The sequence below is a fragment of the Leuresthes tenuis genome, unplaced genomic scaffold (genome assembly GCF_036924035.1).
Source record: "Leuresthes tenuis unplaced genomic scaffold, fLeuTen1.0.hap1 SCAF_9, whole genome shotgun sequence".
In the NCBI taxonomy this organism is placed as follows: domain Eukaryota; kingdom Metazoa; phylum Chordata; class Actinopteri; order Atheriniformes; family Atherinopsidae; genus Leuresthes; species Leuresthes tenuis.
The window spans coordinates 16,107,908-16,396,265 of NW_027325363.1; the positions used below are offsets into that span (position 1 = coordinate 16,107,908).

General features: G+C 38.3%; 1 protein-coding gene across 1 annotated transcript; it reads left to right on the forward strand.

Annotated features, from left to right (window-relative positions):
* The first annotated feature begins 36,995 nt into the window (after window positions 1–36,995).
* On the forward strand, window positions 36,996–209,096 carry LOC140314388 (leucine-rich repeat and fibronectin type III domain-containing protein 1-like protein). The gene is made up of 11 exons (XM_072392553.1): window positions 36,996–38,203; window positions 110,211–110,317; window positions 132,790–133,006; window positions 137,437–137,588; window positions 137,757–138,010; window positions 138,154–138,397; window positions 138,506–138,663; window positions 140,610–140,990; window positions 187,360–188,009; window positions 196,887–197,862; window positions 208,451–209,096. The coding sequence occupies exons 3-10, from the start codon at window positions 132,814–132,816 to the stop codon at window positions 196,892–196,894; spliced, it is 2,040 nt and encodes a 679-aa protein (XP_072248654.1). The 5' UTR covers window positions 36,996–38,203; window positions 110,211–110,317; window positions 132,790–132,813; the 3' UTR covers window positions 196,895–197,862; window positions 208,451–209,096.
* Window positions 209,097–288,358: the final 79,262 nt, after the last annotated feature.

Below are 288,358 nucleotides of genomic sequence, written 5' to 3' on the forward strand. Positions count from 1 at the left end.
TGCCATGTTCTCTTATCACAAAGAAGCTATACTTGTTCAGTCTTTTTCGAAGTCGGTCATTAACTTTAACATTTAACTTGCTGAGGCCTGTAGAGGCTGAGCTGACCCTTTTATTTTTATTTTTCAAACTAGTCCGAACATTGAACTTCAAATGAATATAACCCTTTACAAACTGATGGGCAACAAAAATAGCTTCTCTAAGAACATTGTTGATGTTTTTTTCCTCTTGGTACTTTGGTAACACACACCCGAATCCCCCAGAAAAGCAAACTACCAAAACTACATAGTTTATGGATGTGGTCACACTTGCTGATGATCAATTGCACAAGTGCATTTAATGAGCAGCCTCTTGGTACATTTTCTTTTAAACGTGACTGTCTGGTAAAGATAGAGATAGATGGCTCTTAAAGAAATATGGATTGCTTTCACATAGTCCCGCTGAGTACTGAGATTGCTCCTGAGATGTTCAGCAGGAAGATTTCTGTCAGCTCGAGGACGCTCCATTCGCTGTTTCTAATGAGAATAAATATGTCAAACAGTCTCGTTTAATTGCTACAGCATTTTGCTTTGCTCTCTTCTCTTTTATTCACTATTTAATTCCATGTCACTTCTCTTTCTGTCATATACATTTCAAATTGGGGTAATGAAAAAAAAGGGGGCTAAACAATGCTCCTGTCACTGGAGGGATCACATTTTTTATTTTTCACAACAGATATCTGCAATATGAGCATGTTTGTGAAAGACACTTGTTTGCGATTGGACACCGGCAGATCATCTTTTACATAAGAACCCAAGTCTGTGTATCCCAGTGCACTTATTAATAGTACTTGCCAATAACTAATATTTTTACATTCTTTGCCCTACAGCAGGTCACAGTGGGAGACTGATGGTGAGTTTTGGACCACCTACATTGTTCCCTGGCTTCCAACAGTGCTGCATTAATGTGCAAAGATTCCACTTCACAATTATCACATACAGTCATGAGTGTTCATTTTTATTTTTGAATATATTGAACATTGGCTTTTACTTGTTCGCAGGACCTTTGTTAGATTTTAATGGCTTCCTCCAACCATTATATTGTTAGTTGCCACCAGGCTGATGTGCTGTCCTCAAATAGCTAAATTTGACCAGGAACTAAATTTGAAAAGGGCTTTATGGTAATGTTTCCACAAAGCCATTTTCAGACCTGTGTTATGTAAGAATCAGTGTTGCGTATTTTCATACAAATGAAAATCACAGAGAGAACTCTGGTATGCATCTGCTGTTCACCACTTATCAAAGATTAGAGCATCCATTAATAGACACAATGTCTAGAGTCAAAGATTTTTTAGAGATAACATTAGCATTTCAAGCAAGTTGTGTAAAAGATACCGGCTGTGGAATGGATCAGCTGAAAATATCACTTCTTTTACCTATGTAAAGTTGTTGGACAGTTGAGGTTGTAAATGATTCTTACTAACTTCTTTTCTTTTTTTTTTGTTATTTTCATCAATTAGTTATTGTGAGCTCTAGAAAAAATGTTACCCATTTATCCATACTATCCACAGGTGGAGGATATCTTTGTGTATCTTTCTTCTTATATTTCTTATTCTACCTATCTTTGTCAGAAAGACAAAAAGCAGTGATTGCAGCAGCAGCTCGAACACAGCTGCACCTTGTGAATAGATGCTGAGGCGCTGAAGGGAAATGTTTGGTTATACACCACATTTGGTTACATATTTTATTTTACAAACAGATTTGTTTGAAAAGCAGATCCTAAGTCAAATAGAATCATGCTGATCCATTAATGCGACTTCAGATCAAAAAAGTTGAAAGTTAAGCCCACATGTTAGTACCATAGAAATTGTGATAGCAAACTATCAAGGAAGAGCAGCGGGTTGCTCACGAAATGACTCCAACATGTTAAGTTGTGATTGGATTAATGGGAATCTGTGCCACTACTTAAAGGGGCTTAAAGCATCATAACTTGCAGATACAAACTATGGCTTGGTGTCCAAAACTAAACTAATTACAGTTATTGAGTAAAAAGAGCAAAAGAAACAACATTCCATGTATATTTGCTGTATCTATCAAGCACAACATTACTGATGATGAAAGACAGTATTTTCTTTTCCGCTTCCCTTTTCTTTATCTGGATGGGGGAGTATCAAAGAAGCATCACCAAAATGGTTACTCAGGCACACAGTCTGCATCCATACACAAAGCATGATTAGACTTGAAGTGTATGCATCAATCCATTCACATTTATTTTGATGAATTCTGTCTAAAGAACAACTATCACCTTTTCTAAGGAGCTCTTACCTTGTGCTGCAGGTTTGGTGGGCATTGTTGTTTGAGTGAAAGAAAGCCACTAAGAATTGAGACTATAAGTCACATTTCCCTGTTTTTACTTACAACTGAAGTTTAAATCCATTTAAAATTCGCTAACAGAATGTCAACAAAAGAGATATATTCTATTTAAACCAGTTCCACACAGTCAAGCCCCGGTGTTACAGCAAAATCTTTTTCTCTGGGGAAGTAAATTCTTGTAGTAACATTCAGAAGATAGATCACTTAATTTGACCTTGTGGAGTAAATCAATTGAAATTTTTTTTTTTACTTTTTCTTTCATCACCCTTCAATGTGTACAATACATGCACACGCATACAAAGAGAACCATTTTGTTTGACTTCTTTTCTGCATGATTGATTGCTTTGTAAATGCCTTCTGCTTTCACACCGCAAGGTCAATCTCTGAAAGATCTGGAACAATCGAATTATTGTGTCTTAGAACACTGGCCGATATTTCTGGGTGTAGCCAGCAGATAATGGATAACACGTATGGCTTAGACTCCCTTCCTGTTCTGCGCAGTCTGCTAAGTGTTTCAATACAGATAGATCTTAGAAAGCAAACAAAATGCCAATTCAGCAGTAATCCCTTCAAGACTGCGTTTCAGATAACAAGTTCGACACCTTTTTGCTCTCAACGTGATGTTTACCAACTGACAAGTTTCATCTCATTTTTAGTATTTATAAATTGTGGCCATCTTAGGTCAGAAAATCAATGGATCTGAGTGCAAGAAAGTGAAAGGGATGATGTGTCACTAGGAACTGCTCCAACATTAGGCACACTCTACTCACATTTTTAAACACAGTTACAGTTCCATACAGTCATCGTGTTCTTCCTCAGATGAGTAGTCATACATCAGGATCCTTAATGACATTTTCCCATTTTTCGAATTAGCTTTTAACTGAATGCATTCACTAACTGATGCTGATAAGCTGATGTCTGTTTGAACTAATTTACTTTGTGCTGCTATCACAACTGCTGTCTCCAGCTCTACTTATCATACCCTATAACTTCACTTTTTTCTTTCACTGTGTACATTGGAAGTGAAGTGAGTCAGACATATGTCTCCAAACCTCCAGAGGGTCTGTACTTTCTGCCTTATATGTCTGAAAAAGCCCACACAGAGTCCCACTGACCTGAAGGGCAGATTACGGTGAGAGGACACAGGCCAGTGTTGTGAGGAGTTTTGACATTTGTTCTACTTTCGTGTGTTTGTCCATACTTTCATATCGGTCAAATTTTAACATAGCTTACTGGAAATAGAGGAAACTTTTTCTCTCATATCCTCTCTTCTCCTCTATCCTCCTTATCATAATTCTTTTTCTTCCTCTGGATGTTTGAGTTCCAATAAGCTCCGGTGGAATGGGCTAGATCAGAGCTACAGCACCTGAATTTCAACTGCCCCACTCACTGTTTGAAGGACCCTTGTCTACCCATCGGTATACTTGAACCTGTTGTTGAGACTGAACTTTAGGAGTTTTTCTTTAGGGTTTCAGTGAGCTCATCTGATGACAGTTATTGTTTTTGTCAACCTCTTGAGTGTCTTGTAGAATGTGCTGTGCTTGACTTTTTTTTTGATTGCTTGTGTGTGGCTTTTTTTGGGAAGCCTTTATATAGCACAAGCTTGCAGCAGCTCTCTGGAATCGATTTGTTACAGATGAGCTTGTGTTCAGCGCAGGTAGATGGCATCCCTCAGGTGAGCGAGAATGTGGTGACTTAGTGTTGCAGCTGTGTGTGGATATGCCCACTGCATACATGTACAACAGCTTTCAAAGATACCTATGTGATAATGAGATGCATGGATTGTGTTTTTGCGAGAGGTAACCTTTAGTGTGGGGAAGTCAGCCCACTTTTGGTGAATCACATGTGGATGTTACGAGCTGGTGAAGGCAGTAACTTTTGTGTGGTAGTGAACTGCACTACCTATGATCATAGTGTTTGATTCTGTCTTTCCATTTGTGGTTTGTTTAGCTACAGTGAATCCTGTGACCTAGTGTCCTATTGTGGTATGGGACCACTATATATGTGACCATTTGTGTTTTGGGGACAACATTTGGTTTGGATTACTAGTTGCTGCTTTTGTATTGTGTAGAAAGTTAGTATGAGTAATCCTTTTGGCTGTGGCTCCATTTTGTGACAGTTGCATGTTACTATTGTTTGTCCAATATAGCAATTAAGTGTTGATTCTTATTTGTATCTATGTTTATGAGGGCAAGTTGCCTTTAACTATTTGGTGTGAGCATTCAGTTATACTGCAGCTGCGTAGTTGGCTGAGTAAGATGCAATGCTCTTTTCCCGCTGCAGTCTGTCTAATGTTGGGTTTTTAATTATGTTTCTTTTATTTCAGGGATAAGACCAGTAGTCTTATTTTCGTGGCTTCGTTTCTGGTACGTTTAGCTTTCCCATTTTAGGGTAGAGGCAGGACACCAGATCCTATGGCCCTTTGTGAGTTGGTCTGAGTGGTCTCCATTCTTTCTATCCATTTTGGCCAGCCCATCACTTTTATATTTTGGGACTCTACACTAAACGTAAGCTGCTGTTTGGATCAGTGGAGTTTGCTTGTGCGAGGACTGTCGGTGGGCATAGAGGAGTTTGGTGTATGGTGGCTCACTATTCCTTATTGGGATGGCCTGTTTTGGTGACATGTTGATGACTGGCTGCTGCAATGATTCTTGTGGTTTCCAGGAGGGACCCTTTCAAAAGGGAGATGTCACGCCCCTCTTCCTTCTCATTCGCATTTACACTGGCAGTGCAAGTCTTTGGGTTGTGTGTGGGCTTAATTGCTCTAAATGGCTTCACTGGTTGCACCTGTGAGGGTGTGGATAAAGCATGCCTGGTGTAGCTTTAAGGGGTCACTCCTAATGCTGTTTGTTGTGGGTGCTGAAAGTCAATACTTGTTGGATTTTAGCAATAAACAAAGTGCTTGACTACTTCTTAGGTTCAGTCTGGACTGTATTATTGAAGTGCCTTGAGATGACATTTGTTGTGATTTGGCACTACATAGATAAACTGAATTGAATTGAACTGAAGCTCTGTGGAGAAAATTATTTTGTGCTATTCAACCATTCCTCCGGTCTATTAAAATCCAAAACAGAGATTGATTAATAGAGTCTCCTTTCATACTTTAAATTGTCTGCTTTGCACAGATTAAAGGGACAAGTTATTTAGCCATCCAGACTTTCTTGGTTTCACTTGCACAGTTTTTGGAGGTTTTGTCTATTAAAACGTTTGCCTTCTCTTGAAAATGGATGACACCTCACTTGTTAATCTGAAACGTGCATTTGAGAACCCGAACAAGCAATATGTTAGTTAGCATAAAAGTATTGGCATGAGGATCTTGCTTGGGAAAGGATTTAGATAATACTGGCAACTTCTTCACTCATTTATAACCTTGGATAACTCACCTCTCTGAGATAGCAATGTCAGACCACACATGCTATGAGAAAGGCTTGTCTGAATCAACTGTACTTGCAATGTACAGTGAAAGAGCAGTGGATGCAACTGCTGCATTTGTAGCATAATTTAGACGTCTCACAAGACTTAGACTTGTCAAAAACCCCTAGTTACACTCCTGATGAGAGATTAGCGAACCTTATCATTCAAGACTCTCGAGGTGTTTTTCTGTTAACCAAAAGTCAGCTGGAAAAGGCAGCCGAGACCCACAGGACCAAAAAGCCTATTGGCCTTAACCACTATTGTTATTAACCTTTCAATAGGATGCTATAATTTCTTCAATTTATCGATTCATTATCTTCTGCTTATTCGAGGTCGGGTCGCTGAGGCTACAGGTTCAGGAGGGAAGCTCAGACAAGCCCTTTCCTCAGTGTCACTTTCCAGCTCCTTCTATCTACAGTATAATCCCTCCAGAGTGTTCTGTGTGTGACCCGAGGCCTGCTCCCGGTCTGGACGTGCCGGAAAAACCTCCAAAAGTGAGGTGACCAGGCATCCTGATCAGATGCCTGAACAACCTCAGCTGACTCCATAGAAGATTAGAATAACAGTCCATTATATATCTGTTGAATGAAATACCAGAAATGAAAGAAAAACGCCACAGCTCGGATCATTGAGACTTCCATTTTCTCTTAATAGCACAACTTCTCAGACTCGTATATAGTTAGTTAAGTAGAATAAAAAGCATTTCCTTAATTAAATGAGTCTGTGAGCTCAATTGAGTAATTGGGTTATAATTTCTGGACACAGCTGTTTTTCAGTTGTTTTTTTTTAAATGTATCTTTTTGATATCTTTCAGCATGAAAAACCATCTGTCTCCATTATTTTCAATAGACAGCAGACATCTCGAAAGGCAACATCTTCATAACATAAGTAAGTGACAGCAAATTAGTAATAGAGATATTATTATTTTTCAAAAATAGGGTTGGCACAGAAGGGAAATCTGACCACTGCTGCTGTTATGCGTATATTTAAAGTCGATAGTCTGCTGCATTGATTGTGTCCTCTGGTAATTTAATTTGAATCCCACCGATGTTATTGTCAAATGTTTTGTTGAGGATAATGTGATTCCCCCAATTAGAGTCATGTTAGGGGATATACGGTATATAACTACACAAAAACATACCGAATAGATCGTATGTTCAACCCTTGTTAGTTTTGCCATTTGACAGAAAAAAAAAATCAAGACAAATGAGATTAAAGCGTGAAAAATCAAAATGTCTGCAAAATCCCAAAGAACAAATGAAATGGTTGTCATTGACTGTTTTGTTGGAGGGCACCTCAGTATATTCTTCCTCTTTTCTCTCAACATGCTATTTATTTGGACTTCAGATCTCACAGACAACCTCTCCAGAGCATGAAAAATGAACTGTATCAAAAGCTTATATGCGATTAGTCACTGTATGTTTGTGGCTGCAGCTGGCAGTCTGTGTATACCACAGCAAAATGCCACAATGATTAATTTGCTGTAAAGCTCTGCATACAATTGTTTTTGTTGCGTGTTGTGGAGTGGTGGCAGCACGGTATGCTTACCTGTTAAAATTTGTGTATGCCCAAAATACCTACCTTACATCATTCTTGTGATTTTTGTTGTGTGTGTGTGTCTGTGTGTAGAGGACATGCATCAGGCTGTACATTTTCTAAATGACATAACAAATAAATGAAGATGGGGGGGGGATCAGTCAATTTTCTCTGTCAACAGTAGTAGGAAAGAGGAAGTCAGCAAACCTGGTGGTAGTTTTCCTTGATGACAAATTTGTGATTTATGAAATTGATGTTGAGAAGATGAAACATTAATCATCCTTTTTTTGTTTGCTCTCTTTCATTATTTAATGTATCTAATGTTTCTGGGGCACACACCTGTCATTCAGCTTTGATTCACATTATGCATGAAACAAGACAACACAGATTTTAAAGACTCCAGTTGTCATTCTGTCAAACCCAGAGGCACAAGGACAAGGAAGCATTTATTAAAATGTGTTTTTGGATAAATGTTTTAGCATGCAAATATCAGCATATTTATGTACAAAATTGTTGATTTTCTTTTAAGACTTCTCTTTCGATGTTTGATCATTTATTTCTAAGCCTTTTTGCTTGCGCGAGTGCTTGTATGACACTGTGAACACCATCGGTGCTTGGCTTAAAGAAAAAAAGAACTGCTCAAAAAAGTATGAGAGCATAACTGAGTTTCAATTGATATTTTTCAAAAGAAACACAAAATATAACAACAGGAATTTGCAAGCTGTTTGACACGTTCAAACACATATCAGACGAATAATTCTATTTTGCTGAGTACATCAAGCACCTTGAATGGAATAAATCAAATGAGCGTTCAATTTGAAGTAAAAGCAATATGAGTCAAAGCCTGCTGCAGATCATGTATAATATCACTTTAGGTGACATCTCCACGCAATCTGAATGTGCACTTAGTAGTGTTGTGTTTTTTTTTTTTTATCCAAACAGAGTCCAAAATTGATCTGTGTTTGCAGGCAGAAAATGGCCTTCAATTTACATTTCCAGGGAACAAAACTGTCTCAGTACTGCATGTTATCTGTTCCTGCTGCCTGTCCTTCTCTTCCATCTGCCTGTAAACACAGCTGTCCATGTCTAATACATACAATTATCAGTAAAATGACCTGTCAAACTGTTAGGTTTCTCCATTTCATTTCATCTAAAAATTCAGTGAGCTACAGCGAATAATCGCTCTCATGGGCAGACTCACGTTGTGTTGTGTTTGTCTCTTTTCATAGACCCATTTGTAACTGCAGTGTTACCACACTTAAGATGGTTTCTCTAATATTAATGTAATACCCAAATTCTGTTCACAATGTGGCTATCAATAAATCATTCAGAATAAATTGTGTTTGTGTGTGTGTTCCTCTCAGTTGAACAGCTTTAATGTGCCTGATCTGTTGATTTAATAAAAACAAAAGTGAAAAGTTATCACAGTTAATTGCTTTTTATTTGTATGTTCAACAGGAAATGCAATACTTTCTGTGTGTCTTTTCTGTCTTCTGATGTAGTTTGCTATTTCTTTATACAAGCCAAAGTTAGGAAGTGGCTGGACCTGAAGAGAGTTGTGTTTAAACAAATCCTCACAAACCTCAATGAACAAAAAACCTACTGTCCACAGCGACGTGAGAGACTAATAACATCATACAGAAACAGATGACTACAAATTATTGCAGTTAACTGCAGTTCTACAAGCTACATAAGGTACTTAGTTCACACACTGCTTCTGCAGTTTGGTTTAGATTTAGCAAAATTATGATAGTGTAATCATAGGCTGTAGTCCATTTTGGGTTGTATTTACCGGACTGGTGAGAGAAAATTATTTTTCATTATGTTCTGATATGTTACACCTTAGAACTGAAGGAATGAGCACTTTCTTTTCCCATGGCATGACATGTACAGTATGGCTCTGCACAATGAATGTAACTTGATAGAGATGTTCTTTATTTTGTCACGTGCAACTGGGATCTTACGTTCAACTTGTTTCACTTAATGCTTCTCTGCACGGTGAAGATGTGTGTGTGCTTTTTGTAGATTGTATCAGGTGAAGTCATAAGCCTTTGGGACTTTGTATGATTGTTCCTCGTTACATGTTTTAACAAGGTTAAATCAGAGAAAAATCTGATATTAAGTAGCCTCACTAAAAGGGAAGGGAAAGGGAACACAATTGGATTCTTTTCATTAAGGTCACACGCTGTAGGTTCATCTATAATTACATCATAGAATAGACAAAGAGTTTTTACATGACATTCCACTGCCTAAATGTCAAAACTTTGTCAGCTCAGATGCAAGGAAATGCCGAAATTTTCCTAATGTTTATATTCTTTTGAACTCTCTTCATCTGTACAATTTTGAGGATTATTCTATTCCGGATAAAAAAAGAAACCCCCACCATGGGTCTCCTCTCCCACATTTCTTTCCAGCACTGTAATCCCATCTTCTCTTCCTCTCCTCTGAATTTTCCTCCTTTCTTTTCTTCTTCATTATTTTCCCATCTCATCCTCTATTTTCTGCAGTCCTCACCTCCCGCTTATCCCGTTCTCCTTGACTCCCTCCCCTCTGCTAATATTCTCGTTCCTCAGCTCATCTCCTCTACTTCCATCCTTTTTGCCTTGAGCCTCCAACAGTCTCCTATTATTTGCTCTTCAGTCCCCCCCCCTTTCTTGTAACGGTCCTTCACTTTTCTTTCATCTCCTGTCCTGCTTTGCTGTATTAAACTTAATCTAGGGCAACTTTCCCCCCCTACAGTGTTAATATTTAGTCGTTTTCATGTTCCTGAACCTACTGACCTTTTATCAATCCCCACACTTCTTAACCTGTTAACCTTTATTTATCAGCTTCTCTCATCTGACTCAGTTTCTCATCCCAAAGCAACATTTCTCCAAACAGAGCTTCAGAGAAACAAAGCCTTGGGATCTGCCCCCTACCTGTCCCCTCTGTCTACTCATCTATTCATGTACTTGTATCCCCTCTTCATCCCTCCCTCTGCTTCCTCCAACTTTGTGAGTGTGTGTGAGTTGAACTTCCTCCCGACACCCCCCCACATGCAGACACTCGCAGGGTCTGATTGTGACCTGACGGAGCGTTAAATTACAGCCTTACCAACACTACTGTGAGGGAATCGCTGTGTGCTCTGTTTGCTGTCTCTTATCCTCTCACCCTCCCTCCTTTTTCTCTCTCCATCCGCTTCTCAATCTTCAGTTACCTTCCTCTCCTCTCTGAGACCTGCTCTTCTCTCACCTGTTGTTTTCCACTTTTCGACTACTTCTGTTTGCGTTTTTACCAATGCATGTCTCACCTTCTAAAAGCTGAAATCACCGGTTTTGTTCTCTCAGGTGACTTGGCCCACCATACTTACTTCCCTGTCTCTTCTCATGTGTTCATTTTCTAATGTTCTTTTCATTCTTTATATTCTTGACTTCTTGATGACATCCTTATTGTTATGTTTATAGAGTGTAATGCTGTAGGCGTTCCCTGCAGTTCTCCTTTCATTGCTCCTAAACTCCCTCTCTTGCCTCCTCAAACCCACCTCACATTCTGTTGCTGCCATCTTCCTCTTTTTCCCTAAGTCCATATTCTTTGTTTCCCTTATTCCCCTAACAGTCTCTCTCTTGTGTAGCCCAAGACTTTTCTCCTTTCTAAATCCCTCCCATCTTTTCCCTTCTCCCTCCAAGCCCTCATTATCATTTGTGTGTCTGTGTCAGGTTTCATCCTGTCACCGAAAGGTCAGCAGCAGGGATTTCCCTGGGCATCACAGCTAGCAGCTTTAGCACTCTGCATCATGAGCCTTATGCTGCATATTAACAATAGTGCCAGCAGCTATACCATTTAATGCCACCAGCTTGCATATTAAGTAACTAACACCTAGCCCAAAGCTCAAGTAACAAAAGCCATCTACTGTGTTTAGCACTTATTTTCATCAGCTGATGGCCCAAGCATAGCTTGACAACCAACAACCTCTTTCTGCATATTTAAAAGGCTCGCAGCTGTGGCAAGCAGGTTATAAGAGCTGAGCCACCAACAAGGCAGGGCTGGGAAGGTTAGACAGCATTTGTGGCTTAGCTACTTTCATGCAAGGGATTTTCTGGATATGTAATCTTACAGGTCAACAATTTGACACTTTGTGCATAAGGTAGTTAGAATTTGTGACACGTCAGTGTTGATATGGTTCTTTATGAGATGCAACAGGTTACAGATTCTGAGTGATTTTATAAAAATGAAAGAAATGTAGCTATTTGAATTAGCTCAGTCAAAGTTGTGCAATATTCTACCGGTCTATAAAGTGATTTCTTTATATTTCTTTTCAAACACATCTTTGGTAAAAATTTTAAGTATTTGACAAGCTCCTGGTATGTCGTCTTGCTTGACATTAGCGTATCAACAGCTTTTCAACTACTGGCATACAAGCTTTACACTGTAATGTTGGATCCTTCTTCAGAAATGAAATTGAAAAGGCATTTCTGTCCAATAATGCCTCCAATGTACTTTGTATGGCCAAGTATTTGCAGACGTGGGATCCAGCTCACAGGCATGGAATTGTCATCTTCTAATCAATAGTAGAAATAAACAGTATATAACTTTACATAAGGTTGAGTGGTAATGTTACCCATCAGTCATTGCATTTCACAAAAGTTTGAATATATTGAAAGCAGACCTATAATGTAATAATTTTGGCTCTGAATTAAAAGGTTAAGTTGCCTCAAAACAACATTGATTAAAACTTAAAATTCTTTGATACCTTGAGGACAACACTGTGCAGGCATTAAAACTAGCTTATTATAACCAGCTAAGCTGACATTGGTATGGCTACCTTCGTTGTGGTATTTGATGTAAATTGCTAAAATTAAAACAGCATCAGTTACACATATCTCAGGTCCCTGAATCTTTAAAGATCTATTAAAAAACTGTGAATATACCTTGCTATGAAATGTTCCTGAAGAAAAGTAGTAAAGGTTTTAGTGTGAAACACTGTTCGTCTTGAAAAAGAAATTCCCTACATTTGTGGTGCCTTTACTCTCCTCCAAATATGGTATGTTTGCTCATATAGCCCACAGTGTGTTTATTCCATAAGCAAATGCCAACCTTTTACTGGCACCTTTAATCCTTCTATTCGGCTTATTTTTTGCTTTCCCACCTTGTGTATATGAGCAGCTTAAGAAAATAAATGAGAAAGAAATGTAACCTTAATAGAACTTGGCTGGTTGATTAATGATTCACTGTTTTTTATTTTTTATTTCTTGTTTACCATCTGTCTTCAACTGACAGGTGATAAAATGACACAGGCATCCCATGCATGCAAGATGGCAGGAGGAAGCAATCAAATTCACATGTTTCTTTGTATGGGACTTAGATACACATGTGCCAAATTCCCAATTAATACATGCCGTTTTGAGACATTTTTGGTGCAGTTTTGGTGTTTACATTGTATAAGAATGATTTGGGTGTCTTTAACTCTCAACCACCTTTACCTATAGTATGCCCATCCCCTGGCCTTTCCATTATTCTTCCAGTTTTTAGAGTTACTCTACAGAGAATAAGATAACTCAGTCAACCAGAAGTCTGTGAAAGTAATTCCAGCACAATAAAAACGAGTTACTGTTCAGTGAGTGTCATCGTGCCTTGGTGGCACTACTCTAATATAAGCAAGTTACATTATACAAATAACATACCGATACGCAGAAATATATTTTTCTTCATCCTCGTGATCTACATATCTGACAAAAACCCTTCAATGGGAACCGATACACAAAAATGACCCATGTATTGTATGAAGTGAAACAAATCATGTTCTATTACATTACATTTTAAGACCCTCACTATAAATAATTTTGTTCAAGCTAAAATTGCATCAAGCTTAAACATGCTCCAGTGACCTTCATGACAGATGTTGTTTTAAAGATGGCAGAGGACTTTTGGGTCAGATGTAAGTCCTCTGGACACCAAGGGAGCATTCATTACTCTTGTCTTCTCTTCACTACACTTGTTTGGAATAAGATGATGTGTCCCAAAATGCCCTCTGTCCTGTTAGCTGAATTTAATTCAGCACTCCAAATCCAGAGAGCCCTTCATCGGCCAGGCAGAGCGGTGGTACATTACTGAACAAATCAAGCCAGGATTATGGCATACATAGCAGAAGTGATAATTGGAAATGTCAAATAATTCCTTGTAGTTTATAACAACAGTTTTATTGCCTCAAAATTATTCAAATTGACATCAAACTTGAGTTTTTACAATACCACCCTGAATATTTCCCTAACGTTCAAAAACACATGCTTTTATCATATTGTACAGTGTACAGTGGAGATTTCTCATATTGTACAATCACTTTTTGCCTGAAACTGTCTGTTTCAGTTGTTGTTGTAGCTGTTGTTGTAGGAGGAAAGCAGCAATTAAAAAAAAAAAAAAGCAATTTTGGGGGGGAACTCCCGAAAGCAAAACATTCCCTCATCAAAACCCCTGTCAGGTAAATTAGATGATGTTATCATAACTTTACAATGCAAAGTTCTGCTGGGAAACCCTGGGTCCTTCAACTCATACTACATTCCCAGTCATGTAAACGACTGAAGTCTCCCCCTGAACAGCCCAAGGAAATCGCCAGAGCCTAATGTGTTAACCCGTCCGCAAAGCTGTCCTGAATCTGATATAATAAGGGACAGGAATAATCCTGATTTGAAGAGGTCTTACGCCACAGCCCACTTTGCCCAAATGATTTTGTGCTATGAGGGAAATCTGAATATTAGGCAGGTGTTTTGAATGTGTCTGATAACTTGTTGAGTTCACATTTTTACAGTCTACAGTCTTGACATCTGCTTGACCCGTTTAAGTTTGCAATTTAAGCTCTTTCATCTCCTTGAGGCAAAATGTTCTTTATTCAACAGGATGTGATTTTTAATGTATTTAAATTTCAAGTTGCTTCACATGTCAGTGTAACAGTCTGCTTATTCTACTTTTTTCTAAATGTATTTCAAAATGTATTCAAAAGATGTCGGGGAAAGTAAAAAATTCCCCTGCTTAAATTATCAAGTTGTGGTCTACGGGACGGTTGTAAATCTCGCCAATAACTCTCTGCTTGGCATGTAGACCATGTAATTCCCTGTTTTGACTGCTGCTCCTGCATATTTCATTCAGGCCACGTGCTTAATGTGATAAAAGGTGATGAGCTGTGTGGATACGTTGTTATCGCTGAGAGACGAGACACATATAGGCCCATAATATGTATATAAGCACACATCAGCATATTCTATGAAACACTTAGATGCCCATTTGTAATTCAAAAATGGAAACCTGAGCCTGCGGGCTGCAGCGCGGGATTGAATACCTTGATTATTTCATTCTTTAACAAGAGGGCTAAAGCAGAGTAAGTGACTGAACGGCTGTACGCATGCTGACAACATCTTTTATTATAACATTTATAATTAGACTACTTAGGGAATTACCTACATATCTGATCCAAGATCACCCACATCATTGGTCGAGATAGGGCATCAAAGCAGAAACAGAAATATTCATAAGTAAGAATCAAACTAACGGATAAAGGATAGAGTGGCAAGGGTATGCACAAAAAAGGGACAATGTGGAAAGGAAAGTGACATCCATTTTGCAATGTTAGCTGTGTAATGTCCATGCCATTCCCAGAAGAAACTACACTGTAATGTATGCCTCATTACTGCAACGGAGTAATTCAACTAAGTTGAACATGCAGCAATTCTGTGCACAGCATGAATGTTAGACTGAAACTGCCTGTCAAAGGGTCATAAAGTGTAATCAGTTCACGTTGTTTCTTTGTTTTAATTACGATTTTTTTTCTATAAAAGAGCAAAAGGTTTATTTTCATGATTCCTGCGAGAGAAATGTTTTTATGTATTATTCTGTTTGTTTTATAACAATGAAACCCCTCGTTAGACAACGGTTAAGTAACATGAGCAACCATAAATTATATAAATTAACCCTGGTTTATGTTTGATAATCAAAAAAATGAAAAATACATTTGATAACCAGTGACATTAGAGCAGCATTTTAGCAATAAGAAACACGTGAAGAGACACAGAATGTGTATCAAATCTAATTGCCCACTTACTTGTGATACTTTGATTAATCCAGATAATGTGTTTGTTTTAACAGCAGCTGGTTTACCAAATCCGTTGGGAGTTATTGCTGATTAGCATATTGCCTGTTTGTTTTCAGCTTATGTTCACTTATTTCATTTAGTTATTCTAATTGGAATAACAGCCTTCCATTGTGGCAGTCAACATTCAGAAATAAACATATATATGTGCAAATTGGAAGGCACAGACATAGGCCTGCTTATTGTACACTCAACAAGACACTACATACACAGATGCACAAATGTCCATGCACAGAAATAACAATGAAACAAACACACAAACAGGTGGGCATGCACAAAGCATATCTCCATATCTTTCATAATTTCTCATTTGATCTGAGAGCCAGCAAGGCTTATGTGAGAAAAATAATTATTAATTTCACTCAGTATTATATGAGAAACATACTTAACCCATGAACTCATCATATAGGTCTGTGCTCAAGTGGAGATGTTAGTTTTAAAGTGTGCGGGCAACACGGTGGTGTGTATTAACGTTTGTATGCACAGGTGTATCTATGACAAGAAACTACGTGAGGCAGAGCCTTAGTGTCTTGGGGCCGGCTAGTTGGTGTTTGTAAGCTGGACATTAAACCCAATTATCTCGGGGTAGAAAAGGACGGAAGCGTCTCTTTTCCAAATGAACAAATCCAAACCTGAAAACAGGTAAATAAAACAAACTCATAAATTAACTTCTATTTTTGATATAGGGCACTCTTTGTATAATAGCATATTTTGCCCTTGCTGTGTGTTGAAATGAACCTTTCCAACCTTCCCAGTGGTGTCGGGTGCAAACAGGGCCAGCTGCATCTGTTACGGCTGAGTGAGAATGCACAAGGTATTTATGCAAATGTGATAGCAGAGCAAAGTACCTGATTTGTAAATGCCCAGTTTAAAGGTGAAGAGTTGAATTAATTCATTCAGAAATGCAAGTCTTTTGTTGGAGCTAGAAATAGAGTTTAGGGCACAGAGAAACTTCTGCTGGTGTGGCATTAGTGCCACAACTGAGGTGACAGAATAGATGATAACGGCATACTTTTACAAAGGCTGGGATGACTGTTTGGTATTCAAATTTGATGGCTGAAGGAATCAAACCCCTGAATGTGAACAGATTTTGTTTAGCCACGTGGAAATCAAGCAGACAACAGCTCTGTCGGTGATTAGACTCAGAACTCTTCATGGAATTGTAGCTGTCTCAGGTGTTTCAAATTGCGCTGATAAAAAGCTAGAGCTCCCAAACTCCTGTATTAGCACTGGAATGGGGTAAACAAAAAGACAGTTGTTTAGGGTAATGGTAAGCTGAAGATGCAGCAACACTAGCACAGCAAAACAGTGCTGGCAGGGGAACTTGTTTTAGTGGAGCTGTTGAGTAAAGATACATATGTCCCACTTGGCAAAAGCATATTTTTTACACAGATACTATGAAAAACAAATATCTAAATTTTACCCCATGTGGTTTCCCGGCTTGAAGATCGTCTCTTGCTGAGAGGGGGGTGGCTGCATAAAAACAAGCGTTCACTGGCTGACTCATGCCATTGCTTGACATGCGGTTAATCAGTCCGACAGGAAGCTATCAAGAATATTAATGATCTATGGGCAAAAGAAGCCAAGACTGAGGAGGTGCAGTCAATATTAGGCTTGCCCTTAGTTACACTGGCATTTTTTTCCATTTCCATCTTATCATGTATCACATAGATTTCCAAAAGGCACTTTTTGTGGCATTTAACATGCCACAAAAGGCAATGTTTTTAGAAAAGTAAAGACAAGAACTTTTTTTATATTTTTGCACTCTACTATCTCAATAGAAATTCTCCTAAGACATCAGCAACATGGGGCAACCTGGTAAGTAGTTCAGAGGCATACTGCCGGGACGGAAATGCTCTGAGCAACGAGTCTCAAGTTTGATTTCTTACTATTTTTAAATCCCCTACCCTCTCTCCACAAGTGTATTACGTGCCAATATAAACCATAATATGCCCAACAACTAAATAAACTAAACCTTAAACCCAGATGTGTGAATATATTTAATATCATATATTCTGTACTGCAATTAGATTTTATGCTCGATTTGGTATGTAAGTGTGGTTCTCAGGATGTAATGGAACAGAAAAGACAGATGGATAGACAGAGTGGTGGGGCTTAAAAAGTGTCTGTGTGTGTGATGGCGCCTCGCAGATATGCATAAATCTAACTGAAGAGAGTTTAAGTGCTTGTTGACTTTGCATGTTCAATGGCTTTGTTCCCCCTTTTTTAAATTTAGTATTCCTCGTATGGAAAGCAAACAGCAGCCGATTGAGCAGATGCACAAGTAGACAATACATCACCCGTCTGCAATACAAAATTTCATCTAATTGGTTTCACTGCTCCACAACTTATGGTGTTGCTAATTTATCAGTTACTTAAATCAGGCTTCTAAAGGATTCAGTGTTATTCATCTATAATTAATCACGAAATGGAAAATATCTTTGTGTAGCTGGATATTCATTGAAAAAAAAAAAGATTTAAAAAAAGAATGAATGTGCAACTGAACTTCAGAGTTCAGAGTTCTAAAGAGCGTTAACAGTAGCTAACAGACTACTACAATAAAAAGCTTGGATATCTCTTAAGCTGTGTGCAGCTAGAGCGTTGGGTTTTTGTGATTTTTCGATTGCTAAACAGTTTAAGCACGATCTTTTGATTGCTTAAATCTGACTACAGTAGCTTTTGATGATTTTTTTGGGGGGATCAAATGTAGGGGAAGCATAAAAAGCTTTTTACACATTACATATTTGTTGGAATGTAAATATCTATACCTGCATTTCTGGTTGCTGAGGTATCCTCTATCTTTATTGGCTCACTACCAGCTAACCTAGCTACTGTTGTTGAAAACAAAGCTGGAAAAAGGAAGAAAAAGCTTAGAATATTTCAAATACTGCATCAAGGTGAGGGATACCGGAGAAGCAATTAATAGTTCTCGATGGGTATATATTTATGAACGTCTCCTTCCATATTACATGTCATTAGACCCATTCTTATGATCATTGATGGTATTTTTCAGTTGTTTCTGCTGTCTGGTTTGCGGCAGCGTTTTGCAAATTGGCGTCATATTCTCCTTTCTATAATCCCTTTCTTCTCTCTCTCTCTCTTACTCTCTCACTCTCTCCAACACATCTCCGCCTAAGTTGCTGAGTTCTTTGAAACACTGTGCAGTCGAAACCTGGAAAGGTCTAATTAATAACCTGGAGGGTTCAGACAGCTATTTGGAGAGCTCATATAAGACAGACCAAGGGGAAGAAGTCAAAAGGACCTTATATTACTACTCCTGCACTGCTGCTGGTGCAGAACACTATTAAAGAAATATAAGAAGCACGTGTGAAGTGCTCTTTATCATCTGTCCCTATTGATTTTCTTCTCTTTTTCATAGTAAAACCAAAATAACTGCCCATGTTAGCAAGGGATCTTGTTTTTTTTTCCCTGTTTTTTTTTCTATCTCCAGTTCAATGCAAATAGATTTCAAGAGTAAGACATAGCACTCTCCTTGTTTCTCCTTGAGAGTACTTGTTATCTACTGATATTTGTTATGTACCATAGATGCAGTGAACCCCTTACGATCAATGCTGCTGCCTGTCACGGAGCACATGTGAGAGACAGGAGATATGAGAACATCAGTGGATCAGGCAACAGTGGAGCAAAACAAGCCTAAAGGGAAAGGGAGGAACTAAACGTGAGCGAAACTGGAAAAGAAATATGCAGGGGAAAAAAAAATGTGGGCAGCAACAGATGGTTCACACTCAGCTGACGCAGATATGTGAAACATATGAGTGATGCTGACATAGATCCATAAATCTGGAAATTTTCCCCAATGTCATCTCTCCAAAACACACAGTCACAGTCTCATTCAGCCAGAAACCTAAATAGATTGGAGTGAGTAGTTTGTGCACTGAAGTGCTCTCTCTGCTTTCCAGGTTATTTCTCATCATTTGTAAGCATCTACCTAGATATCTTATCCACTTTCTGTCTCTTTCGTCCTTGTTTTCGACTTCTTTTTTCTCTTTTATCCTTTGTCCAATCAGTCTTACTCTTGCTTATTTTATCCTCACACGTATTTATGCTCTACCGCACTCACACACAGTCACAGGGCAGTGTAGCAGATGCAGTTGACGTTCTGCACCAGCGGAGCATAACAGTGTAGTTAGCCTTGCTTGGCATGAAACAGAATGGCTCAGCACGGAACACAAACTGAGCACAGCAGGACTGAGGGCTTTGTGGAGCAGCAGGGGCATCTCTCGTACTTGTCGTGTTGTGAGTTCAAAGTCCAGACTATTGCTTGTTTTGTTATCTATTTATGCACACTGTTACCATTTTTCTTGAAAACTAAAAACTGCTATTCAGTTTTTAAGTCCCTACTGAAAATGATCCCACAGCCACGGCATGTGTAAGAGAGAAAGCAGGAAAATAAGAACAACAACATGTGTTTCCCTTTTTTCTTTTCCCTGGTATTCGATCCCCTTCAAGAACAGCTGAGAAATGTTAGGCTATATCACCCTGCCCTGGTTGTAACACTACATGACGGCGATTCCGCCAATCTGACATGGCACAACTTGACGTGGCATTGACTTGATGACATTGACTGGAGAAAAGAAAAAGGTTTGTCCCAAAATGGCATCAACTGATTTTAAAGTACATGGCATCATTGTCAAGTCCTATCACCTACCAACACCTACATATAACTCACACCCACAGAAGCACACACACACGCTGACACAACCACACTCCAACAGGGAAAGAGAGCACAGTGCCACAATATACATGATGAAACAAGGTCATGAAACTTAAAATTGCAATAATTTAAACCACTGACTTAAAAAAATCACAGACCATGAAGGTAAGTACTTGTTACTCACTCTGTGCTATGTGGGTGTCTACCAAGATTGCAACATGCAACACCGTAAGGTAAGTGGCCAAAATTAAGGGAGGAGGCTTGCAATAAGAATATAATCACGATCCCAGTCAAATAATGGACGCAAAGATGGTTCATGTTCTTACTCATGGCCTGCTTAGAGGCCAGTTTATGGAGAACACCAGTGTGTTCTCTACTGGATCAATTGTCATTTGTCAATGAATTATCGTAAAAAGAAAAGGGACACAAAACTGAAATGTGAATAATGTCCATGTTTCCTGCTATCAATCTTTCACAAACTTAATACCGTTGAAACTGATCTATGCAACATGGAAATAGAGCTGCTTTGTGTATTTTCAATCACTGCTACCATTGTGACATTAAAAAAAGTACAGAGTGAGTGCATATTTGTCATGACATAGCAAAACCATTGACATACTATTGCTTATGTCAGTCAAATCTTGCTGGCATTAATCCCAGCAGTTAATATTGCAGTTAAGAATGCTGACAAATTTACAGTGAAATCAAATGCGATGAGAAAAAACAAGAAGAAAAAAATGAGACAACACATAACCCCAGTATATCTTCTGTCTGCACTGTCTTTGACAAGTGCAAAGTATTGCCGGTGCTTTGATAAGTTCATCAAGAGATCCATGACATATAGATGCTTGGCTAGATTTCATGACATGTCACCATAAAAACACAGTCATGAAGTATCCTTCCTGAACTTTGAGAAACACATGCTAACTTTACACGGTAAGAGACCTGGGAATGTTCAGTGAATCCGGTCTCCGCTTTGACTACAGTTGCATCTTAAAACATTCACACCACAACAGGAGATTCTCTTAGTGAGAGACATTCTGACAACTGGAAATACTCTGGGTTGAAATCACATGAGGTGCACCATGATGCAAGAAGTATGCTGTGTGATAGCATGACCTATCTCCCTACATTAAATGTATCTGGATGTATCTGTGGGTAGACAGTAATTTGGTGGAAAGCAGGACAAAGGTTACTGGGTATTCGAATGCTTGTAAATTACCTTTAAACACGATCCCACTCTATCATTTACTAGTCTTAAAAGAGAGATGGCTCGAAGAACTCCACAGCGAGTCAGTTGCGAAGGATACCCACATTTGCATTCTCACATGCAGCCCTTCTGCAAAACGTCTAGAAAATATCAGCTGCAATGCGTGTGTGAAAACAACTTCTCATGGCTCCACCTCATTCGATGAGCTCTGCTGTTGGTATGAATTATTTCAAGAATCCGGTTTCTGGTTTTGTTTTGTTTGGCTTTCACTTAATGTGAAAGATCTTAGATGAATAATCCATTACTGGTTACATATTTTTTATTTGTATATGATTTGTTTAAGCTAATTTTTTAAGCCCATAACTTCAGATGTATTGATGTACTTTGAGGTGATGCTGATCAGCAAACATTAGCATTTAAGAATCTCACATAAATGGTAGTGAACATTGTATACCACATGCCTGCTCTAAATCAGCATGTTTGCATGCTGACGTTAGCATTCTGCTCAAAGACGCCCTACACCTAACTGCAACCTCATAAGTGCAACTGTAGACTCTCAATCTGGTTTTACTGCAAACTAGCCTGAACAGTGGCTATTAAAGTTGGCGTTAATAATTCATGAAGCTACTGCTCTTTTGTACAGGGTCATGAGGAGATGGGAAACTATCCCAGCATGCACTGGTTGAGCAGGATTCGGGGTTAACTCCAACACATGACACCATAGCATACAATTAGAGCCTGAGAAAAAAACGAGGACCTGGAGAAACCCACATATTAGTCCAGAGTGCATTTTTAATTTCTCCGTGCAGTCTGTTTAATGAGAACAGTTCTGTGCCTCGATATACTATGTCTTACCAAAATAAACAGTACCAAGCAGCATGAAGCATTGATCTTATGTAAATCACTGCATTATGTGCTGTTCTCATCACGAGTGAAGCACTCCATAGCGTGTGCAAAGTCTTTCTAGTTGAAATGTGATTCTCTAAGGAACGCTGTGGCGTACCTGTGCTCTGGAGCACTTAGAATGTTAGCATTGCTGCAGTGCTCAGATCTGCATGCTTCAGTGACAGTAACTATGAAATTCTTTAATGAGCAGTTTGGAGCAAGGCCACAACCATTTAAGAGTGCTAGAATTCACTGAACCATCATAGAATTAGAAACAGACAGTCCACAGCAAAGGGTTGGAAAAATGTTGAATTACTTTTTGTTAGGGAAAGGTAAAAGATAGGTCCAAATAGGCCATTTAACCTTTTGAAAAATGTATAACAGTTGCACTAATTACATTTTTTTCTTGTGTTCACAGCTCACAAATGTAATGGGAAAAAGGTGGCTGTGGTGGCAAGCTTGATGATACTAATGCTGTTTGAGTGTTTGCTTTACATTTTCTGTTTGAGCATTAGATATTTAATTCTAAATACATGCAATTCAATGCACTTCTTTTTGATAAAGCTTAAAGTTATGGATGGCTCAGGTGATCAGAACCATCTCTTGTCTGTTGTGTTTCTATAGGTCCAGACGACTCAGCCTAAATGCCTTTCATTTGTGTTATTTCGTGTTATGGTAGGTGTTGGCCCCACTTTCCTGTCCTCTCATCCCCAAACCGAGATACAGATATAGGTTACTTACTTTCAAAAGGGAGTTTTCCTTACTCACTGTCGCCAGGATCGGGGATTGAAATGTTTGATGCGGAAGATTTTATGCGTTATCTTGATATCTTTAGCTGGGCAATTCTAGTTCAAATTGACGTTATATGAATTAGATTCATTTGGATTTAAGTAATTTATTTAATTATAAATGCTGTTGGATTACACATGATTGCATTGAATTGGATCAGAATGTGACTCAATTGGACTTTCATTGACTTCTATTGCAAATTAGCATTAATTGTTCAACTTAAAGTGCATTGAAGTTGAATTGAAATAAACACCATAACTGTCTGTTGTATATGCTGGTCAACCTTAATTTCTAAAAATAAAGATAAAAAACTAAGATCACCCAAGTTTACCACAACTGTGTCAATTCACTTTTTTTCAAATGTTATAGATTTCATCAGCACTGTATCTTTTCTCCGCCTCCAACAATACAAAAACGCATATCTTTTTCAGAGTATATTATGTTGTTGATCAGAACCTTACTGCATAATTTACCTCAAGAAACGAAAAGCATTCATTTGTCTCTTTTATCAGCTTCAGAGAAAGACAGTACTGGTACACTTTCACTGTCTCATCACTTCCCAATTTGTGAAGCAACACATCTGCTAGTAATTAACGAGACTAATTGAATTTGGGTTTTTACAGGCACATGAATGTGTGCACAGACAGATATGCGCACACCCGCAAATGATTCATTTCAGAGCAAATAGACGCTGTACTGAGTGTGATGGCCTCGTGCTTGCAGGGGCTGTTGTTTTTGTCTTCTTCTCTGCTCCAGCTTCTGCTGCCTTGCAGGTCCTGTTGAGTGGAGTTAATCAGAACAAGTGAAAGCACCTGGACAGTTCTCCCAGAAGCTTTTAAATCAGCTGCAGCAGTCTGCCCGCCCACTTTTGCCCTAACTGCTGGCACCATGTTTTGTTTAGTTGATTTAGGGCTGCGTTAGTTTTGGTTTTACACTTTACATTTTACATCTCCCCTATCAACCCCATTTGACTCTCATGTCTCAGATAAAACTCTGGTAATTATTTGTACATGCAATACTTGATGGAATGTTGTTTTCCACTTTATCTGATTTCTCTCCCTCTCCCATTTTTGACGTGGCATGTGAGCCGAGGCATAATGAGGATGACATTTAAGCTTTATACTTAAAATTACATGATCAGCAGTAGTAATAGTACTATCTAAATCATGTATAATTTTTAGAATTATATAAAAATTGCATGTAAACTTTTATTTTACAATTCTTACTTTGTAGTAATTTTGAATTCTATGGCGTAACAGACTGAAATCCAATGATTAACCACCATTTAGAGTTGATCCCAATACATTTATCTCAGGAAGCAAAATTAATGAATTGAATAACTTGAAGCAATTGGCCTATCGTGGCATGACCTCTGTACACTGTGGATTTTTGTCTTTGCCCTCTAGCCTCTTTAAACTCACTGTTCACCAAATGGAGAGAAACTTTCAGTCTCAGGCACACAGAGTCAGTTTATCTCCATCCTTACCTCTTGGTGGTTTTTCTTTCTTATATATTTTCTTATCTGGTGCAAGCATACTCAATCACAGGTTGCTTAATTGTCACACAAGCATTCTGGAGAAGAAAAAAATAAACATGATCACCTTGTTATGAGTGTTCTGAGTGCTTTCAAAAGCTACCCAATGGACACTATCCTCTACATTTTTATTTTGTACCTGTTTCCTGCACAAACACAAATACTTAATGTGAGTAAACAAGGTAAAATCACGACTTTTTCATCATTTCAATTTTTTTTTTTGTTGCCCCTCATCTTTTCACATTTTTCTCCCAAATTCTCCCTTTCTGGTTTCATTTTGTTAGGCTTTCACTCTTTTTTTTTTTCATAGTGGCAGTGTTTTGGTTTTTTTCGCATCTAATAAAACAGTAAACAGGTGGTGGAACAGGCAGAAAGAATAATCTGCCCAAATCGATTGAACTACAGGTGGATTATGAAAATATTTGGCCAACTGACATCACCATGAAACCTTCTCAAACGATAACTCAGATTATGACAATTATTACCGCATTACAAGTGTTGTGCTTAAATATGCACATAAATAATTATCCAGCTGGATGCTCTAATTTGACAAATTCCAGAACAGAAAACTTATCATTGTATGAAGACAGTGTAGTGAAACTCCCACTACTGCTGGATGTCTCTCCAGCTCAGACACACAGTGACAGACACTGTGTTCTTCCCATCATGTTTATTCATAGGCAGCCTTCAGGTTATTGCACACAGTATACGTAGCCATAGCCAGCTGGCAGTCCTCACCTTTCCTGAGAACACAAATAGTATAAGACACCACAATGAGCTTGTGCCAGTTGGCACCCATTGTCCTTTTGCTGGTTGATGTTTGGTTGGTCGTGGTTTGTCTGTCAGGGACCTGGGCACACTGCTGCAGATAAAGTGTGAGCCTGATTAATGATGCCCTGCAGCAGCGCTGCCCTGTAATCCAGCCAAAACAACCATGCAGTCTTCTGCCCCTGAGGCTGCACCTGCCCACAACCCAAGTGGTAGCCCAGAGACTGTACGTCCAACTGAGCACTTATTTGGGTTGGCAGTGATCCTAGCCTGCCTCAGCAACTCGAGCACTGAAGCCCTCCCCGCTGCATACACCCCACTTAGCTGTCAGTGTGAATGATACCCTTTTTCAGGTTAGTGGCAGTATATGTTTCATGCAGAAACAGCACCCAGTTCATGAAGCATTAGAAATGTACTGGTGCACTGAACAAGTTAAATGGAAGTGTCAAAAACTGGTACAATCCACTAGGAGTTGAGAAGGCCATTGTTTTCTTGGAGTGTGAAGACAAGAGCATTAACTAATAGTTCCCAGTAAAATCGTGATAAAGTGAGCTGTGTCTCACCAGTCCCGGACCTCACTGACCCAGGGTATTGGAATAGGATCTGATTGTGACACATTATTCATATTTCTGTAGACAACAGAGAAGCATATACTTCTAGCCTTTTTGACAACAAGCTATAACTATGCCAAGCACTGTGGAACTTTTATTACACTCACATCCAACACAGCTTTTAGAAGTACTCCACTTTTCATGTCCGCATTACAATGCACCTTATAATTGGGAAAATTTCAGATCTAGTTAGCTCAGAAAATGAGAGGGTGGTTGACAGTAGCTTTGAACATCTTATCTGTGTGTGTTCTGTGTGTGCATGTCTAAAAAACAATTCAAAGGTTGTCTGATCTATGGTGTTCAGTGGTGCAAGCTTAGAAATAGTTTGTTCCTGCACCTGTCTCACATGTAGCAATCACGTGTTACAGTTCTCACCAATATGGTGACAATTAGGATTTGTTGTTTGATCGTGTCCCAGAGCCTTGGAAACCCTAGATTCTCACTTGCTGGCCAAATAGTCCTCCTAAGCTTTCACTCACCGCAAGTAAGGCTAGTAATGCTAACGTGAACATTCAAAGAGACTTCCAATTTCCTTCTCCCCCTGGAATCAACGCTAACATTTTTCTCTCCTCTCTGACAGAGCCCACTCATACGTTCCTTTCCCCAGTTGCCTCACAGCATATTCTCATCTTGAAATAAACCTTTCAAAACTGCTGACAGTTGCCTGAGTCTACCCTGTTTTAACCCAATTATAACCACAAGTTGAACATATATAACAACAACAAAACTCAAAGAAGCAAATGAATACATGTACACTGATTTAAAATGAGCGTTCTTGTGTTTTGCCATGTAAATGATTGCTTTGCTACAGTATGATGTGTGTGTGTGTGTGTGTGTCCGTGTCATACTCACTTTCTGCTTTCAGTCCAGTTTGCTGATTCTAAAAACTCACTCGTTAAAGGGCTGGGAAGAGTTGCTTTTCTGATGGCTTTTTCATTCACTGTTGTGTCGTATTAAATTGGTGAAGGTTTGAGGAAGTTGGTAACTTCTTTGTTCATGCAGCTTTTGAAGAATTTTGGTCTAACATGACTGCAGTGAACAGTGTTTTGAGAAAGCTGATTAATTCTCCAGAGTTTCAAGAGTAAGACCTAAAAAAAAAAAAAACCTCTCCTCTCAGAGGTTCTTGAGATAAAGGAGAGAATAAATGGAGGAAGGATTCTTTTTTAACTCTGTTTGAAGTGTAACCCAAGTGATATGAGGTATACTTATCAGAATTGGAGGAAGTGATAAGAAAAAAAGGTATTGTTAACTTTCTCTTGACTGTAATCTAAAAAGGCCTTTTTTTCCATGTGGATCTCTCTTTTTTTTTTTTCAAGAACAAAGCTCAATATAATTTACATAGTAACATACAATTACTGAGAGCCCGGTAAGCAGTGCTGCAGAGCCCCAAATATTCAGAAAAATAAGTCTTTCAGTTGAGGCATCTCCATTGATCTTTCCTCTCCTCCTTATCTTCCACTTGTCACGCTTTCCAAACCTAATACCTCACAATGCCTTACACCAACTCTCTATCTTCTTCCATCTCCCTTCTTCTCTGTTTTCTCATCTCCTCTTGTTGCTCGCATCAGTAACATTGCACATCCCTCATTTAATACTGGTGTTTATCAATTTAGCATTTTTCATCTAGCTGGTACACACTGAGCAATTTGATCTTTTACAACCCATCTAATATATGTCTGTCGTATAAATATTTGCCATTAGACAGTTTAGATTAAGGTTATTTCAAGGGGAAAAGTGAAAGATGAATAGGTTTTTGGGTTATACTTAAGAACTGATTCAGTGTAACTTCAAATCTAGATACTTATTCAAAATGCAATGAAACAAGCAATACCTTCTTTTGGGGATCATACTCACATTTAAGATAAGATAAACTTTATTGATACCACAGTGGGGAAAAACAGGGGTATAGGGGTTTAAGGGCAGTTTAATTATCCTACACATTATCAGGCCTGCACCTTGAGCTAACTAGTTCCTGAAATGCCTTCCTATGCACCTTAGGTATATACCGAATGAACATTGCCATTGGGCTTTAAAGTTTAGCTCACAATGTAACATACTGAGAAAAAGGACTTTATTTTGCAGGTAAGCATGCATTGTTAAAAATGCATCTATTGAAATAATTGACACTAAGTGTTGGTCTTTGTTCGTGAAGTAGAGATCTTGGTGCTGTTTGGTTGTAACCAATTCACAATGAAATATAACACACAATTCAAACGAAAATGTTAAACTCATTGAACAGTTTTTGTATCTATTACTACAAAATTACATTTGCAAAAGGGTTATTTGTAAACAGGAATATCCTGCTCCACATCTGGGCTAAAGTATAGGCACAACACGGAAATGCAATCTAAGCTCAGCGAGCGTACATGACATATCAACATTACTGTCATTTAATCTAATTCTTGGCTGTATGCGCCAGATATGTCACAGTTTATATCTAATTTAAAACGTGTATAACACACTTCTAAACCATTACATAATTGCCAGCAAATATATTTTTTATTATGTTCTGATGCCTATCCCAGCGTTCATCGGGCGAGAGGTGGGGTACACCCTGGACGGGTCGCCAGTCCATTACAGGGCCACACAGAGACAAAGGAGACACACAACCATGCATGCTCACACATACTCCTAAGGACAGAATCACTATTTTTCATGAATAAGTAAAACATCTCATTTTCAACATTTGATATCTTTTCTATGTGCTATTGTGAATAATACATTGCCTTATGAGACTTACAGATCATTTTGCTTTGATTCTACATTTTACACAGACTCCAAACTTCTTTGGATTTGATGTTGTACTTGGATTCTGACAGCATCTCTTTATTCCCTGTTTTTTTTTTATTTTGCCAGGATAATGTGGCCAATGCAAGCTGTTCATGATCGAGTGATAATATTAAAAAATGTTTCTAATTATACATTCATGTAATTTGACTGTAATGTTCTGTACTATAATATAATCATACCGGCAGTGTTTGTCTTGGCTCCACCCCTCTCACTACTTTCTGTAAAAATGAATGACCATTTTATGTTGTTGGGTGGGGTCTCTACCTATATCTGTATCTCTGCTTTCCCTCCACTTCCATCTCTGCATCAGCGTGGTGACAGAAGGCCACGAATGGGTGGTCTGTCCCTGTCTATCTTTCTCCCTGTCAGGCAATGATGCTCCACCTGAATCTGTTCCTCTCCTTCTCTCCTACTCCTCAGTAATAGATGGTCATGGTGGGGTGAATGTGTCAGGAGAGGCATTCATGTCAGCTCTATTAAACGGTAACCTTGCTACCCTGAAGGACAACACTTTAACATCTCTATCTGTCTCTCTGACCCTCAGATTCTTTCATGAAAATAAACAGGTGCCTGTGAGCGTGTTTTATTTTCTCGCTGTTATGTTGCTGAATTTTTCAAAACTTCCCTTGCTACAGGCAAAGGTCCATTAATCCTTGTGTGCTGTTTACATTTTTGTTACTCACACAACATCAGTGGGTGTTATAGACCCACAACATGATTGAGCTTTCAAAACAACCCAATCAATACAAATCATGTAAAAATGCTGAACAAATGCAGACTTTATCTCAATTGCATTCAATATAGACTGGTTTATAATGGTCTTTTATCGCTGCTCGATCACATTTACCAATAAGAGCTTTCCTTCCTTGTATTTATTTTTTGTTGATAACTTGGCTTTGATTACCAAATTATACAGAACGTTTGTGTATGTGTCTCCCTGTTCTTTTTTTGGTATAATGCTGATTCTCACCAGATGTGTAATAGCCATGTTGGTCCACAGTGCTAAATATAGCAATTTCACAAAAAAGAAGTGAAAATTATTTCACTTTCAAATTTGCTTATGTCTGCCTTTTTAAAATGAAAATGCCAACATTTCAATTATATGAAACTCACACACACTCTTAAAAACTGTTGAATTACTTAATTTATAAACCTCGAGACATGTTACATGTTCAGTTCAAATCAATTCAGCTTTACTTATACGTTGCCAGATCACAGCAAATCACAACAATAGGTTTAGATGTCCACCAACCAATTCCTGAGTATTGCTTATCAGAGGCTAGCTAGACAGTTCAAAGAATACAGCCTTGTACAACTTCCCCTCCACTTCATTCTCCAAACATACTGCAAACAAGTTTAATAAGTGTAAGATCAATCTTCCTCTCAAGAAGCTGACAATATTTTGCTTAAAATATATTACATTTAATTCATATACCTTTTCTATATGGTTTTCTTCTGAAATTATTCTATTCCTGGTTATTCTGATGGGCTTTTTTTTATTTTTTATTCCCTTATTCTTTTAACATTCCTTTTTCCTTCTGTGCATGTTTCTTCTTCCTGTATGTTTCTCTTTCTGAGTGTTTGTGTACAGTGGGCGTGTCGTCCGACTCCTGGCAGGTTATACTCCTCACCTGTGTCCCATCTACTTGTCAACCTGGTTTCTTCTCCACTCATCACCGGATTGTTGTCAATGCCAGTCTGGTGAGGCAGCAAAGCCAACTTGCTGATCATACAGTCCAATAACTTTTGCTCTTCTTCGAAAATCCTTTTAGTATGATTCACCCTTGTCCACCTTGTCTTTTCAGGAAAAAGCCAGCCTGTCTTCCCCTGCCTGCTGGCAAAATCTGCCTGCGCAGTAAACTGCCACCCTGATGGCCTTAACCTGCCAGTTTGCCTGCCAGCCTGTTTTCGCTGAAACCTGTCTGCTTGTCTGGATTACTCTAAAAGGACATTCAATAACATTTTTGCAAGTCTGCTTAAATCTCAGCGTTAACCGGTGTTCCACTTTGGAGTCCCTTGTCCAGCTCCCATGACAACAGGTATAAAAAAGCAGATACAAAAAGGGAGAAGGAAAAAAAATCTCCACCCAGCAGCACCTCTTGAATATATAGTCTGACATTTTTGTTGCTAAAAACAAACAAACAAAAAGCTTATCAATGGTCTGTGATATTCCCCTTTAGCATTGTGGAATGCGTTTTTCAGGGGCCTTTAAATTCCTTCTCTTTTGGATTTGTCTTTAATAACAGGAGTAAAAACCTATTTCAACTCATTTTCATATTTATAAGAGATGGTTGCATAAAGATTGCACTTGATTCACATACACAGAAAATAATCAAGATTTGTAAGTACTTTAGCGGAAAAGTCAGTGAACAGGTCTCAGTTGCAGTATTCACCTTTAATCTTTTCTGCACAGAACCAAACACCTACCTGACGAATCAATAGAAATTGATTGCTTGACTGCAAGATTGATCATCTGTCAACTTGAGACACTGATCTCATGATTAACTTATTGATTCTTTTGTTGATTAATTGGAAGTAGATAGGCTTGCGATGTCTTGTCACTTAAAAATGTGTGTAGCTAGCAGATACTGCACTAAGAAACTTTTGTAAGTACAACTTTATGACTATTAGCCAGTGATACGCTACACTAAAAGTGTCTCTATAAACAAGACAAGAAAACAGTGACAAAGTTAATACACAATTCATCAATAACAGCTGAGTTTGAATGTGTAAAAAGATCAAGTCCTTAGACATATCAATTGTTGCTTACCTCTCTCAAAATGATCAATTTCCTCATTTCATTTACTCTTTGTCTTATCTGTGATGTCCATTCTTATTTGTACATCTGTCTCTAAGCACCAAACACCTCTTGTTCGGTTCATAAATCACTCAACTAGTTCAGTGCACATTGTCCTTCTGAACCCTTCCTTCACATATGCCTCCTCTAAATCTGGAAATTTAGGGCACAAAAAGAAAGAAAGAAAGAAAGAAAGAAAGAAAGAAAGAAAGAAAGAAAGAAAGAAAGAAAGAAAGAAAGAAAGAAAGAAAGAAAGAAAGAAAGAAAGAAAGAAAGAAAGAAAGAAAGAAAGAAAGAAAATTATACCAAATTAACAAAAATAAGAACATACCAAGATAGGACACACACACACACAAATGCTTGGCTTACTGTCAACCACCAAAGAGTGCAGTCGTTTTGAGAAATTATGAGAAGCAAAAGATGGAGGGTTCATTGGGGTCGCAGGCAGGGGAGGTGGACGTCTAAGAGAAACAAGGACAAGTGTGTCTGTGTGTATGAGAGAGAATGAGGGAAAGCACAAGTGGAATGTATGGTGTGTGTGTGTGTGTGCGAATGCGAGAGAGTCAGGGGGAGAGATCAGTGTATGTTGAGAGGAGGTTTTGGCTTTTCTCTCCAAGGCTAAAGCTTGTTTCCGGCCTTGCGCAGCTGAATCCCAACACAGCACTGTCCATGGTGCTGATTAGGCTGGCAGGTTCTCAATCTCTCTTTATCTCCTTTACTCCCTCCCTCGTTCTCTCTACACTCTCACATTCTCCATTTCTATCTCATTGTGCTCATTTTTCCTCTCAACTTCATAAGGCTCCAGAGTTATGGAACATGGCATATTGCTGCTGCAGCAACACCCAACAAACTCAACCTCAAAGCAAATTTGATTTGATTAAATATGATGACATTTGGAAATCAGAAAGTCAGCTGTGAATAACAAAATAATTCAGGATTGCTATCAATTTTTTCTGTTTTTATGTATGTTGTGATTCTGAAATAAACACCAGCCAATATATAGCAAAAATATCACATCATTTGTCATTAATCTAAACGCTAAAAGCAAATTCTGTATATATTTCAATCTCACAATGAACTCCTTTCCTACAATATAAATTTCTCTTTTTTATGTTTGCACCTTAATCCAAAAAAAGCCTAGTACATTTCCCAGTTCAAATGAAAATATGTTTATAGAAATATGTGCAGTAAAGGTTGATAAAGTAATAATATGGTGATTAATAATCAATAACAATCTCTAAACATCTTCAAACATGCAATTTCTTGGACACACTTGGTAAAAAAAAAAAGTTTTAAATCCAAGTTACATTTTTTTAAGTTTAATTGAGTTTAATTCATTGCTATCGATTAATTGATTGCTAGTTTATCAAGTTTAATACTCAAAGAGATGATAGATAGTTCAGCTAGATAATGTGACATCCAAGAAAATCCTCTCCCTGGATATAAAAGCATTTTTGCTTGACAAATGTTTTCACAGTCCTCAAATCATTTGACTATCAAGATGCATTGTTGCAATTATCATCATCATAAATTATTAAAGACTTTAGTTGGGGGAAGAGAACATCTTTGACTTCTGTATGCTGAGTATGATGCTAATAAAAGTGCATCTTTTCTGTAGTACTTTAATTTGTGGCCTTACAGCCTGTCGTCCACTTGTTTGAGTCATCTTTGGTGAAAGACACATCATCGTTTCAGGCCAGTCCCCTCCAAGAAAGTAACGTCATTACACCAAATATGTAGCAATCCTACAAAATGTCCTCCATCTTTACTGTCTAATGTTGCATTATTTACCTCTCTCAGTCATGTGGTATCAAAACTCTTGCCGTGGAGAAGTCCTACTAGGTGTCCATTTGATTTGGTTCCTTCTAACCTCCTATCTAAGATTATCAAAAGGGCTGTTCTCAAACAGGTGCCAGTCTTCCTCTCACATAACAATCTCCTTGATCCAAATCATTCCATCTTTAAGAGTGGACACTCTGCTGAGACAGCTCTACTCTCTGTAACAGAGGGCCTACAGGAAGCTAGGGCTACAGCACATGATAAATCCCGTCATGATACTAGATGTACTCTCTGAGATGGGGAGGCAAAATCTTCAAATCGGACCTCACTGGTCAGTCTCTAAATGTGTCAGGTCAAAGACAAATGTCTACGCTTCATTGCTTTTCTCCTGACCCTCTCTCCTTGAAATATAAACCACCTCTGTGTCCATAGTCGTCTGCACACACAGCTTCTTGTGTCACTGTGATACAGATGATAATTGAGTGTGCAATCATTTTCACCAGATGACCCCGCAATTTCAGCATGAATCTCAGCTTGTCTCAGACATATCCACATAGATAAAGAAATACCACCTCTTCAGTAATGAGCTTTTAGTCATCTCAGCAGATCATGCTGTCCCACACGATATCAACATGAAAATTGCCTCTACAACTTTATCCCTAACAAAAGGCTGCAAAAAAAGAAACAACTGTCATGATTGATGCCCATCATATCTCTTTGCTTTATACAATGTAAAAAAATCAGACTGTATCTGACTTACTATGCCTCCAAGCTATTGGAACAGGCTGTGCTTATTTCTAGCTTCGACTGCTGCAGAGCTCCTCAAAACAGGCCGTCTCGGATGTGCAGTGAAGCCCTTACAAATGGTCCAGAACAGTACGACCTGTCTGGTGTGTGATCAACCAAATAGTACACATGTCCACCTCCACTGGCTACCAATGGTGGTCCAGGTCAAGTTCAAGTCACAAATACTTGCCTACAGAGTGACTGTGGGGTCTGAATGCAAATCCCTGAACTCAGTCATTCAGGCTTTTGGTTTTTCTTGTTTTTCGTGTATTCCTTTCGGGAATGTGGCCTGTCATATCTATCTCTACGCACAAGGCAGTCTCAATGCAAACCATTCTCATTTGTGGTTCCATGCTGTTGGAAGTTGCAAAGTGCTATCTGAGCAGATATGTCCCTCTTGTGCTTCAAGAATCTCTTGATTTCTATTCTCAAATGCCTTGCATGAATAACCAACACTTACCTTGTAGTTTTATTTCTAGTCTTTTACAAATAAAAAGAAATAGATTCAGCGCTTGATGAGTAGGCCATGATTTCTAAATGCATGATGCTTGAATGTTGTTCCTCACTTGTGTCGCTTTGGATAAAACTGTCTGTTATTTGCATCAGTGTAAATATAAATAATTAAACTGACACAATGATGATCTAAGATCATCTGGTGGATGAAACCTTAGCTTTAGCTGATCATTTCCTGATTTTATTTTTTTTTTTTCCAGAAATTTAGAGAGTCATTGTTTAGTAGGTGACAATGATTCAATAAAGACAACACAAAGAGTTATGAGGTCACTTCTGATAGCAGTAAAGATTCACAGAATTCAGCAATCAACACCACTTTCTCCTTTATCTCTTCCCCCATGCTGATCTTTTGGTTTACCCTTATGTGCCTCTAATGCCGCATTTAGCAGATTAAAAAATGCTGCACGCTTAATAAATCTGCATTGCATTATTCATTCAAATCCCATAAGAAGTGTTTTTTTTACATAGTGTTACCTAAAATAAACTTCATAACCCTCATTCATTCTGTCTCAGTCAAGCTGTCTAACACATACAGGTTTTTTTATTTTCTTATTTGACTGACCTTTAGCCCTCACAGCCCAGAGGTGTTTATATTTCAACTGAAGAGAGACGATGAAGCAAGCTGTCAGAATTTTTATTGTCATGGCCCCTGACTTATCACTGCACCTTCCCTAAATCTGTTTTTTTCTATTATTCTCTGTATTTCTTTGAAATCCCCTGCGTTTCCGGCCTTACCCGTATGACCAGCTACAACCTTGAACTATTTGGTGCTCCGCCAGCAGTGCATCATATAATTTATCCCATCTCTTGCTAATCAGATAATTATAGAATGCTCACACTTTGTAATCCATGAAATCCTGCATAACCTGGAAAGTGAACACAATAATCTGCCTGCTGTGTCGGGTATTTTATTTGTTTCAAATAGCATTAATTACTGCAGCTTCACCCCTGAGACACTGTGACTTATCTGTGTCATACAAAAACACATACCTCTGCATCTCAATATCACTGATCCCTAAAGAGAGTTACTTACAATGATTGCCATTGTGATTTGATCTCAGTTACTGATTAAATACACATTTTCTGCTCCTCTCCACCTCCTAGTGTTAATTACAAGTATTTTTGTTATCAGGGGTTAAACTGTAGGCATCCTTTATTGTGTGAGTGTATGAAAATCGGTGGCATTGCAACTTATAGGCGACATGCTGCCTTTTCAAATTCTCGAATGAATAAATAATGATAAATAATAGTGTGCATAAACAGTATTTTGTGGTCTTAAGAGGGGTGTAGTTTTGTAGGTCAGTTGTCACAAACAGTTTTTAATCTATGTATGTAGTATGTATGAGATAATTAAATTAAGAGACTTGATCTGACGTTGATTAAAAAACCTGGCTATGCAGAGCATATGGGACACTGAAATTTTAGACTTTTAAACCATTTATTTGACAACAAAAAAACGTTAAAAAAAAGGATTTTAGAGACTGGAGTGACCATATTTGAACAAGAAGGTAGAGCTGGAGAGCGACACTTAAACAATGTTCAGATGTGATCAATACGAGGTCCCCTTAGACGCCAAAGTGACTGCTGTAGTAAATTAGACATTGTGCCTTCGGATCAGCTGAAGCCATTCTTTCCCTGTAACTGCACATGCACATTACAGCAGAAAACATATTTACATATTTGAGACATTTTGTATGACACCTAGCATTTGTTGATAATAGTATTAAGTTTTAGTAGATTTATTTTGCCAGCCAGTCCAATACGAGTGGGGAGAACAGAGACTATCCTTCTCCCAAATAATAATCCCATGGGTCAATAGTTCATGCAGATCAAAATCTATGATTACTGTCCAGAAGTGTGGGGCCTCTAGTGGCCATGAGAGTTTCTAAATTGCAAAAATGGCATGCATGATGGTTATTCTCACGTTGTAAAAATAATGGTTTCAGCCCTAACCATAATTGTTTTTAACCAAATCCCTTCCATCATTCCCTAAAACTAACCAAATGACCGAAAGCACAACAAGTAACTGTAATCTGAACAGACTGTACCTGCAATTTGACTTGTTTAAAAGAGGGTGAAAAATGTTTTAGATGCCCTGAATCCATATCAGCCTTCATTCATTCATTGAATAGGCAAACTATGAAATTTTTCGATAAATCTAAAATCAAAACGATTCACTTTTGTGTGATATAAAAATTTCAAATAGTCAATATCCTGAAATGGAATTGGGTTATGTCTAACTTAAAGAATAACATTCAGGTGGCCCTCTTGAAGTCCCCGCCCCGCGCTTTGTAAATCTCCGGCCGTGTGTGGAGTGTCTGCTGGCAATACCCCACACTGTATCAGCTACTTCTCCCAGGCAAACGCCCCAGCGATGGCATCACCCACCGCCGTCATAACGCATCCATCTGTTATTACCAGCTTGCAGTCTAATTCTGGAGCAGCGACTTCTCTATAGACAGGGCACACACGCCGGCACGGAGGGAGGGAGACTGACCGGAGAGGAGCTGGTGGGCGTACTGCTTCCCAGGACAAACCACCGCACAGTGTGAAAGTAACTGCAGGTAGGGGACGGTCACTGTGGCGGATCACGGCGCTTTTTCAAGCGGATAGGACACATGTTATTCTCTATCTACAGCTTGCATTTTCTTCTCACCTAAAACGCACATACTGTACCATCCACCGGGCAGCCCGCACTGCTTGTCCGGTGTATTTCCTTGGAGAGAAATTTAACGAAGCAAGAGGGAGGTCAAGACAAAGTCACTTCTGTATCTGGAAAAGGGGGTAACCATTTAACAATCTTCGAAGTTACAGTTTCTCTTCTTTTAGTTACTAGTTTAACTGGTCATTGATTTTATTCTATTTTTCATTATTTTAATTGTTTTTACCTGTGGAAGTGCTTAGGGCGATAAACGCCCGCGGACCATCGAACAGAAGGGATTATTATTCTCTGAGCAAGAGCAGATCAAATGCAAAGAGCCGTGAGTGAGTGAAATGTGGTGCTCAGCAGTGACAGTTGCTGAATGGGGAAGCACAGAGCATTGTTAGGGGAGCTTCCGTGGAGACCGGTTGAGTATCCTAAAACGACACGACAGGAGTGCAGAGTCGTTTCTTAAATGTACTGTGGGGTACACTGATTTCCCCTTTATTCCATCAGAAACGGGATTTTAGTCAGCCCTCGGTGGTTGGGTATTTTCCTTACCGATTAACGGAGTGATGACAGAAACGCGGAGAGCTTATATGGAGACCAAATGAGTGCGCAACGCGGCGGTGCGCCGGTGTAACGGCGTCTTTCCTCGCCTCTCAGTTCTGTCCCAGAGGATCAGTGGATTGCTGCAGGTTAAAGGCTGCCACCAGTCGATGGGGCTTTTGGTACAAACTCAACGGAAACTAAACTGAAACGCCTTGCTTCCCTCGCCACCCTCGAGGAGTCCCGCAGTGTGGCCAGCATTGCGCGGCACAAGCCAGAAAAAAAAAAAAACAGACGAAAAGAGGATGTGATTTGGTTAGAAAATGTGTTTGACCAAAAAGGAGATTATATAACATTTTACTTTGCTGAGCGGAGCTCTTTACCTGGGTCGCAAAGGGAGGAGATAACCGGAGGAGAAATTGCTGCAACCTAACAGGGAAGGAGGAGAGCGAGGCGCACAGGTACAGTCTCCTTATCTACTTTTCTCCTCTGTCCCGCTATCGTACAGTTTCTTCACTCCATCACTTTCTGCTCGCTGCGTAATATTTTCTTCAGATACTGGGTTGTTTGAGGTAATTTTAGACGAGCAGAGTTGAGCACATACAGATAGACAGAAGCGATGGCAGATGGGGAGATAATGGCGCTGGTGTTATCTCTACCGTACGATTCAGAGATGTTGATATGCTCTCGCTAGATTAAAGACAGGAGGAAAGAACAAGGGGGGAGAGGGGAGGCTTGCTGCTCAGGAGGATGTATGGTGGGGGCAAAAGACAAGTGGGGAGAAACTGATCTACAACAGCAACGAAGATGAGTTGGGGGTAAAAGACCGGGGCAAAACAGACTGAAACACCATGGTAGTAAAAGGTGTGAAGAGGAGTGAGACTTTTTGAGGTGAATGGGGGTTTGCGGAGAATGAGAGAAAGGTTGAACTGTAAAGGCAGACAGCCAAAGGTGGGCAGGCAAGGGGAGAGGTGAGGCAGAAGGGGCTAGAGGGCAGCTGAGAGGGTGCTCAAATAGAATATAAAGAGGGAGCAGGGAGAGATGGTCTGGATGGCAGAGGAAAGGGAGAGTGGAGAGTATAATGGCAGGCGAAAGGGCGGTCTACTGGAAAGGTAAAGAGAGAGGATATCAGACAGGCAAAGGTAATAGAGTAAAATAGATTGGGAGGGCACAGTTGGGGAACTGGGATGTAAAAGGAACCAAGAAAAAGCAGAAAAAGATAGAAAGCAGGTGCTATAGCTTACATCGAAATGACCCCCCCAAGAGAGTTCTGTCAATGTGATGCTGGAGACCAAGTGTATCCATGCTGTAGATGCTACATGGTATTATCCAGTGGGTTGCTGTGTAATGGTAGTTGCTTCACTGTGGACATGCAGGAAACCTGAAAATTTTGGTCTCCAGTTTAGTTCGCTGTATCAGCAAATCAGCTCCTCTCTACCTGGTAAATTTCCTCATCTCTCATTGCCACATTTGCATTTTGATTGGGTTTTGCATTGGTTCTAAGCCACACTAAAACATTTGTAATCACACATGCAAGATTAAATGAGCCTTGCAGCCAACTGCCTTCTGGTTTTCTGCTTTCTGTCCCCCTGCTTTCTGTCCTTAGACTTAGCTAAAGTCTTGCATTGATATTTCAGTCTGTCTGGTAATGATTTATCATTTGTTTTTGCTTGTATCAACTTGTTTGAATGTGGCTTGAATTAGTGTCTCGGCAGAAATTTGAAATATTCAGTTTATTGTAAGATTTTTGCTTTTTAAATCATTAATCATACCCGCTACCCGATTAACGGACTGTCGGTATAGAAAATGGATGGGAATCATTAATCATTATGTTGGAATCTGACAGGAAATAGAAACATGTCAATGATCATTTTACAGTAAAAGTCAAAATTCCAAAAAAACTATTTTATCTAAATCGAATTCAAAGCCTTGAACATAGAAAGTGGATTTCAGGCTAAATTATTTGCCAAACCAGCACAAAAAAAGACTTGATGTAATCCTTAGCTACACTGTAATTGGATATGGTCATGATTCTCTAAGTTATCTTTGAAAACTGCACCAGATTCTAGGATATTGCTCATATTCTGTTCTAGCTCATGTTTGAGATGCACTGTTAATGAATCTTCAAATCCCACTCACGAATAGCAAGACACATGAATAAATAGAATATTTTCACACTGCCATGGAAACGGTCGCACACATAGGCAGTTAGAAAAAACACAACTTTACACAAAGTGAATCACATCTAGCTGTTTCTTTTAGGTTTTTCAAGGCATAGATTCGGAACATAATTTACTTTTACATGGAGCTAAAGCAGAACATGTGAGTATAACTGGGCATGTATGTGTATTCAAGTATATCAGTGACCATCAGTAATCATTTAAAAGCAACAGCTTTGAGCATTTTGGTGATTAAACAGTCTAATAACCATAAGCAGATCAATTTACACTGTGAGGTCAGATAATCCGTGACACATCTCTGAATATTAATGTATTTATTCATGTGTGAAAAGCTATTTGTTCTCATGAAAGGAAAGTGTTCTTGTTCAGTTTTTTGAAAAACAATTGTACCTATATGTGAGTCAGTCAAATCTAAATGCATGTAAAAACACCCTCATTTGTCATGCCCAGAAGAAATTTAACAAAAAGCTGTGAATCAATGATAAACTCCAAGTTTATTGACTAAGATCTTCATTGGTCCATTCATGTGAAGATCTTGAGTTTGCTACAGCCAGTCAAATTTAAACAATCAAGCCACACTGTGCAGCCTTTCCAAAAATTGGAAAATATTTTAGAAAATACACTTTGTTTGCTTGCTTGCTGAGAAATGCTGAGAGAATCAATACCTCTCTGATTTGTCTGTGGTAAATCGACCAACCAAAGTTGGTAAGCTGAGTTACGGGAGCAGAGGAAAACAGCTTACCTGGCCTGTCTAAAAGTGTTAAAATATAATGTATATAATGATTAAATCACATTTGAAAGAATTGAGGCAAAAACTCTAGTTGAAAGCTACGTGCAGTGCTGTCGGCTTTGTGCTTGGCAGCTTTTCAGCGACGTCCTGATGCCTCAGTTGGTTGTGTATTGACTTGATGGTTTATGCTGGTCTTGGGAACAACTCTGGATTGTGCGGCGACTTTGGCAAACTCAAGTAACCAAACTGTGTTACTCCAAGTTCTGCATTCATCATGGGATGGAAACCATCTACATCACTGTCATTTATAAAGGACTGACAGTTAAACTGAGAGTAAAACGAAAAAAGAATTCTTATCTTTTTAGAAGGGCTTTGCTTTCCAAAACGTTAGATTGTACGGCTGAGTGATTGGACGACTGTATTGTCTTTAGGTGATGAGCACTCCATTGCAAGCTGGTCTTTTTTGAGAATGTGTTGTGCTGGCTTCTGTCCTTTTCTTTTGGTAACTTAATGATCTGTCTCCTTGAGAATTCAAATTGGTCAATGATTAACATGTAAACTTAATTAACAGGGTGCCCTAACAGGAACAGAATAATTCGCTGCTGCATGGTGCTCTTCCTCGCCTGTTTGTTAACTGGGAGTGTGCTTATCATAGTTAACAGTTATTAATTTGTTTTTCACTACGTATTAAAATAGACATGTGGAGTGAGAATGTGGAAAAAAAAAAAAGAGTATGAATTAGATGAATCTCCTGCTCAGAGCTGCCAGCACTGCAGTGCAGCCTTTTTTTGTTATAGGTCTATAACAATTATTGAACTTGTAGAAACAAAAGCAGAGCACATTACATTTTAAATGGATCAAGTTAACTGCCTTTAAAACTAAAAAAAAAAGGGCGGCATCTGCCATAGTGCGGGCTATGCTTTGAGTGTGCTAGTTTTATTTTTTACCCATTAATGTCTGTTGGGGCCCAGCGGGAACTCTCAGCCTTATGCTTATTGCTGGCTTGACACAGAATGACGCTAATGTAATGATCTATGGGCCCAATGTTTTGGTTTTGATCTTGTGAACAAGCGCCTCACCTGCAGGAGTTCAAACTTGACACGTTTTCTCGGATAAACTAGCTATAGATTAGCTATTTACATTTGGAGTGGCAGTGTCTTGCTGCAGCTCTGCTTGATGCACAATAAAATAAAATAAAAAAGAAAAGAAAAAACTTCACTAAGTAAGCCAACTAATAATTACAACTAATTGTTTACATTTGTGAGATGCCATTTGTACCTAAATGGAGATTGGATTGGTGGGTTCACATATGTGACCAGTTTTAATCTGAGCTCATGTCTGGTAAAAATTTCTAGCAGAGCAGAAGGGGGGGGGGGGGTCAGACACTCGTTTGACCTTGATTTCCAGAATGAAAACAGGCTGTGGAAGAGGCGCTTCATGATCTCTCTGGCTTATTGAGGGTTTAGCCTGAAGGTTTCAGGAGAAATACCAGAGGGATATTGGAGGCCACAGAGTGTGATAAAAGTGCTGTCAAGCCCTGTTTTGAAGACTAATTTCACAACACAGCAGTATACTGTATAATGCTGCTCTGTAATTCTGGAGGCCATAATTCAGATAAGCCGTGTGGGTGCTTTTCTTCTTCCAAACCCAGAGCAGCACATGTTGGAGATTGATGAGCGATAACCTTTGACAATTAAAAACCGATAGTCCCTTAACACTGCTGCACCTGCAAAAGCAGGCAATGCACAGTTGTTGATCATGTTTACAGTTTATTGATCCATGCTGTGTCAAGCCGGGGAGGGGGAGGGCTTCATTGGAAGGAGAGGGATGTATTAAGTGTTTTTTTTGATAGACCATCTTAACTACTCTCCTTAATTCCATTTTAGAAATGGCCATACTTTTTATTTAACATCTCCGTACTTGTCTTAATGTTAATTTACATATTATTTTCTGCTACCTGTTGAATTGTATTTGGACTCTACTTTTATTGAAAAACTTGTTTTGAATATGCAACAGTTTGATCCTTTTTGTTCTTCTTCTTTTAATGCTATTCTTCACCTCAAACTTAAGTAAAGCACTTCACTTAGCCATTGTGTATGAAATATACTGCCTTGCTAGCCTAGATTATTTAGAAGCATGGAATAAATGATCTCACTGGAGTGCATTAAAGTAATCATGAGGACAGAGTGGCATGGCTCTGCTATTACTGTGATTCTGACTTTTCAAAGGGCACCGAAAAGTGAGCCAAGCTCTGTTTGAACTAACTTTGAACAATGAAGCCGTCCATTTTTGGCACAGCATAAAATACTCATTCTGTCAATGTTAGATTGAATAATGAAGCTAAAGAAAAGTCCAAATTCTGAAGGATTGAAAGTCTAATTGATTGATGTGTCTGTGTGAGAGAGGCAGAGAAGAAGAAAAATGGAACCCACACAGAGAAACTCAATTTTTCTTTTTAAGAGCGAAGGAAACAGTTTCATCACTGTGGGGATGTAATTCACAGATCCGTGTGCACAAGTGAAGTTCACAAAGTGGTGTTTTTAACTCGGTGCATGCTGAAAGCATGTAGTATGTTTATGATAGCGTTTATGTCTGTGAAAATACTGGTGTTATATTGCAGTTACAAATTATGGATGAAAAGATACTAACTTCAAAGATGCTAAGTCTGACGGTGGAAGAAAGCAATACTGGAAATCCTGGGGCTGTTGGGGAAAAAATGACCTTGACAAGGCAGGAAAATAAAAAAAAAACAAATCATCTCGTTAGTTGACACAAACAAAACAAAACATGTGAATCAATTTAACAGTGAGGAGAGGCTACGAGGAAAATAAGAGGATGAAAATTAGGAAGAGGAAAAAAGGGAAAAACACCAAGGGAGGGAATGGACGGAGTGGAGATAAGAGGGAGAAGGAATACAAAATTAGGATACTTTTGTGTGAAGCTGTAGGTGTTAAGACAACACAAATGTTTTTTAGTTTGAATGTCCAGTGCAAACCTTTGTGATCACTGTAACACAGTGACATGCTGTCCTCTCCAGTAGGGGTTTAACCGTCTACACAGCTAATGCTTGTGTTTGTGTGTGCGCGCGTGTGCTGGTGCATGGCAACAGATGCTGGTTCAGTCGCGCAATCCCACCCCACCGGGGGAGAATGGGTGAGAGATGTTTCTGAGAAAGAGTGAGAGGTGAGGAGAAGGGAGGGGTGGTGCCAGCAGAAAGAGAGCGAATGTTGTGCTGAATGCCAAGCAGCATGGTATTAGAATGGTGCTGTGTTGAGCAGGCAGAGGGACATGACAATACTCAGCCAAACCACAGCATCATGCAAGGCTCCAGAATATCCATTTTTCTTTATTCTTTATCCAACAGTAACAGATTTAGTTGATTTTAGGATGATATTTTTAATGCACTCTTCTTTTGTCACAACCAGCAACATATTTACTGTGACTATGTGAGTCTAGTAAAACACAAATTTTAAGCCTTTAGTGCCTAAATGGTCTCTTCCATACAGCTTCATAATACCGTGGGATATCAGTCATCACAATAAAACCACCAATGTAAGATTCCATAGGTCCTCCTTATGCCACAAAAAGAGCTCCGACCCATTGGGGCATGAATGCCAAAGGTGACTTGCGGTGTCAAGCGCTGGGATGCTACCAATGGAACAGGACAGTTTGGGGACCAGGTCAACACCTTGGTGCCAGGGTTCTCTTCCTTTAGCTGTGATTCCCAAGCAGTTTTAGAAGTTTGACAGGGTGCTTTGTGATGCTTGTCGAGGTCACTGCTATGAAGGGAGCACAGTTGCCATGGCAGGCTGAGTATTGTCTCTAACAATGAAAGCGCAAGCGGTGTAAAAGTCAAGTTACATCCAGAGGTGTCCCCAACACAATGCTGCATTGTATAGTAAAGAGTTTCTAAGATGTGGACGTAGCTACAATCACAACACCTACTGGTTTGGGAACTTCTGTTTTGAATATTAATGTTTGTCACCATCTTCGTCTTTTAAAACCTAGATGTGACAATGATCAGGGAACAGGGAGGAGCTTGGAGGAGAGGATGGACAGAAATAAGTATCTTTGAGATTGAATACCTATATATATTTAAGGAAATACTTTCAGGACCATTAGCACACTAATCAGAATCTGACTAACAACATCATACTAACTTGTGAGAAAAATCAATGAATCTATTTCACACAGTGGATGAATTTGATGCCTTTATATGGAAGTCCACTGGAGTCAGAGATTATCCACGTACACTTTAAAGCACGGTGTGTTTAACTATGTCCATCTTTCATAAACAGTTTATCACTGATCAGTGTCGGTTGCAGCACCAGCCATAGAGACCTCAAACTTGTTATGACTAACAAAGGGCTAAAAGTAGGATTGGCTAAAAATCTCTATCAATGGAATAGGCAAATTGAAATACAGTTGAGGCAAAATCAAAACTAACATTTCTAAATTGTCACAGCCCAGATCATTCTTACAAGTCTCATCATGAATTATATTTTAAGGTCTTTACTTTGTAATCATCACAGATAAATATAAACTGATTTTGTCATAGAATGTTGTCAGTCCTTGAGTTGTGTCTCGTTCATCTCTCTTTGAGGAGTCGTCCTTTCTTGTGCTTTGTCAATCAGGGATGAGGAACACATACATGTTCAATTGAATTTGTTTCATCCACTCTGGGTATCTCACACCTGAAACAGCTACAAAAGAAAACTGGTCTAAAAGGGATAGGAAGAGTTGATTTGACTGACCATGAATGGTAAAAACATAGCCTGAACCCATTAAACCATTCCGCTGAGGGCAAGACATGTAGTGAATCAAACATCATGATTAAAATATTGAATTTGCATATTTTGTTGTGACCCAGGGCATGTGTTGAAATGGCAGTGGACACAGCTTGCTTAAGGTTACTGCATATGTGGTGCAGATTTATGGTTTTCCCATATTGGAGTAAGCACTAGCTCCTCTAATTGACAGTGAAAGATTAATCCGCAGAGAAATAGAAAAAAATGAGTAGCCATTCCCCTTACATGCAGTTACAGTTACTGAAGACTTCTGCAGTTGCTTTAGAATAAAACCCTTTTACTGAGTGCAGCTTTTTCAGTGTTTGCCATCCACTAACAGCATGCTAATGATAAGGCTGTGTTACAATGAAATATTGAATGATGAATACATTAATTCTCATTTCAGTTCAGTTAAATAGGTATAGTTACGGCATCAGAAATGTTTCCTTTTTTTTTCTTTTGATGTATTGATGAATTGATACACAAGGGTATTTTTCCATGAATTAAATCATGGATGAGCTGACTGAAAACAACAGCAAAAATATCAAGTATTTGCTGTTCTTTTTGATTCATACTTGACAGAACTGTGGAGCCAAAAGCTCTAAATGAAAATTCGCCATCTTTTAAAATGTGTATTTTACAGTTAAACAGAGTGATGGCATCACATAAAGGACGCCTCCTCCCGTTGCCTCTAAACAGGTGGGGATACAGCTACTTATGCTACAGGGCTGCCAACTCAGAACGTGATACTCGAACAGTTGACACTTTTCACATACTCCCACGCCATACATCCAGTTTCTCATGCGGTGAAAAACAGATTCATAGCTGATAACACTGCAGCCCAAGAAAGGACGCTATAAGTGCACAGACAGATTAGACAGAGCAAGCAGCATCGTGCAGCAGTGTATAATTCTAGTCCCATTACTGCATCGTTTGAGTCGAGGATTACAGGGTGATTATTTACTCAGTCGAATTCTCAGGCAGGCAGATCATTAAAGTAGCAAAAATGGCAAACAATACCCCAAACCAATCCCCTCCTCCTCAGAAAACAACAACAAAAAAGCTGAGAGCCGATATAATTAACCAATTACCCAACCTTTATTTCTCATCCTAGCTTCCGGCATGCAGTGGTTGTGGTTAGTGGTGTAATGATTCTCCAAATCCACAGTTTGGTTGAAGAATTTATTTTTGACCCACAGTGAAGGCATTGTCACTGGTTGTTTTGTTGTTTATTTATTAAGTAGAGCAAACAAAATCAGGCCGACGGTGGCTAATAAGAGACGAACAAGAACAGTCCCAATTGAAACAAATTAGGAGGCACAAGTAATGAATGAAGGAGAAGATGAGGGAGGCTGAACAAGAGAACTTATATAACAAGAGAGAATATATATATATATGTGTGTATATGTATAGGCGTGGAAAGCCAAATATCCAAAGCTGTGTCAGTTTGAATTTATTTTCAGTCTGCTTTTTATCAGGACAATCCTAAATACAACAGCTTTCACAGACTGCAGATATCCTCGCCGCAGATGTATGACATGCTATGTTATTATTATCTTGTAAAGAGTTCAGCACAGAACTCTTACTTCTACACCAGTAGCATCTGATCTCACATTGATGTTTCGCTGGGATCTGACAGATGTGAGGAGTTTTTTTTATTGTTTCTTTGCGGTTGGCAAGCAGTCAGGTACATTACAGCTGCCTTGCTTGAAAAAAGGCTTAACAGATGCTCGGTTAAATAATGGATTTCATGTCAAAGCTTGGCTAGCATACTACTGATCCCTGCAGGTAGTGGCACAGGAGACAGAGCTGAAACACTGTTTTGCTGTGTTTGAGTGTGTGTGTGTGTGTCAGTCTTTCTGTCTGTATCCAAGTTTTCATTTTTAACTGGACATCCTCCTATCCTCAGGAACTGTCATGTTCTGGGGTTACAGAGCACACCAGACAAGCCAGTGCAGATAGTAAGTGGTGGCACATTCAAAAGGAGGGTCTGCTATCTCCTCTACATCTCCTCATCTGTTACTTGTGTCTATCAGAGACAGCATTGCATGATGGATGGATGCCTCACTCTGTCTCTATCCACTTCTCACCCCGTTTACTCTGTTCACTTGCACTCATTTTTCAACTCTTGGTTTCTCTTCATCTTCCTGTTCCTTATTTTTTTGGTACTTTGTCTCTCTTTGTGACTATTTTTGGTTAATTTTCCTTTTGTTTTCCTTCCCCCCTGTTCTTTCCTCCTGTGATGCACACTCTTAACTTCGTCGACAGCATGCCCAGAGTTACGTTTGTTTGTGTGTGTGCGCAAGTGTTTGAATGATGGTGCAGATATCGGCACAAGCTTCGAGATTCAAATTACTGGGACAGAGTAATCAATCACTGTGTTTTCACCATTTATCAGTCTGTTGTGACAGCTGTTAGTGTCTGCTGTCTTGTTTACATTAAATTCTCCACACTTCTTGCTTCAGGCATAGTTGCCTGGCTTTTTGGTTAATGAACTCAGATAGTGTGAGGCACACAAATTAGAGAGTGAAGCTGAAGCATTGGAATGCATGTTGTGAGTAGTTACTGGACGGCAAATAGTTGGAATTCAGCTCTATGTCTTTATAAAGTCTGTGTTGTAAAGTATATTGCGCATATTTAGTTCATTAAAATAAACAGTTTTCTTTGATTAATGACAGCAAAATGAAACAAGAGAAAAGTTAAACAAATGATCATTGGCATCTAGTGTTCATGGCCAGATGGCAATGTGGAGTAAAGTGCCACTCAGTGATTGTTAAGTTAAGATACCTTTAAAATTTGGAATGGGATTTGTCCATATAGGATTTGAACAAATTCTCTACAGTCTTACCAAAATAGAAACATTGTATATGCTGTCTCTAGAAAATAGCAAAGCGTCGTACAAAGGGTCTTAAAACTGTATCCCAAGACAATATTTACAACCCAGTCCGGATGTGTTGGCTTTCATCATTGTACTTTGTAACATAGGACTGCAGTGCCAGCAGTTGTCGTCTTCACAAAATACATCAGTAAAATGATAGCTATGCAAAGATCAGCTATTTTACGCAGAGCTTTTAAAAAAAGCAAAACAATTAGAGGGAAATGGACAGTCAAGTCTAGGCTTTATTGAGCTTTTATGCAATGCAGGAATTTAATGGGATTTGGATAAGTCTACAAGTTATTTGCTAGAGCCAGGTTGATACAAGGCCTTGAGGAATACTGGTATTCCTGTATTTGATCGACTAAGCTGTGAAATGTAGTGCGAAAATACATTTTTAAAAGTAACAAACAAAAGGGAATGGAAATAAGAAAGTGCCCTTGGTTAAAATGGCATGGAAGAAATAAGTGGAGTTTGCTAATGGTATTTTAATTTGCTGTTGGGAAGAACAGAGGCTGAAAGAAATGCATTAACCTCCCAGTTTGAAGGTTGATCACTGCCAATTACATACCAAATGTAATCATTCTCAAATGTCTGATGTGCTTCTGTGTCTCTCTGTGTATCTATATAAAGTTTATACTTTCTGAAATGTGCTCTGCTATATGTGTTGGATTGTTTCCGTTACTGTTTGTCCAGGGCATTTATATGGTACGGCGCATTAGTTTTTACAGAATTACATGATTACTAGGCTCTAAGGTGCATCTGTCTCACCGAGTATGTGCAAAACAAACATTGTGCGGTAGATTTATTATGCTGGGCAAATTAAATTGTTTTGCCGCAACCCAGAAACAGCATAAATTGGCGTGGCCAGTCCTGTAGAGAAATCCTGAAATTGCTCTGATCTATGGACAGCAGACCTGGTGATAATTAGGAGCAGGTTAAATTTACCAGTGACTCAGGCACAGCTCTGGTGTTCCTGAGACTTAAAATTCTTAAAATTTTTAGCTGTTAGCTACAGCCTATTAAAATATCGTCTTGTTTGTGTGCAAAACAGCAAGGTGATCATTTATTTATTTCGCTTGTGTTGTGGTGTTGTAGGAAAGCATTAAGAACTTACCAAGCATCAGTGCATTGTCTGCTCAATTTGGTCAAGTCTCATCACCTCATGTTCTGTAAAATGAAAGTAAAGACTTGTGAATAATACCATGCCTCAAACTTATGGATGACTGCCTGAAGAGAACTTTTCAAATTCCCTACGCTCAGGATCAATGCTGGTGAAAATATGAGAAATAGAATCCCAGCCACAAAAGCTATAGTACTGAACATAATCATAACAAAAAATAGATGAAACATAGATAGATAACCTGAGGGATTATTATCATAGTTTAAGCTCTGAGGTTGTCCTAGAAAGATTCCTTATAACAAAATAAGAATAATGTGCCTTGACAATCAATATGCTCTTGTAATTTCTTTCTCTGCCACTGCAAATAAATCATCAAGAGTTTTTCTACCCTCCCCACACACTCTGCTCCCGGCGGCACTTCCTCATTGTAACAGCTATCATATTCATGTCAAGCACAATGTTGAAGGCATAATTTTTTTTGACTGCAGCTAATGGCACAATCAGCAGTAAATTGCACATTGCAAGCCATATTAAATTCCATTGTAGATACTCTCCAAACGTTGCACTCTTAAAGTAAAACTGCAATGAAGTCATGCACAACAGCTATATGCTCACAAATCATTGTCCACACCTTTCAAGTGCTGACTTGTCAATGTACCTCTTCTATAAAGCCCGACAGTCGCTTTTTAAAGACAGAACATTTGTAAAATCTGCGTTGACTTGTTTTAAAATTCCTACATGAAGTGTAAGAAGAACATAACATTTAGATCGTACCAGCTAGGGTATGAGTGATTTTTTTTTTCTTATTTTAAGATAGTTACTATGTGCTGGCTTGAGTTCCTTCTTTTTTGCCTGAGTGTAAATACTACATCAGTTTTATGCACTAAACGTTAATTTGTTACTCTGTAAAGGTAAAGAATTAATCATCAAGCACACCAGTCTTGGCTATCTAAATTCATTTTTAGACAGAGGATTAGATTGGCTTTTAGAAATAAACCCTTGATAACTATACTGTCAGACAACCAATTGGAAAATTATTTTGATATAAATTAATGACCAAATGAAGTCCTGGTGTACATGGTTGGCTGACATTTTTGGGACTTTGTGGACTCAAACTGTATGCAATAAGGATCAGATTGGACTTGATTCCTCCGAGAAGTGAATGCAGCTGTTGATTCAAGTAGCAGCACAGTTAATGAACCAAGAGAACCTAGATCTTAGTGTGGACTAAGCGCTTAACAGCCTTGCTATGCCTGTTGATCTTTATGGCACACATTTGCCATCACATAGAACGTTATGTATGCTCCTAACCCTATTGTCTTATAAGTTTTGGACAATAGATTAGATTATGTCATCCTGAATTGATAATATGTGTTAAACCATCTTCACAGAATAACAAAAAATGATTCCCAATCTTGTTATTATTTTTGAAAGTATCAGTCAAAATGCTGACATAAATTCAGTAATCACTCCTGGTGCAGCCTGCACAGCAGTTCACAAAATGAGTGTTTATTAATGCAGGTTAAAACGACAAATGCCCCACCTGACCAACCAAGAGCCTAATAGTCTGCAAGATAGTCAGACAAGTAATTAGACTTGAGAGGACAATCTACTGCAGGTAATGATGCTCCTAAAGACCTAGCAGGTAGTATATAAAGCTCAGCAACATTCTTTGCCTGTGCAGAGTATGCTGTGAACCAGGAAATCGAAAAATCATTGTTTATTAGTGTTTTGCAGCTTAGCTTTAATTCTAATGTTGGCCACCACGGTGCTTTAATCTATGATCGTGTAAAAGGGGCTTTGTCTTGTACATGAAATTGTCTGTACAACACATCCACTATCTGACTGGACAATGTGATATTGACCGAGGAAGACATTGCATCATGTGTTGAGCTGGTTGTAATTTCCTCATGTGAGATGGAAGAAATGATCTCATAGTGGATTTCTGGAAAAGCTTGGCATCATTCAGAAAATGTATTTCTAACTCCTTTTGAAAGGCAGAGCCTTCTGTTGGTGCTCATTGCATTTATAAAACGTTAACATTATCCTTTGGGTGAACAATAGACTGTTCTTTTTACCATTTAAGGATACACTGGCTTGAGGATTTTTACCAGATTTTCTTTGTTCACAGCAAATGTGAGAAATTTTGTCTCTTCACATCTTTGGCTTTTTATTTTTTCCCAAAGCAATCTTCTCATTTTACTTCAGTCAAGAGTGCATCCATCAATCGTCTTGCTAACAAAGGTTATAGGAGCCTCTACAGAAGTAGATTGTGTGTTAAACTACTTTGGGCATGAGTTTGAAGCTCAGTCCACAGATGCTGTTTTGCAATGAGCAGACCTGTAAGCAGGAATATGTCACAGCATGAGTATATATTCGGTGATTATCAGTGACCGTTCAAGCCAACATGCGAGTTTGCCCTCAGACAGTACATGCAAGATCACTTTTACTCACACATGCAAACACAATTGTTTCTTTGTAACAGGTTCATTTGTGGCTCTGGAGGCAGATTTAATGATGGTTTGACTGACAGAAGGCTGTGCAGGAGTGTGCATGTGTTAGAGAGACAAAAAACTAATATGGCAAAAAGTAGAGAATTGTGCAAAGGACCTTTGGTCAGAGCAGGGCCTTAAGGTAGAGTTTTGCTTTTCTTTTCGTATGTCACTTCGGTTTTCAAACACAATTAGACAGATTCTAATGAATGCAAGCTGTCCCAATCATACAGTCTGGTACTTGGTCTTGAATTGGTTAAGTTATATGATATACTTTAAAAGTAATCTCGTAATGATTTAACACTTGACTAACATCTTGTTTCAAAAGTGTATGGATAGGTAGGGGGAGGTTGTTCTCCGTTCATTTGAAAATAAACATGAGTTAGTTCATAAATTTAGAATTCTACATTATGAATTATGAATATGAAACTAATTCATTTCAATCTTTCTATGCTGAAATTTGAGCAAGCTCTTGTGAAGTGTGAACTTGCACAGCAGTGGTGACAAAAGGAGACCTTGTGATGATGGATAGCTTCTCCCTGCTTTATGGCGCTCTTGAGGTGTTGCTCTCTGATGCTGCAGCAGGCAGGTGCTTTCATTGGACAAGCTCTATTACCCATTGTATATTGAATGCTCTGGACAACACAGTAAATAGAGACAGTCTTCAACCGGCAGCTTAATAAAGTAGCGCTCGTAGCCACTAATGAGCAAGCTTGAGGAGATTCTGGAGTTCGTAGATATCTAAATAGAGCTAAATATTGGAATTATATTTGAGTATATTTACCAGGTGATTATATTTATAACTCTAAACAGTTTGTGCCGAGCAAATGTCAATGGGGATGTCATTCAAATTAACGTTAAAATAATGTGACTCTACATTTTAATAACAATGTTGAATAGGTAAGAGCGCAAGCAGATTTAATGCCTGGAGGAGTTTGGTTTAGCGTTAGAATTTGTTCCAGTACATTTCATGAGAGTGTCTAATTTTAAATATACTCCCTGAATCCTGTTGGATAGGGAGTTGACTGATCCTTTAACTTAATGACAAACTCTTTTTCAGTACTGTTATTATTGCTTAAACTAGCGATTAGAGATTTGTTTAAAGTGTCTCCAAACAAACTCAGCATTACTTTGTGAAAGAAAATAAACCCTGATTTTGATAGACGACATGCAGGATCATCAACTGGCTCACTGGACTCGGGGAGGCTGTATGAGGTCAAACATCTTGCTGAGGCTTCTATTTTTATGCCAAGTGATGAAGATGCTCCTCTGGAGAACTGGAAGAAATTTGCTGCTGATGTGCCAGGTTCTGCATAAATAAGTCCATACTGAAACACAAATTACTGTGTAAAAGCCGTAGGGATGGATTGTCGAGCCAACATTGCAGCCATTAAGAACATTTTTCTAAATAAACCCTGTTTGGTCTGATTTATGCAGATTTCTTCTTGAGTGTTCCAGTTCAGGGTGACAATAAAGTACCAATGATAGGTGCTCACAAAACATAATAGCTTCAGTTCAATATCCCCAGTGTTTAAAGGTTTGATTGTGTGAGGCGGTGTATGTGTGACAGCTGTAGAAGTCCTTGTCCCAGCTGTTGTGCTTTGCAGCCAACTCCATGAGTTGCCAGCTGCTAAAATCAAGTTGTTCTGTGCAGTCTTCATTTCGCCCTGTAACAACCCCGTAAAAAATGAGGAGCCATTTGGATCACTTCAAATTCAATACTGATACTAGTCATTATTATGGCTTCTGCACCTCACCAGTCATCTATGCTGGTTGTCATGAGAACTGTGACAGTTATGACACTTTAAATGGAGATTATAGTTTCAGGATCTATGATTTAATTGGCTTATTTCCCCAAGGACAGTGAGTCACAGAGCAAACGATTACATAACAAATAAATAGGTTGTAATATTAGAAAACAAAGTGCTGTTTGGAGAAGGCTTATCAGGCTAATCTTTAGCAACTGGAAGAGCCCTGTGAAGCAGATGTATTCTTAAGAGATTTGTGAGTCGAGAAATCATGTTCATCAAGGAATCCATCCAGCTAGCTTGTAACTTTATCTATTTTTGCTTGAACCAATCAGCTTTCTCTGTCTCTACTGGCATATATGGGTAGGTTTAGGTGTTAAAACAGTTAATTTTAAGTATTCCATTGCATAGAATGACATTAAATGCTTTTCTTGGTAGAAAACATGTTTGAGCTAATTTTCCAACTGTCTTTGGTAAGAGTTTGATTTTACTTACTCACTTTGTCTGACTGGTTAAAGCTAGAATCTACCAGGTAGAATATGATAGACAGGTGGTCCAGTCATCTACTAAGTATTTTTCTAAAGTGCTTGCCATTGTCCAGATTGTTTCCAATGAGTTCCAGATGCATCTGCTTTACAAGCCATCTGGCACATCAGGTTATGAAAAGCACAGTACAAAAAGTGTGAGAAATACAGATGATCAAAGATAAGATACACAATCGTGTCTAATTTTCCACAAATAACATTGTCTACTGAGCACTTGCAAATTAGTTTTTTTAGAGCACACAAGCACGTGGACGAGGGAGTATCTGCTTTGGATTTGTGAGATACGGTGCACTCACTTTTTATGAATGGTAGCAACAAAGGTTTTAACTTAAGCAGATTATAGTCAGAAAACTTTTTGTGATGTGAAGATTCAAATTCAAGAATTTATAAGCTTGTCCTCTGATGGTGAAAGCAAAAGAGCTTTTGGCACATTCAATCTGGTGTCACAATTGAACTTTAGTCATCAAAGAGTTGTCATGAAAACTACAACCATTGGTTAACGGCTGCTATCTACTACTGTAACAGCCAGTTAGAACAACATTTTAGTGTATGTTGGCTTTCTTAAAGAAACTTTAAAGTAACTTGTATATTATATTGTTGTAAAAACAATTCTCCATCTGAGCCCTTCACATACATAGCTGTACACATGAATTTGTTGTCAACCCATTTACTGCAAGATCAGTGATAATGTTTTGAAAGACTTCAAACTTCCAAGACTGTTGTGTGAAAATGATGAAATCTGAGCTAACATTTTTGCTTGAAAAAAACAATTGACAAGTTCGTCTGAAACGGAACTGAAGTGGCTAACTTAGGCTTCATCTGTGAGGCAATTATGGGGTTATAACTTCAGCTTAAATCTCTGATTAATAATACAACATAAGCGAACATGCTGCTGATCATGATCGTACTCTTTTAATGAATTACCACCCTCAAGTCAAGCAAATCAAGCGAGTCAGAACATGAGAGCTGTCTCTGGCACGCTCTCCATCCATTTGTCATCCGGCTGTTTCTCTGAGCTCTCTTCAGCAGTGAAATCCAATCTGATGATCATTTTTGCACCATTTATTGCTCGTAAACATTTTCTTTTCTTCCTTAACTCCTCTTATAGCATTATTTTGGGTCTTTTTTTGTCTCATCTGCCACAGAGCATTTTTTATCTTTTTTAAACTTTATTTGTAAAAACAGCAGTGCCTTTCCCCCCTTAACTTTATTTGCAAGACTACACTGTCTTTTCTTTTTTCTTATGTTGTTATGGAAAAAGTCATTTTTGTATGACATGGTACGATAAAGAACAAAACAGTGTCATGACAGGCAAGAAACCAAAGTAAGGTGTCACTGCTTCCAGGAGCTCTAGGGCAGTTTCAAGCCTGAAAATGTGCCTGACAAAGATTAGTGTACCTCAAAAATAATCAGAATCACCTAGTTTTAAGCTTCACAAACTTCAGTAGTGTTGTTTTAAGTTATGTGCCCTAAACATTTGATTCATAGTTGATTTTGGAAGATAGATTTTAATGATGTATCTTTCAAGATTTTAATTATTGATAACACATATTGGCTAATGGGTTGTCTTAATCTGCAATTAACTCAGAAATATAATAGAAAAGTATAGGTTTGTGTATTTAACAAAAGTCATTTTTGAGTAGGTCCATCTTAAGTTTGTAGCTTTCACAGTTATATGCCGACGACTTTGTTGCAACAAATTAATCCCTGGAACTACAAATCCATCTTGCAGGACAGCCTAAGAAAGTGTAGCATAAGAGGATTAGTAGTGTAACTTTTCTTGACTGAAGAGAAGAATGAAGATTTTGATATGATGTTGCCGTTAATATCAGAGGAAAACTATAAACAAAACCTACATGCACGAGCATGTCTTAAACATCAAGTCAATCTCTGGTTTCCCTTGAATCCATTGTGAGTGGGTTATGTAAATTAAAACATCCATGTGGTGATTTAATTAGAATGCAAATCCACAGAATAGACAGTGCTGACTAAATGAAAACCAAATGTACAGTATCCAAAAAGTGTCATAGTGAAAATCTTATGGATTACTACAGACCGGTTCAATCTGGAATTATCTAAAGTGAACAATGAATAATCAAATAGCTGTTGAAAGTGCAGTGAGGGCACTGATTGAATGCACACGGTTTTGTCAAATAGTTAAAAACAGACTTTTTAAAAAATTCCATAGTGAATGCTGTTTTCTTTCCTGACACATTTCTTTTTAGAAGTTATGGATTTACATTTTTATTAAATCAGAAATATGCCAAATAGTTCATATTGACTGGTGTGCATTTGGGCTTTTGTGAATAATGATCAGAGACATAATTTGCACCACTCAGGAAGACAGAAACTCTGGAATTTTTTTTATGCAGGCTTTTCTGTGATCTCCGTCTTCAGGGATGTTATTATTACAGGATATTATGGCCACTTTGAAACAAAGTTTTTGTTGTATATTGTTTCCTCCTTTAAATCTTTTAAAATAAATTTAATCTGGCAACGTGGTTCTGCATTTAAATAAATACTTAGTGCACAGAATGACTTTTCCCTAATGGTGTGTTCCTTTCAGATCACGTTTTAATTCAGCAGTAGATACATTATGGATCATATACAGAGTCACCCCAGAGCTGAGAGTTAGAAGTGAGAATATATTCTTTTTTGTAAGCAAAATGAATTTTGTATTTTCCATCTGTTCTTTAAAACAGAAAACTTTACTTTTAAGTTTATGCTGCAATGAGTGTGGGCATATTAAAGAGGCCCTGTTACATTATTCAGACGTTGGATCGTTTGTCAGTGTACATGAGGTATAAAGCAGCCAGTTTTAATTTAACCTCAATGTTCCTAGAAGCCACAGACATGTATAGTCTGAATGTATCTCTGCCACAATTAAACTAAACATTTCTAAGACAAAAAGGCTGGTGCCTCCCTTATTTCATCACATGGCGGCAACTTGGCGACAAACTATGAACCTTCTATCCTAGTTCAGCAGTTTTGGTGCCTAAACCTAATTCATTTGGTTGCCTTAACTAAACCACATAGTGAGTGAGAAGGATGATTAAGAGAAAAGAAAGGGAATAAAGTCTCAAACAGGACTAAAGGTCCAAGGTGAACAAAGTGAAATAACACGCCCCTTTTCAGGAGTTAGACATGTCCGTTTGTATATAGCGAACACAATGATGTTGCTGCAGTGTTCCCTAAGAAACAATTAAATTATATGTATCAGTGGCTCCAGTAGGAGATATTAACTTAAGTGGGTTGTCTTACAGGTGTGGTTACTTTTAGCACAGAGTGTATTTACACTATATATTACAAAAAATGGAAACTGCGTATTATTACAATATTACACAGAAATTTCAGGATTCTGGACATGAATGGGCACAAAAATCACCTTTCTTTTTTCTTTTCTTTTTTAAAATTTTCTCATCTACGTTTCTATAATTTTAAGGCTTTACTTGCTTGAGGCAGAGGAGGACCTGAGGTGGTGCTAAGGGAAAACGTGGATGGATTTGGGTTACAGCTTTAGCTGCCAGAAAATGAAAAAATCATAAATTTTAAACCTTATCATTACATACAGCGTATTGTTAATCAAACAAATTGTAGTCTTCTTGCGATGTTTAAAATGGTCGATAACGATTATTTAATTAAGCATGTCTAGACTTCTGAGACAGAGCTTTTGTTTTATCATTATTTATGAAAGGAGCGGTAATCTTTCATGCATTTGCTAATTACTCACGTTTATCAGCAGGCCTTTTCCTCTCAAGATATGATTAGATGTTAAACCTTCTGAAGTGTAAATAGACATTGCCAGCTATGGAAAAGTCCAAAGTCATTTAATTGTATGGTGTATTTTTGTTTGTCAAAGATTTCAGCTGCCTGGCTCAGCCATTGTTTAGCCTTCAGATGTTGCCTTTCCTCTAAAAGACACCGATGATTAATAGGTGACGCAGCCATTGAAACTCCCCTTATGTCATAGCCTACTGAAACTTACCTAAAATTGACTAAATAGTTAAAAAACTTTTCTGTTCATAATCATTGCTTATGAGCAAGTATTATATGAGAAAAAAAAGGTAGTTTAGTGATATTGCACGAGAGCTCACCAATCCCTTTGTTGTAATCAACGTAACAAAGTTAAGTCGAGCCTAAATCGGTTTACTCAAGGAAAAAAAAAAAAAAAATCATAAGGCTTTTAGAGAAATTGATGAAATAATGGAATCTACCTCAGGAACCTTTTCCATAAATTAAATCAAGTCCACACTAAATGAGTATGTTGATGTGTAACAAGGGAAATGTAGGAAACCCATTTTCACTTCAGGTGTTTCATTTCAGCGCGAAAAGGTCTGCATGTTGTCTAATTTAGTGTTGCTGACAGAGCAGTGCACACAGACTAATTCCTCTGTGTGTTTCTGCTTGTGCGCATGACTACATGTTACTGTAAATGAATGTCCTCTTAGCCTCACGCTTGTATATGTGCGTGCGTGTGTGTGTGTGTGCTATATCAGATGTCTTGCTGACACAGACATATGGATGCAGTTTGTGTTTAGCCTTTTTAGCTGTGTAAGAGCAGCCACTTGATAGATTGGCAATCGGTGCAGCATGTAATTTACCAATTGATCCCCATCAACTCGCATTATTCAAGTGGAGCAATACAAAGTCCACTTGTCTACCATATACAGTATGCATTCACAGTATCTGTCATTCTCTTTCTCTTGCAGACACTTCAGCACACTTGGTCTCCAAGTCAGTCTTTATCTTTCTCTTCAACACATTCAAACGCTCCCTCTTTTTGTTAGATAGAGGTTACATCAATACTGGAGTTTGAAACCCTTTTTGCACCTTAAAAGAAAATCAATTATTGTCAGTGATTGGCATCCCAATTTGTGCAGTGGTGTAGTGTCATTCACTGCAGTCTGCACTAGAAATATGAGAGTGTGTCTGTCTCTTTGTTTGCTCGAGTATCTTAAATGTCTGTCAGATATGAGGGGAAAAAATATTACCTTTCAAGTTCAGGGCGGCAGCTTCCTTTGATAGTATACCAAACAAATTCCTTTGACTGGGTGATCACAGAAGTAATGTCTCAACTCTTTGACATGAGATCTTTATTCGCACTCTTAGTATATTACATTTGCACTAGTGATGCTATGCCCCTACAGTTTTGTTAATTTGACCATCAATTTTGGAAATATTTAATTCAAAAACACAAACACAAAAGTGTAAAGGTTAATGTAGAGGTATTGCATTTAAAGGAAGGTTTTCCGTTTCAAGAAAAATCAGCAGATCCCTACGTTATCATTTCACAGAACAGTGTCTGTGTGCAGTTTTGCGACATCCAACAGGTGTAGATATACACGAGTCTGCACCAGTGTAGTTAACTGGCTGACATAACATTCCCTGACAGACAAATAGACAAAAACTGCCTGTGTGGCAAAATAATGCATTAAAATATGAGCATGAGAAAAATAAAAAGAACTCAACAATTGAATGGATTATGTTACTTTTTGTGCTGCTTGAATTGGGTTGGCTTTGGGCTCCAGTGCTCCCTGCAGTTCCAGTGTGGAGATTCAGTTTCAGAAGTGCTATTAAACTGTAAGAGTAAGGTTGACTAGTTAAAACCAAACACCAGAGTAGACAGTGCACTGGAGGAATTTAGAACAACATCATCCGTGGCTTTTTTTCAGTATAGACTTGAGATGCATAATTATTCACTCAAAGCACAATTCAGGAAGGCACCTTTCTGATGCCTCTGTGGAAGGATAATGGCCATTGTTTTTAAATTTGGCATCTTACTGGAGAGGTTTTTATCTCCAACAGTTTGTAATTAGAATCAGATCTGTTGAAAATGTCTTTATTTTCTCATAGCCACTAAGTAAAGGAACGCATTTCAAATTTTGTGTTACATTCTTACCATAAACCTGCACATTAGAAGACTGGAAAGATCAGGTTCAGTGAAGCAGTGAAGCTGGCTGAATGTTCTTTTTGTTGACACATGAACTGTAATATATCTAAAGATGTTCATAGATATTAATAAAGGTAGCACTGAACCAAATATTAGTTTAATTTATTGTCAGCTAAACATTTTAATGAGAAAATAACCGATTTGTTATCTAGCTCTTGGAACACTCAGACTAATCAGTTTGGAATTGAGGGTTATTGCACATTGTCAGGAAAGTTAATGGAGGAATATTATTCATGTGTGCAGTGCCAACAATGACAATTTTGCTGAAAGAAAGTGTTAAGTATTCATAACACATGCTGCTACATCCAGTGCGAGCGTTTACGGATCTCTCTACCATCTCACTGACATTCCTAACACCTGAAAAGTAAGTAATTGGAGTTGTATCTGCCTCTGTCACAGCATGTGATGATAAACAGCTGTGCATCTAAAATTAAACAAAACAGAACAATTTGTGACAAATGCAAAGTATATTTAGAATGATGAAATTATTCTCATGAGATATTGATCCTGCAATTGAAACCTGTGCTGCTGCCATGAAGAACATACCTGTTCTGAAACCCATGTGACCCACCTGTTAAACACCGGTTAAAGGGAGATGGTACACAAGGTTGAGTTGAGGCTCGAGCTCCACTAAGGGCAAATATCCATGGATGATTTTTTTCTTCTTTAAGTATGATCCACAGTTTCTGATTTAAGATCATTCAGATTTGTTTTTGTTTGTATGAAATACAGCTTACAGCGGACAAATACATGGAGTTTTTGATGATATCTTTGACTGGAAAATTGAATTGCAGTCTCACACCAAAACGACCGATTCCTGCACTGGTCTGAAGTGCAAACAAATGAAAGCGTCATAATAAAGGCTCAAAAATGGTAAAATTGTTACACTGTTAAATTAAACAATTGAAAATGTAACCACCTCACAATTGGTTTTAGGACCTTTCTATTAATTCCACAAAGAAGCGTCCAAATTACAGCTCAAAGCTTTGTTTTTTCTTAGCTTTTTTTTTCTTTTAATGAAATGCTTCAGTAAATTCTTCTGCATCTACTGTCTCTGGTATAGAAATTTCTAGACAGTCCATGTGCACAAGTCCTTTAACATTTGACAGATATGGACATTAGCCTTTGTAAACCATACTATGATTTGAAAGAGGGATTGTGTGTGTTCTGATTTGTTTGTGTTAATTATTTCATCCTTATGGGTCAAATTGCAAGGTTTGTCAACCCAGCTTGACCCACTGTGAAGAACTGTGGTGGTTTGTGAGCATCTAGTTTTGTCCAGGACGCATCCTGCTGCTCGAGTTTGTAAACTGATCTGCTAGTCAGGGGTCAGGGCCTGTCCAGATGAAAACCAACCGATTCCAGTTGCTGACCAGTTGATCGATCCACCTCATTTAATCACAAGCTTTGTGGTTTGATCTCCTGCCACCTGCCATGTCGGGGGGCCTCAGATAAGAAACCAAACCCTAAGCTGCTACCATTATAAGCCGAGCATCTTGCGTGACATTGCTGCTGTCAGTTGTCTGTGTCAGAATGGGTGAAGGAGAACCTGCTTTGCATTTCCATTTGGATCAGTGCAAGTATTGAATAACTGCAAACAATTGAAATAGGTTAAAAGATGTGATGTTTCTGTGTGAGCGCTGAGGGATTAATGGAAGTTAAAAGGATGAATAAATAGCCAAAGAGGGCAGTATAATTTTGATTTCATTGTGTTTTTCTTTTTCTTTTTTGAGGTAAGAATGTGCCTTTTGTGCAAATCATGGAATAGCTGACCAGAAGACAATGACCTAAACACAGAGAATTTCTAGCTGCAATATTTGATTACCTTGCCCACTTCCTTCCAGTCTTTGTTGTTTTTCATCGTCTCATCCCACATTCTTCGTCCCTCTATGTTCCTTCTATCCTCTTGTTCTTGGCTCCAGGTCACCATGGTGACTCAGCTTTTCCCCATCCAGAAACAAAATTCCCAACCAGACTCATGCGCAGCACCGGTGTGTTGGTGCCAGAGGCCTGATGAGAGTAATGACAGATTAACTAGTGTCTAACAGCCACAGCTGACCTCTTTGTGGGAAGCACATAAACAGCTCACCTCTCCTCATCATATTTTTCTTTATTGTTCTGTACTTTTGCTTTTCTCTTTGTCTTTTCTTATCTCTATTTTTTGTCTCATCCAGCTAGTTGAAATTGCTTCTACACAATATGTTGCGGTGCAGCAGCTAGAAATTCTATTTTATTGAGCCTAGCCTAGCTGACCTTAGGCTAACTATGCACTTTCACGATGACTTTCACGTTGCCAGATAGTTACAGGTTATACTAACCATCTGCTCCAGCTTAATAAGTCTACTTTTCAGAAGTCTAACATCTGCTACACTGAGTGCAGTTATGCAAATCATCCCTGTCTCTCGAAAATTAAAAAAAAATCCAATCATATTACAATGAAATATAACTCTTATGATTAATTTCTGTTAACATTGTGTAATGTAACTGTGTAAGAGGCTCACTAAGAAAAGAATTACACCTCTGCTTTAATAACTAACCATACTATCATTCTGAATTTTCAGAACAATTTGATTATCTGGTATCATTTCTTATTACTTTACTTTACTTTTTACCTGGTGTAACTTGAAAATCTTTGTGTAATATATGAAACTATCGAGGACACCCACCAACAGTGACACACACAACAGTCTTTAAGTCAGCACTGAGCCCATAAAAATGAACTGCACATGGCAATGATGTAACAACAAGGACAAGCAGCCCCAAGACTGGCTGCACAACAAAGTATTTGTCCCTGTTTAATAGTAGTATACTGATATCAGTTTTAACCTTATCTAAGAACATTTTAATTCAATGCCATTAATCAACAATATGCACAAACGTAACCATGTTTATCATTTTAATGTAACTTTAGTTTAATTCTTGCATCTTGTTTATCATGTTTCATGTAGCAGACTCTTCCTTGCCAATCAATTGTTGTAACTGAAAGCCCTTCTTAGCCTTTTGGCTAAAATGTGAAGAGAACACTCCTCAAAATCACTGAAAGAGTTAAATGTCAACCTCTGTCTGCTGATTCTCTGGAGAAATTGGGGCTTTAAATTAGCCTGATTCTCAGCAGTAATTAATTATCAACTTGTTGCACCACTAATTGAGCTACTACGTTCATGTAGCACCTATTTGTCAACCCATTAAATGGGTCTAATCATTTGTTATCTCTCCCATAGAAATGGTCTTTAAGTACAATGAGGAAATCCACAATCAGATGCAAAGAGAAGCGGTAGTCCAAGTCAATTTGCCCGATTTTGACCCGGGAGACTTTCCCCTTATCTGCACTTTCTGTTTTCACTAAGGAAGAAAACTATTTGGTTGGATTTAGAAAGAGGTCAAAAGATACAACAGCCTCATTTACACAATGACACCAGCAGAGGTTTTAAACATGTACATGATTGCAGGGGGCTGTCTCCATAATCTGGTTTGTTTTCTGCTTATCGGCGATCTGACCGGATAATCTATATCCTCTAGGCAAGTGCAGTTTGGCTGTTCTCATACATAATTATGTGAGTGATAGCAACCGATTACGTCCAATTAATGAGTTGATAGTATTGGATAATTGGTTGATATAGGTACTGATAACTTAAAATCTTTCATAAGTAACCAAAAAAAGTGCAGAACATAGAATAGAAATTTAGATACACAAACCTACTAGGTCTTTTTTAATTTTCTTTTTCAATGTAGTTCAGGCTAAGATGTAATGTGTGTCTACATAACTTGACAGACACACGGGCATCTGTGGTTCAGAGCAGTTGTCCACCAATCAGTATATTGGCAGTTTAATCCTCCAGCCCCTCCACATGTCTCAGTGTCCTTGTTCAAGCTGCTGCACTCCATGTTACCCCGGATGCAGTCATCTTAAGCAAGTGTGTGTATGAACGAGAAAAAACTCCTGCATGTGTGGAATAACATATGTGGCATGAATGTGATGAAAAGCATCTCGTACCAGCTCCGGTATTACCACTGGCTAATCACTTGTGAGTTGTGATGTGGACGTGAGCTCAGCTCAGCATGACTGTCTGGAGTCTGTCTTTTAGCACTTAGCATGCGTCTTGATGGTAATTACATAATCAAACAACACACAGTTGTCAAACCTTCAGAAGCAGTGGGTATTGCACAGGACGCATCCATTAAAAAGCTGGATTTTCCTGCTAACAAAACTAATCTGTAGACTGACTCTTTTGTGATTGGACAAAAAGAAATCTGAGGAACTCTGATAAAAGCTTGCTGCGTAGAATCAGATTTTATATTTGATGTGTACTTTGTGTCTTTTGAACTGCTGTAAGAGTTTAGACTTTCAAATAGAAAACGAATGTATGTAACTGCCTTCATCATGTAAAGCTACACATTTAAAGCAATACATTGATAAAGAAACATACATTTTGAGACCAGTTACTATGAATTGTGATTGGATACATTTACTTTCTGTTGCTATTTTTACTGCTGTTTTCTCACAAATTTAGAATCTATACCTGTCTCCCTGCAAATATTGTCACTAACTTTCAAAGAAAGCAGGCTGCAAGTAATGTTAAATATGCTTATCAGCATGTCTGTATCAAAAACACAGGGTTCTACTGTTACTGCTAATATTATCAAAAACAAGGCTTCAAGACGGGTACCATATTCTCTAGCTGTTTGCAGTCCAATCACTGCTCACATATCTGCTTCGGTACTGACGTCTGGGCAACATAAATGTCTGTTACAAACCCTTCAAATGGCAGAAGAGTCCTTTTTGGGGAACAAGATTGAATCCAGATTAAATTAATGTGAGTGTGTGCTTTGGTTTTTCACCAAAACAACATCTCTTCCTCAGGTCATGGACCAAATAATAATTTTGCAGTGCAGTGAAGCGTACTAATTATTGTTTGGACTGTAAATTTCCTGCATTTCTTCTAGGTGGGTGACAAAACTATAGTAAGAGCCATTAGAGTACTGTGGGTAGCCCAAAGAACAGAAACACCAGTTCTTCAGAATAAATCATATTGATGAGATGGACTGTTTAGAGCATTTCTTTGGTTTGCATCATTTGCTGCAATTTAAGAACAGACATGTGTAGCTTACCTTGAAGTGTCATGTGGGAAGGTCACAATAATTGTTTACATTAATGATGTAACCAGAGTGTTAACAAAACTGACCAAAGGATGGAAGATACCTGTTTGTTTGTGCTTCACAAACTCATGTTTAGATGTTATAGCATTTTGCTTCCACCTTGGGGCAGTCTTATATATATATATATATATATATATATATATATATGGAACAATCTAAGCAGTGGGCTGCTCTTATTTCTCTTGGTGTTGTTGTTGGTCATTTAGCTTTGCTCTGCTGTGCAAAAGACAGAAGTCAAAGTGGACAAAGATCTGCTTTGTGATGAAGTGAAACTGAAAGTGCCCAGTTCAGCTATTGTCACTGTTTTTCACCTGTGTCTCTTTGCTGTTTATGGTTTTTGATGCTACATCCTTTTAGTTATGAAATTGGTTGTTTTGAGCCCGACTGGTTTTATTTTTCAATCGATGTTTAATGTAATCTCTGGAGGGCTATTTGGAGGGCTGCAGGTGTGCTTTGAAAAAAAGGGCAGTCTAGGGGGGGCTAAGAGCACTGTAGATGGATACATTCATGAAGGTAAGAAAATGGCTATAAGAGTGCACCGTCACTCGAGTGGTCTAGATTGTCCCAATGGAGCTATAAAACACTTGACTTATAAGTCACCTGCTGTTCAGTTATTCTGTATCAAGTTGTGAGTTTATTGAAGAATTTGCTAATGGTCATGTAGAGAGCCTATAGCTGTGAAGGCACTGGTGATGATGATATATTTTTTCCGAGCAAGGCTCATCAGTCACACGTAACGCCTCACTGTTCTCTCTCTTCACACCACTTTCCCCTGTTGTTTTGGTGGCTTTCATTTGGTCGCGGCTCCCCCCTGGATGCACCTATAGAAGCATTTGTATGTCCCAAATGACCTGAACAACATTGAAATGCCATTTGCAGTTACAAATGGGAGCATGTAACATACACATGCTGAATCAGATGACTCGAGTGTGTACTGTATGTTAGGATGCATTTATTTTTTTCATTCTGATCCAGCATAATTGCAATGATTGGGTTGGGAAGAGTAAAGTTTCACCAATTAAGTCACAGTTAAAAGCAGTTTTTCCTCATTTTAAATTTTCTAAAAATACTCACTTCCTTAATATCTAATATGCAAGTAGGAGAGAGTGAAACATCCATGATAACAAAGTATGATTGATCTTAAAATGCTCTGCTAATGGGTTTCAGATGAATCACTTCATGACCAGAGTGTTTAGCAACAAAATGAAATATGACTGCTTTATTGAAAACTATCTTCATCCTTCTAAGTACTTGAGGCACCCTGACACATGGCATTTTATTGAAATGGCCCATTACATGTGTAGTAATTATTAAACACTGCATGGTTTACACTTGAAATATAATTTTTATGAACCAAGAGCTAACATTCCCGATTTCCTCATTTAGAGAACATTGCTATTCATTCAGACATACAGTATTGGGTTTGCAGGATTTTTTGGCTTTGTTGCAGCATCGCTGAGAAGGTTTAGACTGCCACAATCTGATTTGAGTGCATCGGAAGTTCAGCTGGTCTGTTGCTTGACTTTACAAAAGTGTTTTAAAATGGTGTATTTGTAGTGAAGCAATATCTCAGATAGTCAGTAGCATCAATGCCTGCGTCTGTGACGTGTCTGTGTGACGCTGCTCTTATTGCTTCTTTCTGCTTTCTTTCACTGTCATTTCTTTGCACTTTTTCTGAGGAGCTATAAATAGCTGCTCTGTGTCACCATCTGGCTACACAAAAGCTGTTCACCTCTGTGCGTGTTAGCCAGGGTGACTGCAGGGAACCATGTCAGACTGTTGGCTTGGACACCGTATTACTCTGGCCACTGTAAAGTAGCAATAGTGTCAAGCCAGCTGGCTGGTTAGAGCAAGTGCAGATTCAGAATAACCTGCCTTTGCTGCACTGCATTGCCTAGTCGCTCATTGTTCTGGAGCCCTGCAGGAGCCTTGAATTGTTCATTGTCCATTTTTAGCCAGTTAAGGAAAGGCTGTCGTGGAATTAAATAGTTTTGCTCCATTTACAGAAAGGTCGGGATGTGTGTTATCAAAGAAAGGGCTGGCTACGGTCAAGCCTGGAAGAACATCTAACTTTTGCCAGTTCTGCTCCATTTCGCCATATCTCTGTGGTTTAATGTTCTCCAGAGGGGCCTGCAGGAAATAAGGAGCAGAAACACTGCATTTCGTGTAGGGTTTTCTTTACTACTTTAGATTGAGACCCAAAATAGGGCATGGACCTATCTTTTGTGACTCTCCACATGACAAGAGCAATATACTTTAATTAATTTTGTTTTCACAGCAAGAAAGCTAAACTTTGTAATTAGATTTTGTGCTGAAGGCCTTCTTGAATGCCTTGTTTGGAACACAGTATGTTCAATTTGTGAAAAAAAAGCAAATGTGAGACAAACTTTGACTGTCAGGTTTCTTTGTAGTATCTCTCATAAAGTTTCCATAGAAAAAGCTTAAATATTACCAAATAACAGCAAGAGATAGAGACCAGAAAATGAGCAATAATGAGTGGTATTAGCAATATGCATGATGTTCAATAACGGCCTCAATGAGCCCCCCTCACTCAAAAGATACTTGCCAGTCACATTTAATGCATTCTCTGCACCCCTAAAATTAGACAGCTTTATACAGTATATATAAATCTATATACATTTTTTTTCTATGAAAGTGTGATATGATCTGATGTACAATTACATAGAGGCTTCATCTGGATTAGACCTAATTTACTGTGACTAAGGTCAGTGTGTCAGACAATGAAAAAAACACAGGATTAATGCATAATATGCACAGACAAAACCCCACTTATGCAAAATAGCCATAACAGGTGGAGTGGGTGAAGGGATATATCGGGCAGGGGGAGAGGAAACAGGATGGAAGATGGTTGGATTGTGCTTTGGGATTAAAGCAGACGCCGTCTGAAAATTTCTCTCACTATTGATTCTTCTATTTAACCATCTGTTCAATAAATCAGCAGCAACCATCCTGAAAGATCCCATTTCCTAAAATGCAGAACTTATTAGGTGCAGTTTCCATCACTTGCACATAATTCATAAGCGATCGTTTTTCAAACTTTTTCATTTTTCTTGATTCTGCAGTCTTGAAAATCACAAAGGAGGGCAATTGTTTCCTCTTGTTGCTGTCCTTTACAAAGCAGACTGTTCCAAGGAAAGTGTGGCTGTAAGGCTTTTGGAAGAATGACATGAGGACAGGCGGACAGATAAGATGGGGAATGCAAAGAGGAAAGGAGGGAGACAGAATCCATGTCAGGCAGGGAGAAAAGATGAAAAAAATCAAGTGGCGAGTTGCAAATTCTTCACTTCTGTGTGGCCATGCTTTCACACAGTCCTACAGAGTATTTACTACAGCTAGATTGCACATTAAATTGCAAGATAAATCTGGACAGAAATCATTCATCTGATCAGAATATACCAGCTAAGCAGATAAAGCAGAAAAATACCAGGTCTTCTTTGTTTTTTATGCATTTTTCTAGTCTACTCTCTGTCTGTCTGTCTGACATCTTTTTATTTACTAGATATTACCCTCTGTGCTCTTTTAGATTTGTGCTCTCACAGAAAGTGGAAGTTAGGTTTGAGCCTGAAGAAATATCTAATTTTGCCAGTTCTGCTCTATTTCTCTGTGTCCCTTTGGTGCTTTTTGTTGTCCTGAGAGCCTTCCAGGAAAGACGGAAACAGTAAGAGAATTTCCACCAGATACAGACAGGGGATTTTTCACCACTTTGGGTTGAGACTAAAAATAGGTCATGGATGTATCCCTTATGGTTCTCCACATGACAAGAAGAGCAATATGGTTTAATGAACCCTGTATTCAGAGCAAGAAACTAAAATTTTTAATTGGATTCTTTCCTCAAAGTCTTCTTGGATCCCTAAGTGAGAAATATATAGTCCAAACACCAGTGACTTCATGGCAGGATGAAGATAGTTAGTCAAAAAGAAAGACAATGTGTTGCACTTATTTAATACTCATCTCTCTTGCTTTAAGTATAGCACCAGGAATAACCCTTTTGTATCCTCTGGCAAGTCGTTTAAACTACTACAGAGACATTTGAAAGGATCTCTTTCATGCTCTGGCTCAATAATGTCAGGGCACTCTGCAAAGACTCTGTAAAGACAGTAGCCCTACAATCTTGTAAACACAGGTGTCACAATACATCCCAGTAAATCATATCCTCCAACCAAATGCTCCAAAGTTATTTGCGTGAATTGAACACCTTATGACCTGTTTCTGTCAGCTGAACATTACAATGAGGTGCTTGTCCCTATCAACTGCATTGTCAGCACCCTTTAATTTCCAGTAAAATGAAAAAGAAAAATGAATAGACAAAAAGAGAAGCTTAAAGAATGCAGACCCCCCCCCCCCACACAGTCCATTAGAGATCACTGAAAGGTGGAGTATGAAAATTTTGTGAATCATACATTTTGTGGATTGGCCATCACAGTATTTCAGCTAAATTTCAACACACTTCAACACAAAAATCACAACTATCTATTCGAAGTGGTCTTTTTTAAGAAGATTTTTTTGTAATTGAAATATGAAATGTTTTTTTTTTTGTAATTTTAATGTCTCAAATGTTGAATAAATTACCCAACAGCATACATGCAAACACTAAATACTATATTTTGAATTGCATGATGTATGTTTCAGTAGATAATACTGGGAAAACCAAGCTAACAATATACTTCAATGAGCTGGAACATTAAAACTATCCAGTAGTAAGTAGATCTCAGTACAATGAACTCAGTACCTCCTAGAATGGCAGCAGATCCTTTGGGTTGCATGGTGGGACCTCTGTTGATGGGGCCTTGTTTTGGGCACCCTTTGCATGCTCAGCTGAATTAGGAAGAGTAATATGGCATTTCAGAGCAGCATGGTCAGGCACACCACAAATCTAGAACCATTATTATTAGAACCATTATTTTTGATGCAGACCTAGCATCCAGGTCTGCTGGGGAGACAACAAATGATGGTGGATAGTTGTTGTTATTCACACAATCACATACAGAAGTTCCAGGACATGAAGTTTTCAGCTGAACATTGCATTGTAACGACCTGACTTACCTGTCAGTGGTTTCATTTGTTACTGTATTATAGATGAGTGCATGTGTTCAGAGGCATGTCATGACAAATCTCAAATCTTGGAAAACATAGATAAAGATATTAGACAGAATGGACCATGGGCAAACTGGATTTTTAGTGGTATTTTTGCTACTGTTGTATGTCATTTAACAAGCTGTGTTTTGAGCATGCTGTGCTTATTTCTGCTGCTCAACCTGCTGTTCTGAAATTGTTTACTGAATATGAATTTCATGAAAATCTCAGAAAAGTTGATTGTTGTTCTCGCACCACCAACAACCACCCCTACACTTTTGCTTTTATTCACACGTATAACAGTCATTTTCTGGAGAAGCTCTGGTTGTTTGTATATGTGGAGAATTGGCAACGTGTAAACTGTGCTGAATCTATGCGTGTGTGTCAATGGAAAAGCCTCTGAAAAGGAAATTATCACCTCACCCAAAAAGACGTGAAGAATTCCTTTAATACTGTGAATTCAGTGTGATTAACCCTCATGCTGTGTTCATTTCATCTAGAACAATTTGTGTTTCAGGTCAAAGATGACAGTTCCATTAGACTCATCATAAAAACTGTAATAAAACATGTTATCACTACTTGTTATATTAGATTTTTTTGTCAACTTAAGTTTTTTTTTTTTTCAACCGGCGATGTTTAGTAATTATACTGCAAACGGCGATGTTTTGTAATTATAACGGAAACTGGGATGTTTTGTGATTATTCCGCAAACGCCGATGTTTTGTAACTATTCTGTAAACTGTTTTGAAACCATTTCTCATTTTTTTAATACAATCACATAAAGCAACACCTTTGATATCTGTCTAGGTTACCTCCTTCCAATTGTCTTTGTAAATCCATTTCCCCTCTGAGTTGGTCATATTTACCATTATGATTTCGATAGACTCAGTCAGGAACAGTTTCTAGCAGGATTTGGTGTCATCAATCTCGGATACAACATATTTTAAAGGTCGTGGGGTCATCCTGATGACATTTTTAGCTGAAAGTCTACCTGGATTCCCAAGTGGGGATGAAGGACAGGATAAGCTCCCAATCTTTGACTTGAAAGTGACTGAGGTTGCTGTCACCTCCTCACCAGTGTGGTCATCAAATATATGATCAAGAGCATCCCTTACAATATATGGATCTGCCATGGTGCCACCCACAATGAACTGTGAGCAAGGCCTCAAAAAAGCATTGTATACAAAAGCAACAAGAAAAGTTCAACATTACTGAGACTATGTTGCAGCTGTTTGTGAGAAATGCCAACAGTGTCCTGTAGAAGAGAGACTCTATTGGGTAGAGGTTAGTGTAGTGGTTGGCAGAGAACCCAAGGTTAGTGTGTGTATTTGTTCATCTGACAATTGCGGATGTACCTGAGCTCAGGCTTGTACACTAATTGTAGTCTCCCCCATTAATTTTTAATGATCAGTCAGTTTTGACCGGGAACATTAAACATTACGTTCAATAGTAATAAAAAAAATTGCATGCAAATCGGTTTGTTTAGTGTGTTGAAATCCTCTTTTTTGACAAATTCATAGAATCTTGAATAAGTCTGATCAAATTAACTACATTTTACAGAGATAAAACTTTTAAATGGCTCAGATTTGATGGGAACATAACATGAGGCCAGCAGGATCTAAACCACTGGTGCAACATCATTTTTTGTTCACCATAGTTTGGTTTAGTTGTGAACGTTCAGTTCTGGATTATTTACTTGGGATTTAATCTGCAATGCACATTCTTCCTAACAGTATATAAAAATGTCCAATAGTCCAATATCAGTTCAACATGCAAGAGTGAATGGACCAATAACAACATGAAATTCGCTGAAATCAAAAGATTTTCAACTCATGCAGAGATGTGTTCGCGTCCACTCACTTGGTGTGAAAATGTGTCTTTTTGCATTTTTACATTTACTTTATGTACTTTATGTAACACCCACACAGTTCACTTAATGTTTGGTCACACCATGACAATGGAGGAATATTTTTGGGGCAAAGAGGAGTCAATAATCTTGTCGAAGAATTCTTCAACATGAAGAAAACGGATGCCGGCGATCAAACCAGCCACCCCTCTGTTAAAAGAGGACAACTAGACCTCCTGAGTTACAGTTGCCTAAGTAATATTGGTTTGTTGGGTATTTTAGCTGGATATTCTTTTCCTGTGAAAAAATAACACAAAGGAGCCCCCAAACCGCAGAGCAAATGAAATCCTAAATTCAGCAGGAATGCCAAAACATTTTAGTCTCAGAACTAAAGCAATATGCATATATATATATATATAAAAGACTAGGTTGTATTACAAACATTTGTCTTAGCATAATTGTAGCTGATCAAAATAGTTTGGCAATGAACGTATAAGCCTACACACACAGTGTGTCTGGCCTATTCTGATACTTAAAACACATCTGAATCAATGAGAAAGTGTGAAATTTGCCAAAGAAAAATAGAAAGAAATGTCATCTTGCCATCGCCTCACAGGCTGCCACGTGGTTGCTAGGCAGCAATGACATTTATATCTCATCCAAACAGTCAGTCTCAGACTGAGAGATATATTGTGAGATCGACAAATAGACCCAAAAAGAAAGAGATTTCAGTTGTGTCTCAACTCAAAGTGATAGGTTGCACAACATGTACACGCACACACTCACGCACACACACACACATGCTTGCAGACTGCACCTGTCATCACATAGTTGCAACTCTATCTCACTCACTATCCCGTGTTCTCATCGCCTTGTCTCTAGCTTCGTCAACATAAGGGGATGACATTCCACTGTATCAAGCAGGCTGTATTGGATCACAATTTCTGATAAGCACGACTTTTTGAGATAATTAGGTTAGTTTATTATTTTTGAGTGGACTGCGGATGTCAGCACATATGGCAGGACTGCGAGTGAGCTGCCAGCTGTCCTGCAGACTAATAAAAATGGATCAGTCTTTGTCCAGGAGTTGTTGCGGTCACTTTCAGACCCTTCATGGGAAACTTTACAGTCAGTAAATCAGCGTTTTTGTAAAGAAAAACTGAGCTGGGCCTAATCTTCTAGCCCATGGCATAACACCCTCACTGAAAATTAGCATGTTCACCCAGGAAGTTCTGTCAGTCCAGATAGGAACCTGAGCCAGTAAATATCCATAACTAATGCAGAGTCATTTGACAAGGAACTTAATGCTGATTGCATACTTTCTCATTACCCTGAAAAGCCAGGTGTTGGCAGATGTTTTGATAGTTGAATAACTATTTACATATTCCATGTGTCTCTCATGTGTTTCTCCTTTGCTTACCTTATTCCTACAACATTTATTAAATGACAATTCTGGTTATCATTAGAATCAGAAATCAGAAAGTCTATATTGTCATTTTATTGAAAAAATACAATGAAATTGCTTGTGACACATCAAATGTTGCATTTCACATAAAAACACAAAACACAGGATGAAGATAACCCTAAAAAATATAAAAATGAATGAATCAATGAAAATACGGAATACGCTGAATAAAGTGCAACTCATTCCATCCCTTCTATCACGTCCTTTCTCTGTGATGAACCCTTCAGTGGTATTAACATTGCCGTGAAATGCTCTGGAACAATCGATGTTGCAATAAAAATGTTAAGGATATGTTTTTAAGTCTATAGGGAAACATGCAATTTCATCACCAGGCCCGGCTGTGTTAACAGTTGTACTGTGGAAGTCCTTGTAGAGGCTTCTCATTTCTATCACAGACCTAAGCAGGCAGGGAAAGAGCATGGCAGTAAGCCTGCCCAGACTTGTAGTCATTATCAATGAGCCTGAAGCTGCATGTCTGCATGCTGTTTTAAAGAGTCAAGAGAGGACTGCACCAGAGAAACGTGTGCTGTGGCAGACAGTTCAGTGTTTGAGCAACGTAATGAGTTAAAACACAGACCGCAACCCCATGGGAAGTCTTCCATTGTCTCATTGGATGAGCAGCGATAAACATCAATTTGTGTGGAGTTCTTCTGCAGAGTGTGCCTTATTAATATGACAGTAGACGTGGTGTGCAAATGCTAATGGCTAGCCTCATTCTTTAGAAGCTGAAGTGCTCAGAGCAGCAATATTTCAGCCCAAAAGCAGATTAATAATCAACACGTAACAATTTATGTGCACTGACAAAAGCAAATGATAGTCTGCTGCAGACTTATGGGGCAACCATCCAGCTATTTCAACTAAAGGCAAAATCGTCCTACTACACTGAGCAAGGATGATACAAAATAGTAGCAGATCTTACATTTTGAAATTTCCGTCCTAATCAAAATTTAAGAATGGTCACACAGGTCCTCAACTGGGGTCAGTCTATTCCTGTAAGATTCAAGGCAGCATGTTAAATCCAAATTGTGCCTGAGGAATTGGTTGAAGAATCAGAACTGTGGAGCAGGTGGAATCCAAAGGGACAGGTTGAGCCTTGACATGTGTTGCACGCTCATAGTGAAGTCTCGTTCTGACAGGTGAAAAGAAGCAGCTGGTGATATGTATCAGAGTTGACAGAGGCCTGTCAACAACATCCCCGGGCCAGCAGAGAAAGTTAACAAAGACATGAACTGAAGTCTTTGAGGGAAGGGTCAGTACAAAATGGATGAAAATATTTAGTTTTATTTTGGTGTCCTATTTCTTTAACTTTTTGATCAAACTTAGATAATCATTAAATACATGGATATGAAAAATGTTGGGATTGCAGAAAAAAAGGACAAAAGTAATAAAACTTCAAAACACAGAGTTCTGTTCATATTGTATTAAATAAATCTGCTTCTTTTATATGTTTGTGAAATGTTTTGCATCATTAATGTGGCCATGTTCACCCCAAAGGGCGAAAGAGTAAATGGAGGATTTGAACACAATTACGTCTCAATCCAAATGGGTTCAGTACATCAAAATGCCCATTGATGCACATAAAATGCAGATTGATGCATATAAAATGCCATCATTCAAATTCAAGTGAACAGAAAAAGAGTATCTATGAAAGCTTGGATCAGCAAGAGCCTTTGAGAAATTAGCTAGCTATTTTTTTTTATCCAAACATCATTAAGCTGATCTGATCTGACACCCAGTGGCCTAAAAGTAATGAGGTGCAAGTTAAAACAATGAAACGCCATAACACAATGATACAAATGCTCCCCAAAAGGCAATATATAAAGGCACATTGTGCCGCAAGCACAAATCAATGAATGCATTATTGTTAGGAGATAATTGAAGTCCACACACAGAGGCATCCTCAATCAGCAACTCAGTTGGTTGAAACCACAGATGTAGGAATGATGCTGGGCTTTGAGCACGATTATATTATTTTATACCAGTCATGGGTTGTCATGTGCCAGCAGCAGCAGTCAGGTTGGTGGTGACATGGTTGCTCTCTACTTGTTCAATAATCGAGGGACTCCATATATGCATGACTGCAAAAGCTTTACACAAATACTCCTGCAGAAAAAATACCAAAAAACTAGCACATTTGATAATAAAACACGTTATGAGAAGTAATGTTAACACTAAAAGACGTATAAAAGTTGTGTAGCTGTGAATCAAACTGATGTATAGTGAGTATTTATTAGCACTGGTGTCAGCCACGGCCATATTAATTCATGTCAAGTCCGGTTTACGGGTTTGAAGCACTGAACAGTTTCATGAACAGATCTTTACAGCTACCATAATCCTCGAGGAGGAAATGTGATTCATTTAGTGGCTATTTCCTAGAGGGAGAATGCACCAATGCAGATACAGGCCAAGCTGAACTTGGAAAAAAAAAGTACACAAGATTTGTTTGTTCTTCAATTCGTCGGTCCATTACTTTTTCCTTCGATAGTCTTATTTATAGAGCTGATATTAATGAGGGGGCATGCTGGCTTGGGGCTTGCTATGGATTTCAACAATGGTTACTTGATTTTCTTTTAATGAAGTAAAATCATTGACCTATAAATACTGGTCTCTAAACTAACGGGTTACATTGTTACTGCAAAGTTTTTACTATTACATAACCAATAAAAGACTTGGAGTTTTGATTTGAGTGATACATATTTTTAAATGTTGCAAACCTACAGTCTCTGTTTTATTGCTCCACATACTGACCAAACGACACCGCGTCTTCAGTCAGAGGCTTCTTCAGGTCTGCTGCAATAAGTATGGACAATGGATGACAATGACATGCTATTCCATTAACTATTTGAGATTCAAAGGCTTTACAGCAATGGTTTGAATCATAAAAAGCTGTGGGATTTGTGCTGATGTTGCTTGAAGTTAATCTAAAGTAATGACCACTCTCAGTATTCCTCTCAGTATAAGGCCTAAATACCGAGGAGATTACATTGAGTATATGCTTTGTCAGTCTGTCCCCTTCTCTCTGTATTAAAAGATGGAGAATGATGTAATTTGTTCCAAAAGTATAGTAGAGTTCCCAATGTCCTAAGCCTTAGTGAGACTTTTATGCAGTGTTATGCTACATTGCAAATCTTAGTGTTTATATCCGTGATCAAGACAAAAGCAGACATACACAAAACATTCACACTCATAAATTATGTAAAAAAGTGAGCTTTTAAGCTATCATTTCTGTTTTTATCTCCTTTTTCTCTCCACATCCTCCGTCCATTTATTGCTGTTTTATAAAAAAGTAATCAAAGCGTGAGGTAGAAATATGCCTGTGTCATAATGTTGTTGAAGCTTTAGCATGATGCGTTTATACAGCTCGCTACAGAGCAAACACACACAAACAACATTTACCAGCAGTGTTGACCGAGCTCAGCATTTTATTTCATCTTCCTACAAATAAAGAGTTACCATTACTCTTACTTTGCTAAAAAATGTACATAGCTTCTTTTTTGCCTCCATCCATTTTTTCATCTGTCCATTCATCTATTAACCCATTAGTTAAACAATGTTTATTATTATTACATGAAATTGTCAGAACACAATACTGTAATATGATGTGGTAGTTCAATGGTCTAGCTGAACTAAGAAACTAAATAAATTCACCAAACAACAATAAGTTATTTTAAATTTCAGTTCTTGCTCAAAATAAACAAATAAGAAATAGCACAATATTTCATAAGCTTCACTGGTGCTAAATCTCATCACAAAGACTAAGTGCTTCTTTCTGTTTAATGCGTAAATGCAAAGCTTAGCTAACCAGCTGGCTGGAGTTAAATTTCTTTACTCAACATATTCGAGAGCGGTATTGATCATCTCATGTGTCTCACTGCAAGAATGAAATCATAAGACTACCTTTGCTATGATGGAGGATGGATTATTTGTCATTCAAACTGATGTGGATCTACAGTAATCTACAGTAGCTCATAGATCCACTATATCACACATATATTTTTTTTCCCTTCATGGTAATATCATGGCATTTTGGCCTCTTTCTACTTTCTTCTTTCTAATTTACAATTTGGATTAACAGATTTTAGACAGATGATTGGTACACAATGGGTTGGTTGAATCAGCTAGACATCAGTCTCAGTGTAACTTTGATGGAACACTTAAGTGGTGTGGCATTCTGACATTTTTCCAAAGCTGCCTTGGCTAGAATGATCTGCTTCCTTTGGGTTGACGAGACTTCAGCCCCTCATGTGTGTTTGGCAGATAGGAATTGACTGTGATATTTTTCTCCATTGACAATCTAATTTTAATTTTAAAAAAAGCCACATTCATGAGTGCTAGAAAATCTCCTTTTTATCCAGTTTGTCTCTCATTATTTTGTACAAACAAGGTTCAATGCTGGAAATACACATGTAGCATTAGCTGGCCTCTGATTGATAATAGTGCTGCTACCCTTTAACAAAGTTACTGGGAGGGGGTTATATCAGCTGCAGAAAAAACAAATGGTAATTCTACAAAAGCAACTGTAGCATCTGCATTGGTTATTGTTCTCCCTTTTCCTAAATTACAGTGCTTGTGGTTGAAAACACTGGTGATAGCTGCAGGGTAGTGCAGCATTTTATACATTAAATCAATGATCTGAGCATTTTTATCTGATTGGTCTGAATAAAGACATTTAGACGGTGTAGTTCTTTAAAATCAAGGGAAAAGTAAAATGGTTGGATGTCAGATACATCAGTTTCAATTGAATTTGAGATTGTTGTGTGTTAATTTCATTTGCATGTTGTTGCAGCCAAAGGCTGCTAACATTAGTTTGCTTCAGAGTTGATTCGTTTTGCATTTGCCGCTAAAAACTGTATTATATCTTGCAGGTAGAAAATAGAAAGGTTGAGCATAGATCTGACTAGACTTGAGTCAAGAGGAATACATCAGTTGCAATTATATCATCTGAAACTGATTAGATTTGAAAAAGGGTTTGGAAAGGAGTCAGATGAGTTCCTGTATTCAGACTCCACAAGCGACAGAAAAATACATGTTAATGACAAACTGCATTTTTAGGACGTTTGACACAGATAGTTGTGTGTGTGTTTTTGTGTGGTTCATTAATAGCTTTGAAATGTATATTTCAGAGCTGCCCACATACATCAGGGAGAAGAAAAAAGATCTTAAGGAAGGAAAAAAAGATTAGACTGTGAGACAGAAAGAGGATGTGAGTGGTTGGAGAGAGCTCGGACATCCAATGTGATTTATTTGCCCTTATGGCATCTATTGCATATACCTACATTTTTTCATCTGCATGTCTCTCTTTGGAACAGCCTTTGAGTACAGCTAAGTGATGTTAGCAGAGCCTCCACAGTTCTGAGAGTAAATGCTTGTGTTTCTTAATGTCTATAAAGCTGTAAAGTTTTATTACATTCAACAGCTGTACTTTGAAACATACCATAGTAGATTGTGAGGTATTAACTAAGGTTGACCACAGTATTACAAATGCCAACAGACAAATCTTAAACAGTTGTGCTCACAAAACTTTGGAAAGTAGTCTTGTAACCAGACAGTTGCTTACTACATTACTTGGCATGATGGAAGTATACTACATGTTCTGTAAATACCTGATATAACATAGACTTTTGTAACAGCCTTAATGTCTGCAGATATACTGTAAGTATGTTGTGCTGAAAATGGAGGGCTTTTCAAAGTGGCTAGTATTGAAGCTGTCACTTCATTAGATGGAAAATAGAGCATGTAATTGTATAATGTTGTGAATACGGAATGTTTTTGCTTTATGTATGAGTATGCCAACTTTACTCTCTCCACTTCCAATTCTACGGATTCAGAGGAAGAAGAGGAGTGAAAATCTTCCCAATCAATGCCAATCTCCCACAGTTTTTCAAATCACGGTGATTTTTTTTATACGGATGGCCACTAAGAATAAAGACACTATAACAAATATACGGCTGCTTGCCTGCACAAATCACTTTGTACTCTAATATGAGGTTTGCTTTAACAGTAATTTAAGTCTCTTAAAGAAATTCAAAAAGTAATATGTTGTGGTAAATTACAACATTGATATTTATGTCGACTACTGTGAATAATATGATTCACTACACTCTCACTCACTACTCATTACTAATGCTTCCTTTATAACCCCTTTAGAACAACTGTTTAAAACACAATGTTTTGAATTAAAGTACATGTTTTGACAAAGTACATGTTAGATGACACATTTCTCCATACAGGCCTATTCTAGTTTAGAACAATTGATAATAATAAGTAATAATTTATTACTTTAGGGATTTTAATCGTCATCTATCCGACTATCCTTAGAAAAATGATGCTACGGTTGTATCTGGGGAACTGAAATGCAATGCTAAAAGGGTCCTTAGAAAGCCTGTAAAAGGAAATTCTGTCACTTTGATGGTTTATAGCATTAATTTGAGTTGCATACAAAGTGGTAAGGACACATGTCACGGAAAAGAACAAAAGATTAATGGTGATGGTGACAGAGAGCCAAAAGAACAATAACAGCAGTAAAAAAATACTAGGTGAAATAAACGAACAAAGGAGAAGAACTTTTGTTGCCAATCACAGGATCTTTGTGTGCCAGAATTAAATTATAGATGTAATATGACTAGATATCCATTATTATCCATTATCCAGTTAACCATATTCACCTTTTTAGGATATTTGCCATGTCTTTGTTCCATCCTTGCTTCATCTGAATAGCCAAAATAAAGGCGGCAAGTTAGTATGACCTATTCAGCTGGAATGGCCAGATTTATGAGAAATTTGCCTGATTGAAATAAACCATAATTGTCCTTCAATGGTAGAAGAAGGAAGCTGTCATCATAACATCGTCATAGTCCAAATAGTATCTGTTAAAAAAACAAGACCTGCACTAACAGTAAAGTTGAAGGCCAAGTTCCAGATGCAAACAAACGACAATTATTAGGTTTACAATAAACTGTATAAAAGGGTTAGTTAAACTGAGGCGCAGAAAAGTGCGTGGATGACTTGTTGTGAGCTCTCTCGGCCACTGTGTAGACAATTTGTGTCTGCAGCTCTGCGTCTCAATTTAAGTGACCTATAAAATGCATCAATTTCAGTGGTTTATTTAATGAGAAAGTGTGCTGGGAGTTGGAGTGCTGGAGAAGTCCATGGCGAGTCTTCATCATTATTTCCCTTTATTCCCCACAGAAAAAGTGTTTATAACGAAGACGTAGATATTTCCTAACACATTAAGTCCTGAAACATTCAGGTATTGAAGTTAACATGGTTAGAAAGAAACCTCTAAATGGGGTAATGGACTGATTTGCTGCATAACTTCATACAATCCTCAATTCCTACAGGTACTTTTGCAGTAATTTATCTTCAACACTATGCATTGATTTAAAATCATATGTTTCCTTAGTTTCACATAGATTTTACTTCCTGGCTTAGCTTCTGTTTAACAAACGTATTAAATTACACAATAATGATTTAATTGACTGGATAATAGAAACCCATCTGTTGAAAAATGCATGTGACATAGACTTTCATTCCAATTATCTCTCTTCCAACTAGTGTTTCAGACACACATGAACACCCAATAACACACACACACACATACTTACATAGTATAATGAGAAAATTGGTATAATGGGATGGATCGTGTATAATGTGAATTAGAACTAAACTTTCAGTGTCACAATGAGGGATTAAGTGGCATACTGTTCTGTTGCCAATTATACCAGAATAACGCTGGACTGCTTGCTTGTTCATTTCAAACATTTGTTTGTTTTTCTGTAATAAAAAATTTGTAAAAATGTGTGTAAAAATCTATTTCAGGACTAACGTTGCCTATTCTAATCTAATAATTTTATTTTGATTCCTAAATCTGAACTTTAAGTGAGTAATCCAGAAGACACCACTATATTTAAGAAAATGGCAGCACTTGATGCACATGGATTGAAAACTTGAGGAAATTAAGTTCTTCTTTTGCGATTTCCCTCTTGTTCTTTTGAGTGCCCAGTTATCAGGCAATCTTTAAGTCTGACCTATTGCTCTTCCTTTAAATTCGCCAGCAATTTTATCTCAGACCAGACCAGACATGGTCCACAGTATAAAACATTGCCTTGTTTGTCTGTGTTATTTTGTTGTCATCTCTGTCACCACAGAGTTTCTAGTATTTGTAAGCTTATTATTCTCCTGTTAATTAGCCCTTCCAGTGCGGCCTCAATTATTTGTCTGGCCTTGATGTCCGGCAACTTCCTCATAAGAGAGTTTCTTTCACATTGCATTGTTTGGTCAACGTTCAAAGTTGTAGAGCTTTTCCGTGAGAATCATCTTGTTTGATTCATCACCAAAAAAGGAGCCCAGAGAAGGACCTGGGAGGCCAAGATCTCCTTAAGAGTGAGCAGTGTGGTCCAAAATGTCTTTTTGCAGATATGTAACTGGCAGAATCAAGGCAGAGCTTGATCCGGCATGAGACACACTGTCCTCAGGAGGAAATCCCCTGGACTTTGTGTGTTTGCCTTATTATGTCTTGGGAATCATCAAAGTTGGAGCCACTTGTTTCACCGTAGCTCTATTGTATGAAAAAAGGCCTCAAGGTCATATTGCCTCCACAGTGCTTTTCATTATGGGGTTAATGTAAGAATTTGATAAGTATTTATAAAGTTAAATATATTATTATGTATCCTTTAATCAGGTTTTTTTCTCTCATGCTTTTAATATTTCTTAGTCATCACAGCACACTTCAGAATTTGTTTAACGAACACACTCACAATATGTTATTTTTGTCTTTATAGTTAATTGATAAATGTTTAATGGAACTCTCCTGTTGACTGTTTTAATAATTTATGTAATTCAGATTTTCTGTGAATTGATCGGCCAACAACTTTCATTGATGAAACAATCCCTTACAAGTGTATTCATTAAAACAAGCGAATAAATAAATGAATAACTTTCCACTTGTAGCTACATTCCATTCCTCAACATGTAGGACAACACAAACTTTGTTTTGAGCTGCATTTTGGAGCAGCAACTGCTTTCATGTGAGAACTGAGGTCTGTTGAAGTTCTCAATCAGTCTGTACAACCCAACCTAACCCATTTTTATTATGAGTAGTGAATGAACTAAAGGAATGCAGCTAAAATAATCTAATTTTGTAGGATACCTGGTATCTTAGAGGCAAGCTGAGTCTCAAAATCGAGGTTTGGCAATGAAAAGCGGCCGTCGTGTCCTTTTTTATTATTATTTCGTAAGTTGAATCTAAGGTGAATCTAAAAAAAATGGTGATTTGAATGAAAATCTTCTAACTTGGACTGATTTGTGATCCTTGACTGGATGTCAATGCTCTGTTTCATAGTCAACTTCAATTGGAAGCCATATATACAGTGATAGATTTTCAATTCTAAACTATTTACAACAGAATGACCCTTCCATGCATGTGTTTCAGCATAATTTCATGAATGATTTCTATTCATATTGAAATGTCTAAAAATACATATTAATGAACCATTCTCTGTTAATGGGAACTGGAATAACAGTTTGTCTCCTGCAGTAGTAATAAGAAAAAAAATGCAGAATTTATCTGATCAACAACTGCTTGCAGATATCAGAAATTGCTCAACCATGTCAAACCTATCGCTGACGGATGTTATGTCAAATGTTTTGTTACATTAAATCATTTGGAAAGTCATCCGTGGAAGTTTTTAGTTAAAGTGACAGGCACTTTAAAAACATTTTAAAAATACTTGGCAGAAAATTGATTGAACCATCGATCAGCCTCTCTATCACAAGCAAGCTTCAGTCAGTCAATAGCCTAAAATGTATGGATTGTCATTACATCTAAACCTGGTTGTTAGCTGCACAAACAGGTTGCTGATTAGTTTGAGGTGTTTTGCTGACTGCAAATGTTGTGAGAATCTACACACCTTGCCGTGTGCGATAAGACCCCAAAAAGAAGTGACAGTTTGCGCATATCGACATCTCATACACAGATTTCTATAAGAAATAGGTCAGCAGAGCTCCCAGAAGAGTCTGTTATAGGGGTCTAACAAAAAGTAGCACACACCAGCTTTGCAAAAGTTCTGCGCTTGAAGTAATACTAGAATGGATATAGCCTGAAAAGGGCAGCAAAACAGATTAAAGGATGGTTTGAAATGATGATAGATGACTGTTCATCCTCCTGGCTTGATTTCCAATGTGTTATGCATCACATAAATATTTGAAGGTTTAAAACACAGGAATCAGACGGCACATGTGACTTTTTCACTGTGGTTAAAAGGGACAAGCAGATTTACTGTGTCAAACCAGAGGAGAGGTTCAAGTCTTGGTAGTCTTGTATGTTTTTAGCCAGAAATTGTAACCTTTCTATGACTTCTCTATATCCAACAGCAATTTATAAAGTTAATCTTCAGGAAGCAACGGAGCTTATCTTGGATGAGTGTATAGCTCTTAGTCTGGCTTATCTTTTTCAACACTCAGGATACAAACTGACCCTTTTTCAGCAGTCTGCAAGGTTCTGGGTCAGCTATAGATACTGCTAGATGGTAGAGTACCCAGGTGCCAGGATAGTTAGTGTACTCCTCGCCCGACACGCACGCACACACACACACACACACACACACACTGTGACTGAGGATATCTTTTGGATTAGGTTCCCTGTAGGGTCCCGCAGGACTGCCTGAACAGCAGCAGCTGAACACATTTTTTAATGATATTTAAATCTTTAGTGCAAGCTGGGGAAAAAAATAGGGTGCAAATCATGCACTGAGAGGGAGGCAAGGCTAATACAGAGATTGCAGCGAAAGACTCGTGAACTGCAAGGTGACCACTTAAAATCCCCAGATCAGCAGGAAAATCATGCATCAATCAGCCTGCTGTGGGCTGTGCAGCTTGTTCTTGTAGTAAACCATAAAAAAAACTGTGCCTGTCCTGTGCTCTTGTGCTCTGCACTCTTGTGTTTGCATTTAAGAGGCCCAGAAGTGACATGTGTGAGAGCTGTATTCTGCAGTCTGTCTTTGTTCTCACTGGCTTCCTTTTTTCTGGCTCTTTCATGGTATTGCCTCCTCCATCACATACTCAGTTGGATCCTCTTGAAAACATTTCCCTCCTACCGTCTCCATTCACATTCAAAATGCTGCTTCTTTTTTTTTTTCCTTTTCTTGAAGAATATGTAGGTAGATGACTCGATACACCAAAGCCAAATGTTATTCATTTTCTATCATACCATATTTTATAAAGGTGCATTTTAGTCAGGTTTAAATTTAACTGTGCTTGCTATATGAGCGTGTGTGTGTACGGTGCTGAAGAAGATCAAAGAGCCTCTGTTTGTGTGTGTGTGTGTGTGCACTTTCATAAAGAGGTGGCGACAGCTTGTCTTAAAGGAATTGAAAGATGTTCTGTATCAGATGACAGATACTGTACAACTGTCATAAACCTCCATATAAACACAACAGGTTTCATCCATCTGATGTTGACAGGTAAATCTCACATCCATGCAAATGCACATCTGGGAAAATACAGTTTCCATCCACCTTCATTCTTCACTTCCCTCTCACGACTTTTTCCTTTCCACATTTTGCAGTTTTTTTCTCTTTCATCCTCACACCTTGAAATCTTCCTCCTCTTTGTGTTCTCCTCTCACAGCAGATTTTCTTCTACTCACATGTTTCTTTGCACCGTCCTGTCTCTTCCATTTTAGTGTATCTTATGAAGACATTTTTCAATCATTAATACTATCCCACCTTGTATATCCAGCATTACAGTTCAAATTGTCAGAGTGATAACCAGATTAAATGTTAGATACGGAGCGCATGCTGGCAAAATAAGCATTTGCGAAGCATAATAGTTCCCTTTTCCTGTCGCTTTTTAATAACATTGATGTATAAGTTTTATGTGCATGCATCCGGAAATATGTTTGTATTGGAAATCATCTCTGAGAGGAAGGATCTCCTATACAGTGCACAGGCAGAGGCATGGGAAGAGAAAAAAAGAGAGACAGAAGGGTACATGGATGGGACAGACGGATAAAAGCAGCACTCTGGGGATGAGGCACTCTGATGGACGAGAAAGTCAACGCACTCAGCTGAGAGATGAAACGCACAGAATGAGAGGGAGAGTGATGGCAAACAGAGCAATGAAAGGGGAGGATCCCCTCAGAGGGAAAGAGGAAGGAGAGGAAAATGCAGGTCAAACATGCACATTTGGTTTAAATGACATCTACATAGGGAGTAAATGAGAATATGGAGATGAACTTTAGTTGCAAATTGTTTTTTTTTTCTTAGTTTAGATCTACAGTGCAGTGCATTCCCGCAGAGAACAGGGCCTCTGTTGCTTGTTGTAAAAGAGCTCTGCCCTCTCGTTAGGGCTCCTCAACACTCCTTAGTTTTAACAGCACTGACCATAAATCCCTCAACAATCAGTGCTAAAAACATTAAACATGACTGCAATAAGTAAAGAGAAATTGACTCTTAGCTTTCCTCCTGAGAACCTGATAATGATACTACTGAGTAGTTGGTGATAAAATAGTGATTAATGGGTTTATATCCTAAAGGATCACACAGAATAAAGATATTTATGACCAACTCCTATTTGACTCAAACTACAAATGTATTAAGGCCATGGATAGTTTTTTTTTCTTTTCTTTCAGGAGATTCTAAAAAAAAAAAGAAGACTGCTCAGATCTGAACCAGCTAACAAGGAAAAAAATGGAGAAAAAAGAGGGCAGTAAGAGAAGCTAGACACAGAGGGAGTGAATATGATCCCAGAGGACATGTGATGAGCATTGTGCAGCTATAGCAGTAATCGATATCCAGCGGAAACTGATCAGAAAGAGAAGGAGTTGAAGAATATAAATGAGGAGATGGGAGCAGAGGGAGCAGAGTGATGTTGATGTGCATGCTGTTAGAGCAGATTTCTTCTCACCCTTTTTAACCGTAGCTCTATTTGCAACACTGACTCACACCAGGATGTTTAAGGGCTGTGTTAACCACGATGTGAAATTCATATATTTGAGCATCATTTCACAATGAAGGCCCAAAAATGATAAGATTACTAAGCTTTCTGGGCTCCAAAAAGTTTGCATGATCATGTTCACCTTTTAAAATCGAAACGTAAATTTGTCTTTTTGTGAAACTATCACGCAGGATAGGAAAAAAAAAAAAAATGAACAAAACATCTGCTTTTTCAAGGCCTCCAAAATGTTGCACGCTTCCGTTTTACTTTGCAATTTCTAACAAACCTACATTTTGCATTACTTGAAACTGTCACGCATTCTCGAAAATTGTGAAAATTATTACATTTTCAAGGCTCCCAAAAAGTAGAAAGTGTCACAAAAGTAAAATTGCACAACTGTGACATGTTAGAAAAATCTTTGGACTCTCCCACCAGAGAACCCAGTTCAAACGCCATTTCAAATATCTATAAATACACGGTTACGGTTGTAAATACACATCCCGTGCATGCCGCCTCACAAAACAACTGGCAAAACAGAATATTATCGCATCACAATTATTTCACCTTTACTGCAGCTCTATTACTTTTTGGGCATGTGGACAAATGAACCTATAACACTTTTTTTTGTGAGACTAGGTTGCAGTTTAACTCTTGTTCTCGTGCACATTTTTAATATACTTTTTCTCCCCTCAGTTTTGTCTGTTTTTCATCTTCAAGTCTATGACATCCCATCTGTTCAGAGAGAAGTGTCATAGCATTCATTTTTCTTACTTGCAGATGCTATATTTCTTTAAATGGGTGCCCTCCAGCACTCAGTTGTTCAACACAGTGATTGTGAGTGGAAGACACAGAAGCTTGGTGTGTTTTTATCCTGAGGCTGCTCTCAAGCTCTGCTCCCACAGCTACCACCGAAACTGAGAAGTGTATAGAAACCATTTCATTCATAGCAAGCAGATGTACGAATAGAATATGTATATCTATTTAAAAAATCCATAACTTTTTTAATCATACTGAATTTTAAGAAACATTTTGCGCGAGCTATTCTGATAGAAAGAAGAAATTAAGTTACTGTTCAAGTAATCTGTCATTTTGGATGCACATCATAACTCATGAATTAAACCTGAAATGACTTCAATGTTTGCACATGAGGTGTGGAAAACAGTTACAGATGAACTCTTAACTGAAACGCAGTATCAGAGTGCAAAATTTGTAAGATATAAACACAGTCAAGTAAAACAGAACTTGACAAATCTGTTATGTATAGCTTACAGCATAATATTAATGCATTGTCCTGTGAATGAAGCAGGCGTGAATGTTCACATCATGCAGAAATAACGCAGACTCGCGTCCACCCCCATGCACACACATACTCCCTGGATTTCAAATTAAAGCAGTGCGTTTCCCTCTACTAAGGAAGTTACTCATGTTGCATGCTGAGTAGGGTTGTGAAAGGGTGTGTGGGTGCAAGTGTGAGAAATGTGTGAGAGGTGGTAGTTATGTGCTCCAAAAGTGTGTGTGTGTGTGCGTGTGTGTGTGTGTGTGTGTGTGTGTGTGTGTGTTAAGTGCAGCATGAGAGAGGTATGTTGGCAATGGTGCCAAGTCAAGTTATTTCTGGGCCTCACAACCAATAAATAAACTTGGTTTTTCCACTTTTTAAGAAAAAAAAACAAACATCAGGTGATCGTTTTACTTTCAAACCTTTAGATTCATACCAACTTTCTGTGGAAATTGAATTGAACTGTACAAACACTATCAATCCAAAAGTTTTATAACAGCAAACAGAACAGTTACAGTATTAGTCCTTCATCACTGTAAAAAAAGTAACTACATTTTTGTTGTGGGCAGGAATGACGTCATGTAACGTCATCAGCGGAGCTGAAGAAGCCTCTGACTGAACATGCTTTATTGTTGATCACTATGATCTACAGACGGTTTGGACATTTGTCCATTATATTCAGCGGCTTTTGCAACATTCTTCATTGTAAATAAACTCCAGGAGCTCCAAAACAGTCCCCAGCACAGAGGCTTGCACTCACTCTAATGCTGCTACCCCAACAGATGGCTCCAGTGCAGATTGCACTCAATATGCAACTTCTCAAACGCTGAAGGACCTAGTCTTCTTCAAGAAGCGCAGTTTACTCTGTCCTTTTTTTGTAGAAATCCAGAATGTTCCATTTCTGGTGTGTTGTCCAGGTGAACATTGAGGTACCTGTGGTTCTTAATTAACCCACCTCTTGGGATAAAAATTGTGTTTGGCTTTTTCCTGATCCGCCACAATAATTCTTTTGTCTTATTTACATTCGAGATAAGGTGTTTATTCTGACATTCTCCCACAAAGCAATCGACCAGTTTCTTATACTCAGCCTCTGGTCCACCTCTGATACACCCAACAGCTGCAGAGTCATCTGAATATTTTCTGTAGATGACAGGACTCTGAGTTGTACCAGAAGTCTGGATGTACAGAGTGAAGAGTAACAGAGAGAGTTCTGTCCCCTGTTGTGCTCCTGTGCTGCTGTTCACCTTCTCCGGTTAGCCCGCATGCTGCTTTCCGCTCTCTTCCTGCGTTCGTGGCTACATGCAGTTCTCATAACAACACAATAAGGAGCCTCTTGTGCTATCGTCAATGTGTTGTAAAGAAAAGTTTCAACAGTGTATTTTGACTACTGGCAGTATTCAACAAACTTTATGGAATACTGTCAATAGTTTAAGCCTCTTAAAAGGGAAGATTTGGCTAGTATATTTGTATTGTATTCACGTTTGAAAATCTGTAATTTGGATAAAATTCCAGGAGATTACAAAATATAACTGTGATTCATTTGTGATCAATCATGATCTAACTACTGAGACTCATAACATTAATTGTGATTTAAAAATGTTATTGATTGACAACCCTAATATTTACTTTTTTAAATGGGCTAAAATATAAAACTGACATTCACATGTGAGGATTTAACAATCTGATAATGTTGGTGGGCAGTGCTGTGTAACACAATAGTCCAAAATCTCCCATAGGCCATTAACAGAGTAGAGATCTGGCGACTGGGCAGGCCACAGCAAATGATCCAGGCAATTGTCATGCTCCATAAGCCATGCAGTGAGCCCTCATACCCAATGGTTATGCACAATGTAATCCATCTGTTGGATTGGTTTCTATTCATGTAGAACTAATTTATCAAAGTATAAAGGTGATAACTTAGATCAATTGTATTGATTTGCCATGATCCTTTTATCTTTGGGCTGGTGGAACCAAACAATGTCAGCATAATGGCACTCACATCATTACAGAGCTACAGCTCACGAAACTCACTCGGGGGTTCAAAGGTTCAGGTTTTTCCTTTAATTTGGGCCTGTAGAAAGGGTAGTATTCTCCAAAGTCCAGACGTATTCTAACAGATAAAGATGAAGTCAGGCAAAATCCTGCATCTTTGAACCACAGAAATGAACACACTTCTTTGACACTTTATGTCATCGCAGGGGATTCTCTGTCAGGGAGTCAATGACGTAAATTTTTTTTTATTCCACAATGAATACGAGGAGCCCAAACTGGGAAAGAAAAAAAAGTTCAACCTGGAATTTATTCTCATCAGGGTGATGGGTAATACATATATACCTTGTAAAAGTGTGGCATTTTGGTGTTCAGTTTGTATGACTTCTGACCTCTGAATGTTAAATATACACAGTCTGTGTTGTAATTTTATCGGATTTAGTTTTATTAGATATTTGTGTCGCTATGCCTTTTCATTTCTTCAAGCTTTATTTTGTCAGAAGCAATATTATGCATTACTGGAAGGATATTTCAATCAGTAATGATTTCTCATTTGATGCATTTGGTGTTCCAATTCACTGTGCGATCCAAGCACTGACACGATAAAGCGATTTCTTGATTTAGCTCATTAGAACCAGTCCCATCAGTATACTCACCTTTGTTTTTACTGTCTCTGCAGTGCATCAGTTTCCAGGTTTGAATGTCTCTTGCTTAGAGGCAGCAGCGATATTGCTTGCTGGAAACGCTTTAATCAGCAGATTCTTAAATGAGAAACGTTATCAAAGTGTGTTTACCGCTCTTCCTTTTTACAGTTTGTGTCATCAGTGCTCCGAGAGCCTTGCTTGCATATTTTTCTGTCTCACTCTGTAGGTGTAGTGGTAGGGAAAAGGAGCCTCGAGTCAGATGGCAGATTGGCAATAATGCAAGATGGATAACTCAATGTAGCCTTATAGACCGGGGGGATGGCCATGAAGTGTGATGATTTTATCACTAAGAGAGAAGTGTTTGTCAATAAAGTCAATTGCTTCTGTTGTTGAGTATTAAATTCATATTACTTGATATTTTTCTCAATAGATAGGAGGGCCCTTCTGTGTAGGTGACAGAGATGATGAGGGGGTTCAGCACAGGACACAGAAGAAAAAACGATGAAGGGAGAAACAGACGAATACGACACACACATTGTTTTCTTTTGTGATTTGTGTGTTTTGCAGTTAGCGTAATATAATGGAACGTCAGTGGTGGTTAACAGCCATTATTCCAAAGGATTTACCTGGTGGTGTCAGGACATTGCTTGGGGCAAAGATGAAAACCACAACAAAAATTGTGTTTATTCCCAAAATTAGATAAGCACCAGTAGAAGAAAGATTGCGATCATTTTCTTTCTACTGCAAGGCTGTGAAATGCAAAATGTGAAATATCCCTAATATCAGTATTGCTTTCTCCTCAACAAAAACAAGCTCGGTTTTTAGGACAATAGCCACGTGAATTAACTCTTTCAACATAGACACAAGAGACTGTGCTCGAACATGTCCAGCTTGTGTGTTGGGTCCATTACCATGTCAGTGTGTTGGAAGAGGGTTTGTATTGAGAGTACATGCAAAGTCCATTTTCTATTTAAGCAGCATGGTGATGGTGTGTGAAAGATGAAGCCAGCCTGGCAAGTCTGCTTCATCTCACTCAAGTAGCTGTGCTCACTTTCTAAAACACACACGCACAGGCATAGCGGTGGAGGCTCAGCAGGAAAGCTGACAGCTTGACTGTTTGACTAATGATTTTTCTCTCGCTACCTAGCCTACTTTCTCTCAATCTCTCTGTGCCTCCTTCAGCCAGGTGTGGCCTATACGCCAACAGCATTGTTCAGAGTAAATCAACTGTTTGCCATTCTGAGGTTGAGGCTTATGCTGTTAAGCCATTTACCCAACCACAGAGAATTCAAGAGGAGATCTGTGGATGTTTGTAGCCTATCAGCAAACTCAGGAACCTTCTATCTTGAGAGAACAACAGCTAAATGAAATGCACTTTTAATCAAACACAGTTTGCCTGTTTTGGAACAAATTAATTGTTTTTAGAATTTGCCAAAGCTCTTCATTATAAATATGTACGATGGGCCTGTTGGCAGCAAATGCCCAAGTAATGGTAATTTTTTTCATGTATTCATACGCTCAGTTATGTGCTGTGCACTCATTAGAATACTCACCAGAAGGGCCCTAAGCCTGTGACATTAGCCTTCCTAATCACAGGTTTCTTGTAATTACAATGAATTCAAAATGTAAGCTGATTGTGCAGCTTCAGATGTTCTGGAAAAGAGCTACTCCAAGCTAAATCCCTCAAACATGCCTGACATGGTTTAATGTTAAATGTGCTTGGTATGACAATTTGATGATAAGAAACTGTGCCAAAAACCAAGGGAGACAAGATATTTAAGCCCTCCATCACAAAATGTGCACTTGACAGATTTCACAAGGCTTATGTTGAATAAACTAACTGGAGGATAGAAGAAAGTCAGACAGTTACAAAATGTCTTTATAATATATTTGGACACTATTAATATCAGTACCAGATTTATTAGAAATACACCCAATAGTTATTTTAGTTGCAACCAAGCTAGTCGACAGACTGGCATTTCTATTGCCAGAACCTTTCCACTGGAATAGCTACAAACAAGCAGCAAAAATATTTATATGATATCAAAATTGACATCTTTCCAATACTGCATTTCAATCACCCTGTCTCACCAAGTAGATGTATTGATCTCGGTGTTAGCTTGCCCGAGGTAAGTTGCTTAAACTAAGGATTAGATCAGCTTTTCTGATTAATGTATTGATTTTTCAAGGATTTTATTAGTCTTGCCTCTTTAATTACTCCTCATAAGACCATCGGATAAACAGATGCTTCCCAAAAACTGTTTGAATTATTGATCTGAGTCAATATAACCAGTGTGTTGAGAGATTATCAAGAATGAAGGAGCAGTGATCTGGAAGAGTCGATCAAGTTTTCTGTAATCATCCAAAAACAAACTACAATCAGATCAAATTATTTTGACATTTGCTCATTAGAACTTATGCATTAATGATTGCTACTTTTCTGAACTTTGGTGTACCAGTATAATTAGTTTTGTTTTTAATTTGCAAAGGCCCCTATAGACTAATTTCCACTGCACTGATTTATTTTTTTTCTCTTTTCCTTTCATTTCTTTTAACGGTATTGGTCAAGCTTTTGAGTTTTTAATAAGGAGATAAAATGCTCCCCAAAATTCCCTGCGGGGAAACCGGTGGCTTAAACTGCAACCACTTGCTTCATAGTCTAACCATTTCCTCTTGACTGTCGTCCGGTGGGACATAAAAACAAAAGAGAAAGAAACAAGTCGTTGTCACATCAACCTCAACCTCAAACAAAGTCTCTCGCATTAGTTCTCAGCGTTGTTATGTTTTTGGATCTTGGGAAGCTGATTTTAATTTCTGATTGTTTGAGGGTTATCAGGAAATAGACATAATTAGAACAGGCCTCTGTGTGCTGGCTGCTTGAAGCAGATTCATATTGGTTGTGTGTGTGGTGTGTGTGGGTGTGGGGGGGGGGGGGGGGGGGGGGGGGGGGTCACATAGGATCACTTTATTAGGACAGCTTGCTGCACCACAGGCCAACTGGCAGCCAGTCAACACAGTCACACACACGTAATCTCTAAGCACACAGACTCTTTCTCTCGGTGCGTTCCTATTGCTTTCATATACATGTCTGAGGCTGCCAACACTGAGGAGCCGCTGGTTGCAGAATTGAATTGTCACAATGTGTCAATGTTAGAATGGAACGAGGCAGGATAACAGAAAAATGGAAGTTAAAAACAAGATATTCAGAGAGGAAACAAAAAGCGGAGAGGCCAAAGCAAAATGAGAAAGTGAGGATGAACAACGTCATAAAGGAAATGGTGGTTTTCTGTGTTTTAAGTGAGTACTCAGTGGATATATTAGACACTTTCAGCACCAAAATAAGCACTTTTCTTTTCTCTTTCAGTGCAGGAACTCTCACTTAAAACTAAGCAATTTACTCCTTACCCACTGCCAGAACCAGTGTGGTTACACTCGGTGCTTTGGCACATTGCATTTGTGTCATGGTCAACCCTGCAACAACAGAAAGGGTTGGCATTCAACTCTCTTACAGCCTGTGGTGAGCCAGCGTACAGGAATCAAATTCTTCACTCAGGGTGAGAGTGAACAAGCAGCTTAAAACCTTTTTGGGGGACACACTCACTTCTGCTGCTTTCAGCACAGTACATTCAGCAAAAATCTGCTCATCAGTGAGATGTTAGGTTTACGCTGATCGAAGCTGGGGCTTATAGATTAGAAATACCCATAAAAATGATACAAATTCATCTGACTTGAGACCGAATGCTGATTGTATTCTGTCCCCTTGATGAGAAATGGCAGATGTTAACGAATGTCAGAGTTTTTTATCCACTCAAAATGGGGCCGTAGAGCCTTTTGTCCTTTTGTGTATTTGTTTGTGTTTCATCCCATTCTTGTTTTTAATTATTCCCTGTGTCTTCAGGTCTTTGTTTCTATCCTCTCTCAGTCTTTTGTTTTATAGGTCAGAAGCAAACAGAAAAAAAACGCAATGTTAAAACAGTCAGCCAATGCCACTTTACCTCGCTGGCCGTGCTTAACGGCGGAGTTGAGAGGTGACCACTGCTGCTGTAGTGGGCCTCTAGCTTTGTGCTGCAGCCAGACGACTAGTCAAATTTCCATCCATCAAACACTCCACTCTCGTTGACTCACACTTGAACTATTACTACTGAAAGTGGTCACTCAGCTGTCTCTGACTGGCTGCATGTGAAGCTGAATCAACTGCTTTCCCAACTGTTGATAGGAAAATACAGTAATACATGAGAGTCACAATGGGTCCTTATTATTGTGCCTTGTTGAAATATTGACTTTGTAATTATGTTTCTGAAAAGTATATGAAATGCCATGGGTTTTTTGCGTGATATTTGTCCCAGCAGACCTGGGCTGATGAGAAGGTTGAGCTTAATAAGGGGTACGGGATCTGAGAGGAGCACAGTCTACCACAGTCAGATCTCTGGCAGGCCTTGGTATAATTTAGGCAAATAATGAGTAAGTGGTGCATAATGTATGTGTATGACACACAGAATACAATTATGATATCATTTAATGTAGAAATTAAAATGAAAAGCTGAAATTACTCTTCAACATCTTATTTGTTTATTTTCTTGTGAATGTGAGATGATGTAGACCATAAATGTAATAGAATGATTTATTATTATTGTCAATATAGAACATGGCTTATATATTTGTAGACTGCTTACATGGTGCACCTTGGTGTTAGAAAGCTGCTGTGTAATCGTAGCAGCCAAGTTTTAGATTTCAGCTTTAAGGTAGCACATGTGTCCCTCGCATTCAGTGATTTTTTTTATGACAATATCACTCCATTTCCACTGTAATCAAGTCCTGCTTTGAAACTCAAAGGCCCAAGAAGTGGCACAGCAACAACAGAATAACAGACAAAAACAAATCAAGGTAATGGGTAAAAAGACACAGAGCAAGCGAGACACAGACTGACAGAGACACGCACGCAAGAAATGGAGTGCAGCACAATTAGTTTAGTGCGCTGCTGTAAGTCTGCAGAGGAATGTATAAATACATTATGGATCATGTTACTGTGAAGTACAGAATACTACTGGATCCGCTGCACACCAAAGACTTTATGGCTGAACAGAATAACATCCTCTACAACTTGGCCCCAAATCAGGAAAGTGCAACATTATTTAAGCTATTTTGATAGATAGATAGATAGATAGATAGATAGATAGATAGATAGATATGCCTACTTTAAAAGAGAGATAGAATCAAAGTGAAAAAAGGAAAACAAATATAAACAGATGAACTAATTAATAGGTAAAAATTAACACAATACAGCTGCCCAAACCTGTGACTGTTAACCTGCATAAAATACATGGACAAGAATGGCAAGAAATAAATCACAAAGAACATAATCTCACCAAAATTCAAGTCGTCGTGTTTCGTAATATTATCAAATCCTCTGACAACCTTATGTTGCTCTTGCTTTGTTATCTGCCTTTTTCACTGATAAAACTGTTGAATTTGGACTCTATCTATATATCTAAACATCTATGCATAAAGCAGAAGCGAGTTGAAAATCCAGCTTTTGCTCATTTTTTAAAAATAGTCAGTTGAATGCAAACTTATTTCTGTAAGGAAAATTCTGTAATTCATAAATCCATGATGTAATATTAATTTCAGACTGTCACAGATAAAATAAACTCTTAATTTTCCACTCTTGACTTAATAGATCAGTTTTCACTTAAGCTCTCTCCAAGAGTTTATCTGTCTCTCTGTGTTTCGGCAGCCAGCAGTGGATAGACTGTAAAGTAATTTAAACTTTTCCTCTCAGATTCTCAGCTATGCCCAAGAGGCAGTGAACAGAGCACAGCCCAACAATGACCAGAAAGATCTCTTATCTCTTATCTATTAGTTTTGCGCTTTTAGATTAACTTGTAAAACATTTAGAAAGTAAGACTTAACGGTCAGTGCTAGAAAATGATTTATGATACGGTGCGTGAGAACATATAATCATCCTAATCATGAGCCAAGGGAAATGCCAGAAAACTATAAGCGCCCAACACACAGTTTAACTTGCAAATAAACGTCCAAGCAGGGCTGCCATGGTGTTAGATTTTTATTACAGGATTATCTTGACCAAAGCAATTATTGTAACAACATTATCAAAAATTATATGTATTTTAATGTTTCTTTCAAATCTCGGCCTTTTTGTTTAGCAAATTAATTATACTTAAAAATGTAAGTTTATTTTTATAGGAGTAAAGTAGAAATGGAAAGACAAGTGAACTACTGAAGCAAACGCCAAAGGGTCCACAAGGCTCAATCACAATGCATTAGCTACTGAAATAATATCACTCATGTGGCGGATATTTAGGGCCAACAGGTAGAATGTCACAGTCGTGTCTTTCATTTCCCTGACATGGTTTAATGCTGCAGTAGCCACACATTGGTCTTCTTCACCTGTTCCGTCATTCCGTTATACAAGGTTCAATATCACCCTCTAGTATTTTGGAGTGTCAACCAGGTTGGAAATTGGATTGCTGGATTATCTGTGTAACTTCCAGTGCTATCAATTTCCTGTTATTGATACAATACCAATATGAGATTTGTTTTTTTTTAATTTTTTGTTATGTAATAATTATCACCGATACTTTATTTGTTCTCCAGAGAGGAAGATAGCTGTTTTTTTTTTTAAACTCACTACTACTGCACAGATCAAATACATTTACTGTAGAATGATGTCCAGAACATGTCCAGAATGTTTATTATCCAAATGACTTCACTTTATTTAAACCAAAATCAACGGGGAGATTAATGAGAGACTAAGTAATGCATTTACTGTCATTTGGAACAGTTGGAACTTAGCATTATTATTATATTAAATAAAGGTTAACAGCAGTCTGCGTTGGAGCTTAGTTCATGATTTAAATGTATTTAAAAAAAACATCCCACGCAACAAGGTTTTGGATAGAGGAGATGCTTTCTGAGTGACACAACAGTGTCGACTTTACACAGTGCATTTCATTCTTATCTCTGTTGTAAGTCAACCATATTTAGCCATATGTCATATGCTTTATCTCTCACTTACTACTCTCCTGTCCTCTCCTCGTCAATACAAGTCTCATGTAGGCTGTAGAAACAGATGTGCTAGAAGTAAACCAGGACTGTACATTTTATTAATATTAACATTAGCAGTTACCCGTATCCGTCCAGTAATAGTTGCTATGATTAATCAGCTAGCACAAATGTTTCTATGGCAATTCAAAGCCCACACTTGCCCGTTTGTTATTCCCGTTGATTCTTTATAACCACACAAAGATGGTGTACCATTACTTAAATGGAAATAACATTGCTAAATGAAGGCTGTAATTGTTTAGCTTCAGTTCAGAGTGTGTGTGTATAAAAGTTATCAGCTGGTGTTCTTTAGAAAAGATTAAAAGTCTGAGAGAAGGTACTCCTGCCTGACTTATATTTATGATTTCAAAAGCTATGCATAAGAGTATTTAAGTATCTAAATTAAGTCCTCTCTATCTTACACCAGTGTAGTTACAAATGTTCTGGTGTTTGTAACTTTGTGTAAGACTTCTCTTTTAGGCAGTTGCATCCCCGTTTAAGATTACAGAATACTGAAAGATTGCTTTTTAAAAATGCTTTATCACTGTGTTGATTATTCATGAAGTTTAACATTTATGGTATTTTTGTGAGTGGATGAAATTAAACACTGCTCTAATTTAAAAAAATTGCCTGGGTCTGGTGATGTTGCTTGTATTAAATACTGCGTTTTGCTTTTAACTAAATTGCTGTCTTTATAATGCATGTAGAATAGGAGTCTTATCAAAAAATGTCCCATGGCTTCTGTGCTTAGCACATTTTTGTCTGCAAAGCAGGTATTACCCAGTAAATACTGGAGATTTTTTTTAGTAAATGGAAGTCTTTTGAGGAACTCCACCCAGCACATGTAGCAGCCTCAGAGGTGTCTCACAAGCGAATGACATTGCGCACAATTTTGCAGATAAATCCCTATTATGTGTGCTTATTGCAACCTTGAATGAAAGCTTCAGTGAATGCACTCGGCAAAATAGAGGATCTACATGTCATGCTGGTTAGCATTCAGTGAATTAATTAAAAGTTCAAAGAGAATGCCAAGGATAGAATAGTGACAGACACATAATTCTATAGCAGTAGAGACATAGAAGAGTGCTGCGCAGGCGATTTAATTTTTTCTCAAACAAAAGCAACAAACCGGTTGTCTGAAGGACAATCAATCTATGAATCTGACAGCTTATGTGTTGTGTAATAAAAATTTTGTCAAAATTTGGTTTCTTGTGGTGTCTTTTGTGAGACTGGTAGCCTTTCGGAATAAATTGCCTCAGTGTATATAAATGGGGAAAAATACAGAGAGCTGAGGCAGACAAGGGGAAGAGACTAACAATGTAAACTGACCAGGGTTGAAAAAAAAGAGGTGAAGAAGAGACAAAGGGAAGAGAACCAACCCGACCTCAGATGAAACAGTGAAAGACTAAATGCGCCTATTAAATTGCACAGTAATGAGGTCCGGGGGAAGCGTTCAGGAACGGACCGCTGGATATATGATGCGTCTCAGTGACCATGGCTCACTCCAGCAGTGTGTGTGTGCGTGTAAATGAAAGCTGTTTTATTAGTGAGGGTTGATTGGGTCATATTGGATGTTTAGATCAGCCTGCCCCCTTATTATTCCTGCAAAGGCACTGACACACATACACCAGCACAGGATGGATAAGCATAAATCAGCGAGCACTGACCACTGTGCTGTGGACGAAGGCAATGAGGAGCAGGGAGAGTGTGAGGAAACAGGAGAGCAGACAGAAGTGGGAGGAAGGAAAAATTAGAGCTATGGGATTGAGGTAGGGAGGACAGAAACTATAAGATGAAAAGAGGCATGAAGAAATAAGCATTGGATGGGGGCAACTGAAGCATATCAAAATTAAGTTTGAATTTAGACATTGATAGCTGGATAAATTCACATAGATATAAAGTGTGGAATGTAGAAATGAGAAAAAAAATAATGGAGGGCAGATCATTTTGAGGTGGTATCATGGTGAGGGAGAGATTTCAAAAATGTAATGTAGGGGAAACAGATGGAAAGAGAGATGATATAATGGTGACAAGAGATGACAGTGAAGGTGATGGGAGGACGTTTGGAGAAAGCAAATTTAAAAATTAACATCAAACGGAGCTAAAAGCCCTCTTGACTGTGCTGTTGCAGGAGGAGCTGTCCTGCAAAAACTTCCCTCTTCAAATAGCACAGGCAGATTTGCTCAGTCATAGCCCTATGAGAGCATTGATAAGGCCTCTGCACACAAATTCCATTTGGATGCTTTCATCCATCGCTAAAGTTATAAAAACATGTTAGATATTCAGCATGTTTTATACGGCAGTTAATTGCTATCTGAGACATGTTTGATCCCTCAAAGCCACCATGCATAAAAAACTCCAACTCTAATTCCAGTGAGTAAACTCTCATGGACTAATTCACTTTGTTCCCATACACTAAGCTATTAATTCTTTTTTTTTACTGTATTGACAGCATCAAAGTATCAAACTGGACTACTGACGCACTGAAATACACCTTAATCCTTTTTCCTTTTTTTGGTGAAGAAGTGAGTCAATCAACAAAATAATTCTCACTGCCTGGTCTCGAGTAATGACTTTTGTTAGATGTTGAATAATAATAAAAAAAAAACTTATGAAAAATACAGACTGGGTTTGCAAAAGCCTCTAGAGTGTAAACATTTGTGACCTAGTTCTAACAGTGTGAATGCACCTTTACATTTGTGCTGTTTTGAGACCAATTACGATTGGAAATTACATGATTAATCATGGACAACCGTTTTAACCACAGCTACACATTCTTATGTTGGCCTCATGGTTTAATTGTCAGTGTGGTCCAACTTTGAAGCATATCAGTTGCTGTGGGATTTGCTGCAGCTTCCAACCATGGTTCTCAGGCAGTTTATTAAGATTATTGTTGTAATTTACTGACTTTTCAGGGCTTTATCGATGGACCATCTTATCACTGAGCCCACCTCACACATTATGACATGCACTGATCCTGTGAGATTGCTGTATATAGGGGCATTAAGAAAACAAAAAAGGTAGGCAGGTTGAAGAAGACTACTGGGCAAAATGAGTCAAAGACAGTATGTAAGTGCAGAGACAGAAATTGAATAAAAAACTTGTTATTATTTGTTGAAAAAAAAACAAGGATAAAAGTAAGGAGTGGGAGCCAATAGATATGGAGAATGAGACATGATACCAGACTGAGACACGCAGAGAGACAGAAAGAGTGATCAGTGAGACAGGCAGTATTATTGTGTGGGCGGTGGAGAGAAAGCACGGAGAGGTCGGGGTTAACTGTTATAGTCTTACTTTCTAATGCGACCCATCAGGTCTCTCTGATGGAATGCACACACACACACACACACACACACGTAAACGCATGGGAGAACCGGGAGACACAGCAGTGCTCTAAGTAGTTGTGAGACAGAAATGGGGAGGGAATCGCATGAATATTTGGTCGAGGTTGCTGGTTGACTCTCACCAGTTCTAAGACATATTTAAAACAAATAGCTGGTATACATGCTTTGAATTTTGCTCCTCACTTTTGAGTACAATCTTTTCATATAGTCAGCGTGTGCTGATGGTGTTGTTATACAAGTACCTTGAGCACCTCTAGGTTGATTTTGTGAATAGTTTTGAATGTATATAGTGACAACACAGGCAGTTGGAAGTTAAAAGAAGATTACACACAATTAGACAATTGGACATTTATGACATTTTTACAGCCATGAGTATGACTAACTGAAAAAGAATGAGATTGCATTAATAATTGTAAAGTGTGACCAGCCTAGCAGAGACTAAGATGCCCAAAACTGTAATTTTTCTTTAAAAGCAAAGCATGGAGGCATTTAAGGACCTAATTTCTCTCAAGGATAACCAAAAACATTTGTATTTGTGAAAGGCCATGTTAAACTCTTAAGTTTAAGTCTCACGTTAAACAGATAAGTATCAAATTTTTCTCTTCAACTCTGCCATGCTAGTATACTTTCTTTCAGATTCTTTCAGTTACACGAGCTCTTATTTACAAGACAAAAAGGAAATACTCAAGACTGAGAGAAAAATGAGAGGAGACAAAGGAATGAAAAGTGAGGGCATCAGAAGCAGCTGTCAGTCATCAGCACTCATGTGGCAAAGCTGGCTGTGGGCTGGACAGTGATTATACTCTCAAGATCACCACCCACCTACACACAAACACATTCACACATACTGCACACGGCGCAGTGTAAATGTGTTTACAGGCATGACTCTGTTGGGAATTTTAGTGAAGCCTTTGTTTGCCTGCAGATTGAAATTATAATTAGTGAAGGTAATGGTTGCAGATGTTTGAGATTTAGATGTCTTAATTTCTGTCTTGTACTCTGCAGTTGAATGTTCTCTCTGTTAACTTCTGATAACAGCCATTTTTGGGAACAAAAATATGTCAAGCTTCTCTTTTTCTTACTGACTCATATCCAGTCATTTTGAAAGAGAACTCCCGAGAGACCAAAGACAGACAGATGTGGATAGTCAAATCTGTTTACCAGCTCCCTCCCTCTTTCCTCCTCTCTACTTTCCTCTTACTTCTTCTTTTTCACTATTCTGTTGGAGCCCAATTAAAATTTGAATCTGCTATTTTTTACTCTTCTACCTTTTTCTTCAACATGACAGCTGGTGGCCAAGTTTCATTCTCATAATTAGACATTTATTTCATTTATTGTTTAAAATAGCATTACTCGTGATTGTAGGGCAGCTTTTCCATCCTATTACGATACTCTTTTACTCTTAAAACAATGAGTTATTGGCAGTCTTCATTAAGGTTTGCAAATGCTTCCTCAGAACATGGACTGTCAAGTAGAAATACTCTGTCTGCATCTTAAGTATTTTGCCCTACTTTTTTATTTCCATTCAGCTTACTTCGAATTACAGAATGCCACCCTGCACATGCTGCTGCCTCAGATTCAGAAATAAGTTAAAACATTTCTGATCCCTAAAAGCTGTATTTAAACAGTACTACTTAAGTGAACCAGGTTGACTTCTGATAAGATATAGATGTGGCGAGGTTCTGATCACTGGAGCTACATCAGCCAGACGAGGGTACCATCATCATCATACAGTGCAAATGTTTATGACATTTATTGGAGGTTCATTCGGTTGTATACAGTGGGAGGCAGTTTCTCAAGAGAACACACCTTATGTACATTGTCAACTTATCTCTACTGATTTTTGGGATAAATGTGTGGATGTGAATATTATGGACTGCTGTGTTTAGATAGATTCAACCCCTCCTCCCTTCCCTCCTCTCTAATTTGTCACACAGCTGGGGAACTATGTCTGTGTGTGGGTGTGTATGTGTGTCTGTTCTTGTTTTTGTCACCTCATGAGATCTTTTCTGATACAGTCAGCTACCTTGCCTGGACCAGTAGTCCTTATGGGGAACAAAGCCTGGTTATAACGAAGCAGAATGTTTTTTGGGTCATGGAAGTCAGTGCAGTGCACACATATACATATTTATGATTAGAAACAGCCACAGCTGCATTCCTGGGCATTATGGAGGTGTGATTGTTTCTCAGTATTACTCCACAGGATCATTTTGATCTGAACTTATCCTGATATGTACTTCTAGCTGATGTCATGTTAAAGACTAAAGTCGGCTAACTTCATCCTGTAATATTTTTCCAAGCTCGAGATTACATCTACAATTTAAGGCATCACTACAGTTGGGGGATGCATTGTCACAGCTATGCATGTGACTTTGTTGTCATGCTTTAGAGGCTGACAAAAAACACCTCCAGAATATAAAGAAACCATATAAAGAATCAGGAGAGGCCACCAAACAAGATGAAGACTACATATTTCTTTATGTACTATATGTGATGAACAAACATGTACACAAAAAGACAAAACAAAAACATAAAATGTTCTAGTTTATCTATAAGGACTTGAATGTCCTTGTGTGAAATCTACATATGTGCTACATACTTTCTGATAACATAAAACAGATGAAAATGTCGCTGTTATAATGTTGTGCATTTCCTACTCGCCATTATACAGAGCACTGAAGTTAATGTCTTGAGTATATAAATATGTTTTAGTACTATAATTTTCAGGGATCAACCACTACTTTAACCTCCTCTGATTCACAGCCTACACAGAGCGAAGGGAGAGATGATCCATCCATTTTGTATACCAGCTTAATCCAATTCAGGGTCACAGGGGAGATGGAGCCTATCCAAACTGCCAATGGGCAAAAGGCGGGGTACACCCTGTACAGGTCGCCACTCAATTACAACTCAGAGACAGACAATCATGCACTCTCATACTTACTCCTTGGATCAAAAAATTCCCTGCAGAAAGGCCCCAGCTGGGATTCAAAACATGACAGTGCTACCACACCACTCTGCAACCTGGTGGAAATGATGGTGATTGTTTTTTTTTTCCCAGGATTTTCAATCCGCACTTCGGCACACTTTACAGACGGAGTCAAGCAAAGCAAACGTGACAGAAAAAAAGAGAGCTTATCAGTTATTACTTACCAGTGGCAATAATTAAGCTAACTCCGCACCTGTCGATCATCTTGCTGTTTCTCTAAGCTTTCTTCAGCAGTAAAATCCAATCTGGTGTTTATTCTTGTCTCGGGTCTCTCTCATTCACTTTATCTGTTCTTCATTTTCTCTCATTGACTTCTTGTCTTTGGTCTCTTTGCTGCATCTGCCACAGAGGTTACGGCTGTTATGACAACAGTGTCTTTTTTCCCCCTAAAAAAAAAAAAAAATCTTTTTATACTGTATATGTTTTGACAAAAGTGTGTTGTTATCTAACTTCTGGTGTGTTACGTGTTAACGCAAAGAAACAGGCAAGAAACATATGCTGTAAAGCACAATATTTCAGCCACCAGGTCCTCCAGTGCAGTTTATTTCTTTATATGTTCTCAGGAACACAAAAGCAGATATTCATGGAAACACAAATATTATTACAATATATAAGCCAAAAAAAGACTGGACCATTCTACCTTTCTTGAAAGTCAATATTTGGTACGACCATCTTTTTTTTTCAACCTAACCTGAACTCCCTTATTCAAGGTTTCTTGTAATTTTTGTGGGTCACTGCACATAATGGTGATATATGACACATTTACAGCTGATAGCTTTTTTCAAATCACCTTTTTGGTGCACAGATACAATTTTTTATTGTTATCTGTCAAACTGTGTTATCTTTGGCATGTTTCAAAGATGACATACAAAATGGGAACAAATCATGTGACTTTCTGACAGGCCGTTAGTAACAAAGTACCTAAAGATACAATTTATAATTGGGTCTTTGCCAAGTTTTCTGTTATTTGTAGACAAAACACGAGCTCATCCTTTGAGCTAGGTGCTTTTTTCATGCTTGAATGATTCATAGGTCAGTGTTAACTAACAAAAAACACATTACTCTTAAAATGAGCAAAGGAGCGGCCGCTGTCTAAAGAACAAAAAGGACCATCACAAAGCCTGGAGATCAATAGCTTAAGACTACATTAAAAGATTACAAGAAAGTCTTGTTACTTGGAGGCAAAATATAAAGAGATAAGGGGTTGCTCGAGACTTTTGAACAGTACTTTATATATTGCCTTCTCATTTCTGAAAAGTTTTAATGAGATACACTGACCCATTTATAAAACTGAAGGCTAATAGAAATGTCCACCTGAGTGTATTTAAGATATCCTTGCTTATATGGAGTTTTTTTTTTTTTTTCATTTCTCTGTGGATCTCAGTAAATTAGTCCAACAGCTTTACCTCGTTCTCAACATAATTACCCAAGACCAGTTATACTGATATGCTCACTCACTAAAGCAGCTCCAGCGACGGGACTGTAATCGGACAGAGAGCACTAAGAGAGAGAAGAGTGTGTCTCTGCTTCATTGTCTGGAAGGCTGTGTGTTTATGCTGTAAAGGGGTGGAATACAGAGCACAGCGGCACAGTTTGTAACAAGGACAGAGGATGATTCTGACAGTGATGACCAGGTAATTATGGTGCATCTGAAAGAGAGAGTAAGGTGTGTATATCTGTTTGTTTGAAGAGATGAAGGGCAAAGATGGGACATATTGTCTACAAACAGAGTTCCAAAAACATCCTTTAGTGAAGTATTTACACTTTAGCCTCATGGACTGAAGAGGTGTTACTTGATGTTAAGTGACACTCACCTACTCAACACTAGATAATGATATAACTGTCAGTAACTTCAAAGCTGGAAATGTTTTGATTATTGTTTTGGACTTAACAGTTTAATTTATGATTTTCACAGAGAATTGTAGACGAGAAGCTTTTAATATACCCCAGGCAGACGTGTTTTTTAATTTGCTGTTTTTCTTTTTCTCAAGCTCAGACAAGCTTTCATATGTCAGACTGAAATATGTTTGACCCCAGCACACAAATTCACAGTTCAGTCTTATTCAGTAATTCTATTTGAATAGTCTATTCATCTTGAAAGGTGACAAGTCTAGAAACACAAAGGAATACACAGATATGCTCATAAAAGCAAAGAGGTGAAACGCGCAGTGATTAATAGCGGTGGGTAAGAACACGGATGCAACAAAGGCACATCATGTGCATCAGACACTGAGTACGAATTGAGAAAATTTAGTAATGACCATTACTCACAGTAGGAGAATCACACTCTTCGTGTGGATAAATGCTGCCAGAATCCTACTGAGATAATTATATCCCTCACATATCAAGTTTTTTTTTTTTTTTTTTTTTTTCCCCCCTCTTTAGTTTGAATTCTCTCTCAATTTGATGCTGTTTCTGACCCCAGTTTCTCTAATATCTGAACATCTTAGGGAATGGAATTGTTCACATCTTTAATCTCCTCTTAGTGACTTAATAACAACCATTAGAAAACCGCTCCCTATCTTGAGTTGAGTTAGTCAGTAATTTACTGGGATATATTGGAACTGACAACAGTTCCACCGCATTTGGCTACTTCAAACTCTTGAATGTGGTGTTTACTGAAGCATGCCACTCGTTGAAATTAAAAGCTTATATTTGTCTTTTGTTATCTTTCCTTCATGACATGATGCAACTTGCTTATGAAGCCCATGAAGTTGAATTTATTATATTCACTAATGTGATGCCTGCAGACACGATGAAGTGCTAGCCGGTGCTTGTTCAGTATGTGTTTGGAAAGAATATCAAAACTGGCGGCTACTGCTGAAGAGAGGGAAAAATGCTGAAACCACTTAGAAAAATCTATAGGCAGAAATGAGAGCCAGATAATAGATATAATTCTTTAACAGATCTTTTAACATGGGAAACTAAGATGAAAGTTTAGGGTCGGTTTAAAATAACGTTGGGTGGAGAATATGTGTTTGAGGACAAATACATATATTGAGCAAAAAGTGAGGCGTGTTTCTCTTTGTAGTTATGTAGATTAATTGGGTAAGGAGTAAAGGGAGTGCTTTACTGTGAGGGTTTCTGTTTTGTTTGTTCAGACATGAGGTTACTTTTTGACAGTACTCCTTGTTTGTTCAAAGCTATGATAGCACAAGACTGTGAGCCGTCACGTACACACCCTATGGGGCCCCATCTATCTGCTTTATACTCACACACACTCCTTTTCTCTCTGTCACTCATACACATCCAAAAGCACATTCATATAAGTACTCACTGAGCTCACTGACAGGTCATTTTACCACCATATAACATTGCTAGTGCAGAGAGCAGTGGCTAAATATAGCAGCCGACTGAGCAGAATATCAATGGCTTTCAAGATCATACAACACGGACGAGCAGTAGGGTGGCTCAGATTTTTTTTTTCCTTGAACATGTTCAAGGCCTAGAGATGGTCAATTGGAGTCTTGAGATTAATTTGCTGTGAACAGAACACATAAACCGATCAATAAATGCGCCATCAGGTCTGTTCACATGTTGGATTATAGTGAATGAATTATAGAGAAGCTTTGGTGTAGTTGTACTGCGAGCGTTGATATTGTTTTCCAAATTAGGACTAAAAATATTTCCATAATGAATGCCTATGCATTAAAACAGCCAAATATTTTGTCTGTATTGCTCCTAAGTTGGACATCTTGCTCAAATTTATTGAACGATGCACCAGTAATTAACCAAGCTCTTTTATAGCTTAAGAATGGAGTATGTAATTGCAAAGCACACAGGTTCAATTTACCCACTAAAATGCAGTTACAACCTTTCTGCTCCTTTTATTTCCAGATTGTCATCCCTTTGCAGTTTTCATTTTGTTCATCATTCTTTGTGTACCTTTTGCTGACTAGCTTTGGCCACATTTTCTCAGATGCTGCAAAGTAATCTTGAGCAAATTAAACAGCCGTTTGAGAGCAGAATCGAATCTAAATGGACCGTATGCAGTTAGAATGAAATCATCATAACCTTGAAACAATACATTTGTGTTTTTATGGCTAACACATGGATGATTCTTAAACACATTTAAGAGAAACCAGTAGTTTCACAGTAAAAACATTTAGAGGGGTAATTATGTTTCTTCGAAATGAGCGGTATTCAGAACTCGCTTCCAACCATTGCGTCTCGCTTATTTTCCATGTGATCACTCCAGCCTTCCTCTCCTGACTTAGATTGTGCTTACAGCCATCTTGGCAATACATTGACTGTTAATAAGTACAACGCAGCTTCAAAGAAACCAAATTATCTTTTTGAGATATTGCAAATGTCATCCAGTACCTTCACGAGTGTGGAGTGCTTCATTAGTGGTTGACGCAAAGTAAATGCTAGACATGAGTGTAAAAGGAGGGAAGATATGCTCCTGATCAAAAAGTAAAGGAGGAGGCTAATTAAAAATCCAAGAGCAAGAGATACTAAGTACAAAATTACCTTTCTCTAACTTAAACTGAGAGCTTGAACTCAGTAGACCCAAATTATGAATATAGATGAGCAAATTAAAATTGCATCTTATTTTTTTCTCCCACGGGAATAACCAGCTTTTTTTTCCCCATTAAAACAGAAATCGTGTTTTAAACCATGTTTTTAACCGATGGTTTTAAAGCCACCCTGCGAATGTTTACGATTATTTCATGAACCACTGATGCCAGAAGCGCCCGCCGTCTGGGATTTAACTGTAGCAAAGTATCGTGCCACAGAATATCCTCTTGTGTATTGTTGTTTTGATCAAACAAAGGTTTGAGCTTAAAAGCCCACATAAATAGAGGGAAAGACAGTTAAGCAGTGGAGACGCCCCTCATGAAGATAATTAACGCTTTTGACGTCAAAATAGCCTGTCTGCGTGTGATCAGCCAAAACTGAGACACTGACGTGCATGCTGTGGCTGCCAGCAAGTAGGACGATTTCCATGCTGGTGCTGCTGTCAGTACACAGTGGGATGTGTTGTCAGGTCATACGTGGAAAAAAAAATTACTGAAAAATTACTTTAATTACTGCCATTAGCAATCTGAGCTGTTACCTGACTGCCATGATGAATATGAGGATGATCAGCTGTCCCGTCACTGTGTCTCACATTGTTGTTGCATGTCTTGGTGATCAGGCACCGTTAAGGCTGTGATGTGAGTAATAATTTTCAAATAACCTGCAGCTTGTTAGCTCAGTTGTCTTGGAAAGTGAATGCCAAAGTACCTACATCCTGTTTGATGTGTGAGCCTTTGTGTACTCTCCACTAAAACTCAAAAGTACAGGCTGTCAGTTTAATTTTAACCGTACTTTGATCAATACTGGACGGAGGGCTTGAAAATGTGACATAATTTTTGCATCACTGCCCAAATTTTAAGGTTCTTAGAGTATTTTCAGCCTCTTGAAATGTATATTATTCCCTGACATCTAGGTTTCTGCTTTTCATGAGTATACTGTAACTGGGTTCGTGATATCTTATTTTAGAAAGCTCTTAGTATAGATTCCCTTTGAGACAAGTGGGTAAAAAGCAGAAAGAGACTACTTTAAAGGCAGTATATATAGAGTATATAAAATCTATTTTGAATCAACTCACAAACTTTGAAATGCTGATCTTGTCAATTACAGAGATACAGGATTATTGGATTACTCTTAAAAGTGTTCTAATAGGTTCAGACTGTATGCTCGGGAGAGTTTTTAGAGGGTTGACAGATAGATGCACATGTCCACATGAAATAAGAGCCATGACAATTTAGCATCTTATCATGGTGTGATTTTCTTCAGTTATGTTGAAAACTGATGGGATCTGACCCTGAAAAGAAGCAAATTTTCTGCTTTTGAACGCCATGTCCAGGGATGTCATGATGCCGCAAGTTTGATCCACTACATCGTATCAAATTGTGCAATCTCTACAGGTAGTAAAGGGATTGCTAATAAGAAAGGGAATTCATGGTCCATCAAAAGATCTCTCTGCTCATGTGTTGAAAAGAATAGTTTTGAATGAAATACCTAAAACAATCAGATGAATTCAAACATATTCATATTCCCATTATAATGTTAAACTGCAATTACTTACTTTGCTTATTTATTTGCTGATTAATTCAAACAAAGACAGATATGGTATACAGTGGGTTACAACAAATTAGACAAACTGGTTTTATATTGTTCATTACTGCTGTGACATGGGGATACTCATGTAAATATCTTTTTTTTGTTTCTTTCTCTGTTCTCCTCTACAGGTCTTTGGATCCATCTACCTGGGCCACTTCTCTTTTCTGTCCATCCACCTGTCACTGCAGTTCATCTTCATGTTGAGTCTTAATAAAACCCAGCACATCAGATAAAGGTAGGCAAGGATTTACCAACTGCTGTAACTCTGAAAATTTTTGCCCATTATGACCTCTAGGGTGTGATAAATGAGGCCACAAAATGAACTCCTTTGAAAACTGTGACACCGTGGTTCCATTTTAATTACATCTCAACATTCGTGAACGCTTATTGCCAATTAGCAGTTTAATGATCCCCTTTGGGTAATTAGATGAGAATAGGATATTACATTATGCTTTCATTATTGCACTAACACATAGTTTAAACATTCTTTACACTAACGGATGACAAATATGTAAGTTCTTGGTTACGGGTAAACCTCACCATTGAGGCATGTTACATAAAATCAATATAGTTAGGCATATAAGTGTTGGTAAAAAATTAATGTATAAATAATAAGAAGAGGGGGATTTTCAGTCAATAAACACTATTGTTTTGCCACATACCTTCATTTGTCAAAACAGACATTAAACACAGAAAATTATTTAGTTTAGACTAAAATAAAGAGTTTCAGAAGACATGTAATATGAGCAAAATCAGTCATCAAAACAATGGTGAAGGAGTTTTGGTTGGAATCTGCTTTGAAGGAACCAATGAAATGAGATCCCAAGCAGCTATGCGGGGAAATTCAAAGGTAGCAACCAGGCACTGGCCACCACTCGCAGCTGGCAGTTGGACTTCAGGGTGATACCAGATTAGTGTTTTCATAGATTCAGATTCACTGAATGAGGGAAAAGGTGAATAATCTCACCCTAAGCCATGGCAAAGAGAGATGGGATTGTGTTATGTCATCACGAGTAGTTGGTACTTTACCAGCAATAGGCAGCAGTCAAAGCGCTGTCTAGTGAAGCAAGGAGGAATTCCCATGAGGTAGCCAAGCCAAGAATATAACATGAGTAAATTTCACCATCTAAAGCAACTTAAATCTAAAAGTGTCACCGTGGTTCAGCAAACACTACATTGTAGATTTTTTTTTATGATGTGTCACCGTTGCTGCAGAGCCTTGTTTTCTTTGTCACTTTTTTCTGAAACAAACGATGTCCATGCTGCTCTGCATCACTGGGCTGCATTGAAGCTGCCTAGCGTATCCTGACACTGAGGTTACTTAGATGTGATCTTTTAGATTCTATATTATATTCCATAGTGTGATCCATTAGATTCAATTAGCAATTCAGAATTGCTATAATTTATATCTCTAATGACAGTTTATTTTGCTAAGAAATCTGTGTGTACAGTGTGTATTTTCTAAGGCAGAATAAGCTTACAATTTACTCTTACAAAGGAAGGTTAAAGGTTCTAAGATACATTTTGAAACTAAGCCACAAAAATAACACACTTGACAAAAATTAAGTGTGCAAAAATGAAAATTGACCTAGTTTCCAGGCAGCTAGACAAATGCTGTATTACACAACACGTACCTGCTTACAAATTTCCACCAAGTCAGCAAAATACAAAATACAAAGTATGATTGCTGGCCTGCAACTTTTCATTTAACTAGAATTGGCAGTACAGGGCACAAGTTAGACTGAGTTTTATACAAACAAAAAGCATCATGGCACACGGCTCACATTAAATCACAACCATATCAACAAAGCATAGCTGCATTCAAACAAGAAAACAGCAGATTTAAGATTACTCTGGATATGAGATGGGCACCTCTGCAAACAGAAAGTCAGTGCATCCAGGAAGCAGGACGTGTGGCTGGGATTAGGACCAATCCTAGTCAATAGACTGCAAAGGACTATCTGTGTAAACACATTAGTCAAGTTAAACATACACAGGGAGGCGTAGGCCTTCGGCTATAACACCAAACCAGGCAAATTTAAACCTTTATAATCCAGCTTGGTTTGGTGCCAGTGCAGAGCTGAGAGAATTTTCTATAGTGGAGGGTTGGGAGCTTGTCAGAATCCAGCGTGAAGAGGACTAAAATGAGCTGATAAGAAAAGCTATTAGGAAAAATGTTGACCTTTTTTTAGTAAAAATACATTCACACTGCACCCTTTAAGAGTTTTCTTTTTTGTAAAATTTGCACTTAAGTCTCATTTACTTTGGTACTACTGGATAGACAGTATGTGTATACTTAATACCACAAAACATTTAAGTCATCATCCTGGTATTTGTTGATCTCTAATAGTTTGGGCTTTTTTTGGGACAAAGGAAGTCAGGAGCTATAATAATGGGCTCCCTGTTTCCTGGAACTGTAGCACGCACCTTAATATAAGTCGCTCCCTCTCATTTTAAAAAGAAAATCCATTTTGTGCTTGTATAAACCGCACCGGATTATAAGCTGCGGGTGTCCACATTTTAATAGATATTTACACAGAAAGATGTTACATATGAGGATTTTTAAACTTTTAATTTAATGCGTATGGTAAAATAAACAAATACATGCTGCAAATGCTTTTTTTCTGAACAGTGCCTGTAACATCAAGAGTTTTAACTTAAACATCAATCAGTAACACACAAATAGTGGCGTAAATGTTTTTTTCCCAAACAGTGCCTGTAACATCGATGGTTTTAGCTTAAACACCTATCGGTAACGCACAAATACATGGCATAAATGCTTTTTTTCCGAACAATCCCTGTAACACGGCTGTTTAAGAAGAAAAAAAAGACAGTAGCTTACCAAGAAAAGTCATTGATCGCCTTCTTCATCTTCCCCCTGTGCACTAAAACCATCAAAGTCATCTTCTTCAGTTTATGAATTGAACAGCCTCAGAACTTCGTCACCCACTCCATCATATGCATTTCTTCGTTTGTTTTCCATGTTGAGGGTGAGTACAAATGACCGATTTACAATAATCGTACAATTTTCTTTATTCCCAAGAAAACCCTCAGTACCTCCGTGAGGAAGGAGTAGAAGGAACTCACATAATTTAGATTCATGTTTATTTTTTAAAAGAAGGCGTGTTTTTGTACTATTTAATGCTGCACTCCAACTGCCATGGGTTATACCAGTTTTCATCACATCATCTTAGCCCTCCTGACATTTTTTTAAACTGTTTGAGGCAGTGCATCTCTGCCTGGATCAAGACCTACGATCTCTGAGGAGAACAAAAGGAGATGCCGTGGATGCCGAGCCGGAGTTAAAGTGAAAGCAAGAAGCAGGAGATTCAAACCCTCAGTCCCCCTATTGTGTGAAGAATACGGTCTTTGGCAAATAAGATGGATGAGCTGTGGGTACGAATAAAGACCCAGAGAAAGTACTGCAACTGTAGTGTCCTGTGCTTCCCCGGGACATGGCTGCACATGGACCTTGCAGACTAAGATTTTACCATACCCGACTTCAGACGTGTGGGCAGGCTAGAGGCAGATCTACGGCCTCAAGACCAAAGATCACTAGCAGCAGAGAGGCAGCTTGGCCAGAGCTAACAAACTGAACTTGTTCTTCAATTGCTTCAGTACTGGACCCCCTGCTGGGCTATCCCACCCTTGTCCAGTTTTAACATTTCCTCAGCCAACAAATCCTTTCTCACATCATCAACTCTTTTTGCACCACCATCTCCAGCAGCAACTTCTGCAAATATGGCAACGGCTCCTCGTGTGACTGTGTCAACTAGCCAGGTGAGGAGACAGCTGGAGTGACTACACCAAGGCAAGGCTGCGAGCCCGGATCGCATCAGACCCAGGGTCCTAAAGTCTTGTGCTATTCAGCTGTCTGGCATCCTGCAGCGTAACATCAACCTGAGCCTGTTGCAGGAAAAAGTGCCGGAGCTTTGGAAAACATCCTGTTTAGTTCCAGTGCCAAAGACTTCAGTCCAGTTTCCCTTACGTCACACACTATGAAAGATTTTGAGAGACTGGTCCTGGCCCACCTCAGATGAGACCCTTGGACCTTCTTCAGTTTGCCTACCAGCCTCATGTGGATGTGGATGATTTCAATTTGAAAACATTCGTGCTTTTCGCCATGTCCTTACACCACAGCTCACCTTCTGCTCTCCATTTCTGTACATCTGTTCATAGTGTCAATACCTTGTTGGTAGTTTAAAAAAGTAAGTTAAAAACCATATGTTGATACATTTCTTTGGTTTTTTATTATTATTACTTTTCCCTTATTGGTAATCTATATATCTGTTTGTGTATCTGTCTTATCTTATCTTATCTTATGTATCTATCTTCTTTTGGCATTTTACTCTTTGCAAAATGCATCTGCAAACAAACACACCAAGAAACAAAGATAGATAGAAAATCCTGGTCTCAGTGTGAGCGCATATGGATGATTATGGCTGTGCAGTCAAAGAGCAGCATGCATACTGAATTACAGTCGAGTCAGAAGAGGTCCTCATGTAATTCTGCACAGGGGCTGTCGCCAGCCAACCTATTACCGCATATTAACTCTGGCTCACACCCCATTTTAGAAGTGGGTAGAAAAATGATTTCATTTCAGTGGTTGCAGAACAATTTGTATCACCATCCTGTTTTCTTTTTTCTTGCACCACTCCCTGCTTTCCTCAAGCCACTTTTAGCTTCTGGCAGCACCCAGGGGGAATATTTGCTATAAGCAGTTTTTCTACCAAGCGAAATGGCTCATCATCCAATAATCCCAGTTATTTCAAATATCTGTATGTTTGTTTTAAACTAACAGAGGGCAATATACCCATTGCAAGGACTGGCATTTGAGATACGTTTTTCCACATATTTATAATAGTATTTTCCCTTATCACAACAAGAACAAAGTCAACATCCAACATATATTGATCTGAAACTTCAGATTTGGAATTTTTGACATTAGAAGAAACTTTTCAAGACATGGAGTCAGATATATTAACTTTTTATCTCCCTGATTATTTTATGTTTCTCAGGATTGTTCCTCTGAACCACACAATGGTACCTCTGACAATATAGATACTCGCTTTCTTTATCCTCTTGTGAAACCTTTATAATTTTCAAATCTGAATTTGATGTTTGCAATTATTATTATTATTACCATCATTAAGATGGATGTTACTGATATGCAGATGGAAACAAGTTTATTTAATGCTTTATTTATTTTCTTGTTTTTGTTGCATGCTGTATTCACCTGTTTCTGATGAGAGTTTCTCCAATTATGAACATTATTATTATCATTGTGTTGTGCATGAATACATTAAACTGCGCATGTTCATGAGTTCCTATTTCTGAACTGAACTAGGTGGTTTTTAATGAATGAACATGAAGTGAGTGGAGCGCCCCCATTTATGGAATTGAATAATTTTCTTATCGACACTGAACGCGTCATGCTGAATTGTACTTACATGCTCCCCATGGATGCACTCTCCAGCAGAAGCCACATACCTTGCAATGATTTCTGCCGTAGTCAAAGGCATAAATACATATGTACAATTAATGCAACTGCATAAGGATGGTACAGACATGTTTAGTTGACAACATGTAAAACTATACAGCAACTTTCTGACAGTAGACGACTAAGAAAAAGTGGCGTACTAAAAGAAAGAAGGTTTTCAAAAGAAAACTATGATAAAGAAGGAAAAAAAAATCAGGCTTGCCAGCTGAATTGGAGGGATGACTGCACAGCAGAAATTCAGTGGAGAGCCCTTGCAACGTAAGCTGCACTTTTTTTTGGCCTTGAAGCAGACAGCTGCGCTTTCACTGGCTCTCACCTGCGTCATGCACTTCCACTATGCATGATTTTGGTGACTTTCATTGGTGCTCCCACACCAGATTTGTTACACGGCCGTTGCTCTTGTTTCTTAGTTTCTTTAAAGCATATGACATCTTGTTGTTGCTGGATATTTTGAAGCATTTTTTCACTCACTACTGAAGTATGATCTTATATTAGTTTGAGGTTAATTGTGAGACTGAAGTATTTGCCACTTGGTATCTACTGGCTGGTAAACTTTTGTCATCATGCAAAAATGATCAACTAATGTTGGCTGTGCACTAAAAATGTTGGGTTTTTTTTTTTTTTTTTTTATTAGATAAATGCAGAGATGTGCAGGTGTTTGTCAAGAGAGTGTTTATATGCCAACAAACCACATCCAATATGCTTTTCCCAAACTCCTAAGATGTAATGTAGGTAGACTGGGACATTACACATTTTTCATTGTATACATCAAAAGCTCAATAAACAGTATTTTCTCCAACTCATTGTAATGTAGTTTACAATTGTGTGTGAACTTAAAACATATACTCCATAACCCTCTGTATGGTTGCAAGTGAATTTACTGTGTACGATACAACAGTTATTTCAACATTTCTGCAGTCTGTCACACTTCAGACTGTGAACATTTTAATGGCTTTTTCCATTAGCTTGTAATTTTGTTCATAAAAACTTGACCGCTTCTATTTGTGTTGAGGTCTAACTGTGCTGTGAGTTTATGCACCAATCCACCAGTCCATTGAATTGATCAAGTTATTTGTGTACCTTGTAAAGACTACATGATAAATCAGTGTATGTTACCGCCAGTAGACATACATACACAAACTAATTTAATTATGTGTCTCGTCTTAAGTGATTTCCTGACCCTACAGATGTAAATGCTATTCATCTAAAAAGTGTGACATCCTTGAAGTGCAGTTTATCTCTCAGGTGAAATTCCACACCATAACAGCTCTCCTTTATGTGTTAAATGTAATTAGAGGATCCTCCACTGAACATGCTGTCTCAGCAAAGCAAATATTAATTTAATGCAGATTACATGCACAGAAAATTGAGTAATCTCGTTATGTACAGGGTTTAACAATTGTAACATAAAGTTTACAAAACATTAAGAAAGGATGGCTCTTTGTATGTATATTCCCTTGTGTGAGCATGTGAAAGCTTCAGCATGTTTGCAAGTTGAGTGTATTCTGTTTAAGATGCAAAGGAGGATAGTTAGTCCGCATGCAAGATCACAACAAATGGCAACCTGATTTAAATTAGACTTAAACACGATCAGCCACAAACAGCAACAAACTTCAAAGAAAACAAATCAATATAATACATGTATATTATAATTTATTTAGCAGTTGTATGCTTAGCTTTTGAAGCTAATACTAATTCTATTGTCCACTATGTGTGGCTACTACAGTCCTCAAATGTTCTTCTTGCTGCTCCAATTTTATTGACTCTGATATAAGTTGGAAATGTTTTAGGGTCCAATACATATCCAGTCTTTGCTCATCGATCCTTGTCATCTTTAGAGGCTGGGTGTGTTCTTTGCTGTTCTTGAAGAGTAAGCATACGTGCCAAGTCTGGGTCTTTTTTTTTTAAATAACTCTCAGTTGTATGTTTGCTGGCGTACTTCTGAGAAAAAAGTCTCATACAAACTTTTTGTTCCTGCTCCATGAAACTAGGAGACAGATTAGTGGCTGCTGGCAGGCCATGCCATGAAGGCTCTGGAGAGCAAATTTAGAATGAGCTGGCCTTGTCTTTTGTTTTAGAGAGGAGAAGCTTGGAAGGGTGGGACAGAAGTCTTCAGAGGCTGGCCATAAAAGAAAGAATGGTCTGAGCCAAGGGGGTTTCTAGGTTGGGTTGGGAGTGTAGCTGCTTTGGAAAAAAGCTGCTACAGCTAAACTGGCTATCAAAGTAGACACCACTACCTGAAATCATTCATTTATTGGGTTGTGGTGTCCTGAAAAGATATCTAGATCATTACTTTTCTATTTTCATTGATGGTTATTCAGAAAATATCTCCCATAACTGCAAATGAGGCTGTTCATGAAGAAAATATGAAATATGACCATAGAACATAATCAGTGTTTGACTATTGTAGTTTCATTGTATATTGAAATATTTCCGTTTATTTATGCATGAATTTCTATGAAGGGAATCCCCCAGATTAAATGTGAGTGGAGTGCCCCAGAATCAGCACCCTGGACAGTGAACCAAACAACTGAAGCTCCAGTAAAAAGATGTAATTTAGACAACGAAGCACAGTGACATAATTTCAGTCAGGAAAATCAAAGTCAAGATGGTGAGCTACACTACACAGCATGGGACCTTAACCATGTTGCAGTTTCAGTGGCCATATTGTAGATAAGATAGATAAGACTTGAACAGAGATGTTAAAAAGTCTGTCAAAATCAAAGTTGGGAGTGGGGCTTTTCTACAATATACTGCATGGACGCAAGAGTCAAATTAGCTGCATCATGACACAGTCCCTCTTACACAGTCCCTAATATCCAGATGTGTGAGACCCCTCCGAATTGTTAGCTTCCCTCTGTGGCAACGCTTTTTATCCATGTACATAATCATAGATATTACTACACAACGTGCTAGCAGATACCATGCCAAAGGTGAATAACTTAATAGATTTCCAGCCCCACGTCCTTAGATAAACAGATATTCTCAATATTCTATTGAAGCAGAGAACCATGACAGCCATGTAATTCCTTAAGCTGCCTCTGTAAGCCATAATATTCAAATTTTTTTCTCAGTAATAAAACCATATTACCATATGAGAACCATAGGATAATATTATTATCAGCCAGGGCTGTGTGTGTATCTCTCTAGTGGCAGGGATCAGTTCAAAGCAGAGCCTAAAGCATGTGTGCCTGTGTGTGAGACAGAAAAGTATTCCATGTGTGATTTTATTCATGTGTGTGTGTGTGAGTGTTTGTGTCTGTGACTGAGGGGGGGTGTGTTTGTATGTGTGTGTGAGTATGCGATCAGTTCCCTTAAGCGACAGCTGCACACCAAGCTCCTGAATGGAGAAAGCGTCTCTGTGACGACTACCAATTTGCACACACGTCTCTCCTACCTCCTTCTCTTCCTTTCTACCTTCCACTCCCTTATTTTCTCCCCGTCTTCCGTCTCGTTTCTGCACATAGGTCAATCAGCTTCTTGTTTCCTCATGTTTCTGTTGTCTCCACTCCTGTATCTCTTTTTTTCTTCCTTTTCACCCATTTCCACCCTCTTATTCAATTTTTCCCCCCATTCTTTTTCTTTTTTTCTGTAATATCATTACATCCCTAATCATCATAATCACCAAATGAGAGCTGTTTTCTACTGCTCTCTCCAAAATGAGACACATCTGTGTGAGCGCTTACCTGTTGAAAGCCTTGAATAAGAGCAGATGAAAAATGGGAAGGAGGGAAGCGAAAAAAAACAGGCAGGGAAAATGGAGTAAGAAAGATTGCAAGAGTGAAACATTGTAGATGGAAAAACAATAAAGGAGAAGTAAAGCAAGTAACAACAAAGGGAAACTGGATGAATACAAAAAGTCTATATTTAGTTGTGTATCAGATTGGGATGTGTTGGATGTCATAGGCTACGCTTGTGAGCTTGTGAGATCTTTATAGACAATGTTTGTGAGTAGATGTAAGAGGGACAGTAATGGATAAAAAGGGTCAAGAGATAAAACCATTTATCCAAAGGTTACTTGTGAGTCTCAAAGCCACAGTATCAGCAATCTGCTAATGGTGTGTTCTAACATAAGAAAGTCATACAGATATAGAGGTAAAAGCATAAATGGATTGTGGTTGTTTTCTTTTCCCAATTTTCTGGCCTTAGTAAAATATTGATGCAAACATCTTGCAGTCAGGTCTTAAACATTTTCCAAGGTCAGCTTTGCTGTGCTTGTTCCAGCATATCAAACTGCTTCTAGATGTTCACATTCTCTGTAATGGCTCAGCGGATTGTAGAGCGGTGATGTTTACATTGTTCACATCTAACTCTTTTGCTATGCTGTGATCATCAGTTGACAATGAGTAGGAATGACAGTAGAATTGAGCAGGAAGACAAGAGACATGACAGGGTTTTTATTTTCATATTAACAAGTATGAAAGGCAAAATTACCAGTCTCAAATAGATCAGTGCTGGTTGGACACCTTGGAGATCATGTTGATGCCCATCAGGCATGTCAACCCAACCATAAGAAAGAGCAGCGGAGGACAAAATTATTGATGTTCAAGAGTTTCAGACTTGTTTGCAAGTGTTCCCTGAATACAGGATTGTGAGCACACTTTCTAAATCATTGACAGCTGCCATGATGCACGTCCCTTCCCTATGGACAGATTTTTTTTCCTGGATTCGATGTTGTTTATCTTTCAGGGCAGCCGGATATAGAAACCCTCTGCAGCGTTAACTTGTCTGGTCCACTTTTAACGATTTCATTAATTTCAAATAACACAGTTTTCTTTTGTTAAGTCAAAAAAAAAAAGGAGATATTTATTTTCTGCTTCTCTGAAATGTGACACGTGGCATGGTGCTCAATACTGTTGTCTCACAGCAAGTAGGACCTGTCTGCATCAAGTCCTTGTGCAGGTGTGGGTTTTCTCTGGGTTCTCCAGCTTGTTGATTGGTGAACAGTTGACTGCCAACCTTTCCCTCATCCACTCCTGATGGACTCTCCGCTGCCCTGAATCGGATGAAGCAAGTATAGAAAATGAATGAATTGTAGTGATAGGTGTTAACAGAGACTGGTGATCCCTGAGTCTTTTTCTAAAAACAAAGCTGACATGTGTTGCTGCCACTAAACCCAAAAAAAAAAAGATACAAACCCTGCAACAAGAAATATCAGTTGTTTACAGTGCAGAGAGATTCATTTTAGATTTTAGATACATTTTTCTTTTTAAATGAACTGATTCCTGTAAATATTCATCAATAATTGTAAGTTAAGTAATGGAGCAATATCATGAAAGCAAGTGGAAGAGTAAAAACACATAATGTGGAAGTTTGAAGCTGATGATTGCAGGTGAGAAGAAGATGGGCATTCGTGGTTCTGTGAGAGTTAAATTGAAAGATGAATATGGATTTAATTTATCCTCATGACAGATACGGCTCCAGTTAGATAAAGGTAGTGATGAAAAATATTTTGATGTCTGAGGCACGGAGAAGGAAAGAATGTGTTACATGGAGAAGAAGCTGAGCAGTGTTTGTAGTTAGTATTACAGTAAACCAGAGTATTACAGCACAGCAAGCATCGGTGCACTGTCCTGCCAGACACATTCACCTCATTATCCGCTGAACTGACAGGGAGAAGACAGGGCATTAGAAAGAAGATACTGCAAGGGACAGAGAAGGAAAAAAAAAAACAGAAGGGGAGAAAAATCAGAGGATGACACAAAAAGAGAACAAGATTAATAGATTGAAAGAAACTGGAGACATAGTGTGAAACAGCAAGAAAGAGAAGTAAGTAGAGAGAGGACAGAGGAGCAAAGAGTCACGGAGCAACAGAGCCATTAGCAAATGCCCCCCTGCTCAGATCTCTGAAAGACTGCACCTGTGTGTGTGTGTGTGTGTGTGTCAGAAACATGTGTCTCAGATCACAGCAGTGTAACAGTCCCCACATCAGAGGTAGGGGTTGGCCTGTTTATCAGCAACTGTGTACCAATGTGGATCTGTGTTTGTGACACTTTGCATGTTAGCCAAACTAGATCTGACTAGCTGGAGTGAGATTTTCATCACAGACCAAATGTAAGGAAAATACTGACTTTAATATAACATATATAACAGAGGTTATTACCATTATTGAATATGAATATATATGAATATTATATACTTAACATAAGTTCCACACCAGACGTACCCTGTTCATCTTTCTTTGATCTTATAGCTCTTTCTAGGAAGGCTTTGAATCTTTGTTTTAAGAGTGTGTGAATGGTAGTAACAACCTCTACAAATCTACTTTGAAAGGCCTGATGAAAACTTTGATTTATGTTCTTCAGTCTTTCTGATCTCTCTTGCAGCATAACACATTTCTTTCTCTCCAATTTGAATAGAAAATACAACCAACAACGCTTCCTATCAGCTTTATGAACTTTATGAATTATGAACTTTTCAAAGCACGGTGATGTGTGCTTTCATTTTTACAACAAAGTATTTTTATCTGTGTTGGGAGCTTCTCATCCTTAAGATTTTCTTTAAAGCTACAACTTTCACCTCAACTTGATGTTTTATTGTCCTGTCCTGGCTTGCACAGCTTCCCTAGTAATGTTTAGATTTATCATATTATTTAATCTGAATACCCTATGAAAACTTTTCTGGGGTTGAAAAATGCAGAGGGCACTGATGAGAGGGTTCTGCAAAGCATCTTCTTCTTCTTTAAAGTCAATGCATTTCACAATGAAAATATGTATTCACCCTTACATACAAAAAACAAGCAGTGTCAGAAAAGTACGAAATACCAGATACAGACACATGGCTGGAGTTCCTGGATGAATAATGCCTGTGGTTCACTTACCCCAACCTCAGCTTGAGTTTATTCGTGAGTCACTGCACCGGCCTACACAGGAAATACAGTATGTGTATTCACAAGTGTATATAATGAAACATGTCAGGGTAGCTCTGGCTGAGTAAGTCTGCTCATGTAAAAGCTCAGAGTGAAAAAAGATTGAAGCAAAGAGCTAATGGGAAAAGTGAGGAGATTGTTTTCCATCATCTCTTTCAATTTTAAACCTTTTATTGTGGAAAAAGTCATTTCAGGACTCGGCAACGAAACTATTTACTTTCGTTGTTAGCCATTTAATTTTCAAAATTGCAAACTGATTTTCTCAAATATCATCTCAATTAAAATAAAGTATGAAATAAAGAAAATCAGAACAATTCAGTTCAAATAAAGTCTTTTCTCTTCTGTGGAATAATTACAGAGTACATAATGCAGCACTTGCTGCCCTGGCAAGGAGAAGAACTAGCACACATTTTCCAGATGATTTCAGAGGGTGAACAGCACGTGTCTAAGCCTATATTGATAGTTATCCCCAAAAAGGAGGTGTCACATCTCATCCTCCTTCACTGGAAGGTCAGGGTCAGCTGCAGAGCAAGGCTCACTTTGTCACTTCGGTCGGGGAAGATCCTTTGTGACACAGGGATTTCTGCCTTGTCCTCTAACTAAAGACCAGTCCGGGTTTGTGAAAACTCAGTGTGAAACAAACTGTCAATCAGAAGGATCAAAAAGGCTTATCAAAGATTTATTTTAGTGACTTTCTCAAAAGCTGAAGGCTTTAGTTCAATATGAGTTTCTCCAAGCCTTTGGTGGGATAAAAAGAAAAAATGTAGTACATGTCAAAACTATTTTTTATTCTGTACAAAACATTTTATTGGTCAGATTAAGGTTTTTACCTTTTACCACCTTAATAGATATATTGTTACAAAGCAGGAGGGTATCTGATTCCAAAGATAGTGTTTAGGTATGTGCACAAGCTAAAAGAGTTTGCCCAGTTGTTCCGTTGTCTTGGACATAGATTTGATAACATGTGGGCTGGGTAACTCTTCAGATTTCATCCATTTTTTCTTAATGGAGATCCTTCAATATGTTTGAATGCTCTTGAAAATACTTACGTAATTTGGGATTTCTTCATCCAAGAAATTCTACTTTGAAATTCCACCCATTTTAAGTAGTGATGTAAATTCTTGTCCCTGATTTATTCTGGTGTTTTTCAGGGCTCTACAGGTTGATGACTCCTTTTTTCATGTTAGTTTCTTATTTATTTTAAAATATAAGATTCAGTTAATCTCAGTCATCTAGGTTTCTCTATGATATGTCCAATGAAGCTTTTCATTAACACCGTAAACGGGCTTCTGCACGATTTCTACAGACAAGAGTTTTGGCATAATGTGAAAGCAAGCGAATTTTCCAACCATGCAAAGAAGGACTCTGGGGAGTTCGCCAACTGATGAGGAATGGTGAAATTAGATCAATTGTGGGATAGATAAATAAAATGTGTTTTAACTGGAGCAGTTATTACTAAAAGGCATCTCAATATATAGAAAAAACTAAATAATACAAAATAACATTCATTCAGTGTGTATCATGGACAAAAATAAACCAGGGACTAAACCCAGTTAATGAACTATTCATGCAACGCAGGCAGAGTTTCCATCACTTTCTCTGCAACCTTCTCTCCCACCTTCACCCACTCTCAGACAACATTCCAGATTCATTACTTGTGAGATCTCCAGACCAATCTTGCACTCTCTCACAGCCCCCTACACTCTCACTACACCCCCACAACCACAACACACATTCTCCCCACCTCCTCAGTGCTACCATCCATGTGTCATTGGCTGTTGCTAAGTTACGGGTCCCGTCAAGTGTTTTTTTTTTTTTTCTTTGCCAATAAAAGCGTTGCCTTCACCACGTCCTTTAACAGATACCCTTTTCAGCTGAAACACTTTTTTTATTTTTTTTATTTCATTGCGTTGCTTTGCCGTGGTTTGAACCCGTCCTTCGCTCATTTGCTTTCATGCCCTCCCAAGCTTTTATATTTGTTTTCTTCTCCTACTCTGCTTCAGTTGTTTACTTTTTTTCAGTCCCTCAATCCATTCTTGGAGTAAATAATTGTGAGGTAGTTATTTATGCAATGACACGAGGGAAGAAAGGGCTGTAATTGTGGTATAGTGTTGGTTCAGTGACAAACTGACGTTGTGTAAATGGGCATTGTAACTATTAATTTCATTATTATCTTCAAAGCCATATACATAGATTAAGCCGCACCACATCAGTGCACACTTACAGCCCTATACAATGGCACACATTGCATGCACGCAAATATTGGAGCATGCGTTTATTTAAGTAAACATACGAAGGCTAATAGGAGGAAAAACAAGGACGTACTCTGCAGAAAGACATGGAGCTCTCTCACACACATATTCTTTGTGTATATATACACACACAAACTTTCTAGACGGGCTGTTGGTACATGCATGTGGCTGCACACATGCAATATTCAAAGAGGCAGAGTAAGCATGTGTGCTCATACACAAATGTTCATGCTTTGGGGCACATACAGGTCATAATACACATGATGCTCTCCATCGCCTCTGCAAGAAGCTGACAGGCTAATCCATCTCCATTGCAAGAAACAGAGTACTCTGGGTTGCAGGCTGTACACAGTGTAAGTGAGGAACCAGAAATATATGTGCACACACAAATTGACACACATTTTTTTATTTATTTTTTTGCTTTTAATGCTTTTGACCAGAATCCGATTGATAGTGATGTAGTAATACATTTTTTTTTTAAAAATCACTTTACTGAGTCTCCCCCTATGTTTGTGGCTTGAACATATGATATATCATGTGGTGCATGCATATTTTAAAAACAGCTTGTCTGTTCTCATGCTGCAGGGTAATTGTTTGATGTTTGACATTGCTGTAATGTTCAATGTGTTTGTTTGTCTTAAAAAAATATTCTTGTTTCCTGGGAATTTTCTCTGGATTGTTTTACAGGATACAGACTGTACTGATTCCATCTTGATATCCTGCATATATTCTAACATTGTGCAGGATATGGCCATTCAGTTTATCGTTTTTATGTAACCGAAGTTCTATTTCAGCAGGAGAGAGTCTTGCTGATTGTGAGATCAAAGGTTTTCAGAATGAGTAAAATTTATCACCAGGAGCCCTTAAACTAAATTGGATTTTTTTTTTCAAAAGATATAAAATCACCCAGCCAGGGCTTAGGTGGAGGCAAGGTCTAGTGTGAAGGTATCCTTCAGTTGGCAATTAAGAGTTAGATGACATTCACTTGCTCAGACGCAACAATGATGCCTTAATTTGCTATGTCAGAGATAGCAAATCCAGACGAGGGGGTTGTACTCATTTTCCCATGCCTGAGATTTAATTTCTAAAAGCTATTCCCATAATCAGAGTGGGATATATGCAGAGCAAGTGAGTGAGTCACCCAGGGCCAAATACAGAAAACTCTGTAGATTCATGACTAGAACTGTAAGTATATGCATAGGCAGACATGTGCATATGCAGGGCGTATGTTTCTTCTTTTTAACAGTCCATCATTAAGAAAGTAGAAATATGTGTAGAAACCCTGCAGAGGTAAAAAAGACACTGTCGGATTCTAAACCAGTGGCCAAAAGGTGCATCAGCTCACACATCAAATCAAGGCAGGCTTGAGACATAGATGGATCATGGTACGTTTGCCGTTTACTTAAAAAGGTCATGTGGAGGCCAACTGGACAACATTGTGCCAGAAAACCAGTATTAATTTTCTTTTTAAAGTCTCGTTAGAGAGGTGTCCCACAGCCATTACGCATGATGCACCGCTGCAGAAATTTACACATGGCACCTACAGTTACTGTAAATAAGAGTATATCATGATGATGTGAAACAAAACCAGAAATAAGTAACTGTCACGGTTTCGATGGCGGCGAAGGAGCAGGATCCAGACAGGAGTCAGGAGTAACTTAAAGAGTTTATTACAAGAAATACAAATCACAGCTGTGCTGGAAAAAATAATAGAAAATGCACTAGACGATAACAAAACTAAACTCTACAAAAACTCGGGAGGAAGCCTGGAACATGAAAAACTTGAGAAAAGACGAGGTTTAGACGACGGGGATGACGGCGAGGATCTGACAAAAACTGAGAAGACAACAGGAGATCAAATGCTGTGGAGAGAATGATTAGGGATCTGAAACACCTGAGGAGACTTAACAGGGCAGATGGGGGAACTGAGGGAAACAGGAAATGACAATGAAAACTCATAGGAAACTAAATAGACTAGGAAACTAGGAACTAGGAAACCAGGATACAAAACAAAACCAGAAAAACACAAAAACGACAAGGATCATGACAATTAACTAACATACTGAGGAAGCTCCATGATATTATCTGCTTTGCTTTAAGGTAATTCATGTGGCCTCTTTTTCCATTTAATTGCTGTTTTTATTGCCATAGAAATGTGTATAAAAAAAAAAAAGAATGCGTGAGGTGGGCACATTCAACTCATATTCTTTCTTTATAAATCTAATTTGTGAGCAGGACAGAGGCATACCTGTGTTTTTTTATGTGTACGCATCTTTTATGCACCTGGCCTCCTATGACTGACAGCATATTCCAGTGGAGTAAGTTGTTCTGGGAATTTTTTTTTGCCTGTGTGGACTTAAAGAATTTAATCGTGGTGGGCATCTTCAATTAGAGCGAAACCTTCATCTTGACGTTTTTCCCTTTTTACACAACCTAACTCATTATCCGCTCCCTGCTGCAATCCTTCCTCTTTACAAATGACTTCTTCCTTTCTTTTCTTTTCTGTTGTGATCATTTGTCTTCATATTTGTTCTTTCCTTCATATTCTTTTTTTTTTCCAAGATTATTTTTCTCCTGCTGACTTCTGCTCTGCTTGAGTGTCCCTCTAATAACTACATTTATGTGTGTGGTGATTTCTGTTACTAATTGACTTCGACAGGGCTGTAATAGCGCATTTCTTTTCATTCTCTCGAGTCTCACAGCTGCTTATTCATTTCAATGTGTCTAACCACAGCTAATTTCTGCTTTTTGATGTCACAGTCTTGATATCCACAATTTGAGTTTCTGTACCTATCGCTGTTGCTCTTTGTTTTCCTTCATCCTTCAATCACATCATCTGTGCACTGAAGTAAACAAGCTTTATGGAGCTTTGATCCCATCTTGTTTATTCTTACTCATGAGGCATGACTTTATTAGAGGAAGTCCCATGTAAACATAAACGCACTGAAACTCACTGCTTCTGCAACAGGTTAAACACGAGCATTGCATCTTGCTATATTTACAATAAACAATTTACCTTCACACCTCGAAGACACTTCTCATTGATTGGGTGAGAAATGCTGAAGAAAATATAGACTTGGGTCACAAGGGGCTGTCATCACAGTCAGGGTCGATATAACCTGTCAAGAAGATTCTTTTTTTTATCCCTCTTTTAGAAAAAGGCGTTATATTAATTGCCAGATGCTTCTGCAGTCGCTTGTATCAGCAACATTAAAACACTCCAAATTAATCCTACTTGTAAGTTGGCTTAAACAGCTTTGGGCGATCTTAAGCATTTTTTTCCTCAAAACGAATGACCATATTTGTAAAAAAAACAGTGGAAATACCAGCTTTTTCAACGCATTGCAGTCTGCCACAATATCTGGCCTAAACACTTGGAAAAATACTCTCACTGGGAGCAGCTGTTTGATTCACAAATGCAAAGCAGAGATCATACTGTCAAACAAAACAAAAAGACTGTCAGTGTGTGTTTCTGCCTTACTTTACAAAAATATAAACATTTGTCACTGCTGGAAACATCCCCAGTGTTGTTCTGGCAGCTTTTAAAGCCACTTGTCGAAAATGAATATCAATTCGGAGATTTTCATTGTAATTACTCCACTATGATGCCATTTGTCTTCTGTTTGACTTTCAGACATACGCATTTTACCAACTTTTAGGCAGACACTTTCCCCATTTATCTCGGGGAAAAAAAACATGTCCCAAAATGTGATCATGAATATTTGTATTCCACTTTTACTGCTCATGAGACTGGGTGGTCTGACATTTCATGGGCGAATGCAACATGTGGTCTGATATACCAGTGAGATGTGCTGGTTGTGCTCTGTGTTTTTATTTGACTACTGCAAATAAAAGAGCTTTTATGCTGAAATCAACTTAAATCGAAAAGATGCATAAATGTGGCACGCTGAATTGACTTTTCAGATGCTACCCCCTCTAGTTGCTGTATAATTAAGTGAACGTGAAAGGAAAAATTTACTCTGCCTGCTTACACTACAATTAAGATCGCAACCTGCATTAAAAATTTCTTATTTCTGAATGTTGGTTGGTTTTGTCAATGAATCTATCTGTTCATGTTTTCTGAATGGGTTCAGGTTTGAATTTCGTCACCTGGACAAGGTTACTGCGGAGCCATTAGTATTTGTCCTATGTGGACACTCTTGGGGACCAAAGATGCTTTTAACACAAATGGCCTCGATGAAACTGCACATGTTTGGCATTGTGGGAACTTAATTGTACCTAATGTAAACTACGAGGACATGTATTTAATAAACTGTAGATTTTCGACTGATATGGTATTTGAATTTGAACCATAGTAATTTGAATATAGCCAAATCCTCTTACTTTATGTTGTTTATGTGTTATTTGATTTATTTACACCTTTTACATAAAGAAGGTGTGAAAGAAATGCCACAAGAGATGAAATATGAATGTGCATAACTTGTTGTTTGATAGAGATGAAGGTGGGCTAGCTATGGCAGTGGGGATAATCACAAATAATGGAAAGAAGTATGATAAATGACAAAAACACACACTAACCAGTTAAACTGAAAAGGCTTTCAGAAGAGCCCGAATGTCTGTCGATAAGTCAGTTAGCAGTAATGCTGCTCTGTGTTCTGTTACTGTGGGAGGACAGAAAACGTGGACTATGAAATTGCAGTATAACATCTATTTTTACCAAGCTAATGGGGCTGTATTCACTTTCATTTATATGTCTGTTATCCACACTTCACTGGATGATACACAGGGAAATATAATTGGAGAAAAATATATATTGTTCTGTTATATTTAAAGGGAAGCTTGTTGCAACATTGCCCTTCTTTCAAATCTTACGAGGCTGTAGCGCATTGTCATCCCTGAACAATGTTCTGTTGAGGATTTTAGAAATATCAAGGGAGGAGCAGACTGGGCAAGTAAAACACAGGCCTCATGCTGGATGAAAGTTCAATGCTATTGATTCACCTGTAAGTCATTCTGGCAAGGCTAATGAACTGTTGCCCACTGAAACGCACACACAGGTTTAAGTCATCTGTTGTGATCGAAAGTGGAACTGGTTCCCCTTACGGCTATTCAACTAAACGATTTAAAAAAAGGTAGAGTTTGAATCTTAGAGACACACCAAGTTCCAGACTGTTCCACAAGAGATGTCAGAAATACAGCTCAAGCTAGAAAAAAGATGGTGGGCCTTTTTTTCAAGTTGAGCTTTATAGCTCAAGCAAATTAATCCTGATCCAAAAAAATTGTGTTTGCCAGAGGTCAGATTTAATTAAGGATGGGGACATGGAATTTACCAAGTTATGCTGTATACAGAGTTATCAAACCCTTTGAAGTTGTTCACATTTTCTTTATTCATTCAGGCTCATCTTCAGAGGAAGTTTATCACTATACTTATTGATTAACACAAAATCACAAAGTAAAAATAGGTTTTTGAGTGTTGTGTTTTTACACAGAATTTGGAAAATGATTCAGACACTTTGTTACTCTTCTAATTAAGGCCTTAAGCTTCACAACATGATATGTGCAAACTCAGAATCCAAACTCTATGAGCAGACAAAACCAAGCTGCTGAGGCAAAGAAAGAGGAAGAAAAAGGTTAAACAAAATAACTAATAGGAATTATATTTTGAAAAATTATATATATTTTCATATGAAAAAACACACCTGATGCCAAAAACCAGCTGAAGAACCAACAACCACGAGAAACCAGTTTGATTGTTTAATTTGACTTAAAAGGGAATTTGTACATTCTTCCCATACATATGCTACCAGCAGGTTGTTCTCACCTCTTCAATGAAGTAATTATAAGTAATTATAAGTTGTTTACTTACCGCAAAGTCCTCATTAGCAGGATAGGGGTGGGACAGATGGTGCAGGTAGGTACAGTGCTTTGAATCACAACACAGCAGTTTGAGACCACGACGTAGGAAAAGTTGGTTAATTAAGATTAGACACAAAAACTAGTTTTACTGACTTAATCAAAACCACCAAGTCATGAACTGAGGATAATTGACTATGAAATTAATTGAAAAGAACCTATCAATTTTGGGTATTTTGGCATTTCTGACACTGTGCTACACTCTACAGTTTCAGGGCAAAGTCGGTGCAACACAACCGAGACACACTAGGTGAAAATATCAGTCACCAACATTGGTTGATGCTATCCAATTTGCTGATAGGCACAACAGCCTCCATCGATATACTCTGCAAAAGGTTTTAAAATAACTTTTTTTTTTTTTTAACCTTGTTATAATTTTATAATTATTATCATAGAACATACAATCAATCAAAGTTGTTTGTAATAATAAAAAGATAAATCTTCTGCAACTTATACAACTGCTTCCTGTCACACAAGTTTTCGAGTTCTACAGGAGAAGCATTGACCATTTCTTATGATGCATGAAGTCCAAATGATGACTTTCAACAGTGGGGTTTTTCTGCAATTTTTCAAATCTTATCGTTGCTGTTTCGAGCAGTCAAAAAACTGTGATTCTTCAGGGACTACTTTTATGCAGTCCTACCACACAGGAGTAGGTGCTGGCGACAGATACTGAGTGAGAAAGGGATAGTCCTGAGGGGGTTTAGTTGAAGTGCTCCAAATTTGAAACAGAAACTTTGTCAATTTTTGATGAAACTGTGTTGAACAGTGTGTGTTAGGTCTCTCGTGTCAGAGGAGCATGCTGCCTTTTATAGCCCTGTTGTTAATTTGCATTACAAATTTTAAAAACAACTATGAATCTGAGAAATGACAGAGCAATTGATTTAACTAACAGTGCTTATTGTGCAACAGCGTGTTGCTGGTTGTGGAGTGATGGACTCCGTTTAACCAGGTTTGACAAAGCATGTCATTTACATTTGAAATTGCAGTGAACACATAGCGACAGCAGGATACTGGCAGAGTGGGGAGCATGCAAAAGGAGGATAGCAGCCTCCACTGCGAAATGTAAGAATATCAGACAAAGCATACATAAAAAGTAAGTACACCCCTTCGCAGTGTCACATATAAAAGCATATAGCTTGAAATACTCCTCTCAATAATACAGGTCCTACAGTGTGCAACAAAAGGCAGGACATTTTCAATTCTGAGAATTAAATTTTTATAATCATTCATTTATTTCAAGTGTATTAATAACTCAGTTCTACTCAGAATAAAGGATGCCAGTGCTGGACATTTTTGCAGGAATATATTTAAATTCATAGGAGTCTCTTGTCTCTTGTGAATGAATTTTGGGACGTTTCCATGCAAGCATATTACTCTTCTTTCAAGCCTCTGGACACTGCGAGTCAGTATTTTGGAATATTCTCAGGGATCCACGGTGCTCTTCTTTAGACCATTTCCACTTGTGTATCACCACATGGTGATACACGCTCTCCAACCTCAATGCTTCATTGGAGGTAAATCAAACCTCCAACTGCTTTACATCTTCTTGCTCTGAAGTGTTTGAGAAGCTACCGAAGTCAGTGTATTTTAGACTCATGGTGGCTGTTCTTCCTGCTAGCTAATTCGTTCAGATTAGACTTTCTGGTGCTTACTGCTCTTTAGGACTTTAAAACATCGCTCGTGTGATCAATTTTGTGAGTGGTTTTCACAATGTGGCGTAAGAACACAACATTAAGGCCTTTATAAGTATACAGCATAATAATTTGCCTGCTTCCTGAAGCAAAACCCATTTATTTACGGTATAATCTTTCATGTCTTTCTCAAAATAGCATATTTAGCTGTTCTGGAAAACATTTGACTTGATAGCAGTGGCAGATGTGGCCCTGGAACAAAATGAAATTATGTGTACAGAACAGCAGGACCATAGAGCAAACTCTATCATTGCTCATCAGTGTTTTCTTAGCAAATTATGCTTGGGAGGACCATCGTCTTTAATTGGTTCAAATTTAGAGTACAATATCCACACATATTTGTAGATGTCCTGCAGTTAGACTCATAATAGTAAACAGCTGTGTTGAAACTGAAATACTGGCTGATTTACCAAGCTACCAGAGATAACCTGTGTTTGTTTACGTGAACAAAAGAATCTGCCTGTGATTCACCATTTTTTTGTCCACCTCAGTTCATCGCTCCTTTTTACTGTCTTCCAGTTGCCCCGTTCCCCGTCAAGGATAATGGAACGGCTGTGGTTGTCTTTGCTGTTGCTGGCAGCGGCATGCCGGGGACAGCAGTGTCCAAAACGTTGCATGTGCCAGAGCCTTTCTCCATCGCTCGCTATCCTCTGCTCCAAGACAGGCTTGCTCTTTGTTCCCGCTGCCATTGATCGACGCACTGTGGAGCTCCGGCTTCAAGAGAACTTCATCACAGGTACCATCCCTGCTAGTCAGCCTGTCTTTATTCTGATATACTGATGAGATTCGAATTACACATGCATAACCTTTTTGTAACCGCAGGTGTTTTGGTTGTTTTCACTGAAAGAAATTCAGCGGCATGTTGATAATTGGCAGCATATTTATCTTATCTCAGAATGCTTGGTGGAGCATTTTGTTAACAGTGAATATGAATGTTGAGCTCCAGTCACACATCTCCTTATTGTTTTCCCCAAAAAGGTTTTTCTCATGAGACTTGGTGTTCCTATTTAAACTTAAATACTTCAAATAAATATTTATATTATTATTTCTGAATTGGTCACACCCCAACAATTCTAATTCATGATTCATTTCCTTTGTAACAAATAGTTATTTTGGCTACTTTTAACATAACTTATTTTTAAGAACTGGTGTTGCGTGATCATTTTATTTTAATCTGGATCACCATTAGATCTCCATTCCACAGTTCATAAAAACAAAAGACATGCAAACTCAAAACTAAGGACTGCGTCTCTGGAGTTAAGAACCATAATCTGATCCTTTGCAGAAATTACTCTGCAGACTTGTCTATGTTTTTTTATGTTTATATGATCTAAAACATCCTCATCATATTATACATTTTCGTCTCCTTTTATAGAACCAGTTACTGTTTATCTCTTTTAAAGACTTACATGAAAACATGATGATATTTTTAGATTACCCGAATGCAAAGTATTAAAAAGTTCTACTAAAGTTCAGATATTAGTGTAACTTAATTCTATTATGTCATTTTGGACTAAATCAGATTGCTAAATTTCATTCTCTGACTGTTGGAGGCTAATGGTAACTGGCATGGACTTTCTGAATGTTTTTTACATGACAGTTTTATTGGTACAACAGTTACATGTAGACATTTCCATGGAGAAAAGAGGGATTCACCCCTCATAAATATTATACACTGAAAACATTATTGTATAGTTTAAAATATGTTCTAAATGCAAACCATAGCATTTGTAAGTTTTAAAATAATTCTACCCCTCTCTCCTTTTAAATTTTTCAGTTGTTTGATTAACTTCCTGCCATCTCCAGACACATTTATATTTTGCACAAAAGTTTTTGGAACAATGTTGTTTCACATTGTGTTTGATGTTCAGTAAGTTGCTTTTCTTTCTCCCACTCAGTGAAAACATTTATGTTTAACCAGATAATATTGCTATGTTGGCATAGGGCATGTAGCTCTATTTTGTGACAGAAAAGCACTAACAGGACACTGGGGAGCGCTTTATCTCAGTGTCTCATCAAAAAAGCTGCATCAAGGGCTGCATTTTGAATGGGCTCCTGAGAGTTCCAATGGAAATCTCACAGAACAGAGTTTAAATGTTGCCACAAACAGGAGAGGGCAGTCAAACGATAAAATTCCAATGTGACATAGGCTCCAATACTTAGCTAGCTAAATAGAGGATGTGAGAGGGTGCCTAATCTATGGAATTATTGTGTGAAAGTCAGAATCTGCAAAAGTGAAGGGAAATCGCATCCAGAAATAGGATTAAGACAAAAGTTCAACAACGAGCTAGCAACCCGAACTGTAATCAAAGCACAGGATCAATCAGTAACATTCAGTCAGTGTGCTCCTCCAATAAGGCTTCTCTGTCTTTGTTAAGATATTTTTAACTGAGATCGTATGGGCACAAATGGGGAAAGGCAGGTGCAGCCAAAACTGCTCCTCTTCATTTTTTTTTGGTCTTTGGTTACCAGGGTGATGAATTCGGCCCTCATGATCATTTGCCTGGAAAGCAAAAATATTAACGACATCGGTGCCTCCTTGAAAAGTTCAGAAAATTTCAGTCCCAAGCACTCAGAGCAGCTGTATTAAAAAAAAAAAAAAAAGGCAAAATTGCTCTGAAAAAAATTGGGGCAGCTATTTTTCTCTAGCCTTCAGCATGCAGCCACAACTGAAAATTGACAGAGCCTAAATATACATACGTATATTAAATTAAGAATTTGGGCAGTTTATTAGTTTCTGGTTTATTAGAAACGCCAGATGCGTATTCACGAGAGAGAAAGTTAACTAAGAAGTTTTCATACCAGAATATTTACACTTTTAATTAACTACCCCAGCATGAATGTTATAGTCAGCCCACTATCCTCTGAAGAATATTTAAACGATTAAAGGACTAATTTGTCAGAGTGATTTTGAAAAGCTGGTCTCTGCATTTACCTCCAGTTGACCTGATTACTGTAACAGTGTAATTACTGGTCTGCCAAAAAGATTGATCAGAACGCTGTTCCTCGGGTCCTCACTTAGACCAGAAAATTGGATCATATCACTCCAGTCCTAAGGTCTCCACATTGGCCTCCTGTCTATTAAAAAGATGATTTTAAAATACTGCTTATGGTGTATAAAGTTTTAAATGGTTTGGGCGAAATTACACTTCAGGTACTTTCCTGAACCTTCAAGACTTTTCAGGTCTACAGGAACAGGTTTGCTTTCTGTCCCCACAGTTAGAACCAAACATGGAGAAGCTGCTTTGAGTTTTTATGCACCGCATATATGGAACAAGCTCCCAGATGACTGCAGGTCAACTCATACTTCTATTAAATGTCAATTTTCCTGTTTACCACTACATTAATTAACTGATATTTTTGAACTGAATGACTTACACTGAGGGCACGGTGGTGTGATGGTTAGCACCGTCACCTCACAGCGAGAGGGTTCCAGGTTCAACTCCCTGCTGGGGCCTTTCTGTGTGGAGTTTGCATGCTCTCCCAGTGTATGTGTTCCAGCTTCCTCTCACTGTCCAAAAACATGCATGTTAGGTTAATTGGTGTCTCTAAAATTGTCCCTAGGAGTGAGTATGAGCATGTGTGGTCATTTGTCTCTGTGTGGCCCTGTGATGGACTGGCGACCTGTCCAGGGTGTACCCAGCCTCTCGCCCAATGACCTCTGGGATAGGCTCCAGCACCCCCACGACTCGACCAACTCCAGTAAAAAAATGGATGGATTGATGGACTGTGTTGTACCTCTCTCTCTGTTTTTTTTGATGACTGCAAATTTTGTTCTTTAATGCTTATATGTTTTATGTAAACCATTTCAAACTGACTTGCTTTGTTATTGTTATTGATTTGTGTTGTATGTATTAATATGCCTCACCAATGGTAAAAGCTTTTTTTTTATTAATGATAATATACAGGTTATATCTCTGACATTAAGAGAAGAAGGTCCTGAAAGAAAGCAAACTAAATGTGTTGCTATTACAGTAATTATCAGACAACTGGATGTATAATTATGTTTCATCTCTATACAGTAACGATGAGAAACTCATGTTTGCTAAGGATTGAGCCAAGTTGGATCATTAAAAGTAAACATACAGATTTAATTGTGGGAGGTGCAGTTACATTAAGTTACCCATGCTGCTGCATTCCACTGCCAGTGTGAGAACAGCACGGTCTGCAACGTGGGGTGAAAGTATCATCTCAGTGGGTTTATCTCACAGCCAGTGAGATGAATGAACTGTCAACTGGCACCGTAATCAGAGGAGGATTGAGGTAAAAAAACTAAAGGAAAAAAATAAGAAAAATAGCCATTTTTAAACGCTGTGTTTTAAGAGTGGGCTGTCCAATCCTCATCTCAATAACAGAGCATGTTTTCACTTTTCATCTTCTTCCTCTGTCTTATATCTGAATTTGTAACTAAATTGTAAGTAGCAGATATACAGTATATATGTACATATATCTACTATCTCTGAGATTTATACTACAAATATATATAAATATCTATACATATTCATAAGCGTTAAAAGCTGAAGCTACAGAACATTTGATACCGGATTCATTTGATACGTCCTCTGGGTGATGCATCTGGCTCTGTTGCAGTGAGCCTCATCAGAAATGAGGTCTCCATGGAAGGGTGGCTGTCAAGAAGCCATTCTTAAGAAAGGGAAACAGGGAGAGAACTGGACTGAAAATCAGTAGCAACAGGTCCTACAGGGGGATGAATATCCCATGATCCCATATCTCAACAGTATTGAAGCAGTGTGGGATCATCTTGACAGATAACAAAACAAAAGGCAGCCAACATTGAAAGAAAAGCATTGGAATATTCTTCTAGAAACCTCGAGAACTATTCCTGAAGACTACCTAAAGTAATTACAGGAAAGCTCGCTTAAGAGGGTTCAGGCTGTATTGCAGAAAAAATATGTTCAACCAATTATTAACTTTCAAGCTTGTTTGAATTGCACAAACTCATTTTTTGCCTTGTATGAAGTATTTTTATTCTTGTTTGCATATGTTTCAATAAATACGAGCACTTTCTTCCCATTTGCCTGGCAATGAAAAAAAAATGCTTTGCTTAAGTACTGTATGTGTTAAATTTGTACTTTTATCGGTGTATATCATATCTTGGGCTTTGATGTTGAATTCATAATTTGTGTTTCTTCTGCTTGCTCCCAGCTGTCAGGAGGAAAGACTTTGCCAACATGACCAGTTTGTTACATTTGACGCTGTCAAGAAACACCATCAGTCAAATCCTTCCGTCAGCGTTCAGTGACTTGCGGCGACTGAGAGCTCTCCACCTAGACTCTAACAGATTAACTGTGGTCAAGGTGAGATTGATAGATTAAATTAATAATGGCAAAGGGGAATTAATAGTAAATTGGATTTTACCACAGAGGCACATGACAAAACTTAGTATAGTAGATGCACTTGAGAGATTATCATCATCGTAAAGTACTCACAGTTTCTTATTGCCTGTTTACCTTATAAACCATCAGGACGACCACTTCAAAGGTCTGACCAACCTTCGCCATCTGATCCTGGCCAATAACCAGCTTCACTCCATATCTCCCCATGCCTTTGATGACTTCTTGTCCACACTGGAAGATCTAGACCTCAGTTACAACAACCTGGCCCAGGTGCCCTGGGACACAATCGGGCGTCTGACCAATGTCAATACCCTCAATATGGATCATAACCTCATAGAGAATGTTCCCCAGGGAGTATTCACCAATTTGCACAAACTAGCCAGGTAAGGACATAGAAATGAGAAGATGAATTGTTAAGAGAATGGGGGAAAGTATTTTTGCGCCTCTCCCGTAAGATGTGTTTAATTTGTTTATTTTCTCCTCTTGCTCATTCCTCGCACTCTCCCTCTTGACTGTCCTTTATCAGGCTGGACATGACATCCAACAAGCTGAAGAAAATTCCCCCAGACCCTTTGTTCCTGAGAATCCCAGTATACGCTAAGTCGAAAGGCTCCCCACTCTCCTCGCTTGTGTTGAGCTTTGGTGGTAACCCACTTCACTGTAACTGTGAACTTCTCTGGTTGAGGAGACTTACCAGAGAAGATGACCTCGAGACGTGTGCCTCTCCTTCTGACCTCAGTGCCAAGTACTTCTGGACAATACCTGAAGAGGTTTGAGTTTCTTAATTGTGCCCTTATTATAAGTATTAATATGACTATTACAGGAAAACATTTAATATAAGTATAAGTTGTTGTTTTTTTCCCTGTTTTGGCCTTTAGGAGTTTATTTGTGACCCGCCAGTTCTGACCCGTAAGTCACCTCATACTGTTGCTATGGAAGGCCAGCCTGCCAGTCTGAAATGCAAAGCGAATGGTGACCCAGAGCCTGAAGTCCACTGGATCAGCCCTGAAGGACGACTTATATCTAATGGCTCCAGGTATATACATGGTGAACAACAGAATGCTCCTTTTCTCTCTGTATCTATAGATTTTATAGGAGGTCAAGTATTGTTTGAGCAACATGACTTGCCCACTAAAAGCACCGCTTTAAATTCAGTGATGTTAGCTCACTGACAGAAAAAGAGACATTGTTTAAATTCTCTTCCTCGCAGCTCCAGCTCTGTGCATGTAACAGTGGGTCTCTGAGTCAAATGCACAATCCTACTTTTGTCTTTGCTGTAGAAAAAGGGTGTAGGCATTTGAACTTGTGTGGGCCAATTCTGAAATTGGATTTGATGAAAGTTGTTGAGGTCAAACTCTTTTCACCCATACTGTAAAACCTTTTCACATTTTTTCATCTAGTAAGCTAGTTGGCTCACTTCTCCTGTGATTTCAGCTATGGAGTTCCAATTCCAACACCTGCTATAAAAGCATTGATGATATTTGGAAACATAATGCCATAATTAGTTCTCTTTATAGACTGGACAGTTATGTTTGCATCGTTAATTATTAAGTCAGAACAGCCTCGTTTAAGGATATTGGTCCATTTACTGGTCCAGTTTGAGTTATCTCTGAGAGGTATGCGGATAAAACATACAACCAGTTAAATTACCATCACATAGATTTTTAACAAAACGCAGGTGGAGGCTGATGGCAGAAGTTTGCATTAACAAGGTGCTGGAGACAGCAGAAGAACACATTTTACAAAACATATTATTGAGGTGAATACTTATTAGCACTGGCTGGACTGTGAGTGACAGAAGAAAGCTTGTGTGATTGAGAAGTGGAAGCAAATGTGTATTTTTCCATTTCTTCATTTAAATGAATGTGGGGCATTTAAGTGATGACTAGGCTCTGTTTATCTGAAATTCAGATTCTTTAAATTCAAGCTGCAGTCCACCAATGAAAATGATAATTATATTCTCTATAAGAGACAGGAAATGTGACATATAGGCCTTTTTATTTAAAAAATACCTGTTTTTACATGAGTTTGGGGTTTTCACATACCTGTAAATCTAGTTTTAGCTCACTGGAAAAAAACAACGACAAAAAAACCTTTTGGAAAAATGACTTCAGGTGTAAGATATTCAGAAACTCATTCTGTAGTGTTGATGTGTTACCAGAGAGAACAGGAGACTTCCCATTTTGTTTGAATCAGACATGTTCTCGGTTTTTCCGGGTGATGGTGAACTACAGCTGGCACTGCAATCTGCCATAGAGCACAAAGAAGAAAAATAGGAAGGTGGCTGTTGGTGTGACACGCTGTTACAGCGCTTCAATGGAGTTTTCAGCATTATTATGTGAACAGAGATGATTTATTTCTTAAACCAGCATTTGTGTGTACAGAATTCATTTGGTTTTCCTACACGTGTGTCGGTGTGAATTAGGTCTTGGAAGAAAATGAACAAGTAGAGAGAGATTGAAATTGAGAATGATTAAACAACTGCTATAATTTCTTGTTCAGAGCTCCCTATATTTTATCCTGACTTTCAGCATTCATCTGACTTATCAGTTTTTCTTTAAACTATCTCTGTAACAACATTGTTGACAGTGCTCTAGTGTAGTATCTGAGCACTGCAGGCAGTAGCAGGGGTTTGAATGTCAAATCCAAAATTGACTGCCTTCAGCTGGTAACGCACTGATTTTTTTTTTTATCTGCAAAGTCTTTGCTGACTTGAAAGAAGTTCATTTAAGAATAATGAAAATATTCAATAATGCAATTATATTTAAAATGTAGCGCAGCAATGTCTGTCTGCCTGCAAAACCTTCAGTCATTGTTCCATCAAGTTTATTTGTACAGCACAATTCGTACACAAGGTAATTCAAAGTGCTTATCATCACAATTAAACTATAGTGCCAACCAAAAATGTATGTAAATTGTTGCAAAAAAAAAAAAGACATGAAAGGCATAACTTCTTGTTATCTCAATTTGAATTTGTTTTAGAACATTAGTTTTCCCCAATGGAAGCCTGGAGATCAATGTCACGTCCCTGAAAGATTCCGGAAACTTCACTTGCATCGCCTCCAACGCAGCAGGTGAATCCACGGGGAGGGTGGAGCTAGTTGTCACAGCAGTGCCTCATCTGGCAAACAGCACAAGTCGCAGCCGAGATCCGTCATCTGATCCCGCTCCCTCTGACATCCTGACCTCCTCCAAGGTTGCCCTGCCTAACAACGAGACAAGAGGGGCAGACAGGAGGGTCTCATTGGTGGAGCTGACAGGAAACTCTGCCCTCATTAGGTGGAGCAGTCAAACCCCTACATCTGGAGTCAGGATGTTCCAGGTCCAATACAACAGCTCTGGTGATGACACACTGGTTTACAGGTCTGTCTGTTTGCACTTGCAGTTTAAGCTTTTTTCTGTCTGTGTGTTTTAATTCCTTGTCGTGTTTTTCTATGATTGCTCTCATGAATTTTCTTCAAGCACGATAGTAAAAGGCATTTGAGTGTTTAGTGTTTCTTGCACGTGGGGTGATTGGTGTGTGCAGTTGTGCTTAAGTTATCTTGGAGACATCAGCCACTTTTATGAGGATGAGTGCAGATGATAGTTGGTACAAGAGGAGATTTGTGCCCCGCAGACATAAAAGTCTAATCAACTGAAATGATGAAGAAATCTGTAGTGGACCAAATCTGATTGAGCAGAGTCTGTTGACAATGTCTGCATTCCTGCCTCTGCTTTGCTTCTTTGTATTGTGGGTATTCTTTGCTCTGTGGCCTCTTTGCCAGCTTTTATATAACAGTTTGAGGAATAGGACACTTTTCCACATTTTGCGAGGCGTGACTCAAAGGTGGCCATCGGTTACCTCCATCCTTATTTTGTCACATTTAATTCTGACAATTTAACTACACTGTATGGCTTTGCACCAGTAAATTAGTCATTTACTGGCAACGGCGTCACTGGTAATATACAATGTTTTTAATAGTGTCTAATTGTAGTTTGACATGAACAATATTATTGCAAATTAATCTTAAGTTTTTTCCTCTGAATTTACAATAGTTTTACAATAGTGAATAGTTTAGTCTATAAACTGAAGTAGATTTGACAGTATGTGAGATATAGAGTAGTAAGCCAGCGACAGTTCTCTTGATTTTGATTCATGAAAAATAAGTGTCACAAAAGCACATACTTATGAATGAAGAATTCCTTAATGAATCAGTAATACAGTAGGAATACATTTACTCACGTTTTTTAATCGTACATTGTAAAGTACCACCAATGCCCATGATGGGCTAACGTGAGCAAGAGTCACCCTTTAAAATAATAAGTTGGTTTTTGAAACCTCACCTTAATTGATTTGAAAATGAGAAACTATTATTTCCTTATATTATATTCACATTTATTCACATCCTCTTCCTTTTCCCCTTCTTCGCCCCTTTCTTCTTATAAGTATTACAGATTAAGTGTGCCTTGTGGGAGTTGTGGGAGAAAAATCACACTTAACTACTTGCAAGTGTTGAAGTTAAGTTATTTTCTTAACCTTTGTTCTGAGGGAGAATCTTCCAGATTCTCTCTTTGTGTGGAAGCTAAGGTGCTGGCAACCATTTTGCTTAGATATCTCTCAGGAAACCTGGGGAACCCGTCTTTATTTCAAATTGGCAAGTTCTCATGGCAACAAGTTAGAGTATTCTTCTAAATCTTATCATATGTGACAAGAAACCTTGAAACTATCACACAAGTACTGTGAATTATATTTATTTATTTATTTTTTTTATTTTTCTGTAGTGCAAATTAAATAACCAGAGACATTGGATACATCTTATGTGATTACAGAAGTAAATCAAATTTGTCTGCGCTATACTGCAACATAGTCTGCATAGCCAACTTGGTTTTCCTCTTAATCAATAAACCCAAATTGTCTGGAGAAAATCATTTCTTCAAAAAATAACTGTTTGCAAACATATTGTTAAAGGAAACAATTTCCCATTATTTGTAAAAAGTCAGCACTTGTGAAACATGGGGAATTGTGCCACGGTGGAGACGTGATTGTGGTGTTACCTTTCAGCGGTGGAGTACATATATGTATTCAGATAGTTTAGTGAGCTGCGAGAGACAAGCAGCCTCTTACAATTCCAAACATGAGAAGCGTTGTCCAGTGAAGCATCTGTCCATCTGCAACTGGCCGGTCAATGCTGGAGGCTGTTAGCGGATTCACAGGTACACAGTTGTTAGTAGTCAGATGTGTGTGTGTGTGTGTGTGTGAAACCACATTTGTGCGTGTGACTGGGAATCTTATTACGAGCTTCACTTGTTCAAAATCCCCATCCAGACTTTTACTAGACAATCACAAGAGAGTGGTCATGTTGTGGTGACTGTTGCTGTATAGGATGGAGAGTGGAAGGACAGATGTGGACAGATGCATTGTAGTATATTCTCCAGCCATGGCTGCAAGAGAGGAAATTAAGATCCTCTCAGAAACAAAAAGCCTAGAAAACATGTCTCTCTCTAACTCTGAGAAACCACTTGGTCATATTGAGGGTAAATATATGAGATACCCTCATCAGTGCTAACATGCCTTGTGACAGCTGTCTGGATGGAAGCTGGTCTGACATCATCTGAAGTAGCTTCGTGGTTATCAGGTTCCACTTCTTTGTTTCGCTTATCTGACTCATGAATGGCACATAAACTAAATCCCCATCCTCAGTGACCTCAAAGACACACCTTTAAAGCTGCTGGCAGCACAACATTTTTAATTTAAAAGAAAATACCGCTCACCACCAAACAGTAGTTGTGTTCTTATGTTGCCATGGCAATAAGCTATTATAAATAAACATCTTTGTCTTTGTGCTTGTGTCAATAGTAGCAGTGAAAACATTTGAGAATAAACTTGAACATTACCCACCATACTTTGCATTAGATAGGCTTAATTTGAACTCTTGAAAGTAAACTGTTTTTCACTAATTATGTGAAGCTGCCAGCAGAAATCTTTTTTTTAAAAATCAGTCAAAAAAAAGAATTATCTCCAGAAAAGTCAGTCCTCACGTTCGTTTTTTTTTTTCCCCCAACACCACTTCAACTTTCTATTTTTGCAAGAGAGTAATGAAAAAGAACACACAGAGCTATTTGGTTAGGAGATGCAGGCACACCTCCAACTCTGAAGACAACATACTCAACTGCACGGTACCCTCTGTCGAGGCTGTCCGCATCATGTGGAGCGAGATATCCCATTGTTGTCGCAGTTATTTTTGACTCTTAGGTTTATTAACATACTGTGCATGTTGGCTGTGCTATAGTTGCTTTGCAGTTGAATCTGTGGCAAAGCAGCTATGTCTGTCGTGGTAGTCAACCACACTTTTGAACCGCTGTAACAGTTACAATGTTCTACCTTGAAGGCTGGATCTCAGCAAAAAAAAAAAAAAGAAGACAATTTTGGGAGGTTTTTCACATAAGCATTACTATTATAATGCAGGTCATCCACAATACTCTTAAGAAGCGAAAGCTTGTGAGAGGAGACATGTGGATTGCAACACCGCACATGTAAGAATATTACAAATCCAGGTAATCTTTACTTTTAAATAGGTTAAAGATGTCATTACGTGAGTGTTTGATCCACCAAACAACCAAATAATGTGTTTATGTCACAGATGACAAGTATTGTAATCTATGCCCCTTTATATGAAAGCATTTCATTAATCACTCATTCTCATTAGAGTATTACACATAATTATTCTTATGAATAATATATTATTACTGCAATAATTACATTTGTTGTTAATGTTTAGAGTTTAAAAAGGGAAAAAAAAATGTTTGACTGAGATCATAGCTGAGTCATGAGGCTCACACCGTACATGATCACATGGTGTTCTGAGATTAACATCCATTAGCAAGCGTCAACATTGCTCCGGCTCAGTTCTGAGAGATAAATAAATAAACTCACGAAAAAGCTCTGAGTGTGTGTATATGTGCACAGTCCCTCTTCTCTATCTTTCTTTGGTCAATATCCATTAAGAGGGGTGAGGCGCATCGCCATGAAGAGAGGAGAGGTGGGGGAGGAGAATCGAGGGTGAGGTTACACGAGGTTGAAGCCTACAGCTGACAGGAAATAAGGAGAGAAAGCAACACTGATCCGGCAAGAAGACGCCATTTGAGCTCAATGTGTACTTTTTGCTTTGTGGTATTTATTTTCTATTTTTTGTTAAGCAGCCATTTTATTAACACTGAATTATACCACAGTGGTTGAAGCTTGAAAAAATACAAAAAAAAAAAAAATTACTAATAGAGAAAGGACCAAAGCGCTAACTTTTGTTCAAAGGAAAGTGAAAAGATTGAGACCTTCCTCATGCACATTGCATCAGAGGGGTCTCCCCTGGGTGATAAGTAACAGACAGACATGGCTCTCGGGTTGCTTTATTTGAGCAGCGGATGAGGAGGAAATTATATTCTGTTTTGGAGAACAATAAACATCCTCTCCACAGCATGCTGGCAGGACAGAGGAGCAGCTGCAGTGAGAGGCTCATCCCTCTGCGCTGCAGGACTGAGAGGTTCAGGAGGTCCTTTGTCCCCACAGCCATAAGGCTTTTTAACAGTGACTGCTGACATGTTCTTCTCAAAATTTATCTGTTTAGTTATTTATTATCATTATTATTAGTTTTGTTTGTTTTTTGTTTTTGTTTTTTTGTTAGTATTGTTTTTGTTGTCTAATATATAATCATTGTAAACATTAAAAAAAAAGAGCTACTTGACTAATTGGAATTCCCCCCACTGGGGGGTGAATAAATTATTTTTCTATTCTATTCTATTTGAGATATGGTTTTGACTCATGAATTTGAAGACTGAGTGTAAAAAAATCATTACTAAATGAATCCAACATAAGCATTCATATGACTGTATTTTACAATCTAAAATAATTGGTTTTTGTGTTCCACCTTTATCAAGTAGGCAGCTTCCATTAGAATAACTGCCACTTCAGAAAGACTCATTTTTTTCTGAAATCTTCTGTGGAGACCAGAAAATAAAGAGGTCTCTCTTTGATGGTTTAAACCCCCATGATTACACACAATCAATAGCAACAAGTTTGTGTGAGTTTGTGCATCGGGGTGTATTTACAAGTAAACCTTTAACATGATTTAATCCGTCTCTAAAACATGCTCTTTAAGATTGCTTGATTAGCCTAATCAGTGCCGCTCAAAGTGTAGATGATTGAAAAAGTAAATGAATGAATGAAGAAATTAAGGAATGAATGATTGAATGAAGGGATGCATGCCATTTGTGGCTCTTCTTTCACGGGATTGTAAGATGCTTTTATATTAAACATGCAGTTCACAGGTTACATAGTCTTTAAGAAAAATGACTTAACAGAAAACAAATTCATGAATAAATCTTTTTTTTTATTCATCTTGTCTTTAGGTGTTAATGCATGTACAATCATGTGTGCTATTTAAAGGAAGACCAGCTTACAGTGGCCCTTGTTTCTTCTTTCGAAGGCAATAGACACTCTATCCCAGTGATTTTAATGTAAGTGCCATTAGACTTGTTTCAGGAGAAAACAGTGTAATGCATTGTGTACAGGCTTCAAACTTGGAGCTAATTGTGAAAAGCAATGGCTGTAACTCTGGCCATGTTTAAGAACAGGGCACGATGGCATCTTACATTGCGGGACATGTATTAAACATGCGTGACCACATAAACTGGTTACTTTAGGTTGGAATGATTATATATGCTTTAGGCTTTACTTACATCTTTTCTTCACATCTCCAGGAGAAAGGGGAAAAAAGAACACTTTTAATGGATACTTAACATCCTGTATTTTCATCCTATGTGGCTGCTATACTTGGAACATGCGCAGTTATCCAAGGTCTGCAGAATTACCATTGAAATGCTGACCTGGCCACCTAATTGACATGCCTCAGCGGACTGCAGTGTGTGAAGCCTGACTTTATAATATAGAGATCTGACACTCAGGGGATCCTGTTTCATGATTAAAATTACAGTAGAAATCCATGTGTTATAGATTTTGTCAATATTTGACACTGGTATATCACTTTTCGATGTAATCTAACAGAGATTTCTGTAAACTAATATCTGCATCTGAATCAATGAGTGTTAATATTTTTGGTCTTGGAAGTTTCTGGTTTTCATATTTTTTGTGAGAATAGTGTTTACCAATCGCATTCTGTTTGCATGTAACAATTCCTAATTGAAGCAGAATATATTGATTTAAATACAATGAGGAAAACTGCTGTCTGATGAGGATTTAGCTTTTAACACGATGTCCTGTGCAGAGGCTCCGATTAAAACACACACACACACACACACAAAGAGGCTGCTTTCTCTGGTAAGGACAGCAAAATAATTGTTTACTTTTGTATTAACGTTAATAAATATCTCATATTGAAACGTTATACATCTTTTGCTGCAAATTAAAGAAATAAATGGAAAAGTTTACTTTTTACTCTTCACGCATGGGAGCATTTGACTTTAGGTGCATTCACAGTACATATTTCTTTGATAATAAATGCAAAGCATCATTGTGGATGTTCAAGCCCACACTAACACACACAAACACTTTCTGAAAATATACATCACTTCAATATCTGCTTTTAAACCAGCACTTCTGACTCTTCTCTAAATTCACACCACTTCCTCTGTCTGGATCACGGATGGGTGACTACCTGGCTGAGTGCGTGTGGGATAAGTTTTTCTGAGTATGTGCTTGTGTTTTCATTTGTGTTTGTGTGTGTGTGTGTTCAGGGGGATTTTAAGAGTTGTATTTGAATTGCATTTCCCTCACCAAGCAGGGCAAGAGAGGTGAATGTATAACTTTTTTTATACATTCACCCACACAAACACATGCACACCAACTTTTTTCCTATTCCTATTTCCTATTTTTCTGTGCTTCCTACCACTCATTTCAGGTAAGAAAAGTGAGCTTACGTCATGTAATATGACCAAATGTTAATGTGTGTTTTACACCTCAGTGCAAGAATGAGGACTTGTTCCATTCATTATTTAGGCTCCATCATCAAAACTGTTGTTGCACTGTGATGCAGCGTTATTTTTCTTTTCAGTGAAAACTGGCAAAGGAATTATCATTGCCTTGTTTAGTCCACAAGAATGCCTTCTATTATCTTATGAAAGAAGACAACAGGCGTATGCAGTTTAAAATATTGAAATCACGTTCTTGGTGTGGTATTGATAGTGAACTACATGCTTTATCATAGAGAATGTGTCTGAATATGTCTGTGAACCAGCAGTTTCTGTGTGTGTGTGTGTGTGTTAGAACATCCATCTATGTGGGGACCTGTTTGGGTTTTGCACTTTGGTAGGGCATTTTTTGAAAATGTAGACATTTTGACATTTTACACTTACTGTAAACTAAAATGTATTGCTTTTTGAAGGCTGTTGTAATGGCTGCTTACATACTCACAGAAAGGGGAGTTTGACGTATGGCATTTTAAAGGCCACTGCTGACACACCTAATTTTTATTCCCAGGGCATCAAAGAACTCTGTTTCGGAAGAACGTACCATCATTTGAATACATACACAGTCCTGCGGTGTATTACTGTACATGGTAATATGTGATGCCAGTAGCAACCAGTGCATCATTAACAACTTAAAAAAAGTCCTGATCGGGCAGTAGAAGGTGAAGGAGAGCAGTGAGTTGCAGGACTTTTGCTTTGGGGCATATGTTTGGGCTCCTTGTTTTGTCTTTTAGCTTTTCCTTGGAGCTTGATCAGGTTTTGGCATCAAAACTCGATCTGATTGTACACATGCACTCCTTGGTTGGGGTGAGGAAAATATCATGATTTAACTCAACAAAAACACTCCCACAATATCAATTAATGCTGCATGTTGAAAAAAAAACAAGCTTATAAATACTCAATAAGATGGCAGAGGGTACTAACCAGACCAGATTCACTGAATTTTTGCACTGAAGCTGGTGACTGTGATTAATTCCTACTGATACTGTCACTGTTTTCATCCAAGACATTTTGTGTATCTAGTACTATTGTCACAACAGCTTTTAAAAACTAGCAGTACACTATAAAATGATACCACTACCATCAGTGCTACTATTACCACTATGTTAGATTTATAGTGATGCTGTGTAGATGTTGTCAAACCAGGTTAATGTTCATATACAGTCTAACCACAATGACATGTCTGCCTTATCATAGCATACATATACTCATGCGTGCTCGTGTGAACTTCTGCACACCCACTGGCAACAATGAGCAGTCAGATTGCTGTAGGTCATTGTCATTTAATTGAATGATTCACTGGATATGTACTAATGAGCTTAAGAGCCTAACGACAAATGACTGCCAGCACAGGCACACACACACAAACACACACACACACACACATGCATACACACACAAAGACTATTGCACACACATTCTTGCATTGCTGGCACCTGCTGCATTTGTGCCAACTAAATCAGAGCTAATGAGTCATATCAGAGAAGTTGAGTTCAAAGACATTGAAGACGTGGTCTATTTAGTCATCTCTCTTTTAAATCACCACTGCTGTTCTGTTTCTTCTTTTGCTACCTAAGCATCTTCTGAGTCTACTTCTCCTTTCTTTTGTAGTCCACTCCCTTTTCTGAGATGTTTTTGGCCCGTATAAGTCTGCATATCTGACATAACCTGTCCCCTCTTTCTTTATCTGGATTATTTTCTGACGTAGTTTTGTTTTGTTCTTCTTTTCTCACATCTCAATTTTGTTTTTATTCATCTACCTTACTTGATCTTTCAACTGGCAGTCCTCATTGTATCCCCCTTCCTCCGTCTCTTTCTATCTCTGCTCTCTTTCCTCCGCCTACTGTATGTTTGCGGTTCTCAGCAGAATGCTGTTTTCCAGCCAAGTCATAATCCGCTCGTTTGGTGTCTTGTTGCCATTTTCATCAATGTCCCAAATCGATGCTTAATTATCCTGCAACAACCACCCCTACCCCATGTCTCTCATCCCTTCATGATCCATCTACAACCTATTTCCCGCTCCAGCTCCCACCCACCCTTCAGATCCTCTTGGACAGAGGGAAGGTTAATTAGAAAGACGCATGACACACAACAGTTAGCAAGGGAGAATTAAGGGAGGAGAAGCATAATGAGAGGGAGAAGAAGAGGGATCATAAGAAGAGAGGTGAGGATGAAAGGAGAGAGGCAGCGGGTAAGAGGCAGGAGACTGTGGGGCAGCAGGGGGAGGAGCAGAGCAAAAGAGGAACTTGAGAGGATGAGTAGAATTAAGACGAGGGAATGTTGATGATTAATGGGTATAAGAGGTGAAAGCTGGTGAATTACATCCCATAACATTTGATACAATATGAGCTTTGAAATTGTTTTGTTGAAGGAGTTATCCTGTATAGTGGTGCGGTGGTTTGCGCCGTCGCCTCACATCAGGAGAGTTCCTGGTTTGAATTCCAGCTGGGGCCTGCCTCTCGCCCAATGACAGCTGGAATAGGCTCCAGCCCGCAACCCTGAGTTGGATTATAGAAAATGGTTGAATGGATGGATGGAATTAATTCAAGCATAATGCCCTCTAATTCTAGCTTTTAATACACAGTTTCCTGAGGTCCTAATGAAATGTGTGACATGCTTTAGTCAAAGTACCACCGGGAAACAATATAACAGCTCCTTGTTCCACCATGAATTTCCACCTATTCACATTGACCTGTTTTACAGTAACCCTTAAAGCATAGAATTACCATATGACAAAGTAAACAGTAAGTTGCCTGAGAGCTAACACAGTCAAACATAGCTTAAGAGACCTCAAACTTGCACCCACAAAACTAATTGAGAAATGCTTTCAATTTTATTCTAGAATTCTATTCTTCCACTCACATATCCATAGAAGTTTGGTCACAGACAAGTCATGCATTGAGCTGACGAAGGTTGGTAAAACACCACAACACTAATTATATTGGCCAGCCAGTTTATACTCCAGTCAAAACTTGTCTAGTAAATCCTCTTTCCTCTTATTTCCATTGACACTGGGCTTCACTGTTGGACCCTTCCTCTGAACTTTGATTTTCTTTTTTTTTTTTTTTCGGGAAATCAGAAGTTCCAACTGGAAAACAAATAAGTAGTTACTGTGAGAAGTATGTGAATTAAATAACTACTGATGAGACTTTGCAAAGCAATATCAGCAGCAGATTTATACTTTAAGCTGGGGGTAGATGAGGATGAGGAGACTGGACATCTTTTACTGCAAGCTGTTAGGATAACCCACTTTTCTCTTGCAAATCTGAACCACTAACTGACAGTACAATTTATAATTATTGTTTTGTATCTAAATAGGAAATATACTACATGCATATTATAAACGTGTGTAAAAGAATAGTGTGAAATAACTTTAAAAATTTAGTATTAAAATTGAAAATCATTTGATAACTAGACTGCATTTGTTGACAATGGTTTGATAAGTGTCAGTGCTGTGATGAAGATGTAAAGGGAGGGTTATGTATGACCGGAGTGAGAAAAATGATGTGGCCTCTTAAAAAATTCAGCTGTTAACCTACAAAGTTCCTGTTGTTTATGTGACTAAGACAACAGCTCATTAGAATATGAAGCATTCAACTTTTTCTTTAGTTTCCTGCCACAGTCCAAAGCATGCCCACGCTGGTCATCTGAATTGTAAATTTGTAATTTCCTTTAGTGTAGAAATTCATCTGTATAACTCTCTAATGGGACATGGGTATTTTTCCTCTTCTAGTTCCATGCATGAGTGGCTAACCTGCTGCGAGCCTGTAGTGTTGATGAGGACTGAATGCATAAAAAATGAAAAATGAATGACGGGAAAAATAGAATGGACAGGGGATGTGTTTGCTGAATAGAAATATAGCACTGAATTAGAGCACTTGTCAAGATCAGTAGCCTGCTACAGCCTAAAGTATCAGGAATAAACAAGATGATTCAAACCTATTCCAATGAGTGAAACTCAATCCAGTATATTGAATGCATTGCAGTCCAATTTACTGCAGCAGTAAGCTGTGATGAGATTAACAGTGTTGGGGCTGTTTTGCCCTTATCTTTTATTGCAATTAAAGACTTGGAGTAATACCATAGTAATGTTTATATAAAACATACCATACGTGTCATTGTTATTGTCATTCAGTTACTGTTTTTCTGATTGGCTTTTGGGTAATTGGTTCACATATTACCCTGTTATCGTTCATCAACTGGGAGGGAATGGTGGTTGAGGATTGGGGTCATGATCCAAAGAATTAGTGACAAATTAATCCAGTAGCACTAATGACAGCTGTTTAAAGAGATGCTGCTACTTGCAACTGCTATTTGTGTTGACTACAAAAAAATAAAAATAAAAGTGAGCTGAAATTGTCCGTCCATAGTTTCCCCCCAAATAATCAAACAAAACAAAGTTGGAATACTTCCTTCATAAGTCGGCACCAACATCCTCCACAACAAAGTGCCACTTTTTTGATTTTAGGGCAAAAAAATATACTGTAAATTAGACAAAAAGAAATTAACTCAAACATAACACATAAACTTTCGTTTGATGTAAGATCGCTGTTTCTGGGTGAATAGGTCATCCCATTATCAATCTATTTTGTTCCTCGTACTGAAAATAAATGAATAATTTATTAGAATATGCTTCTGCAATGAAGAAAACAAAAAATTACAGTGACATGAAAATCCTTTTTAACCTTGTTTGCCATCTCTGTGTACTTTAATATTTTAGTAAAACATTCTGAAACATAATCATCGTTTTCTTGTAGTTCAATATTGAAATTCCATTTATTTACTTTTCTTAAAATTAATGCGTTTTAGTTGCTGCCTGGCATAATTACTCCCACCTTGAGCACTCTCTTTCTCTTTCAAAATGAATGAATAAACATGCTTGTTAAAGAGAATTTCAATTTTTAAAGTGCAGTAACTTGATTAGAGAAACAGCCCCACTAAATTAGAAGGTTCTTCTGTTGTGTGAATGATTGCTTATGTTTCAATCAGAACAAGGGCACATGAATCTATAATAAGGAACGTGTCAGTTTGCAGTTTCACATGAAACACATTTACAACAGAGCTATTGATTGATGTTATGTTTCACTGACATGTTGGATATCATACTTTTCCTGCTGGTAAATATGGGAAACATTACACCCGCTGTCTCTCTTTCCTTCTCATCCCTCGTTATTCCTTTGCTCGATCATTACTTATTCTGGTGTCCTCTCACTTCTTTATCAGTTGTCTTCTTTGATTCATTATGTTATGTTATTATTATGTTATGATCCATTATGTTATTCATTACCTTTTGTTCATTATGGCTATCAGAAACATTTTACCTTTCTCTTTTTTAATTTCTATCCATTTGACACAATACTGTTAAGAATTTCACGAGATAATAACAGTAACATACTTACATGTGTCCCTGTTTATTTAATAGTGCATTAACTGTAATTTATTTGAACAGTTTACTGTATTTAGAATTACAGTATATTGCAGCTGCATGATAGTGGATTCATTGTAGTTTTACAATATATATGAACATGATCTTGCTTTAAAAAAATTCTGCTTATTTTCTATTATATTCTATTATATTTCTACTATATTTTGAGGAACTGTAACACATTACAATTTTGTGCTGATATATCTACTATTATGTTAACTGACAAGTATTAACATTTAACATGTTAACTTCAGCATGTGAGGGATGTACATTTTAACTACTTAAAATTACAATTAAATACAGTAAAATACTGTAGAACCCTAACCCCTTATCCTCAAGTAAGGTAAGAGCCAATATAATTTATTTTTAAAACAAAAACCTTTTTTGCTGGTTGCTGATTTTCTGGTCTCCTTGGTTACAGGCAAACACAATAGGTTACGATGAAACTTTGTCACAACCTGGTTGGATTTACCCAATAACCCCACTTGGTTGGGGTTAGAAATAAAACCTCTTTGGCAGGGTTTTAAGATAATCATTGTTAGGGCTAATATAAACTATTTTTACAACACAACCTCAAACTTCATCAAAGGCATTTCTACAATCCACAAACATCCACTCTCATCGTCATGAAATGTTACATAATCTTCAGCTTGAGCAAACGTTTATTTGGGTGAAAGCCAGTCTCAATGACCAACTAGCTCACTCGTTCTATGTTGTGGTGCGTTTGGTATATTGGCTCTGTTGGTCAAATCATTGAGGTGTGGGTTTAAAATCATGAAAAGTATATGATCATTTTTATTCTATATTATTTTAGCTACTGTTTGAAAATCTAGAGGTTATGTTGAAGAACCTAATACCCAGGTATCCGCATATCTACCTGGGCTGGAATTAAAAATTGTAAGGTTTGTTTTGTTCACTGTCCACCTTCATCCTTCCTTTTACATTATTCTAATTCCTAGAGTCCATAACAATATATATTTTTTTGTTTTATGAAATTGTTTAGATGTTACTTCTTTTAAAAAGTAACAAATTGTGACATACTAATGGTATAAATAACTTCACAAACTTGCATTGGGGCTCCATGCCTACACAGAAAGAAAAATCAGTACTATTGAAAAAATGTCATCTCATGGATTGCTCTTTAATTTTCCTGCACGATGAATGTTATATCTTTGAAGAAGGTCACTGCATTTACATTTATTGATTGTCAGATACTTTTCCCGAAGCAACATAAGATAAGGTATGACCGAAGTCACAGTGGATCAAAGAGAGGCCATCAGTAAAACACGTTGCAATCCCCAGATCGAACTTTCTGCCTGCGCTTTAAGACAAAAGGTGTATGAATGAACACATGGATGCACAGCTAATGTTGGTTAACAAACTGTAAGTGTGCTCAACCCAAAGAATTATACCTCACATTCAAACCCAGGGCAACTATCTTATATATATATATATATATATATATATATATACATTAGATATTCACAGGATATAACTTTTCTCTTACAGATTAACAGTGATTGTCAATCTATCCATTGATTTTCTATACCCACTTCAGGGTCGCACAAGGGCTTGAGTCAATCTCAGCTGAGATAGGTGGAGTACACCCTGCGCAGTGTCGCAAGTCCATCAAAGTGCCACACAGAGACAGAGAAAAAAAAGCTTAAAAAAAACCTGCACGCTCACGAGGGCCCATTTAGAAGCACCATTACCCTAACATGCATGTTGTTGAAGAAGAAGTCAGGAGCACCTGGAAAGAATCAGTGCATGCCTGGAAAGAACATGCAGACTCCACACAGAGAGAGGCCCCAGCTCAGATTCAAACCAGTTTCTTTCTGTTAGGCAACATGCTAACCACTACATCACCTTGTGCTTGCTTTAAGTGAAATTATCCTTGAACCATTTGAATTCAGATATAAGCCTGAATGGCTGATTCATGGGTAATATCAACAATGTGGCCTGTTTTTAGCAGTGAATTTAGATTTAAACTCCTTGATATGAACTTTATAGGTATTTCTTACAGGGCATTCATAAAAAAATGTATAACCTACCCACAAAAACAAGTACATGGAGATTAAAGTTTAAAAAACAATGAATTGTATCACACCAGTACTAAACCCAGTTATTTAAATGGTCCACACATTAATTCTCTGTCTTTGAATTGTGCTTCTTTCAGAGGTTTTATATTAGAGGCTCTATAATGATTCTACTCATGCAGCTTTTCTTATGTGTATGCACTTGAAATACACTATGCAGTACGTATGAACATATTGAGGGCAATCTTGACTTCATTGACTTGTCAAGGACATTTTGACACGTGGACGTACTGAGGATCAAATAACAGACCCTAAGGTTGGAAGACGATCACTCTCCTGGCTGAGCCACCCAGTGAGGGCTAGTGATGCTGTGGAGATTTCAAAACGTACCCTCAATACAAATGTAGACTTGATGTGCCCAGGCTTCCATTTTCAGATGTTATTAGCTCAAGCATCACATGTCAACCTGTTAAAGTTTAATAAAAGCAGCCGCATTAAGTACTTCATGTTTAAGTATCTAGGCTTTCCAATCATAGAATCTGTCATCTCTTGAATAATTCAATGTTCCAAAGTTCAGTCATAAATTAGTTAATTAGTGACATGTGCTGCGATACTTCTAAGAGTCATTCTGCTTTTAACAGATTTCAATTAATATGTTCGAAATGCAGTTTGATGTTTTTTCTCATAAAAGCCATGCATTATAATAACTTACTATAATACACTTATGAATGCCTGAAATACCATCTTCCACTCAGTGAAGCATTTGAAATAGTTTTAGAAAACTTTTTCATTCCTGTAATGTGATTACAAATAGTTTTTACAATCTTGCAGTAAAATGTGTTCTGCCATTCATAAGCGACCATATTTTACAAGAGAAGAACACAAGGGAGAGAACACAACCGCATTTAACTCAGCACCCCCCCACCCCAAAAAAAAAAAACAAAAAAAAAAACAAAACAGATTAAATTTTAACAGAAAAGGTAAATTGACTACCGATCTTGCTTGTGACTAAATACAATCCAAGTCTGTTTAACTGATTAAATGACAGGAAATGACATCAGCTTGTTGGAAGGGACTTGAGTAAAAAATTAAATGCAGTTCTTTTTTGGTCATGTTTTGTAACATGTTGTACACATCATGGCCACTGTAGCTAAGGGCCTTATCTGAAGTGACTCACATTAACTTGGAGGAGGTACATAAGCTCTTTTTCTTTTCAAATATATTCATCAATCTCCATATCATTTAGGTGCAAGGCAGGGAGAGAGAAATAGGGCACAGTCTACTGTGAGATGGAATTATGGAAGAAGCATGGGGGGAGTCACAGGTTAGTGTTGAGGATTGATAAAATAGGGGAGAGGTGGGTAGAATGAGGGAAGCAGAGAGGAAGAGACTGGAGGGAAACAAAAAAGAAAACAGTGACGAAGGACAAGAAACGAGATCAAAAGCAGGGGTGCAGGAAAGGGGATATAAAAGGTAGAGGGAGAGTGAAAGATGAAAGAAAAATGAGATAACAGTAGGAGGGTGGAAAGAGGGATGCCTCATTAGGAGTGAGGACCTGGCTCAGCTCCACATGAAGGAACTGCTGTCAGAGGTCCCACTGAATGGGCTTTAAGTCACAACTGAGTCTCCAAACCCCAGAAGATTTGGCACTGTGTCTTATTAGTTCAAAATGAGAAAGAAACAAACTCAAAGATGCACTCAGATACATAAAAGAGAGGAAAACAAAACCCCATACATGGAAAGATATAGGGGTGCATCTCAAGAGTTGAAGAACTTAGGAGTTAGAGACCTCAGAAGTCACAGACTTGGATAGATAATGACCAGTTAAAACACTCTTTCCAGCAGCTGGATTTAGGTGTATCTCAGAGTTCTTGCTGTCTTAAGTTTTCCCGTTGTATAAATCCAATTGTGTGAAGCTTGAATTTTCCATTGCTGAATGACAAATGATTGAAGAACAAGTCTAAACTTTGGTAAACTCAGCATTTCTGAGTGACCAACATGACACAAACACCATGACATAACTCAATGTCGGAGTTTGGAGAAATGTCCAGACCATAGGTTGACCCTAACCCTAAGTCCTTTTCTGCTGATGACATGCTGAGTTTGTTTTGTGTTTCTGTGGGGAGAGCGCAAACAATTTCTTGGTGGGGTTTAAAATGAATGAATTAGCAAAATGTGATGCCATGTCAGGGTCAGAGCTAGCTTCAGGAGATGAAAAAACAAAGTGGGACTCTAGAAAAATGAAATAGCATTGAACTAAGAACAAGGAAAGTTGAGCATAGTTCAGCCTCGGGACTGATTGTCCCAACGTCTCCAAGCATTGGGCCTGTCCACCATTGAGCGTTAAAGCATTATATCTATGTGAATCCTGCCTAAGACGGTGTTTGCTCCTGGTGCCACATGCTGCTGCAGCTGGTACTGTATATTAAGACGCCAAGAACAAAGGATGCCCATCTCAGAGATGCTTTAACTAAACTGCAGTGTTTAACACCCTGGAAATGAGAGTGGGTTTGGTATTACTAAGGAAATTGCCACATAAATTTAGTAGCAAGTTTACTGTGTTGTTTCTAAGCTAATAATTCATTGTCTCTATTGTGTTCTGAGCTAATGGCTTCACAACAGTCTTTACAATGGCTACTAATTGTTAAAATAGAACTCTGTCACTGCTAACAGGGCAGTATTTATGTACCAACCTCCTCTAATGGGCTTATTTGAGTATGTTATCCTCTACAATAGCTTGTATGTCTGTCTAATGTAAACTCCTACATGCTCATGTGCAGGATTTGTCATTTAGGCTTGTAATGGGTATTCTTATCCTGCTGTCTGTCATGCTCTGGCCCTATCTCTCTGTCTGTGTCTATTTGGTTTTTTTTTTATCTTCTTTCCTCTGTCACATGCTCTCATCTGTGTCCATTATGGTCTCTCCATCTCCTCTCTGTCAGCAGGAAGCAACAGTAATGACCAACTCTCAAATAATCACAATACACGCTCACACAGATATGAGCAGCTCCTCAACTCGCACACTGTGTCTCTCACTCACACACACACGCACACACACACATCACACAGCATGGAAGGGTGTGACTGCTTATGGGGGTCATAGACGAATTGATGCAATGAGCGTGGACAGGGAAAAAGTGAGTGTGCAATAAATGGAGAGAGGCATTAAGTCTACAGAACTCATCGGCACTGCCAGTACTCATAATTTACTTGTATAAATGTGTGAGTGTGTTGTCTTCATCGCTGCATGCCACATGCATGCCACATGCATTCAGCAATATCCCTGAGGGTGGCTCTTTGAACATGAGATGCATACATGTATGAATGTGCATAAAACGATGGATGAGATGTCGGATGAGATTAATTATGTAAAGGCAAGGTTTTGCAAGTGAGCGTGTACTTTTTGAAGCATGTGTGCACATGAAGGTCCTTGGCATCCATTTTGATTTACGGTAATGGCGTTAATGCTTTTGCTGACACTGCATTTGCATAAGCCCAGCAGATCATTTGCAAAGACTGCATGTGAGAGGGGGTAAACATGTAACTAAGCCAGCGCCCGTCAGTGCAGAATATCAAAATTAATGCGTCTTCCTGCTTGAATTATTCAGCCAGCTATAAAACTCAGTCTCTAGTTCTCCTTCACTTTAAATTTTACACTCTTTGTTTCTGTATTATTTTCCTTCTTTTTCATGACAGATCATCTTTGCTTTTAGCAGTTTCTTTGTCAGGTCTGTTATGGTTCATACATATCTTTCTCTTATTCATAAAACCGGGTGAGTTAATGCCTTTGAATTAATTTCTGTCTGTATTTCAGATTAGAGCAGGAGTGAATAGTCCATGAAAACTCAAAAAGGGCCTTGATGAATTCCCCTTTTGGGCTTCTAAGGGAGCATTTTTGTATGCAGTGACAGGAAAGCAGATTATACAAGTCAATGTCAGCCCATTATCATTGAGTGCCAGTGCTACACATCCTGCAGGATCATTGTGGGTTTACGTTTTGTAGTCTTTAATCTTAAGTGAGTGAATATAGTGCCACAGTTTATCAAACGTTTCAGTGTGTGCTTATCTTAATAGATTGAATGTTTTGGGTGAGCTTTTTAGGGTTTCAGCTTGAGGACTTGACACGGCTTGTAAGGCAACTTGAAATCAATTAGTGTCTAAATAAAACATTGTCAGAAACTGAAGATATCCCAGTTTCAAACTTAAGGGTTCAGCAGACACTATTTTATTTTTTGTTTTTTTTCTCTTTTCAGGAGCCTCTAAAATATCCATTGTATATCAAGCACAACTTGTCATTGAGCTCAAAGTGTATCGCTGTCCTGACAAGACCCATAAGCCATTAACAGGCATCAGCCTCAGTTCTCTTCTCTCCCCCTATGGCCCACTTAGATGGATGTAAAATTAGGCTTTAATCCACCAGCTAAACTAACTACATACTCCCTGGTGTCAACACTACTTATTTCATAATATTTAATCTCTCTCACTTTCGTCTATATTAATTTCTTTTCATCCCTTTTAAAAAAAAAAAGATTTTCTCATACCTTCACTTCCAGTAGGTATTTTGTCTGTGATAGATATGTTAAATTTAATACATGACCCCCACAGTCAACATTACACTTTAAATGAATTTAATCTCCTCTCCCCATCTTGCTCCATTTCTGTGTCTTTGTGTTGCCCCCTTTTCACTCTGTCTGTGGTTGATGGGCCATGCGTGGTTTTGTGGATCAATAGTTTTGATAAACGAGAGGAAATTTCCCTGTGGCTCTTGAAAATCTAAGCTATCATCGCCGGCTCAGGACCTTGCAGGTTATAAGTCGTAGACTGTCTATGAGTGCTAAATTACTTGGAGAAAGGCAGAGACAGACAGAGAGAGAAGTAGATAGACATGTAACGTTGCTTTGCTGTTCGGCCTTTAGATGGCAAAGGGATATAGTATGTCCCCAGTATAATTACCACATGCTTAGTCCTGCATTAGACTGCTGAGAAGCTATTTGACAGTTCTTCATTCGTATTACTGTTATAACAGCTTATTCACATTATTTTACATAAATGAGTCACAGTTGTACATTAATAACGTGCACTCTTTTCATCCTCCAACTAAAATCACCAATTTGCAGAAGATGGAAAATGCAGTTCTTAGAATTATCTCGATTAACAGCAACACTCTATTGTACCTTGTTTGCATGCCATCCCTCCTCTGTTTTTCAATGATATGCATTCCAAGGTCACAGAAACAGCAACATGTAACAAAAGTAATTGGACGAGCAGAGCGAAACTGTGAGAAAAGCAGAAGTAATGTTAACTACCAAGATTAGTGAGTCGTTCTTTTTAGGCAAAGTATTGATGCAGTGAACAAAACAGCCAATCTTGCATTGTAATAACGGATTGGAAAGCAGGCTCTAGTCAATATCTGAGACAGAAAAAGCATGAATCAAAACAAATTTCATAAGTCCGTGGCCTAGGAGTTTCCTTACTTGGACCAAAAATATACACAATAAATTAGATTTGCTGGCTTTTTTCCCAACAGAAAAGCATGCTGTCTTTATTCTACTTTAAGCTGCTGGCAACTAAGTCTTTACATACTGATAAAATACATGCTAACTGTCTTTTACAACTTCTTGCATTTATACCAAGGATTCAAGTCCCATCTTCCTCATATTCCTTTTTTCTTGTCACAAACACTCTAACCTATCTGTACAACCTTAATTATTAAATGGTTGGAATAGTGTGTAAGATGTAAAGGAGAAACAGAATACCATTGTTTGAAAATCTTATAAACTAATATTTTCTTCACACTAGAACACAGAAAACATATTAGATGGTAAAAGAGAGACATTTTACTACGTCATGAAAAATATCAGTTCATGGATTTAAATGCACTGCCTTTTTTTCTAAGTGGAATTGTGTTATTCACTCTTCCTTCTCTCTCTCGTGTTTCAGCAGGTAGCTATACAATAATAACCTGTTCTTGAATAATCGCCCAACCCACTCACTCAGTCATATGACCTTGACTCACGCACTCAGACGCACACATCATATAGGAAGTTTTGAGTGCTTCAGAAACAAGGAGGTGGAAGGAATGTGGACAGAGAAGTGTGAGACTGTGAAAGATGCCGAGAAGCATTAAAGTCAGCAGAAGAGAATAATCACAACCTACTAACTCCTTTCTGTGCTGCCACTGCTCATAATTTACCAGTGTGAATGTGTGAATGTGTGCATGTGTGCGATCCTCTCCTTGTGTTTTGTTATTTATGTGTTGTGCAGAGCAGCACACACCGAGAAATGCATGTGTGAAAGGCTATTTTTGGCGGACAGCACAAACACAGCTATGATGAAAACGTGACATGTAAAGAATTACATAAGGGCTGGATTTAGCAAGTGAGAGATTGTGGTTTTGAACATATATTCATGAGTGTTGTTGGTGTTGTTTGTGTGGATGCATTTGGTACATTTGCTGATCGTGTATACAGTCTTCTCAAACTGATACAGAACCTTTTCCACAAGTATTTCATACAAAATGGAAGATGGATGTTCCAACTTTCGATGTATAGAAATACATAATCAATGTGTAATAGAAAACCAAGACGGTAGCCTTCGAAACCTAAACTCCACAGTGCACCATTCAGCTGCAAAGCCTCTTTATTGAACCTAAATGTAAGGGATGACTCATTGGCCAAAGGGGCGCTCAGCAGGACAGCTTTTAAAGTATGCCTTTTGGTCAATCTCCATCAATCTCCTATATTTCACAGAATGCAGACTATACTTTTGATTTGAATATGATATTCAATTAATCTTTAATTTAGCTGTTTATGTAACAAACAGGCTTTTGATAATGGAGTTGCGATATGCCTGTATCATGTCATGAAGGCCCTAAATGATGGACAAATCTTCAGTATAGAGATGGAAATGTTGAAGTAGATCGCAGCGGTTTTTAAATTTGCACTTATAGAGAACATCAACAATAAGAAAGATTATGCATCATTTCTTGTTCAGTAATTAAAATTAAGATTATTCGCAGCTCTGATTACATTTGGTCCTTTGGACAATAGATGTGATTTTTTTTTTGAGTGGCACCCTACTAATGATGCAGCATTTAGACAGCACTCAGGTAGATTGGATCTACTCACTACGGGCAAATGAACTTGTAATTATGTGAGAGAGGAAAATATGGCATTAGAGGTAAGTCAAAGTGGCAGATGTCCAATTGTTACTCTCAGCAAAGATGCGCTCTCAGTGGCAAATTGTGGCAATCCAGAACGCCTTGCAGAAACTGGATCCAAAGCATAATGAGACAGGCAAAAACTGAAAACCCCTTCAGAAGATTAATCCTGTAATGCTCTCAGAGGATGAGTAGCAGTTATGAACTGACTCGAGGGGAAACAAGGCCAGACACTTGCTACCAGACATTTATTGCCAGCATTGTGGATAACTGAAAAAGAAAGTTATTTTTACTGATAGTACTGAACTGCAGATCATTAAAACTACAATGAAAACGAGGACAGGAATATAAAGATCCGGGGGGGGGGTTTCCCTCACCTCCGAGGTGGGTAAGTGCTCTCCACATAGTCCATTGACTACACCCTGACCAAGAGCTCCATTCCTCAGTCATGCTTTACCCTTGGATTTGCATTTCTTTGAACAAAAATTTCTACATTTCAGGATAAAGAGCCCTGACATCATTCAAAGTTTTGTCAGAGCTTCATAAAGACCAGGGAGTACTGACGCTTAAGCACTTTTTTTCCACAGTCAACTGACCTCAATGACTCGAATAACCAACAGTGTCACTTGAAGTCCAAGTAAGCCGAGAACAGTGATATCTCAACAAGCCATATTATATTGTCAGATCAAGCTGGGTGATAAAGTGTTTTGCATAACCTGTTGACTCCATGTACCTTTGGTGCTGCTCTCATTAGAGTAGAAAGGAGTGAAAATGAAATACAACTGCACTTTAAAAGTCATGTAGATTTTGAGATTCAATTTTCACTCATCCTCTGAAATATTCAGGAAGCAACAATAAAGGATTACCTGTAAAAAAGAAGAGTAAATGACTGATATACAATACACAATTTAAGTGAAAGTTAAGCAATGGAAGGAAAGTTAAACATTAAAATCGCTCCTTCTAGAAGAAAAGGGTAATTAATCTTGGCTCGGGGTAAACTCACCAAGCTCACGCAGCCTGCACACTGCCAGATGGCCCACTAGTGTTGGTTTCAGTCCTTATATTCCTGCTCCTAATGAGGTGCTGCAGGTTGGGGAAATCTGATATTTACAGACCATAGGAAAAAGACAGAACACACATAATGACGCGTTTAATATTATATTCTGTGACGGAGAACTCTCGTGCAAGTGTATTGCTTGCAGGGTTTGATATTTAAATAGTTATTTAATATTATTTGCGAAGGCTCCACCAGCTCTGGTTTGGAAATGAAGAAGTTAAACATTTGTATATAACATTGTTATATATACTGCTGTTCTTCAAGTTTGCTCTTTGAAAAAGGATCTTTAGAATTTTTCTAAGCGCTTTGATGTGCTCTTGACATTTCAGTATTACATAAAGTAAAAAGGGCCTGGACTAGTATGTCAGGAGTATGTGTACTTCATTTGTACACAGAACAGTGTTGTTTGCTCACAGCAGAATACTATTTTAGAAATCATGCTAAACTTTTCAGGTTTTGATGCTTCAAACCTCAGTGTGTTAATCTCAAATAATCCAGAAGAAAATGTTCCATTTAACTAACAAAATGTCCTTTTCTACCAAAGGAGATCTTTTCTCATTCATTTCCCATGCAGAGCTTATTGTTTGGCGTGTCAAACATGAAACCAAATGAATTCTTTTATTATTTCTTTTCTGCGTCCTTTTAGAAATGTAATGTGTGCATATGGAAGTCATCATAGACACACATGAGGAGACACCGAGTCACTTGTACATTAAAGAAAATAGCTTCTAAAAACTAACAGCAGACACAATGGCACTCCACATCCCAGATGGACAAAATAAATTGCTTAGCTCAAAAAAAATAACAGTAAAGATAAATGCAACACCCACACACTCATCCAGATTTAGCTGCTGCGGTGTTCGATTTATACGTGCATTCTTGATATCCACAGCTTCGTTTATCTTATTGAGTTTGAAATGTTGCATGTTTACTTCCAGGGTTAGTGCCCCTTGATTCTCCTGCCATGGCTCTGTAGCTGCCAGCTGCCTCAGGGCTGAGCCACAAATGCCCTTACAACCTTCCTGCCAGTCATGTATATTTGGCTGTAATCAAAACTGATGGAAATGTTTCCCTGGCTGGACCAGCCAATGTCAGGAAGCCATTTTCCAGCTAGTGCTAATCTAGCCCACTGTCTTGACAACAAAGCAGCTTCATGAGATATGGTCACTGGGGTTTGGTGGGGACAACTGAGGGAGGGATTAGATTTTGACTGTATTTGTGTGCATCTAAATCTCTAACAGAGCCAGGTGACCTGGAGTGGATGGAGAGGAATTGGTTTGTCCTTTTTGATCAAGACACACTCTCTTACACACTGATGCACAAAAAGACACCCTTCTCTCCCTCTCTTTCAAACACACACTTTGGTTGAATAATGGCCCAGTGAGTGGTGTGCCTATGGGGAAAGCTGTCAGTTTAATTGAATCCAGTATTCTCCATTCTCCCTGCTTGCTAATTGATTCTGTCAGGCTCTTCTGCTTGACAAAGAGACTGACATTTCCCCCTGCGTGGCTATGACTGTCGCACTGTGAGTGACTGAGTGTATGCGTGTGTCTTTGTCTTTGCTCATTGTTTACTTTCTGATCCAAAAGCCAGTTTGTGTGTCTGTGTCTAAAGAACATTTTTCATTTCAACAGACAGTCCAGTTGGCCAGGATCGTATATCAGTTGTATATCAGTTGTAATGTAAGTTAGGGACCTGGGCAAAAGAAAAAGGTACAAACAAGAATCTTTCTGCTTTATTCTTGTTTTCAAACACTAACAACTTAAACATAATCTACATTTTTTTTCCAAAGTTGATTCCCATCTCACCTCACCTCTGTGTTAGTTCATATGTTCAACTCAGGGTTGGGTGGGGGGAGTTGGAGCCTATCCCAGCTGATCACCAGTCCATCACACATTAACATTCACATTTAATTTTCTAAACTTCACCATATAAGCAAACAAGAAGAAAAAAGAAGCCAGAGAACTAAACACAGAGTGAAGCAGTTATATTAAATAAAGAAGAAAAGGGACGAGAAAAGCTGTCAACCCTCCTTCTCCCTAAAAGTGCTTGTTTCTTTCATGATAAAACTGAAGCATGATTCAAAAGTTGATTATACATGAGGCAAAAGGGGAAAAAAAAACAATTAATTGTGTGAGGAATGTAGATATTGTCCGTAATTTCTGTTCCCTGAAAAATTAAAATGGCAACATTTTCCTGGTGATTGGGTTGCCCTCTTTCCCATCTACACACACACACACACACACAAACGTAAAACCTTAACTAATACAAATAACTTGAGTAACTTAAATAACTTTTTTTTTTAAATAAAAAAACAAAAAAACAAAAAAAATTAAGAGGATTTTGATTGCTCTTACAACCCTGACCCTGATGCTATTAAGTACCAAAAACGAACAGATTACACACTAACCGTTCGATGTCAAAATATGCCATAAAAGTCCTTCAGATATAAATGTCTCTTAAAAGCACTACAGTCAATGTGATACAAAGTCACGCATTAACACCTTTATTCTACATAGGTTTACCAACCAGTCTTAATGGGGACAATATGCTGCTAAAGCAAGCTCAAAAAAGAAAGAACGAAGCAACCTCATGCTTAGGTGTGAGTGGTGTATTCAAAAGAATAATTTGTGTTGTCATTGATAAACTGAAAAAAGTATCATTCTAAATATTTTGCTGAAAAATCTGCAGTAGTTTGTAGTTCCTCCTTATCCATCAGCTGTGCCCACTTTATATCCAGCGGTGTGAGCTGGAGCTTGTACAAAGCCTACATTAGGTGTGGTTGACTCTGAACAGGCAGCTAATATTTGTATGGCTAACACAGAGGTAAGCCAGTATAGGATTACTAGTTAAGCTAAGAAGCATTTATGGAGATACTACATAGAAGCGCAGAGAAAATATGCAAGCACTACACAGGAAGATTTCAGTTTCAAATTCAATCAGATTCAAAGTCAGAACCTTTTAGCTTTGAGGTGACGGTGCTAACAACTGCAAGAAAGTGTCTCTAGTTTCCTCCATGTCATGCATGGAAAAAAGATAATTATCAATTTTAAGAAAGGGTGGGCTGGAGGATGGAGGGGGTGGTTTTTCCAAGTATTGTTTGAGAATACACTCTCCAAAATTATAGATTTTCTCTTTCGCTTGTTGTCTATCCTCATGGCCAGGGAAGCATTTTAGCTAAAGTGTCTACACCAACTTCATCATTTTTATTCAATAACGTGTCAGCACTTGATATATAGCATTCACCTCAGTCCAGACACACCTGGCCCTCTTTGCTGCCCTTTGGAATGATATAGGAATAAACAGCAAATAGAACTCACACATCACCAACATATTCATACAACAAACACACGTTTGTGACCAAAATGCTACCTGGAAAAATAAGTTTGACAGTTAGTGCACAGAAATGATTCAGTTCTGTTCTCAAAAGATCTCTGAAAAGTGCAGACTTGAAAACATTAGGAGATTTGTCACTAACGCATGGCAAACTACCCTGTCAATGACCTGGTAGTTTAAGGATGGATTTCACATGTCTGTAAACTGGAAAAACATTCTGTACAGATCCTGTCACTAAAAGTCAGGTTCCCTTTAAACTAAATTCTTATAATACAAACATAATACATGCTCTCTTTTTCCAACACATAAATCAAGCGCACCTCCCTGCAATGCAATGGTATCATTTTCATGGAAGTTTAAGATAAGGCAGAGATTACTGTGGCAGTTCACTGGCAGCTATACATGACCTAATGAAAGTAATTGATACCAGAAACAGTGTATATACATAATGACAATGCAGCACAGACAGTATCGAATGTGGATCATATTGATTAAGATCTGTTTGAACTTCAATCTGTGCTATTTCACAACAGCTGGCCATAATTTGCAATGGTTTGTCAATGTATGATATGGCGAAACATCGTGTAAAATATGCTTGCATTTTATGTGCCCTCTGTACATATTGGAAATAGAAAGATAACCAGGTCACCGTGCTTCATTCAGGGCCACCCGAAGATTAGTAGCTGCCTTAAAGCACACTGTACAGTAGGTCAAACCACACGTTAAAAATAACCAGGCTGCAGGAAACAATTTATATTTAAATGTTAGTCAGCAGGCCAGAACCATGCGTCAGTGTCTGTCTTGTTCCTGCATTTTTCTCTTGGTGTCAGGCCGTCTGTCATTTCAAACGCAGATCTGCCCACCTGTTTCTTTATCTTCCTTAACTCCATCCCTGCATCCATTCATCATCTGGCTGTTACCAGTAAATTTAGCTCTTCCACCACCGTACATACACACAACATACAGGAGACACAACTAATCTCACATAATCTCTTCTCAGATTATCTCTTTCCTTTTTGCTTGGGTGGTGGAATGAGAGGCGGGAGGCAATAGGAGGGAAAAGGATTATAGTTTTTGGGGTCACTAACTCCTGCGATTCAAACAGACATAAGACATTCTCAGACTGGTTAAATGCTCTGCGTCAGACGGATAATTTTAGAAAGAGCGGCACAGTGTGTTATTAGAGAAAGTGACTCATTGTGTTTCACAGCAGCGTGAGTGTAGTCCAACAGAGTCTGAATAGAGCCAGTGCTTCTATAACTATTTTGAATAATAAATGCTGCTGAAAAGCAGTAGTAAATATTACACCGGTGACCACCTTGGAAGTGCCCGCTGTTGTTATTTAGCTTGTATTGCACTGATTTTATTGAGCTCTTGGAATCCAAGTCATCGACTGTACATTAAAACATATTTAATCTTTTTATTTCTATTTTAACCTAATGAAATGATGTGTTAACCAGCTGTGACTGACAGTAGAGTAGAGAAGTGAAAAGTCCTTGGACGATATTGGGCTGGATAGGACAATCGGTGTCTTGTTATGATAGTGAAATATCACTTTTACAATTGTTTCATGTTACATATTCTGAGGTGAAACCACGTTGGTGTTTTTAAAGGACCTCATCAGAATGTTTTACGTAACCACACTTAACTTGATCTGAGATAAATGAAAGTAAAGAAAGAATAAATTTAGCTAATGAAGAACTACTAATAAACTTCCTAAGACAACAATGCAAACAATGCACACGGACATAGTGAATCTTTGATGTAGTCATAAACTAATTCAGTATCTAAATTCTGATTTTGCTAAAATCGTTTTTCTACCACTGACTAATCTAGCATTGCATTTCTATATAGCAATGAATAGATAAATGAATATCCCCAAAAAGTTTTTTTTCATGCCTACGAGAGGTGGAAAACTTGTGATATCAATAAAATGTAAATCCAGAGAAGCGGAATGGAACCAGGTTCAGCCAGAGTTTAGTAAATAAATGAGGACATAGAGAAATCACATGCCTTATGAAGGCACACTGGGCTGGTACCAGAGCTCTATTAGGAGAAAATAGTTTTATTTATTTATTTATTTATTATTTATTTATAGATTTATTCATCCTTATTAAGGCTTGGTGCATTGAGACAAGGAAATGTAAATTAAAAGTTGATTCTCTTGTAGCATAAGAATGAATTCAAAGTTTCGAGAATGCAAAATGATTAACTTTGATACGACTACAAACCATTTTGATGTGTAAAGATTCCACAGTGTCGTGGCATTCCTAACAAAGAGCTCAGTCACTTTTTGTGAGTTATAATCCGAGCTGCTCTTTTCTGTTCTTTGGCAGTCGGTCTGACCATGTGTGCCTGTTAGTAAATAAGAATCCCTGCCATATAGTCTGAAGCTGACAAACATCCAGATTTTCCTCTGAATGATTCGCATTGTTCGGTTTATTCAGCCTTCAGCCCGTACAAAAGAAGTATAAGAGGTAAATTAGAATATTCCATCCATCCATCCATTTCATATACCTGCTTAATCAAATTCAGGGTTGTGAGGTGGTGGGCGGGCAGTTGCCACTGGGCGAGAGGCAGGGTACACCCTGGACAGGCCATCAGTCCATTACAGTAAATTAATATGTTGTTAATTCATTTACTTTTTAAAAATAATACTATCCCACTGCCTGTACAAGCCCTATTGTCAACACAGTTAGCATCAGTCAAGTAGTTTGTAATGTGTTCTCTTGTACTCGTACTACAACTCCAGATTGCCTGGACTATTTACAGGGTTTAGGATTAAACCCTTCCACGAGTCAACATGCCAACAGTTATGTGCCAACAGAAACCATTACAAGAGAACAGGTGTCAAATAGAAGATAATACGATGCTATGTCTTTACTCCATAAATGTCAACTACTGTCCTGATATGTTGGAGTGAGGTTAGAGTGTGAAGGCCCTATCATTACTGCAGAGCAGCAGCAGAGATTACTCTTCTAACAGTAACATGTGACACCATCTTCCGTCACCCACAATTTGTCTTATGTGTGTGTCTTATATGTCACTCTTTCTCGATAACGGAATTTATTTTTGGAAGCAAGAGCTGCTGAAGACAACTTCTGGTCATCGGTTTTTAAGCTGTCCAAGACACAGCCTGCTATGCCCATTGCCAACCATGAATTCTGCATTCTCTGCATGGTGGGAAGACATGTGGAGAGCCAATTTCCGACAAAGATCAATAAAACATCAGCTGCGCCGTGTAAGAGCTACTGTATGGCTTAGTTTGAAAGAGCAGTGTGGCCAGAGTGTACACCCATCCATCAGCTCTAGCCGCTCCCTCCTGTAGAGAGTTGTGGGGGGCTGGAGCCTATCCCAGCTCCCACAGGGCGAGAGGCGGGGTAAACCCCGGACAGACTGCCAATGCATCACAAGGCTAACACCAAGAGACAGACAGCCATGCACCCTCAAACCTAAAGCCAACTTCGAATCACCAATTACCCTGATATGTATGATTTTGGACTCTGGGAGAATATTCAGCTCCTGGGAGAACACAAAAAATAAGCTGGTTCAAACCCACACCCTTTCTGCTGTGAGGCAACAGTGCTAACCACTGCACCACCATGTTGCAAGTGAATCAGAAAGCACTTCATACAGTGCACATTTTATAACTCAGTATAATGCCTCAAAGATTTGGCACATAAAAGAAAGATTAATAGAAGGGATTATGACAAAGAGTCTTACTTTTTTCACTGCTCACAGTTTGCATTTGTATTCAGCTTCAGTGTTTCGTGCCAAAATCCTGAACATTAACTCAATAAATTACTTTTGTGTTATGGTCTGTGGTTTAGTGTTTTGGTTTATAAGGTTCTCTGGCATGTTGTGTTTTGTATTCTAGTTAATTTCTGTCAGTTATTTATCGTCATCTTGCATATCAGTTTCCGTTCTACCTGTTTTATTTTTTTGAGCTTTCCCCTTGTAAAATCTGTTTTTTGACTTTACTTCCCCTCTTGTTTCACACCAGGTCATCAGTGTCTGATTGCCACACCTGATCCTCATTTGTTATCACCTCCCGCAGTATATATTCTGCAGGTTTTCCCTTGTTCAGTGCCAGACCGCATGTTGTTTTGTACTCCCAGTGTCATGCAGTCGTCTGTGGGTTTTTTTTCTTCTTGTCAGTTTGTTTCCAGCCAGTTAATCTCTCTTTAGCTCTGTTTTAGTTTAATTCATAGTTCTTGTTCCTGCCCTGGCAGCACCCTTGGTTTAGTTTTTTTCTGCAAACTCTTTTGTTTTTCTTCACCGGCTGTCCTTGCCTCCTTCCTGATAATCCTGCCCTCTACCTCCCGCTCCTCCACGACTTATGACACTTTCGTATTTTGTCATAGATGACCTAGTCAACTCAATCACTCTATATTCTTGAAATAGATTACTTTTAAGTTCATCTTGTCAGTGACATCCACCAACAAAGGGCTACAGTTAAGACTTGGCTTACTGTTACAGAGAACGGAAACACTGGGGATTAATAATGACTTTGTCTTACATAAGTCATCCTTTGATCTCTGGCTCAGTGAGGGATGCAGGTGAAGCATCACTTATCATTGAATAACATGTCTACCAGAAAGTAATACAGCTGTGTTTTGTCGTGATGGGCAGTGTTTATAGTGAGGATTAATTTTTTGCCATCAGAAAACAGTATTTGTGCACATTCAGACTGTATATTAAAAAGGCTGCAGACATGCTTTTAGAGATTTTTATGTAAATTTAAGTGTGCAGCACCATTAAATCAAATGACCTACTTATAACGGTGCCCAAATGCCATAGAGCCCATCTGTGTTCTCGTGCTTCCACTAGGCATATTAAATGTACATCAGCAACAAAAAAGATGCATCGTGTATCCCGCTGACAACCTGGCCTCTATGGTCTGTTCCACATCAAGCAACAAGATGTCATGTCTAACCTCTGTCTACCACAGAGGGAGGTTATTTTCTGGCTTCATGCATAACCTATTCAAGACATAATGCACCTGAAGAAATATTCACCTAGTGAGGAAGGAATTCTAAATCCTTCTGCCTGCTCTTCATAATAATAATAATGAGGTTTATTGTCACTATTTTGGTATTCCAGGACTCTTGGTGTTATTATGATCGCAATGTGTTCAGCAGCAAAATACTGAGAAGAGAGAAAGTGTTGTAGGCTGAAAGAGAGCATGCATTCTCGTAAATGCTTCTGGCAAAAGTCAAGACATTGTGGAAAAAGTCATTCATATTTCATATCGACGTCTTCCTGTTTGGTGTGGGGGGGTGGGGCTGTATCTCAGCCAACCTCAGCTGCCATCAAGCGACAGGCAGGGTACACCCTGGACAGGCCACCAGATAATCGAAGAGACAAAGAACCACAGGCACTCACTCTCACTCTTAACAGTTTAGGTAGAATAACCAATTAGCCTAAAATTATTGTTTTTGGCCCATCTGAGAGACAGAACAATGAGGGTCCACACAGAAAGGTCCCAGCTGTGATTTAAACTGAAAAGAAACCTTTCTCTGAAGCAACCATGCAGCCCTTAGAAAAGGATTAATTAGAAATTATTATTAATTATGAAAATAATGTTGCCAACCTTAACCCCTGACCTCATGTTGCTGCCATACCACACATGTTTAATGGCTGACTTTGCATTTTGCAGGGATATCTTTCCCTTTTCTCTTCAATTTCCTTGAATTTCAGTGTCTGGAGAGTTTGGAGCCTCTGGAGGAGATTTAATATTCACATCAAAAGAAATCCCCCGGCGGTCTCTCAGTATGCTCAAATATACCATGAAAGCTTTGCGGTCAGATTCTATTAAAATAGGCAAATGTGGCTGTGTATATTTATCTTTCACCTTTATGAATCAACCTTACAGCACATCCTTTCATACCGTTCTTTGTGTTCTTCACCTCATGTTTGAGGTGCCAAGAAGAAAAGCAGGTGCCATGTCTTTCACAGCATCCACTGCCTCTTTTGAGGATTCCTGTTGAGCTCCCCTGCCAGCTGGAAACCCTTCCAGCATGCCTTTGCAGCACATCCTGGGGCTGCCACTGACTGTTCTCTCAGTCCACCATGGCCACTGTACATTCAAATGGAAGTATATGAGTTGACATCCCCACCCGATGCCAAATCAATCACCTAGGTCCTTTACATGCAGACTTAAGTTTGAGGCCCTCTGAACCGTCTAGATCCTCACTGATTCCCATAAGTAGGTGGATAAATAATTTTAGTCGCGTGAATTCTTAATCTAATTCCACTGGCCACTGTATGAAGCTCTTGACCAGAGTTTCAAGTAAAAAACAAATTGACTTACAAATAAAGTTATGCCTGAGTTGTCGGCCGCTGTGGCCCATTACAATACCTGAATTTATGCAGCCAGCTTCATTTGCCCAGCACATCATCCCATGCCACTTTATTCAGAGAAATTCAGCTCCAAAGTGCCCCAGTGAACACAGAAGATCACCTGTTACACAAAAGGAGGACATAATTTGAGAACAGATATGCTGTAATAATGACACAGTGGTGGACTATCTTGGACTACAGCTGAGCTCCTATTTTTGATCCATGTTGAGCTCGCACTGTCCTAAGCGGTTATACGGTCAAGTGGCTCATCACAGACTCTGCAGTTCCTCCCTACACATCTTGAAAGCTCCTAGCATTGTATAATTGCTTTAACAAATGGCAGCCAACTCGATCAAAGAGGAAAAAAAATAAAAAATCACCCTGAAATATATTATATTTCCAAAGTATTCTATGTATTTGTAGGGAGTCACAGAAAAATACTGTATAAGTGTATCCAAGTTGTAATGGGTTTCAGAAATTACATGATTAGCTTTTTTTGTTATTGTTACAGAGTAATTTAACTCATAATGTTACAATAAGAAGTTTGAAAAGATGAGAAAGATTGATGTATGTCAAGGATTTAGGAGGGGTCAGACTTCTCATGAGGTCCCTTATTGAGCACTAGGAGGAAGTGGAGATGGAGAGCAGGTGGGTTTCACAATAGACAGTCTGGAGGGGGGGATGCTAACATAGAAGTGAGTTTTGAAAGGGTGGGAAACGGACTGATTGGGTCATTAAGTTGTGGATGGTAATAAAATTGGACTGGTGCAATGACATCAGGATTATGAATCAGGAAAAATAGAAGTGACAAAGATTAACAAAGGAAATACCCAAATAGCAAGAATAAGAGTAGATGTAAGGGAACGGATCATCCTTACTGACCTTACACCAAAGTAGTGTATGTGATTGAATAATGGTATGGCTCATAAATGGACGCCTAAGGCTTTTATCGGTGAACATAACATCAGGTTTTCCCTGAAGATTAAACCAATAAAGAGTAGCAATTTATAGCAGCATCAATATTCCAGACATGATAGGCTTGCCCCTTTTCTTAAAGTCATAAAGATTTATTTTATAGAAAGACATAAGTCCCCATACTGATTTAGATGTTTTTCTTAAAAAAAAAAAAAACACAGAATATTACAACAATTAAATAACTAAATATATGTCTGTGTAGTTTAAATGGTAACCTACAGTATGAAATCTCTGCTTTTAGTCTTCACATGACAAGTTAGGTCAAGTTTAAATAGAATTTGATTGTAGTATTCCGTTGCATTTGTGGTACATCTGAGAGAAAATTTCTGTTTTGAAAATTTGCAGCCTAGAAATATGCCAAAAGTCTCCAGTATTTATAATATAATAAGCAATTATTAAGAGGACTGTTTTAAGGTGAGTATGTGACGAATGTAAAATCCACAATCCAGACTATGATGAAATGTGCATTCAAACACACACAATGATAGACAGAACTGACAGAACGTCACAAGTTTATTAGTTAATTTTCTTCTTTAAAGTCAAGAAAAGTGTCCCCATAAAGCAAACTCAGACACACAAAGTCGCAAATCTATTCCGTACCCACACATTTTCCTCTGGAGTTGCAGCCTGTAGAGGAAATTTAAATTCTAAACCAGTTTTTATATGAAAACTAAGTTTGAATTTTACTGATGAAATGAAACATTGGGAGGAGTGATGAGGGGATTCCCATGGAGTCAGGGGGATACTTCTGTCTCGTTTATCACATGTATTTGTACATCACAATGTATATACCCCCCCTTTGAAATGCAAGCATAACAGCAGCTTGTTGTAGAGATATCATGCTGTTACTAATGACTTAAGCAAGAAAATCACTCGCTCTGTTTTGTGTTACGGACAGTATGTTAAAAAATTAAAGATAACCATGTTGCTCTTTATACTTACCGATAACAACTGTCATATTGTTGAAAATTTTAATTTGGCATTTCTGAGGACATTTCTGCTCTTTATACATGAATACATCGTCACACTTATTAAATACTGACACCATTTTAAAGCTCAGTTCCCATAAAGAAGTGATGTAATCTGTTAACAAATCGAATAATGTGACAACAGTAGTCATTTGCAAAAGCAGACTTTTGTTGATAATTATTTTCCATTTAGGCAAAATTAATCAATAAAAGTTTTCTTGTCAGACCATAATTGAAATGCTGAATTGATTTAAAACAATTCAATTTGTTCAAAAACAAAAGAGGAAAGCCTCTTCCACATCAAGGATCCATAATTTGGACTTAGTTTTTGTCACTCTCTGCCCTCTCTATAGGTTCAGTTCAGGGAACAGCTGGGGTTCATACTCATCAATGCAGCCTCTTCAATTATGGCTCATCTGGTTCTTTGTTTGGACCTTGCCTTGTTCCCCTGCAGGGCATCATATAAGCTCCTTTGTGTCCAATTTAAAACAACCCATTTTGAATCGCACAACACTATATGTGTGGATTTATCCGGCATTAACTTCAAGATATTTCCCCCTTCCCCGCTTTATACTCATCTGGAGCTGTAATCCTACTATTCACAATGAGACAGTGGCATAATGATATTGTGTCTGCAGCTCTGGATAACTGGATTCATGGTATGAAGAATTGATGTGTTTATTTTGTCTTTGCCTCGAGGATATAAAGATAAGAGCAGTAGAAATAATGCTGTGGGATTATTATGGTTTACATGGGATGAAAATTTGTAGCACTTGTAAAACGTTTGATTTAACGTTTTACTAGAAGCTGGAACTGTGTCCATGAAGACAGAACAGAATTGCATTTGCGAACATTTCAGATTTCCACAGAGCAGTAGATATTCCAAACTTAAAGCATTCTCACTGCAAAAACCCACATAAGCAATAAAACTTGCATAGTCGAGGTCATCGCTCTCCGTGTGTTTGAATGTGTCTGTGTAAATGATTATTTTCTTTTATCAACAGCAACTCAAATCATTTGAGATTTATGACCTTGGAGAAAACACAATATTGACTTGCTGTTTTGTCGAAATAGGGCCGAACATGCAGCCAACAGTGACAGAAGGTAAAGTACAATAAGTAACAATTGAAAAGAGGAAAACTAAAGCGAGGGCTGCATAAGTACTAGGGAACCATTTCAACAGTGAAGCAGTGGCAAGAAGTAAAGCCCTGTGAATGTGAACTGTTACGTGACAGATTTTCACTCGAACTGAAGGAATTTACACAGTTAACCTTGTAAAGAACTACCCATTAACAACTACTACAAATTTCTCTAATTTTTCTGCCCACTAACATTTTGGTAAAATGTAAAGCAAATCAAACTTAGTAGAAGCCACTGTTGCAAAAATGCTTGATTTTTTTATTTTTTTTATTTATTTTTTTTTAAATTTTTCAACAGGGGAAAACATTTTTTAATGTTGCCAGCAAAATTGCCAAGGGGCAATAACTGTTGAATAACTAATGCTGAATGACGAACAAATGGCATTATTTTGTTCTCTCTTGTGCAGAAAATGAGACTTTAAGGAGACGTGTTTTGCCGTTTTTACACAAGTTGACATTTACTTTGTCATAAAATGTCTAAAATGGTTTGGTCAAAATATCATAGCGGAATAGTGTAACAGCACCCGTTTTCACCGTGTCTGGTGATTGCAGCCGGTTTTAGCCAATCTGTTTTGCTCCACCCCTCTCTTTTAAAAGGTGTTTCTTTCTTGAGATCTTTTGTACAGCTTTGAGCGACCATGAAATCGTAATGAAACAAATTATACTAAGTAACCCTTGAAGCATGTTGTTATTGTAAAGGGAAGCATTGAACGTGTTTAAACAGTGCACCACAGATAGGATCACTGAAGTATTTTAATTGTAATTTAATTGTAGACCGTTTTGGTTTTAGAGATTTTTTTTTTTTTTCTAGGCTTTAGAAGTTTTTTTTGTGGGTAATTTGGAGAAACATTGCTCATGTGTGCAATGTTTAATCAATCTTAAATTTGTAATGGCAGGTATTGATTCTCCATCCAATAACAAATGGTTAGTTGGAATTATCACAACCTCTAACTTGACAAACTTGTCACTTGTTAAGATATAAAACATTGTTAGCTCATTTGCTTCTTAAAGTGAACCGTGTAAATGCTGAGTTTGCTTTTAACAGCAAAGCAAAGAAGAGATAAGAGTATAGTGAAAGCAGCATGATCGGATGTTGTTTGTGGAGATTAAGATGCGGCGGCTGGACAATTGTACTCTGAGCTGCAAGTGTGAATTAACACTAATCTGCAAATGTAAATGTCTCATTAAATAAGGACATTTCCAGGCCTAGGCGGCCCCAGATACAGTTTAAAAGACTGTGATTTATCTTTGTTTTCATGAATGAGTTGGTAGTCACTTAAAACACCATTTTCATCAGATAATTGTGTTGACACACTTTCAAAAACTTACAAATCTTACTTAGCCAGGCTATGAGATGACTGTAGTAATATACCATGCTTTTCTCTAAGAAAAAGTTATTTAGAACTTCCATGACAACAGCTGTTTAGATTATTTTCTCTAGACAATGTTTATTTTTGCACCTCCAAGGATAATTATGCTTCTTTAAGTTACTGGCTTAAATAGACTCAATGGAATAGACTCAATTTAAACTAAGCTAATGCATGTAGATACGATTTTGTTGGCCAGTTGAAACAAAAGCTTAAAGTTTAGTTTATATAAAAAGCTTATATAAAATGTAAATTTTATGACACTTGGACTAAACTATTGCTGATCAGATTGATTATTTTTCTTGTTCAGATAGTATTTTCTTATCAATAGCTTGGACAGTTCTACACACTTATTACAATCAAGCTGTTAAAAGAAAGAATGAAAAAGGTTTAAAAATTAGTGTTGTGGAGTAACTGTGTTTACAACAATTTTGATGTTCAGTCAATGAAACATTGATATTTTGGAAATAACAGAAACATGACGATGTTGAGATTTGATCTCACTTTACAAAGTTACATCATCAAGTGAAAAAGGTTTTTGTTTTACAATTAGATTCACAGACTCCCCACTTCCTAGTTTGAGTGTAGATAATTTTACAAAATAGAGGCAGACAGAAAATGAAAAATGATTGTCCAAGATTAACACATTTAGTGTTGCTGGGTGGATCAAATCTTAAGTATGTAGATAGTATGTAAATACACACACACACACAAACACATACTTACATACATACGTAATGCTCTGATTTGTGAATAACTGAATGTCCAGATGCAAATAAGAAAAAGACAGAACATATTGTATATCCGTGGCTTATCATCTACTTACTCTATGATACAATATTGTCTATTTCACTGGGTGTAGGTAAAATTATTATCATTACCGGTTGTAACTCTAGCAACTGTTATGCTGTTAAACTGTTTATTTACATGAACTTTGTAGAGAGCAGGCAGCTGTCCTCCTTCAGTGCAAAACAAATGTCATGAATGCAATTTGAAACTTTTTTTTTCTGTTTTTTTCGGGCCTAATATTTGATTGTTTTGATTTTCAGGGATATTGTGTTGCAGCTTTCAGGAAGTAGGAGTTTGAGCAGAGCTTTGAAGTTTTGCATTACACCACTGGCTGCATCTGCTCTGGGCTTTGTGGGGGTGTCTGTCAAGCTAATGAGCTCCCAAGTCTTGAAAATATCTTTTAAGAAAGTTGTTGACTGTGTTTTTTGAGTTAGTTAACAAAAGAGTAAATAATAGTTATATTATGAAGGTGTATGAGCAAGGAAATTAGGACTGGGACTAGAATTGTGCGCAGATTTTTCAACACCTGATTAATTGATGAGAGGAATACATTATGTGCCTGGTGTAGGAAGAGGTTAAAATGAAAAATAAAGCAAGTGGTTGTGACACAGATCCAGACAATCTGTGGGACATTAAATATACTGACTCAATTCCTCAGGGGGAAGTGCAGGGGAGGGGGCAGCTCACCTCCTCAGAAAGGGCAACATGACAGGGCCCTCAGTTCTCTAAGTCCCAAAGGGGAAAGTCCACACAGAATGAATAACTATGTGGCACCTTTTTTTCATTATTAAAGCTCGTAACATCAAATTTTGTCCCCTGGGCCTTGTGAATATCTAATGGCTACTCTACTCTGCAAAAAATGTCGAGCTCTGAAAGTGATACAATAAGTTGCCCGGGTTTATATTTAGTTTTTTTATTTCAAGATATAAAGCCACCAGACACCAGACTCTACGTGTAAGACGTTCTGTTCTATGATTCAAGGTTTGTCAGCACATCCACCCATCCTCACACCAGCACATTGTTTGTCATTTTTTTGCAGTGTATCTACAAGGATGGACAGAACGTGTGTGCTGGAGGCACTTTGCTGTCAAACCTTTGCCCTCCTCTCCTTTGGACTGCCTCCACTGGAAGAATAATTGGCACATTAAATTATTTAAAAACACCCAGGACACATTATCATAAATATTCACTTGACGTTTTCCTTAGATCAACAGTCACAGCTCCAAATCTCCAGATGTGACTTCATGACAGCATGCATGTGTGTGTCTGAGAGTGTGTGTGGGCGTGGGTGTGTGTGTGTGTTTGCATATTTTGGTCACCCAGGGGCTGATTGATGGACAGTATTTACAAACAGAAAATCTTCCCGTCAATCATGCTAGCTAAATGCAGACAGCATGAAAATGTCAGGCTCATTCATTCGCCCATATGTGGGTATATATATCCTCACTGGGCATGAAAATGTCAGCCCCACTCAGACTGGGCAGACTCACTCGTGGCGTTGCAGACACAGGATGCAGCAGTGCAGCTCCCCTTGTCACTCTGCTGTTTTAACAAGTGCTTCTAATGAACATGTCACTGTTCTTGTCTGAGACAAGACAATTAAGAAATGCTAACAAAGGACAGCTGGAGAGAACAGGTTTATTAGCATCTCTTAATGCCAATTGTGACAACAGACAGCGATGCATATACCTGTCCTGTGCAGGTCCACATCCTGTGTCTAGTTGTTTTTAATCCCTTTTGCATGTTGTTTTTTGGTTTGGTTGATTTTTGAGGGGTTTTGTACCATCTTTATAATTAGGTGGGAAATTGAAATTGCTGAAAGGAAGTAACGTCTAGCTCTACTGGTTAAGCGGGTGCCCCACGTACAGAGGCTGTATGTTTTCATTGCAGCTGACCACACAGCCAAGCAGAAATACCTGTCCACCTTTCAAAGCTAACCTTTGTAGCCTGCTGTAGCTGACAGATAACAAATTTATGCAGTGAAAACTTTATGGGTGGAGTTCACGTTCTACAATTTCTGATGCAGATGCAAAACAATTTCTGTTTGGCCAAACAGAAGCAAGGGAATTTGATGCTGATGCTATCTATCTGACATTTATGGATATGATTTCTGGTTCTTTTTATCTTAGACTGTTTTTTTTCTTACCTTACAGTGTAAGAAAAAGCAAATGCAAATTTCCCACAATTTGCTGAGCTAAATCAGTTAGATGTGGATTATTTGCACAATTAAGTTGTTCTTCGCTGTACATCGGTAAGGAATAACCTGAGGTAATGACAGCAAGCTATAAAAATAACTAGTCTTCAAATGCAGTTGCGATGAAAGAAGGTAGAGAAGCGCCATTAAAAGCAAGAATGATGATGGTGGGGAAACATGTCAACAAAAATCAGTGTTGAAATGCTGAGATAGGCCTGATGGGTTTCAAACATGCCATGAGGAGAATGATAACTCTGGACAATTTTCTGTGAGCCTTAAAAAAAAATACGGAAATGGGTACCATTACCATAGCTCTTTTGTATTCAGGATGATACGTGTGCTGTGAGGGTTGCTCTGTGTCACAGTCCATAGGGGAGATGTGTTGCACACCAGTTCTAAATGGCCACTGTGAAATCTCATTGGGCTCTCTGCAAAGATTATTAATAGACAGTTGATACCGGGGAGGAATTTGTGGTAATAAGAATCATTAAAACCAAGGCCAAATGGTTTTGAGTAAGTTGTCAGGAGAGAAAAATCTGAGAAATTGAGTTTAGAAATGGTTTTATGTTGAAAATGGCTTCACGTTATGTCTCAGCCAAGTCACACCAGGAAAAAAAAGCATACCTATTACATTTATTTATCTATTTGCCCAACATATGTTAGTTCCACAATCTAAGCTTGTTAATCTATGCGGCAGTTTTCACAGGAGTTGACTGTAATTGTGATGCCTGGATATAAAAATCTGTAAACCATAACTATTTCGAGTTAACAGTCCAACCATGTATTTTGTAACACATGGACCTAACCATGCACTTTGATTTTAATGTTTTAACTTCTAACTTTAATCATACACAGGTGAGAGTGTTGTAGAACTGTACGTTACCGCAAGTGGGAGAGAAGCATGCTCTCGCTTGAGCAAAAGAGGCAAAAAGGACCATAGTTTAGCCCCTCTTTTCATCTGCTCCTTTCTCTTTGAAATCACTTGTTGCCAACTAAAGAAGAGTGAGCCTTGAACGGACAAGGACGACATAAGGTTCTCTGTGTTAATGCACTTTTTACGTAAACAATGACTCATACCTTCCACCTTCCAGTAATCGTGCATGATAAAAAGTTATGTTTAAGAAATGTACAGCTTGAATTGAAAAACAATCATTATTTTGAGAAATTGTCTCCTTTTTGCAGTCATCAGCTTAAGCCATCATATAAACAGTAATCAGACTTTTGTCATGCCTGTAGTATATTTTGTACATGTGTTCACTCAGCCTTATCACATGGCGTCTGGTTGTTTGTTCAGTTCAAACAGTGAACTAGTTTTTGTTCATGGTTTTGAAAGAATCTGGTCTTTCTGTGGTGTGTAGGCGCACATTCGTGTTTGTGTGTTTTTGCATGGGCGCCTGTGGGTGTGAGGATAAACTGAGGAGTGACAAAACACAACTTACTGTTGATCTGTTTGTGTGCAGTGTGGCAAAGAGCAGCAGTCGTGCAAAGCATTTGCTTCTCTCAGTAGCCATGTGTGAATCTGAGAAGTGGGGAAAAAAGAAGAATCCATAAAGCTGTTTAACTCTGTCTGAGTGTGTCCATTAACTGAATTAACCATCTACTATGATTGCGGTGACAAATGGTTTTGCTGAAGCATTTCTGCTTTGTCCAGCAGTCCTTGTCCTTTTAAAGTCACAGCACAAGACTCAAACTGCCAGCCACTTTTAATTATCAATTGGCTGGGAATGCTTCAACATTGCTGATGCATCTATACAACTTTAGATGTATACAAAACAAACAGATGCTGGCTAACAAGCAAATCAAATGCCATCTGGCCAGTTGATAATATGTTATCAAGGCTCTTGTGGTCATTTTTGTGTCTGGCAATACTCCAGGGTAGTAAATCGAAAAAAGAAAACCAAAACATCCAGCCAGTGGAAGGTCCATCGTTCAGTCTCCTATGTTAGCAAACACTCCCGGAGAGTTAAATCTTTCAGATCTGCAATATTGTTTGTAACTGATCACTCTGATGTAATTCCAGGGGAAAAAAATAGAAGCATAAGCAAAAGCAAGAGAAAGAGGGATATTAGGAGGGTGACATTGTCCAAGAACAGGACTAAAGCAGACTTGTGAGAGACAAAAATGAGACTAATAGCAAACTTTAATATGTAATAAAAAAAAGAAAAGAGAAAATAAGACCTTGTCAAGTGTAGCATCTCAAATGTTGATGGTATTTTATGTTTATTAAAGTCCTTTCTCAGAGTCTCGTCCACCTCATCCCAGCTGCTCAGGTCTCTTTTTACATGCAGCTGCTTTTTAGCAAAGCCTCAGGGCAGTGGACGTTTCCTGATTTAATCCCCATTAAGCAAAGAGCACTTGTCCGCAGGGGGACACATGGGAGGATTTTGAAGATGATTTGCATCAGATTTGCTCCTCCAGACAATCAGAAGAGTTGCTTTATTTGGAAGCAATGCTTATTATTACAAAGGCTGCCTGTGCAGTGTGAAGAGCTTCACTGATTTCAGGCTCATGCAATCTGGTTCAGTGACAAAGCAATTGATATTTAAGACCTGGCATCTTCACTGGACCGGCGTTCTGTGAAGTTTACAGACTACAGTCCTTGCCAATATAAGCAAGGTCAGAACACGAGGTGCATAGTTATGATGAATACTCGGTTGAAATGCTATTTTTGGGACCCCCTATGTTGAATTAAATAAAAACTAATCATGAACGAAGCTTCACCTTGTACTTCTGTGTCCTTAGTTGTCACTCTATAGTTTTAGCCAGATTGTCTTTTCAGATTTTGATGCAGTTTATTTTGCTTAGATTTCTAACTGAATTCTGCCCCTCGTCTCCATTTTAACACAAATATGCAGACATAGTTCCCTATGCATGAGTTCATGGTCCCAGAGAGGTTGTAACAGTCACATTTTGTTCAATGCAGCCTCGTCATTATGGGAGAAATCCCATCAACATGACAAAGGGCTCACTGAAACAAAACCGTATGAAAGCAAATCACAACAAAGTGAAAAATTTCAAAGACTCGCTAAGAACATAGAACACTACACACAGGGGCCTGTTTAGTTCCTCTCTATTGGTATTCAGTACGTTGTTACCTATACAAATATTACTGCTTACAGTTTGATTTTAAAGGAAAGTAATGAAGAGAAAATCTCTAATATTCACAAATGAGCTTTGATTTACTTCATCATGATTCATTTTTGTGTGACCCTCATCAACAAAAACAACGTTTTGTTTTGAAAAGTTAACTCTGACAGTGGTAATGTCACAAAACGTTAAAAAAAAAACGAAAAGACTTGTTGCTCCTGTCTCCATGGCGATTTAATTATATTCAGTCACGACTTTAACAAAACGTGCTTTGAGTCAGATTTCTCTGCTCCTCGGGACAGCTTCGCACACCTCAATTTGGATTGTGAGAAATGCAGAATATTTTTACACAATGGGAAAACCACGGTGTGAGCTATCCAGTAAGGTCATTAGCAAAATTAAAAGTAGTGAGTCATACTGAAGATTTCTAGATCAGAATGCACTCTGGGGAGTTCACTGAAGGACACAGCAAGGCCTGGTTGCCAGCTGAAAACCCAAAGAATGTTTCCTTGGGTGAATTTTTATTTAGTATTTCAAGTTGCAGAGATGAGAGCAGAGACAAAGAGCTGTGCTATTATTTTCTTCTTACCCAATCAGGAGAACTCTCAGCCTCCTGAATGTGTTTTTAAGTTTGATAATGGAGACAGAAATATTGTTTTTTTGGAAACCAGCTCTGATCACAAATTGTGTCATTCCCTTCCGGCAAGATGTTAGGGGCTATAAAAGTTTTCTGTTTTTTTAATTCCCACCAGAATCTCTGCCCAGGGATATTTTCACATCACTCCACATCCAGAAGGTCACGCACACATTCACACGCACAGAAAAACAAACCTTACAATCTGCCAAGTCATACTTCCTGGTGGATGTTCAATGCCATCAATGAGCTTGGCACTGACACTGGGCTGGCCAGTACCCTGATACCCACTGGCTTTCACAAATACACACACAAACGCAGACACGAATACACACACTAGCGTCCCATTTGTGCTTTTTCGCACTGTATATTAGGAAGTCTGTCGCCATCAAGAGGTGCAAATACATTTATGGGCAAAGAAAGATTTACTGCACGTTTGGGAATGTCTGAATTATTTTAAAGAGAAAAATGAGGAAGATAGAATGTAGCACTGGCAGGTGGATGTTTCACAATCCACCCTAGTTATACTTTAGACCCCCAGAAGAAGTACAGACAAAAGGAGAGTGAGGGAAAGGGTAGGCACAGAGAAAGCAATGTTCCCCTTTACCCGGTTTGGCATTATGAATTCCACCAGGAAAGTTGCGATAAGATTGGATCTGCGCTATTTACGTTCTGAGGGGCAGAGGAAGAGGTTACCAATAGAAGAATCAGGACTGTTTAATCAGAGAGTGATGGTTTCTGCAGTCGTGAGGTATGGATCTGTGTTAGCATTTGTCAGATCACAGACTAATGAATTCCAGCTCTGTGGGGAAATAAGGCCAGTGAGGTGGCTGTTGTGCCTCGGGCAGCACAACATGGAAATATGTAATGACAGTGTATGTGTCAGTGCGGCAGCTTTCATATTTTAACACACAACTGAATACAAAGAAGCGCATCAAGCAGCTGCAGTCTGAAGCCATTTTTGTTCCACTGCCTTTGCTTGTTTGATGGGTACAATATAGTGGTGAATGAACAATGTTACAACCGAGTTCAGTTAGGGTTCCAGGATATAATATTAAACAACTAGAAGACCAGGTTGAAAGAGAATTAACTATATTTTGGAGTTATTTGAAACAAAGGATAAAAAAAAGACACCATTTTGTATTGGCCCACAGTACAAAGCATTGCTGTTTCTTAATAAAGGCTAAAAACTGTGTGATTGTTTTAACTGATTTTCTTTTCTCTCTAAGTACAGAGACAGGGGTTACATTCCACTACTTTGACATTAGTTGTCTTGCTGTGTACTGTGCTGTGGATCTTTAACAACTCGATACATCATGATACACTTGTCGACACAGTGGGCAACTGGCCACAGACGGCCGTACACCATGAGTCCAAGACCCATCCTGCGCTACAGTTTCTCTTCTTTCTTCTTTCTTCTTTCTCTTCTCTACTCTGCTTTCGTTTACAAATGGCCAGGGTTAAGAGTCAAAGCTGTGTAATACATGGCAAGATCTTTATGTTACAAAATGCTTGTCACATGGACGCTGGCCTGCACAAACCAACCACCAAGGGACACATTGCCATCTTATGATTACCCGTGGATTGCCACAATATTACATTTTAGAGATGTGGATAAATGGAACCATTACACATTTTCTTCTGGGATCGAGCTAGACCATAAAACAAAACATAGAACAGAGAGAGGTGGGAAATACTTAAATCAACAAAATAATGTTAACAAAAAGAGACTCGCTAATAAAACCTCTGATGTTTCCAAACTGTAAATAAACACACCAGACTCCACTAGTCTAACCACACTACACTAATTATACATACTTATTCAAAATGAAAAAAGAAGATAGGACTGTTTAGTTAGTACCTGACTGAGCCTCAAGGTGCATTGCAGAACGCATTAGTAAATTGAAGAGATTATTAAAAAGGGCAGGAAATCCAGGCTATCAGAGGTATCAATAAACAAAGTATCAAGCTTGAAGTAGCTGCTGCAATCAAATCACAGACACACGAAGCACCAGGACGAGACACTGAATGACAGTTCGGCTGTGTATCTAAGCATGTGCAGTGATAAGTGAGGTGAGCAGCAAACACACTGACACAGTGTCTATTTAGAGAGCTCTGGTGCAAGATGTTGGAATAATTAATATTATGTCTGAGAACATGTATTTCATTGATGTATGCTAAAGACCTGTTCACCTTATTCCAGATTTATCTCGTTAATTGTGTCTTTTATTTCTTTACCCAAATGATCACAACACCAAGTATGTTCTTTGAGAGACCTGATTGTTGCGAGATTAGAGTGCATCTGCAATTCGCATATTTAGAAACATTACTCGTGAAAATAATAGCAATGGTTTAAATACTAAGCACTTCAACTATAGTTTATCTTTTTCTGCTAAAATTTATCACCTGTCAGTGCAACATTCCCTCATAGTTGAATAGTTTTTGTGGTGATTTGGGGGGGGTCTGACAGCAGTAAAACCCAGTCTGGATGTAAAACCCGGTAAAAGCTATGGGCTTTGTACACCCGCCATCAATGCCAACCCCCTACTGGTAACTCGGATACAATCTACAAATGTGGCATTTCCTTCACTCAATACAAATGTTGTGCTGGCAGTGTTACAGCCATCACAGCGTAATTGGGAAAGCAATTTAGCTGCATAGCAGGGAGTTTTCTTTTTGACAAGGTTGGTCAACTCTGTGTCTGTCAGTCAGTCAAGACACACTAATGAAGCCCCTGAAAATGTAGGTCCGCAAAAAGCCAGACATGAACTTTAAATGGAAACGTTCTGTAGAGTAATATGCTGCCATCCTTTGAAGTTCACTAGAAGCAGGCGTTTTAGTGTTCACAATACATGGTGTGTGTATTACATGTGGTAACTGGTAACCACACTACCGCACTACTCATTATATGTGTCCAATGCTGCATCATTGCTTGTAATGCTATGTAGAAAGTGAAGTGTTTTTCCTGTTAAAAATGCTTAGTATGTGCTGGATTTCAGAGCTTATTATTTTTTATTTTTTTGGAGGGGGGGTGTTCCATTCAAATCTGATGATTGTTCATTCTTTGGTAACTTCTTCTTCTTTTTTTCACATTTATTTTACATGATTGCATGTCCAGCTGATGTGCAAGTTGAATTGTAGATCAGCTGTACACTGTCTCGCTTTTTTGGCTGCAGTTTAAAGTGTTCTGCTTGTTGTGTGTTAACTTACTTAGAATCATCACATTGTGTGAAATTGAGATCTTTTTTTGTCTCTTTGTTGTGGCAGGATGATTCCATCCAGCAGCAATGACTTCCTGGTGCGGGACCTCGCCGCTGGACGCAGCTATGATCTTTGTGTCCTGGCAGTGTTGGATGATGTCATCACATCCCTGACTGCAACACGTCCGTTGGGCTGTCTGTCATTCACCACAGACACTGAGTTCAGCCAGTGTCAAGCACTGCACAGTCACTTATTGGGTGGCACTATGATCATCATCATTGGAGGGATTATCGTTGCATCTGTGCTGGTTTTTATCATCATCTTAATGATCCGGTACAAGGTTTACAGTCATCAAGGCACAGGCCACGGAAAAGCAGCCATGGCGGTGACAGCACCAAGACCACAGAGCAACGGACAAGGAGGAAGTAGTCAGGTCCAAGTCCTCCCTCACTCTGCCTCAAAAATAACAGACAGTCAGGAAGAATATGTTCTATCACCGTCCAGGGCGATGTCGCCTAGCAACACTCTGAGAGACACAGTGGCATTGGTTGAGGAGGACAGCAGTGGACAGAGCGCTATGGCCAAGGCTGACTCCTTGGTCACTGAGGAGTTACTTTCACCAACCAAGGCCCGTTTCTCCTCCAGGGTTGCCATTGAGATGAAAATCAGACCACCATCTGTCGCCAAAGAGCCCTCCTCTCCCATGGAACTGGCAGGTAGTCAAGTGAAAGATGGGGGGCGGGACATAGAGGAAACCAATGGCATTTCAGAGAGGTGAAAAAGGAGACAGTGGAAAAATTTGAAGAGAGTAGGTGGAGACGTACGGAGGAGGGACACAAAGAAAATAAAGACAAAAAAAGAGTTGTAGGATGACAAATAGACAGTATGCAATTCAGAGTGTGAAATTGAGTGAGATAATAACAGAGAGAGGAATAGTTGAGTGAGTGTGAACGAGAGAATGAAAATAAAAGATGCATCCTTGTACACTTAAGACACTTAAAGACACAGAGGTTGAGAATTGTCAGCCTTCTTTCTATAGGGCTGCTGTAGCATCTGAAGTTGCATTTTACTTTCCTCTCTATGACTGCTTACTCTGCATAAGAAATTATATAAAACAAGAAACCTGGAATTAACCCCAGTATAATTTAGAGAGAAACCTCCTCCCAACTCGGTCATGTTTGTTCTCTGCTCTTGTCAAATACCAGGCTTCATTTCTGAATAATGGACATTTGGTACATGCTTACTTAAAGACCTTTAAAAACACCAGTTTTTCAGCCTCTTCTCAAAGCGGTTCATCAGTGACAATAAACACAGTCTGTAGAGGAAAGAGACGTTTTTCCACACAAAAGGTAACGTTATTCGGGATAGTGTTTCTTTTTTGTGTATGAAATTGCTAAACAATTAGGTCAGCTTCATACCTGCTGCACAGTGTGTACCTCACACGTCTAGACATCCTGATTTTCATTTCGGCAGGCGCCACACTGCCACCATAATTTAGCTTGACTGGTTGCCTTATTTCTGACATCTGACATGAGTTATTAAGAAAGTGGTTCTCATCAAAAATACTAAGCTAAAACATTTGTTGGTCCTCATATTGACCTGACACACACCATCCTGCCAATGTCAAGGTAGCCTTTGGCTTTTTGAATTCAAATAAAGCCTGTTTATAATTAAGAAAAACATACCCTAAGGCATAAAAAAACACGTTATGTCAGGTTTAAGAACTGCAAGACATTATTTTCCTTCATAATGTCATAAAGTAAGAAATCATTGAAATTCCACTAAAAACAAGAGGATTTTTTTGTTTTTATTTGGGGCAGTAGTGGCCTTCCTTTGATAGTGGCTAGACAGGAAAGAGGGCAAATAGAGTTGAGAAAACATCCAGCAAAGCGCCCCAGAATGAAAAGAAGACGACTGTACAATTCTGCTATAACTAATGCTGCAACAGTGGCTAGATTTTGAATTATTGTTGAGAGTGATCACAACAAAGATCCACTTGTATCTGCAAGTTGAGTCAAATATGCATAGTTTAAGGCCAAGAAGGCCTGATGACTTCTATTTTGATCATGATTTGGCAAATTTCATGAAAATTTAGATGAGAGTCACAATTGAAGCACCCCAGACAAACCTGTCATGAGTAAATTATCAGTTATGATTTTTAAGCAATCTACATTCATAACACTCAAGCTAGCTGATATAAGAAATTTTAGTAATATACTACCAGAAGTATAAGAAACTGTTACTCGACAGAACTGTGGTGGTTTAAGTAGGAATCACCACAAAGTTATAAAAGTAGTAGTAGTATTGGGTACGAGGCATGCTGAAAATGGCAACAAGCCACAGAAACAAAAGCCAGAGACAGTTCAGCTGATTTAGACAGCACTTTCTGACAAAGTTCTCCACTATGATTTATGATTGAAAAGCTGAAACAGACAGACAAAAACATGGAAAAATGAAACAAGAAAAACGTCAATAAATCACAACAAAATAGAGCTGGGTGACCTTGGACAGTACAGCCAAGATGAATGATGAAAACATGCCTCTGTGACACCTACAGATTAGAAGTCCAAGTCTGTGCTGTTACCAAAAACTAATTATTTAGGATATTTCGAGCCAAAGTTGAGCACAGCGACTCAGAACATTTAGTTCTACTTCAGCTGTAGGCTCCTATTCTCTGTGATTTGATCTCTTCATCTCTTTTATATTTTTGGTTTCAACAATAGTAGCTGATGGTGTGCTGAATATCACTGGAGAGTCAAGAAACTGAGGGTGATATTGAGATGGTGTCAGAGGAAATTGGATTGTGACAAAGAAAGTACATTCTTCCAAAGTTCTACATAACAGGATGAACTATCTGGACTTTATTATGTGTTAAAATTAACTATGAATACAACCTCAGATGAACAACAATACATCCCATTTTACATCATATTGTGACTGATTTAGCAAGAATTAAGATAAAATCCAGAAGCAGTTTGTGAAAAGCTATGTTCACCCCTTGATTCAACTGCTTGTCGAACCATGTTTAGCAGCAAATACTTGTAGCTATCATCATCATTTTCCATATGACATTATCAATCTCCGAAATCATTCGATCAAGGAATTTTGGGCAACTCTTCACTAAGGTCCTCCCACAGCATTTTAGGGCTTGAGGCCTGGACTGTGAGAGTCATTACAACACCTTCATTCTTTTCTTTTTCAGTCATTATGTTGTAGATTTGCTGGTTTGCTTGGGATCCTTGACCTGTTCTATGACCCAGCTTCAGCTGTCAGACGGAAGGCCTCACATTTGACTCTTGAATTCTTTCTTACACCAAAGAGTTTGAGGTCCTCTTAATGACTGCAAGGGATCAAAACCTGTCACTGTGAAGTTGTGCTGTGCTTTATGTCCAGACGTCTCCACTTTAGTCTTATCTGTCTAAAGGATATTGTTCCAGAGGTCCTGTGGTTTGTTCAGATGTAACTTTGAAGAGAAGAGACTTTTTATCCAGGAAACCCTTTCATACAAGTCATACATGGTCAGTCCTTTTCTGATTGCACTGTCATGAACCATTATTTTGCTAATTGAGGCCTGAGATGTAGTTTTTTTTTCATTTCCATTGTCTTTGAGCATCTCATATTTTGTTCTTGGGGTGAACTTACTTGGATGTCAACACTCTACTCTAAAATTGTCAGCTGTCTTGAATGTTTCCCACTTGTGAATAATCATAATCACCGTAGAACGATGGACTCCAAATAGCTTGAAAGCAGCCTTACAACCTTTCAGATCGATGGGTACCAACTATGCTCCTCTAAGATCATTGCTGATGTCTTTGTTCCTTGGCATTCTGTTAACATACACCAGAATGTTCCATTGCAGCAAACTGCCAAAACATCTGCTTTTGTAGAGCTGCTAACACTTGCTCATGATTAGTTAATCGGTCGCATCTGATGAGCAGTAGCTGGCTACTAACTTCCGCTCTTAATCCCTATGGAAGCATTAAGAGTATACGTAGGTTTACACACACACAGCTTCAGCATTTTGGCTATATTGCGTCTGAATATATATTGACACAGTGTAATATGTCATGAATTGTTGCTCATCTGAAGATGCACTGCCTTCATTCTAAGGAACAGATGATTGTTTTATGTCCCGTTCTTTTTTCATTATTGATAAGAGCGATGCAATATATATGGTGAAAGTGCAGTTCTGCACAAATATGACACTGTAAATGTTATTTCTCGCCATGCAACACACTAGTATTAAATTAATTTTATGAAACACAATCTTTGACATCCAAAGCTGTCAGATAAAAGAACTTTTTTTTATATAATGAGGCCAACTTCCCCCGATTTAAACTTCTGAAGTGACCTCACATGCTTCAAGGTTTGCTTGAAATGTTCGATGATGTTATGTGAATCCACAAGAAAAGGTGAAATTTCTATTCAGGTATAACTTCTCTGTATTAAGTTCACTCCGGTGCTTTTCCCCGTCAACATTAATCCACTCAGGAAAATGGGGATTTCATTGAAATGAATAAACGGAGAGACCTTTTCACTTGAGTGGCTTCAATAGCTGAGTTGAAATACTTTATCAGCCATTGATATGTCATTCATTTGGCCCCTGTGAATGGGTTTAAATGAGGGGTTATTGAGCCTCATGGTGATAGCAACGAGGGAACCAGAGATATTTGCAGCATAAAAAAACTCAGCCAGAAAGTTCAGAGAAAGCTTTCACCTTAACAAACTTTACAGGTTCCACTGCAAGTTTACTACTGCACCCAACGTAGCTCTTAAGAAAGCTTAACATGTTCAAACAAGTTAGTCTGACAAGCGCCAGGCAAGAAAGGAAAAACTGAATAGACTACACTGAATAGTAATTGGCTCCAAACATAATTCTAAGGTTGTTTTTAAGTTGTTTTTCTCACCTGTGACCTCAAAGTAGGGGAGCTTTATTTAGATAATTCAATTTGTGTGCTGTGAGGTTGAAGGGTAAAGGTGAGCTTGAGAGGAGAGGATTTGGGGTATGCTCATTAGAGCGATGGAAATCTTGCAAAGTGTGATAGAAAAAATTACTTACTTTTTTGCTTCCACCATTGGCACACACTCAAATATCCCCTCTATAGGCTTAATTAACAGCTCTAACCTTATATAAACCGTAACTGTCTGATATACAATAATGAGATGGGAAGACATAAGCCATTTATTACACTTTTCATCATGACACCAGGAAGAAAAACTTGCAAAAACTGCTGTCCTTTTGTATTCTTTGCTTCCTTTGTTTGATTCCTTTGGCGCTTTGACGGCAACCTCCAGTGAGGGATGATATTCTTGTGTTTGTACAAAGGCTGTTAGGGTTTCTCAGGGTGCAACTGTGTCTGATGTGTTTTACAGGCTGCTGCAATGCAGAGAAAGGCAACATTGATCTGATCAGAGAAAGAGCCGCAGTGAGTCAGAGAGCCTGAGGAATAGAACAGCTCACTAATATACAGAGAGATGCCATTAAAGGCTTGTGATTGAGAGATATGCGATCCGACATGATAAAAAGAAATTCTTCTTTGTTTGCTTCTTATAGACAGTTTTCATTGCTTTTATGTGTGAATTGGAGTATCCATTTTCGAGTTTAGATATTTTCAAAAGACAAACTTCCAAAAGACATATATAACAGATCTAATAAGTCTCTAATAACTCAAATTGGTGCTACAATTACCCTCCTCCTGGTCCCCTGTAAGAAACTGGAGACAAATTATTTATTCATCGCACTACTTTTTAAATAAAAAAAAAAAAGAAGTACCTCTTGAATTTGATGTAATTTCCCTTTGCGATGAATAAAGTGTTTTTTCATTTAATTTCCAAATATTAAATTTAAAGTTTGGCTTGTGTTAAGCTTTCAGCAGACAAAGTTAGACAAAAACAAGTGTTCACAAAGATATTCCGAACATCTTCATGAATTTGATGCACAAAAAAAAAGACGTTTAGTAACGGGTTAAGCATTTCGTTTTGGGTCTACATTAATGTTTACATGCTGTAATTATAAAGGGAAAGAAAACTGTTCTCCTCTTATGTACTGTATCTGCAGCACATCTTGTCACCTTCTGTTTGAAACATTCTGTTTTAAGCTCCTGTCACTTAAAGGACCCCTTTCCAAGAGGCTCCCTCAGATACTGTAGCTCTGCTGATGGGTCAGATATTACGGCTGCTTATCCTTGTTTAAAGTGTGCCAAACTAGCCGCTGAGCAAGCGTTACACAAATGTATTTTTATGGCGGCGTTGTTATCGGATGGAAGAAAAGCCTGCAAAGGAGACATTTCTAGCACATCAGGAATTGTTTCTTCTGTGGAATAAAATTCCTTGCCAGTGATGTGGACTGTGTAAGTTTCAGCCCTTTTGCATGCACAAAAACATAGTTTACCTCAAAGATAAGGGAAAGAAATTACAGCCGAAACCAGTGACCATCACACATTGGTCCAAGGTGAGTGAATATTTCATTTAGACAGCTTTGATGAGAACAGAGCCTCTTCGTCTTTTCTGAAATGAATCAATGACCAATTACCCAGTGGAGAATGTGTTGACTCTCCCAGTGTTACCTTGGAGCATTAGCTCCAGAAACAAAGATGCTATATGTGGACGTTGCATCAGAAGAAGCTCTTTAATTTGAATACTACAAGGGGAATTTTCTAATTGGATTAACAGTAAGCAACATAAGCTTGAGACAAACGCATTATGCTAATGTAAAGCAGAGTGTTTGTTTGCTGTTGCACTAAAAAAAGACTTTGAATGCGAACCCTGTTGTGTGTGTGTGTGTGTTTAAATTAGGAATCACATTGTAGGAAAAAAAGTCTCTACAAGGTTATGTTCTAGGGACCAAAAAACATTTCCCATGGGGTATACTTTGGTACATTTAGGTTAATTTTAGGGCAAGCCTGCTGGTAAAATGTGAGTCCAAACAATGTCCTCAGAATATGAAAGCATTAGTTAAAAAGTAAATGAATGACTGTAAGATCAGGGTCAGCTGCTAAATCCCTACAGATAGTTCATGCATTTGTGTGTTTAACAGACGTTCTCACTAGATTACCACTACTGGAAAATAGTACAACACAAGGATTTGTTTGAGTCTGTGTAAAGAACAAGTGTGTGTTCTTCCACTGGCCCCTCCATGACTCTGAAGCATGTCTGTCCGCCTTGTCTTTTAATCTATCATCACTCCCTTCAGTGTCATCCCGTATGCCCATGCTCATTCTTCACTGCCACCTGTCTTTCTGAATTCTTCTCGTGACACTGCCATCTTTTTTTTCCCTCCTGCTGTCTTTCTCAAGCTCCCCCGCATGCTTCCTCTATTCTTCCTCACATTTTCTGACCGTCCTGACTTTTCTGTGTCCTCTCTCTGTTTCCCCCCACTTATTCCTGTGGTGTTCAGGTGCATCAGAGTCAGTGTTTTCACTGCTTCTTATAATTTCTCTTCTTGTCTCCTTGCTTTTTCTGCTCTGTTTCCTTCTCCGTTTCTCTTGTATCTCTGACTCTTGGACGCCTCCAACAGCAGCTGACAGGCGGCCCCGTAGTGTCGAATGGAGAGACTTTAAGATCTGAAGGTCTATTGTCCTCACAAAGACATCACGCCACTGCTGCACACAAAGAGTAATGGCTTGCACTCCCTGGATATTTATTTCTCCTAAAATCCTTCCAACCTGTCATCTCCTAATGCAGCCTCACTCCTGTGCAGCATGCTGCCATCTGACCCTTTTCTTGTCTTCCTTTTTGGTCGGGTCACGATCCTTATTTAGATTAAGCGGGTATAGAAAATAGACGGATGGATGGGTTTTAGATCTCAAGCTTTGACATTCCTGCCCACACTCTAACAAAGTGACAGAAATAGGCATTTCATGTGTGGTGTTCATAACACAGAACAATTGAAGCTGCTATAATTAGGCAGTTAGCCGACTGGCTGGGATACATAAAATGTAACGTATGCCCTTGCCAGAGGTTATCTTTGATGCACAAATATTTAGAAAATATAGACCGTCACTTCTTCAGTCTTATGTCATGGTAAATTCAATATTTTTTATATGTTGGACTGTTGGACAAAACAGCTTCTGAGCTTCAGGAATTTTTTTTCATCACGTTCAGGACTGTTTATCTTTATTTTAGATTGTCCCTTTATACGAGAGATTTAATACATTATAAGTGATTGTAGAGGATGAACATTATTTCAGCACTGTCAATGCCCCTGGCATTGAACTACCTTACCTTGACTTCATTCCCTCTCCAAATTCTTTTCTCTTGTGCTTTGCTTGCTGTTACTTTAGATTTTCCTGTTTTGATTTATAAGAGCTTTGTCTGTCTAGTTATTTTTCATATCTTATATTCTTCCAATGTTTCGCCACTCATACACTTTCCACCTTCACCTCTCACAGTCGCTCCATCTCCTTCATCCATTAGCATGCCGAGAAGGAGAAGAGAAAATATTGGAGTTTAGGATGATGGACGAGAAAACAGTGTAGATGTGCTGTGGTTGTGATGAATGACACCACACTAAGGCAAGACTGCTCTTCACTCTTTGACTGACACAATAAGCACTGGTTGTCTATGAGTTAGGAAATGCTCTACTGACAAACACACATTACAAATAACAGCTGTGGCCTTTCACTTCCAGGACAAGCTACAGCGACATTACTCTATAAGCTTTTGCAAGTGCTGCTTTCCCGTCTCAGCAAACATTACTTATTCTGACATTCATTCTTGATCAGTCAGAAATTAGACTCAAAGAGCCCAAAACAGGCATTGTAAGTGACTCACTTGGATCAGGTTTCATCAAGTAAACCTTTTTCTTACATAAAATCTAACCAGCACACAGGTTTTCAAATGTTGCAGAAGGCAAGATAGACACAGATATATATCCTTAAAAACATTAAAGTAGAGAAAACACAGAATTGTCAGTCCTGTTCTTTTCAAAAGTCTTGCTTCAAGCCAAGTTTGATGTCAGCACAGGGGCTGGAAAAATGGAAATGATAACATAACATAACATTTGAACTTTCAGTTCCTACATTCTGTTTAGTTACACTATATTTAATTTTTCTTTGTTTTACCCCGAGGAGTTAATAAAGTCTCAAGAAGAAGAAAAGTTTTCTTTGTGAATATAAGCCTCTCTTAAAGTCCAGGCAGAACAGTGAAAACAAATTATACAAGCTTTTCAGAGAATTTATTGAATCATACTGCTGGCTAGGATCAAGTACAGTTCAAACTTAAACACTAAACAAAATATGATGAAGCCTCTTAAAAGTTTATTATGTATTCCCAATGCATGTTCAAAGTATATACATGTTTAATACCACCCTAAATGGGATCTCCCGTATCCCACAGGCCATTGAATTTCTGAACGTGAGCTGTTTTTACCTAAAGTCTTTGCTTTCTATCCCTCTGTCAAGACCCTATCTTTTACTCGTGATCCCAGTTTTGTTTAACCCAACTTCCTTGTTCTAATTATCTCCTTTTAGAGCAAATATTATGCTCTTTTTTTTTTTTTTTTTACAGCAATGTCCTTTCTCTTCAAGTGTAATTGACTGAGATTTTAATGATCTACTTGCAAACCTTGTTCTTCTTGCTGTCTTGTTTTCTAGAACCCTGATGCTGTTGTTATGGCACACGTGGAGAAGAATCATCACCAGTGGGAAGAAGCTGGTGAAAGCTCTGAGAAAAAGAAAATGCCCTATATCTCCCTGCATCTCCTGTTTACTGCACCCATTACTTTGTTTCCCTGAATATTATGGGGTTATAGACCTATACAGTCTGATTTATTTTCAAGCACTTATCCTGGTTCTCAACTCTGGATTGGACTACCATTATCAAAGCCTGTTGACAGATGATCATCTGAATCACTTTGAATGGAAGCCCATTTTCCTCTTTTAACTGAAAGATGGTCTAAAGCTATTGAGTGGCAATGAGGAAAATGGATGGAAAATATGAAATAACCTCTCACCATCAACATGCACGGACAGACGCTGAGTGGATGACAGAAACAGAAAGAAAATGAATTGATCAAAGCAAAGAAGGATGCATATATAATTACCTTCAAGTTGGATGTAGATTGTGAAAGACTGCACAGAAAAGGAGTAATACTTCACAGAAGAGTGTCAAGATGGGTCCGGCATTGGATAAAGAAAATATCATAAACTTCACGTAAGGGACTCTTCAGAAAGCTGGTTCTATTTGGCTCCACTATCTTAATCAATGATGAATAACAATTCTGTATAAAATAACTGAGCCGGGGCTGAACCAGAGTTGGATCTTGACTGTGACTGGGCTCTGTGATTTCTGGATTAGAATCTTAGAAATCACAGCATTCTAATGAGCTGTGTGGTAATCTCACGGCTTAGTAAGAAAACCTGAAAGAGCCCTCCTGGACAGCACTGAACAAACTTGGGACCAAGTTGAGCCTAAGTTGGAGTTGTATGCTGGTCTGATGCAGACTGAACTGAACTGTACAACTCAGCCACTGCTCTTGTCCTGTATCTCCTGTTCCAATGGATGATATTAGTGTGGATCTTGTGTACCTGTACTGGCCTCTCTCACGTGTCTTAAGGCCCTCTTAAAAAGGTGAGTAATCTGCCGATTAGCCCATTAACCTAACCAAACAAGGAGCCAAAAGAGAAGGTACCCCACCCAAAGACCCAGACTCAGTAATTAGTGTGATATATGGTAACCCACCAGCAGTCACCCAGGCCATCCAGCAATATTGGGTCCTGCCCCTTAGTTTAAAACACATTTAGAGTCTGAAGTGTCTCCTGGAGTGAGTGGTTTGTAACCTAATGAGGGTAATACTCTAACGAGTGCCTCTTTAATTGCTTGTACCTAGACTGACTAAACGGTCTGTTTCATTGCCACTTTCTCGTTATAATGTCTCCACAGGTGCAAGTGCATCCCACTCCTGTTTGTTTCTTGTTCTTTTAGTGAGTGAGTGGCTCCATATCTCATATACCTCTCCCCCATCTGTCCATCAGATGTCTTTTTTTTTCACTTGCCTGCCTGAGGCAGTGATTGAACACTTCTGCAGAAAAGGCTATGAGAGGACTGGTTATGAGCAAACAGTGCAGCCTCAGGGAAAGAACTCTGCCTGTACAAGAGGGGGGGTCAGCAATATCTATTCAGTCAGACATGACAGTGTTGGATGCTGCAGAATTGAACAACTCATCTCCGGGCTGCAGACGTACTCACTCACTGTCAAACTGAAATTACTCATTTATTAGGGCCAATCAACAGATATTCATTCTTTCCCTTTTTGCTCCTCAATGGACGGGAAATTGTTGATATTCATTTGACATGAAATTATATAAGAAGTCTATGTCCTCTAACTCAAAGCAAAATGGAGCAAATGAAAAACCAGAACAGCGGATATATAATTAGTCCTGCACCTTGTTTTCTCCCATCAAATTAAATTGTTTCTCTCCCAAAATAATTAGCAATTTTGAATTGTGAAATGTGATGTTGTGTCACCAGCACCTATTACGTTTCAGGGGGTATTAATCCAATATGGACTTGGTAAATGGTAAATGGACTTGTACTTGTATAGCGCTTTTCTAGTCTAACTGACCACTCAAAGCGCTTATCAATGTCAATGTTCTCTACTGGACATAGATGGTAAGATTGTCTCAATAACCTGCTTATCAAAGATTCCTAATTCTCTGAAGTACTTCACCCACTCAGACTAACCTCGACTGATGCAATTACTGTATTTACAAACACATGTATGCTTTTTGGGGCACGGTGTAATTGCCATGAAATATAATTAGTTTAATTACTTTCATATTCAGGGGCTTTAATGGTACAGCACTTGTCAACAAACAATCACTTGCTGTGACAACACTTGTGTGTAAAGAAGAATATCATCAAATGTGCGTACAGGGGTGTTGAATAATTACTGAATGTCAAATTGATTTGAATTTTTTGCAGAAAAGCGGCTTGCTTTCAGTTTGGTCTGAGATAACTGATTCAGTCTGACAGCCATGAGCACACCCACACAATACTGTAAGGGGGTGTTTTGTTTTAATGCAAATATACTGAGAGATGGGAAAGTAAAAGGAAGGATGGGGATGATGAGGAACATTACAGGGTTAGAGGTTAGAAGTAAAGAATTGCGCATGCAAGTTGCATAATTGTAAAATCAGAAAGTGTCAGGTCATAGCTTGTTTGACCATTTCATGAGGATTTTTTCTTCATTTTAATGGATCTGTAATCAGTTTACTAATGCACACTATCTTATAATTCTACTTACTTGTTCTTTTCTGTTGGGTTTTTGTTTGGACAGTAGGACTGAGACAAAGTGGCACTTTAAAAGTCAGTCATGTGCCCGAGGATAGTAGTGGTTTACATATATGTGAGGATAGGGGCAGTAGTAAAAAATACTTTTTGATAAGGAAGGTTCGTGATAGAGCCAAGTGACCCAGAAGTATCCGATGAATGATTTAAATCCTAAAGAAAGATGCTAAAATGTGTAATTTATCTCCTTTTGCATTAAGGATACCCCTGACAAACTTTATGAAGGAAAAAAAGAAAATATTGTCTCACAGTGATTCTAACTGTGATTCATGTAAATACAGAAGAGCAAGTGTGCGCAGCTATTCTCTGTGTGACTATAATATATTTCACATCTGTGGCTTTTTCTGTTTTCTAATTAGCCATGGTAATGATGCAATTAAAACAATGAAACAAGAAAGCGTAGGGCGAAATAGCTTAGGCTTTTTGTAGATCATCATTTGAACAGTTGTTTCACCACAGCAAACCTACTTTTGCAGCCCAGTGGAAGCGCACTACAATTCTCCGTGCATTGCTGTAGTCTGTCCACAAATCTTTACGAAATCTCAAGAGGTTTTTAATTGTAAACAAGGAAAGGTGTTAAGAAATGAGAGAAGAAGTAAGCCTGTGGATTATACTGCTGTGGAATAGTCAAATCTGGAATGCTCTTTGAAAAGACTTCCATTTACAGTTGATTGATTATAAATACAGACTTCACCAGATTTAGAATTCTTGATTTATCTGAGCATGCCACTCCACAACCACTCCAAGCCATGAAATTGAATGAAACTTGCTAGATGCTTTACACAACTTGATGATGATAAACGGCTGCTACAGGTCATTACTGCCTTCCTGACAATGTTCATTGCCCTAATCTCCCATCATCTCCCAGCAGTTTACTCCTTTAAATCTGCAGTCAAATGTGATTTTCAAAAGCTTCTTATTTGACTGATTAAAACATCAGTTAGTCTTTGTATAATTCATATAGTAGGCTAGTACAAAAATGACAATATGGGATCATAAGAGGGGTACATATGGTGCTATTTCTTGGCTGGGTGCGGGAAGTCACTGCTGAGCTACCCATTACCCGTTTCCAGTCTCTGTGGAATACTAAGCAAACCAGCTGCTTCTGGGGCATAATATATTGCCCTGAAAAACATAAGATTAGTCTTCTTCTAATTTCAGAGACAAAAAAAGGCACGATGCCCAGAAGGTCAAATTGCTTGTTTAAATATGTTTACTTAACGTCATGTTGTCTTTAAGCTTCTCATATCCACAGGGAATGAACTGATAATCACTTAACTGATGAAGTGAACCAGGCGCATTCATTGCTGTTTTTCGTAATGCATCTGTGACCATTTTGCAGTACCAAGTCCCTCCCAGCACGCATTTTATTACATTTAAAGGGGTTGGACTGCAATGACAAGATTTCAGCGTGAGTTCTGACTACATGGCCTGATGGTCCATGCTATGACTTGAATTTAGGCTGCGTGTCACATCTGGTAGCTGATGTGGCAGTGATGTGAACAGGCATGCATTACTGCATTTATATAAAAGTCTCTAAGATCTCTGCCAAACACACTTAAACTAAGAATGACATACAGCAGATTTTCAATATGATCATTGACAGAAGCTTCAGCCATTTCACTCGGCTTTCCAGCTGAGCAAGTACAAACGATTCAATAGATCTGAAGAAGAACGTAACTCTACCGTGAGCAGAGACTGGGTATTTTGCACCCCTTTACTGTCTGACATGCGACCATCTGAGAAGAGCCTCATATATTATAATTGAATTTTGTTATCTGAGTTAAGGAGGGGAAGGGATTGAGAGAAAAAGGGGGGACAAAAGATAACTGTGCAAAGGAGACACAGAGGGAGAAGAGAAAGTGGTGGAAAGGAAAGGGAAGAGGGAACTGAAACTCATTTATACATATGTAACGGAAGGGAGAAAATCTGAGAATAAGTAAAAAACAAATTGTCAAAGAGCGAGAGATGGGAGGAGAAGCAAGGCAGAGCAAGATAATTTAAAATTTGCATATGCATGCTTGTTCAGTATTGGCTGACATGATCTTCTTGTACATATGAATGGTTCAGCGATGATCTCAAAGCACCAATATTGCTTCCTGGACTGAGAGGGGAGAGCTGTATGTGATAACCAGCTTAATTAAAAAAAAAAATTAAACAAGTGTTATAGGAAATAAAGGAAAAGGCAAGCATTGGAAACGGGGGAGGTGGAGAATGAGGAGAATAAATGTAAGGATGACAGGCAGGAGTAAAGGAGGAGAAGTGATGAAAAAAGGAATGGATGGGAAAACAGAAGGAGAACAGTGAGTGGGATGCGTGGAGAATTACTCAGTGTGTGTGGAGCTCCAGCTGTATTGTGCATCAGTATAAGGTGTTTTTGGTTCCTCAGAGAGAAAACATGCTACTGTGAATAATAGATGACAACACATGCACACAGTGCATGTTTATTTTTGAGAACATTTATTGCATGATCCTTTTTCCTCTTTTAGATTCTTACTTACGAAAGGTCTTGGAAAAAAAAAATCGTGGATGTAGATTATACATTCTAATCATCCCATAAAGTGCCACAAACCTATGTATGTCTGTATGTGTGTGTGTGTGTTCATGTTAAGGGACTGCATTGAAGATGTTAATCCTTTTGGGTTAACACTGACAATTTTTTTTTTACATACACTGGAATTTATGAACAAATGAACAATGAATACAAAAAAAGTTATAAAGTTGTTTTTTTTTTTTTTTAAAAACAGCAGTTATTAAGAAAGTTATAGAAATGTATTCTATGACATCTTTTAACATTCTTGAACAGTTTCAATGCATCACGTTAAGTCATTTCAACCTGGTTTATGTGCCATTTAATGCAAAAAAAACAAAAAAAGGTTTGTCCCCTGTGGTATGAGATACTTTTTATATATTGTCTCTAAAAATGGGCCTCATTCATTGGCCATTATCTTCCTTAGTTGTATCGTACATTTGGTCTCAAGAAAGCTCCAAATAAAAGTTCCACGGTAATGCCTGTAAAATGGCATACACACACATTTTAGAAGGAAAGTTTAGAAGTAATAACCAAACAAAAATCTAGTGACCCTGGTGCAGATTTCCTAAATTCTAGCCACAATGGGCAAATACTTATGAGCTACTTGCAGTTTAGCATCTTATGACTAGGGATGAAGAAATATCTTTTTTAAATTTTTTTAAATGAATATCTAACATATAGAGCTGCCTTAATGTTGAGTTTTGTGCACCTTGGATGTCGCATCAGTGAGAGTGGCCAAGCTCTGATGTGTTAAACTTTAAGGAGTTTTCATGTAGAAGAGAACAAAAATGTAACTGCACAAACACATAACACTGCCTTAGGCTTTTTAGCCTGATGGGCATCAAAGATTTAGAGAAATAAAAGCTTTCACATAGGCTGTAATTTGTGGTGTAAAAAGAAATAGTGGTGGAGGTCCTTTACTACTGGAGTAGTACAACCAAAAATAGGAGCTAATGTCCATGGAACACCTGATAGACTTTTTGTCATGTTACACAAAGTCCAAGATAAAACGACAGGTTTGGCAACATTTTACAGTGACAGAGACGTTTAAGGGAGGGGAAAGTGTTATATTGTCACTTGTTAGAAAAGAGGATTTTCAGTCTTCAGTTCTCAACTCTTTTGACCTAAAACTCAGTGTCTTGACAGACTGCTGCCAATGGAATATAACTCGTAACAGCTAGTAATTTTACATGGTCCTTGTTTCTATGTCCCATCTAGAACATCAAGTTTCTGGTCATTTCTTCATCCAAATATGAAGACAGACATTGAGACAAATATCATTGAGACGAGCAACAAAAGAGTTCACTCTTCTGACACCTGAAAAGATTCGCTTTCTCACGGCCACATTATTAAGATGTGAGCAAAGCATTGTTGTCAGCATCCCATGACAAATTAATGTCTGACCATGTTTAATTATATAATTCTCACCCATTACCTACCCATGTCTTCGTTTTAGTAATCTAATATCTCATTATCATTCAAATGCATTGTCTTCTGTTTAAGCAAGCAATATAATGATTTCTGCTAAAGTCACCAAATGAGCTGTGCTGATATTTTACAGTAACTGTTTTTTCAATTGGTAAGGATGACCTGTAATTTAAATTATACTCACAACCATACAAAAAAATGGTCAAATCAAACTGACTGACATTTACTGACACTATTAAACTCCTATTTCACTGCAAGTCAGAGGAGTTTTTTGTGTGTTTATGTCTAAGGAAAGTCGGCGCTGCAGCAGTGACTGAAGAAATAGAAGCCGTAATTGAACCTTGAAAATGTACTGCTCGACATTAACTGATATATAATGTGTCCTCTTCTCTGCTGCTGCACAAAAGCTTTACAAGCATCTCATCAGCAGGACAAAAAAAGGAACCGTGGCAGCACTGTGTAACTGGTTGGAAAATTATATAGCAAAACAGAAAATACCTTGAGCCTCACCTTACTCGGAAACTGCCACAAATGTGTCTTCATTGTGCTAACTTCTCATTTTCAGATGTTGTATCTCAACACTTTCTTACTGAGTTTCAATGTTAGTCAGTTTTTAAAATTACACCTTAATGTGCTTCTAACATCTGAAAGTGTATTTGAGGTCAATAAAGTGTAAATGAAATAGACAATGAATGACTCAGTGGCAGTGCAAATCTCCAAAAAAGTCTCTATTAAGTAAAAGGACTCAAACATTTCCTCCAGGCATGGGTGCAAATAGAACCAGTGTTTGGGGCTTTGGATTTGGCTGTTTTGTCTTGTTTGGATTCTTACACCAAGACGCTGAGGAAGTTTGTTTGTGTTGGAAGGGACAAGGCAATGGTGCTAAAGAGAGTTGATTTTGGAGGCTGGAGTCTTTTAGATGTTACAAACAGAGATTGTGCCATATTGGTTTATTGGCAGCTTCAAAGCTTTACACAAATAATGGCGTTGAGGTTGCAGAATGCAGTTTACGATTGATATCTGAGGTTTTGATTTAAAATATCAGCCTGAGCAACAATCTTGAACCAACTAAAGAATTGTAGGATGGAATTGTCGATATTGGTTGTTGCTTATTTTGCATTAAATATTACTTCAAGTAATATGTAGACTGGCAGTCTTCTCTTTTTGTTATGAAACTAGGATTATTTTCTCTTTGCATTGTTACGAAAACACGAGATGCATCATTTAACAATGGATTTTGTATATTTTAACTTTTTTTTATATACTATAAGGAATACATCTTGACTTTGAGACATTTGCTGATTTTCACCTTGGATATTGCAGCGGCATCGGTTTATCTTCAGCCACATAGGATTTTAAATCCTTTTATGTGATCATCAGCAGATAGTCAAGTATAATAAAACTATGCTGTACTGCAGATGAAGTTATGGATCACAGAAAACTCTTGGCAGTAATCAGGGGGTGCTTTCCTGTGTCATGGCCAGTATAATTTCATGCATGTGTTGCGGTAAATTAGGAAGGGCTGACATTGATCTTATCCCTTGAACCACTATTTTTAACTAAATCTGTAGACTAAGAATCATATGCATATAGTTCAACCTTCTTCGATCTAGTTAAATGATTTCAAACGCTGTGCACTGAACTGAAACAGATGGGCAATTACTGTATTAGTGACACTGGATTACTAATTGTTATCTGATGAAACAGTTATTAAAATTGACAAAATTCTGGGTCACTGCAAAGTCACTGGTTACATGAGCTCTAAAATCTTCAGAGGCCATTGAGTAGATAATGTTTAAATAGCTATTTGATTAGTATTGCACTTTTCATATTACCACTGCTATAAATACTTTTTCATCCTCATCATGAACCTATTCTAATTATTATTATGATCATTATTAATATAGCTAATAATAAAAATCTACAAATAGTTTTTTTTTTTTTTTTTGCAAATGTAGATGTCACATTGTGTTGCAGTAAAATTAAATAATTCATATAAAGTTAATTCCCTGTTGTTCTTTCCCCTGAGCCCTATAAATGGGCACAGCCGTTCTGCATTGGTGTTATTAAAATGAATGAGGGGTTTGCTCTTTTCACGCAGTACCAGTGTTGGTCTGCACACTACCTTGGGGCTAATTTATTGTGCAAGATCTGCTTGTGCAGCTGCAGTGGGGATTTTGTAAAAATGCAAGGCCACTTTTTAGTGGATTTGCAGAAAAGAGGATGACTTTTTGGTTCCATTTTGCAGAAAGTTGTAGTGACATTTGTCGTTGAGTTTTACATTCTGGATGTTGTGACTGTATGTGACACAGACACCTGTGCAGTACACAGAGCCTCTCCAAAACTAGATTATTTTGGCATGAATCCAAATAAAATGGTTGATCGTTTAAATGCACCTGCCGTGATGGATTAGATGAACTGCTGACTGTTACTTTTCACTTACTTAATAAAAGCAAACTGCACCAGTACAGAATTTCTCACTCAGAGTGCTCAGAAGCAGTTCAGTAAAAGTTAAGATGTAAATCCAGCTTAAAAAAGAACATTATCTGCCCTTGTATCGCTGGTGTTGGCTTTTTTATTTGGCTTTCTCTTACTGAGAACAGATTTAACTCATGTAAATTTATAAAGTACTGCCAGGACTGTTTTTCTTTGTAAGTTATTCAAATCAAGGCACAATAGGTGAAACTTACTAAATCGTTTTCTAATAAAGTTGTCAAATTAACAGTCAAGACCTTTCAAGATTTATTTGTCACAATAGCGAAGAAAAAGTTAGTAAAGTTAGAAAACGTTAGAAAAGTGTTAGGAAAGTAGCGTTTTGACAAACCGTATTCTGGTCTCAACCTCACGTCTCACGAAGGCATGTGGTTGAAAGCGGAGCATTTAGCTGATCATATGTAAATAATAATATGTAAATAATGTCATTTCTTTGTCCGATTCATCCTTCTTGTGCAAGAACCAGACACCACACACTGTTATTTATGTAATGTCATCAAAAAGTGCGACAAGCAGCACTTCTGATCCTCAGTGCTTTTAAGGGACTGAGAAAAGCTGAGTTGATTGGCCTAAAGACTAAAGACTATCCGTGCACCTCTGCTCTCACGCTCATGTGTAGTTAGAACTGAACTTTGTGCCTCTTTCCTCTTGGAAAATTATATGTGAAATAAATGCAGCAGCTCAGGTCACAGTCAAATAAGTAACCGTTGTCTGATATTCCCTCAGCTCCATTTCTCCATTTATGGATTTTCCAACTTTTTCCTAATAGGTGGAGTGCTACCCTATAAATCGATTTGTTGTCACTTGCTCTTTTTGAGGGGGCACATGAAGGCACATGTTCTGCTGATCTATTGATTTTCTTAACCATTAACATTTAAGCTAACTATACATCGTTACTGCCAGCTGCACGATGTGCTATTTGTGAGTAACAGGTCCCCCCCCCCCCCCGAGAGGACCACTTACAATGTGACAGCTAATCATTTCAGCGTGTTCACATTACAATATTAATGAAGCCAGTGGTGGGAGATTTGTTCGAGGTTAACAAGGAGAATAGGGGGGGCAAATAACTGGCTTCCATCAAACTCTCCCAATAAATCTGTAGTCTCTGAGTAGAATGCCTTTATTAATTGAGTTACCGGAGAATTTAAGACAGCTGCCCAATATGAATTGAGGTATTTCCGAATCCACAGCTTCCCCCTTTATATGTCGCTATTTTACAAGTTTTGACAGCTTTGCATGATAATCACAAAGGTTTTGATGCTATTGCTTCGGCAGTTTCTGCTAAAGGATTTAACATGGGAACGCAGACATGTTGTGACTTTAAAGGGACTTATCTGTTTTGACAGCAAGTAATAAGGTTGTGTGTGGACCCTCGTCCAAACTATAAAATGGACATTTTTTATTCCAGAGTTCCACTATTTTTGCAAGTTATGGTGCATGAGGACTCCGAACAGTTCAAAGGGTGATCATTTTCTGATTTGTACTCATCCTGTGATGCAGATTGCAAAAGGAAAGAGAAGAAATAATGCAGTCTGGATTATTAACGTCTCACAAGAGACCATGAACTGGCTCCTTTAGGTCCACAGTGCAAAGCACTTTTAAGATTTCAGATACTTTAATGATGTTTGAGCATCTTGGCTACATTTTCCTTTGCCACTTCTAGTATGGTTGCGTTTTGCATGATTTGAAATTGCCACAAATGTGATATTACACAACGATTAGATGTACCAAGATGCATAAGGGGGATAGGAATGCATAGATGATGTTACACCACAGACCATCAGGCAAGAGAACCAGCTTCTGGTCCTTTGTGACTTTCTTTCTTTTGGCAGTGGTGGTGGGTTAGGGTAAGGCATAGAAAGATACACTGTTAGGCTTAAATACGAATAAATAGATTATTGCAGGTTTGCGTCACGCTGCCTGAATTCCTCCCACTTACAAAACAACTGGCAATGAAAAACAGCACCATCTCACAATTTCTTGGCCTTTAATGTGACACTTCTATGCTCTTGACAAAAGAAAAAAACATTCCACCTTTTCTTGTGAGAGAGGGCTGCTATTTGAAATAGAAATAAGACACAACTACAAATTCAGACAGTTTGCCCCCGATACAGAAAGCATAAATATTATTCAGGTTAACAGAATACTTAGTTATGCTTGAGGCTGCCAATATGGTAGCTGTGTCCAACAGGTTTTGGTAAACAACGTCTTATAGCTGAAAATCTTCCAAATATACGACAAAAAGTTCAGAGACTGTTACCCCTCTTGTGTTTGGACAGATTTGTATTAAAACATTACTCAGTCATTAGAGAAGGTAATTGAGTTTTGATATGTTGTTTTGTGATGAAGAAAAAAATGCAAACATACATGACAAGTAATTTCTTTCTTCCTTCCTTCTTCTCTTTCCTTTTTTAGACCCAGTGATCAGGATGAGAGCCACATGCTGAAAGTCACGGAAGACGAATGAAGCATTAAGAGAGAAAACTTAAAGTAGCAGGGTATCAAATCACGCCAGTCATTATTGACATCATCTATCACCACATTTTGATCTGAAACTTCATCATCATTACCTTCACCACTAAGAAGGTTTACACACACACAGTTCTACACTGAAAATTACAGTTTAGTTTAACGTGAAGATAATCGCTGTATGACGATAAATCACTGCACAGCCCGCACTGTTAACATCTTGGCTGTCGTTATTCAGTCTCATTACATCTTCATTATCACCAGAGTGTGATTACGTGCGCACATCATTTCTGACAACGGGTCACAACTCACTTAATGTTCAAAGTTATACCTTTATGTGTGTCTGACAGATGTCCCTGTATAACAATTAGTTGTATATTCTAGGTGCTCTATATTAGCATCTCCCTCATGATTTTTATAGTTTGGTGAGTATAAACGGGATGTGTGATACACATGCCTTATTGGATATGTACCATCCGTATGTGTGCACGTATTCACACTCACAGCTGGCTCAACAGAATCATTTCCATCACGATGGTAACAAAGCTCCCTGCTGATGTGCGTAGTGGTAGAACAGGAAATGGACGGAGAACCTCAAACTTTTTGACCCATCCCAAAACAAACACACCCCCCCAAAAAAAAAATACAAAACGTAGTGTTCACCCTCCCCCTTCCTGTGTTCCTTTCACTTTTTCTTTGGGCTTTATCTTTTGTATGTGTACATAAAGCAATTCCAAATCTATAGTTTTGTACATGTAATTTTTATGGTGTGTGGATATTTTCTAATAAAATAAAACAAAATCGGTGACTCTTTCCAAGACTGTTTTTTTTTTTTTTTTTTTTTTTTTGTAGTTTGCCAGACATGAGTTGCAAATAATTAATTACACTGTTTAAAAAAAAATGAAGATGAAAACAAAAACACGAACAACTCAGATTTATTATATTTGCATGGCTCCCACTTAAAGAGTGTTTCAAGTCTGCCTGTCTTTAATGATTGCATTTTCACTTTTTGTTGAAGTCAAACTTCCTAATGCAACAGTATTAGAAGTAGAAGTACTATTAGAACCATTTTAAATGTGTAGTTGTAGATATGAAGAACTACGCAGCAACATTCTCGCATCAATCTGCAAGACACAAACTGACAAAAACTGGAGTATTAGAACAAAAGCAAAGTTCAGAAGGAAACTATAAAGGACTTAGTGATGCCTGGCAGCTGAATCCAAAGGATAAAAGAGACGACTTTGCACAGCAGACAGCCTGCACAGAACACTTGTAATCTAAGTCGGACTTTTTGGCCTTGGCATCATTGTGAGACTGAAGTCACTGGATCTCTGCTGGCCATTATGCTTTCATCTGTGTGCATCAATGCTGAGCTGCAGATTATAGGTATAAAGGCAACAGGAAGGCAGGCTGCATACAGAAGCTCTATATTAGCTCTATATTTGGATGCAATAGATGCAGGTTATGATCATTTAGAGCTTTAATGTTGTGATGTAATAAGAATTGAATTTTATTATAAATAATAATAATAATTTGACTACTGAGGGACTTACTGAGAAGTTTAAACCTGCAAAAAAAGACTCACTCAAAAAAGACATCTGAGTGGAAGAAATGTGATAATCAGACATTTTTGTGTTTTGTGTTTTATCCTTTTGACAGGATTAATTATGTTTAAAAACCATATGAATATTGTTTTCTTTTACGACATCACTATGATTTTAGAGTAATCTTCTTCAAAAACACATTTGTTTGTTATATATGGCAGATATTCTCACTTCTTGCTAAGAACTGTAAACATCAATATTATATCTTCTAAATACAGATATGTAATAATATGTAATGTATACAGGTAACTGATGCATTGCTTTCTGACCTTTGTTAGCAAGGATGTTGGGTGTCCATTCATAGGTCATTAGAAGGCCATAGAAGTATCCATAGGTCCCACTTCCCCACTCAATAAGTGTTGCTTACACAGTGGCATTCCAGAAGTTTGATATTCTGTGCTATAGGCCATGAATATCTTGTTCTAGTAGCCCAAGTCTCATCAGCATATCCTGGTCCCCTCACATCTTGTTTGTCTCTTATTTCTTTGTCCCTTTTTTTTTTATGCTGCTGATTGTAACTAAAATTTACATTAATCCTCTCCCTCATTCCCTTTTATCTCCTTTGCTCATCTCAGTTATCCTTAGTCCTTCCTGTCTTAGCCTTCAGTACATTAATCTGTACATCTCTCTCTGGCTCTGCGTTTCTCTCCTCATCTTTAACACCCTATCTCCCGCACACAACCCCTCTTTGCTCCCCGTATCTACTCTGTTTCGGTTATATATTGGCTTGCAGCCAGCACCAGATCAGCTCTCCAATATATTTGTCTCTCTTTTTTCTCTCCCTCACTCTCATCACCACCTGTTAACTCTAAATTCTGTCCCTTACTATTTTTTTTTTCTCGTTATAAGCACACGTGACTCAGACAGTCCTAGAATGGATGTGTTATAATGGAAGAGAAAGTAAAATATATCTCCCCTAATGGAAGCAGACAGGTGGAATCACTGGTTTAACATCACTGCAGCACCATCAAAGACAGAAAAAAAAAATGCAAAAGGATGGAGGTGGAAAATATCATCCCATGAGCTAGCATTTGCTCTTGAAAATGTGACACCTGGGGGTCTTACTTTTGAGAACGATCCTAATATTCAATGTGATTCATGTTTCACTCTTGTTGCTATGTATTAGAGAGCGAGTGAGCCTCCAACAGGAAAGCAATGTAGCTTAGTGGGAAACAAAGTCAAAAACATCCTGATAAGTTACCATTATTGTTATGAATTAAACAGCGACCTTTGCATGTGCAAATGACAAAAAGTGTACTTCAAACGCAGGATGAATAAAACAAAAGGCTATTAGAATTGTAAGACCCCACTCATAATTACCCTGAGTCTGTGTATCAAAAATAATCAGTTATGTTACTGAATTCATTAATTAAGCCAAATAACCATGTCGACACACTTTCCAAAGTATTGATAGAAAGTCTTACAGCATTAAAAAGTGAAAGTTGTGTCAGATAGTTTTTTTTTCATTAATTTATATTTAAATCTGTTTAGCTGAGATCTAACAGGCTAACAGAACAAATTGCCAACAAATACCTATTGCCATTGTGTCCTTGGTAGCTCGTAGTATATACGATTTGAATGGTTGGAATTTATATTTTCTGGGTTTTTTTTCCCAATGCTTCATGAATCCTTACCTTGAAAGGCTGGGAAAGAAAGATGGTTAGATTAACCACAAATAGACTTGTTGCCCTGAATAGGAGGATTTCAAAATGCTTCCACATAAAGTACCAGATTATATGGTCAAATCGAGGCCCATACATACAAGCAGAACATGCATGTAAAAGTGACTGAGCAAGACAATATTTTTATTTATATTGTATCTTTCAATCAACAGTTAGAAGGTGTTGTATATATGATTATTTGAGTTTCATATCCCAGGGGCCCTGACAGCAAGCTTCTCCCAATGCACACACATTCTGTCCATGCACGTGGTCACATGGTTATTAAATATATATCTTTTTATTCTATTCATTGAGCAGATATCACACCCAACATTCACACACCCACATAGTGACGAAAGCACCAGGGAAATTGTGGGTTTCAATTACTTGCTCAAGGACGCTTTGACATGTGTACTGGAGACACCAGGAGTCAAACAAACAAAGACTGATAAGCAGACACAGTTAAATGTGAACACAGATGGACTAAAAGAAATGATTTCCTGCATGCCTAACTGATTTATTCTTTATTCATTAATGTGTAAATGTCTCCCTACTTCCTGGATGGCTTCTGAAACGATATGAACTGAATAGAATTGATTTGAGCTCAATTATATAAATTGATTTTCTCAGAAGAAATTTGCACTGTTGAAGTATAAATGAAGACAAATCAATAAATCAACAAAACATACCAATCGAATAAAATGAACATAAATTCAAAAAATGTCAGACAAGTTAAAACCAGTTGACAAACAGTTGAAGTGTTGCAGAGGGGGAGGTGAGCTCTCCATATCCTGCTAACATACTTTGTGGTGTGATGGTTTTCTGTTTCTCTTTGAAGATATTCTCCTGGTACAGTCACTAAGGGCTGATGAAAGAAAAAATTGGAAAATTCACTATTGGAAGACATATGGCCAACATCATGAGCTAGATCTAAACACAAGATGACTGCTGAATAACTCAGCTGCCAGTGTTTAATGTTCCCTTGTTTACACTTGGGACAGTCCACTGGTACAACCGGAGGTGTTATGCCTATTCTCTGATACGACTACTCAGTTGGAGAAGATTTTGAGTTCTTGCAATTTTAAGGTGTGAAATGGTGACGATTGGAAGGGAATGTTAAATAGGGTGGCGAATACTCACAAATGTTAGCTATTTTAACCTGATTTTGCATAAGACAGGCTGCAGTCACGACTGCTGCACATTCAGTCAAGTGTGGGGAAACCTTCAAGTGAGGGGAGAGTAACAGAAGGACAGTTAATACCGAGCTCCACCCACCTCTAATGATCCTGCATCCATCCCAAATTTACACAGCTGAGCAATACCATTCTGTATGGAGTGTATAAAGCATGCACTTTGCTATTTGATATGAGATAGAGCTAAGATGGGGGTATTAAAGAAGAAAACGTTTCCTGCTCCAGAAACATCAAATATGATATTGATAATTTATTCTTTTAGTCTCACTGTACAGAATATAAATGACAATCATACAATGCATATCATTCATTCGATTTATTATCAAAAATGAACAATATAAAAAGAGTGTAAAACACAGTCTCGAAGCTTCTTATCTTTCTTCACAATGGATCAGAGGACTTGATCCCAGATGTATTTCATTTAGCTTTTTATTGTGATCATAGACTTGAATTGGAAATACACTCACAACTATTTCTTTCATTAGCAAGTGTTTTTCATACAATCTAATAGGGTCTCCTCGAATATCTTCTCATCTTAGATATTGTGCGTTAGAACTGGCCATGAATATCCTCCATACTACCTCTATAGGTCACACTTTAACTATCAGCCACACTTTTGTTTGTTTTAGCCACTAGATTGGAATAGAGCAACCTTTTGTGCTCCAAAGGCTTATCCATTCCATCTTCCCAAAGGAAGACAACACTGGAGTTAGACAAGAGGTCCTGGTCTGCATGCAAATTAGTTGCTACAATTTAATGTTGATGAGTTAGGCTGTGTTCGAAATCAACATACATCTCCAAGTCTCTGGCGACAGTCAGTGGACATGATTTGGATGCCTAAAAATGAGTCTTTTATTTCTCGTCCTCCTGAATGGTGACTTGTGGATGGATCTTTGAGCATTACATGTCAAATCAGAGGATGTAGGTTTATGTGCACATGTGTCTAAATGAAGTCTAAATCAAACTACCTGCAGGGAGTAGTAATCAAGATGTTTGAATTATATTTCAGACTTCATCACATTAATAAATAATAACTGCTCAGATTATGTACGGTCTAGCCAACCTGGTTTCAAAGCAGATGTGAGTTTGAGATCACTATTTTCAGATGCAAAAACACAAACACACACACATACGATTTCCACTAAAGTATCATTATTAACCAAAATTGCCAATATTTGTTTTTTTGAATGGCTGAATGTAATAGCTTTCTGTGACACGTAGCAGTGAAAGGTTGGGATGGACACCTTGGCCAGCTGCGACATACATGGGACTCCCGCTCAACCAGTTGAGCTACATGCTGCCCTTATCTCGTTCCTTTGCTTTTCCACTTTGTCTAAACCTTTAATGGGAACTATAGGTTGGCTATTTTTCCCACTTGGTCAGAATGTCTTTCTCACATGCTCCTTCTCTCACTAAAATAAACCCAGTTTGCATACACACAAAAATGATTAATCCAAGTGATGACAAAAGCGATGACCTTTACATCATAGAGTCATTTTTGCTATTTCTGAAAAAAGTTTCCCTTGAAAAAAACATTATAAGCTGCAAATGAAGCTGCATCGAAGCTCTCTCCTTCCGTTCATGTCGCCATTTTCCAAACAGCTGAGATGAACCGAGGCATCAACAAGTGGTTAAGTATGACGGTAGTCCTTTATGATGTCTCCATAGTAACAGAAGATAGGCTGGTGAGGGGTCGACATTGTTCCAGTTTCTGTTTTTATACCATTTCACACTTCCTCTTTGCCCTTCTATGCCAGTGGCCCTCCACATGACACATATCACACAGTGGCTGCCTCTCGCAGTGAGGTGAATCTAACCCTCCGCTGAAATGACTGAACTCATGTCCGCAGCTGTCCAGGCAAGCTGCGCCACCAGGTTCCTTGTGTTTCATTATGACTCTGACTGAAAGAGAATTGCTGAATGAATGACTAACAGAATTAGATGATATTATCAAACTACCTGCCGACATTTCACCTGGTTTATTCACTAAATTAATTAGCATAAAATACTCTTCTCAGTCCTGCATAATAGGTTGTAAATAATAAATTGAAATAGAGACTATAATCCAGCCTTACTTTGTTCTTTTTTGACTGATAAACTGTGCAATGCCAGCAATTAAACAATCAAGGAGGTATTGGCAGATATGTCAAACACATCTTACTTGCTGAGCAAAGGGAGTGTGGGTGATGAAGGTAATAGTTTATAATCAGCTAAGCTCAATATTTATAAGAAGAGCACCTTGTGGTGTTTTTTGTTTAAGCTTCTGGAGACAACCATCAGAAATGTTTTAATGAGGACAGCTCACAGTTAGATATAACCCAACTCTCCCCTAGTTTAATCTTAGGTTAGATACACACCACAAGATCTCATCAATTTTCGTTCAATTAATTAAACTCAAAGTCGCCACCCTCACCAGGGCCAAATATTACAGATGAAGGAAGGAGCCACAAGGGAAAAAAACGTTAGGAATTGAAATGTATGCATGTGAGTGCTTAATTGGGGCTAAGTCTTTTCCATATTTGGCTGGAAATGGCAGGGGGCCGCTATGATCACAGACTGTGTGAAGAAACAGCAAGAGAACATGTCCAACTGATGCAACACGTATCAGTGTCACAATATGAAGTGTATCTCTTTCAGTGTACAGTGGCTTTACGTATTACATCTGTTTTCCTGCGTGTATATCAAGGTCATGCATGAAACAACCATCATTACTGTGCTCATTATCTGTGTGTATGTCTCCGTCAAAGAACATTTTTTTTTTTTTTTATATTAGAGATTTGGCTTGTGTGGTTATAAATGGGAGTTTTGGTTGATTGCTGCAGTCTCTTCTCCATTGAAAAGGATAAACTGAAGGACAGCAGAACCTAAGGAAGTGTCAGTCAGCGTCAGGCATGAAAGATTCATGGGGTGTGCAGGATGTTCCTCTGCCTGTCACCCAGTGCTGAATGCTGTTCTCTCTTACAGAAAAATTGTAATGAAGAATCTGTTCTCAAAATGTAAAGTATGCCTTTATGGACATTTGAAAATGTTAAGCAAATAGGACACACATATATCAATACATTGTATAGAAATGAATGTGCCAGTGGAAACAAATGATGTAACACCACGTTGACAGGTTGTCACCTTATAAATTGATATTGAAACCGTCTGAGCAAACAAATGTTTTCCAATTCAGCTTTGATGATACGACACTGTCATTCATTTGCGAACAATTTCTTCTCAGGTGCAATTCTGTACATTGGGAATTTTTGCTGAAATATAAGCCGCTTCCTTCAACTGAAATGGTATGTAGGCCAAAGAAGAACAGTTTTACAGAAGGCTTTTTAACAAAACGATGAGCATAAATATTAAATGGTAAAACTCAGCAAAGCAGACAATTCCTGTGATAATTCCTTGCATAACAATGACCTATTTCACATTGTTTTCATTCATCTATAGATTATCATTAAAAATATCAACCATAGCTACGTTAAAAAAGTTATATGATTTGACTGATCAAGATCAGAATTTGTGAAAGTGTGAAACAAGCCAAGATGGGAGCAAATTGAGCCCTCTTGGTTCTTTCCAGTTCAGTGGCCACATCGCTAGTAGTTGCCTGTTTGTCAATGGCTGAGGCCGATTATTCAGATTTCTGAGCAGCTGAAAATCGATACACTGTAACAGGGCTGTCAGTTTTTAAAAACACCAAGTCTGAACCTATTTAAAATGACAGGCATGTCATTTAAATGAATTTAAGTGCACTCACCCACCTGTCCAACAATTTCATGTTGTAGACAACATCACCTTTCTGATAGGATCAAATTTTCATTATTGATATTCGGATAAGAGAACAGCCATTCAGAGCATACAGTGGGTGCAGGTATCATTGATGAAATATCGACGAGCTTCTGATGAGGAACATGATAAAGTTGAGAGTACAGTGTTGCCAGACATAGGACAATTGTCATTGTCAATCAGTAATGCCAAAAACCCAAAAGATATGTTCATTTGTCATTTTCTTTTACTGTAGAATATAGATTATACAACTCTGCACAACCATCTCTTTGCAAGTAACATTTCACAACATATCACAACATGTGCCAGGCCACCAGATTTAGCTTACTTTCCTGCAGCAACTCAGTATTAATTTGGCGACAAGTCAGACAAGCATAAAACAATCAGTTTTTTACTTTAAGTTTAGACAAGGTAGAAAGATTAGGAAAAATATCTATATATATTTTTTTATGTAGATGGTTTAATGGTTCTTATACCTTTTATCCGGATGCAGATATTCATAAAGCAAAACTTGATTTATTTTTAAACACAAACAAAAAGCGCGACTTAGCCGGAATTCCAAAACACAAGACCTGACATGAACTATGAAAAAACGTGACTATGACTATTATAACAATGATTATGATTACAAAACTAACAATGACTTGACGTGACCAACCTGACAACATGAATAGTGATGGATGGTGGTGAATGGTGGTGAAGTGCAGCTGTGAAAACAAAAGCAGGTGACATGGAGGAAACTAATGATGTGCAAGAGTGACTGGGGAAGCTATGGCAAGAAACTAAATACTAAACAGAAACCTGAAACATGAAAAACCTAAAGTCAACAGAGAAATAAAAAACACCAAAAAACCCACAGACGTGACAGCAGTGAGCTGCAAAAATATACTATAACTCCTGACAGACTTGTGGAAATGAAATGAAGTGAAAAAAATAGAATAATGAAAGTTTCACAAGTCATCAGGGTCTTGTTAGAGGACAGCTTTATCTAAATGATTCTATCTATAAAAGACAAATGATCCAGCCAGCCAATCAGACTGGAGATCAGACTTGGTGGGGGGACGAATGGAGAGGTTCGTGCCAGAGGCTGAATTCATATTGGTTCAGTGCATATGTGTGGGGGTCACAAAGGCCATCATTTCTTATCTGCCATCACCACTCAGTCTGATCTTTCTATCTTTTAGAAATGGATTATAACTGCAGGCTGCCATCCATATCGTAATGCTTTACTGGATATTTGGCCCATGCAGAGCCAGTTTTGATTCCTTAGATGTGTAGAGAACTCCCTTTATTTTAAGCCAATCAAATGCATTTCATGTTGATATGATGAATTTAAACTAATTTTGAAATCATGCTTGGAACGTTTTTTGTTTTTTTTTCTGGAAAAGTCTTGGTTAATTTTTTTCTTGTCTAACAGAGCACACATCGGTTATTCATAAGCACAGGCTTCATCCAAAGGATAATTGTAAGATAGTCTCTGTTTTGTGATACGATGGGAGGTTGCTAGGATATTTATAAGTGTTTCTAAATTTCTTTACCAAACATGATAGTGTGAGGTGGAGGACCGTGGCGGACTATATATATAAAGTCCAAAACAAAGTTAATTTCTGATAACTTGTCAAACAAAGGAAAAGACTAAAAGGTAGCAGATACAAAAACCAAGCTAAAAAAAGAAAAAAATGTAATAACCAGGCAACAGAGTAAGAGAGCAAGAGCAAGCAATATGAAAGAGTCAAGAAAAGTTGAGGCTCACAAAGAAGAATCCAGATATCGAAAAGCCACGTGCTACACAGGTCCAATCCCAACTCAGAAAAAGTTGGGAAAGTGAGAAAAATAGACAACGAAACTATTCTAAAAACACAGTCCCACAGGTTTGTTGATGTCACATTTTTCATTATAGAATATGAAACATGTTGGGTGATATGTTGAGAATAGGATAGGAAGAGACAGAAAGTAAGATGAATTCAAGGTGGCCATCAGAAACAGAGGCTGAAAACTGAAGAAAAGAAGCAGAGAAAGAATAGGTCCAGGGAATCAGCGAGAGAAACTATTTGTTGACTTTACCTAGACGTGAAGGACATAGGTTGCATGGGACAAAATGGAATAGAAAGTACTTGCTAATGATGAATAAAATGCCTAGTAATAACTTATCTGGTACAAAAAACCAAGGCTTTACAAATATCAAATATTTCCTCCTCACCCTATCCTTGAGGGTGAAGGGAGATAGTCAGGAAGGGAGATAGTCGTTTGCAGGATAGCAGCCAGGTACCTTTGAGTTTGGGTGAGCCCAGAAGGCCAGATGTTTCCCGTGTGAAAGTTTGGGGAATTTTGACACAAACTAACACTCACATAGTCCCACATATGCACACGCACACACCAACTGACACACAGTTAATACTAACACTCACATATAAACACACATTCGTTCATGCTGATAGATGCACTGCGCAGACAAATACACACGTGCCCGGATATGATCACGTCATTTAAGGGTAGCAAAAGGGTGTATATAGTGATGTATATAGTATATATAGTATATAGTAGTAACGATCATGATGTAACCCTCAATTCTGTGTGAAATAAATCTAACCGTATTGAGGATTATTCCTCTTCAGCTTCCTTCTTTATTTGATAGAATAACACAACATTATGTTGGCTGTTTGTATTTGTAGTCTTGTTCTTTTAGTTGATGTCAGCAGCTTGTGACCATATAGTGGTTTGAACGCAGATACCCGCCTGTTAGACTCCTGCTTTGTTTAACTCCCACTCCAAGATACTTAAATGCAATTCACCAATTTCATTGAGCTGAAAAAAAAAATTGTAGTACTTGGTCATTTATCAACTGAAGCACGATCCAATATAACATACCTGCGAGGGGTATAAGTAGGCAAACCTCTGAGGTTAGAAGGTAATTTGACAGTGAAATAAAAGTCAGGTGTTTTCATGAAGGTGTGGAAAAACTTTTTACTATAGACCCCTCACACATTGTTTAAATATCACTATCCAAGAGTTTTCTATCAGCAGAACACTGAACAACAAAGAGATAAAGCCTCTGCACTCCAAAGAACACACCACTGCATGTTTGTAGTTTTCTAATGATCATGTGGGTAAGCCAGAAGACTGCTGGGAGATATGGATGAGACTACACTGAGAAGCATCTTGTTTGGACACAGGAAGACAATGCATTCAAGCAAATAACGTCATCCCTGTTGCAAAACACGGTGGAAGTAATTATTAAAGCTCGCCACATGCACACAGTTATCAGAAATTTAATTTTACTGCCTACTGAAAAATGATCAGGTGTGGCTTTTCTTTCTTTTCTTTTTTTTTTAAATATTGTAAAAAAAAAAAGCATAAAACTAGAAGGTTGAGGGCACTAATGCATCCATCAAGGTAATGACTGGTGCCACTTCAGTCATCAGTTAAGTCCATCCGTATTAGAACAGTTTCCAGTGAATAGTAGCTGCAGTATTACTGCTGCAGTGTAAAGACGAACACATTGTCAAATTTTTATGATTTTAATCTTCCTGTACCAATGATATTTAACATTAAGATACATCTCCTGTACGAGTTATTCAACAAACACCCAGTTGTTAAGTTGTGCCGTAACAGTGCAAGTGGGATCAAGTGGGATGCTGTTCAAAACATGACAGAGTGGACCGAAATCATGATCGAACCATACTGTGTAAGTATTGCCATTTCAGTTCGTTATGCGGCTAATGTTCTCGACAACAGAAGAAATGCAGATTGGATGAAAGAGGGATTGAAATGATGGAGGAGGTGTAAAGATAAGTTGAGAGAGGATACAGGCAAATGAGGGGGGAAAAGAGGATGGTAATCAGATGTCAACCCTGTCTGTGCAGGCACATAAACACACATGCACACTTCTTTACTCCTCCATATCTCTCCGACTCTTGCCTGTTTTCTTGCATTTGTGGGCTTGTTTATCTCATTACACTTGTGCTACGATTCTGCATATCTCCCTCGAAATGCATCTGTGTGCTGTTCTGTATACCCATCACCTTATCATGTTGACTCTAACTTCCAGACAACCTCCTCTGTCCTCTGGCCTCAGTGGGACTATCTCCTGCTACTTCTCATCTAGCCCTCATTTCTTTACTGAGTCCTTCTGCCTCAAAACCGGCTCATCGTACCCATTTCTCCTCATATGCATGTTACATATTCACTCACCAGCGCCTTTTTTTCCCTTTTACTTATGTGTTTATTTGTCTGAACATTTTCACAATGCACCATGTTTTCCTCAATGGTTTTTGAGTTGGCTTTTATTCCAATAATTTCTTTACACAGCTAAAGACACACTAAGCATACTTGAATTCAATAAATAAATCAAAAAGAGACAAAGAGTCATACCAATTTTAAGCAGACAATAATAAAATGCGGATTCTTACTACACACATTTTTGGTATCTGTGTCACCAACAGAAAACCAGTTGCATAAAAATTAAACAATGACTTCAGTCCTCAGACTGAAACCCAGATGTAAAACTGAGCATGAAGTAGAAGGATACTAACGTTTGAAAGACTACTGTTTATGCAGTGTTATAAAGAGAAACACCAGATAAATCTGAATCAAATAAATAATTGATAAGGCATAAAAAAAGTTCTAATTCAAAAATATGTTTTTTGTGAGACTGTGAGACTAACACTCAAATCTTTTAGTCAGTAGCTGAGAGCGGTTTAATCTTCAGCAAACTGTGGTATTTGAAAAGATGATCATATTATATTGTAAATTATTGTAAAATGTGGTAGAACTATGAAGTTCAAAAGTGCAATTCTTGAATGTATTTTCTCCATGATTGAGCTCTGTCTCGCCCCAGCAGCAGCTTTCTTCTCCTTTTACGGTCCCTGCTACATAACCTCACCTTCTTCAGTAATGAAGTATCTGATACTTAACGAGCTTTGTGATGTTACCACAGTTCCACACAATCCTCCCACGCACCTCGCACACAGCAATGCAGCTTCTCCGACAACTGAAATTGCTCCACTTGTGACAGGCAGTCATCATTAATGTCAAATCAAACATCAAACGTTTCACAGAGTCGACGTTCATGTGACTATGACAATTGGAATGTGGCTGCAACTTACGTATCAATCCATGTAAAAAGCTGTTAATCTCCAAGAAACAAAGTAAAACATTCCCCATTATAACCTCTTTTGAATTAAATAAAACAGGAATGCGCTGTAAAAAGAGACAAAAAATTATGGGTATTAGTATTCTAAGGATGAAGAAATCCCTTCTGCTTGATAGTCGCCCTAAAGTTCTACCCCATGTAAAAGCCCTCTTATCTGCAGTCGAGCAAGATAACAGCTGTGACAGACAGCCTGTGGTACACCAATGTTTCCATGAGAGTAAACCAGCTGTCACAGATGTTACCACTGCAAAAAGGCAGGGACACACACTGTAAATCTCAGACCAACCACAATCTGACAGCCATTGCTGTAAAGAGCTCGTGTTTCGCACGAATGAAAGTTAGCCCAGGGAAGATGCTTTAACAACAAAAACTTGTTTGCGCCGCAAGCCTCACTAAAAAAACAAAATGAAAATAATGATGGCCGTCCATGTAGAAAGCAAGGGAGTAAAGAACAGTTGGCTTAACCACTAATAAGGGATAACATGCGGGCAAACTCTTATTTCATTGGTTGAACAAGACATAAGAGACACAAATTCAAAAACTAGTGTGCAAGAAAATGTCCAGTCAAGTAATGGAAATATAAAAAAAATCAGTATTTATGAATAAATGGGAGTGTTAATCAGCACAGCTGGAAGTGTAGCGGTGGGGCCAGAGGGAAAGCGCCAAAGAAAATTATTTGGGTTTTAGATCAAAATATTGCAAATACATTTCAGACGTAACAAGTCCAGAAAACAAAGGTGGAACAGGAGATCAGGCGTGCATGAAAATGAATAGCGGCAATGTTTTTGTGCTTTAGTCTCTTGGTTTTCAGATGTTCTAGTTCTCCTTTTTGTCATGAGTTTACGTCTCACTCTTTTGTTACCTTGCATCTTCTTTTATTTTGAAGAGTTTGCTCTCACATATGTTCTGCTCTGTTAACTTCCTGTATCACGCTTGGTTTTCAGTTGCTGATTGCATCATCTGCTCCTTGTTTGAAATCACCTCCCTCAGTATATATTCTGCAGGTTTTGCTTAGTTCAGTGCTCAATTGTCTTCAGTGCTCACCTCAGTCAGTCAATCTGTAACGTATATAAGACTTTTGTTTTCTTGGTAAACCTATTTGGTTCCTTGCTTATTAGTTAATTATATAAATAAAATAAGTGTTTCTTCTGCCTATAAGTCCTGCATGTGATTCCTTTTCCTCCTTTGGCTCAAGCCATGAATCATGACAACAGCACCTACTCCGTCTTCGCTTGATTTTTCATTGACATTGTGCCAGCGCTGGCTGTTTATAGCACAGCTTTGATCCAACATACAGCAATTCCAAGCCAGTGTCAAAAAATAGAATAAGATAGATAATAAACTAATAAATAGATTTGTCAATCCTCATTTTTTAATTAACATCTTAGCAGTTCGCTGGCACTATGCCACTTCAATATAACTCTGCTTTGTTGTCATCACATCAGTTGACTTAAACGATATAAAGATTTACACTAGAGAGGCCTCTTAATTTTAGATGCAGTCCGATATTATCTGGCAAGCTTCCACTTTGAAGCACTCTTAAATTGGGATTAAAATGGGGCTAATGATTGTTTTTTCCTCCTTCAATAAGGTTTTAAGGCTTGTATGTCTCATGTTTGATGTTTGTAATTCACATTTAAATGTTTTTGGGCATGATTCCAATGAGAATTATTTAATATGGCCACGTGTGCTATTGGGTCGGATTCTATATTCACATTTACTTACATTTTGACTTGAGTATATTGAGTATATTCAAACTTAAATGATTATAAACCAAATGAGATTTAACTTATGTGAAGTTGTTGAGATAAGTGTTGAGAAGTGAAACTTCTTTAGCCTCATAAATATAATGTGCTTTGGTTTTGGTTTGTTAATCTTTAATTAGCAGTAGCTTATTTGACCTCTTACCAGTGACATTTGGTATGTTGACAAGTAGTTGAGTAAACATTTAAACTGATTTGCAATTTTTTTTTTTTTTTAAAGTAGGAAAGTAATGTCTTAAGTGTAAATTTGAATTACAAAAATCATCATTCATCCATGATTTTTAATGCAAACGGTGCTGGGTATAACACCACAGTAGCAGACCAGTTCAAAACAAACCCATCCATCCATTTTCTATACTCACTTAATCCAACTCAGAGTCACAGGGCAGCTGGAGCCTATTCCAGCTGCCACTGGGTGAGAAGGGTCAGTCCATCACAGGGCCACACAGAAACAATCAACCATCCACACTCACTAGGGACAATTTAGAGTAGTCAGTTAAACCTAACATGCATGTTTTTGAGCAGAGGGAGGAAGTCAGAGTACCTGGAGATAACCGACGCATATACAGGGAAAACATGCAAACTCCACACAAAAACACCCAGGATTTGAACCAGGAACCCTCTTGCTGTGAGGCAACAGTGCTAACAACTACACCACCGTGCACCCAGTTAAGCCTCATAAGGACCATTGATGGTCCATAGTTGCCATCTATGGAACATTGTTTAATTCCAATTTAATTATATATCAGAGGCAGGGCTTTTTTTTTTTTTTTAAATGGGCTTCCTGAGAAACTGTTAAAGCTACCACAGAACAAGGAATGTGATAGACTGTAGAAGTGGCTTAAGAAAAAACATCCTGAAGACTTTCTTTCTCTACATCAGAGCAAAATGGCGGTATGATTGAGCTCCATCCTGAATCATTTTCAAGACATTCATACCCATGCTAATTCTATTTTCCAAAGTCCTTTGCATCCACAATACACTTCAAATGGTTGCCAGCAAATGTATTTCAAAAACCTTAGAATAAAAAAATTCAAATAAATCTCTTATACATGCTTTCCTGTAGTCTTAGAATGATTGGCAGTTCTTTTTTCTATCTCGTGTACAACATGAAAAAGTGAAGCCACGCTACCAGACCTCATTGCTGGAGGCTTTCTCTGGTATTATTCTCTGTTTGGCGCCCAGAAATGTTGTATTTCCGTGTCTTTGAATGTTGTGCAAGTGAATAAATCATCATTGTCAAAATATTGAAAGGAACATGCACAGTGTCTGCACGTAAGCTCACTTGACGTTTTTCTTTTAAAGACTACCTGGCAGCCACACACGTACACAACAATTCTGGGTGTCCACAAGCAACAGTGAGTGGGTGAGAGTAGGATCATCTTCCATAAGTAGTCAAATATTTCATTCAAATGATTTCTTTTAATCGAAAACATTTACAAAGACATTCAGTAACTTACATTTTAAGTACCCATGCAAACAATACAAATAGTAAAAATATGCAACACTGCCACAGGGAAAACAGGTTGTTGTACATTTTCCAAAACTATAGAATAGTCTAGAATTTCCAAGACCCCGACACTTGATGTGAATGAAGTGCTGAGGCTCCTCATACCTGAGGTCGTCTCTGCCTTGTTTGTTAAACCTGACAAACTGGATGTAAAAGTCAGATTCCCCCAGATTCTTTGGGCCAAAAAGCCCCAACACCAGTAGCACACATCATCAAAATTAAAGTAAACAGTGCCGAAAGTTTATTGTTAAAAAGTTTAAAAACAACACATATGGAAACTGTAATGCTCTATTAGAAGATAAAGGCCCATATCTGCTCGATGGATGCCAAATGCATTTTGTAGAACGAAAAAATACTTTTAAGTTTAATGGCTCTAGACCAGGATGATGTGCTGTTGGCTCAGAGGCTGCTGCGGTCTTCTTATAACCTGGAAAACTCTGAAAGGATAAGGAACAGGGAATACTTACAAAAAATAAAAAAATATCGATGGCATGATTACAAATTCATTCATACAGAATTCATACTCCCTGTGGTGTCTACTGGCAGCAGACATTCTCTGTCTCGGTAGGCATTTTTGCATGAAATCCCACAAAATGCTCCTGCGCCAGGAAAGAGAATTTAAAAGTGCTACCACTGCAGATGCAGTTTTTTCTTTCTTTTTTGCATATTTTCCAAGAATACTGATCTTATATTATGTCATATTTATATTTTTTCAATAAATAAGTTAAATACATATGTGTGTACTAATCATACATAATTGTTAAACATACTAATACGTACATTACAACTTGCACATCCCCTCCTTGTCTCATGACTGATAACATTGTTCCGTACTAGAGTCCTGAATAATTTCCCTTGCATAGCGACATCAATAGATCATCTAGAGCCTATGTTTTATAGCTGTGACAGCAGAGACCCAGGTTTTGATTACTAACATACTTAAATGTAATGTAAGATACACTTGCGTCACTTGCAGTGAGTTGTATGGCAGCCATCAAAAAAGTGTGTCCTTAGCCAAGGTATGAACATACAAAAAAACCCTTTTCAGGAGCCCTTTCTTCTTCAGGGTCTGAGTGTTTTTCAGCCTGATATAGTTGCACAACTGTGTGAGAGACAGTTGCATTCTGTCCAGCGGATGTTTTTCTCCATGGTTTCATATACAATACAATAGTGGTGCAAAGAGAGCCTTGCACACATCTTTTTTCCCCTTCCTTCATACTCTTCTTCATTATCCTATACGGATTTCTTACTCGACAAAGGCCTGTTAGGTAGAAACATCATTATGATTCATATAAATTCACATTCTTATAAAGCACAAGTTCATAACAGCTGCCAACCTTACAATGTACAGTATGATAAAAATAACATTGCTCAGTATATCTGTATTCAACGAGTGCCTCAAGATCTACTGAAAACACTAATAACAGGATCGAATATGGTTGCAAATAAAAGACCAGCTGTATTTTTAGGCCCTGAACTTTTCAGAATTAGTCTTCCCAGAGTAATTTGTTTGAGAATTCTTTTTGTGTGACAGTGCTTTGACACAGTATGAAGCAACAGCTTTTCAATCAATGAAAAAAAAAAATAAAGATAGAAAATTACACACACAAAACAAATGGTCATTTAATGTTGGGTCCATTTTGTCCTAATGGTTTCTTAGGTGGAAACTGCAGGGGTTCAGGGAGCACGTTGTGCTTTTTGTAAAGAGTCAAGCAGCTACTCCACTGCAACTAAAATTCACAGCTACAGCTCCTTTGTGTCTTACGCCTTGATCAAACTCTTGGACAACTGCAGAGACGGACAGCAGCGGGACTCACAAAGACAACACTCTTATAAATACTACAATTAGGGGAACGTGTACACGGACACATTCAACATATGATGGCAGGAAGAATAGCAACTATGTTTGGTGTATTTCTTTGAAAACATGAATGTAAAAAAGGAAAAGAAACATTCCATTCACTTTCCAATGACACAGTCTGTGCCAACATTTAACTCAGTCACACATTTAATTAACTTTTATATATAGGCATGTGTTATGCTATTAGATGTACGTTCATGTTGTGTATTGTGTTTTGTGTGTCAGGTTTATTTAGTGGTGCCCTTTAACTAGGAATACATTTCAGTGGTGATAGGCCAAGTGAGTACAATACAGAAAAAAGAAATGGAAGAACCTTTTCTGTCGATACCATGTACCATATCATGAGTTAATCAAGAGTATTCTCCACGGCTTTCAGTATCACCTGTCACTGTGACACATGCAATGAAAAAAATATGGCCAAGGAGGGTAATTCTAGTTGTAGTTGTGGATGATTGAAATGCAGCAGATTTGGACCAGAATGAACAAGACACCGACATGACCTCAAGAGAGGAGTTCTGATTGACAGGCAGCTTGTTACCACTCCAATTAGAGCGTGTTTACCACCTCCTGCTGTGTGCACATGTACAACTCCTACACTTTTCAGCATAGGTGTGTGAGACTACATCTGTTTGTAGACTGCAGTGTATGTGTCCAAGTGTAAGAGAGGCTTAACAATTCCTTCCGTATTACTTGCCCACTCGTCTCTAATTGACGTAGTAATGGCAGTTTGGTTTGGCGTTCTCCAGAGGGGAGTTGGTTATTGGTTCAGCTGTTTTACAAACCATCCTTTTGTCCTATTTCAGAAAAAAAATAGATCCTTGCTTTTTTCCATTGTTAAAATAACAAGTAACCAGGGTGGTCGTGGTTTTATTAATAACAAATAAAAAAAAGGGGTCTGATTAATCTGATGAAATAAAATTCTGCCAGGAAAAATCTCCATCTAGTCTGTGTCAATTTTCCTGTTACTTTTTTTTTTCAGCAATAGCAATAACCTTGACGCGACAGCTTACAGAGGTGACAGGATACACTGCACAGCAAGCCATATGGTCAATCTGTGCGGGAGTGAGAAATAATAGCACGACTCTTCTGCTCTTTGTTGACCAGATGCTGTGTGATTTAACCCATCACTAATGTGTGGTGTTTCTTCAGCCGATGAAATCAGATGGCTTTTGCTTACTAGTACTAGCCTAAAGTTGATGCATGAAAATGTTTGTGTGTATCTTTATGCTGATCCGTTTCCAAAAAATACACCGATTGAAACCATCTATCTAACTGAAAATGGTACAAAGGCAACATGAGGAATTATCAGATCGAGAAATGTAAACAGATTATTGTCTTCAATTTGCTGCCACCAACGTGTTTTGGAACAAGGAAAGACAGTCAAAATGAATGAATGAAAACTACAATCAGCCAACACAGGTTCGGGGTAAGAAATAATGGTTCTGAGGCACTCTTCTAACTCAAATTTCTTTTAAACTTCTGTTTCCCTTTTGCAGGAATAATTTCATGCTTGATTTCACAAACACCTTTTTTCTTAATGTATCTATTTTTACGAAAGAGCACAGTGAGTTATTGAGAAATGTGACCACTTTTTGTAGGACAGAGCTCAAATAAGATGATCTGAGGTAAAGTGGAGGACAGTGGTCTGACACAAATTCGACACACGCATTTGCTGCTAACCACAAATGATCATAGACGACCAGCGTTGCCTGCAATCATTTTCAAGGTCAGAAAATGTGAATTATCAAGATGCGGCACAGAGGGAAATAGAAGATGAATACAACTTCTAAATTAGCAGCAAACCAGTGAACATATAAATGTACGGTAGTAAAAAGAACATTTGTTTTTCAGTCCTTCAGGTCATAAAACTTTATGTCACTGTGACACTTGGGATCTGTGTTGGCCTTTACTGTCGTAACCTATTTGTACCAAGATTCAGCAGACATCATCATCAGAGGTGATGGGTTTGTCAAGATCACCAAATGCTTATGGCTTGCAGTGAACTTAAAAGATGGCTAACATTGCACAGTGGGTTGCTGCCATAACACAGCATGCACTTATTGATCCATATTTCTTATTCAGGTACAGGAGGCATGCTCTCTATGCTTAACATGCACTGAAAATGTGAACAATCCATAGAAGTGCTCACTGGCATGTGATGATGTTGGGCTGTGGCTTTCACTGAGGCTGCAGCACACGGTCGAATTTACAGAGAGAGGGAGACGAATAAGAAATTCCCTGCAACTGCACTAGTCAGTTTCACCTGGTCTGCTCCCTGAGTCCCTCTGATCCAGCTCTCCTGCCCTGCAGCTGAGCCAAAACGGCATAACCATCACCCAAACTATGCTTTTCAAGGAAGTGTCGTATTCGTTTGTCTGAGAGAGGAAATACAAACTCCAAGTCTAGCTCAGAATTTCTTAAATGGTTCAAGGTTCAAGTTGCACAGTGCCGTGGACCTCTCTTTGCTAGGCAGTCCCATCAGAAAAAAACACTCTTTGCCAAAATAAACTTTTATATTGCCACACAAACATGGTGTAAATATTATTGGTCCAATGTAGGGTGAAAAAAAAGAAAAAAAATCTGGGTTCGAAAGACGTTTTCCCATTTTAAAAAATGGAAGCCTTCTGAGAGCTGAGCAGCTCAAAGCTTATTCAACAAGGGTGAATGCAAACCATATTTTTTTCTGATCAGTCAAATATGTAATTATTGTTTTTTTTTCTAATAATTATTTTTTGTTAGTTTTTAAAACTTTCAGACCCCAACAATATATAAATAAAAGTGTGGCAAATGGTCAAAGGGATCTAGGGATGTCCAACTTTTAAGTCCAACATAAACTCAGTTCAATGTAAAAAGAGCAATTATAGCTTTGCCATATTAGCCATTTACATTAACACTGAATTTGTTTTAAACACGAGATATTCAAAAGAAAATATTACTCTTGGGCATTGATGCCAACCAACAATTGGTCATAGCTCACTCTAATGAATGCTTTTGCCAGTGTCTGCTTGTTCTGAGCTCTGAGAACCCGGAGATGTTTCCTATTTACTGCACATGCACATTGCAGTTGTGCTGCAGTGGTAGGCCACTTCCATTTTGCAAAGAGTGCAGCGCATCGTTTTATCAAGGCTCTGTTTAAAAAATGTCCGCTATTTGGAAGATTACCAAGGAAGACCCGAGCTTTGAGTGAAGCTTAATTTTCTGCAAACCTGAGAGATGCTATTATTAAGGGGATGGACATAAATGTAATATGTCTGCTCTCCAAAATAATTGGTCCTCAAAAAAGCAACTGATCTTCTCAGTTTCCAAAAAAGTATGTTAATGAAAACGGAGGAAGTGTAAAACAGTGGTAAACATGCTTCTGTTCCATTCTTCCAAATCTATTGCTAATTGTCCAAGTCACTGTATTTCTATTTTTCTTAATTCTCAATTTCATCATTTTACTGTGCTCAATATGCTTTAAAAGCTTTAAATGATTTGTAATTTGCGAATAATTTAAGGCTTACATTCTGTTTTAAAGATTGCATTCTGTTTTCATTTATATTTAGGTTAGATTACGCTGTCCGTAGAGGAAAAACTTAAATGTATGACATTGAGTCAGATGTTATTATAATGTTGAGTGTGTTTGGTATGTATTGGTTATAGTCAAGTTTATGGTAAATGGAATTTGAATTTACAAATGTGTGTGTGTGCATGTGTGCGCTCCTGGCTGCGTGTGCGTGATCGCCCCTGTGTGTTAAAGCGGAGATAGTGAATTTTACATTGCATTGTGTGCCTCAGGTCACTGCTCCTCTTTGAAGTGTGAGAGCTGTGTGGCTGTGATATGAAGGCATTTAATAACCTTAACTCAGTCTGTGTGTGTATGTGTGCGCGAGTTTGGTTAGCAGAGAAAATCTGCGGTGGCACATTGCAAAACAAATATGTGTACATGGGTTAAATTACGGGTGCAGAGGTTAAGAAATATACATCCAGCACTTCTTCAGAATGAGTGAAAAATATACTTATCCTGAATTTTAAAGTTCAGTGTCATGATCTCCATCCTCACTGGCCTTGCAGTGGCAGAGCAGAGAGTCTTTGGGTGGGTGTTCAGATTGTCATCATTGGCTGCATAAAGCATGCCTGATGTGGCTGGAAGAGAGGTCACCCCTCTTTCTGCTTTTAGTGTATTGCTGGTAATGAACAAAGCACTTTTTTAACCCAGGGGGTTCAGTCTCCATTTCACGTTGTGGCCCAACGAACTAGGTTGTAACAGTAGGGCCTTGATAAATTTGAATTCAACAAACCTCACAGCATACAACCCTCTGCTACTGCACTGGTTATGTGTCAAAAAAACAGCTCATGGTATAAAAGACATTTAATCTCCTGTGTGTGTCACTATTAAATATTGGAATGATAGTGACAGGCTACAAATCCAACTGAAAGGAATTAATATTAATTGGTCATTTTAGAAATTACAAGGGATATATTCCACCGATATAAGATGTGTAAAGCGTTTAATCAATGTATAGTTAATAAATTATTAATAACTTGAGTACTTGTGTAAGTAATTCAAGCTAATTAACTTGCATTAATGTTCTGCTCAGACCAATTGAAAATTTATTCCAAGAAGGTTGACATTTTCTTAAAAAGAAGCTTAATTTATGTCAGAAAAGCTGTGAACTGAAAATTTTGTCACAACTACAAACCTCACTTTCACTTATACTTATTCAAGTTTCTGCATAGGTTTCTCATAAACTACATTGGAATGATTTGGATGCACTGAATATCACAACCTCCAAGTTTAACTTCAAGGCACTGAATAATTGGCTTCACTTTTGATACCAGTGACCATTTCGTATTACATGTTACCATAAGGTGCGACGAGGCTTGACTTTCTTTTTTTTTCCATTGGAGGTAGTGCCGTGTAACTAATTTCAATGTTTCTGGTACTACCTCGGCCGAGTTGATGCTATTCAGGGGACACGGAAACACTGCAGAGTGCTGATTGGTCAGAGATGACCATCATCTGTGGGCGTGAACAATGTCTCTACAGCAGCGCAGACACTGATACACTTTCTTGTTCAAATTAAGCAGTTTAACAGTCTAGTAGACGATATCCATCATAAACCAGGGATATCTCACTCGTGCTCATGGATCACATATTGTGTCATTATTAATGGATACATGAACATGTTCATTAACCACATGTATGGATTACCAGGTCCATCTTTGTTTTGTCACTGAGCAGAGCTGAGCCCTGTGACGCTCAGCGGTGAGCTCAAAAGATATCCAAACCCTTCTATGCTAAAAGCCTATCGCTTTTCAGTGCAATAACTACTTTATATTTCTCTATACCCCTCACTTGTAAGTATCTTTGGATAAAAGTGTCTGCTGCATCAGTGTAATGTAATAAACCCATAAACAGCAGAGTTGTATGCATCAGCTTTACAAATGCTGCAGTGATAAACTGCCTCAGTGAGGGGATACTGCATGTAATGGAAAACAAAGGAGGGAAGAGCTGTGTCAAGATGAACTGTACTTTACCAGACCATGTAACAGACAGACACTATGCCCATATATACACTATGGATGCCATAAGTGCTTTGGGTCGCTGAGACAATAAACTTCTCGAAGCTTACAGAGCTGGGTCTCCAAGTTATGATGTGTGACTCACTGAGAAAAGAACAGGCTTTGTTCTTTTCAGCTGCACATTTCAAAAGGCGACCACTCATTCCAATAAATGCATCACTAATGGGTTTTGACGACTAGGCTGACTGGATGCGCTTTGTGAATGTCAGTGTAAATGTACATGTCAATTTGAAGAGAAGCATGACTTGCTTTTGGCACTGTATGCTGTCATGGCTGAGGTCAACACGTATTATTCTGTCGTGCATTCATTTGGAAAGTACAAATACATCAAAGTGATGTCGTGCTGACATCTAAAAAAAAATCAGCAAAAAGTTGAACTAGTAAAGCTGGTCAGGCTAGTTGACCAACTTGACCAGCTGGTTAGACTAATTCTGGGCTGGTTACTTGTTTTTTGAGAGGTTTGGATACTTTAATAGGGTAAGCTTGAGCATGGTTTCATTCTGTGAAATAATGTACACATAAAGTCCTCTTTGGATTTAAAAAAGTTACTTATTTGATCTTATCTTTTCTATATCATCTACTCTGTTTTATCTAAAACATGCATGTATACTGTCAGATCAGTGGTTTGTTAGCTCGTTTGTTTAATTTTCAAAGTAGTATATTTCATTTGGAGGTCTTTTGCAGATGAAATTAGACTTGTCACCCTGTAAGACACAACAGGTTCATTTGTATCAGGCTGTAGTCATTGTGAGAGCATCCATTTCTAAAAATAAAATAGGTGTAATCTGCACTGGATTGAACAAGAGATACACTTGAGTTTGTGATGACAGTAGCCATATTTATAATATAGATTAAAAAAGAAAACATGCAAGGTGTATGAGGGTTTAATTTTGGTTTGAGATGGAGAGACCTTCAGCTCTCACCAAGTCGCTTTTCATTTCGTTACAACCGACTGTACTGAACATTGTATTGGTTATGTGTGGATAAAACGGATCAGTGTGTGCTGCACAATCAGCAGAGACACTACTCAACACATGGCTCAGCTGTATTCAGGTTCAGTCTGAGAGGTATTTTTGTCATTTATTTATTTATTGCCATTCATTTATTTTGCTTGGTAAAGAGTTTTAAACAGACACTAGCTGGAATTAGCCATAGTTAGTTTATTCTAACCAAAGCTTCATACAATATCCTGGATGGACATCTCTATGCATTAACAGTAGAGCTTCATGTGTCTTTTATTAGGTATTTGACCTCAAGATTCTGACATGTCTATTATATCCGTGTTTCATTCTATTTAGCAGCACATTTTCACTGTGGATTTAGGCAGTCTTGTTCTTTATAACCCCACCCACCCTCTCCCCTGTTCATTAATTCATCCACCTCACCCCATATCTTGATCCTACCCCATCCAATCTCTCTCCATATCTTCTCATATATTTCTCCCTACTCCTCTCTTTCTTTTTTATCTGTTGGGGGGTCTGTGTGGGTGATTCACTTCCTAAGACACGAGTCTGAGTCTCCTTGTCCTCAGGCATCATTCAAGACACCTCAGATTACCCTATCAGAAAACCTCAAGTCCATCAACTCCTCCACCCCCTATTTCTACTCCTGATTAAACCATTAAATTCACAATGTCGTGGCACGGTCCTTGTTAGTGAATTACCTCCCAACAACAGAGTTTCCAGTTTGAGTCCTTGAATCCTCGCTGGGACCTTTTTGTGTGGAGTTTGCATGGTCATTATGCTCCTGCAGTCCTTTCTTCAAGTACTCAGGGGACCTCCTGCAGTGCAAAAACGTGCTTTCTGGATGAATTGATAGTTCTAAATTCTAAATGTGAATTTGGGAATGCATTTTTTTTTTTTGGTTTGAAATAAAAAGCTTTCAGTAACTTGCACAGCATCCAACCTGTATTTCAGATGCTGTGCATGCTGCTGTTACCTTGCCCTTCCTGCCCCCACCAAATCCTTTCTTTATCTACTTTTCAATTAGTTTTTCTTTTATCAACTCTGATGACTGCCTGTCTTTGGTTTTCCTCTTCTTTGTGTTCCAGCCTCTTGTTCTCCATCTCTCCATTCCACTTCCAGCTTTTCTCTACTTTGTCTTTCATGTCTATTCTGTTGGCCTCCTCTCTTATGTTTAACAAGAACAAGAAACGCTCTCTTTCAATGTCTCCCCGATGCCTCCCTTTTCCTCTGCTCCTGCTGAGCCTCTGCTCAAAAGTTTTGTCATTACACACTAAAAAAACACCTTTGATGCACGAGCACACATATTGACAGAATTCACATGCTCATAACACATGTTAACGGTCAATATAGGAAAGAAAATTCTGACTGTTGTTTCTCTCTTTAATGTGATATTTTCAATCAATACTGAAGGAGCTGACATGGAGTGAATTCAGTACTTTGGTGAAGGACACTTAAAGAGGATGGATAGTTACTGTCATACAGTGGTGAACATGGTTCCTGTAGCTAAATGACATTTTCTCAGGTCACCATCATTTCTAACTGTATTGTCTGTGTGCTTCAGAGTGTGGATCTCTGAAGTGTTGCACGAGTGACTGCAGAGATCAACAGATTGGTCACATGCGGAAAAAGGTTTTACTGATAAGCTTCTGAGCTAAGATCCCAAAACATTAGTAAATTCAATAAATCATTTTAGAATGTGGAGAATGCATAACATTAGCATTTTCTTCTTAAGGTGCATTGTTTTTCATATAGTATCTTACTCAGTTCAATATAGTGCAGCGGTATTTTTGACCACCAGCTGAGAAAACGGGGTGTACTGTGTTTGTCTGTCTAGGTGTGTGTCCCATTGCTCGCAGTGCTTTCTGTTCCCTAATCCCATTATTCTCCAGCATCTTTGCTTTGCTGGCAGATTAACACGGGAATGGGATAAGGCTGGATTTGGTTTCCTTTTTAGGATACACAAACAGGTTTCTCACTGGGTTTGTAACTTTGCCTTGCTTACCACTTTTCTTCTTTCTCCCTCCCTTCATGTCCTTGTTTCTCCTGTCCATAATTGTTTGCCCACCTTCCTCAATTCTGACTAATCTAGCTTCTGCATTGTCCTCTTATCAGTCCTCATCTTTCCATAGCTAGCTTCTGCCTCTATTCTGATCAGTATTTTCTGACATTGACACAGAAAGAGGGCTGACTCTATAGATGCTGTTTATTTACATAATCTATCCAATAGTTTAATTTAAAAAAATTATGTTCCCAGATATGATCTCATGCACATATGGTTTTCTTAATTAACTCCCCCATTGATCTGGGCTTACAAGAAATATATCTTTTATATAAGGCAGAGAGAGATCAAAGTTATGATGTAATCTCGTTTTTGTTTCAGAGTTTGCAAAAACCAAAGCGGTTCATAAACAGTATGAGATTTAACATGACAGGTGATATAAATCATGGAGCTGAATATGGATTTGTTGTTTTTAATCTGCTTCTGTTGTTTTTTACAGTCCTAGTTAGGATCACCGCATTTCCTTAAGTGTAAGAAAGGCAAGTCGATTTTGAATATTTTTAGAAATTATCATTGTTTAGCAAAACAAGATTTGAGACAAAGGTTTTTTGGAAAAACAAAAGTTGTTAAAGTTTATGTTGTTAAAATATTTGTGATCACTTAAAATTGGTCAAATTCTTAAAGGTGAAATGCCCCTTTTTTAACAAGTAGACAATTTCCTAATAGCTTATTGGAATGTTTGTGAAACGCTTTGCTCTAAATACCACAAAGACAGTAAAATGGTTGCTTTTTCCACCATGAAGCTACACGTATATTCACATTTGTTAGGGTGGAAGTGACTCACTCCCCTCCATCCTTTTCTTCCGCAACATCTGCGTTTTTTGAGATCGGTATTATACAATAACCCCTGAAGCATATAATTACCATAAAGAGCAAGAAGCCTTAGAGCTGCCATCAGCACATACAGCACAGCTCACACTCCAACCCTCCAAATTATTAGAAAAATACTGGACTAGCAGTTTTGTTCTCAAATACTTTACATTTACCTTGTCTGCAGTTCAGCCACTGACTGTAGATTCCTGATTCCTATTTTAGTCACAGTCTCATCCCATGTAATGCTTTGACCTGGCGTAAACTGTTAAAAATGCCACGAGGCCGCTTTATACTGCAGTCTAAACTCATGTCATGGGTCCTCTGTCATACATTAGCTTCATAAAACATTCATTGCTGGTCCCTTCTTCTGTTCTGGTTGGCGAGCTGAAGTTGAAAGCTACTCACAAGAGGGCCACAAAAACAGTTTTTCCATCTGAAAAAAAACTCAACCCTCAAAAACATCAGAGCAGTGCAAACGAGCACAAAATATAAATAAATAAATAATAACTAAATATGCGTAAATAATAATAAACTAAATATGCATGTTTACACCTCGCCACTTTTGCATCAGACTGTTGTTTACATAGTCTCCATTTTCTTGGCCGAAGAACATCTTTGTTGCTCCACCTCATTAATTGCACTGCAGCAATCTTCGTTGTATCCTGTATCTGAGTCGCTGATTCCACTTTGATTTCAGACAAATTGTTAGACAGTTTACTGGACGACACTGCTTTTACAGCGATTTAAAAGGTTTCTCCTTTTTTGGGGGGGTTTTATGAACAGAACAAGATCCTGGCCATCTTTATTTCCTTGACTGACACAGATCTCTGAAAGTTGGGGCTTATTGCAATCATGTTGCTCCAGCTTCTACATTGGGAAATATGCAGAGCTCATTCTTTTTATGTGTCATTACGTTGCATGTCAAGACTGTCACTTTTGGAATCAGTCATTTTTCCATGCTTGTAGTTGCAGGATTAGACCTCTGGAAGTGTCAGTCACAGCTCGATCAGGGAAACTGGATGGTAACGGTGCAAAGTAATGTGGATATTCTGGTTGAGACAACCGAAGTAACCCAGTAAACGATGCAAACGTTGTTAAATTATATTTAGTGTTTGCTGAACTCCCATGATGTTTTTGAGTTTTGAGTTAGATGGAACATTTTTTCTTCTAACACCCTGCTTGTAGATAGGGTTTAGCTTCAGCTCATTCATCATAGAAACTTTTTATTTTCCCCAGTCAACAAAATTATGCTCTAAGGTGTGGGAGAATTTTGAAAAATGTAGAGATGCCATTGAATCTGACCAAGAATCTAATCTTTCAATCAATAAAAGTCTTCAAAATGATGCAGAAATGTAATTAATGATCTAGCTTGCATTTGATGTCGTACATCCATCTTATTTGATTATTTTTCTTTTGTTTTGTTTTCAAAATCAACCATATGGTATCACTCCAGTGAAGTCCGTATTCATTCTGAGATATAGCCAAGAAGAGAAGGGGATTTAACAAGCAGCCAACTGGTTGATTTACTAATTTACTCACCCACTACTAACAGCTGTTATGGATTTTTTTTCCTCCTCATTTAGTCTCTTTATCCTTTTTATCCCTACTCCTCTCAGAATGTCTCTTTCTCCACCAGTCCCACTGTCTCCCACTGTAATTCTGTGTGTGTATGTGTGTGCCTCCTGATGAGGTTAAGCACATGATTAATGGGTCCATCTAACAGCATTTACACTGCACTCATCTCCACTTACTACGCACAGGGCCACGCACATACACAAACGGCAGCCTCTCCTGCACCCTGTCGCTCAGGGTAACGGTATGTAAATTATATGTAGATGACAGCGAGTCAATTAGGAGACCAGAGAGCTATGACTCTGCAGAACTCTATTAGTGAAGCACTGATCGGTACTCAGGCTGACTGAATCTAGTTTTCACATGCTCTTTTTCTATTCTTTATCTCTCCACTTGTGTGGATCGACATGAGTGTACGTGTCTTTTTGCACTGACAGATTTTTTTTCAAGGACTCACAGAAAAAATATGTATTTTCTATCTATTATATTACATCATGTTTATTAACTAACTAAGGTCTTACTGTCATAAAAATCATATGATTGCCCATATAACACGTGATTAATTGTAAAACATAATCACACTTTTATTGTACGTTCTAAATGCACCTTGAAGGGATATTTTATTAATACTTTTATCAACATCAGCAGCCAATTATGCTTCCTAGATGCAAATATAATTTATAAATATCAGAAAACAAATTGTACTGACAAATACTGTCCAGACAATTCCTCACCATCCTAGAAGAAATATGCTTAAAGCTTCTCGAGGCAAACTGAAGCCCAACAACAAAAAAGGGCACATTGACCTGAATGTAACATTCTTTCACCTGTGTAACATTCACACTTTAAAAAAACAATCTGACACATTGGAATTGTGTCTAACCTTCCTGCAGGTACATGGTAGATGTCCAGGCGTCTCCACTGCCAACCACTCAGCGTGCTCTGCTTTTGGCAAGAGGGAGTGAGGATCTCTGCATTAGCAGAGTGTTTCTAGAGAATGTGCCTACGTTAATCTTACATTAAAAAAAAAAAGAGTGGTGTTAATTTTAGTTACCCCTTAATTAATGTGTTCATTTCGACAGCCCTAACAAACATATAATCACACCCACTATCACGAGAATACAATCAAAGCCTGATTGAAAAAATAATGACAATAATAATGCTCCACACAAGTCATTTCTTGAATATGTGTGAAATTGTTTTGTAGATTTTCTTTTATCCCCTTCAAACAAAGTTCTGCGGCGTACGAGCTGGATCATAAACACAGTCAAATACTGCATGTTTGAAGGGATACCTGGTGCCTTTCTGCTTTTAGCCAAGAGGAGAAAACCTGGACAATGGAAGACTAGAAAAACAGTCAGAATGTGGCAGAATTCACCCTGTGCTGATCTAACACTGAGTTCACTGAACAAATGGTCCACACAGTCAACACATGTCAAGACTCTCTGTGATGTGATGAAACGGGAGGTTTTACAGCATGATGCTGATGCTTACAAACCTGCAGCAACTGTCCAATGCTAACTTGTCGATACAGACCTAAAACCGAATGCATGCCCTGGGGAATCAATCCACTTCTGAAGAAAACATGCGGCCCAACTTGATACTTGCAACTGTAGATTATTTTTCTTTTACAGTGACTAAATGCATCTGTGCTATTTCTCTAGAATTCATCAGATTTTCAAGCATTATTCACAAAAATGTGATGGGGTGAAACCCAGAGGAATACCAGTTCGAGGGCTTACGGGAGCCCAGGTCCTAACAGGGGAAGCTAAAAGGAAAGTTAGATACCCAGGCTGGCAGAAATGCCTGAAATGAGCATTGTCTCTTAATGCTGCATTGTATGGTGGAGGATTATAATGTGTTGTTCTTTGCTCCACTGTCTAAGTTTTTAAAATGTCCTACAAATTCCGAGCATTTCTGTCAGAGCCTCTGTAACCAGTAAAAAAAAAAAAATGTTAAAGATTTATTCATTTATTCATTATTCATTCACAGGATTGTAGAAAGTTTGGAATAAATCTTCTCAGGTAACATCAGGTTGTAGAAGTAAGATATTTTGTCCAGTAGGATATAATAGTTTGATTAAGTTGTATAATAATGCAAATACATCAAAAACTCTACATGGCTTCATTTTGATTACATACTACAAACATGATCTAATTTTGTTACAGGCAATCAGAAAATACTGTTCATGTAGCAGCGTCTTATTTATGGTAGAAATATATTTCTCAGACAGCCTGAGGCTTGGATGTCCAGGTGAAAAATCACACGGGCAGAAACAAACTCTCGGGATATATTATCCTTTGCGTACCAGCACAGTTCAAGTCTAATTCCAAATCTCAGCATGTGTTTTGACCTTGTGTTTAAACTAGGGCAGTTAATTTTAGATTCCAACTCTAAATATGGGCCTTCATCTGTATTCATCTGTCCTCTTTTTTTCTAGACCTGTTCTTTTTCTCTACATTTTGACTCCCACAGCAGCAAAAATGTACACATTCCATTTTATGCGGTGAAAGGTGCATATAAATGCACAATTTCAAGCTACCACCCAGAGTCCCATCCCACTCAAACTTCTAACCTTTTCTCTAAAAACATCTCATTTAAATCATGCATGACTGTACCTTCAGTTAGTGTTTGAAAACTTGCTGAGGAACTGAAGCTCACCTGTGTGTGCTCGTTCTATTCCCCCCTTTTGCACTGTGCAGCTTTTCCGCTCTGAGTGCTGCAATTAAATTAAACTGGAAACATCACACTCTCTTCTCCCATGTATACTCTCCTTTTTTTTTTTTAGCTCTTCCTCTTTCCTTATCCATCAGCTCTCCATCAGATTTCCTTGTCCAGTCACGCAGTTGACAACAAACTCTTACTTTCTTTACCTTTCTACTTTTCCTACTCTTTTGTACCGTCTTATCTTCCCTATCTAGCACCTCTCCCCCACTCTCCTCCTCTCCTCATTCCCTGCCCCCTGCCTCAGTTTGACAGGTCGTCCACTTAACAGCAAAGTGAGGGAGATAGTTGCTGCACACCAAGTAGATTCACACAGCACCCCTCATCTCTGGCTTGCCCTGGTATAGTTCACAGATGCACTTAAACAAGAGTAACACTCATAGACTTTTATGTCCCATTTATGGACTACATTTGTGCCTAAAGCGATGAGAGCCATCATGTAACATAGCAACCACAACTACAAGTTTTAAGATTTTCATCTTATCTGCAGAGCTACTTCCTCACTCCATCATCAATTCAATTTCCATGCCAAGGTGCATGATGGGGTTTTAATTTGGTTGGTTGTTTGGTTTGGTATAGAATAGGAGGTACGATGAAGTAGAATCAGAATGTGTCCAAAATAAGTGAAGCCTTTGGTTTGGGAGTGCTGAAGAATCATTAATGTTTAAATTTGTACAAGATAATGTTAACAATTGAAAAGATTTATAAAAATTTAACTGTGCTACTACAACATTTACAAAAAACAAAATCGCTGACTTTCTGTAAGCGCTAGGGTTATAACAATAAACCCTGCACAGTGTATTATTATAGAAATGGAGCCTGCATTGAGGATGCTTTTGACTTCATCATAAAAAAATACATCCCCCGCAGTATGTGTTGTGTTAAAGTGGAACTGGCACTACCTATCAAACAGTAAATGCATGAAAACAATCCTTATTTGAAATATATCGTAATAATACGAATACACAATCATAAATCTAACCTGACTAAGCATTGGAATTAAGATTATATTATGCACAGGAATAGCCTATTGCACAGTATCATATGTTCATCGTTTATGTACCTTTTAGGGTTTGCTATGCGAGCTTGTTGCGTTGTATTGTCCTCTTCCAAATGTAAGCCAGGCGATGACGTGTCCATGCACACAGTAACACATGCATACAAATTATGTTCCAATCCCCCTTGAAGGTACAAGTGCTTAGCAAAGAGCATTACATACAAATAGATTTGTTCCTTCTCTACATACGCATACACAGACATAAACACACGCCATTACACACAGCATACATGCAGGATAAACACACACCTGAAGAAATATTAGTGTGAAAGTAAAATGTTGTTCTTCCCTCTTTGCAGTTGTGTAGGCTGCAGAATATGTTATCAGCTTCTGAACAGTTTGGGTTCCAGATAATTGAAAGGAGTTGAGGAATCTGTCTGACTCTGTCAAACCACCTCAAGCACACAAACCACCACAGACGCCGCATGTTTCGAGGGAGCCAGTTTCACTTTTCCACGCCATCTCGTTTTATACAACTGTGTCTGACAAAAAAGAATTGCCTGCATCATTAAATGTAAGAAGAAATACCGTTCTTAAGTTTTAAAGGGATAGCGAGTAACAATTACTGATATCTGACAGTCAAGTTGGAGATAAAAAAAAAAACATTTCAGATACCATCCAGTCACTATATGGCAATCTATATCTAGTCAGCTAAATAACCTATAGAGAAGCAGGCAACCTCAGTGTCATTTCAAATACCTTTGTTGTTTTACCATCTGATAAAAGAAAAAAAATCATAAGAAAATCTTCATAACCACGAGTTATTATACATTTTTAAATCCTATTGAAACATTTTTGAAAGACCCATACCACTTAGGAAAAATATCTTATCCCATTAACAGTCTTTTTGGTGGACTTAAGAGTAAATAACCAAAAGTGGCCCATTTCAGCCAACTGTAGTAAAGCACAGAGAATATATCTACGCTTTTTCAGAAATTAGGCAATCGTCAGTCCACATCGAAAGAAAAGAATGTAAGATTTTTTAATCAATCTGCTTTCCTCAGTTGCTAAAAGAATTTCTTAAACTGTCTGCAGTATACGTGTCGTCTCTGCTCACGTAGGCGACACACACTCCCGCATGCTGTAGTCAGTGAGTTTATAAGAAGCAAGTGTTTCACAGGTATTGCAATGGTCAGGATTGTTGTTAAATTGGGGGAGGGAGGGATTCTTTGCCGTCTGTAATTTCCCTCCACCTGGAAAACAATCTGGGCTCAGACTTCAGACCCTCCCTTTCTCTGGAACTGTTTCTGTGCCCCTGCTGCTAAATTACTGCACCCTGGCAGAGCTTTCTCTCCTTGTCTTCATATAACTAATGAAGAAAAGAAAAAAAAAGACAGAAAAAGCTGTTGAATTTTGCATTGGCGAAAGCTAAGTGGAGGCTGTTGTGTTGAGAATAATTGGAAAGTGACAGATTTACTTAAATCACTGAGTATAATAATTTACAATGGAATACATCAGGCAGGCATTTGCAAATTGGCATTCACGGAATCAGAGCAGCACAGAAAGGGAACATTTGTTTCATTTGATTCAGAGTGCTAGCAGAGTGAATGTTGTTACAGCAATAAAAGTATTTTTATAGTCATTTTAAAACGGCTAAGAGCAGTTCATAGGCTCTGCATTTAGAAGCCCTCGTGATCACTCTAAAATCACTTTAGCGCTGCCTCAAGTGGATTATTTATTTTAAAGGCTACACATTATAATGCAAAAAGGGCTCATGTTCAATGCATTTTTGTACTTTTGATCTATGAAAATAAATTTGAATTTTCTACCATCACCACCATGGTTTCTTTGAACCATGTTTCAAAATGTGCCAATCCCAAAAAAAAACAAGCGCTCATGCAAAGTCAAAAGGACTTTGTGATCATACACAGTTTTGTTGAAAGTTGATTTTTTGTTTCTCTCTTTCAAAGCCAAACCAAACCATAAAAATACTGTGTCTCTGATTTGACACAGTTGGAGTAAAAAACCCTGCTTGGATTCGACTCAAGAGAAAGCAAAGGCCAAATGTCATGCTGTCATGAAATACAAAGCCTCTCACTTTCAGAACTCCAGATTTCTCCCCAAAAAATTGGACTTATGGCACAAATGACACTGTCAGTTTTCCAGTTGGGTCCCATTTACTACAACAGGCACTTTACTCTCCCTCCCATCTGTCTTTTTCTCCATCTGTCGCTCTCCTCTAACCTTCTTGATAACTAACATTTTTCCCCTCTTGTTCTATCCACTCCCTTCTCTGCTTCTCTTTAGCGCTACTTGTTTTTGTTTGGATTTAAACCATATTTAGGTGCTTTCAATGTGGTATTTGAGATGATACGTCTATTCTCAGTTGTGCTCACTCAAATACAATCTGGTAAACTGCATATATTACTTTTTGCTGAAATAAACCCATGGGGAGAGAACAAATAATGTGTGTGGACCCGAAACAGTAAGGAGCAACTGAAAAAGAGACAATAAATGCAAGTATCTTTAGCCTCAACACAGAGAGAATAAAGTAGGAATGGATTTGGAGGGAAAAGAGGAGGCATGCATTCATCTTGCATTTGAAGATAATAAAGAATGAGAGGGTGTTACTATGAAACTATGTAATTGTGTAACGAGGAGGAGGGGTGGTCGTTGGTGGCTCTCCCCTTGTCATATCCACTGATGGCTTACAAACCACCTCTCTCTACTGATTGTAGCTCTTCCCTACTATGATGGTGAGCGGCACTGATGACCCACAGCTTAGAAGTGCAATTAAAAGACACTTGTTGTAAAAAAAAAAATTTAAAAAACGAGCAATGTCCGTTCTTTAAAAAGGGTGGGATCCCTCTTTAAAAACACAATTAAAAACAGATCACGGCCAAATGTCCAGTCTTTGTCCCGTGTTATGTCCTCCGCCACGCCAGTTAACCCCGCGAGTCGTCCTCCACACCGGTCCTTGGCTGTTTCCCTCACCCGGCCTCTGGTGCTCCCAACTGGTCCCAGCAACGGACGCGGACCTAAAGAACACAAAATATGGCCGGCAGACTACTATGCGGACAGGAGGGTCTCTTCCTGAGTGGGTCTGAGCCTACAGCTAACAGTGCATGTACATCAGGGACTCACAGCTTTCGGGCAGAAGCTCCTGCTTCTGCCACTCTGCGTCCCAACAGCTTCCAATGCACTGTTCCGGCGTCTCTGGCCAGCCCACGAGTCCCTCCTGCCGCCCCCCGGCTACCTGGCCTCCTTAATAGCCAACCTATGGGCCAGTTCCATCACCTGATTGGCTGGTGCAGCGGTCAGCCAACAGGTGTATCCACTACTTCTAATTAACAGTCAAACATAATACATGTAATAACTTAAATAAACTAGATCATAATAAACACAATTGTAACAAAAAATCCAAAACACAAAATATAAATGAACATGCAACTTAAACCAAATCCAACACACAGCACATAACAGAAAATATAAAACAAGTAGTGGATAACACTCCTCATGACAATTATCCTGTCAAAGTGTTAAAAACAATGAAATGCCACAAAGAAACAAATAATATTGAAAACATGAAAAGAGGAAAGGATTAGGGAGATATAGAAAATCTTAGTAGAAAATTACATGAGGGGACAAATGAAAAGAGCCAAGCACTCAGGGCTTTTTTAAATCTCTAAATCATCAGTAGATTGCATCGCAGAGTTGCATCCGTAGGACGGCTGCAGGTTTGATCATTGGCTTCTCCGGACATCCAGTTGAGCACACTGAAGCCCAGATTTCCTCCAATGTGTCCGCTGATGCGTGTGATAGAAAAAAAAAAAAAAACTAAAAAACTGCCGAGACTGTAACACTGGAAAACCTAAGAAGTGCTGGGTGAATGTAGCTTGTACACCTGAAGTATAGGGGGCAGCTTATCTAATTTGCTAAAACAGAAGTTACAAAAGAGAATCTAGAATTTTACTAAGCGGATAAAGGTATTGTTAGTTTAGTGTGATGAATAGTTAAAACATATAGCCACATAACACGGGGGAGCATGACAAATCCTTAAAAAAAAAACAATTTGAAATATAAAATTAAATATTGAAAACTAATGTTGCAAGATCCACTTTTTTTTAGATAATTGTTATCTTGGAGATCTTTTCCTTTTCTCTACTTTAATTTAATGTTTTCTTTTACGATCCTAACCACCAACCCAAGATTATCAGCCTTTCCCCAATGTGTTACACTTACGCCTCCTTCTCTCCTCCCTCAGATGTATTAATGTCAGGATCTTTGAGTGTTTTTGTGTTTTTCTGGTTTTGTTTTGGAGTCTTGTTTCGACTCTGTTTAGTTTCCATAAGTCCCAGTGTTATTTCCTGTTTCCCTCAGTTTCTAGTTCCACCCCCATCTCCCGTGTTAATTCTCCTCAGGTGTCTCAGATCAGTAATCATCCTCTCCTCAGCATTTAGTCTCCTATTGTCCTCTCATGCTTTGTCAGATCCTCACCGTCATGGTCGCTGTATACTCCTTGTTGTTCTCTCGTTGTAAGTTTTTTGCATAGTTTAGTTTCGTTAGTTTTCTTGTGCATTTTCCAGTTTTTTCCAGCTTTGCTGCGATTTAGATTTTTTTGGAATAAACCTTTGTTAAATTTTGAAGTTCTGCACCTGGGTCCAACCTCCCTGCCCCTGCGTTTCCTGACAATTAAGCATAGGACTGCATTTTAAGTTGCACGCTTTCACATTCAACACGATTGAGTACAGTTGAGTCGAGGCAGGGTTACAGCTTGACGTTCAACTGGACTGTCTTTGTCCTTGTATAGATGCACAGGAGTGGAATCGAGTTACTAACTGAAGTAGGTCCAAAGCCACGAAACTGTGGACTGTGTGAAAAAACATTTTCTGACTCTTCTAGCTTTTTGAGTAAGTGATCGTCCCCACATGTAGGTATAGTCAAACTCTCAAAATGTTACCTTTAAGTTAAGTTTAGTGATAATTTAGTCAACTGACCCTGTGATTGTAAAGCAGAGCAGAGTAATAGTCTGGAAATGGTTCAGCAATAATAAAACATGTGAATGAGAGAAGCTTTATTGAGAATTCAGCTGTTTATTTACACATGCGCAACAAACCACTGTTATTTCTGACTGTGCCTTTGGGCCATTGTGGGGTTATGCAACTGCTAACTTTAGATTTCAAGAGTTCATCGAAAACTGCTCGCATGACCACCGTATCAACACACGTACACTTGCATGGAGTTACATTTATTGCAGTCAACTTAAACCAAGCGCTTTTAGTTTAAATTGTATCTCAAAGCACATGAAAGATGGTTGCCACCCTCATATTTTATACCAATGGTTTTGTGTGTAGATTTAATTCAGAACATTAGCTATCAATCTTTTTCTCAAACTAATCATGTTCTTTCCTAAAACACTTTTTATGCATACTATTAGAACACCATTTTTCCCACTTGCTGTTCTGTTTAATAAACAAGGTCCTTTTGATATCTTTTAGTAGTCGAGTGTCTTTTTTTCAGACTTGATCTCAAACAAGTCCAGATCAGAAACACTCTTTCATAACAGTTTGAATCACTTGGGATTAGTGTTGAATAGAATTTGGCATAGCTTACAAAATATTACTGTTGAAATGTTAGCACTTTTTATCAAGCAACTTCCCACAGCCTCGGGGAGTTACACAACACCATTTTGCCGACAGCCCCACCCAGCTTTTTACACCACGCTCACTCTGCTTGGTTAGTTTGTGACGGCGCAGGATAAATAATGCAGTTTTCCATGGTGCTCGTGTCATTTTGGCTTCCTACAGCACTTAGGTTCTACAGAACTGCTAAAAAACAACAACACATAGGCTACTTTTTACATCCTTTCTGTGAAAAAAAAACGAAGACAAAAATGACAGAAAGAGAGGTAGAGAGTAAAAACAAAGAAGCACAAGACAATCCCCAGAAGATATACATGTAGGTTTAGAATAATCGCCCCTTCAAGGCTTTGTCTTCTAATCACAATCATCATGTATTTACACCATAACATACATTCTCTTAGTAGTGTAAAGGCCTTTGGGGTGAAAATGAAAGAATTTGATGAAAAAAGAAAGTGCAGGTTCTGTAGTTTTAGGAATGTCTTTCAGTTCATGGATAAGCAGATACAGCACTGCAGTACCTGGCTTTTGGGGAGAAAAAAGAACTCTGCCAAGCCTTTGTAAACTACTAAAGTCCAATGCGCTGCTTTGATGGAGCCTAAGGCTGGGGTCTTGATGATTAAACATTGCTTACCCAAAAGAGTGAGACTTTGCCGAGACAGAAGCAAAGATGCCTTTACCTTCAAAGGCCATTTCTGATAACTCTTATATCTACAATAGGATATCTATCATCAAAAGCATATTTGAGCTACTGGCAGCAAAAGAAATGACGCTGACTGCTGTTGAGGAAGTGGATCAGTTTAGTTCTGGTTTGGGTTCCCTTCTTCCTAATTAGAAAACGGTATTAATGAAAAACACAGAAAGCATTACTCTTGGAGCTGTACAGTCTCAGCGTGGCCCACTGCTGTTTGCTGATGTGACCAGTGGCTTATAAACGAGCTGTCACTGAAGAGGGTCATCTCCACCAGGAAACCTCTCCCGGAAAGATTCACAGAGATGCCAGTGGAGACAAGTACTAGCACTTGAGAATTAATTCTTGAGCCACTAGAGAGATAAGTATCGTATCTCGGGATAAGCCACAATGTGCAAACACAGAGGCATTGTGATGTTGGAAAAAAGCGAAGCACTAAGAAACAAGGCTCCGATCACTTTCTACTGTAGGAACGGAATGGTTCAAAAGGTTGAAGTGAAGAAAACAACTCATGGTACCTTAAAGATTTACCTCACAAGCTGTGACGTTATGATGCTCCCCCCCGAACAGAACTGAAAGAAAACAACAACCAATAAATATCAGGGAGTGCTCTGGCCTCTGACTGAAGTTGGTGAAACAGCTTGACTGTGCATTACTTTAGGTAATTGGTCATAATTTACTCTTAAATTCTCAAATTTAATTGGATGGAACTCATGACTGACCGTTATTTTTTACATGTTGCAATAATATGCTGTGTGAGGTATAAAGAGATCCCCTTTATTGATACCATTTATGCTATTATTAGTGCGTTTGATAGACCATTTTAACATCAATGGCTGATATCAACTCAGTTTCCCTAGTTGATGGTAATCATATTGTAAACTAGATATGCAAGGCCATGGATTTTCTGTACAGTTCACTGTACTTCCTACTGTACAGGCCACTACTATACACAAAAATAACTGCTGAAAGAGCAAATCAGGTTAGTTTGACATCTTTATTTAATCATTATTATAATCGTTTGGGGGTGGTTGTGAAAAAATAAAACACAGGAGTGCTTGTGAGCTTTCAAAATGTAGTGAATCTTGTTTAATAAGACCCTAAAGATGAGATCCTGTGCTTTACAATTGAATTTGCGAGTTCTAAAACTGAAGATAAAATTTTTATTGAACTGCATGACATTAGCTGTAAGCCAGGTAATGTTCAATGGACTCTGTAGATACTATTCTGCACTGGTTTGTCCTCATTTGAAATTTGCCCCTCTCAATATGTACAAAACTTTGTACTCATAAGTCTTAAACACTAGTTACAAACATCTGGAAATATTGGTATTATTTACATGGTGTATGTGTAAAATCCTCTTGATATAGCAAAATATCACCAAAAAGAGAAATGCACATAGCAAAACTAGAATTTTTTAAATTATTTTTGTCTAATAAATCTGTTTGTATATTTATATTTAAATCTCTACAATAACACAAAAAAAGTAATCAAAAATGGTCTAATCCCCAGAGATTTACCTGGGGATTCTAGTTTTCATTCACGGTTTGTCAGATTGTGATAATTCTTGATAAATGTGCTTGGAACAGGCTTTGGCGTTTAAAGTGGAGGTTCTTAATGCATTTTAGCCCACAACCAATGATGTGAGCCTTGATTTATTCTTTTTTTTTTTTTTTATCCAAAGGCTTAGGTTAAAAACCTATGATGAATATAACAAGCACATTGGAACTACAGTCATGGTAAAAGCACCCCAGGTAGGAAGCCCTTTACTGATATATTCAAAAATAATTTATTGAGCCTGCATGAAAGACGAGAATGCTGGCACCCACGGGTGGAATGGTTCCCAACAGGTTTCAACAGCTTCTACCAAGAGAACACAAATAGCACGTGTCACATTTGTCTCTGCTGTAACTAACATATTTCTGTTAATCCACGTTGTGACCTTCAGGTTTAAAAAAGCAAAAGTATCTCTAAAATATTAATACTTCAACAGGCCAAAACCCCTCAGAGGTTGGCCTCTTCTCCCTTGTGCAGGGTGATAAAATGTGCATGTGAAATGCACACACATTTGTGAATTTCATACACTGTCACAGCTAGGCAGAGCACTAAAATGACAAGCTCTCCCCAGTCACTATACCATAGAGAGGCTAGTCTTTGATAGAAAATGTAGTTCACCTTCTTGGAAATGAGAAAAACAATGAATTCAGCAGCACTTGTAAATCCTTTGGTAGCTATTTTCATTTTTCATACAGAAGCGCATCACATCGCATTTTGCTCTTCCTCCACTTTTCACTGCCACAGTCAGTCTCAGAAGTTGATGATGCTTTCTGAGTTGAAATCAATAAAGAGATTAGCTTGGTAATTATTTCTAGATACGCATATGGTCCTGAGGCAAGACCTCAGTGTGATTAATGTGTGAACTGAACCATCCATATGCTTTTGTATTTGTTTGCTTTTATGTAATCAGATTACTGTTTCTTTACTAACTTGATTTCTTAAATGTTAATGAGGGGGAAAAAAATCTTGTTAGCTGCTTGAGCTATTGAAAAAATGTGATTTCTTTGTAATGCACTATATTCAGCTCGAAGCATTTGTTTTGTTCCACAAAGTCACATTGGAAAGCATAAGAAAGAAACAGAACTCCAATGACAACAAGGCATTAAGGGGAAGTTTAAGTATTGGCAGCATCTTTGTATCCCGGTTTTGGATGTTCCCCTGCTGCAACACACCTGATTCAGATTAAATTGATCTCTTCGAAAGATTGTTAAATTCTGCACAAATCAGCAAATGAGGCATTGATCTGAATCAGGTGTGTTGAAGCAGGGAAGTATCTAAAACCTGCAGGACAGTGACCCTCGAGGACTGGAGTTTGACATCCCTGGCTTAGAAGGTTGTTAATGTACGAGGAAAATCATACAATACAGTTCAGTCTGTGGCTTCATTATTAATGTTCCATCCATCCACCCATTTTCTAAACCCACTTAATCCAGTTCAAGGTTGCAGGGGGTGCTGGAGCCTGTCCCAGCTGCTATTGGGCTAGAGATTGGGTACATGCTGGACAGGTCGCCAGTCCATTGCAGTGCGAACATGGAGACAAATAAGATAAACAACCATGCACACCACTGTAAATGCAATCAACCATAACATCATGACCACCTGCCTAATATAGACTATGTTCTCCTCATCCTGCCAAAAGTGCTCTGACCAGTCAAGGCGTGGTCAAAGGGCATCTGAAGGTGTCCTGGAGTGTCTTGTACCAGGACCTTAGCAAAGGATCCTTTGGGCTGTATGGGGTGTGGAGAAGGTCTTCATGATTCGGGCTTCCTTCATACGGATGATATCAGATCCCATCAGATTGGTGCCTCGAGAGTTTTGAGGTCAGGGGAATGCCTCAGGCTCTTTAACATGCTTTTCAGCCCTTCCTAAGCTGTTTTTGCAAGGCTCAGTGCTGTCCCCGTGTATGCAAATAAAAAAGTAAAACTTCTTGTGGCCAGTACCCCCCTCTTTTCAAGCTCGGGTTCTCTACCAGAAGCCTGGGGGCATGACAGTTTTACGCAGTATCTTAGCTGATCCTAGAGCTGCACTCTTCGGGACAGAGATCTCTGATGTTGTTCCCAAGATCTACCGGAGCCATCCTCCTGGTTTGGGAGTCAAGGTATCCCAAGATTCTCAGATTACCACTGACACTACTTTTGCCCTCACTTTCCATATCTTTTTCCTTGGTATTTTTCAAATGTCTCGTCTTCCTTCTTCTTGATGTTGCTGTCACTTGGGATTGCTACATCTATCACTACTTCCTTCTTCAGTTTGTCGACCACCACAGTGTCAGGTTGGTTAGCCATCACCAGTTTATTGGTCTGGATCTGTACATATACATAAACATTATATGGATATTAATGGTTGACAAAGAAAAGACCAACACTAAGTGTTAATGACTAAAGTCCCTTTAAAGAGCAGGGAATCTAGCACCTCAAACAGTGCATGCTTCTTCCAGTATTATTCACAGTAGGCCAGGAGACTGTATAACTGTGGTTATAGCCAAATAGTTTGAGGGGTATTATATAATGGTTCCAAAGGAGATATGACTAATGCAGTGATACCAGAGAGAAGATATGACTAACGCACTTCCAAAAGTTAACAAGCCTTTTGCTGGGATAAAAAGACCCAAGAACTTTTTTTCACCAATGACTTATACATGTTTTTAATGAGAATTGCCCAACAGTTCCTTTAGGGATCCACTTCTGTTTTGCTAAGTTTTTAGCTTTCACCATCTGCCATTTGAGGTGGTTTAACACATGCTGACATGACTGCGCTGTCAATAACTCATTGTTTGCATTGTAAACAAAGTTGAAAGACCATGGGAAATATCCTCAGAGGAAAGTACTCTTTAGCTTTAGAAGAAAGAATAGCAAAATAGACTTTTCACATATTGGATGCAGCTTATTAGTGCAAAAAAAACCCAACATCTTTGATGACTGAGTTTTATAAATAGAGTAACAGCACAATGCTCTGAATACTGATATTTACAGAGAGTTATCCTCCAATCACAGAAAGGTTATTATTTCTTTGGTTTTAAAATAGTCAAATGTCTGGCTTTCCTCTTTGGCATTTGAGACCCTGCTGCATTAAACACTGCATATTTCAGGAATACATCAGCCTATTTTATTGAGGATGTCTATGGTTCATTCAAAATGTTCTTCCTATATTTCCTCTCTCTGCTGTCAGGTCTTTTTAGCTGGGATAACATTAAATGGCAGCATCAACAACTGACTTTAACTTTTTAAACTGTGTACAGAAATAACCTTTGTAAGTAAAAAAAATCTGCAATTGCGATAGAACGCAAAATTGCGTATGTCATCCACATCACAGTTCTTTGTTTTATAAAGTAGATATCTGAGCTTCAGCCGATAAATGCTGATGACTACTGCACAGTTATTTGCAGTGTGTAACATTTAACAGTTAACTTTTAACAGTTCTATAAAAAAAGGACTGCAAATGGTTTTTGTTCTCAAGACCACATTTACATAGTTAATGGGTCCTATTGTTCGTCCTCACAATGCAATTGAATAGAAAAAGTGTTTATAGGTCCAGTCATCTGGCCTTGAACTAGTCTACCTGCAAATTTCCCATTGAGCTCATCTCCTTTTTTTGCATGACTGGATTTGTCAGGATTAAAGTAAATAAAATTCCTTAATTTTTTTGTGTTTATTACAATGTACAGAACATGTACATATTTAGTTATTTTGAAAAACATTCATCAAACTTGATATAGAGCTTCTTATGTCTATGTTGTAATTCTACAATATTGGACCAGAGTGATAGTCAAAATAGCCTGTGCTCCTTACACATAACATAAGGACACTGCACTTCTCACATGATCACATGATCATAATCAAAAACAAATGTGATAGAAATTTAAAGTTTTTGATGATTCATTGTAACTAAGTGCTAAATGGGCTTTTCTGTTCAATTTTTACTTAGTTTTTACTTCTAAATGATCCTGAGCTATTTTTCTCAGTGTTGCCCAAGCAGCAGTCAGTAGCATTAGGAGATGAACAGAAAAACAGGTTCTGAATGTTCTGCAATTGTTGGGGGGGATGCCTGTTGCATTGTTCAGGGACAGGTGCGAATGGTCTTGAATGTGAACCTGTAAGTGCTCTGGGGGGATGCATGTGTTTCTTTTAGTATGATAAACAACTTGACTGTGTCAGAGATGGAAAAGAAGGACAAACTCAGACCATGGCTGAGTTCATTCAGGGAGAAATGCCTGCAGGTGCCCCCAGACAGTTCTGCTCCCAACTATGCCCAACGTTGCAAATTTACTCTTTGCTCTTTTACTAAAATGTAAAAAAAATCTGAAAGCTCTTTCATTTCTACACCTTCTAGGCCTCCTAAAACAATGCCTCATTTTTTTTCTATATCTGAGTCTTACTATGTTTTAATTATTAAATATATCGTTTTCAATACCTAAAAACAAGAATATATATAAGAAATTATATATATATATATATATATATATATATATATATTTTTTCTTTCTTTTTTTTAGCAATGGGCAGCAGAACAAGCTCTAAAGAACTGGCAAACATTTTACCAGGAGTTGGGAGTCACAAACCACTGAATATAAGCACAATTTTCACATTTACTCTGACATCAGTTTGTGCTTTGCTGTTCTGTTTGGGCTCCACTGTTGATTGCTGTTGATACTTCAGAGTTTGTGCAATCAAGGGGCCTTTCAGCCAACAGAAAACCAGTTTTCTCTTTCAGTGTAAAATTGCTGGGCATTCTGACCAAAACATATTATGTTTACTCTGCATCTAAAATATTGGTTCACATGATGACATTGCCACCAGTAATGGTGTGTCATAAATCCAAGAAAGCAAACATTCCATCTGACTGGAGAGTAAAACTGGCACTGTACTTAAAATGTCTTCTTCGGCATTTTGAGCAACCAGTTCTGTGACTCCTAAATAAAACTTTTGGTGTGTCAACTAGAACACAGCTGTAAGCTGCAGTGATGAGAAGAGTGAGATTGTGAATGCAGTAAAACTGAAAGCCATGAAATCAATACATATTTTTGCCATGTAAAGCCCAAAACTTCAAAGAGAATGTGCAGGTTGCCTGAAGTCATGGCCAGCTGCATTAACTACAATATATACATATTCAACATTCAATAACATTAGGAGAGTAAACAATCACACCCCCAGAAAGAAGTCTTTAAAGAAAAAAAATGTAGAAATTGCTGAAAGTGATGTAACCTTTACAACGGTGGGTCTTACAGGGCTAGAGGGCGATATTTATTGCAGAGAGCAGATGCAATTATCTCTTGGCTTGTTTCCATGAGTGACAAACCTGTTGTTTGATATGTTTTTCTAATCTAAAAATAGAACTTTGTTTAGCCTAAAAAGCACTGTGTGATTCCCTCCTACCACCACCACCGCACACAGATAGGCAATGACTCAAATTAGAACACAAACGCTTATACCAGCCAGTGTTGCATCAGAACAAGATGGTTCAGTGTAAGAAACAATAGTCCAAAGACCAACTGGTACTAAATCACTCAATCGTGATGCAGAACATTGACCAGCAGGCTCATTCATCATCCAATTCTGGGCCAGCATGCTATCCAGTGACTCATGACTTACAGTCTATTAGGTGAAAGGAGAGCACTTGGGGAAAAAAACATGGGTACACATAAACAACTGTATGTCTGTGGATATTCTTGCTTATACAGAATGCACACATCCATACTAATGTAAAGTTCAGACAGTGAGGATTTGTACACTTACTTCCTTTCTTTCTTTTTTTTTTGGCCTGGTTTTAGTGATTGAAAAGCTAAAATGGAGCCAGAACCAAAGCTAAGTTTAAAGCTTTAAACTAATATGCAGCTTTATGTACAGCTTTAAATACTAGCTTTATGTGAGACTTTTTTTTCTTTTCGCATCCTGTATTTCGGTCCCCCAGTTACACCTTATTTCAGCATTTTCTGCAGCATGCTTGTCAGCACTCTACATCCAAAAGCACACATACACCGACTCTCTCTCACACACACACACACACACACAATTTCTTTGCAGAATTAGTCCTGCACCCTAACCTTGTGAAAGATAATAGATCAGCTGGCTCCATGCCCCTTTCCCCTTCCTCCGCTCGTTTCCTTCTCTTCTCGCAAATACATGCACACACAGGTCATACTCATCCCTCTCAGTGTAGTAGGTGATAGAGAGGCAGCCTGAAACGACGCAGCATGGAAGACGAGATGAGACATAAGGGGAGATTAAGGGAGAGGGAGAACACTCTGTGAGAGAGAAAGTGGAGAGAACAAGAGGTGGGGAGAAAGGGAACATGTGAGGGACAGAATGAAAAGAAAAGCTGAGTTGTTAGCAGAAAGAGATATGAGTTTGGTGGGAGGGATATGACGAAGAGATGAAACGTTTCACCCATCATTAGTGATGTTGGACCAGTCTCTGAAGCTCCCCTAAGGCCTTGATATGGAGGGTCGAGCTTGGGTCTCATCTCTCAACTCCACCTGGCTGCAGTTTCAATCAGTCAGCAGTAGGCTACATGAGTTTCACTTTCTCTGGCACTGCTGCTGGGAATTAAAATCACAAAATGCACTCAGCCTTGTAACCTTCAATCTACGTTGCCTAGAAACAACTTTAACTTGCTTGAACTTCTATGTTTAGGCTCTCACATTCCATAACAGTGTATTCATTCTGGAAAACAATTGCTGCCTGAAATGTACCCAGCCAACACAGCGATGGTCAAAAACAAATCAGATCTATACGTGTTTCTCTTACCCACTCCCACAGCAGTCCTGATGCTTTTCTGACACTGAAATCAGAAAGGGCATAGAGAAGCTCTATATTAGGTGCTCCACTTGTGCCTGCCTGAAATTTGCTCACAGTTCAGAGTCAATGCACATTTTTGGAATCCTCAGGGCCATACACGCAAATTAACTAGTTCATGTTCATAGTTCACCATTTGAAATTCTTAAGTAAGTTCACAGTTCCGAAAACTTTTCCTTATCTAAACTACTCCTTATATGATACATAGTACTGGAGTACTGAAACATGAGCGCCATGTGCATGCAGGTCTGTGCATTTATTTTTTTCATTACTAATTCAAATTCAAACCAAAAAAAAACACAATGTTTAAAGTACAGAGTTTCATTTTGATTGAGTTTAACAGAGTGCATTTGAGCTCTAACAATCATTTTTGTTGGCCGGAAGTCACTTTTATAATACTGCTCCAATCAAGGAAATTCTGCCTCAGCCACTTTGAGTAAGATATTCTCTAAATGCTAACTAAATAATCACAATCTGACTTTACAATTATCATTCATCAATTAAGATGATTGGCATGGTCTTTGGGCTTTTGTTTGCAGGTTTTGACTTTTTTTATTTTTATGTTCTGGTCAAGTTTACGTTGTGTCATTACTTTACTTCATGCTTCTTACATACTTTCTTTTTTTATATTTTAAAGCTTGTCCCCTCATTCATTCTGTTTCACATACAATTTCAGTTGGGGATTGTAACATCTGCACCTTGTTTGTTATTATCTACCTTAGTTCAAATATTCTAGGTTTTCATAAATGCAAAATTCTCATTGTTTTTACCCTCTTTTTGTCAATCCATCTTCTGTTTTTTGCTTGTTCAATTTCTATCTTTCGGATTACCTGTTTAGACAACACCTTTCATTCTGTTAAATCAAGTTTACTTTGTTCCTTCTAGCTTTGCACCTATTTACTCTTGCCCTTGTGTCCTCACATAGTGGATTGTGTCATTACTATCTTTTTAAAACCATACTCTGTTGTCATGGAAGTAACGAGTCTGCACCGTGCTCCATAGAGGCCATGCATAGAACAAAGCTATGCAAATGTATTATTTAGTCTGCATTCTGCTTTCATCTGGTCTCTTGTCCAGCTATCTATAACATGGACTCCGGTTAAATTATGAGAGCCAACAGAGATCAGTGACAGCGCTTCAGTCACACATTTAACATCACACTTACATAGGCTAAGGTATGTTCAGCAGAAAAACCCAACAACTTTAAAACAAAGAGCAGCACCAAAATGTCATACTGAATATATTAGGAAAAGGGACCAGCAACTGTGTGGTAAAATCTGGGGTGGGAGCGTGACAGTTGGAAAAATTATACTTTGTAGCAGCACATGACACAGATGAGGACAGACTCAGTGAATATGCGATTGTGTTTTCAGCTATGCAGAGTTGTCTGTCATATCCTTAAGATTAAGCTGGCCAGCCGTACTAAATCCTTTATATTTCTCTATATTTCAGAATACAGCTTTTGTTTTAGGCCTCCCATTTTTTGTCAGTTTCTGTCGTGACCTCTTCTACAAGAAGCGTTGCTGTCATTCTGCACGTCCGTAACACCTGATCCAAAGCGCGTGTCATGTCATGTCATCTCATGATGATGCATGTCTGCATGCACCTGCTAATGTAACAACATGTAACATACTCACTCTGTCATGATAAACATAGTAACTCCTAGTCATGCCATAAGAAATAGCAGCTCTCTTTTTATGTCCCTCAGTTAAAGAAAGCTTAATTCGGTTCAAAATAAACTCAAAATATGAATGCGCTCATTTGAACGCATTTATGCACTTCTCACACTGTAGCCAATTTGATTCACCACTCCTCCTTGCCATTTATAGAGGAAGACAAATCCAATTGAATACATTTTTAAGAGTGCTGCTAAAAAAAGACCACAGCAGAGATGACCTTCGAATGACAAAAAGAAAAAGAAATATGTGTTTTTCACAGAATGTTCATATGTATTAGCAGGGGAACTCAACACAAATGTCTTGATAGAACATCTTGGCCGCGCCTGTGCTTCAGGCAGTTTAGCTTTAGTGGTTTTCGCTCATGTAAATGAGTCCAGAAATATTTTAGAGATGGTCTGGAGGTGGCATGTAAGAATGCAAATGTGAGACATTGTGTAAACATGTCAGGCAATATATGAATATATAAATATACTCTGGTAAGAGTTAGTCCTTTCCGCTGACCTGTATGCTGCTTTCCGCTTGCTCCCCACCACTGTGGATACGTGCAGATACATGCACTGCTCTAATAAACACCATAAAGAGCCTTATCCGTTCCAGGGTTTGAGACCAAGATTGTGATGGCTAATCCCACTGGATTAAAGAAGAAAAAAAAATCTAGGTAGTACATTTCAGTCGTACAATGTCCTGAACTACGACTGAACAATTTATCAAATTGATCTTTTTAATGATTAAAAATATTTTAATATACACAGGAAAGATTATCCTTAATCTATGAATAGATTAAAAAAAATAGTCAGCCGTGTAAAAGCAACACAAGAGAAGTTTGTGAACCTTACATCTATTTGCCTCTGACTTGCTTTAAAGTGCATCAACTTCTGCACATTCCCGGGCCTTTGCCTGCTCTTGAGCAACCGGGAGCTGATATATCGCAGTTCACGACTGGTTCCCTCTCACGACTTTTGTCTCTTCAGTGTGACAAAAAATTCACGTGTATGGTATATATTTGCAAGGCTCAAAGGGAGATATATTTTTATGATAGTGGTGTTATATCGCAACTGTAGAGGGGGCAAACACCAGAAATATTGACGGCAGTATGGTACATTATCCAGCATTAGTACTTAGTTACTAGTGTTAACCTGGAATGTGATCACAATTAGTTTTCTAAAATTATTACGATTATGCAGTGAATTATTAATTGTGACAAGATGATGTAAGATGTGTAGATGTGGTCTACAATTTGAGAAATGTAAGCACAGTCTTATGAAACATCCATCCTTTATGGATACTCGTGTATGAGTCTGAAAAAGTTGGAAACAGGTCAATCAACAAAGTGCAGATTAGCAGGAGACAGTTTTTGTTCCTGCTCTTATATGTGTGCTGTCCATATAGCAATGTACAAAGTTAGATGTGGAATTAAAACAAAAAAAAAACATCTTTACACCTTTTCTATCAGTCCCTGTCCAATGGGCAGCTAATTAACATCTCTCTGTAGAGATCGGCCTGAGTGCAAGAAGCTCAAACCCGGAACACAATCATTTTGTAGATTTGTTCTGTTTATTCAAAGCTTTGTATTTTCTTCAGTCAACCCTGTGGCAAAATCATAGATATCAAGCTGTAAATAAACGTTGTCTTCTTAATCTTCTACCTTGTATAACATGAATAAACCCCAGTAAATCATATGATAGGCTTGTGCACTAATTCAAACAAAGAAACACATTACATCTCCCAAATGCACATGCCATAGGCTGTAAAAATCTGTTGTCTACGGCTCAGACGCATATTACCTTCAATACGTTTAAGAAAGAAAGAGAATCCAGATGAGATTGTAATTGCAAACTACGTTTAGTGTTTAGAAGGGGTGAAGTGGAGAGAGGCTGATCAGCTTATTTGGTTGATTAGTGCAGTGCTAACAAGTTTAATTCATTACACAGCCAGAGTCACACAGAGGACATGGCAGCAAAATATTCTTTATTTGCAAAAGAGTCTCTCATTTACTTAGCCAGCAGTGTGCTGTCAGAATGTTTGCAATTTGTATGTGTTTTTTTGTGCATGTGTTTATGTTTTGTGCTTTCCTCCAAAAAATTAATATAATAAGCAAATAAAAAGGGCTTCCTTCCCCTTTTGGTAAGAAATAACATACCTTTATCATAATATAGTTACTTCCAGCACATCTAACTTAAGCAGAAAACCATCAGTAAAACAGTCTCTTAAAAAATTTAAACAAAGTCCAGGTTTCATCAGTCAAAAGAAGTCAAAATGCAGAAGTACACCCCATGATCCAAGATCTCACATAACCACATTTAGCAGCAATAAGTTTTCCATAATGTTGTCAGATTCTTCAGTTCATTGAAGTTTGCGGTTCACTGAGGTTGGTGCACAGCTGTGTTGGTCCGATCACAGCAAATCATGAGTTTTGGATTTTGACTGGGTCAGTGTACCACTTCAGGTGTTATAGAGAAAGATTGGACAACTGCTATTCTTTATTATTGGACTGTCCCAAAAAGTCTCTGTAAAGCTTTGAGTTGATCCAAAATGCTGCAGCCAGAGTTCTGATGAGAACTGACAGGAGAGATCATGTTTCTCCAGTTTTAGCTTCTCTTCATTGTTTCCCTGTTGCTTCTTCTCACATATAAAGCTCTTAATGACCAAGCTCCATCATATTGTAAAGATCTCATTGAGCAATATTTTCAGATGGCAGGTCTACTTGAGGTTCCTAGAGTTTCAAAAGTAGAATGGAAGGCAGAGCCTTCAGTTATCAGACCGGGAAGCAGACGCCCTCTCTACCTTTAAGATTAGGCTTAAAACCTTCCGTTTTGATAAAGCTTATTGTTAGTTATGCTGCTATAGGCCTAGATTGCTGGCCTCTCCTCATGACGCACCTCTCCTCACTCTACTCTTTTCATTCATGTACACATAACATTATTGTTGTCATTAACTTGTGTTTCTCTTTTTCAGCAGGGAACCCTGGTCTGTGTTATGGAGTTTGTTGTTCCTTCTTTCTTGACCTCTCAATCCCAGGCCGGTCGAGGCAGATGGCCGCCCTCATTGAGTCTGGATCCTCATTGGATTCTAATTGGCTTCAACGGGACTGTATCTTTGAAGCGACTTTAGATCACGACTTTGGTGTGATCTGGTGCTATATGATTAAAACTGGATTTAATTGAATATTCTGTTGCAGCAGTTTGAAGTTTGGGGGTCCTAATATCCTCAGGGCAAGGTAAGAGTTTGGAGAGTTTTTGGCTAAGGATTTGCACATGTACAATAACTACCGTCAAGTCTACTTCAGGCTGAATATTAGCCTGAAGCTAATTAGCTAATGAGCTGCATTAGCACTCACAAAAAAATGAGAACCAACTTCAGAAAGCCAATGACTTTAGAGAATGTCCAGCAATTTGGTTGAGATGGGTGATTTGTGGAGATCTGCCAGATTCTGTCCAACTGGATGTATAGGTGTTTCTTCACAGTGTGCTGGGGCACATATCTATTTTACCACTGTGCAACACAGAAACACTCAGACACGAATGGTTTGAAAGATGAGCACAGCATCCACCGAATCCCATGCAAAAGCAGCTTAAGGTTTTCACTAAACATGGCACTGTGTATTATGCCCACACGTCAATTTTTTTCTTTCTCCATCCAAAAACATTTTCTTCTTCATTTGTTTCAATCTACAAATAGAAATATTACATTGTATTGCTCCTAGTAGATCCCCCTAAAGTTTGAAGCTGACACAGCGGTTTCAAGCTGCAGTATGTAGCAGATGAAAAAAAAACCTGACATTTTGAAATAAATGACTGCTTTGGTATTTTCCTGCGGCACAACCACGTGCCATATAAGATGGAAATGACAAATGACTCCCTAATGACAGTTGAGCTCTCTATAAACCATGTTTGACTCCATGTTTTTTGCTCTGTTCAATATTGCAGTGACAATGAAATGGTTCAAAATCTCTGCATGTACTTTGATGAATGCATAGCCAGTAGATATAATTGAAATCTTATGCAACTGAAAACCAAACGTTATTACTTTTCGTTTTAATTTCCTGATTAAAACGAAAAAGCGGAGACATGATTGCAACGAACATATTTGATTAATTTGCGCCAATTATTACGCCACATAGAGAAATTAAAAGCTACACTGATGCGTCTTCATTAGTGAGCAAACGACCTCTCAGAGATGGAGTATGGATTGCTGGGCGTTTATGACTTTGCAAGAACAAACTCATCTTCATCAGGAGTGTCAAAATATAGGAAAACCTGAGAGAAAAGTTGAATGAGTGGTACCAAATGCAGCCATGAGCCGGAGTTCAGACTTCTCCGTCATACTTTTCCTCCCACACAATAAGAACCCAGTATTGGCTCTCCTCTTCTATGTAAATTGGAACAAATATTTCACACAAGAGTCAACTTGACTAATTACTCATCTTACTATATTAACAACTGTCTGATTAACTGTGTTTTCCTTATTGTGCAAAAATAATGGGTCGGGCATCTGGTTAGGATGCCCCCTGGACGCCTCCCTGGGGAGGTGTTCCGAGCACGTCCCACTGGGAGGAGACCCCGGGGAAGACCCAGGACACGTTGGAGAGACTATGTCTCTCGGCTGGCCTGGGAACGCCTCGGGGTCCCCCCGGAAGAGCTGGAGGAAGTGGCCGGGGACAGGGACGTCTGGGTTTCTTTGCTCAAGCTGCTGCCCCCGCGACCCGACCCCCGGATAAGCGGCAGATGATGGATGGATGGATGGATAATGGGTCGTGGATTTTATTAGCAACAGGAATAAGCCAAACACTGTCTCCAGCCTGGGGCAAGAGCTGGAGGTGGTTGAGGACTATAGATACTTGGGAGTTTACCTGGACAGAGGTGTTATGTATGGGATATAGAGCACTGATCACTAGAAGACTCTTATGTAATTATGTTCTTTGAGGCACTCGTCATAAACTGAACTCGGCTTTGTGACTAATTAAAGTCTGGCTGTCAGCCGTTTGTTGTTGAATTTCCAAAGTGCAGTGATACAGGTGCAGAGCAGTTGATATAAGCATGAGTAAACACGCTCATTTTGAATTTAATACTCTACGATTTTCCACAACCCCCACTGTTCCTCAGCTCATGCTGTAAAAATTGATCTTTACATGTATTGAAAACCAAAAATACCAAAGCATCATAACCGTACCGCTACTTATGTGGAGAACAAACAACTCTGGCGATGTAGTAAACTCAGTGCTTATGTCATATGTTGATATGCTCACAGCAAAGGCAAATCGCAGGTGCTGTGCAGTTATTTTCAGAACAGTATGAGACTTTTATTCAAGAGCAGAGAAACGATTAATACTGAGCATATTCAGAGAATGCTGTTCAGCAAACGCTGAGCTGCAGTGTATGCACACTTTTACAGTGTAATTAACTCTCGGGAACTTAAAAGGCAGATATTTGAAATAATTACTGAAACATTGCTATAAGCAGTCAGCATAGCACCACAGGTAATGGTAGCCCTGTGAGTGTTGATTTCAATAGAAATTCTTAGCAGTCCTCAAGGAAAATAACTAATGGTTTACTTGCAGACTGACCACTGGAGAGATTATCTATACGTGGTTTTAGCATTCTGTTTGAAATGCAAAATGGCCATCCTTCAGCTATTGATTTGAACCAGCCCTTGTGCTTTGTTGCGTATCTATTTTTTCAGCCGCAATGCTTTGTGATGAATAGAGCACACTGAGCACTGAGACTCCGACAACACAGGACTATAGTTTAAAATGACCCTGCTTTAATGAACTAGCTGTTGGGGAGATTTGCTGCAGATAGTAAACAAACAGAACGACGCAGCTGAAACGCCGTCTCATCATTTTATACATGAAAACAACGTTCGTTAGTAGTTAGTAGAGACGCAACAGAAAAGTTAGTGTTACTGCAAAGATATATTTGTGCCATGATTTCAGGCTACACAAGCAGAGGGACACATTATAAACAATATAGGCCACATTTTACTGTGGTGCTGAAAGGTAATTTCATGTAGCGAATAAACTGTTTCTGCCTTGAAAATAATAATAAAACATACTCTTCCGAGCCATGTGAGTTATGACATGGTGACCAGTTAGTGGGACAGTAGCTATAAAGACGAGCAACTCAGCTACAGGATGTTATCGCCAGGACTCAAAGATGCTGAGTGCTCTTCCCTGGCAGGCTGCAAGCTAATGATAAACTTGGTGTCAGTGTGGGGGTGTGTGTGTGTGTGTGTGTGTGTATGATGCAGTCATTGGGCAGAGAGCATGGCAGAGGATAAAAGGACTTAAACACTGACCCAACTGTAAACCTTGATGTCATGTGACGATTGGCTGCGTGAATTCTTTGTTACAATCATGACAAAACGTATAGAAATAATTATGGTCCACAGAAATAATTAAATGTCTCCCACGTAAAGGAGTGGCAGCTATGTGGCCAGTTGCAATCATTTCATAATGTTTAGCATAACAGCTGTATGTTGGACAATTATTTGTCTGTTGGTCCGATGACATAAAATCAACCTTCAATAGATTGCTGATGAGCCTTACGGAATGACAATGACCTAAAGCACACAACAAAACTGGTTCAACAGTCAATATTTTGAAGGAAAACAAAATTAAATCATTCTTTTTGGCAATCGATACACGAGGCCAATATATAACCCCAAGCTGTAAAACCATATAAGTCAACAGAAGCGAGCAATCTGTCAGCAATAAGTAAAAAGATCCCATAACAGATATATTTAGATGAAGTAATAGTAGGAATTACAGTCAGTGGTTGTTGGTGGTAGTAAGACATATACATACATATGTATATATACATATGTATTTGGTATGCAGTTATAAACACACAACCATAACCATAAAGAACTAAAGAAACAGCAAAAGTTAAAATAACAAAAGAGAGTGAAAACTTTGGAAAAACTTCAGAAAAGTTGATAACCATAGTCATCACAGGCCAAAACGGGGGCATAATGGTCAATCACAGCATTTACAACCAGATACACTGTATATCTGCTTCTACTATGTTTAAAGTTAAGTTTAGAAAAACTAGCTTCATGAGATTCGGGTGGTATTGCAGTTTATTCCAGGCAGAAGGAACAGCACACGAGAAGCTTTGTCTGTTTTTCCAAACTTCCACATTCAGAGAATCGGTGTACTTCTTTGGAATGAAGACAATAAGTACTAGTACTTTATTGAAGCCTGTCTAAAACCTCTCAGTACTGGACACGTACTTGCTTGATTTTCTAAACCTTTAAAGTTTGTGTGTGGTCAATCCAAAGCATGTTTCCCAGATACAGAGACGCGGTCTTCTCTGTGAGGATTGCGACCAGCACAGAAATAGTTCCTTTTAGCCCGGGCCGTTCCATTTAATTGAGCTGCCACGAAGAAGCGATTGCATCAGCCAACAAAGCCACAGCCAGCGACCAGAATCTTGGATGTGATTTTTCACTTCCTCTTTTGGCTCGGATAAGCAAGTTTATATAGCCACGCAGTCCCGGTTTGAATAATACGTCCAACATTGATCAGTTTCTATTCTAAAGAAATATGAACTTGACGTCTTCTCACTCAAATTACTGCACAAATGATTCTGTTTGTGCTTGCTTTATTTTATATTTCGTAGGTTCTTGATGAAATTAGTTGAATATACTGTGTTCTTCAGCCTGAACAGAGTGAACGTTTGGAAAAATCAGCCCACAGAGTGAGGAATTTTGTGTGGACGCCGACAAAAAAGAAGGGATTCTTTGACGGGACGTTTCCTGTGACTTTGTGTTATTAATAAGAATACCATGTTGTTTTTGATTCACGACACCCAGCGCAACTTTCAAGGTCATGTATTTCAGAAGCTCCTGTGTCCAACACATTTTGTGGAAGGGGCGGTAATTGGAAGTCAGTAATCCAGGAAAAGGATATATTGCTGAAACACATTATTACAGTGGCCGTTTTACTGCAATTTATGATGATTTTCATCACCAAATGACTTTGTGGTATTTATCCTTCCGCTAGCAGTTTGTAAAGTGTGAAGCAGCGACTGAATGCCAAAAGACATTAAAGTTACTTTAAAAATCAGAGTAACTCAAACGTGGTTCTCTAGCTTCATCACTCCAACATGTGAATCAGCATGCACTCCCTGACTATTTCATGGACTACAGAGATGAGGTGTTGTAATTATTTTTTTTTTGTGTAACTGCAACTGTTTCTCTACGAGATGTGGTTGTATAATTAGAAGGCTCATTCAGTATTTTCTCCTTGCTTCCCTTGTCGATACACATCATTTTGTTGTGGGTCTCGTGTGGCTTAGCTGTCACAGGGTGAGAGGCGGGGTACAATCTGGACCGGTCACCAGTCCATATGAGGACTAATACAGAGACAAACAAGCAGGCACAGGCGTGCCCACACTGAACTAGGGTCAGTTTAGAATCTCAGAGTTTCCTCATGTTTTAACAGAGATCTTTTGAAACTCGAAAAAGCACAAATGAACACATTTCTTGAAAAAAATAAGTACTTCTGTGTATGATAGAATAAACATGAAGAAATAATGAAAACGAACAACAAATGTCAAGAAATCCAGTGAAACATTTATATAACCCGAACTCATCTGTGGGAAGGTGTTTTGTTGTCTCTTCTGCTCGGCCGCCCTGTGAGCGTGTGTTCACAGTCTGTGTGTACATGGTTTAGTGATATTTGCAATCAAAAGAGAAAGGTCAGTTCACAGAAAAATAAATATGCAGATAGAAAGAAGAGCTGTATGACAAGAAAAAGATAGAGCAACAGTGACAGAGCTGAGAAACCGAGTGTGACAGGGAGACAGGCTGAGTGACGGGTAGATGATGGAGGCTAGATGGAAGTTTGGTGGGAGCGAGGAGGGAAGGCGGGTGGTATGCAGGGAAGGTAGAGGGAGAGATGGAGGAACGATAGAAGGATGGTGGGAGTATAGAGCGAAGGAAAAGGGAGGGAGGGAGACGGGGGGAACAACAGTGGGAAGGATGGAGGAGGAACAGTATGTCATCTGTTGTTTTATTCTCATCCAGAGGCCAGTGTGAGGAGGCAGATACCTGCTGATTATTTCGTTGTGTTATCTAACGCTAAAGGCAGACATGTGAGTGTTTGTTTGTATATTCAGTGTTAGATAAGAGCTACTGTTAATATACAGAAATACAAACGTTGACACTCATAACTCTTAACTCTCAACCTGATTTCTCTTCCCCTCTCGTCTCCTTCCCAAGCCCAAGCCCCCCACCCCACACCCCATACCCCATCCCCATGTCTTCTTTGCCTTCATTAGCTGCCCCTCTAGTTCCACCCTGATTTACTGCAAGGTTTATAAAGGACCTCACATAAAATCAATGACAAAAATCCTTAAAAACTTTCACGCTGTCAGATTCCCTCTTGTTACATAAGTGAGCTCTGAAAATGCACAGAACTGCACACACAAGATGCTACGAGAGAGCTCTAGATAGGATGTGGAGGTAAATAAAACTCCTACACATAGAATGCGTCAACGCATCTCTCTACTACTGCGTGTACAGTTCTGTGCGTTTGTGTGACTGCTGCTGTGATTTTTGCCTTGAGGCAGATGATCTGAGATGCAGCCCCGACATTTACATTCAGCGAGGTGTATAAGTTTGTCACAGATTTTCCTTCATTGAAATATTTATGGTGTCCTGCACTGACGTGCTTTACATTTTCTCTGCATGCCACAACTAAAATGAGCATGTTGCTCCTATTGACACAAGGGAAAAGGTCAGACTCTTTGTTTCAAGAATAGGAGGAAATGGGTGTGCCGCTGCGTGAGTGAAGGCACGACCGGAGGAGCTCACATACCAAAGGAGAATAAATGTTTGATAAGGCTGATTTTGTCTCTTGGCACGCTGATAAAATGTTTATGGGCCAGAGGGTGGGGACCAATGTCCAAGGTGTGCACGTGCATACATGTCTGCACATCAAATTATGCATGTGTGCGGTGCAATATCTATGTGAGCTGTTTGAATTTGTGCAGTTAGCTGCATGTGTGTAAAGAACAAAAGGAATGAGTTGCCCCATGTGTTCCTTTGTTGTTCTGTGATGTCTTTTAAACACTCAGATAAACCGTACTGCAGCGATCCATCTGAGGTGAAACACTTATTTGAAATTCAAAAATGATTGTTTCTTTGCTTCTTTTATTTTACTTTCTGCAAAGGTCTCTCAATATTGGCCACAATTAGATGCTGCAAAAAGGTCCAACTCGGAAATGATGGGTCAGCATTTAGGCACGGATTAGAAATATTTTTGGCATGTTACTGTCTGTCCATTGTCGTGGTGCTCTGCTTTTGACTGCGATCGAAGATAACGCGTAAAGTTATAAGTGCATTAGAGGCCCATTGGAGTTCAGTATCTTGGACAAAGATACTTTGACATGTGGACTGGGGAAGCCGGGCCTGGACCCAGTGGCCTTCATGTCTGTCGCTGAGACTTTATCTACTGAACCACAGCCACCCCATTCAGCCATCCTTTTCCGATGTCTGAGAATGTTTTTTTAAACCATAAAGGAAAATATCTATCCATCCTGATAACAACAAACAAGGGCCTCGTTTATTCACAGCATACACTCCAAAACGGAGCCTGAGAAAGACCTTCTCATTCCCAACTTGTTACATACTGACACATGGTCAGAAGCTATTGCCGGTGCCAGTTTTCAAGACATTGGTCTTGAAACTGCTCTACAGCTTTACATTGCCAGTTGTTCCTCAAGGGAAGTAACTAAACAGTAAATGGTATTATATAGTACTTGCTTATCAACGAGTTACAACAATCTGTATTGTTACTTAATTTGCAAGAATAGGACTTTTATTGAGACCAACCGCGGGACTGCTGTTTTTAATTTTTCTTCTTTCTATTCAGTCTTCATTTTGACTTCTGTCTCTCCACTACTACTTTGTTATGAATTAAAAGCACTTGGTCAAGGTTGGGCATAAAAAACGGACTAGGATTACAAGATAAAGATTACAAAAAAAACTCAGGATTAAGTGTTAAAACGGACTAAAATACATTTTGTTGTGGAAATGTTTGGCAAAATTTGCCATGATGCAGCAAGACTCCAGATCAAGCATCACTGTGTGAGCAGTTGGGAAAATGGGTTGGAGGAATAGTTTCTTATTTAACCGCCAGGATCTATTAAAGCAAACGTGCATATGTTCTGAAACTCTCATTAACTGTTACTTGTAAATCTGGTTTATTGTAACATTCTGACCTGAAATGTGAGTTGTGTTTGTCTTGTTTTCTTGTAAAAGAAAGAGCCAACACGAATATGAAATCAAACTTCTTCATCTGTGCTGCCTCTCCATCTCAGCTTCAAATTGTTGAATGCAGAACAGAGAGCCAGACTGCAGCTACTAACACCCTTGATAATCTGAATAGCAAACCACAACTGTTTAAATGTTAAAATCAATTCATGGTATACACGTTCGCTTGTAACCAAGACATGTGTAATGTCAATTTTATCAACACTGGTCTTCAAAGATCCACTGGATCCCTTTGCAGCCAACATTGTGTGGACTAAACTTTGTAATTATGGGACAGTACATGTTTTTGCATGCAGCTGATCAATCTTTTGTCAAAGAAAACCCCCCAAAAACACACCAGTCAAAACAAATGATGAACAAAAGGAGAAAAACATGCAAGCTTGTTCTAAGAGACGATTCTGCAAAAGGATCACCATTATGCACACTTTCACAAAGCTTCATTGAAAGAGAACATGGACTCTAGACCGATTATGTATCCATGCATGGCAATCTTTTACATGGCTTACCAAAAATGCAGCACAAATAGAACAGAGTGCGTGTCGGTAGATGCAGATGATCTTCCCACGCAAATGAAGCTGCTGAAAATTGGCCCTTAGGATAATGACATATTATTGAAGGATTTAGGAAAGCCTGTCTTCTCTTTCAGCGACAATGAGCATCATACCACATTATCTAAAGCAGGGACGTCCAAATCTGGTCCTCGAGGGCCGCTGTCCTGCAGGCATTAGATGTTTCCCTGCTTCATTCAGATGAAAAAGATCTCCTCAAAAGATTATTAAGTTCTGCACAAGCCTGCTAATGATGCATTGATTCGAATCAGGTGTATTGAAGCTGGGAAACATCTAATACCCACAGAACAGCGGCCCCCGAGGACCGGATGTGGACATCCCTGATGTAAAGGCAGAAGAGAGCAACGGCAGTTTTCAATTTTGTATCTTTAATAATATATGCACGGCACAAGTACAATTTTGGTTCCCATGTTCAAACCATATTTCCAGAAATGTACTTATTTTTTTCTAACGTGCAACAAAATAACTCAAATATTTAATTTTGTTAATTTAGTTAAACCGTCATCTTATATTCACAATGACAAGTGGGATGGTTTTCACTGTTTTTACTGACCAGCTTCATTATATTTTGAAAAATTAGAGTAGAAACATTATCCCACCTCCTTACATACACTTCCTTATCACACTTCAATCAGCTGAGGTACTGAAGATACTGATTGTTGCAAGTTTTCAGAAGAATCTTTGTTGATTCTTGCTGAATACAAGATTTCAGCTGCTCCACAGTCCGTGGTTGTTGTTGTCTGATTCCCCTCTCCGCAATGCTCCATACTTTTTCAACAGGAGACAGATCTTGACTGCAGGCAGGCCAGCCAAGCACACATACACTTTGTCTACGAAGGCACGCTGTTGTAAGTCATTCAGATGAAACGAGGTCTGGCATTGTCCTGTTGAGATAACGACTGGTTTCTCATAAGAAGACGTCATCTTCAAGGTTGTTCATGTCCAGAGTCTTAAGCAGCTTTTCTGTGCAGAGATGATATATGGCATCCTCCTTGTGAGAAAGTGGCTTCCCATGCCACTGAGCCTATGCACCTATACTGATCGTGTTGGCTCGCATGCTTCTCATGCAGTGCCACCTGAGGGCTTGAGGATCACACAATCCAACAGTGCTTTCCATTCACGGCCTTTATGCAGTGAGATTATCCCACACAATATAATGACTGTAGATGCTGAAAATCCAAAGTTCTTTGTAATATTGCCATGAGATTTTTTTTCTAACTTTCTCTGATATAGTTTGGCTCCAATAGTTCGGTCATAAGACAAAAGCTTTTGGTGGATGCTCATTTTATGCCAAATCCTGGACCCTCAGCTGTCACAATTTATTCTGCAAGTTGTAGAACCTTCCAGAACAAGACAGTTCTCCTCCCCAAAAAAATTATTATATTTGTGCTTGTGTCTCAAAAATAAAGATCTAGATTTAAGTTCACTGCCAATTGATGTTGCATTTTAGAAGACTGCGATCGCTGACTCGACAGCACAGTCTGTGCAATAATGCTCCAGCCTTTTCCAGTCACTTCACCTGGCACAACTTGACCAGCTGAACAAATTGATTGTATAATTCATAAAAGTCTGAAGACGGAGCCGGTGACAGCTCACATACAGTCATTATGCTATATCATGAGTCCTAATAAAAATGCAGGCAAAGTTAATTAAATCAAGTCAATGAATAATAAATAAATTGCATTTGCCTGTCAAACTCCTAATTCAAAATCTTATCCTTGGGAGAGAGATTTCACACAATCATTTGTTCAAGTTGTGAATCATTTAGTCTGTCTGCTGAATACTGCTATGGCATTCATGAATAATGGTGAATGATGGATGCACCAGCACTGCTGAAGATCTACGTAAATGGAAGAGTAAGGAGGGAACAAGAGCTCAGACCAAAAAAGGTTTCCTGCTGTGTAAGAACCTCTGTGTCCGAAAAATCCAGATTCTTGAGCCTCTTCTGAGTTGTTGCTATGACTCACCATTAAGAGCCACCAACCAGCAAGCTCATATTTACTTATCAAACTTTTTTAACCACTTTGCATCGACTATTCACTGCCGAATGTAAACATATAAGGGTATATTTCCAGATGAACTTAATTTTTTTTCTTTTTGAAGAGAACATTGCTTGCAGTTGTGCTTACACACGGTTTTAAAAATCTCATTATTTTTTTTTTGGCGGACACTTTTTTCGGCTGCTGTGTGCATGAACGCTTTCAATAAGGATCCAACCGCCGTTTCTAAAACAACGCCGCAGGTTGAGATCAAAGAGCTGAACATAAATACAAAGAGGATTACAAATCTTTAAATTGTATTTAGGCAGGCTTTCGTTCTAACTGTTTATTCCATCCAGATTTCACTGCATATGTTGATTGTTTGCATTCAGACCCAGTTTGATGTTGCCTGAAAGAGATTAGTGGAATGTCAGGTCTTTTGTTGAAGCTCAGGCTTAATAAATTATAACTCTGTCTTTTAAATATCTAATATTGTCTTACAGCATTCAGAAAGAGGTCATAACAGTTAGTGTGTTGCTGATATGCAAATGTGTGTGTACCATGAAACTTTATAACCCCCCCCCCATCATGACAAATCCATATTTGACCCATGTGTACGATATGTCTTCAGATTTTGTGTTGGGCTCAGATGCAGTGTCTAATTTTTATTTATATCATAAGGCTTCCAAATGCTATATGCTGCTCTTGCTGTCAGTGCCAGAATATTTTCTCATAGCTTTCTGTTTCTTTGGCAATCTGTGTGATCAGCATTTTAAACCTATCATCCCTGTATTAAAGCTATCCTACTGGCAATGATGCAGTTTTTTAGTATCTCGGCATTTCTAAAAAGGTTTTTGAGGAGGCAGTGAGCAGGGTTAAAGGTGAGCTGCAAGGGATAAGATAATGGGAGACATGCCTGTTCTGTTTGATAACCATTTGCAGGTCTTTTTTGTGCTCTCTACTCTACCCATCGTTCACAGATTCATTGTGCCTCTTTGGTTTGAAAGCAAGAAATTCAGGTTCCTCAGTCTCTCTGCCACGTGTGTCTACCTTTGACTCTTTCAGATGGCATTCTGAGACAAATACAGAACTAAACTCTTTCTTCATTTGTAGTCACCTGTAATTAAATCTGTCTTGTTCAAGTCAAACTACATAAAATCATATTTTTGGCATGTCACAAACACCAACCAGCTCAGCATTTACAGAAAAAAAATGGTGAATGATAATCGTGGCCTTCAGCTACAGAGGTTGGAGGAGGGCTGACCCGATGGATCCCAATCCACACCACTCAAACCCTACCTTTCCAGTGTTCAGCTAAAGAAACCACTCCAAGTCTCATGATTATTCCTCTACATAGTATTTAGTACATAGTACTAAGTACAACTAAGTACAACAACAGTTTCCAGTTCATTGTTACACAAAAAATAATTCTCATAACCACGATACTTCCTCAGGGTTAAAAGCAAGGGGTAAGCAAGGCTCCATAATCACCGTTCTCTTGCTTCAAGCATTCACAGCATTGTTTGCTAGCCATTGGGGGGAGAGGTGTACCTCCTTTGAGATAGTACACATATTTACTTTATAATTTGCCAGTCACAAATGACACTCCCTCACCAACCACCTCCTTTATTTTTATCTACAGTGACTTTAAGTTGATAGCCTTCGATATTTTCAAAGTATCAAATAGTAAAGCTAAACTCACATTAACAAAACAGACAGTTGTGCATTATGGACAAAGACAGAATATCACATTAAGGACTTGATATCTGATTGTTCAGATTGTTTTTTTTTCATGAAATCCACAAGACGATTTGTGTGGGAAAGTGGGTCATTGCTGCAGCTGAACAAGAAAGGATGGGGAAAAGGAAAGGCAACCACCATAAAAATAGAATACAAGCATGCATGTATGTGTAACAGTGCATTGCATCATTTTATTCAAATTCACTGTTGAAAAAGTTGAAAAACACATGAAATAAGAAATGCGTTTAAATATGTTGTCTTACCTTAAAGTAACTAAAACTGTCTGCTAAAGTACAACATTTTATATTTGAGCAAGGAGATGCTGCAAGGACTGGGTCTATCTGCCTTTCAAGTACAATGCACATTTAAAAAACATATGCAGACACAATCAAATGAATAAATAAAGTTGAAAATGTTTTCTTAAAGACAAAAAGTGGAGTTGGTCAATAAAAGCGTGTGATTAAGGTAAATGTCAGGGAATGTAGCAGATATGTGGTAGATGTGGTCATTTATTATACACTGTGTAGACATCTTCACATGTTCACTCATTAAAACATAAGTACATGTGCAAATCACAGCCTACACAGACACAACATAAACTCACACACATGCAAACAGACTTTAATAGAGCACCACCAAAAAACCCCACACTTTGACTGTTTAATGCCTGTGAAAAACTTTCTATTTATCCATAAATGGAATTTCATATCCCCACCCTAATATATTTCCCCTGGGCTTTCGTTTTATGGCTGACTTGTTGTGCATCTCTTCATACTTGCAGTTGAAATGGAGAGTGTGTCTGTACAATAATGCAGTGCAGACCTCCTTAACACTTTGACCCTCAACAATTTAATATTTAAGTACAAAAAAACTGAAATAAATCCAAATCCTGCTACATTGTGTGTGTGCAAGGCAGCTTGTGAAAGACAGAGAAGACACTAAGCATGTTTACACGACACAAAATAACACGTTTTTGTGTTAGACTGACCAAAACCAGATGTGAAAATGCATGATAACATGTTAATCCGACTGAAAACCAGGCTTATACAGCTAGATAATGCGGCTGGGATTCAAATCACTTCTACATGTATGCACTCAATGAGACTCAAACTGGCCAAGCTCCAAAGATCTGTCTTTTTGCATATTTATGAGAAAACAGTGAAGCAAAAGAGTCAATTAACACAGCCACATTTTTGTTATCAGCCTGTAAATAAATTGATAAAAAAGTTAATAAAATTCACATATTTTTTCTCACACTTGTCACTTGGCTATATCCATCATAAATTGTGACTAAAAATCAACTCATTAATACTACTTGTTGACTCAAGGTTGCTGTTGCTCTGCTCTAATAAAATCCAGATTAACCACAGAGTCATCTGACAAAATCACTATTAAAGAAATGAGTCCTGCCATGAATAAAATATAGCATTTCAATAACAAATTTGGCAAAAGAAGCATTTTACATCTAAATCTACCAGGGCTTTGTTGTGACATTAGCTTTTAAATGTACGCTAATGACACATTTCCATATTATTGAACAGGTAACAGAGGAAAAATATTTAGGTATTGTTTTAGACTCAATTTAATCTAAAAAGCCATGTTAAACTGATCTCTAAGACAATTAAGGCTAACTATGACAACTTTAAGATGATAAAAAAAAAAAACGCCGGACATTTGACAATGCTTTGCTGTTTTTAAATCCAATGATATTTTCAAGTCATAGGGTTTGATAGTCTGGTCTCAGGCCAGCCAGTCTACAATCTTATCCATAGAGGCTATCTACAACAGAGCATTAAAAATCGTGGTAAAAAGAGCAAGTTAATTTGAAATGTACTGTAAATTTGTACTCTTAACTGATGTTGTGAACTGGGTTCTTAACTGATATTATTTGTTTTGTCTTTTTTTTTAAGGCCAATTGGCACCTTAAAAGGTTCTGAAAATTGGTCAACAGTTATTTTTGTATATTTCACTTCACAATGTAAAATTTACATAATAATGGTGTTTTCCATCAACTTTGAACAAATTATTGAAAATATGTACAGTATACAATGTATCAATATGGGAAAACGTATCTAACTGACACAGAGTTCAACATTTCTTGGGTCCATGTGGTTTACTTGGATCAAGGAAAAACAAAATTAAACCTTGTAAAACGGCCATCACCTTCGAGGGAATATTAACATAATTCATCTGAATCAGCCTCACTGTCGGTAGTTCTAGCTTGAATGGACCCCAGTTTTACAAAAGAAAATGTCTGACAGCGACCTATTGAAACAGATGTTAAACATTTATTAAAGTATTAACCACAACATGAACCTTAAATTACAAGTAGGAAATGTGGGTGTGTTATGAGCGCTTAAATGCACATGAAATATATAGCGTGAGGTAGGTAGGAAACTACATGTGAATATGTCTAGTAGGTAAGAGAATGGGAAGAGACTGGGTCCTTGGATCAGCAGTCAGTTGTCTGTTCAACTTCTGTGGGCCTTCAGCGTGTCGGTTAAGTTGTTGGTCCTCTCTCACTCTCTGTAGCTCTCATCACTCCAAAGAAACAGACCATCACATGATGTCGCAAGACATCGTGTCAAGGAAAAAGTGAAAGGAAAGAGTGTTTTGAATTTTGAAGTTGGTTTGGTCAGTAGAATGAGCCAGCTGTTGTGAGATTAACTTCAATTGTACCCTGCCTTTCACCCAATGACAATCTGGACTGGCCATATGAATGGATTGATCGCTTCTTTTTCATAATGTTCTTCATTGAATATGCTTTATTCCTGTGTGTTCAGCATCAGAACAAAGAGAGTGTGAGATGTGGGGTATGGCTCTGTTTAGCTCAGGCATGCTGAGTATCGCAGCATTCATGCTGTCAACCCAGATCATTCAACCAGACAGAAAATCAGAAACACATCATTATCTTCTCCAAAAGAGCTTGTGTTATAATGCCCATAGTGACGGTGCTCTGAGCTTAAAAAGGTGGCTGTTGGCTGTTGGCTGTGGGCGTGTTGGCTTCCACTGAATTTCAAATAGATTTGACAAACAACAATGCAGCTGATGTGGCATTTTCAAATGTAGGGCAGGCATTTTAGCTCATAGAGGAAACACAGAAGGCAGCAGATGTAAGGCTATGAAGAGTAACATCCATATTTTACGTGTAAGCAATGCCACAATGCTCTTTTTTGAGTAACTCTGCTGCTCCATATCCAAATGATAGATCTGTGCTGTATTCCTCTTTGATACCATTGCAATGTTGAATTCCAACTGATGGAATTCCAACTCACTATTCCCGATAATCAGCATTTCATGTTGTCTGCATTGGGCATCATAAAGAAGCCCACAGCCTTTGAAATTCTTCAATGAACACTTGAAACTTTCTTAATTAAGTAGCCCATTACTTTCAGAGGTAAGCTGTCAATTTGTTTACAAAAAAGTAACCGGGATACTTATTTGTTTGACCAAAATATGAAATTTCACTGTGCAATGGCGATGCAATGTCTCCGAACCCAGAAAAGTTGACACAACCTCTGGACAATAAGGCTTCTGTGTTGTACAGAGGTAATTGGGAATATAAGTCAGTATTGTAGTGCTTAACAAAGGTATCCCATCCCTTGCTTGTGTGGTTATATCAACTGTTGATGAATGACAGTTGTTAATACACTGCCATCTGAGAAGAATAATCACTAAAATGTGTCTGTGCATGAGGCATCGTAGAAGTCAATATGATTTCAAAAACGGAATGCAATGATTTGCAGATCTCATGAATCAATATTCTATTCACAATAGACCACATCAAATTCATCAAGTGTTTAAACTGAGACATTTTAGTATTTCAGATGATGGTTCAAATTTAACCACGGCATTGTTTGCTAGCCATTGGGGGGAGAGGAAATTGCTCTTTCCTCTTTGAATCGGTGGGTTTAGTTGTCACCAGAGTACATTCAGTAGACAATAGAAGCACTGCTAGATTTTTTTTTAAAAAACAACCACAATGCAACAACCTCCAGGGATTTGATAATAGTTTGTTTACTATTTGGACAAGATGCAGAGGAATGTATTGCATGACAATGCCTTCATTTAATTTCTGAGAAACTGAATTTGGTGAACAAGATAGTCCTTATACTGTCACACAGGATCATCTCGACACCTAATATTTTCTTATGAACCTAACATCTCTGTTGACATATATTTGCTGTGTCCAGTAATCATTTATATATATATATATTTTTACCTAACTTAATTGAATACAGTCCTTTGAATACAGTGCTCATCCACTTATAAAATAAACTATGTCACAACCAATGTCATAATGTAACCCTCTGAAAGGGCAAAGCTCAGTCAAAAGTAGTATCTTTGTATTGAGAATATTTTCATTTAAAGTCTTCCATTGGGTAAAATTTTCAACATATTCCTTCACAAAGTTTATAAATTAATTTGTGACTATTGCGATCAACTACGCAGGATCATGCAATGAATCACAACAAGTTTTTTTCATTGCAGAGCCATAGTTCTAACACTTGTTATATGTATACCAAAAGATTGTATTTCACAAAAATATCCATCCATCCATCCATTTTTTCGGGTCACAGAGGTAACACTCTCCAGCTCTTTCTGGGAGAAAAGGCGTTCCAAGGCCAGAAAGGATATATAATCCATCACATGAGTTCTGGGTCTGCCCCAGGGGCTCCTCCGGGTTGGATTTGTCCATCAAAATAGAGGTGTAATAGCCAAGAGAGTCCCACCAGGTCCAGAGCCTTTAGCATCTCATGGCAAATCTCGTCCACCCCCAGCACTTTCCAAATATGAAGCTTTTTAACTACCCTGGTGACTTCTGCCAAGGTGTTGGACCCTCAATGTGCTCTTTCGGCCACCCAACAATGTCCTCAGTTTGCTTAAGATCAAGCACAACCTGGGATGGACTTGGAAGCTGCATCCACAGTGGAGGTCCTGAACATGGTCCATTCAGATTCCATGTCCCCAATATGACAAAAATTCCTCACTGAAAGGACTGTCAAACTGTTTGATAGTAATCTCGATATCTCTGATGAAGTCCCAAGAATAAGAAGCAATTAAACAGAGGCACCAGCTGTGTCACAGCATGCTGGCAGTTAGGCTCCACACTCATCCTGCTGACTCGCTAATTAAAAAAAAATAACTAATCTCAAACAGTCTAACACAGCTCAGGCTATTAATTAACATGTGGACTGGACAACTTCAGGGGGTGGCGACATGACTTCCTCCTCCTCACGCTCTCTCTCTGTCTTTGTGTGAATGACTGGCCAAGCTGTATCATGTCCTCAGCCATTTGTTATGACCTGAAGCATGTGCACCCATGGCATGATGGGAACCCAGTCACAACCCATCTCCCCATCCTAACATCAAAATGATGCTCACGGTATGTTATTATTGTTGTGAACATGGTGACTCATATAAATTTTTTACACTGGTATAATGAAGATTTTTTAAATGGCAGCACACTGTTAAAACAAGGCGATTTATTCCCTTTCCATTGTCAGTATTAACATGGTTACCCTTTGTGTGATTGTACCACAAATTACTAGTACACAGTTTCTAGTAAGCATGACTCTGATTAAAAACAATTAATTTTTTTTGGATGGACGATGAGGAGCAGCTCTTCACAACTGGACCGTGAGTGCATGCTGCCAACTGACACAGACCCTGGTTGGTGGTAGGGCCCTAATATGAAACAATTTGGTTGGGAAATGTATATGTTTAAAACTTAATTAGAATATACAGTACATCTGACTTAAAGTCCTTTGATTAATCAGCCAGGGTTAATATATATCCATAGCTATTTACCAAATGTATGACTCAGTGATCATTTTATGCGATATAGTAATATTACAAAAACATGTCATAATATACTTAGATCTTAGGGTAACAGTGTTTCCACTTTATTTTATATTATTTTCACCATCTTTAAGATGTTTGTTTTTCTTTATTTCTCTCCTGGAATTATAACTTTACCAAGTTGCAATATGCCAAACTTGAAAAATTACTGCCAACTCAAAAACTCCAAAGAAAGTACAACCTTAGCACTTTGTTTGAGGCCTCTCGGTTTGGTGATACATAATTCAGTGCGCAGCACAAACTTGCTGTGGATTTCTAAGTCACAGCTCCCAGCTCAGAGTAGAAATGTCCAGCCTCATCATTGTTGCTGTAATTCTAACAACAAATTCTCATCAGCAGTCATATTCGATTAAAAAAATAAATTAGTTTAAAAAAAATCTGACTTCCTGGCTACAGTGGTATGGTGGTTAGCATGGTCACCTTACAGCAAGAAGCTTAAAATCTGAGCTGAAACATCTTTGTGTGGAGTTTGTATGCTCTCCACATGCAAGTGTTGGTTTTCCCATTTCCCAAAAAATATCCATATTAGGTTAAATGGTGATTCTAAATTCCCCATAGGAGCAATGTGAGCGTGCTTGGTTTTTTTGTTGTGTTTGCCTCTGTGTCGGCCCTGTGATGGACCGGGAGCATCCAGGGTGTACCCTGCCTCTCACCTGACTGCAGCTGGGAGAGAGTCCTTCCAACAGTTCTTTATGCTAAACTCTACAAATATCAAACAGTCAGTTTATTTACTGCATGCTCTGCCACTGGCTAATAATGTGCTTTGGGGGCTATTGTGTACCAGTGCACTCAAAAATGGCAAACTCTGTAGAATAAAGAAGTGGAGTGGAGTGAATTGGTCTCTCGATTACTTAAACCAGCTCAATGTAAGTGAAGGTGTAAATTCATGGTGTAAAGAGGAAATGTTGCACTGTATTTCTTCGTTGTTTTGACCAAAGCATGTCACAAATATTGAATTAATTCAACTGTTTTTTAAAAAAAGGACTTAAGATTTCTTCTCCTTATTGTATTAATAATTAAACAAAGTATCTTATAATTATAGATCAAGTGAATTCGAGTGTCAGGCGTCCAATTACCAATAGATTTGTAGTGCTCTCAGGTTCTTAGTCTCATCCCTGCTTTGCGCGTCTCTTCTGACTTCTGAAACCTAAAATGGACAAAATGACAAAACAATCAGCAACATCACAGTGGCTGTCCACCTTTTATATAAGCTATGTGCTTAACCAATTCATGGCAGACAGCCTTTTTTTCAGCTTGTTCTCTTTTCCAGAAATGTTTTGGGGGTTAGAGAAATCAAAGTGAGCCACAGGTGTGGTATATTCAACTCTTTTAAAACTTTAGTTAAAAAATATGTGCTTTCACTCATTTTCATTGGGATATTTTACATGTACGATGGTAGGCAAGATGGCAGATATAATCCCTTCCATGGAAAATTAAATCTGAATTAAATCTAGTCTGAATACTTCTCATCTAACTGGATGATGATGACGTCTATTTAAAATTTAGTAGATTACTGTAATACATTTTCTTCATACAGTGGTTTAAAAAGACTTAATATAAAAAACAGTTTAAGCAGTTTCCACAGTTCTGCTGTGTCAACAAGTTGGACATTTAAAGTTGTTGTTGTCATAGTGCATATTCCCTTAGCACTAAAAGTGTCTGGAACACTCAGGACATTACACAAACACAACTGAGTGGGTTTAGCGTGGTGTATTTATCATATTCCCATAAACTTCTGATTTCATGTAATGCCAATCATCCACACCTCATAGAAAGGTTGTTTTTATGCTGCAAGGGAGTTACCAGTAGAAAGCGTGCCTGCAACAAAATGTCTACAAATGTCCCGTTTACTTTCAGTCGGCTGCTCTCTTGGGTAACATGCTATTATTTTATCTAAAATGTCCTCATCCTTATGTCTTTGTTACACCATGAGGTTCATTCAAAAATCCTGTTGAACACACGGTTTCTGAAAAGGAGAGGAGAGTGTGTTGACTCGGATGCAGTATGTCTCTTTAATATTCATTACATTACCAAATAAGCATCTTGAATATCTAATCAGTCTCAGAATTGTCTGTGTTGCATCACGTTGGTCACAGGCAAATCACAGCATGTGCTTCTCTGTTTGACTGATTACAACAGCTTGATTGTAATTATACCTTCAGATACAGGGATACATATAGCAAATTAATATTAGAACAAAAAAGGTACAGGCCTAATCTATATTCACGTTCTTCACAAAAGTAATACTGATTAATAACCAGAATGTGGGCATAAAGGCTGATGTTAATTGGTTCATGTGAAAAGTTGGAAAAAACTACCAGTAGCCAGATAAAAAATGAAATCAGAGGGTAAAATAAAGTCATAAATCATCTACTCTTGAACAACAACAACTGGCAACTATTTAATACTGCATGCTGGTCCTCATAACATTACTTATGTAGCAGTTGCCATTGGTGTGTAAATGTGTGAGTAGAAGAGTGAGGTAACGGTACAGTTATGATTTGAAAGTAATTTTTGATTTTACAGCCACTGCGTATCAAAAATTAATTTACCATTTATTGCATGTGCTTTGCTTGACAATGATAATTTGCAGTTGCACAAAGATGTTTGATTAATTCTAAAAACAAAGTCGAAAACCATAGAAAGCTTTCTTGGAATCTGAAGCCATTACATTTGAAAAAAACATGCAGAGTTTTCTAATATATAATCATATAATTATGCAAGACTTCAGCCAGGTGTTAAGGCATTCTCTCGGTCTTTCAAATTATCATAAGAGCTTTTTGTTCTCCTCATGGATTGTTGCTTTTGTCTCATTTTGTAGTTAGCAGCATGAGTGGGTGATTTGAAGCAACGAGGGACATGTTAAGGATCGATTAAATAGCTGTTATTGTCAAGTAAATGTTGGGCCAATATGCATCACACAGAAGTACAGATTACAGTCAGATCCAGGAAAATTTGTTCACTAACCACATCTTTGTTATTAAACTTTGGCAAAGCATATTTAAATTACAGTTATATTATCAATTGAGATACATACATTAGAGATACTATTAGAGGGCTGGCTCTCAGCCGTAATTTGAGGGTATTCACATTGTAACTCATGAACAGTTTAGGAATTACAGCTGATTAATCACCTAAACATCCTTGTTCTTCGGGGACTTGGATTTAATCAGACGATTATCTCTAAATTCTTTCATGTGCAGATATGGCCTATTCCTTTATTATTGGTATCATTAGTTAAGATAAGAAATGTGGAGTTTATTCCAAGAATGCCATCTGCATTTGGAGGCAAGATTAGTCAAATAAAGTCTGACTTAACAAGTCAGAGCAACTCTGGACCAGCATTATGTGAAACATGAATCTAATATCAACCATTACCAAAATGAAGGGAAGAAAAACATACTGAGAAGGCTTTGAACAGCTTATCATCTAGAGCTATGTCATCATTTGTAAAACAGAGTGTGCTGGCAGGGACATGCAGGACTTGCAGTGAAACTGGGTCAATAATGTCTTTTGATGACATACCAACAGAGAGTACCACCTCAGTGGATTGAAGTGTAGGTAAGGAAATGGACTGTCTGCTCAAATTCAGTCAAATACAAAATTGTGCAATAAATGGCACTTTATTGGTCAATGACCCGAATCGTAGTGTGAAAGCAACACACTGGTTTTGACAATAAAGAGGCAGTGGCTTTTTGAACCATCTCATCTCTACCTGATGTAGCTGAATTTAACATTTAAGTCAGAAAAACACACAACAAACGTGGACAGCTGCAGTGAAGACCTGACAGATCATCATAAAAGAGAAACCATTCCACCTATTCCGCACTTTGGCCATTAATCGCGATTAAATATTTTGCCATCTGCCATGTGCCATGACAGCACATAGTTAACTTAAGATAAATCGCACAATAATTGCGCTTTTTATATGTTGCAAATGCACCATTAAGGGAATCCCATCAACATATGAGCACACAAATAATCTTGCTAAATACAAATACAAATTTAGCATTCTTAAAAAAAATATGTGGAAAGTTTATCATAGCAAACTCAAGCCCAACAAGCACCAACAGAAGGGCATGAGAAATGCAGGTCAACATGATAGCAAGTGATATTTATTTATATTAACGACTCAACATACTCCAGTGATGCAATTAACATTGGCAGTAACAGCAGATTACGTGTGTGTGTATATATATATATGTACACAGTGATTTATTTTTAGATAAAAATAGCTTCAGTACATGTCCATGGTCAGGCTAATTTTAAGTTGATTACCATTTACAGTGCCACATAGCTGAAGCGAGTGACAGCCGAACACAAACAGTACATGTATGCACAACTACAGTCCCCTCCTGCCCCAAACCACTTTGCTATGTTCTGTCTGGATTGGCTTATTAGTGCCTTTCACTTCTGCTGACTGTGTGTCTCAGCACAACAAAATATTTGGGGAGAGGAAGGCTCCTGCAGCTCACAGTAATAAGGCAACACACTGAGTCGAATCACACTGTGACACATGGTGGCAGATGCAGGAAGTACCGACAGCAAAGATGAAGGTGAGCTTTCTATTAGCTATATGCCTTAGTCAAAGCTATTAGGAACAAAAAAGACTAAATGTACAAAGCATATGGCTTGATGCAAAATTCATTACACCATCATAAATAAAATCAGTATTAGGCTTTGAATAACATTGTTTAAGTTGAATTGTTTTCATAGGTTATGACCGTACTTTGTAGTTGTGGAGAGTTATACACATTGGATATAGTGAGCAATTATTAGGGAATTACCACCATATTGTATCATCAAATTATATCTTCTGATCAGTTGCAATGACCTGGCACTAGGAAAATAGGGGGGAATATAGTGATAGAGCATCAACTGTACTGTATACCACATTCATTTATTCAGTCACTGTGAAAGGTGCCAAGACAAAACAAAAAGGAAAAACTTACATTTTCTAAATTCTAATTCATCTGATTTATAAGCTATGTTTACTAACCCATCGGTTTGTGGCAGCCAGACAGCAACCAATGATATGGTACCATGGTCTTTGTGAAAGAGCAGGCAGAGACTCCTGGAAACAAGGTCACTCATCAGTGATCTAAGGTAGATAAGGGCAGATAGCCAGTAAACAAGTCAAAATGTCAAAATGAGTCATCTGCAGTGGATTGATGGAGTAGTGAGATTACACTTAATGGTCCTGTTTCTTTTGGGGTCAAATATACTGCCTCTTGAAAAGCAATTTCAAGCTTAGTAATACCATGCTTTTGCCCCAAACTGAAAAATCAGCAACTACTAGATCGATTGCCATAAAATTTTGTAGAGATTAAATCAGAAAATGAAGTTGTGTAACTTTATTGCTCCCCTGAACTTCTCCAGTCTCACCGGGGGTATTGTGTGCGGAGATTTATGGTTTTTCTAAACAATAGATTTTTTGTGGCTTTGGTTTTGGAGATCTCCTTACACCAGTCTTTGTTGCAGACACTGGAGCCCCACGTGTATGCACACAGAGGAAAAAGGTCAAAACAGGTGAGCCCTGGGTCCTTAACCAGCAAGTGTATTACAAACTCTCTGCTTGTAGCTCCCTCACACAGATTAAGCTCCAGACGGCATAAGCAGCTCACACGCCAGAGAGAGATCAAAGAATTCAACCAGTCAGTCAGGGTGTTAGCATCATCTTGAAACATCAGGGGCTTCGCTCCACCCAGAAATTTTAAGATTCTGCCCTGATAATTGTCTGATTTTCAAGCAATTTTAGGGTGAATTATTATAATTGTAAGGGTTGGGTAAGTTTTGACATCTGATCAACCTTTTATGTGTCTACGCCTTTTTAAGCTGTGACAGATACAGATCCAAAACTGTCCGTTATTTTCTTCTCCACGAGCTCTTTTGATGTTTCATCATTCACCACACATAATTTCTGTCCTCTTCTTCTTGTCTTTTTTTTTTCCTTCGTCCTCCTTGGTCATTAAAAATATGAAAGCAGCAACCAAAATGTACAAATTCTCTTCATTTTTCATTTGATTATTAGATTAGAAGCACACATTAACTATCAATTTCATACAAATGGACTTAACCAGTTTTATGCACACACAGCACCATGATTAGATGCCAGCTTGGCCCGTAATCATTTGTAAAATAGTGGGAATTGGCGGTTGAAACACAGAATGAAGCATAAAACTGAAAGCAAGAAAAGAAAAGAGATTTCTAATGAGTCACAAATGGTAGCACATGATGAATTCTAAACTCATCATTTGACAAATCACAGTGGTGTTATGTGATTACTTTTACTCAAGTACTGCACAAAAACAGAAAATCGAGGTATGAGTGCTTTATTTCTTGGTTAAATTTTTGAATAAAGGGAATTTCACTTGGCAATAGTCGTAGCCCTCTCTATTTGGAGAGGCAGGCTTGGGAGCTGATGGACAAGCCAAGCTGGCAGCTCTGAATGGGCAGAGAAGTAGAGAACATTTTCTCTTGTCGATATATCTCAAACCTCAGAAAGTTCTAGGTTCAAAGAAATGCCTTATTATGAATTATAGACTTTGGTCATAGACAAATATTTACATTGGCACTTTATTTTCTTAATCAAAAAACAGCTTTGTTTTTACTTTGGCATGGAGACACTCGATAAGTAATAACTCTCTTGGCTGTACAGCATCTGAGCAACAGTGAGATTTATAATTCAAGAGAGAATAGTGCCAAAGGAAACAACTTTCTGATTCAAAAGTTAACCTACGTGAGGATCCAAAATACAGTGTCAGCTTGAACCGGCATACGTTCACAAGGCTGGAGTTGCTTTAGATGGTGAAATGTTTTCTTCTGTCACCCTTTTGAGCAGCTGCCAGCTTAGCTCCCCTGTCAGGATTCCTGGAGCCCTGGAGTTTCTCCAGGCTGAGAACATTCTGACCATTATTTTAGTGCAGCTGAGACACTGACTGGTTGGCCAACTTTTTGAATTCCAGCACAGGAATTTAAGGGGTATTGTGCAATGTTTTCTTTATAGCTCAAACATAGAAATAGGTTATAATACTTAGAAAACTAGCAAATATTTTGAATGGGTCACTTTGAACTCTGAAAAGAGGCATCTGATTTACCGAGTACAAATAATCTAACAAGTAATTTGTAAAGCTGCCATCAGTTCAATGTGTAAAATATGTTTTAGATGATTCGTCCAGTGGCTGTTTAGAAGCAAAAACTCAGCAAAAACACATCAACCTCAACATATATGGAACTTACGTCACAGGAGGATCTAAAGCACAGCAACTTATACGTTCAACAGAATAAACAATTGTCATTATAAAGCAGACAGTCTGTTGCCTTATAGCTTATTCACTTCAGTAATTACAAGTTCATACCAACAGTAATTGGATCGCGTTGCAGCAAATTGCATTCGAGTAGCTAAAACTGAAAACTTGACATGACATTATTTTGACACGAGGAAGCAGAGCTCTTCTTTGAGAGCGCCAGACGACCTCTAAATATAAAGATACAGTCACCGAAGGGAACAGCTTCACACTCCAAACAGACACTGATTTGAGCTTGCAGCTTTGTGTGGGTAATGCTATGAAAAAAAAAAAAAAATAAACCTTTAAAGCTCTCTTTAGAAACTCTTTTAAATGAAGTCAGCAGCTTCTGATACATCCAATCAGGGAAAATGACGACAAAGATTTGCACTTTTAGATATTATGTTACATACTTTAAACTATCCGTAACTGTTTGCCAATAGTTGTGTGGGAGTTTCTGGGTCTTTCTATCGTTATATTATTTCTTTGATTTACTGTGTTCTGTGCTCTTAATTGGTATTTTATTGAACGTTGTTTTGATGTTTCTGCCTTTTGGGTTTCTGGGCTTGTCATGATTCATGGTTTTTGTATTTTTATTGTTTTTCCTCACTTTTTCCCAAGTTTAATAATTGTTTAGTCTTTTGATTCTTTGTTCTTATTTGGCATTCAGTTATGTGTTTGGATCTTGTCATTACCCCTCGTTCTCCTCACTTGTCTTAGTCTTTTCCCCCGGCTCCTTTCCACGCTCACCTGTTGTTAATCAGTCACAGCTGCACTCAGTTTCTCATGAATCCTGCCTGTATTTAAGCTTATTGGTTTGTTCAACCCTGGTCACATCCTTGCTGTTACTGCTGCGTCTTCATTGCTTTTTTCTGGTTCCTCATAGTTCTGGTTTTCTCCCATCACCAGGTTATTAATTTAGCCTTTTGTGTGTTCAGTTTAGTTTTTTTGTTGGTTTTGTTTCTTAATAATTACTTCAGTTATCCATTTAATGCTTTTGGGCTGCTGCTTTTCCACATTTAGGTCCTCTAAAACTATATGTCGCTGTGGTCTGTCTCCTTTGATTGTATGAATAAACTGACATACATATCAACTAAGGAAGACAGACTATTCTGGGAGGGATTGAGCACTACTGTCAATCATCATCACATGAGCACAGTCCATTCAAATAGGGGAAGCAACACTTCACAACCAGCTACAAAAGAAAAAAAGATGCTTTTTCTTTTTTTTTGATCAATTTGATGCGATGCCATTGTTTGTACAGCTTACTACTTTGCCAGTTTATACAATGCATGTCAAGTAGTTTTCTGTCTGACTAACAGAGGGCCCAAAACAAAAAATACATTTCTGATCAAGGTTATCGTAATTAGGGTAAAATGTATGTGTGAGTGTGTGTGTGTCAGTCAAGTCTCGCATACAAGAGGCTTATTTGATAAGAGACTCACTGCCTTTTTTTTAGGTAGATTTCTCTGCTGCTCTTGCTTCAAGGCAGAATCCCTTGTTTGTTCTCTTTTTCCACAATCACCCTCATGCCTTTCTCCTTTAACTGCTCCACACAGTCTTCAGAAGAA

Coding starts and splice junctions, on each gene's coding strand:
- LOC140314388 (XM_072392553.1), top strand. CDS start 132,814: ATGGAACGGCTGTGGTTGTCTTTGCTGTTGCTGGCAGCGGCATGCCGG. Junction 133,007..137,436: donor TCAAGAGAACTTCATCACAG/GTACCATCCCTG, acceptor GCTTGCTCCCAG/CTGTCAGGAGGAAAGACTTT. Junction 138,398..138,505: donor TCTGGACAATACCTGAAGAG/GTTTGAGTTTCT, acceptor TTTGGCCTTTAG/GAGTTTATTTGTGACCCGCC.